Here is a 211,953-nt window from a genome sequence, read left to right as displayed (position 1 = left end):
TCACTTTTATTCATAACCTAAACATTTCAATTAAATGATGAACATTCAAAAGACCCCACGTAATCAGATATTTTTCATTTACATGTTGGATTACTGTTCATATCATAGATGGTTTCAGAACGTTGCCATAGCAAATGTCACTGTCATAATGTCTTGTCATACATGTCATTTCATTTCTCTTAGGCGTTCCATTTCCAACTTGCCATTTGAAACATAATTAAATTTTTCCATCTCTGTTTATTACGGGAGAACTTCTTATTTGCTGTTTCTTTTTCATTATTAATTATGCGTAAAATACCAAAAATAATAATGACGTTACCTTGATGGATGAAATCAAAGTTGTTTCATTTTTAATAGCGAATTCGATTTCACGATTATAAACGTCAAGTAATAATATTGACCTTGTTCGCGGAACACAGTGGACTGGTTTGTGTTGTGTTGTAAAAACAGATTCGGAGTTAGTTATTATTAGTCTGTAAAACATACAATCGCGGAAGACTTATTGTCTGTCGTGTTTTCAGCAAAAGGTAAGTTTTATTGCATTTACTTTAGCAAAAATAATTGAAATGTGTCTTTTTTTTATAAATAATAAATAATTCCGCGGTTCACGGATATAAAAATGGAGCTTTATTTCGCGGAATAGATGACGTAAATGAACCAGTGCCTTCACGGAATCTGTTTAGTTATTTATCACAATTAGGAATGTATGACCTTAAAACATTGAAAGCCTTAAAGCCAGGTGTCCGTGAACAGGTAAATGACTCAATTTATTCTTAAAAACTATTAGTAATGCTCATCACAAAGACATGTTTAGGGTAACTTGATAATAACTTGTATTAAACAGTTATATACATCAAAATATTAACAGTGTATGGCTGGTACACAAAGCAGTACAATAGTTCTAGGTGCCAAATTAAATCACAAAAAAAAACATAATAGCAATATGCGGTCAACTAAAATAACTAGCAGGAAAATCTTAACAAAAACTTTGATGATAAAAACAAAATGTTGACGCTTTTTATCTTAAGAGATTTACCTATTAACGTCAGCCAAAGCATTCTTTGTAATCTGAATAAATGTGTACATAACGTAAACAAGTTTTAGTACATGTTTTATTTTAAGTCTCATCTCTCAAGCTTCTTTGCTATTGTACAGATTTGTATATTTTTTGCCATTTAAGACTAACAAGGAAATCCGTGCACAATCTTGTAGTACATTTTCAATTGATTCATCCTGTCATTACATATTTCTATACTAACAAGACAAGTATCTTATATACTTAAGGTACGTAGATATAGTAGCGTAGGTTCACGTGTTCTAACACTAGCATTTGTTGTGATTATGGCTATCATGTGTTATGATCATAACGCAACACATGTTCGTCTTGTCTTCTGTTTTTTATATTACTTTGAAATTATTATTTTACGTTTGATGTATTGAGATATATAAATAACTAACGCAATAACATGTATTATTAAATAATGCACATAGAATGTGTGCATTATAATTTTTTGGTGTAAAAGTTGTCTCCGTCTTGTTGTTAAATAAAATGTGCACTTTTGAAATTCATACATCATACATAACTCAATTGGAATCCTCCAGCAGTACAAATATGTATGTTATTATATTGATTTTCCCCATAAAAGACCAATACGGTGTTTCCCACTTAAACATTTAGTAATTTTATTATTGCTCAGAGTTTTATAACTAATTAATTTAGTTTCTGTTTCCTCATTTGATTCCATCCACTGTATAATATTTTAATTTAACTCATAAATTAATTAATGCGAAAACACAAATGATTCATGACTTTATTTATCCTGTTCTAAGGAAATAGCTGTGACATTACTTACTTGTAATTAATTAGTAAATAGGTTTTTGTAAATCATGTCTTCCTGTTGACCATCCATGGGAGAGGTAAACTGTCAAGTAGGTATGTATGTTACATAGGTACATACAGTATGTATTATGACTATTTGAATTATGAAATGTCCCAAAAACGTTAATTGTCAGATGGCATGAAATTGTAAAGGCCAGGTCAAGTAATTACACTAAGTAATGTGGGTGTAAGCGCCTGATTTTTGTCACTAAATAGATACCAATGTAATAAATGAAACATTCAAGCCATAGGTGCGACGAGGATCTTGATGGTCTCGTGGGTAATTATTCCATTTAAATGAACAGATTTAAATCGCTAAGTTGCGCTTACCGCAGTCGGTTTATGGATGGGTGAACATTTTTTTAATGTGGCGAGATCCTTCGATACTCTGAGAGGACATAGACCTGTTTGTCGCCTGATCTCTCCCTGGTCGTGACAGGCACTAGTCCATAAGTCTGCATATTATGCCCTGCGTAGTTCCTCTGTATTCTAGGTAAGCGAGTATTTAGGTTTCAGGAAAAAAGTAAGGAACATTATGTTAGCTTGAATTATTTCAGGCAAACAAATCGCACCTACCTATCCATTTATGTACTTTGAAATGGCCACTGGTTGAACATTAATTAAGTTAATAGCACCTATAAATAAATTCGTCAAAAGTTGGCGTTGATAAAAAAGTACGTAAGTACGTGTAGTTTTGTAAAAACTACGATTGAATTCCATATCTAATAGACAGAAATTTCTATTAACGGAATTAAATTTCATTCCGCAGTAGAATTCAATCTACTTAAAAGAAATCAATATTCTTAATAGATGGAAGACACGAAATATTGCGTATTTCTCCGAGTGCGGCTTGGCCAGACAGGAGGATAATGCTTTGAATAAACAGCTACTTAAATTCTCAGTTGGACATCCCGCTTATGGTAACTCAGAGATAAAGTTTTATAGTACCTATCTTAAAACATACCTATTTCTATTGAGGCTTTAACGTTTAAACCAAAGGGTGTGCAATAATCTGAAAATATGTATCATATTATGATATATTGCGGGCCATAAAAACGTCTAGTTTGTGTGAGGGAACACTTCCTCTGTAGTCTACTAGTCCGGGGGCTGCACACGCTCGCCGGTATAATTATGGCGTTATGCCAACGTCAGCTTGCTAATATCAGCACAGAGTCGAATGGATATAAGTCACGTTTTACCAAAATGTTCAGAATCCAGCGCAATATTCTACAATAGCTGGAAACGATAGCTGTGGGACAATTGCGGAAGTTTATACTTTATAGCGACAACGTTACTGTGTAGCGATCGCTTAGCTAATATCATTTTTACTTGGAATCGGTACTTAGGTAGTGCTTAAGTTCTCGCGTAGCAGTAGGAAATCCTCTAAGTGTCTCGCGTTATGTTTGTTAAACAAACTGCGTGCTATATTATTGCGGGTCAATCGATTATTGTGTTGCTTTAAGATAGGAATGAACTATTTTACACGCTATTTATCGCAAGTAGGTGGACACATATATGTATGTATGTAGGTACCTATGTATTTAGATTGACCGTTAAGCCAACCACAGTGCAGAAAAAGGAGCTCCCTGTCACACGCACTTTGGAGCTTAGTCGCAGTAGCTTTATCGCAGTTATCTTGTTCTTACATAACAGATCAAGTCCATATGTAGTAGTTGTCCTTTACGTTAAGGACTAAAGCCAGAGGTCAATCAGACAGATTACAAAAATTCGCGCGTGTTCATGAAGTAAACTAAATAAAAATGTACTGGGATGTCCTCGTTTCGCTGAATGTCAATGGCCGTCGTTTTACCTAGAATATTCTACTAAAGTGACCTTCTCACGAACTCTTATCAATTAGTTTTGTCATAAATAGATCCAAAATAAGCAATAAATATTTATTTTAAAACTTCGGTAAAATTGGTACCTTCATCTTCATTATAACGTCCTGATCACGGCCAATGCAGGAAAAGGCGATTCATCTTACGATAAGGTTGTACCAATTTTGGATGCTTAATACATATGGAGAGACCTAATGGGCAATTATTTAAAGCGTAGTGGGCGACTGGCGATGGCAAAATACGTCACATATGTTTAGCACAACATGTTAACTGATTCGAAAAGATTGTAGCAGACAGAAACTAATGTGCCCTAAGTGGAACAATGGCGCTTTATCACAGTTAGAATGACCCGTCTCAAGGACATTTGCATCATCAGACTTCTTCATACAACCGGTTTTTTCTCACGCTTACGGAAAAACACAATAATCGCTGAGGAGCAAAATCTTATCTTAATATTCAATACTAATTAAAACCAGATGTAATTACTTCAATTAGACATTGTGCTGCTTATTCCTTCTCTGTATGAGAAGAGGCCTGATGATAGGATACAGATTTGTGTAATGATTTATGCTAGTTTAGTATGTATGCATAAAATGTAATAGGTAAAAGCTAATGGTGCCGACACCCATAAAAATAGAGCGTTTATGGGTGATAAGTGAATTATGCTTGTCCCTCAATATCCTCGATCTACATTTGGCTGCATTCCAACCTCTATCATCTCACAACTTCATTCGAATGTTTTCTACTAATTCGCACTTTTCTAAATACGATTGTCTGGGTGCTGTGGTATTTGATTAATGGGCGGTTAGCCAAGTCGATAATTTGAGAAAAGCGTTACTAAGTCTTTTTTCTAAAGCTTCAAATAATCCCCAGTTTTAATATAAATATTTACAAAAGTTGTAAAAACCATCCTATGACTTGTACGTTTTAGCAATAAATACGTATGATCTCATTTACAAATTACCCCGTCTTATCAGCTTCTTAGCGTAATGAAAAGTAAACAGCTTTGTTTCTCAGTAGCGGTTTGACTTCTGTTATCACTGGACCGTTTTGTGCGCAATATTTTTACAACTTCGATCGGACAACTTGTGAGTGCAGTGAGTTTCAGATTTTCTATTGTAACCATTTAATCTCGACGGCCACAGTGCTGAAAGGTTTAAATTCGGACTGCGAGTTGAAATCGATGTGTCGGATATAAGCTTAAGTTGGCGGGAACGAGAATCTGCTCAAACTGCACGTGATACCACCTCAGGAGCATTTTTATCTGACGTCGCTGTCGCCGCAAGCATGAAGTGTGAGCACACCGGAGATTTCCGCCGATATAAATCCCGGTACGCGACACCCTTACTTTACACCCGTCGCGTCTTCAGTGCAATCCGTGAATTTGTGGAGTGGAAGCTGCCGGTGGCGCATCGCGTCTAGAATTTGAACGCGCCAAATCTTGCTACCGACTACGTCGAACTCTGGACGGGAACCGTCACGTACTCCTGTCTACGTATTCACGGGTTTGACACCGCCAGTGACGTCACGTTTTCCTTGTTTCTGTCTTGGTAGACTCTGATTCAGTTATTTCCTTATTCTTCCAATTTACCGTATCCTATTTGACTTTCATATTTTATGAATTTGATTAGGTACTTATGTGACAAAAATAAACTAGGTACTGGTTCCCAACTTTCGGGTCGTTTTTAGGGTTCCGTACCTCGAAAGGAAAAAACGGAACCCTTATAGGATCACTTTGTTGTCCGTCTGTCTGTCTGTCTGTCAAGACCCTTTATCTTAAGAACGCGTGGACGTATCAAGCTGAAATTCACATGAAATACTCGAGTCTATTGCCCCTTTAAGCAATGAAAAAATCAAACTTCTAAGTTAAAGCGATCAAAAGATACAGCAGTTTTACCGACACCTTAGACGAATTTCCGTCACACGCTAGGGAATCAAAACCTACAAGGTACTTCCCGTGAACTCAGAAACTTGAAATTCGGCACGAAGCAACGTTATATAGTACAGATAAAGAAAAAATTGCGAAAATGATAAATTTGAAGTTACATAAAATATTAAAATATTATTTTTGCTTACATGACATAAAATATTTTTTTAATGATTATAAACTTACTACCTACCCTTTTTCACATGAACGCGTAGAGATATTAAAGTTTTGAATAAAAAGTGAAAATTATATCAAATACTTCTTAAATATAATTGCCTCTAAACTGTGAAAATTATTAAAGCATTCAAAGGTCATTGGGCACCTTAGTATGGAAACCATACCCACGGCGGACTCGAACGAAATATAGCACAGTATAATGATATAAGGCTCTGATTTACTATGGCATTAGTCGTATCAATGTGAACCTTGGGAATCTAGAGCAAATCAGGTGTAAACATCAAATATTTTCCTCATTTCAATGGGGAATTTAAACGACCACGTTTGACGGATTTGAGAAATCATTTCTTTGTAGTGAAAGAGTATACTCACCATTTATTTCCATTGTCATCAGGTCAGGATCTGATGACGGAAATCCTGAGAAATCGAGGGCAACTATCAGAAATTGTAGGCATGCATAGGATTAAAACTTGATTCTCAGATGTATGTCTGGTGATACTATCAAACAGTGAAGGTTTAGAGCTTACCTGATGATGGAGACGTGAGAAAGTTGAGAGAACTCCTTAACGGTATGTTTTAGTTACATCGTGTTTGGGCTTATATTATTCGTATTGACGAGAACTTTTCACAAAAGTTAAAAATGACAACTTTTTACAAAAAAAAAACAACTTCTAAAAACAACAAGAAAACTGTTTATATGCATCGGTCTAGATCTCGGTGGTAAATATAGATACATCCTCTAGACACCGACTTCTAAACCGATGCACCTAACATCTTTTTAATTTCTTTCTTGCTTTTGTTTTCTTGTTGCTTTTTAGGGTTCCGTACCTCGAAAGGAAAAAACGGAACCCTTATAGGATCACTTTGTTGTCCGTCTGTCTGTCTGTCTGTCTGTCAAGACCCTTTATCTTAAGAACGCATGGACGTATCAAGCTGAAATTCACATTAAATACTCGGGTCTATTGCCCCTTTAAGCTGTAAAAATATCAAACTTCTAAACCAAGCCAATCAAAAGATACAACCGAATATGTCGATATTTTCAACAAATTTTCGACACTCGCAAAGGAATCAAAACCTACAGGGTACTTCCCGTAAACTCAGAATCTTGAAATTTGGCATGAAGCATTGTCATATAATGCAAATATAGGAAAAATTGCGAAAATCACATTTTTTTTTTGTTATATAACATAATAAAAGTATTTTAATAAAATGAAACTTACTACCTTATTTCTCACGAACGAGTAAAGGTACCAAATTGAAATTTATACCAAATACCTAGGTCTATTGTCCCTTTAAGCAATGAAAAAATCAAACTTCTAAGTTAAAGCGATCAAAAGATACAGTAGTTTTACCGACACCTTAGACGAATTTCCGTCACACGCTAGGGAATCAAAACCTACAAGGTACTTCCCGTGAACTCAGAATCTTGAAATTCGGCACGAAGCAACGTTATATAGTACAGATAAAGGAAAAATTGCGAAAATGATAAATTTGAAGTTACATAAATATTAAAATATTATTTTTGCTTACATGACATGAAATATTTTTTTAATAATTGAAACTTACTATCTACCCTTTTTCACATGAACGCGTAGAGATATTAAAGTTTTGAATAAAAAGTGAAATTCATATCAAACACTTCTTAAATATAATTGCCTCTGAACTGTGAAAAATTTTAAATCATTCAAAGGTCATTGGGTACCTTAGTATGGAAACCATACCCACGGCGGATATAAACGAAATATAGCACAGTATAATGATAAATTCTCTGATTTACTATGGCAATAGTCGCATCAATGTGAACCATGGGAATCTAGAGAAAATCAGGTGTAAACATCAAATATTTTCCTCATTTCGATGGGGAATGATTTTTCAAATCCGTCAAACGTGGTCGTTAAACGACCGACGAGATTTGAAAAATCATTTCTTTGTAGTGAAAGAGTATACTCACCGTTTATTTCCATTGTCATCAGGTCAGGATCTGATGATGGAAATCCTGAGAAATCGAGGGCAACTATCAGAAATTGTAGGCATGCATAGGATTAAAACTTGATTCTCAGATATACATCTCTGGTCTGGTGTCTGGCCGTCTGGTGATACTATCAAACAGTGAAGGTTTAGAGCTTACCTGATGATGGAGACGTGAGAAAGTCGAGAGAACTCCTTAACGGTATGTTTTAGTTACGTCGTGTTTGGGCTTATATTATTCGTATTGACGAGAACTTTTCAAAGAAGTTAAAAATAAAAACTTTTTACAAAAAAAAAAAAAACAACAAGGAAACTGTTTATGCATCGGTCTAGATCTCGGTGGTTAAATAAATATTGATGCATCCTCTAGACACCGACTTCTAGACCGATGCACCTCACATCTTTTTCATTTCTTTCTAGCATTTGTTTTCTTGTTGCTTTTTTATATGTTTGAAGTTAGTAAAAGTTTGAAGGTAGTAAAATGCTACAAAATAAAATAAAGCCGACTTTGTAAAGCAAAGAAAGGGACAGAATAACACTTTTGTCAAGGCTCTAGAAACGTAAAGCCAGCAGCCCCGAATCCTACTCTCTAGAAGTCGTTGTTACAATTCGACAGCTACAAGTCGTCAGGCGGTTTCGAAAAAAACCTGAAACTGGGGCTCGTTAGGTGATTAATCCTTTCAAAAATAAAAGACCTCATTCCTGCAATGACTGATTTAACCCAAGTTAGTAGTGAATTCTCATCACCTAAAATAAAATAAGCTCCAACACAAGATTACGTTATAAATTGTAAGGAAGTTCCCATAACTATATCTGATCTTTGCTATCGATCCCACAATGGCAGTCAAACCTATCTATGTGGAAAGTCTTCGCCAATACTATTAAAATAAGCCCAAACAGGTGGTAGGTGCAACATACCGTTCAGGAGTTCCCTCGACTCTCTGTAGTCCCCATTCAAATCAGCTCCAAACCTTCACTGTTTACCAGTACCCTCAAAAATACACTCACATGTCTGGTTATGACTCGATGCGTGCCTACAATATTCAAGAGTTGCCCTCGATTTCTCAGGGTTTCCAGATCCTCATCAGATCCTGGTCATCCGAATTGGCATCTTCCTTCTTTATGAAAAGTCTTAAACAATAAAAACTAGCATTGCAACCTGTACAATCCTCTGAAACTGCTTGTCTTTTATATTTATCAAAAGATCCTGGACTTTTGTCTCCATGGAATTTTAATAAAATATTTATATTCAAAAAAACGTCATACCATTCTCCATGATTTAAAACTACTTTGATTCATGTCCGCCACTTTTTACAAAGCGGGTCAGATATGCTCAATGACCTTTAAGACATAATTAGTTATTTTCAATCAAATTTCTGAATGATGACTATAAAATGTTGTATATAAATAACTTTAATAAAATAACTTTTACAAGGTACTGGCCTACTATTTTAGTTATATTATAAAATAAAAAAATATTAACTATTTTGACTCTCACGAAATTACCATAACTATGATTGTTCTAAACTGAACGGTTGGCGCGAGACTCACTTTTTATCTATACAGGATTTGTACGGAACCCTCGGTGCGCGAGTCCGACTCGCACTTGGCCGGTTTATTTTATGATGAACTTGAAGGATTAGAAAGTTGTTAAATAGACAATAGTTAGTAAGAGGGACGCTAGTGGACGGCTGAAACGCGGAGGTGACAGGCGGGCCGTTAACATGGCCGTTACAGGCTCAAGTGATATATGAGCTGCGAAGTGGCTTGGTGCCGCTGTCACTTCGCGTTCCGCCGCCGCTTCGCACTGGCAAAAAGATAAAAAGGATTCCGAAATACGATTCACAAGTGGGCTGCCGGAAATGGGCAGAAAGTTACCGAGCACGGCTTTATGTCGGGCAATATATCTCTCGTATCGCTATCCAATTTCTGCTCTATGGCATGTAATATCCCGCTAGGGATCCTTTAATTTGAAACTCCTTTTAATCAACACCATTCATTCTAACCCCGGTTTAGGGGGTCTTTAAAAGCCGTAAGGTTTTTCCTCTTGGTGTGCTTATTTCTATGTATTATGTTGTTTAGGAAAACCGTGTAGAGAAATTGATATTCATAGACGTGGAGCAGTCGTATTTATCTGTATATAGTTTTGGGATATACATATCAACATTTTTATTCGTATTAAAAAAAATGAGCTTTCCTATCAAACTGATCAGAAAGCTGACTCAAATAGATTTTTACGATAGTTTATTCAAGCTGTACTTTCAGTGGATAAACTGAAGTTTAAGTTGCGTGACTGGCCCGGCCGCCGACCTCTAACCTTGATTGACCTACGACATTGAGGCGCACCCTATAGATCCATCCCTATCAATTCACCCAAGGATTTATTTCTACCGCAAGCTCTTTTAGTGAGGGAAATATTTCCGATGTTTTAATGGCCCTGTTATAGTTGAAGGACTATAGGAAAACAGTCGACTTTCCTTTTAAAGTGCCATTAAGTTGAGGGAAAAGTAAACGGAGAGCCATTTTCTTGTTCAGGTATCCTGTAGAGCCTTTTCACATTGCCAATGGCAATAATGGTGTCAATATAATATCATCGAGATGTTTTGATAAATATTTTGCAAATTCTAATTAAGTAATTGTAGTCCTAAAAGGATTTTTTTTTAATATGAGGATTTACTGTTATAGTGAAGAGGATGAAGAAAAAACCGTATGTGATTTCCTGCTTTGTTGGATCTGTCACAGGCTATCTGAAATCGTTCAAATTAAGTTGTACCTAAACTGTCCACTGTTATTAGTATAAGTACATAGTGTTGTAATATCGTTTGGGTCTTTGCACTTTTACGATAACTACAAAAGTCTGCTAGATAGTAACTCCTAGATATAGGTACCGTAATACAAAACATTCTGGCGAAACACTCGTTTCTCACCGCTTCTTTAAATTATATCATCCAGCTAAATGCAAAGTCGTGGTGGCCTAGTGGGTAAAGAACTAACCTTTCGAGTATGAGGGTGTGGGTTCGATTCCAGGGTCAGGCAAGTACCAATGCAACTTTTCTAAGTTTGTATGTACTTTCTAAGTATACTTAGACATCAATGGCTGATAAAAAGGTGAAGGAAAACATCTTGAGGAAACCTGGACTATAAAGTCTGAAATCACCAACCCGCACTGAGCAAGCGTGGTGATTAATGCTCAATCCTTCTCCATGTGAGAGGAGGCCTGTGCCCAGCAGTGGGACGATAAAAAGGCTGTAATAGTAAATAGTAATAGTAGCTAAATGCGCTCCAAAATGTTTGTACACGTGCAAAAGCAATTCAAACTCAATTTGCGCAACGTACGCCATTGGTGAACTATGTAGTCCTGAAAGGAATTAAATATTCTAAGTCGATCTACAAAGTACACAAGCGCGGCGCTGCCGCTAACTGGATCCGCCGCTCCTCCTGTTTTCAATAAAGAGAAACAACTTGTGTCATATCCGCAAAACGTTTACTTACATAGTGGAGCGCAGTAGTTGGTAACGAGGTTATACGAAACAGTTTCGGGTGAAATTGCTCGGGGAATGTAGCTAGGTGTCATAAAGTTTCAGCAAAGCTGTCGGACAGACGTGTGCAGCGTTGAAATACACGTGTCGAAGCTATTTCATCTTGCTTACACTTCAACTTTGTCATAGAGTCCCGCCACACTGGTACTACTTAAGTGCTCAACTAATGAAGTGTTACGCTTCCCAAGTTCCAATATGCTTTGGAAAGTGGTGGCGCCACCTTCTACTTATTAGTTTTCCTTACATATGTATGTGACATGTGGGTGTATGAAACTATGTTTTCTTTTCAGGTGCATCATGGATTGGAAGACGGTGTTCTGCGTCTTCACCTTAGTCTACTGTGCTAATGGCTTCTCAAGTAAGAGCTTATTTATCTATTGAGATTTTTATGTTAATTTATATCTAAAAACACATTCATTTCTTAAACCCCAATTAAACTTAACAACATTTTGGTACACGTCTATATTAGATCGTATAGCCTTTATATTAATATTTCCTGTCATTATAGCTCATACGTACAGTACATTCGACCTTCAACCTTCACGCCTCGCCTATGTAGGCGAGATACCACTCGGTGTCACATATTATATCTTATTTTTAAACGATCCTCGTCTCAGTATCTCGGATATTTGACAGCCGAGCAGTTTTTCTGAGAGCACGTACGCACAACTCTCGAATTGCTAAGCTATGGCTCGATTCCATTACCTAATGTTGGCGTAAACCGCGCATAAGGCTCTCGCAGCTACAAAACAATGAGTTATGATCTTACTCTGATGCCCTTTTTATTTGTTGCATATAAAGTACTCGAATATTTTATTCCGGGGAAAAATACATTTACTCCTTAACACAGTACATTTTTCGTAACATTCTTACGCTTTTATGTTTAGGGTAAAAGTAACCATTACGTAAATAAACAAGCTATAAAACATACCCTAAAATAAAAACAAGGTTTTGCAACATTTCTTACAGTTATAAAATCATCTGAAAGTCACTTAACTTACATTTCAAGTTTACAATGTTATTGATAGTATAGATAAATTCTTTATTTTCAGCAAAAATACACATTTTTGCCAAGAATCCTGACGGTGCTAAATTGCTTAACTCGTAAAAGTATTGTAATAACAATATTGTAGTGAAATATTAAGACGTAAAGTGCAGAGCAGTCGGTTTACAACCAACGTTAAACTTCATCATTATTTCCAAGCCAGACCCGGCTTTATTATCTACACGCGGGTTTCGTTTCACAAAGAATATGATATGGATCTAGAAAGACTAGAACTTCCGCTTTTGCAATCCGCTTTAAGACAACTGCAGTTGTCCCGTTTTCAAGTGATTAAAGTTGAGTCTGGGAATTCAGAGAAGTTGCAAGTCAGGATCGAAAAGTTTGAAAGTAGTTTCTAATAACATGTAAGTCATTTGTAGAAACTCGGAGCTTTTCCAGATGTTTCCAACATGAAAATGATTTTACAATTCGATCACACAAGAATGGACCTATAGGTACATGTGTTGCGATTTTTTTTTTCGTAATATCGAACAAACTACCTGTAATACAAAACGTATTACGATAAAGCACATAAAACCTACGTAGTGGAAAACAATTCGATGCCAAAGTTTTTTGGTTCGGTAGGCTTTTATTACGTGTGATATTGACTCTCGAAGACGACGGCGAGTCCAATCTAAGTATATAATCTTGTATATGCAAATGATCCCTATTCCCTTACAACCGAATTCTTTACCCGGTCACGCCTTTGGGTTATAAAAGGGCGAAATTCTCGTAGACACAGCAGAATAAAATATATTCATACGGTATTATATGAAGGTTTTTTTACACGTTTTACCTGTCTAAATCTCTTTATTATTCCATTAGATAGCATGAAACGATTGCAATCTTGCGTGCTCTTTACGTTATACGTTTTTTTAATGTCAGAGCAAATAAGCACTATTTAAAAAAAAATCGCCGAATCTTTCTTTTGCCTCATCAAATATTTTAGTCTAACCCTCAACAAATTAAACTGTATGAGAACAAATAGGAAGTGTAAATGATGCATGAATTAGTAATCAACCGCGACGAACAAACATTCATACATACATAAGTAACATTAAGGCTTCGTCACTTGTAACGAAGTATGCCTTACGCTTCGTTTCCCGAAATTGGACTAAACGCGACCGTTGACCGAAGGCAATGAATCATACAACTACATTATTATACGCACCAAAAAGTTGATATATTTTACCACAAGACTCTGTTGATTTGCTTTGCCCTTATGTTTAGAGTTTATCGATTCCTATAATTTATTACGCCTACCATTCGGTAGATTTTGTTGGTTTGGACCTAAGTACATGTACATAAAAACTTCCACATAGCATAATGTAACATTGGGCGTACTTAAGCATAAAATGTGTTAACTTTCTAGAATACGGGCGCACCTGCAAAGACATAGGATGCCTCAACAGCGAAGTATGCGTGTTGGCCGAAGACCAGTGCTCTTACGGTCAAACTAGCAACTGTGGCACATACCCAACCTGCAAGAAGAAGTCTCAAGTTGAAGGTAATTACAATGACGTAATTTATTAACAAAAAAACATAAATATTATTTATTTGTAAACATTTTTTGTATTTCTATAAAATTATTACTTTTTCAGGCAGCCACTCGGAGCCGGCCAAGCCAGCTGTTCCTAAACCCCAAACTCCTTTAAGGGACTTTGACGGAGCGCCCAACTACAAGCCTCCAGCACCCCCCAGTGATACGTCCAGCGGTGGCAATTCACCTTACGGAGGCAATTCGCCCTACGGCGGAAACTCGCACACAGGAGGCAACTCGCCTTACGGAGGAGGCTCGCCCTACGGCGGTAGCTCGCCTTATGGCGGTAGCTCTCCTTATGGCGGGAGCTCACCCTATGGTGGTAATTCACCATACGGAGGTAGTTCCCCCTACGGCGGAGGAAGCAACACCGGAGGAGGGTCGCCTTACGGTGGCAGCTCACCATACGGTGGAAGCTCGCCTTACGGTGGAAACTCCCCCTACGGCGGATCCTCAAATACTGGTGGCCACAACCCGTATGGAGGTAATTCTCCTTATGGAGGCTCGCACTCGACTAGCACCGGAGGATTCGGAAGCGGCGGCGGCAGCGGCAGCCCTATTGACAGTATTTTGAATACGCTTAATAAATACGCGAATGGCGGTGGTGGTAGCAGCTCGGGCGGCGCAGGCAGCTCCGGCGCAGGCCTGTCCAACATATTCGGAAACCTGCTTGGTAATTTATCCAAGAGCGGTGGAGGCTTAAACAACTTGTTCAACACTAGGCCTATTATGGAAAATCCGAATTACTCCTCGTACAGTTCCAATTCGAGGAGCTCTAACCCCCAATCTTACCCATCAGGATCCCAACCGACGTATCAGCAACCAAATCAGAACAGGAATTACGGACAGTCTTATGCCCAGCATAACGGAGCGACCACACGCAAGCCCGTCCACTATGGATGGAACGTTAGGTAAATTACTTTCCAAGTAATTGTAGAGAGCTAGAGTGGCGCCTATGGTTATTTTTTTTTTCTTTCAAGCGTTGCTTTGTGGTTCTTTGCACTTTAGTGTCGATACTTTTTTAAGCTTTGCTGTAACTAACTAATTCACTTCGCTAGGTTTTCCACGCTGCACATGCACATGCACATTTATTTTCTCTTAATTTACTGCAGCCTTTAACATTTTTTCTTGCGGAAAAGGCGGTTAATTAAAAATTGATCAAAAAATTATACAATTAATTCTTATCCAGGACTAATGCTTATTTTATGATTATAAATAAATATAGGTGATAAAATGTAATTTTAAAGAAATAATCTCACAATAAGTATACGTAATTGAGGTGGAGGCTTAATCTCTTATGATTGACAGGCCAGCAAGAGAGTCTTCAAGATAACCTGTAAACTAAACTATGCATGAAATAAATCGGTGATGTATTCTAACTGTCATTTTGAGGCTATAATATTGTTATTGACTTGAGAATGTATGCACTTTTTTTTATTTTGCCGTTTGATCTGTTTTTTTTTAAATAGCTGTTTTATGAATATAATACTCATGTATAGTTAATTCCGGCTAATTTTGTAGAGAAAGATTAGTCATATAATATTTTTTGTAATTTGCCAGTTAGTAATTTTACAAATATGTTGTAATTTAGCGCTATTTCCTGAAATTGCTTGACAGACCTTTCTTTACTAAAACGAGCCTTATAAGACATATAAGACACTTATAAGTAATCACAAATAAACAGTGCCATTGCTAATATAGTCATATTTAATTTTCATTTCAGCGTCACAGTGGTCTTGACGTACCTGATTCAACAATATATCCAGAGTGTAATTCGTAATTAACATTTTTTTTTTATATTTTTATTTTTAAGTAAACCCGAGGTGCGTTATTGTTATTAACATTTTATTGTTGTTAAGCTTTAAAGTGAACGTTAAACAGTGCCTTTTGTTCCTTCTGTCCTTTTGACTGCCACAACCATAAATTAGCAAGTCATTAAAAAACTCTTGAGTGCTATAGTTATATACTACCATATGTATCTATATAATACGTATTGGTGCTTATATGCAACTCCGGCTTTGAATAAATCGAAGATTAATAAAACAATCACGTTCTGTGGTGGTCATAAGGTTAAAAGTGATTGTGATACCTTTTATGTAAACGCTGTAATACATAAGTGAAAAGAATAAATAAAAGTAATATTTACGAAAAATCACTATTTATTCAGTCATTCAATGTCTTCAATTGCACAACAGTAATAATTGCATACATTTATAATTCTTATTAAATTAAAATGTTAGAAATTGTTATAAAACACAACTATGTATTTTTCCATGATGATGTATTTATTTATGTAATGGATACAAAAATATTAATATATGTATGTTGATTAAAATGCTGTTGAAGTAGATACCTACCATTTTACTCTTTTCTCATCCTCATTATTAGAGAGCTACGTAAAAAAGTCATTTAAAGCCTAAGTACTGGATTTTTGGAAGAAACTGTTGGTCATTTTATAAATAGAGCAACATTTATTTGGTACTCCATTTACAACCCTGGCCTGGACTTTGATTGCTTGACGCAATATAGGTAAATGCGAAAATGGAATCGCGAAAATGAGTAGCGCTATACACTACTCGAATATAACACTGGCGGATAACTTTCAGAAACAAGTTATGACCGGGATGATCAAAATCTTGTTGGAAAAAAAAAGCTCGCCAACAAGCAGGCGGTCCAGCGCGGTATGGCCAATCGTCGTTTGTCAGTAATGGACGACTTTCGGCAGTGACGATGAAGAGAAATGCACACAATATTTATAATATAAAAACATAAAAGAATTTCAGAAGGAACGGAAAGCAGTCCGTACGTTAGTATCACCACAAGCATTCATAGTAGGTATACATACATTTATGGTTCGTCAAATAATGGAATGAATAAATACATCATTAAAACAATATCGCGTGACGAATGTCTTGATTCTACATTAGTCATTAACGTGTTTTTATTATGAATCAAACACGATTACGAATATTTCTTGATAACATACACAAGACCTTTTAACTGGGAATGAGTTTTATTGCAGCAATTGCAATGTTACACGTTTAATTATACAATGAAAACAATCACCAATGTATTTGTTATATTAACAATTTTGATATAAATAACACCAAGCACTTTTAAATAACTAATAAATTCTATTAACATATAGCCCCATTTTGCTAAAAGTAACGTTCAATATTGTATAATATTGAAACCCCCAAATAGAAAAATATAAATCTAGTTAGGTATTTTAACGAGCGTGACAACACCGATAAAAAATATTTCGGCTAAATACGTACAGTTCTACGTAATAATTAAGTGCACTGCATTTAAAAATCGGTTATACATAGATTACTCTGTTAATCTCAAAATGCAAATCGGGATTTGTTCCTAAAAATATACATCTCTTGTACATTTCTTGTTATCTTTGTCTACAATAAATAAAAAAATCTATTTCTAAAATAATATAACACTTAAATCCGAATTGAGCTAACCATGATCTGAGATTACTACGTAATTAATTGCTTACAATTTCTTCTTTGTTTTCGTCTCCATCGGTTTTTAGTTTACTGGGTCTCTTACTTCTGTGTAGCTGATTTAAAACTAAGCCCAGTATGAGGAAAGCTAGCCATACGCCGTACCAATAGTGGTAGACTGACGAATAGTAGATCCAAATGCGATCGAATGTAAGTAGAAGGAATGCAGCAGCTTGGTAAGATTCGGAATGAGATCGCAGGAACCACATAATGAAGCCAATGATCTTCTTTTTCTGGAAAATAAAACAAATAGGTAATGCAAATAAAGTAAAATATTTGTTTAGAATTCCTTATTCTCAAACAGTCCTTTACCTGTCCTGTGGCATCCTTGTAATAAAGCTTGTAGTAAATATCTTCAGCCATCAAATAGAATGGACAGAAGTATATACAGAAGAAATAACCAGCGTGGAAACCGTGCCAGATCACTGACACAAATAGCGCCGCATGAATCCTGGAATAAAATAATTAGTATTTAGACTATTTAGTTGCACGTTACTTTGCTCCAAAGACTTGAGCCTACCATTATGCATATACTATAACTAGGCCTCTAAATCTAATTATGAAAAGCCATACAAATCTTTGAAAGGCACATTTTCACAATTACAAAACAGTACAAAAGAAACTTACTTCAAAGGCTTTATGGGGAATCTTTTGTAGACTACCATAGCAACCCAGTACTGAACAGCCTTATTCCAGACCTTCATAGAGTCACGTAAAGTGACAACAGTCTCGCAACCCCATACTTCCATGGACTCCACTGTGTTAAAATCATATTGAGTAGTCTTTGCTTCTTCTTCTGACCTGATAATGAAACATAAATTATAGGTACTTAAATTATTGAGTGAATCAAGTGAATGATACAATAAAATTCGGGAAGTAAAAGTAAGATATCTATATAGTCTGTTTTACGATCATTTTTTACTTGTTTGTTTGTTTTACCGTAAAAGAACCGATTTTAAAAAAAGATACACTATTGGGAAGCTAAGCTAACTGCAAGTAAGTAAGATAGGCTTTATTTTGTCTGTCTTCCTACTGTAAGAAATTCATCAGGGGCACGGGTGAGATCGTGGGAAACAGCCAGCAGCTAATAAGTCCAAAAAAATATATTGAACCCCATCCTTACATTTGTTTCAACTTCAAATATCCCACAGTGGGTCCATGTCCTGTCCTGTTTCTACCCTGAACAGGGTACGCGCCGAGTCCTGCTGATGTGCACACACTCTCAGCTAACGTCATTCCAGAGTATATGCGTTGGCGGAACGCCGCGAATAAAGCCCAGGGGTACAGCATACGGTACAAGAAGTTCCTATTGTTGTGGTCCTCTGACAGTACATACTGAAAAATAATAGCATACAAAAATAAATATTAAGCACATGAGAAAGTAAATACTTATACTTCTCATACTCAGATACAAGAAGGGAACTTAAAGAGGTTCTCTTGCTCTTCATAGAAAAATGGTGTATCAAACTAACAGATCACTTTGCATTTGAAGATTTTTATAATAAGTGTGATCACATTTTAGTGGATTAATTGTAAATCCATGCAGTTAAATACATGCATTAGTTGATCCACTAATGCATTAAAATCAGTAGAAATGAATTTATATGTATTTTATAAAAACATACATGGGCATTGTTAAAGTAACATGCTTACCTCTAAGGGCCAAATGTTAGAAAAAGCCAAATACAGTGAAATATACAGTGGAACCATTCTTAGTGTGTTGATGGTGAAACCAAAACAGTCAACATACTTGCTGTACGGCAGATGGAAGTAGTCGTCAAATGTCCGGTATCTGTAGTATGGACCTGGAATTGACAAGAAGGTTCTTATTTATAGGTTGCAGTATTACCTATATATTTTGAACTGACTATATGCTATAGCATATGTGATATCAAGATATTCATGGAATAATAATTAGCTGCCGTAGTATAAGAAGAATGAAAATCCTCTGTCCAGGGTGAATCTGCACTTTGGGCATTCAATGAGTTTTACTTAGTTAAAGTTTCAGGCATTTTTTTAATAAGTTTTAGTGCAACCACAGCGTCAACATGCTATCAGGTCATTTATAAATGTCATTTTCAAATTGTTTAAAAAATTCTAATTCCTTTATGCATAGTAATAGAACCATAACAGATTCTAAATAACTTTAAAATATATGTATAATTGCTAGGTACATAGGTAAATTACCTACTGAACATTTTACAAAGTTAAGCATGAAGCAATCTGGGGCAAAGGTCAACAATCACTGGGGCAGTACTATCACAGAAAATAGCATTGATTGTAAGGTTGCCCACTGATTGGTTTACATAATATATACATATATATACGTATAAATACAATAGTAATATACATATACATACAATAGTTATTATCTGACCTACAACTATTTCTAATCCAATTAGTGTTGGGTACAGTGAAACCAAAAATGTAAAACTATCTTCACCCTTCTTTGAGTTTCATAAATAATAAATAAATAAAGAATATTATGGGTGTGATACAATGCTGAGCTGTATCTATTTGTTTGCCGTGTCATTATTATTGACACTTGTTTTTCTTAATTGTAGAAGAGCTGAAGTTAAAAATATTCCTGCCAAAATTAATCAAAGATAGAAAAGGTATTCAAATAGAATAGTATTACCTGTCAGCAGTCCAATATAGTTGAATGAATAATGAAACAAGTCTTCAGTACTAGGATTTATAATTTCAAGAAAATCATCATCTTTTGTTTTTACTTCTTTCTGCTCTTTATTCTCATCCTTCTTAGCTTTGCCCACAGCCAGCCAGGAGCCATTCATTTCAAAAGCCACCCCCACCACTCGAAGAACTATGATCATTTCAATAAGATTGGTTTGTCCTGATGAAAGTGGAAGGCCAAACTTGTCAGCCAGTCGAAAAAAGAATAGATAGCCAAACATTAAGAAGAAAGCCACTATGTGGCAGTACCTGAAAAGTTTAAGTGAAAGTTAACTTATATGTGATTTAAAACATTAAAGTTTAAATGAAATGAAAGAATCAATAACTAAAAATCTGCATTTAGGAAGACTTACCTCACTGTGGCCACTTTTATGGCGACTATTCCCAAAACAGCAGACAAAATAGGATGGATAGCGCTGTATCCCGAAACTATTAATATGAGCACAAGGCCCACTATGGTACCAACCCATTTCTTTGCCTGAACTGTCTTCAGGGCCCGGTATCGAGGCCCTATCCCTACACTAAATAGGAGCAGTGATAAATAAATAATATCGTTCCGATTTTTGGTAAGAAATGACAGCATATTCATAATGTTGATAAATTAAGTAGAATATAGCCTTACGAAGTTTGCACAAAGGTGGTAAAATAATAAAGACGATTATTAAAAGGAACAAAATAACTACGATAATGACCACAGTACACAACTGAACAACAATTTTGACTTTGACAATCAGTGTCACAGTGAACTGTCATAATGTATTTTTTATAAATAGCCATCATATCTTAAAATGTGCTGGAAAACTAACTATAGAATAACATGAAACAATACATAAATAAAAATAATACGAACATACTGTTAGTAAAATTTATTTTAATAAAGTAAAGCATTTATTAAATTATAAAACTTTTAAAGAAAACTGTGACAACTGACGTTCACCGTCACACATCATCGTCACGTCACTTCGATCAATGAAAACTGACAGCTGACGGCGCTCTGTTTCGTGTCCTGATTTTTCTCTAAGAAAAATAAATAAAATAATAAATAAATGCTGCTTGCATAGTGAAATAATCAATGGCATACATTATACGCTAAGTTAAAAGATTTTTATCATCAAACATGGATGAAGAGGAGAAGAACTCTATTATACAAAGTCTTAATTTAAGAATAGGTGGCGATATTAATGATTTAGCAAGTGCTGTAGAATTACAAGCAGAATTAGCGGTCAAGCGAGATCAACTTCAAAATAGCGTAAGTTTTTTAATCACTTATTAAACAGGCAAAGATGTATAAATTACTGACCAGCTTGAGTCCTGCCAAACGGCCCATTAGCACCTATGGTTAACCAGTTGAACCAACTTCTTGAATCTGCTGGTTCTATTTGAATATTTTATTAGTATTACATAGCCCATTATTGCAGTAGACCCCACAGGACCAAGTGCACTACAAGAGAAACCCAGTTATCATTATGAAAAATAAACATTCATTTTTTTTTTTTTTCTTTAACTTATTTTACAACAACTTTATTTCTTTATTCAGTTAAATGTAGCCAACAATGAAGTGCCAACGAAACTATCCGCAGCTTTGAAGAAGGCAGAATTAAATTCCAATCAAATAGACAAGTTGAAGAGTCGCAGTGATGACTTAAAGAAGAAGGTTGAAGCCTTTCTGAACAAAACTGAGCCTTTGAGATCTGAGATTGATAAGAGGTTTGCAGCTATCAATAAGCTGGAAGAGGTCTTAGTTTACTTAAGATCGTTTGAGAAAATTGATGAGCTGAGGTAAGATAAGTTATTACTTTATTTTTTACCCACTGAAAGGGAACCCTCAAGTCTTTTTTACCTTTTTCCAAGTTGGTGCATACAAAATCTACAGCACAAAATAGCATGTAGACAGGTAGAGATATCTTTTGAGAGTGATATTTGTATGCATAAATAAATAAATAATATTTGTGTACGAGTTGTCTAAGTTTAAGAACCTTATTTGAGACTGAAGCTTCTCAATGAGATCTATGATAGTAATTATTCTGTATTTTGAATGTAGACTCCACAGTGCTGTTGATACTTCAATATTGTTTCAAAATCTGGAAACCTTTTGCAATAGTCATTAATATTTCTTAATTCATACATTTCAGCCGCCAAATGAAACAAACTAATGATGATGAACAAATGGTGTTACTGTACAGTGAGCTCAGGAAGATGTGCACCATGTACCAAAAGGGACATAGAGCCAGTTATGTTAAGGAGTACACACATTATTGGCATAATGTTCTCAAAGATAAACTCACTAAGTAAGTGGCGGACTTTATGGTAAATTTTTTCCTTTGTGTATGATTTAGTTACTTGGCTGTATTTACTTTACCACAGAGGGAAATGAAATGAAATGAAATATGTTTCCTCTAATTACGCCTCCCTTTGCACTTGCTGATGGCATTATCTATCCTCTTATGAACTTTCTTATTTACTTATGTTGAATATTCAGCCATATCATATGATTGTGGCCACAACCTTTTTAAAGCAGCAAGATGCCCTTTTCATTAATTGATTACCATTCATATTTTTTGTTAATATTCCAGACATTACGAAGATGTACTAAAGCAGCTGAAATGGCCATTCTCGGCTCCAGCAGATGCCTCCCCAATACCTAAAGAGGTGATGGTGAAGTTCAACAGTCTCACTAAATATCTATTTCTCATTGAAGAACCTGAGGATCTAGTCAACAGTAATGTGACAGATGAATTGGGACAAGGTAAGTCAACCTCTTTGGTTTATGACAGTGTCAAGTTGTCATTTTTTTGTATCTATACTCATTTCTGTTATTATGAAATTGATAAATTAAGTAGGTTTATTATCATACTATTGATCTACTAATAGACCTGTCAGTTAATTTCAAAATAATCTAATAAAATTGGGCAACTGATCAAGATTTTCTAGTTTCACTTAGTTCCTTTCCTTTAAAAAACTAACTAAATAATTATTGTAAATATGTATACATACTTTCAATTCACTTAAGTTATATTCTACTTATTTATTCTTAACAGAGAAAGGTCCATGCCTGCCAGTGAGAGTGCTACTACGTCCTCTTAAAAAGAGGTTCCAATTTCATTTCACGGGTTCACGTCAAACGGCCCGTATCGATAGACCGGAGTGGTTCCTTACACAAACCCTTACTTGGATCAAACACCATCAAGTTTTTGTCCAATCTCATGTTCAACCGATTGCTGATAAATTGGAATTAAAGCATGTTAAGGCAGCGGTATGTGTTTGTTTTTTTCTAAAGCTTCTATTGTTAGCACGGTTAACCTATTGTGGACTTTATTTTCATTGAAACAGTGTCTAAAATCAAATAACACAACTGAGTGTAGCGCATAAAAGTTGATTGGGTGTTAGTAGTAGTAGGGTGTTATTTGATTTTAGGCTCTATGTCAATCAAGACAATGTCGATAATAATTTGACAGTGAAAATCGCTCTGTGCTGGCTTCTGCATTTGGGCGCTGCGATTCCTTTTTTAAATATTTGAATAACGAACTTTTCAGGATGAATTCAATGCTGGTCTCATAGCACTGGCAGCCGAGAGATTGCATACTGTCCTTGCATTATACCATACACAAAGTGCTAAGGGAGAAATAGTCGATGTCGACGCGGCTTTCGCTCATGCCGTAGATGAAACCCTAGGCTTCCAAAGGGAATTAGTTGAGATTACTGGCAAAGATATTAATAGTGTACTGTCTGTATTGACGAAGGCGGAAACCTTTGTGAGATGGCAGACTGTGGAAAAGAAATGTAAGTATTTTCAGTTTTCATAAAAGTATGTTTTATTTGATTAACCCCATTTCTCAATCTTTTTTTTCACGATAAATATTGAATTACGTTACCAACCAAGGCATATAGCGTAGATTGTTTTTTCTCATATTTCATATTGACTAAATATTGTAGGTCTTATTTTGACGGACATAAAGTCCAAAATCGAATTACCTACGCTCCTGTAAGATGATGAGTATCGAAGAGATGTGTAAGGCGATCGCTCTACAATATCTCTATGGCCCACAATATGTACATTTCATCAAAACTGAAGGATTTATTATTTCTAAGTTTCATTCTGTGAGTCAATCTGCATCAAGTAAAACACCAGTAACTATTATTTATTTTCTTCTCCTAACAGACGCCTTAGCAAAAATGGACGAGAGTCTAGAATGTTCTCAGTGGAGCGAGGGGGTAGGCGCGGGGGCAGGGGCTGCGACTGGATCTGCGTTGTGGATACCACGTGCAGCTGACTGGTTCGTTACGTTGCTGAGGACTATTGAGGACCGATATGCGTTGTTGCCGCAGCCGGGCCACAGGTAAGACGGTATTTTAAAGTACATATTTTAATTGGAAATTTAATATTTGTATTTTTGTTTATTTAATTGAAAGATAAAGAAGGAGTTCAAGAAAGTTATTTTACGTGTACCTAAAGATAATTAATATTTGCGCAAAACAAAAACTGGGTCTTTATCATTATCAGCAGATCAAACTGACACTTGATCTATGCATTTTATTTCCTGTTATTAATATCGTGAAATCGCGTTCTTGTTACATTCACACAATCCTTCAGTACACTTCATGACCTTATAGATTATTTCCCTTCATATTACAGACTACAATTCTTAGAACTTCAACTAGAGCTAGTAGAAGAATGGCGTATCCGTCTCACACAGCTACTGAGCGCGGCCATAGACTCGTTACATGTGGACTCCTTTCTATCGCCCGATACGGGATCTCATCCGTTGACAGCTGTCATTAATGCCGCTCATCATACAAGGACTGTTTTGTTGCAGTGGGCGCATTCTTTGGTAAGTTAAGAATATTAAGTCTCGTATTTTAGGTGCTATTGTGAGCAGCTTTATATGAAGTTTAAAATTGTTGTCATTTTATGTCGATTCAAAATTATATGCTTTAGGTTATTTTTACTATGAGCTAGATGCATAAAAGTTCCAAAAATATGTTAAATTAATTTGTAAACTCGATAACGTTTCAAAACTTTCCATTACTGCTCCGCATTTCTAATATAATATTCTTAAAATCGATTAAAATCATAGTAAAAGCAATGCATCCTCCTTATCATCTGTGTTGTCTATGTCCAGCACTACCTACAACTACATTACTACCGGCGTCAGTTCCACAATTTCACACAACAACAGCATCAGGACGATGAGTTCAGTGACACCACATCTGACACAGACTATACAGATTCTGATGAAATGCCTTGCAAGAGGAATAAAGGTAAGTAACCTCTATATTAATAAATAGGCTCAATATTTGTTAGAAACTTTTTTGTAGGCAATAATTACCTTGGCTATGGCAATGAAGTAGATAACAGTGATACCTAATCCTTTATTGAAAAGTAAGTTTCAGTTTTTCTACAATCAACCATGCACAAATATTGTGTCATGTCTATTGAGTTATAAAACTCAACAGATAAAAACTTCCATTTACAGTTACTAATACTACTCTAGCTAGTGGCAATATGCCGACCTTCTAACTAAGTGAACATAACTATTATAAATTGACTTTTGTTCAATAAATATATTCATTAAAGTATTTTTTCAGAAATAACTGCAGAAGCGTTATCGCTAATGGAAGTGGAACTACGAGCCAAGAACTTGGCGCTCAGTGAAATGTCCAGGCATAGTTCAATGGTCCCAGATTTGAACCAATACGATGTGGTGAGTATTTAGAAAGAATAATCTCTATTATTCAGTATTTCTACTTTCATGCCAGAGGTGCTAGAGTCGATGTGATGTTTTGTTGTCATACAGTGTTTACTTATGTAAGCTACTGTACTTGTCAGAAAAAGTTTTCTATCAACAGAAGTTTTTGTTCTTAAATCTTAACTGTAAACAGTGATGTAAAACAACAAATACATATTTTTATTTAAAACATATTTTATTTATATTTGCCTTTTTGTTCATAGACATCACCAATAGTAAACCTAGCAGTAACAGAACCTCTTACTGGCGAAGATGAGGCAGAGGAAGCGGGGGTGTTTGCTGAAGCACCCGCGTTGCTCGCTCGCCTTAGAGACAGCGGCCTTGCGTCCCTGGCCGAACATATACTGCTAGAGTTTAAGGCGGGCTTGAAAGACTATAAGAGACAGAAGTAAGTGTATAAGGAACTATTTTCTCGTTGCTTGGTGAAGTTAGCAAATATCGATCCTTAAGGGGTGATGAAGAAGCAGGAATGTTCGTGGAAGCACCGACAAACGACAGAACACAGCGTCTAATAAGCGTCGGTGTGGCCATTTATGTACGTCTCAGAATGAACATAAGCGTTACATTATTAAAATAAGAATGAATTTACTATGTTAAGTTTCAAATCTGCAATACTAGGATTTGTCCATTAATCGCTTATTCGTATAGTTACTGGCATAAATCTTGAGCTCTGATCTTCACCTACGCAGAAGTAGGTAATTTATTGGGTCCCTTTTGTGGTATGAATTGAGGCGCGGGGGCGGGCTAAAGCGGTGATTGGCCCGCAGTGCATCGCGTCATAGCCGTCACTCGGGATTGGTTCTTTGCTAATAAATCACTTCTAGCGCAGATGTAGGTCATCAGAGCTCAAGATTCGCGCCGATAACTATACTATAAAATCTCCTATATTCTAAAAACTTTTATAAAACCACGTACATCCATAACCAGAAAGTACTTGACAACTTTATTTCACCGAACCCAGATGGCACGGCCTGTTAATCGTAGAAGAAATGGCACTAAGCGTATCGGGCTCCCTCTGCCGGCCGCTCGCGGCGTTGTGTGCGCGACTGTCCGTGGCGGCACAACGTCTAGCGCCTACACTTACTACGAGACTGCGGGCGCATCTCGCTGATATTGTTGATCAGTATATTTTTGAGGTAAGCCGGTTGTTTGAAAAGTTCTGACCGCATGAAGTGGAGAGGCTTCTCTCTTATATACTTTCCCTATTTGCTCACGTATGTACTGCTCCTACTTGCCCTTTACATCCTTATATGCACTGCCTTATATGTTCTGCTATATACTACTATTTTGTATTTCCTTGCGTACTCTTTTGTCCCTTAAGAACGTTCTTTTGTGTGTTCCCCTTGTGTACTACCTTGTGTATAAATTCCCTTTTGTATATATTTATCCCTCATACATGTACGTACTTGAATTTAATGCATTTTTAACCATATCCAATTGAAGTACCCACAACCTTTTTTGAGACCTGGATCTGACCCTGGTTTCCATCTTCCTTAAATCATCTACGCGCCGCTTTGTGTCTTAAGACACTTGAAAACTTGACATAAATGATTTTCATTATTTTCGTAGGAGATAGTGCTCGAGAGCTGGTTCAACACGGGCGGTACGATGCAGTTCACGCACGACGTCAAACGTAACCTCGTACCTGCGTTTGCTCCACCGAACAAAATTGCAACGCAAGTCTACCAGTTACCCAGGTCAGTGATATTTCTAGAACTGTCAAATTTATATAAACTCTTTTGCAAAAAAAGCGGGCACCTATGTGAAATCTTGGTTTTATGAACTTTAGGTATGTTTCAAAGGGTTTTAATGATTGGAATATGTTGCTAGCATCAAAAGGGGTAGCCAAGCATGCGTAAGAGTATATTCTAAATTTGAATTTCGGAGAATTGCTAAGATAGTGGTATATCCTTGTTCTAGACTAATTCTTAGCAGAAAGTTTGTTGGTGTTTTGAAAAGTTTTTGATATGATTTTCAGAAAACTGATAATGCAGTTTTAATAAGTGATTGTTCTACACTTCTCTTACATCAAAACATTTTTGAAAAACTATGCATATTTGGTAACATTTTCACCTATACCAAATGGTCCATACTGATGATTGATGGCAATGTTACGAGTTTCGATATTTTTGAGCAAACCGTTTTACTGTTTTGATATTGTACTCGCGTGTTTTAAAATATCCTTTTTTTAATAAATAAACATGATTTAGATTTGTATCAGTACTTTGGGCTGCGACAAAACCAATTTTAAGTTGGGAGTACCGATCACAACTCGACTCCTATCAGATTTTGACATTTTGAAAAGATCTTTACAGAATGCAAAATACAGAAATTATCGCATAGACTATGAACACGAGACTTTTAGGTTTCATAATCACAATTTTTTATCCAAGGTCGACTCTTGGGAAACTCCGTAGACCTCTGAACTTCTATGAGACTGAGCGTTCAAATAGCGGGTTTTCATTCCACTTACATTTTATTCAATAAACCTGTCTGCACTGAGGTTTTCTGGTATTTACAGCACTGTCCAGATTAAATCATAACAATATTGTACTACCTGATAATTTCTGAAGAAACATACGTATGACCAATAATTTTGAATGTATGACTCCCTTTCAGCCAAATGATCGTTTAGTGAATCGACACCAATGGCGTTATCGAGAGCTTCTACGTGGCAATAATTTAACTTTTTGAATAGCTTTAACCCTTCTCATTATTTTTCATATTGTTATTTTTGCATTTATGGCCAAATTTGGTATTTTTTAAATGTCAAAGTGTAAAAGGAGACGTGTTGTGATCGGTACTCCCAACTTAAAATTGGATTTTTCGCAGTCCAAAGTACTGATACACTTCGCAATCATGTCTATTTATAAAAAAAGGATATTTTAAAACACTCGAGTACAATATCAAAACAGTAAAACGGTTTACTCAAAAATATCGAAACTCGTAACATTGCCATCAATCATCAGTATGGACCATTTGGTATAGGCGAAAATGTTACCAAATATGCATAGTTTTTCAAAAATGTTTTGATGTAAGAGAAGGGTAGAACAACCACTTATTAAAACTGCATTATCAGTTTTCTGAAAATCATATCAAAAACTTTTCAAAACACCAACAAACTTTCTGCTAAGAATTAGTCTAGAACAAGGATATACCACTATCTTAGCAATTCTCCGAAATTCAAATTTAGAATACACTCTTACGCATGCTTGGCTACCCCTTTTGATGCTAGCAACATATTCCAATCATTAAAACCCTTTGAAACATACCTAAAGTTCATAAAACCAAGATTTCGCATAAGTGCCCGTTTTTTTTGCAAAAGAGTGTAGATGGAATGTTTTATAGAGGCTCGACTAGAACTCAATAAAGGTACGTAATGGTCTTCAAGTAGACAGAAATCAAAAATACTCACCTTTCCTTTAGTCGATTGCAAAACTTTACAACATTCTGGACTTCTGCTCTAATTTTACTTCATTCACTATCAAAACAAAAAAAAAAGAAATGAAAATTGTTACATAAGATGTTTTCTTTAAAACAGGCTCCTAGAAGCGTGTAAACTCTTGAACATGGATTACGACGACGCCCGCCGTCTCCGCGCTCTCTTAACAAAACAGCCCGCTGCCGCCGCAGAACTTCTAGAACATCATTCCATTCGTTATATACAAACAGCTCAGGCCCTCCAAATTCTTAACCAGAGGACTGACCTCAGTGACGCAACCAGTCCCTCGTCTGTCATGGAGTTGTTCTGAAACTTCGAAGGAGGAGGCGTCTAAGCAACTTGCTAATATTGGGGTGGATCGAAATGGCCGCCTTGTGGTGTCGTGTAACTTTTAAGTGCGACTCTCGGTTAGATGTGGCAGTGAATTTAATTTAGGTTAGCCAATAGGTAATCTTTAGTATAGCTTGGCATTTCAAATGATAAACGCAATCTTTCAGACGAATATTGTTCAAAAAGTCTGAAGTTACCTCAAGTCAGCGGAGGGATTTCTTTTATGCATTCCAAGTAAACTTGAACGATAAAAATCGTGTAGAATCCCGGTATTAGACAAGCCCGCATTACACCTCATAAAATATTCATGTTGCAAACCAGAGATCGAACTTGATAGTTACACGGCATCCATCTTTCAAATTCCTATTTGAATCCATTAATTTGCATATCTTTTAGCGGTCATAAAATTGTGCTCATGTGTTGAATAACTAACCCTCTTCCTCAAACGTTAGAAGGAATTTAAAATATCGAAATCCTGTGATCTTAAATATATTTGCTAATATATTTATTTAAACATCATTGCATGTGGAATATTGATCGGAACGCGGTAACAATGTGAAGGTTGCAGGTATTTAGTACTCGATGGACTAGCCAATATTCCGCGTCGCATGATTCTAAAACCACTTACATTATAACAATCATATTTTGTACGCACGTAGACTTTTTTACTTGGTAGGAAGTTAAGTCGACGGCTATGCCATTTTCAGGACAATTAAGCAAGCGTAACATAAAAAATAAAATTTTCATGTCACTAATTAACTGACTATTAACTACTACGACACTAATTAATTCTGGACTAAGATAGGGTAGTCATGGACTGGATAGTAACTTCAGACGCGATCATTTAGTACCAAAATCATGCTTCTTCGACGCTCTAAACATTTTTATAATTGAAGTAGTAATTGTTTCGACGGCATTATCTAGTGGCAAGTTGATTTAGCAAGAATAGCCTCCTCCTCATAGATTATTATTATTATTCTGTATAAATAATTGTGTATTTCTGTATCCACATTTCAATGGCATATATCTTTTTAGGATAAAAGTTTCTAGAATTTTCCAAAAATAGTCATTATTGCTCGTATGTTAATTATTGCATTTATTAGTTACTATTAATGTGATAGATCAATGAGAATTCAATTTATTTGATCGTGCGACTTTTTTTAAGATTACATATTTTTTACCATTGTAATATATTTATTTTGGAAGCCGACCCCAACATAGTTTGGGAAAAAGGCTCGGAGGATGATGTAATATATTTATTTTATTAATTGTAAAATAGTAGAGAAACTTGCCTTGGTGTAAATATTATTTATTTACTTCAATTGTTCTTCCTACATTTTCGTTTAAATACATTTTTGACAGTACAACTTTTATATTGTGTTTCAGTTTGTTGTTACGACTCATGAAATTAATATTTATTGGCGAATCATAATATGTACCTATAATGTAGTTGCAAGCTAATTACGCCCCTGCTTGCTTAAAACACTACTGCACTTTCTACAACTCATTTCTACTGTAAATCAAGCCTTAATTTAGGTTTTTTAGGAATTATCATTCATGTAAATCTGTTGTCAAATAACTTTGCCCCGCTGAAGTCTGCTATTTAATTTCTTGCGCATACGCAGTTGTGTTTTCTTCGTGACTGCTGCGCAGTCTCTTGTAGTCAACTTCGGCGGGGTGAAAAGAATATGAAAAGTCTAGTTGCAAACCTTTCATGTGGCAACATCGATCTATGTACATTTTAGAATTTAAAAAGATTTGTATGTAGTAACTAATCTAACAATCTTGCCAAATTCCTCTTAAAATCAGTAGAACTTTTTAAACCGACATTCAAAATTTTTATTTTAAATAAATATGTGTTCTTTGCAGCTCTTTGCATAATGTATAAGTTCTTTTATAATGTCATATCATACATAAGATAGAAATTCAGTATCTTCTTTAAGAATAAAAAATCCTTTTAATAGTTAACAAGTACATACAAATAATCACATTTATTCCCATAGTTTAGGTGTTTCATGCCCATTCATTCATTCATTATGGTTTTAAGGGTCATATTTTTCCAATTATATCATCAGTACATAGGCAGGGGTTAGGTGTCAGAACTAATCCGATTACGTACCTTATTACAAAAAGGGGCCTAAAAAAGTACCAGGCTTAGTACTAGGTTTAGAGCATTTCATTGTTCCAGACAAAGGTTTATACCCGATACCAAAGCCGGAACTTGTTTGGGGACTACTATTTATAATGAGGTAGTAAGAGTTGTACGCAAAAACCCATGTGTGGTGAAAGAAAGGGGATGTCAGTATAAATGGCCCTAATTTATGTATATTTTGTCTGTAGATAAATGTGTTGAGAACACAAACTGAGTCTGATAAGTGTAAGTAGCTGTTTCTATTTCAAGTGTATGCATGCATTTTATTTGATGAATTGTAATATCGTATGAAATAAATTAATATATTCATGTTTTTTCAAAGTTTTTATTTTAACAAAATTCAAGAATATTGTACAAAATAACTTACGAACTACTATCTCAGATAGTTTAAACAAGTAATGGGGTTACCATTCTTAGTCTTAGTATAACGTTTACGAAAATTATTAAAACTAACATAAAGCCTGCATACAGATCTCTTAAATGGCACAAAATGCACCCTGAAATCAAATGCAATAGGGAGACCAGGGATTATATGAAAGTTAAAAATAGACATAATTGGAAAATCTCACTCTAAGCAAACTTAAAACTACATATTATGCAATTTTAAGGATTCTGTAGCGTCATGGATAGTGCATTCCGATATCATGTAGAATAATAATGTAATTTCGTGACCTTTCGTATTTTCCCTGTAAACCCAGATTTGTTCACAGCCTTTCTTGCAAAATATTCCTTTGCTCAAAAATACGTGAACAAAATAATTTGTCAGTGCATTTCATCGTCAAATAAATATTTTTCACAAATATTTACAAATAGGCAATCAGTATTCTTCAGACAATGATAATACTTTGTATGACTACTTAGAAACTAAAGTACAGTCATCAACAAGATAATAATACTTGTAATAAATATTGAATTTAATATTAGACTTAAACTAATTTCTCCATATTCTAAGATTGAAAATTATTAAAAAAATAATTACAAAATAATAATAATATCTATAACGGGATTATTAATTATTATTACTATCACATAGCACTGGCTGTGGATTCAGAGAATCGCCTATTATTATGATTTAATGAATTTCATTTGAAACTTTTACAGTTTGTACTATAAATTATTTTCACTCACATTTACTCATGCAATATAATAAAATTGTCTCGAGTCAACTGCATAACGCCATATAACGGATGAACTAAGTACGTTTATTATAAACTGTCTAAAGCAGTGCGATGAACTATTTCAGTTTTCATTTATTAGGCACTGCATCTTATTAGTTACTTATTAATATTTTATTTACACTTTCTTCCGGAACATTAACGACAGGAAAACGAACTGAACTTCACTTCGCATCGAAATGTTCCTCTTTTCGTGATTTGAACCAGTTTTTTTAATATACTGGTCTACAACTTAATCTCGGCATTGATGGTTTGGATTGTTCCCGCCTCGGCCTCGCGTTGCTTCCTCGGGTCTTGCGTGGTGGTGTTCCACCATTGTTCGTCACCAGACGCCCAGGCAACGAACACTAAGTTCGTTAAAACGAACACTGCTAGAGCTATCCAGAAGACTAGCCGCCATTGTACTAGCGTGCTCTGAAAAGATAACAATAAATCAGTTTAGAACATAAATTAGGAGGTAAGTGGTTTGTCTACGTAAGCACCATTAAAATTCTTTAACACATAACAAAAGTGTGTCAACTGTCTTAAAATTATGGAATGCAATAAAACTAAAGTGTGCCGATTTCCATAATGGTCAAAGTCTCTTTGTTGCCAAAACTGATCCCAAGGACTCGCGATTGATTTGCTAAAGCAACCTTGTGTTGGTACATAATAATACGCAATTGGTTCCGGCACCTACTTTGGATACAGAGATATTAAAAAGAATGTTTCTTTTGGTACTTACATCAGGAGTCAGCAATCCAACTAGGTAAGGTGCAATGATGCCGGTAATGGCACCAATCCCATTCACAATCGCCATGATTGTTGCAGCGTATTTCCCGCTCAGGTCCAGAGCATTGACTTTCATGCCAGGGTAGAAAGCTCCCATCAGACCCATGGATGCCGTGAATAGGATGACGACGGCATCAGTGTTGCAGCCGGAGTACGATGCCAGGATCATGCAAATGCCAGGGCCGATAGAAGCTGTGGAATAAGTTTTTTGTAAGTGCATGGTTTCTTTATGTTTACAGCTTTATAAAGCAGTAGTCATTTTATGAAGGAGAGTTGTAAATGAAAGTAAGTGAATAGCTTTATACCTACACGGTAACTGCGTATTTAAACTTTGAAATAGCTTTTGCTTTTATGTGATAACTATAAAACAGCCACTACCTAACATTGCGAAATCTTACTCAACTATCATAAAACCGTGCAAACAATTTTACCAAATTAAATAGCAAGCCTCTTATGGTGTTCAATTAGCATGTAGTACATAAGTATTACATACCGATAGTAGTGAAAGTCTTTCTAGCGTTGGTGACAGTTAGCCAGTTTCTCTTGACAATCTTGTCGCAAATCCAGCCGAAAGCGATGGAGCTCAGCCACATGACTGCGTAAGGCAAGGCAGCAAGCGTGCCTGTCCGATGTATGTCGAACTTGAGCACCCCTGTCATGTACTTGGGGAGGTCCGTCACCATCGTAAAGTAGCCGTAGTCGTGACCAATCTGTTGACAAAAACAAATAGTGTTAGTATTTACCACCTAGCAGTTATTTGTCCGAAACAACACGTATGCAAGGTTGATCTTTACAGCCGAACTCTGACAAACATGGTACCGCTCGAGGAAAATAAATAAGCCAATATCAGCTCAACATTAGGGTCTTATCACAACATTATCTTAGGCCACACAGCACAATGAACCAGCTGTTTCAAAGCAGACGTAATCCGAATGCCTGTGAACACCATATCCGGTTAACAATAAGCTTTTAACGATCCGAATTTTGTGTTGTTCTTGCTTAACACACAATAAGCAGTTATGCTAAGCTGATGAGCTTAATGACTTGATGATCTAGTCATACAATCCTTTTACTAAGTGCCCGTACCTTATTTGTTTTTAAATTAGGCAGAATAGCGTCAAGCTAGGTGTGTTTGTGTTAGAGCACGTGTGTCTTAATTTTACTGATTGTAGTTTCATCGAAATATCACCACTTTTCTGGCAAAAAAAAATCTTATGATGACCCTGCCCTGCCCGTACAAATTAAATGGATATTCAAAGAAAAAATAAGATGAAATGCATAAGATTTCTGACTGTCTACTGGATTTCATATAGCGGAAAATTAATAATTATATGTTAAAGCAAGTTAAGTGATGTACAAATAAATCTTACATGTACGGGTTGTTAAATTAACTTGCATAGCGCTAACCGCAGAGTTGCCCAGAGAGTGTCAGGCACGCTCGGCTTAAGAACCATTACCGATACTCGATATCTTAAATCAAGACTAGACTACTAGCTTCCCGTATATCTGATAGGTACCTAGTAAGTACCCACCATAACAATCAGAAGTAGGCACAAGAAAAATAGTGTCACTGTAAATTGTTTTAGCACCTCATTAATATGACGATTATCTTGGCTCGTGAGTATGAAGGTAATGTAAATTATCAACTTATTGTTAAACATTGTACGTATGACCTATTTTTTTCATTTTTTCACACATATTGTAAGGCCTGCATGGGTCAAGCCTTCAATAAATATTATAAATAAGCATACGCATTATACATTATATAGGTACCTATCTATGTAGTACCTTAAAAATATGCTAACATATGTAAACTTGTAGAAAATAATTTTGTTTTACCCTAAGGTGCGTTCCTTTGCTTTTTTTTGTATAACGTAATTTGTATAACGCTCAAAAAGACAGGAGGGCAATATACATAGGACCATTATTCTTCCGTACGGTACTATTTTCCTTCGCTTGGCTGCTCTGGAATTCATTTTATGCCTAATATTTTACTTCGAGCAACCTCCAAATTCGGTAAGTAGCGACCTCAACGGCATACTGATGAATTGTGACGCGATGCTAATACTAATGCACAACTTAGTTCCTGAACGTCTGAGATTTAGGAAATAGCAACCAAGGTTGGAGAGATTAGTATTTATAAAGTACCTGTTAATATTGCTACTGAATCAGACGAGAATTGCTAAAGCAAATTATTCAAGGTTCCTGCAGTAACTATGCCGAATGATGAAGTGATAAATCGTAGTATTACTTCAACTAGGCCATCGATATAAAACGATTATACCTACGATATATACGATAGCTTCCCTTGCGTAATTCACCCGGAAACAATTCCTCTTTGCGTTGTAGGTATTACATCTCGATAAAACCTACTTATCGATTGTAAATATCGACCGATACCAATAACACCTATTGAAATCATCGTTATGTGGGAAAGTAGTCGTGCCTACAATACTATACTACATACAATACGTTATTATACTTACTACTATTGCAGGGAAATAGGTATGAGTATAGCGTACCTGAGCGCAGACCAGGGCCCATAGAGGGACTGACATGAAGATGGCCTTCCAAGGAATCGCGGAAGGTAGGCTGCTTCGGTGACTGCCCAGAGCCTCTTCCAAATACTTCTTCTCCTTGTCCGATATAAACGGATGCGAATCGGGGTCATTGTAGCACAGCAACGCCTAAAACATTAAATTGATGGTTAAATAATTTACACACAAAATTAATTCTTATTATATTTATGTAAGTAGGTACGTAGGTACTTCCGATAACTAAACATTGTTTTTTTGAGACGTGAGATTTCAATCTCTTGTGCTACCTAATGTTATTGTTTTTTTTTTATCGATTTCAAATAAAGACTAACACAACCTAGGCAAAATAATAAATTATTTTAAATTCAATCAATCAATAAGGAACCACTTTACAAAAGATATACTGAACTGATACAGTAGGCAAGTAGTTTTTATACAATAAAGCGATATTCATTAAAATGCTAAATATAGCAACATGAATTAATTTACGTTCTTTTTAATACAAGGAGGTAGGTACTGTCTGGTTACAATTACGGTAAAATAAAAAATAAAAGTCGGACTTGCATTGTTCTCTCAATAAATGTTCCAAAGTTCAAAAAACTCACCCAAAGAATGAACCAAAGGATTCCAATGGCACCAAAGAGGTAGAAGACGGATTGCCATTCACCAGTCTCCTTGATAACAAGTCCTGATAGATAAGTTCCAGCAATGTTGCCGATCTGAGCTCCGCCAAAGACTAGAGAACCCATTCTTCCTCTTTCTGATATGGGTGCCCATCGAGCCAGCATTGCGTTTAACGCGGGAAACGTGAAACCCTGAAACATTTGGATATTATGAATGGTTGTAGGAATAATTGAATAGGTATCCTTCTATTTATAGGAAGGCTCTGTTTCATTTATTGAATTGTATTGCCAGAAGTAACACTGTGCAAAAGTTCGTTGTGGGTTTAAAACAGCATTCAAAATATAATTTCAAGGATATTAATAGTTTGGAAAATATGAACATAGAAAGCTTCTTCTGTGCACAATAAAAAATCTTACTCAGCGAGGTGATAAAACTACGTAAACAAATATAGGTCTTTACCTCTCCAAGTCCTTCCAGTACCCTCAAGATAATAAGCCCCGTCGCCCCACCAGCGCTGACGGTCCACGGAGTCAGCAGGGTGAACACAGCTGTACTCAGTACTCCGAAGCCCAAGGAGTACTTTCCTCCGAACCTCTCTGCTATCATCCCACCAGGTAAGTGCGTGACAATGTACCCGTAGTAGAACGCACTGAGGATCATGCCTTGTGTAGCTTCGTCCCAGTTGAAGCCGGTTAGCTCCTGAAAAAATTGGATCTTTTAATTTTTGGAATACATTCTTGTTTGATAACCAGGTCTTGCAGACTTTAAATTTGGCATCCTGCTGAAGCCTCCAGTGGCATATTTTTTAATAAATAAACCAGTGTAGAAAAACGCCGTTACCGAACAATTAAAACATAACCAATTGCGTAATAATTAGGTAAGTATGCATAATTAGAGAACGAAAACATTATAAATCAACTATCTTCACGGTCATTTTGCCGCATAGTATGAATAATTTTATTTGAAACACACACAAATTGCTTTCTAACATAAACGGTATCAAAGCCTGGATTTTTTTGTTGAATTTTCCTTAATATTTTCATAGTATAGATTGATGAATAAAATGACATTCCAGAATCTGATGGAACCATTAACCTTCGAATCTATCGTAGACCACCCCAATTGGACACAATTGTCACAAATTAATTAACAACGTATTGCCTAAGATGAAAACACAATAAAATCAAATGAGGTTTTAACTACTCGATTTACCTAATTTAATATGATTGTATTATGTTATCAATATTATGTCATCGGAGAACATCTTCGGGGGTCTTCATAGTTTTGACAAGATGCGTTTATCGATATAATTCTATTAAGCTAACTCGACTGTTAGCGGGAAACTGAAATATATTTTTTTATATTTATTTTACAAATAAAGTCAACATCAGATAAAAGGCGTGATCTTATCATTCGCGGAAATAAAATACCTCAAAGTAATTTTCTTATGTCCTTGTTTAACTCCGAGAGTTCTTACTTTTTTCAAAATTAATTTATCAGCTTACATTTTTACTAGAAATTAAGATAAAACTACTTACAGTAGGATCAGATCCTTCACCAGGAATTGGTTCTAAATCCGGCGACGAACAAGATCCGTCGTTGCCGGCAGAATGCGCTGGCCGGTGAACCATCTGCGTGATTGCAATGTTGAGGCAGACCCGCATCGTGTACGCGTTGGCCACGGCCAGGAAACCCATGATTGCCATCACCCATCTTTGGGGTATGATAAATACTGGAAATAAAGAAAATTCTTCATAAATATAATATACGATTTATTTAATTAAAATTGACTCGAAATAATCTCTGGATATCGGTATAGATTTACATGCAGAGTAGCTACATAGGTTCAATGCATATAAACTTCATATTCATTGCATACAATCTTTATCTTCATTGCATATAATTTTTAATTGTTTGTAGCGTACTTTAATTTTCTAACCTTGTTACCGTTTTACATACTTAACGATTTTAGGTAGATAACCGACCTACTATAGCTAGAAATAACCTTTGGTTTTTTGTGCAACTCCTTTGAAATTCGTGCGTTTTGATCTATAACCAGACTTAGCAGTTTTATATCAATCACTAAACCTAAATGCATATAAGCACAAAGAACTCTTCAGAGATAATTTCATTGCAATTAATTAACGCCTATAATTAGCTCAATTACTGTTGTTAGTTAAATGCACATCCATTATCTATTATGTTTGTACATTAAAACATGCATATGAGGTTTAAATAATTCTATTTGACCTTGACTTTGTTGCACAACCTGCGTGGCTGATGAGGAGAATGCACTTTAACGATTGTGTAAAAATAAACCGCAATTCAGTAGGTAATATTCTGATTACTCATACATTATTAACACCCTCATAAATTTGGACTTGGCTATGTTTAAAAATACATTTTATCTGCTGACTAACGACTAGAAAGTTGGCGTCCTTTTGTATGTTTTTAATTGAACTGTTGCAGTGATCGTACGTTATGCAATTCATATTAGTTTATGTAATTGTAATGAGCGCGATTTGTAACCTCGATTAGTCATTTGTTTATCCTGTTCTGCCACTCATTCGAATTTGGAACTAATAATTTGTCATTTCAGATTGTAGGTTTAAAATGTCAGCCAGCAATTTTAAAAGCATATTTCGCTGACTGGCAATGTTAGTCATTGGATGCATCTCTTACGCAAGTTTTGACGGCTAACTTTTCTTTATTTTTATTTTTAGAAAATGTTTGCCATAAAGCAACACGTGTAATTACGTGCCAGCGTTAAGCTGGCACATGGTGAATTGTTGTTCTTACAATAGGACATAACAGTAAACAATAGGGTTGTTTCCTACTATTCATTTAGTTAAAAATAAATGAATGCACCGAAAGTTCATAAAACTAGAAACACGATAAGCTATATTATATTAATTTTATAACTGACCATATATTTTTTAATTCATTTATGAAATTTTAATTTAGAGCCTATGACGTCACGCCATTAAAAACGACGAGAAGAGACCGATGACGTCATCCTTTCTATATTTGACAATGACAAGTATTTGACAGTGATAGATATATCGAAATAACCTCAGACAGAATTAATGTTTTGTTTATTTGCTTCTGTGAAGTTCTGTGTGTTAATTGCATTTAAGTGATACAACTGCTAAAGAATTATGGAGAAAGGATTTATGAAAGCTAATAGTTCCAATCTGCCAAGAGTAGACTCTTTTACGGTCGCTCAATTCTTTGCCAATAACCAAGATTTTTATTCAGCGGAACGTGGATGAACAATTTATTTGGAGCACTAATGGTCGTATATCCACAGTCTCGCACAACACAAACCTCGTAGATATTCATTTAATTTAGTTTTTTGAAAAAGCATAAGTAAATGTTTTCGAACATGTTTCGAACGCTGACACAAACATAACCTCAATATAAATATACACAAACTTTACGTTTCTTTGCACCGTTTCATTTTTCCGCGTACACAACTCACAACATTTGAGGTATTTTATTTTTGTGCTAAATGTATAAAAATAATTTACATGTATAAAATATTTTAGTTTTTGTAGCTATTTTATTAAAATAAATTATTAAAATTAAGAAACTGATTAGTTATGTTTTAGTTTTTTTCTCGTTAGATGTGCTTTAAAATGTAAAGGAATGACATTAGATAATGACGTCAAAGTCACGTGATCTAGCGTTTTCTGAGCAATATTGTAAGAAAAATAGAAAAAGATGAAATACATAAAAAATAAAAAGATTTGAGACGAAAAATGAAAGAGAGGGTGATCTTAAAATTATTTAGAAGCTATCTAAACAGATTTCCGAAAATTGGAAACAACCCTATTTGCCTAGTTAGTTCTTTAAAATTAGTTCCTCAGCTCAAGAGACTGTCGTTTTACCTCTCCAAAAGTGCCCACCACATGTGAAAATGTACGTACATTAGATTAACAATGCTGAAGATTAGTTAAATAACCTTCCCCTGCCGTAGCTTATGTGATTAAGATCGGTCATAATAACCAGCTGCGTGAAAAATTGCACAACTTTTCTACACGGCTTACTGTTTCGAAAAATGGCATACGGACCAAAAAAACTTAACCTACCTATGTCACTAGTGTTCGAATTGAGTCCACAGGGTTCGAATTGATCCAAAATGCTAAATTCGCTGAGAATCTTACGTGGACAGTTTTCTCCTTGCTTTCTATGAAGAAGATGAATAAAGTTTTTTTAAGTATTATGTATTATTAGCCTACATCTGTTGAACGGAAACCGAGTTCTGCTGTCAATGTCGCGGCCACCGCAGACCGCAATGCCATTAGAGAAATGCAATGAACCGCGGCTTACTGCAGTGTCAGTGTTAGAACACAATGAGATCTCAGTTTGATTAGCAAACCCAACCCGTCGCCGCGGGTTAATCGACCGTTAACAATACCATGTAGAACACGTGGAACCATAAATAGAATTTGTATAAAAATGTGAACAAAACTTTTTGTCAAGTTCCGTTTTATTTGGGACAATGTTCTCATGAAACTGAAGATAATAAACAATGAAATGTTCTATCGAACTAGATCGCGCTGTCAGTTGTTTTTGGGTCTACCTAAAGAATGTCTAGCTGCTCATTAATGCAACTTGTCTTACCTATTAGTAATACCTTAAAACTGTTGACAAAAAAATAACAACACAGTAGACTACAATTGATACCAGTTTGTACCTACTTACGCGGAATTTCCTGAACGCCGAGATCTAAATTGCACATTCCATAGACGTTTAGGAAAAAATATACCTAGTAGGTAATACCTGTCAAGTAAGAATACTGTTAACGGATTTAACGGATTGTAACAAAAGAGTTTCATAATTATGACCGGCTTAGAGGAAGTAAGTGAAGTAGTTCTTGAACTTGAAGAATGTAACTGATTAAAATCTTACCATTGATCACCCAGATACATATAAGAAAAATATAAGTGTAAAGTGTGCAATAATTACATTCATTATTCATAAAAAAATAAAAAAATTTAAGGAAATCTGATTACCTAATGATGTTTAATCAGACCATAAAATACCCTAATCGTTTAATTTTTTTTTTTTTTGCCCATAGGGCAGGCTAAAGTCTTTCGACCATACTGCCTAGTCTTTCGTAGGTATTTATTTCTTTCGTAATATGTTTTAAAAAATTTTGTCATACGTGTTTAATTCATGTCAAATCAATAATTTTTTGTCAAGTCATTGTCCCTAATCGTTTAATCAAAGACACTTATCGAGGCATAAATAATAACAATTACCTTTTATAAACACAGACAATAGACAAGAGGACATCAAAAGAGGTATAAATTGTTGACAATAACTTTGTGATCAGTTTGTCATCGTATTGTTACGCAGCGAATCGTGACGAAACCGGGAGTAGGATATTATGTATGTCTGAGCCAATCTAAACAGACTCTAACTAGTATACAAGTGATGACAGAATTCGCCTATGTACCTACCTTAATTGATTGATAAATCGCAATAAGTGCGCTAAAGTGGTTCATTGAAATGATTAGTGAGCAGTTTTTAATTTGACGGTCCAGAAACATTCTAGACTAGACGATGTTTCTGCCTGTTTTAAAAAACTATTTATATCTTCCAAAGATTCAGTCATCAGCGTGATTTATTTTTGCGAAACATACCATAAAGGGCAGTATCCAAGTGGATGATTGATATGTCCCAGATATTCTTCTTATTTTTTACTGTAATTGGTATGCACTTTCATCCAGTCTTGTAAACCTTGACACGAGGTTATTAATGCATACCTACTCGATTATTATTTATTGCACAACTCATGTATTTGAGGTAGCGGAAGAAATTCAATGAGACACCATAATCCATATTTGAAAGCAAGACAGCATGCGAAAAAATATGGCAATGTGTAGGTCAAATTCAGATCGCTTTGGTTTTGAATCTGTTTATTTCCTTAGTACCAGATCTCGTGCATGTGCTACATATTTAAAAGAACTGAGCCTTCGCCGGTCAATTGATGCACTAAATGCATTTTTATTAAAACAAACGTTCAAGAAAAGTTTCCGCCTAGTCTAATGGGGAGCTAAGTGGTTGTAATTATCCATTTGCGTTAACCAAGTGCTTCTATTGACACACTAATTGTTAACGAGCTGTGGCGACGGGCGATTAAACTAGGCGTTAACTGTACCTGCATAGAATATCTATACTAACTTGCAAGCTACGTGCACTTTCCACGCAGATGCTAATTCGTCCATTGTCTTCTCGCTAGCGATATAATGTGATCTTATCTGGTAATGTTTCCTTCTCCTTGGGAAATCAGACAGGTTTTTTTTGTATTTGAACCATGTGACTAAAATGTCGTAAAATTTAGCAGATTGTTTATGATGTTGCATACCTCCACACTCTATTCTTACTTAGGACAATAGAGCGTCAACTGTATTACAAGAATAAATATGATGGGATCTGATTATGGGATATATAAATTCTCGTGGACAACTGTGCTACTGTGTTCGTTACATAGGTACAATACGGTCATGAATACTAAATTACAATAGGTCATGTGTCATGTCCTACAAGCCCAGGTTATTGTGAGTCCACACAAAGGTTGACCACACTTAACGTCAAGCTCTTCTGCGTCAGTTGTCATGTAGCCTTCCTGCTCAATTAAAAAATATCATTCCCGAACAATAGAATTTGTTCAAGTAACTGCCGACGGCATCGTCATACAAAAACGGTTTTATAATTTCCGCTTCTCCATCGCTCATAGAATACAGATCAAAGCGCGGCCGTTAAAATTCCCGTTGACGGCCTAACACCGAATTGCAATGACGTATGCAACACCGTCCACGAACCGCATCATTAAACCAATTCGATATGGAGCTGAAACCCACGTTCCCGTCAGTTCAGTTACCTAATTTGGCAATGGTACCGAGAAACTCGTTAGAAGTGGTAGTTTTTACGTCGATCTGCGAAAAAGTTTCTATCAAAGTGGACGAGCGGAGTATTCCGTAGTGGTACGATCCCGCCGGCCAATGGCTGCTCTAAACAGGTCTGCGTTGCCAGACAGGCTGGCGGTGGTTTCGCGGCTTGGGACACATTGTAATTTAAACGCATTAAATCGCAGCTTTCCAAGAAGCTGTAAGTTGAGCCGCGTTTTATTGGATATTCTGCATTGCCGCCAGTCTTATGTTTAATTTAAATGTTGATGGGATGATCGAATACCCAATGGTACATGCTTATTCCGAAAGAAGAAATTACTTACTGATTTTATTGCTATCATACAAATGAAGCAATAGGTAGGTAAGTAATATTTAAGAGTCATGCAATAATTCAACTACGTTCAACGATAGTAACTCACGAAAGTGTAACTTCTTTTTATCTGGTAATATTATATTACTTTTGTGTATTGGCAATTTAGTTATGCATAACGTATTTTATGATATCAAAGTCTAATACCATTCTCATTTCTAAATAATCACCAGTTATAAAGTTTCATTTATCAATCAGCGGCCACTTGCAAATATTCACAAGTTTACCTCATACTTTCTCCTTCACCGTGCAATCGACCATAAAACAATATAATCTATTCTATCGCATAAAATCGTAATAGTGCGGAAACTTAACAGAGATCAAGGGTATGTCTAATTGGTATTTATTAGCGACAAGAGAGTCGTTGGGCCAGTCAGGTCCCTTTCACCTTGAAGTTGTAAATCAAACGACATCGTACCAGCCCAGCTTCGAGTGGGCGGCATATAATAGATTTTCCAAAAGCTATCTGACGTTGGGTGGTTGTAGAAATCGAAGATTAGCTCAGTTTCAGTGTCATGAAAATTACATGATACCTTTGAAGTAGGTAACATTAAATTCTACGGCTAAATGGTTGATTCGAAAGTTTGATACAAATCAATTTCAAATTCAAATGACACAATTTAGAGTTTGACTTTGAAATGCTATTTCCGTAAATTCTGCTATTTAACCTAATAGAAGCTAACCTGTTGATTATTTTGATGGCTATTAACCGTCGATCATTGAACTGTAGCGTAGCTAATTAGTGGTAGATGATAAAGCATAGTAGCTTAATTAACATAAAGTTACAAATCACTGGTAAATTAATCTTTTCCTATCACGAGATCAGACAATCTTATTTAGTTTTTTTCTTAAGTTGTAAGTTAAATATCGCAACAGAAACTAATTTTACGGTCAGCAAAACTGTTCCGCTTAATTTATGTGCTTACAAAATATTTTTATACTAAGTGCTTTTTGTACTATATGCAAAATACAATATTGTGTTCAGTAAAGTTTGATTTCTTCAGTTTCGTACGCGCGAGTCGAATCGCAAAAGAAACAAGTGCTCGTATTCTTGAAATTCGTTTTTTTTCTCTATTATATGGCAATGTTTACAATTTTCGGAATCGTTTCGCAATATCTGGTGTAACGTGAATAGTGCTAAGAAACTTCAAACCAGTTGAAATTAGTAAATGGGCTTATCCTTCAGACAATTCAATTGAAATATATGTACCTAGGTACGTTTAGTTACATACCCAACGCTTTGTCTTTTATTTATAAAATAATAATTTTGAGCCCAAATTATGGTGGTTATAAATTTGGCTTTTGCGGTTAAATAAGCTATATTTACAATCAAACATGAGACATGTCTCAGTTTTTTACGTACTGCCCAAATTCTTAGTCACTTCTGAAATGACATTCAATTTTATTCTCTACTACACTTCCTGGCACAGCTTCGACAGTTTAGCGACATAGGTTTGCAATGAAACACGCCGTCACGTGCGCAGACACTCAAGCTATTGAAACGTGACACTAATTAGCCCAGCGCTATGAGATAATTGTATATTAAGCGACAATTTGCAATTTATATCCCCCATTGATATGCCATGAATGCATGCGTTGTTGTACCGTCATACATTTACAACTATGGATGTGGGTTAACATTTTAATGGAAAGATACTGCATTGGGACAACTAAGAAATTTTTGCATGGAAAGGAAGGACGTGTGAAAAAATATTGAATAAAAAATATCTACACCGATTGCCTTTACGTTGATTCTTCTTTTAGAGCAGCTAGCATCTGTAGGAATTACCGAACTTTTACAATCAAGGAATTTTTGCAAGAAAAGGGAGGTCGTATGATATGAAGACATAATTTGTGTGTGGAAAAGTCGGGCGTGTATCGGTAATCAACGACATTGAGAGCACGCGCACTGCAATTAAGACTGGTTCTGCATTTTAGCCTGCTTTTACAGATTGGATCGGCATCGCTGCATCAACCTTACCGCTTACCTACCGCGCTGCAATCGATTAAAATGCCTTCTGCCGTTGCGTAGTAGCTACTGGCAATACCAGCTTTTTTGGAAGAAGCCTGTGTTTCCATCATTTTCTTTTATCGCTAGTAGAGTGATGCGGAAAGCAGTTACTTCGCAGTTCATTTATGAGGATTTTGTATTGATGAATATTGATATTGATTTGTTAAATCTACGAATAAACATTCGCCCAAGAAAATGATCAGAGTTCTTTGACCGTATCATCCGTATGAATCAATTGTTATAAAATTATTTTTACAGACAATAAGGAAACCTGTTATGGTAATGAATGGAATTAATAAGACAAGTTTGTAATGACGAAAAACTTTTAATTAATTATTTTCACGACTTCATCGAGAGTGCGGAATCATAAATAGGGTAACGGCGGCTAAGTCTTTATTGTAACTAATTTTAGCAAGCAAGCAACAGCAACAGCAACAGCAAACCTTCTAATTTGTAGTGTTATCTTCTAGACCACTTGATATATGCAACTATGTTTAGATCCGATATTTGTGCAACATTGTTTATTTAATTTAGAGCAATAGCAACAGTGATGCAGTTGTTTTCTCATTACTCAAGAATGTATTTTCATCAAGCGTCAGTCCTAAGACGTATTATGACTTGTTGGTCTTTGTTCCCTAACAGCTGTGTGCATTCAAAACATCAATACGCTACGTTTAAAAATAATAACACTGGTCCTTACAAATAGATACTTCCGTGAGTTTTATACGGGAGACCGTGTAACTACCTAAGTACTAAAATAACAAAAAAAGCACACGATTCTATAATCATGGGCAAATTAATTTAGGCAAAATGGTTTTCATTTGCACTGCGTTATCTACTAGGAAAATTGGTGCAAATTAAGTAACTACTAAGATGATAAACCCAATCATGGGTTTTGTTACCCTTCACCGTCTCTAAGTATGCTTCAATGCGGTCCTCATGGTTCAACTTTTGACTGGCCAAAATTAAAATACATATAGGTATTTATGAGTATTATAAAACCTTCATTAAACGAATTATATATTTTACTACTTAAAGCATTCACAAATACAATTTATTTCGAATGCAGGAAGAGTAGACCGTGCTCGTATATTGCAAAGAAGGCCACGAAACGAAAGTTACCGACTTAGGTGATGGGGTGATGTCGATAAAAACGTTGCCTACCTCGACTAATATCGATAGATCTTTGATAAGATCTTTTTGCTGCATTTAAATATCGAGTAAAATATAAAGGAGGATTATCCGATGGTGAGATATTTATTTATAAGAAAATCTTGATTATAGTCAGTTTTCAGTCGGTGTAGTAGCGACTAAAACTTTGCAGTGCAGCTTCATATGGATACTATTTTAGGGTCAATCATAGTTGACTAAAGATAGGACCAGAAAAGTCATTGGCCGGTTTATTATAGCCAAATTATATGTTTTGGTAATATTTTCAATCACATGTTTGGCAAGGCATTTGAAAGCTTAGCTTGAAAGGATCCTAGAAGAGCAGTCATTTGCGGAATCAAAAGTAACGTCAACCTTGCATATTTGTTGACAAGTTATGATAATTTTTATTAACAATACATTCAAAGAATCACTTCTGCTCATACCTTTTTAAATTTGTAATTCTTGTCTTTGGAATTAAATAAATTATACTCTGCCTATCAGTGATTTAAAAAGCAGATTATTTCCTTCATAGTTAGTATCATAGCAACACTATTTATTGTGACGTTGATTGATATAAATAAATAATTTATAAAGTGCAATATTATGTGCAAAATGACGTAGATATGTATTTATACCGTATATTTAATGACGTTGAGATAAAGATAAGAAAATGATAACGATGATAATATTATTGTTATGCGTTTTGCATCGTTAATTTATTAACAACAAAAACAAAGCAACGTGCGATGTGATGGAATGATGACGACTTGTTACTAAGCCCGATATCTAGTAGATATATATTATTCAGAACAGTTCGCTCTTCTACTTCTATAAGTTTATATATAAGTAAGTTTGAAAAACTTTATTTAACAATTTTGTAAAGTATCGCGGATTATTATGCTACTGTTAGTAAATTAAATGTCTCAGAAGCCTATTTTTATACGCAATTGAAACAATAATTATAAAGTTCTCACAACAATAAAATACTTATTTATACAATATTAAGATCTTGAAAGATATGAAATTTTTTATTGGCTTTATTGGTCCATTTGCTAGGATTAGTACTTTATAGAAGTTTTGCAATATTTATAATTAATTCGGAAAATCAGTGCTTAACTTATTTATTATATACTATTATATTTAAGAGGAAATTTTATTGTTTGTTTTTTTTTTGTAAAGCCTCCGAAATGGAACCGATTTGAAAATTTATTTTTTTCACTGTTGGAACGCTACACTCTTCCAGAATAACACGACGGTAAAAAGGCAAAAGGGGTCAAGCGCCACATTTTGCGATTTTAACTTTTTTATTGACCCCAACTCCACTATTTTTTCTCTTTCGAATGGTCGTAGTATCGTTTTCCTAGCATGAAAAAGTCGCTTGTACCAAAAATTATTTGTACTGAAGTGCCAAATCGATACTTACAAAAGTGCTCAAGCGACACCAACTTTACGTTTTTGTATCGCCTTGTCATTTGGCATAATTTTAAAAACAATATTAGAAGTAAATATGTCGTTTGTATCCATTTTTCTTTTATTTGTTTAATAACTATAACGTCGCTTACACCAATAGTAAAAATTGTCAACTAATCATAAATTGGCGCTTGGCCCCTTTCTTAAATAATTTTATTTTCATTACGTTGCATTTGATCCACTCCGCACGCACGACAGCGCCCTTGCAAATGGGTGTATGTCTCGTGTAGGTACGTGAAAGCAAGTTCACGCGTGTTTGAAACGCGATCGCAGTTTTTAAAACAGATTAAAATTTTATATAAAACATGTCTGCAACTCCCGAAAACGTGAAATTGCGAAGTGTTTTAGGCCGAAAAAGACTTGCTAGTACCAAGAAGGTTAGGTATTTGATTATAATGATAACAATAGAGGGGTCGAAGAAATTTAAGATGCCGTGATTCCCCTACTATCATCGGTAAATTCAACCTCATTTTATTTATTTTATAAAAATAAATTTAACGTTTCTTAGGATAGTTTTTAGGCTTCCGTACCCAAAGGGTAAAACGGGACCCTAATGTTTTCGCTCCTCTGTCCGTCCGTCCGTCCTTCTGTCACCAGGCTGTATCTCATGAGCCGTGATAGTTAGAGAGTTGAAATTTTCACAGATGATGTATTTCTGTTGCCGCTATAACAACAAATACTGAAAACTAGAATCAAATAAATATTTTGGGGGGCTCCTATACAAAAAACGTGATTTTTTTAAGAACTGGTAATAGGTAGTAGGTACGCGTTTCATAGGTACATGTTGGATAATTTTATTACGAGAGCAACTTGAAAATGTGTTTATTGAGATATCTTAACGATATTGGTGTCAAATAAAAGGCTAGACCTTTTTTTTGACACCAATTTTTGTATAAAACCATTTTATCCGTTTTTGAATCATGTAAATCGGTTCACGCGTTTAGGAAATCATTAAAAATTAGCAAAAATGTAAACAATCATAATTTTTACCAAGTTATTGTGGTTTATTTACTCAAATAATGTGATAATATGCTGTTGTATGTACTATCAGTTAGGTAACTGCTGTTTTTTGGATCTCAGTTTTGTTCCTTGTATTGTTTTAATTTAATACATAATCCATAGTTATATTACCTACCTGCTGTGCCAAATATAAAATGATACTGTTAATTAAGATATTTTAACTTAAACCAAAATCTGACTTAGTTCTATGATCTGTTGTGCCAAATAAAATAAAATACTTTACTACTTTATACACATGGAGCTTAGGCCAAAATCTAAATATTCCAACATTCAATATTGGTGCTTGAGCCCCTCGCAAATGCGATAAACCTGGTAAAAACCTGGGGTCAAGCGACATCTATCTTTGAAATTATTGATCTCAGGCTTATTTTGATGTAAAATTATTAAAGAACATTGTATTTAAGTAAACTTTTCTGAAGATTATGATGTGATTCAATAAACCAATAAAGAGATATTATTTTTTAAAACTTTCTTTTTACTCTCCTGAACAATTTGATCTGTGGTGCTTGACCCCTTTTGCCTTTTACCCGTCGACATAGACAGCATATAGGTATTTTATCCCGATATGGGCAGTAGACCCACGAGATGTGGGAAACCACGGGAAAACGGCTAAGTAGTTTAACTATAAAAAAACAGCGAAGATACCGATTACATACCTATACGATCTTTATTTATTTATGATGATTTTAATAGACACTAATGCCAATGTTAATGTAATACTTGTAAATCAAATACGTACTCTTAACCATATGGATATGGAAATAAGGCATTTACGACATTTTCCATGGAATTAATTTCCATAATAATGTTGTTCACTTAAGCAATAAATTAATTTTGCACATACGACTGTGCATCTTTAGAAATTGTTTTTAACGATTAGGTAAAGAGTGCCTTTAATAAAATAGATATATGTGATATTTATACATATGTAAATATGAAATAATCATATTATTTTCAGATTTGATGGTCTGTATCATAAATGAATCATTGCTGGGTACAAATTAAAAGTTTCGTGACTGAATATTTGTAAGTACCTGATAGCGAACTAAGAGAAAAATTAATCTGAAAATAATTTCTAAACAAAGTGCGTTTTCAAAATTAGTTTAGCGTTATTTGTAACACGCATTTACTGACTGAATTACAAAATCTATAACTGAAATTTTGTATGACTTTTATTGATGCTTTCCTAATAAGTGTAACCATTATTTTTTCTAAGCACGATACAAATCGGTATTTGCTAACACGACATGAAATATATTTTTAACTGACAGCAAAAACGAGGAAGTTAAAGTTACCATTCTATAGTTTTTTTTTGTTATTATAGTATTTTTTCTGAGTTGTTGTCATTTTTTAGTGAAATGACACCTGTAGGCTATTGTTACACATAAGTATAGGTATTGAAGCAAGGTAAATTCAAATGGTATTTACAAGAACGATGATATGATTAATGTATAAAGACTGCTTGAGAAAATAGTTTTCTTATGAATTTGCCTTAGGAGACTTGTAAAGAAAGCCTTTCTGAAGTCGCACAAGGGACGTCCTCTGTCTTTAATAGCAGCTCAGTTCAAACACTTTTTGTTTTTCAGAAAGGCTTATAATTTTCTTTTTGAAACGTCCCAAAATCCTAGAATTTCCTCAATGTTTTGATTTCTCAAATATTTCAAATTTAATTTATCAAATGTTTCAAATTGTATAATTATTATTGACTCATAATCATTTTTTTTTTTCAAATAATTTAGGGGTCGGAATCATCTACAAATATGTAAAAAAATCGTAATGTTAATCTTATTGAATAGTAGAGGAAAAAACACAAATTCCTAGTTACAATAACGGAAAGCTTCACATAGAAGAACTATGTAGTTATGCATAAATTGTAATGTATTATATACAGTGGAATCGTATAAAGTCATTACATGATGCTAAACGTTTTAACTGTGCTATTACAATTTCTAAGAATTAACTGCCTATTTCAAAATGTGGCCTATTATTATTCCTTATTACTTGAACCTATTTTGTATAAAACTAGGCAGAATACGGTTTAACAATCAAATGTGACACCTCGCAACATTTATTGTTCAAAATAAGATTTTCAAGCAAAAAAAAATCTAAACATGATTCTGGTACTTACTCGTAAAATCTTAAAAAAAAACTTTGTATACAACTGCGAGGTTTTTAGACCGACGATAAAGATCTAGTACCTAAACGTTGCATTCTTAATATTTAAGTTAATTTAGATTCAACTATAGGCACACCTACTTAGTCTTAAAAATATTATTCTCTCATCTATCAGCATTTCATGTTCAGTGTATAAGTTAGGTTACTCTCTCCTAAACTAGCCTACTTATGTGCACCTTGATAAGACTACAATAACTAAAGTACCTAGTCATATTCTTATAACCTCGGCCTTTAAATTAATCGCTAAAGACGAACCACAATTAATTAAGTATAAATTTTTTTCATTAATGTGGAAGAATAAAATTAAGCAAGGTAACTCTACCATTGCCAATTTCTGACAGCGCAACCTAATTTGTAATTAAACCTCATAATTAACTATTAAAGATAATCATCTCTCTTTAAAATATTTTTCATGGTAGATTTTCTATACTTACAGTTTTGTTTATTCTTTCTTATTATTTATCTACCGCATAGTAAGTTTATTTATGCTTTACTTACTATTTAATAAATATTTACTATCTTATATAACTTTTTCTAATTCGTAACGCTTTATTTAATTTATTTTATGTCACATATACCTGTACCCTGTATAATCAGTTTACGACTTATTAAACAAACCGTGAAAATCGGAAAATTGGATGAAAAGAAAAATCAACTCACGCTTCGACAAAATCAGCTGCCACCCAGTCAACATATTGATTAATTTGTGTTAGGAACTCCACACAATAAAACACTTATTTATTTTATAAAGTTCGATTTTCACTGGATGCTATTTAGTAATATCCATAGGAACATGTATCACAAGTGAAGGAATGTACGAGTGTCGAAGGCGCGAAACATGCGCAGGAGTCGCGCGTCGATGCACTGAACCGTCACGCGCAACACACAGCCTACAATTAGGCGCCCGCGCACCAGCTGCGAGTCTATATACCGCACCGATCGCCAGACCAACGTAAAACCATACTACACTTTACCATAATCAATTATCCTGTTGATACGAATCTAATGTTTTTTTTTCTTTTTTTTTTCTTATTCAGAATTGAGGAAATCGTTTGTAGGCTGGAACTGAGATAGGAATCTTAATAGTTGCTATCGGACGTGTGGTTATACTGAAAGTATTATATGAAAATGTTGTTATACAAGACCGGTTGCTGTTATTCAAGATTTAAATATGGGGAGCTATGTGATGATAAGGAGATTCGTGCCTTATTATTATAGACTAGCTGGTGCCCGCGACTTCGTCTGCGCAGGTTAAGTATTTCGAACAATATGTTTACAAATTGTAGCCTATGTGTTATTCTGCCTATGTGTATAAGCTATATTATTGTAAAGTTTCATTAAAATCCATTCAGTAGTTTTTGCGTGAAAGAGTAACAAACATCCATACATCCATACATACAAACTTTCGCGTTTATAATATTATTAAGATTAAGATTTTTTCGCACATACCTGCAGGTAGAGAACCGTCAGACCATATAACGCAGAAGTATAATAGGTTACCAAGCTAAAGTTACCCTAAAACGTTTACTTTTTTATCAATATTTCTAATTCTAACAAGTGTTACTTCTAATCCAAATTGTTTGTTAATTTCTATATCGAAAAGTATTACACGACACGACCGGCACAAATTATAAAATTCGCAAAAACCAGTCGATTTACGTAAGGTAAGCGGTCAAGTTCAGTAACACACGCCGACATGAACCGTATGTCAAAATCGCAGCGAGCCTGTGCGTGTCAAATTCTGCTTATCGAATACACTGGTTCGCAGACTGCGTTCTTGCTCCAATAACTTAGATTAAACGTGCAATGTATTCGACACGGTTAATTACTTTCACTTCGGTACTTGACTATTGAAGTTAAAAGCCTGGATTTGTTTCACAGAGTTGCTGTTCAAAACATAAGGAGTTTCTATACAATGCGGAACAATATTGTTGCTTAGCTTACTTATATTCCAGCCTTGGGTTTTAGCTATCTGTCCTCTCGAGGTTCCATTAGCTTCTCATATCCTATGAGGCAGACACCCTCTCTTGAGTCGTGTGCTTAACCACTCAAGTAATCGTCACTCTATTATACCTAGTATCGTAAACTGTTTCCGGAGGTTTCAACTACCTCACTCACATAGCAGGAAAGCTATCAAAATTGACATTAGTTAAGCGTAGGCAAGTTAAGTTCTTCAGTGAATACGATGGATAGTCTTGCATGGTCCCTTACATTTATCTCAAATAGACTATCATCATGATAATATAAAATGAAAATTAACGAATTAATTAAGCTTTCAATCAATAAATAAAACACGCACATGGAAAGTGTGTCAGCATCACTTCTAATGTTATCTACGTAACAAATAAATAAAACATGTAAATTGCGTTAGATGGAGCATTAAGTAACTCTGTACCTTTGTCCTGGAATGCTCAGTTTAGAAAAAAAAAAACAAGAAAATCTCCTTGGATAAAAAACTCTATGTGGAAAAGCCATTCCAACTAAGTCGCCATTCACATTGTTGTATCAAAATATTGTTATAACGAACCTCTTACTAATCATGATGTTATGTGGTAAGTAGTAAGTAGTGGGATAATGATTATGTATTACATATTATTTGCAAGAAAAACGTGTCCTTTTTTCGCAATGGTTAATCAAGCACTTACTCGGTTATTGACCACAGGGCTTTACCCTTATCAGTCAGAAACAGTGTCATATAGGTAACTTATTGGAGTGACTAGTTCCCTCTCAATGCAACCTCATTCTCAAGTGTTCCATAGAGTGGAACTTCCTGACTCAAACACCTTGTGACATGCATCATCTACGCCTGATAAATTATTCTCTTACATTAGATACTCATTCTGCGACATTACACAATGCTGCACTGACAATATTGCAAGTAAACAAGTTTGTGAAACAATTGAACGATGCTCTATTGTTAGTGTAATTAATATCAATAGAAATGTTGTACCCTTATTACGCAATTATTATTACGTACCTTTAAGTACTTACCTAATCCTGCAGCTACTAAGATCTAGAGGATCAACAGTGGAATCTGCCTGTTAGAATCTGCTGGTAACAAACAGCTGACGAAATAGTGACATAGCAATGACCCTGAGCCTTGGGGGTGTGTCAATATCGTCCGACTAATATCAATCTGACCTACACTGTCGTCATAGCCCGACTGTTGATAAACGATCATAACTCGTCCAACTAATTTCAACCAATCATAAATCACTAACAGGGGAAAATAAACTCAATGATACTTAATTGATAATAACAGATTCATATCTGCAAATGGAAAGAAGTTTCTACGTTACATGTCTACGCAAGCAATCAAAATTGACGTAGACCAATACAAATGTCTATAAAGGGGGTCGCATTTCAATTGATATGTGAATAAACAAGAACATTTAAGATTATGAACCACTTTAGCACATTCGCCAATTGTTCTTAAATGGTGAAACGTCAATGCGAAAAAAACACGCCTCCAAATTGTTTGAATGCGGCGCATGAGGCTTCACTTTTAGAATAGGAATGTCTGTAAGTGTCGATAATGAATAAACATTGTTCACGCCTTCAAGTACACATACTGGCTAGTGAAACTGCAGGGCAAGTACATGGAAGATGTTAGATGCATCGCATCCGTGAGGGAACTTCCAGTACAAGTGTTTACAAGTACAAAGACTGAAAACAGATTTATTAATCACAGTTTATCCGCATAATCATAGAAACATATGCTACTTTGTTACACTAATGAATGTTAAAAGGAATATAAACTAGGTACAACTTATAAAGTAATTCAATCATGCGACTGCCGGTTACGAGCTCAGAGCTACCGGTCCACATTACAATCAGAATCATTAGCTCATTACATGTACGTTTCGTCAATCTTTAACTAATGCGTTCAGCTTCGTTACGTAAAACAACTAACTATGACTAAACTATAGAAAATTAATCAAACTTGTTTTATTGTGACAATACTCGTGCCTTTTCAATTGCAATATTGTATTACCTAATACTTCCGTGATTTTATTATGTATCTTAATTACTAGGGAAATATTCATTTTCTTAACATTGCTATGTAGAAGGAACTGCATAGTCGTTGAACATCTTTGGCAGTCTTTAGTCAGAAGCCAGTAAGTCTGACGACCAGTCTTACCCAGGGGTATTTTGTTGACCGGGTACCTAACTAGGTTGCGGAGGCCGGGTAGGTACCTATTCGCTTCTTTTAAAACATCGGAACTCAGCTGCATCCAGTTTGGGCTAGAAGCCGACCCCAACATGTTCGAGAAAAGGCTCGGGAGATGACTAGGGTCTCTAGAAGGGACTCCCTAGAGAATATATGCCTAGGATTGAAGCTGGAAATAGATATGTAAACGGCTACTAGTGATGTTACACCACTGATGTGTATTGACAATGGTTCGATATGAGATACCCAAGGAAGCATAATCTTAGATACTTAGTGCATTTTTCCGGGTCTAACACTAGAGGTGAGATATGAAATGATATGCCACAAATGAGAAAGTCCTACTGAATGTATTATTTATTTTACCTAAACATTTATCACGTCATTCGTAACGGTTCATGTCACTTGAACAATATAATTAAATGTATTAGATCATCATAATAAAACCAGTAAAAACCATTATTTTTCATGTTGTACCTGACCAAACAAACTCTGACGTTTATTATGATTCGAATGCCAGTAACCAAATAAACTATGCTAATAATATATTTTTTGTGTATTATTCTTAGAAAGTATACATAGATTTATAGGGCAGCGTTTACACTGTTGATAAGTTAAGTATAAGTTTTCTTTAAGTAATTACATATTTGCAATGCAAGTGTTAGTGGCTTGTGTGACTATGCGCATTTTTTTAGGAAAAAGCCCGCAAGTAGGTACTTATCTACCTATTATGATGTGAAATTGCGATGAAGAAAAACTTTCCAGATGAGAAGGCAGGAGTAGGTTAACTGAAGTGGTCAGCGTAATTTTAGAAACAACAGTTTTTTGGTTTCTTTTTTTCTCATTCTCCAGACACGCTTAACCATCTGGTGTGATCACACCTTTAAACAAACTTAACTCACAGTCGCACATTGCAAATATTGAATATAACAATACTGGATTTACTACAATATTATTGAACATCCTGCATCAGTAGGTAGAAAATTTTATTAGTCATAGATCTCATAATATTCAATCTATTGTTTGTTTTCAATTGCTATCGTAAGTTAAATCTTCAAACACTTGGTACATTAATTTTGACGCTGTATTTCATGATATTTATTTGTTTAGGTAATTTAGACAACGAGGAAAAGTTTTGACCGTTCATAAAGTGCGTAAGCATTAGCACTTTTAAAATATGGATTAGTACTTAGTACGTCAGATAAATTTTATACGATCTTAAAAAGTTTTGGAAAAGGCTAACTGAAAATAAATACAGAAGTGAATAGGTACCTTTTACTTAGAAACATTGCGTATAGAAATAAAAACATGTTAAACAAGAAATCCTTTACAAAAAGAACACAATCATCAAGATTCGTATGCTAGGCATCAATCGAATTAGGAATTTAATCAACAAATGACATGACTACAAATAAACCGGACGCGTACTAGATTAGTTTCTATCCGAATCCAAATAATGATCCGCGAATCAATGCCATTTAGCCATACCAACTATAAATAGAATCATTTAACGTAAGATTATTCTTAACTCGAACCTAGATGTCCGTTTAATTTGACAAAAGAAAAACGGCTGCATACAGTTCACGTATCTTTACGGAAGCTAACTAGAATCTAACATTTGGAAGTAACTACCGGTCCTAAGTCTTTGTTCTACATGAGCACCACGCTATATTTTCCCTAAGTATAAGTAAATCTAGTATCGCAGAATCCAGGGTCAACGCAGTGACCTTGCAGTGTTGCTGCTGAAAGGAAATCGAGAGACAATCAGCAATTCCAGTAACAATTGTTGTGACACAACGCTTGCAAAATTTGTATAATCGCTCGAAATACAATCGTAGCTGACAAAAAAATAAATTGGCCAAAGTTTTATTGTGGTCTATGACAGATATAGGTAATATTGAAAAGTTATTTAATCTTTTGATTCGATTGATGGATTATAACCTCTTTTGATTCGAGGTTTCAGTTTGTTCGCACTTCACATTGATAACGATTGTGTAAGTGGACCTACCTATCTTTATTTTCCTGTACCTGTTTACTGTTTTTTCAAGCTTTTATTATTATCCTGTAAACTACTTTCTGTGGCGACTGTAGGTAGAAGGTTTTAAAGGCTTTTGTACCCAACTGTTACTGACACGGAAACAATTAACAGAGGGTGGATTTCCCCTATTACTTGACTATAGAATGAGGTCACCAAACGTACACATGCCATGTATTCATTAGCCTAGAGTCACATGTCTCTACTCAGTATTCACGTAGTGTATGCCGATGAGCACAAACTATGACTTTATGATTTATGTTAGAGTCACCATACTTAGGCTATGTCACGGAAATTGTAGTGGCTAAAAATGGTTCTTTTATTGGTGTTTTATTGGTTTATGCGGATGTGGTTTGCATAAGACACAAACTAACTAATATTATAAATGAGAACGTTTGCAAGAATGTATTTCTACTGCTTACTGGATACTTACTACCTACTACTATTGTTTTAATCTCCCACAGCCACAGCTCTCATTTTTGCTAAACAGAGCCTCAGATTACTTAATACTTACTACGACAGAGACACATCTCTCTATAACAATTTCCCTCTTTGCACTCGTGAAAATAACCTGGTAGCTTTATTTACAGCACTTGCCGTCTCCTCTCCTCTTTGCTGGAAACCGGGTAAAGGCTGGTTGATTAATGATGAATCAATCAATCAACAAAATAAAGCGCAGTAAGTATTGATGCGCAACAAAATAATCATAATAGATATTAACAAGGACATGCCAATGGAAATTTCTGAAGAAGTGAGTTCTTGAGACAGATGTTATACATTTAAAAAATTCCATGTTTGTGTGATGAAGACCAGAGTGTCGGTCGTGACCCAATCTTTATACATGGCATTATATTCACAAGCAACTTACTTTGATACTAAGAATCACAGTTTCTTGGAAAGTACCTCATGTAATATTTATAAAGGTCTTACATAACATCAGTTTTTTTTTCGACAAGGTTGCGGTGTTAATCCAAACTAGGACATCAATTTTGGCCCGTCAACGCAAATTATAAACTAAAACTTGTGGAATAGAAGTTTTGATGTAAAAATTAATTAAAAGTTCAAAAATTAATGGAAACGATTTTGACGTGCGTTTATACTTTCCGGCTTTATCATCAGAACAGTTTGGCATTAGAACTACATACAGTTGCCAATTTTCATTACTACGATCCTTGGAAGATGTTTTAATTAGTTACTTTAGATTCCATTTATAATAATGCAAAGCTAGTGTATAATTACGTAGTATGTAACTTCAAACAAGTCAATCTAATAAAAGCGTGTTAAAAATAATAAGAAGAACAAAATTTTCTGGAAGACGTAACTCGACGCTGCATTGACATAACAATAAATAAGTTATCATCTGCCTAGCCTTTTTCCCAACTATGTTTGGGTAGGCTTCCAGTCTAACCGGCTGTAACTGAGTACCAGTGTTTTACAAGGAGCGACTGCCTATCTGACCTCCTCAACCCCGTTACCCGAGCCACCTAACGTTTCCTGAACTGTTTTGCTACTACTTCTGAACTGAAAACAACTCTAGTCTAACGAAGATATGCTCTACTTATTACATGTTTATAAAAATATCACATTACGTCTGACACGTGTCTTCAGCGAAAGATGAATGAAGTAACTGTTACCTCAACCTTTTTATTTATTTATGAGTATCTCTATTACAAGTCAATTACCTTTGTTAAGTACTGCTAAAGTTGCGTTATAAAAACATATTCGCACTGCTTGGTATTGCCACTAACTATAAACTTTTATTAATATGTTAAAAAATACTGCATGACCGTCATCACATTCTAATTAATATTCGACCACTGATTCTTGACTTTTTTGCAAGTTAAACCCGAAAGAATACATTTTCTTTCAAGTTAAAAGTCATTGCAAGTTAAAGGTAAAAAAAATATATTAAAGATTGATCGGAAATAATATAAATTACTAGCTGGTGCCCGCGACTTCGTCTGCGCAGGTTTAGTATTTCGAACAATATGTTTACAAATTGTAGCCTATGTGTTATTCTGATGTATAAGCTATATTACTGTAAAGTTTCATTAAAATCCATTCAGTAGTTTTTGCGTGAAAGAGTAACAAACATCCATACATCCATACATACCTACAAACTTTCGCGTTTATAATATTAGTAGGATAATAGACTGGGCATTGGAACAGGATATTTTGTATTGGAAATAAGGAAATTTTATATTTTCTACTAGCGTGAATTAACAAAAAAGTGTTTACGTTTAACATTCCTTTGTACAGATCCGTTAACCGTTCCAAGAAGTAACACCAAGGAACCGGAGTTATTTACTATCTCGTGGTAAATAAGATCAATAGATAATAAAAAAGTTTATGTAGGTATCTATTTACATATACACCTAAACTTAACATAAATTATGTTAGCAAAACTGTGGCAATGACCTTATGTTTACAAAATTAATTAATTAATAGTGAATTCATAAATAATAGTAGGTAGGTATGTTTATATTCTACTCACTTTACTTAGAAAGAACCTATTTACTAAGTAGATATTTATAAGAATTTTTCCTCTTAGTTCCTGTATATTTTTGTTGTTTATTGTTTACTAGCCGATTTCCCATAGTTCCACCCGCGACCCGTGGAAACTACTGCCTGTACCGGGATAAAATATAACCTCGGGAAATGTGTAGCTTTTCAACAATGAAAGAATTTTCCAAATCGATTCAGCAGTTTCTATTGTTTGTTAGTAAGACGCATTTGTAATTTTAGCTTGCTTTCTAGATGTTAGCTTCCGACTCGCTGTGACAGATTGATAAAAATGATAAAGGTAAAAAGTCATTTATTCAGAGTAGGCTGAAAATTACCACTTTTTGAAGGTCTCAAAACACTGCCCCCTAAACACCCGTCCTTTACCACTTCCTATATGTTTTTGCTGGGAAGAAGAAGTGGTGAAACAAACTCCCCAGCTAGTGCCTAACCTTATATCAATGGACCAGTGCGGCTGTTACTAAGCGAGATCTTAGTAATAAACGAAGATAGAATGCGGGCGTTATTTCAATGACCTAGCCTTTAAGGAATGTCTTCGTAGGTACATAAAATTTATAAGAACAATGAATATAAAAGTAAATAAATTGTAGTGAGCTAAGAACTGCAATCTTCTGAACATCCGAACTATTTTCTCAGGCATTATAAAACATGTTAGTTGTGTGATTGTACCTATGACTTATAGAATATTGGAAATTGTTCATTTATTTAAAAAATATACAAACATTTTTAAAATCCGTAATCCGTATCCTTTTATTATTTTGCATATTTTTTTTACATATTTGCTAATTTATATTACATCCTTCAAATAAATGTATCTTTGTAAATACCTGTACTACTTATATGTAAACGGTGCTATACAACCGCTGACAACGCTGAGTCGTCTGTCGTCGTTATACGTTTCCTATGGAAAATTTAAATCATAATAAATTGCATGTCAATTGATAACAAATAGTCAATATTATTTACGGCATTAAAAAAACACTACAATGATTTATCATCATCTATCATTGTGCCCATGAAGTGTTTAAAATATTGAAGGCGATGTAAGGCTTAACTCAGCAACTACACAGCTTAGACAAACTTTTACAGTTTTATTAACTTTACAATTTATTTAATCATTGTTTTCGCACGTCATCTCAACCACTACAATTCTATAGCGACGTATCTACGATTCTACGAGCGTAGGAATCGTAGCAAATTGCACGTAACCGGATGACAACGAACGCAGGCGCAACGCAACCACTTCTTCATTTGTTCTGTTTGCCTGGTACCTACTACTTACATATTGCTTTGCATATATCGATACGTAATTTTGATCGTCATATTGGCTTAAAAAGTTGGTAGGCACGTCGTTAACCAGCTTCTAATGAAGGTTCTATTTATATTAATAGATACTTAAATTTAATGAAGAGTTTGTTTGTTTGAACGCGCTCTTAGGGACTAGGGACCGGTCCGATTTTAAAAATTCTTTCGGTATTAGATAACACATTTATCGAGGAAGGCGCGAAGTAGTTGCCAAGGGATGCGGGTGAAAGCTAGTAAGTAATAACATTATATAGAACGTTAGGATACCTTATACCTACATAAACTCCAGGAACTAGGTACATTTATTTAGTGAACTGCCATATTTGCTCCAATAAATCAGTGATTGTAGGTACTAACATAAAAAGTGTTTTCCTCATTCTAAAATTAAATCGGCGATATCGTCCCTCGCCACGCTGTAGTAGAGATAAAAAACATAATAATAAATAACTAGTAGTTTTTAGCTATCGTGACACGATCCAACGTTTTTGTTGCAAATATTTAGAATACAATTCTATACAAGTAACCCCGTCTATAAATATAGTCAATAGTTCAGGATTTTTCTCAAGTTTACAAGTTTACCCAAGTGTACTTGGTACTTTTGTAAAGTATTGACAAACAAGGCAATAGACCCCTATTTATTATGTTTAAGATCAAACTATATTTTGCTAAAAACCGATTGCAAATACTGTTGTATACCCAGTAACAAAAAATGCTGAAAATATATTCTTATACTTAATGTGATTGTGATTTTATATGATTCTCAATACTTAATCGCTTCTTCAATATTAACTAACATAACGCTGTGAGGTTTCACAACATATTCCTACTTTCTTATGGCTTATTGACCATACGTACCTAAGTGCTTGGCTTCATTTGGTCAAAACAATAAACCACTGAAACAATCTTGTCATGAGAACTATCAAGCCGGACCTAAATAAAATTAATTGCGAACGTACCTATACAAAAATCCGCGATGTCTTGTAAGAGACCGGTCATCCGTATCAAATAGTTTAGTCTTGGTCGCAACTCGCTGGCATTTACCCAACGATTGCTGACCAAACATTCACATTATTTACCAAACTTCATTATTTAACGAAGGTTTACAACCTCATAGTGAATTGCATTAAATATTCTGTATTCTCAGATAAAGGAGAACGTGCTGAGGAAACATATTTAGTGCCTGAAAAAATAGGTAGCGTTTGTTCCGATTTCAAGACCTTACCTTTTTGTAATATACTTCCATTCGTTTTAGGACTTTATTGAAAACCTAAAAATCTTATCATTTCAATCCTGAACTTTATGTCATAATGTATTAAACAACAGTAGCAGCAGACATGGAACCCAAGAATTAAGCCTACTTAAAAGTTCGAGAGTCTGTCTCGGGTGACGATGTTAAGCGTTAGACTCAACCAATGTCAGTTGACCTTAAAAAAACTAAATAAAGTAGGTACAGGTTCTACCGACTTAGGGCATTAGCACCGGGAAAACGGAAATGATACGTATTTACTGTTTTCCTCTTACGAAGACGCGTCTGGCATACTCACCCGTTTTATCAACACTTAGGAATGTAGCTCTTTGATTTCCCAATCTTTTAATTGTTATGTGTTGACGTCAGTAACCTTAGAGGTTACATGAACAACTTACCTACATTACCTGATATCTAGGATTACCAACTGAATTGTTGACGGAAGGTACCTAGAACGTAGTACTAAATCCCACATCAGTTCATACGAATATTGTGTCAATTGTAGCTCACAAACATTCTTATTGCTTAGATGCACGGAATATGCACAAACCCAGCTCGGTGAGTATGGGCAAACCCACTTGGGGGAGGCCTTTGTCCAGCAGTTGACTTTTTCCATCTATGATAACTACAACAACCCTACCGTTGGTAATGCTTTTCTTCAAAAAATGACGTTAACCATATTTCCTATTTGCGTGTCATATAAAATTACCACTTTATATAAGCAATTCCTATTCTATAATAATGAAGTTAAGTATCGATAAATTAACATTCTTAAGTTAGAAGCTGCACTGACGGCACGTGTTGAAAGTGCATTTACATTAACTTATCGACGCACGTTTTTATCTGCGCGTTAAGGCTAAGCTTACGAGTCATTACAATTGTTTTATTTTGATTTTTGTAGTTAGATTTGTTTACAATTTGCGATATCGTGTTACACGGAAGAGTTTTATTACATATCTGCAAGTACCTACTCGATATTATATGTGAAAATTAGTATAATACCAGTAACTAATCTAAGGTTTTAAAATGTTTTCTACCAAAAAATGCATCATAATAAAATAGGTTAATCGGTGTAAATCATCCTCCGAGCCTTTTTCCCAACTATGTTGTTGTCGGCTTCCAGTCTAACCGGATGTAGCTGAGTACCCGTGCTTTACGAGGAGTGACTGCCCTATCTGACCCCTCAACCTAGTTGTCCAGGCAACCCAATAACCCTTGGTTAGACTGGTGTCAGACTTATTGGCGTCTGACTACCCGTGTAATCGGTGTAAAACGATGACTAAAATAAAACGCAGTAAGTTCGTAATAATGCAAGTAATATTAATCATAGCTTGGTTTATATTACTTGCTTTATTGCCTTAAGTAAATAAATAACGCATTGAATTGCTCTTAGCATTGCATAGCATTGCTTATTGCACCTTAAGAGTGGAACTTTTCGCGTGACCCACTTCGATCCATCGTACATTTTTACCATTTACGTCAACTGGTCCCGACACTAATCACACCTAATTCTGCTTTAAGTGCTTTCGTAAATATTTACTCGAAGAAATTTTGGGCTCAGGTGTACCTATAGAAAAATTCTAATTATTATTATATTTACTACTGATAGGTGCTAAATTTAGCCAAAAAAATAACTGCTTTGACTGAATGTAACTGGTAAGTACCTATAGTGATAATTTGTAATAAGCACCCTGTAGCTGTTAATTAATTTTAGTCACGCCCAATAGTTACTTTTCATTAGCACCTTTTTTTGACACCAAAATATTTCCACTACAACAGATTAACACTGCCTAACTATTTATTTGGGAAGGTTCAAAGGAGGTTTTAACTTCACTGTTAAGTAAGTACCTACCTAAGTTCAGTAAAATACGATGAAACGAAAATTTTTTTTTGCATTTTATTTAACAACAAAATCGTTTTAGATTGATCGAATACCAGGGTTCATAACAACTGTTAAATTGTTAGCATCGGAAAGTTACTGAAAGACTAGCTATCAAACTCCAATGGGTTTATTATGATAGGTATTACGGTTTTCTAAATATTGCCTCCGGTTATATCCTAGCTGGGGGCAATGTTTCAACAAAAAAGTGGTCGATTGCATATCATATGGCTCTACGAGCAACTTTGGCTTCATAATCCAATTTGGACGGAGAAACCCGAGTTGCGGTCACACATAATTGAAGGAATTTAAAATAAATAAAACAAAAGCCAGCACCCACCTCTGATAGAAAGCGGCACATTAGAAGATTTCTTCAACAAAGGCGTCCATTCGGATGCAGATTCGCCCTGCTTACTCAACGACACTGGATTTAATGAACATCTCGTCACTAATTTAGAAAACAAATGAGTGTCTAACATTTTACTTTTTAAATCGCATTAAATAAACACTCTTTTGTTTGAATTCGGATTGCGTTATCAACTGGGAAAACGAAAAGTCACATTGGAAATGTAGGTACACACTGGAGCAAGTCGCGTGGAGAACTAACCGTGTCCAGTTACATAATGCAATTAATAAATTAAAATTAATGTACGCACTGATAACATTAAGTACCTACTGTTGATATGTGGGCTATTCCCACACAACTATTTACGGCCTGCATTTGTTTCAAATGATTGACAGAAGTGTACTATTTGATAAAGAACTATTGATAAGGTAATGAATGTTGCAATAATATTGTCATCGTTAAACTTAGAAAAATATATGGCTTTCTGAATTAGCCAAAAGCTGAAGTATTTATCCAACATTTCAGAATGTAGAACTCGGTTCAAAAGGAGATTGGGCAAGAATGTATGAAGTTTGGTCCAAATGTCCACCACGAACGAGACCTATATAATTAAATAGTCCACTTAATTAAGAGTAACTTTTACTAAGAAAGTAAAAAAAAACAATGCCAAAAAAAAGTTATAGCCAAAAATGTATTCTTAATTTTCGGTAGTTTTTGTATGTTATCATTATTATTTTTTATTTTATTCCACTTCCATTTCTGCACTTTATCTAAAACTAAGATGAGTGAGACACATTTGCATATAAACAGCCCATATTTTTTGCCCGATGGATGTACGAATCATAACCAATTGAGGCGCCAGAAGTGCTTGAATATACTCAGCGTTTCCTGGATCTAAGAAAGTTCGATGTTACTGGTGGTGTCTTCTCCCTAATAATGAACAATTATATTTTGTCAAAAGTTACAGAAAGTACGAAAATCGAACATCACGAAAAGTAATTGTAAACATGAAATTGAAAAAATCTATAAAATGTTTTATTTGATTTTGCTATAACTTTTTTCTGGCATTATATTTTTTTTTACTTTCATAACAAAAAATGTTCTATATTTAACGGGCTATCTAGCCATATAGGTCTCGTTCGTGGTGGACATTTGGACCGGAATCGCCCATTGTCCTTTGTTCTTCAAGTCTCAGTGTCCTAATGCAACAAAGCATAAAACAAAAGAGTTAAGAATGGCCCATACTACATCGTCATCTTATGTTGACTATTGCTGTTACGGAAAAATACAATTCCCTATCGCTTGTAAACAAACAATACGGATAAACTTTACATAGATAAGTTAGATAACTGTGATTAACGTTATCTAGAGCAAATACCTTTGCCGTAATGAGGCTCGAACAAAGATGAACTGTTACGAAGTTCATAGGTTCAAACAATGAACTCTACATACATGCATTGGAATATTCCCGAACCCATCCCTTTAAATAAATTTCTATATTGGTCGTATCAATATTTCTTAGACTTCTACATATATACTTTAAATGTTTGGTAGATCCTTCCATTAAGATTTTTCTTAGGTAGAGGGACCCCATTTTTGAAAGGCAAATATTTTGTTCAAACGCAAAATTCAAATAATTTAATTATTAGGGCCAACTGATCAAAACAGAGTCAAGCCAAATATTACCTTTTGAAACAAAGCATTTATAAAACCAAACTTAAACCCTACCTACTTTTATTTTATATCAGAATATTTACTGAACCAATTCAGGGAATTGCGGTTCGCAAACATATTTTGCAAAAATTGCAGTGACCTACTGCGAACTAAAGAATAATTCTGAAGAAAAATCACTTTGCAAATACAGACCGATTTGTAAATCAAATATAATAAGACCCGACCTACTTCGTATTTAGTCTGTCTTCTTTATTCAACTGATGCACATTTCCAACAATGAAGAGTGTATGTTTAGTTGCCTTAGTTGGTATACTCTGTTCTCTAAGACTATGCTATGGCCAAGATTCGCAAAATACGCAAGTCATGCTTGCTGACGTCATTGAAGCATCTGGTAGACCGTCTTCTGTAATAGCTAAACTTTGCTGGACACCTAGTAAGTACAAATTCTTCATAAACATCATACATACCATGATCCAATTTAGAATTCCCTCTGCAGGCAGGGACAGTATTTCAGAATATTAAGGAAAGAAATGAAACGAACAAAGTAATGCGTTTGTGAAATTCCTATGAGTATTGAAACGGTATCATAATAAAAAAAAAACATATCTTTTTCGCCGTATTGTACTTAAGAGGTAAAATACCTGCGAAAAGGTTGAAGACCTGTGAAAGGATGCAACCAAAATGTGTTTAGCTGAAGACCGGGAAATAGGACACACACGTTAACAGTTCTACAGCATTAGACAGATATTAAGTTCTCTGAGGGCTAAATAATCTTCCAGGTTTAATTCTCAAGCAAAACTAAACTAAAAGTTTATTATCATATTTTCAGGTAAAATAATACAACTGCACACTCACCTTACAAGTAAATACATCCAATTTAGCGCAAATGACGTTATTAAAGCTGATAACTCTGAGTTTTATGATGAAGAACAGCATATTGTGTTTATGGCTGACCTGGACTGTCCTGATATTGATACTTATTTTGAGAAGGTTGGTTTCACTTAGTGCTCTATTCTTAACTGCCTTGTTGATCTAGTTGTCGCAAGTGTGGCTGCTGAGCACGAGGTCTCGGGTTCGATTCCCGAGTCGGGCTGAAATCTCTTTGTGGGTTTTAGAAGACTTTCACAAAGCATCCCGGAGCCTGGAAGTTGGTGATTGATACACCCGTGCATCGGAGAGCACGTAAATGTCGGTCCTGCGCCTGATCTCTCTCCGGTCGTGTCGGATTGCCGTCCCATCGGGATATGAGAGTGAAGGAATAGGGAGTGCACCTGTGTCTGCGCAAATGCTTGTGCTCTTTAATATGTCCTGCGCAGTTGGCCCTTTTACATGAGAACAGCCGCCGTAGCCGATAATCGGCTAGGTGGACATCATCTATTCTAATAACTGATAATATCCAAACAATGACATATGTGCTGATGTCGAAATAGTGTGTGATAATTTCCCTAAATTCTTATAGAACAGTGCACGGAACGTCTTCAGAGCACCGTTTCGATGGATTCTTTTTGGAAATACCAGCACTAACGACGATGATATTGTGCCGAGAGCTATATATGACATAGATGTGCTTCTCGATTCTGAAGTATTGGTGCTAAGGAGCGTCGACGATGTGTACGAAATGCATTTTAGTAAGTCCATTCATTTTAGACAACTTATTATCTAACACCCTTTCTTCAAACGAATAAGTAACTTGTACCTTGTCCTTATTATTTAGGTTGTCTATTTCATATACAACATGACCAGATTCAGGATTTTAACTTCATGATATTTATTTCAGTTTACAAAATAAGCCCAAATAACACCTGGCAGACAGAATTCTACGGGACATGGAATGCGAAACATAGATTTCAGAAGTCTCCTCGATTTTTCGAACCGACTTCTTTGAGACGTCTTGATATAGATGGATACGAAATAAGTATTTGTTATGTACTAACGAATAATGAGAGTGTCAATCATTTATCTGATGGCCTGTAGGTGTAATACCGTTACTTTTAAACGTGTGAATATACAGTTGTAAATTCGATAATCTAAGATTGTACAAAAGAGGTAGCTGTACTGTGTGAGATCTCTTTGTTAATAAACTGGGGCAATTTTAGGTAGCTATGATAGATATGACCAGCCGTATCATTGGCAAAATAATATAATAATAACTGGCCGGGTAAAAACCTATTTCCTTCACTGAGGAATGTTTATTAGTGCTCCTGTATATAAACGAATATTTAAATAAGTTTTGCGGTTGGAATGTAAAAAGCTTAATAATTAATTTTCATAATAGTTTTGATAAAAATAGATACCTATACCTACATGTCTGGGAATTCTGTTACGAAATCCTAGCATAAGGAAAAATAACAGTTCGTTAGCCTTACAAACTGACAACCAAATAACTCGCAGTGATTTTAAAACACATTTTTAATAACAGTTACCCAATTATTGCAGAGACGATCACATTGATACAATTACGAAAGTGAATTTCCCCACGACCAACCATTTGCTGGATTTCCTTAATGCTAAAAGGAAATACATTTTTGCCAACACTTGGGGTTATCGCGTTAATGGCTCTTGGAACGGAATGACTGGCTACTTAGTTAGGGGCGAAGTGGAAGTCGGAGGTAAAAAATATTTATTAAAACGTTTACCATCTCATGTGCTGAATCTACCCAGAATAGGTACTTGTTTTGCCTTATTCCTCTTATGATTTCCTTCTTTAGGAATTTTATAACTCCTCACATTCTTTTGTGAGTTTTTGCCCCTCATGATTCATCAGTCAGTCGAATATTTTCCAATATAGGTATCAATCAGCCCCAATCATGTTGCACTAACGTGTTCAAGTTGTAGACTTCGGAAAGCCCCGCAGTCACTGACGTAACATAAGTAACATTCCTACAGAAGATACGGTACCATCGCAAAATTGAGCAGTAATAACATCATGCCAGTCACCAATTAACTTTGCTAAGTAAGCAATTGATTGATGAGCTAATCATTGTAACGGGCTCTGAGCGAAGCTATTTGTAGACGCACGAATTATGAATGACCTTCTATTTAGAGCAACAAACAGAATCCGATTCGGGGAAAACCAGTTGCTCAAATTTAATTTGCAGACAGTCAAAAAAAATGTTGACAAAGCCTATTGTATCAACATTGTAATTGGCAATCTCGGTAATAAGACATATTGAATTGCTTTACTCTTGCCAATTGTTATTCCGTACATTATCGTCTGCAGGATCACCAATGTTCTTCACATTCGAGCGTGTCTCCATAGTAGACTACATAGCGAGTCCAACACCAACGCGATCAAAATTCGTATTTCAACAACCGAAGCTGTCGTATGAAAACAATTTGTTCCTTCTGCCTTTCAACACGACTGTGTGGTATAGCACCATAGCTTTGGTTTTCATAATATACTTGGTGCTTCTTCTGGTAACAAAATGGGAGTGGAAGAAAACACAAGATTTATTAGAAACGGTAAGTCCAAGTCGCAGTGGACATAATACAAGTAATGTACGGAAAACCCATATATTGTACACTCACAGAGTTTCCCATGATGGTCTTTAAGTTGCTTGTAATGAACAACCTGTCTCCAAGGCTGGTAAGGAAACAGGCAACAATATAAATAAAAATGCCATTAAAATTATTAACAACGTTGTTTTTCAGCGGGAAAAAGACGCAGGCGTACTGAGGGCCAATGTCGTTGATATTATCGTTTTAATATTTGGGGCTGCGTGTCAACAAGGAAGTCCTTCTGAGCTGAAAGGTATAAATTCAAAATCGTCATAGATCTACTGATGCTTTAAATGTGACCTCATAAAGGATTTGTAAAAGATTCACAATCAACTTTAAATTGAACTGAATTTTCTTTGACGAAACAATCTGTTTGTCCAGGGTCGTTAGGTCGAGTGGTAATGTTGGTGCTGTTCCTAGCTCTGATGTTCCTCTACACCTCCTATTCAGCTAACATCGTAGCTCTTCTCCAATCCAGTTCATCGCATATCAAGACTCTGGAAGATTTACTCCATTCCAGAATCAAATTCGGCGTTCATGATACTGTTTTCAACAGATATTATTTCTCGGTAACTTATTTAAACAATCATTTCATAATGCTTATCTTACGTTCTCGTACGAGTAATGTAGATGCTTCTTTGTTTTAGACTGCTACTGAACCAATACGTAAAGCAATATATGAGAAGAAAGTGGCTCCACCTGGTACAACACCACGTTTTATGACTATGGATGAGGGAGTTATACAAATGCGAAAGGTTAGCGTTACTTCTAACTAGCTTACGCCCTTGGTTTGCTTTCTGTTCTGAGAGAAGTACAAGCCACAGCTAGATAAAAAGTAACCTGTTAGTAATAGTATTAAACACACATTCATACAAACTTCCGCGCTAGTAATATTAGCAGGATGAGGCAGAACGGACATAACTTTGTTAGTTAATTTTCAGGGACTATTTGCATTTCACATGGAAACTGGAGTGGGTTACAAATTCGTTGGGAAATATTTCAATGAAGGTGAAAAATGCGGGCTTAGAGAAATACAGTATTTGCAAGTAATTGATCCTTGGCTGGCCGTCAGAAAGAACACACCTTTCCGGGAGATGTTCAAAATTGGGTAAACAGAGTACAACTTAGTAACCATTCTTATGGATGTAAATTGCAACCACATTCATTCAAGATTCTCTAATGTTTTTTTCCTTTACAGAACCAAACGCATTCAAGAACATGGACTGCAATATCGAGAAAATCGTCTGATGTATGAAAAACGTCCTAAATGTACTGGAGGTGGATCAAATTTCGTATCGGTCAGCATGGTCGACTGTTATCCAGCTGTGCTGATATTATCCTACGGAGCTATTGTCGCTTTGTTCTTACTTGCTTTAGAAATATTAGCACACAAAAAAGAAAACATATTACGAAAATTAAACTGTAGAAAAGATGAAATGAACTAAAATAGTAAAACACTTTGTGAAATTGGAGTTAATTGTGTTTGATGTAGTTAGCCATATTAGAGCAAAACGCAGTTAATGTAGAATAATTAAAGGTTTTGTAGCTGAACCTATAGTTATCACTGTACTTATGAAGTAAATTCTGTTAAACGCTTAAGTGGTGAGACAGCCCCTGTGTTTAACAAAGCAACCTATGAATTATATCCAATTAGCGGGCAACTTAAACAATTACTAGTTGGTGTAATAAGCACGCAAATTATACACAGTTTGAAACTCAAATCTTTGATATAGTTCACTTTATCTTTCAATGTACACAGACACGTCTTCAACATGAAACTTCTCACATTGTTTTTAAATATATTGTGCTTGAAATGGTGTGTTTCAATACTCCCAAATAATGATCTGCAAATGATTGTTGATTTAGCCAATTCATACGAGAAACCAACTGCAATTGTAGCTAATGTGTGCTGGAATTCTAGTGAGTATGTCAACATGTAAATTAATAAATGGAAAGAGAATGGTAATCTATGAATACTTATCATAATTTTTACAGAAGCTGATGAAGTAAGGCTATCCAAAATGTTGATGAATCTCGAAAGACCTATTACTGTTCGTTATTTACGGAAAAATAAAACATTCGCAAATTCTTATCCTAATAACCATTTATTGTTGTTGTTAGACAAGAATTGCGTAGATGCTGAATTTTTCCTCAAACAGGTACCTACTTCTCTTCATTTATTTTCCGAAAAATGTAAACATTATTTTGTTTTTGTCATGTTTTATGTTTTCATTATTTTCAAGGCTAACGCAAACAAAATGTTTAGCAAGTCGTACAGATGGCTAGTTCTTGGTAATCCGATACAAAAGGAGAGTATCGTGCCTCCCGAATTTAGGGGTCTAAATATTTCCGTTGATTCTGAAGTTATAATGGCTCAAAAAACAGCAAATAACGATACTTTGCTTCATACAAGTGAGTTGATTTTTCATTTGCGTGTACCTCGTAGCTTAGAATTAATCACTATTATTCCTAGTATTATATAATATAATTATTTGCAGTATATAAAATCAGACCTAACTCTGAGTGGAATATAGAATACTATGGGGTTTGGTCGGCTGATTACGGACTGAACAAGTCGGATAAGACTATCCAAAGTAATGTAATGAGACGGAAGGATTTCAAGGGAGAACCTTTGACCGCTTCTTCTGTCGTTGAAGATAAGAGAACTACTTTAAGTGATTTAATAACTCTTAGGTAAGTAATAACAAATACAAATATTATTGCAAATTCTTTCTTGAATAATTCCAATAAATATGATTTCAGACACATCTTAGTGGATACAGTTGCTAAGAGCACTTTTCGTAGTATCAATCCCCTGTTTGACTTTTTAAATGCGTCCAGAAGAATACTCTTTAATGATACTTGGGGCTACAAGGTTAATGGTACTTGGAACGGAATGATTGGAGAAATAAACACGGGGAAAGCAGAATTATGTGGTAATTTTGATTTTAATTCACAGCATTCGTAATATCTTCGAGAATTTAACTTATTCTTTGTATGACAGGTATGGTCACATTCATGTCAGTAGAACGCTTGAAGATTTTGGAATACTTTACGAACCCGACTCCTGTTACCGTGAAGATCGTCTTTAGGAAGCCTCCTCTCTCATATCAGAACAATTTGTTTCTTTTACCATTCACAACTGGTGTTTGGATCTGTCTGGGTGCATTTGTTCTCATAATGATAGTTGTACTGTACATAAATACAAAATGGGATATCAAGAAATATGAACAGTTTAACGAGGTAAGGAATATAATTTTAAAATATATTTGAGATTCATGAAAAGGGTTTCTAATCAATTCTGTTTTAGCAAAATATGGACCAAACTTGCTTGCCACCAACTTGGAGCGATATCACTATTTTCGTACTCAGCGCCATATCTCAACAAGGGAGCTCTAATGAGTTGAAAGGTCAGAATTCTGCTTGTTTACTCAATAAAAAATATAGGTGATTATACTGCTCTAGAGCCATTTCACTTAGTTATAATGGTTTCTTTTCCAGGGACACTTGGCCGCCTTGTAATGTTCATAGTGTTCTTAGCGTTCCTTTTTTTGTACACGTCATATTCTGCGAATATCGTTGCACTATTGCAGTCGACCTCCAATCAGATCCGAACGCTTTCTGATTTGTTGAATTCAAAATTGGAACTCGGTGTTGAGGATGTGCCTTACAATAGATATTACTTTTCGGTAAGTATTTAATAAAAAGGAAATATTTGCCTGTTTGTTTGCTTTGATAAAGCCCCGGAACTTCCCATAACCCACTAACAAATATACGCATTAGATACCCACTGATACTATCCCCGATATCTTACACTGGTACAGGAAGATCCTCGTGAGTGTTCAATTATTTTAAACCGTTCTGAGTGTTCTTTTTTAATATTGTTTTTATTATGTAGCCCGCACAGAGTGCCAGTGACCCAATCAAAAAGGCAATATATGAAACGAAAGTCGCACCAAGAGGTAAACCAAACTTCTTGACTCTTGAAGAAGGTGTTAAAGCTATGCAAAAGGTAACACATTAGTTTCTGGTTCCTTGTTATAAACCTATACATTTTTCTATACGATATTTAAACTCTCCAAATTTTTACACTGCAATTTATGTTCTCAGAGACCGTTTGCCTTCAATATGAATACAGGCACTGGGTACCGAATCGTATCAGCGTTATTCCAAGAGCACGAAAAATGTGGACTTCAAGAAATTGAATACTATCAAAACGCGAAAGCTTGGCTGTGTAGCGGCAAGAACTCGCCTTTTGGCGAAATGTTTAAAGTCGGGTGAGAATTCCTTAGTAAAAGTTGATGAAGTGCTTAGTTTTCAGTTTAATTATATATATAAAAAAAATACCTTTACCATATGCGTTAACTCCTAACATTATATCTGCATCTTTATCAGGATTTAAATGCTAACTCATCACATGGGTGGTCTCCTACTTCATGGAATATGCAAACACCTATGTAACCATTTTTATTACAGGTATATCAGGATCCAGGAGCACGGTTTGACTGACAGGGAAAACCGTTTAGCTTACGCCAAGAAACCGGTTTGCTCCGTAATGGGTAGCAGCTTTGATTCAGTCAATATGGTGGATTTCTACCCGGTGTGTCTCATGCTGCTCTATGGAATGATCCTGGCTTTTGTCTTGCTGGTCATCGAGATTTTGGCGCATCGTCATCAGATGAGGAAGCACAATCAAGAACCAGATGTTACACAGCTTCAATAAATTGAAATATTTTGTGCTTTTCTGTATCACATAATTGTCAATTTACTCGCTTCAGCACTTAGGTACTTCCCAGTGGAGCCCGACATGATGGATTTTTTGTCAGTAAAAATCTGACACTCCCTCACCGCTGCAAACCCATAGCGGGAGGAGTCATTTGATGATTTTTGCCATCGTTAAAAAAAGCACACCTACTTATTTATTTTATTTAAGCACAAAATAAATCTGATTGAAAAATAAATAAAACGTATTACATCTATACGACCTTCTCCTTATCCCAACTCTAGTGTCCGACATTTTCAAAGCAGCCAGGCAGTCTGTAGCGCCTACATTACTGGTCGGTGTAACTCCGTTATCGGCTGTGAAACCGGTAATAACATGGGAATCGATTACTCCGACTGGATCTCTCGCAGTGACTGAGGTACGGCCAGTGAAATAGCAATTAAGATAAACACCGGCCACAGGCCTGCCATCTGCGGCGGCCTAACTGGGTTCCTGGTTGACTTAACATGATTTATTTACAAGTCAATTGGAATTGATGGGCACAGAAGTGTAAGTACCTAAGTACATGTATTCGCGAAAGTTGCTATAGGCCGTACCTTTAAAGCTTTTGGATTCGGACACGGAGAAAAACTATCCTATATGTAGTTCTGGAATTATACTTTTAAAAAAATTAGCAATAGGTAATATGCTGAGTAGAACAAAATCTTGGTTGCGTAGGCACCGCAATCGGAGCGGCGAGATATCTCTCCTCAATTCCTCATATCCTTTTTATGCACAAAGATGTGAAAAAATCACACAAAAATAAATTATACATTCTCTTTCACCTGTAAATTAAGTATCTACTTACCTGAATTTAATGGCGATTTGTGAATTTACTTTTGGATTTAGTACTGTTTAGCGAGCTCATTAATTCTTCAGCAATCAAGCTTTGTGACTTTCATGTTGTGCATCAGTTTTGGAAGGATGCAAGTTGACTTCACTACCTTATTATGTCCTACTTTCCTACTTGTCCTATTTTACTTCTAGGTCCATAAGTATCATTTGCAACATGCATCGCAATTGCAATGTATTTTACGTATTTTAAAAATTCCGTCTATTTTAAAGGACTACATTTAATTTTATCAATTAAGATCAAACAAAAAATTCTTTGATAGTGATCTCTGATTTCATTCGAATTAAAGACAAATACGAATAGATTAGATAAAACATTGCATTGTTCGATTTGAAGAGGTAATGAGTGCTATCGAAAATATGATTATGTACGCTTGATTCAGTGACAAGGGACCGTTTATTTGCGCAAAATGGATTTCCAAATAAAAATAGTGTTGTTTTTAGTTGCTTGTGTGTTTGGTGGAACCACAGGTAAGTTTCCGTCAATGATTTTCTTATGAGAATTTACTTTGAAGCCACTTTTACTAAAAAGCAGTCTATTTTCGGTAATTTTTTCATGACAGTCAGGGAATCCCCTCTAAACCATAAAACAGTTAAGTCAGTGGTAAAGACCCATCGTCAATGTTAAGTAGATATTACCTATACCTATAGTTTTAGCTAGGTAGCTATAATTCTGAAAAATTATCAAAAGTAGGTATTCTAGGTTCTTCCATTGTTCTGACTCCTTGGTAAATCAGTATATGCAAGGTTTTTCATTTGGTACGACCAAGGCATTTTAGAGTTTTGAGCCCTTTTGTGTACCTACATGGATGGGTACACAAATTCGTACTTTCGTATTTTCGCCGACCAAAATCTGATACATTTACCTACTGGGGACCTTAACTTGAACCTGACCCAAGCTTGATGGGTCACATACATAAAGCTGGTACAGAATGCAATTAGACGGTCCTTAGATATGTTTTTATTTTTTATTTTAGGTCAATTGCGTTGCTACACTTGTAGCTTTTCATCAGTAGACTCGAACCAGGATTGTCTCGTCATAACAAATGACACTAACACTGTTGACTGCCCGCATACATATTGTACTATTTTGAGACAAGAATATGTGGTACGTATCCATTGTTTTGGTACTTTCATAACTGCTTTCCTACTAAAGTGCATATTAAATAATCGGATAAAACTATATTTTTCAGGATCCTGTAGGTGAAGTCGCCAGTTTTACACGTGGTTGTTCAAGCCAACCTGATTACCTGAACCATGAAATAATCGATTCTACCTTCAGGACATTCTACAGAGCCTGTACGAGTGACCTTTGCAATATTGGTAGGTGACTGTTGCTCTTCAGTAAGATGCATGTGTGTTATTGCCTATTACTTACTATTAAAATAAACGTATCATATATTTGTTTTATTTTATTTCACAGGTAACGGTATACAATCAGTGGTCGGCGGCAACTTATCTCCAACACGTGAATACAATGGAAAGAACCTCCTCGTACCGGGTACAGGTGGCGGCGCAGCTAACATAAAAATAAGCTTTTTCATTTTAATTCTAAGTGTATTTTTTGTTATGAACATTACATAAACTTTCTTTTACAGTAACTTACATGTTGTCTTTTAATTACTTCTACCATGTGACCTACCGCCCTTATACATAATGCCCCCTAGTCCCCACACGTGCCCACTGTGGACTAGAAAATGTTGATTCATGCATTATTTTCTCTTCATTCCTATGTTATAATATGACAACTTGTTGGCGCTCTTTCGACCTATCCAATAAGATTCAAATAGGTACCTATGTAATAATATTTATGTTTTTCAATTCTGTAATCGTAACTGTTGCCATGACAACTGCATTCATGCACGAAGTTATCCTAGAGTTAATTTTAGGTGGTTGATAATTAAAATATTTGTCAATTTTTTGCGTTATTGATTTTATAGGCAGTAAAAGGTGTGTTAGAAAACGAATATCAAGGTGTTCGGAACGTATCAGTAAGATTTTGACAGATTCCTTAGCGCAAAATGTCAGTGTAGAGCGTAATAGGTTATGTTGTCTATATTTAGTAAAAATGTAATTAGTAACATAAATTATTAGTTTTGTTGGTTAAAAACCAAACATGACAACTTCACCCACAAAAGCGAAGCAAAAACTATCACTGCGAAAACGCCTATTTGTAAAAAAATCTCCGAAAGTTGGATGCTTCGTCGATACGGATTCCAACGATGAATACGGGCAGTCCTCATCGCGACCGATCTCTCCTGCTGATCCCTTCCTAGCTCAAAGTGCTCACAGTGCGGACCACAGCATAGAAGCCCCTCACGCTCAAAATGTATCATCAGAACCTTTGCTTAACAACGTTACTCATAGCGCGACAAATTCCCACAATGATGACGACAATAATCCAAAGTGTTGTAGAACATTCTTCAGACGGTCTCGCCCTAAAAGTCTGGTCGACAACCACCTTTCTAAAGAAGACGCACGTTCAGTGACTGGAAGTCCAGAGAATAATTCCAACAGTATCAGTGACCAAACAATTTGCTCTCAAACTAAATCTGAAGAAATACCCAAAGCTACAGTCAAGTTTCCTAAAAGTGATGATGCTAAGAAATGTTTTGAACATTCAGGATCATTTGAAGGAATCAAGCCGAAGAGTAAATTATTTGTTAAGAGATTATCAGCTGATCATTTGATATCTACTGAGTCGAAGCCCTTATATCGGGCGTCTTCACCGGAAAGTGACAGGAGTAGTTCTTTAGATCGAAAAAGAAGGTAAATTATGTTTTATTATTTTTAATTAATCTGTCATACTCCTTGATAAATCCTTGGTTATGGTGTTGGAAACATTTTTATTTTTGTGTGCACTAGGACTAAGTCGACTATTGCAAGGTCATCCTCGCGTGCTGGAAGCACTGACAGCTTAGCTCGTAACTCGCTGCTTGCTGCACAGGTGCTGCGTCTCATTCCCACACAGGAGGCTCGAGAAAGGTTATCTGTTGTTTATGTTGTTTGCTGTAGTTATTTGTTTGGTATTCCTTCATTTACATTTCCTGTAGTACATTAACTTCATAATTTTGAAAGATTATATGTTGTTTTTTATTGTAGTTGATGAGTTGTTAAGTGAATTCCATGTTTTATTTCAGGAACTACTTATATGGGCGTCTAGCATCCCACTCCCTTCTAGGTGCGGCTGAATTAGAACATGTCTTCCCCGATAGGGAAGTAAGAATATTTGTAGGAACATGGAACATGAACGGACAACCACCACCAAAGTAATATTGCAATTATATTTAAAAATTAATTAAATTATTCATTTTAAATGGAGTCACTAATCATTTTGTTTTGTATATGCAGGGAACTAGCCGATTTCATATTCCCAAATCAAGTAACTCATGTACCAGATATATTTGCAATTGGTACACAAGAGTCGTTCTCTGAGCGTACCGAATGGGAGATCACTATACAAGAAGTATTGGGACCATCACATCTGTTGTTACATTCTTATTATTTAGGTAAGTAACTACCATAATCAATTGTCAAGGAATGTGTGGTTTTAATATGTTAGTCATTATCATTATTCACTTTTATATTATTTTCCTTCTCATGTTTACATTATGTTTTGTACAAGCACATGCCATTAATTATTTTTTTTTAAATCTAAAAAAGATCAACATGTTATTAGCTTATCCTATGTACCTAAAATCTCTTGCAGTTCACTTTATTTTTCTATTCCAGGCACAATCCACTTAATGATATTCATTAGGAGAGACCTAATTTGGTTCTGTTCTCTCCCTGAAGACGCAAGCTTGTCTGTCAGACCTGGTACGGCATTTCGTACTAAAGGCGCTGTCGCTATATCCTTCGCGTTATTTGGCTCCACATTTTTATTTGTGACTGCCCATTTGACTGCACATCAAGAGAAGGTCAAAGAACGAGTGTCTGATATCAAGAGGATAATTAGGTCTATCGATTTGCCAAAGAATTTGCCTTGCAGGCATAAAAGTAAAGGTATGAGTCATTTATTTTTCATTCTGTTTTATATCTTGACTTAGGTCTACAAAAAATGCGATATTAACTCTGTCAATCTATCATGCCAATTTCACGCCAAAATTACTCAACCAATTTAAGTGAGGTACAAAAATATTTTAGAGCCTGAGAAAGGACATAGGCTATTTTTTTACCAGGTTCATTTCTCTGGATGTATTTCCCTCGGGACGCAGTCGAAACCGCGGAAAACAACTAGTTATATACAATAGGAACTTATCATTCAGTTCTTTTGGCACGATTCCAAATTGAGAATCGAGTGTTAGTGTTCAGGCATCGGCTTAAAAATTGCCTATGTTGCCGTAAGCGAATCTATATTTAGATACATACATTGTATGACGTAGATATATTTCCGATAGATATAATTTTAATTTCAAGGAGATGTGAAATAGGTTCGAAGTAAAATGTTCATATCCACGACAATTAGGTATTGTACAATATGCGTACCTAATTATACATTATCAATCATTCTCCTTCCGCGAAACCTAGGTAAATATTGTTTTAACTGATAAGCTATCAAGTTCCTTTCTGCTATCTTTGTTCAAACGTGTATTATGAGACGTCAGATTGATCGTTTTATAGATAGGTATTAAACACAGTTACTTGAAAAGCTATTGTAGGGAAAATTAAAATAACATTTTATGACATAGGTAGGTAGGTCAATTTCATGAAAGTGTAACATGGTAGGCATGACTAATGTTAGTTAGGTAAGGAAATAAAATCTTTCGCGCTGCATCCGCGCGGGAATTTAAAAGCAATCTTATTGTTATAACGCTAAGGCTGATTATAGCTTCTCTTTAGCGACGAATTGGTAGAAGCACTTATTTTAACTAGAAATATACTAAGTCTTCGTGTAAAAATGAACTAGGGTTAGGTGTTGTATTATTTGATTAGCATTTTTCTTCATCATTATGAGAGAGATATATATTCTTCCAGATGTGACCAACAATTTCGACTATGTATTTTGGTGTGGCGACCTCAACTTCAGATTGGGAGAACCCAGGGCTGCCGTGTTGCGGTGGATAGAACAAACACAGGTAATTATATTCTTGACATAATAAGCTTGTAATATGGTTTGATTGAGTCTGAAACTATACTTTGAACGAAATACCATGAAATACCATGAAACCCCAGCGGGGCCCAGTAGGGCCAAGGCCTGCCTAGGCTGCGGGTTGTTCGAAAGAGTTACCGCGACCGTGGTACATAAAAGGCCTACGACGACGGAACACGATGGGTTTTAGTCAGTAAGAGTCAGACACTTCCTCACCGCTGCTAACCCACAGCGGGAAGGGTCATTTGATGATATTTGACGTCGTTAAAAAAAGGCCATAGGTAAAATGAAGACGTTTTAATAAAAGGACTAACATTTGATTTGAATTGCTTCAAAGGGCTAGTAATAAAATTTCATATAATGAGAAAAAAAGGTAGTTTTATTGATAAGTCTCGCTCATTTTGGATTACACTTGAATGATATTTTGAAGCCCTTTTCGTTTCTAGTTCCCATTGCCTCATCACCTACCGCACGGCTTGCTCCACGCGGATCAGTTGACGGCTGTACTAGAAGACGGCGCGGCTTTCCGCGACTTCAGGGAAGCTCCCATCACGTTCCCGCCTACTTATAAGGTAATTTATCTACGAACAAATTGATTATGTTTATTTGAAGGGTATTAGACTATTTACGTTACAAAAAATAATTCACCTTTGGACCCCATCACCGAGTCCCGTCTAGGGTTCCCGGATCGAAACACAAAATTCCGGAAAATTCCTAAATAAGTGTGATTTATTTTTTATTGAATGGTTTCACGTTCTCACCGCATTCTCGGCAAAGATCTTCTTTTGGACAACCCTCAATATAGCAAACCTCATCAAAAAGTTATTCTTCCACTAAACTATGGTACATACCAGAAATTACCAGAAGTTGTGTTGTCAAATACACAAGAGATCACGTATTATCAACAATACGCTTTCAAATGGTACAAGATTATAGCACCAAAGCCACTTCTACTTCCATATAAAAAGCCAGAAAGTGTCTAAGCCTTAACTTTTTTCATTAATGCAAACTGTAATATTTTGATTTTGTTATTATTATATTTCCTTTCTTGTTGGCAGTACTCTTCTTATATAATGTTGTTCACAGATTACAATCGTTAGATTACAATCTATCTCGAGATTGTAAACTGTCGAATTATTGTGAACCGTAACATCTGATTGCAATTTAACGCATTATTTTTCGCTATATTGTAATCTATCGATGAGAAATTGTCAAATTGTCAACTGTCCGAAAGCTCTCCCTGATTGGTCAGTCTTTTTGTAAGATCGACCAATAATCCGTTCTGTTCCCATTGAGTTCCCGTAGAGTTAGGAATGAAATAGAGGTGTCAGTTAAATAAAATAAATGCTCTTCAAAAATTCTTCAAGGATTTATTATTTAGTACGAGTATGTAATTAATATTCCTGACATATGAAGAGAACAAATGCTCTTCAAAAATTCTTCAAGGATTTATTATTTAGTACGAGTATGTAATTAATATTCCTGACATATGGAGAGAACAAATTGTAACGAAATATTTATTCTTCAAACACAAATTGAAATTGGAAACATATTGATTTCTGACACTTACGCGAATATTAGACATTTAAATAAAACTACTTTTACGGATTTTATCGCGGTTATATTATATTATTTAATCCCGACTTTTAAAACCGACCGCGATAAAATCCGTAAAAGTAGTTTTATTTAAATGAAACTGGAAAATTATAAGAAACTTTTATAAAAAAAAAACAAAACAATTAGGTAGTTTGTCTTCAAACATAAATTCATTCCTAACTCTACGGGAACTCCATGGCAACAGAACGGCTGGTCGTGATTGGCCGATCTTACAAAAAGACTGACCAATCAGGGAGAGCTTTCGGACAGTTGACAATTTGACAATTTCTCATCGATAGATTACAATATAGCGAAAAATAATGCGTTAAATTGCAATCAGATGTTACGGTTCACAATAATTCGACAGTTTACAATCTCTCGAGATAGATTGTAATCTAACGATGTTTGTAATCTTACGGTGACATATATATCTGTATCTATACGTGGAGACCTGTAATTGGCTGTCCGTTTACCATACTGTTCTTAGTTTATTTTCTTTAGCTGTAGGTTTCCCATGTTAATTAAATAAATAAATAAATAAATAAATACCTACATATATAAGTCTTAAGCCTGCTTATTATTACTTATTGTTCCAGTATGACCCTGGCAGTCAACAGTTTGACACATCGAGCAAGCAGCGAGCTCCGGCGTACACAGACAGAATACTGTACAAAGCGAGGTCGATGACCTCTAATTCATCCTCTGCGTTTTCTGGTGAGCTTCTGTCTTTTATTTATTGTCATGTACGCATAATGTTTCATACGATACTCATTTTATGTTTTATTTATAAATTGGTTTTAATTCAACAGGGAATTCGATATTCGTGGTCAAGTTTAATTCATTGTTGTAATAAAAAAATGTTTTTAACATATTTTTAGTGAACATAGATTTTCAGAAATTTCATCGCATCTAGCTACAGGTGTCCAGCAGGGGGTTACTTTGTTTATAATAAGTACAAGTTTTGTTAATAATTCCTAACAGCATGACTATGTTAAATTGAAGGGAGGAGTCTGTCCACTTCAGCGCAGCATAACAGACCATCCGCCGTAAATATGAACGTGTCTGTCTGTCTTATAAAAAAATATTTTTCATATGGTGTAGGGGGCAGACTCCTCTTTAAATTTTATTGATGTAACATTTTTAACTAAGTCGTAAGTTAGAGCCTTAACAACAACACTGAATGATATTATCTAACGTTACGCAAAGATAACCGCGTTCTATACACCCTTCTGATGCTTCGTCAATTACGGTTGATCTGGCAAAATATCGACAAAATTAAAAATTTATTTCTACATACAGATTAACCTTTAAATGCAATTTGCATGCAGTGCCCACCTCGGAAAATTTAGTTTTTCTGCACAATTTATTTGGCATACAAATCTTTCGGATCACAAACGCAATAGAAAAGTACCTATTTGCCCAATTTAAGCTAGTCGCCTGAAAAAATTTGCGTACTGAAATCCAAAGAATACAAATGAAAAAAAGAGTGGCGTAGAAAAATTGACTTATTGCCGGAAAGGTACCTACGCCCAGCCGGCCGTAATGAAGTCTGTCAAATTCATATAGATTGTCAGAGTCTGCAACACCTTCAAACAGACTGACAGACCAAGAAGTGACTTTGTTTTATACTATGTAGTGTTAGAGACAGTATAAAATATGCACCTTAATAAATAAAGCCCAACTTTAAGTACAAAAATAAAACTCAACTTTCACCTTTTTATAAAACATCATCGTTTGATTTTGACACGTAAGTTGTTTCAGGGTTGCGGCGCATCAGCGCAGTGCCTGTGACTTCGGGGGTCAAGTGTTTGGCATACAACTCCGTGCAGTCGGTTTGCACGAGCGACCATAAGCCTGTGTGGGGATTGTTCTCTACCATGCTGAGGCCGGGGACTGACGTGTGAGTAGTTGTTTGAAAATGTAATTATTATTATTAGACTAGCTTCTGCCAACGGTTTCACCCGCATCCCGTGGGAACTACTACCCGTACCGGGATAAAAAATAGCCTATAGCCTTCCTCGATAAATGGGGTATCTAACACTGAAAGAAATTTTCAAATCGGACCAGTAGTTCCTGAGATTAGCGCGTTCAAACAAATAAACAAAGAAACAAACTCTTCAGCTTTATAATATTAGTATAGATGGAAAGAATTTGACCTCGGGGATCAAATTTTAATGTCTTACCTTACAACACAGTTTGTGAGAGAGACTATTCAGATCGGTACAAAAATATTAGCAAACCATTGCTACATGCACCTTTTTGGAAACAAACATTATAATCCCTTTTTTTCTTGCAGTGTACCTTTGGCTGCGGGTTTATTCAATCGCGAAGTGTACCTGGAAGGTATCAAGCGCCGCCGCGCACTGCTCGACCACGCGCCCGGCACCTCTGCGGTATGTAATGTTCAATAACATTAACTCACGTTATTATACAATTACATCAACTTTTATGTTCACGTCTCGATACTAAAATGTTTGAAAAACCAATCGTAAACTGTACCCAATGTATTAAATTTTAAATAGTAGTCCAACCTCCTTGATTTTCGAATGTCTTTTTCCTGACCAATGGCCTTTTATGGCCAGTAACAAATAGTATTGCGTTTACCAAAGAGGTTTATATTTTTGTTGTTGTTATACTTTTTATTTACAATTTTCAAAATGTTTTATTTGTTATTTATTTATTATGTCCTAAGTTAGAGTAAGTGGACAGGTGTGCAATGTTCAAAACGACGATTTACATGTTTATATTTATTATTAGGTTTAAAATTTATTATGCTTAATTTAGTTTTACTTTTGTAATGTGCTCATTCTGAAAACGAAAAAGACAAATCTAGTCAGTATAATGAAATGCATCAGTATTCCTTACAATAATTTTAATGTGAATTAAAACTTATAATTTTAATGACTATTAATTATCCTATATTTTCACGTAGCTTGACATTGTTTAACATATTATATACTTCATATATTATTATGCTGTAAACAATTGATATACTTTGGCTTTAGCTTAGCAATAAAAAAATACGTAGAATATTATTTCGATGTGTAGTGTTATCCAAATCCTGTTTAGAAAAATGAGCTTTTATTATAAACATAAAACGTAGGTACGTATCGTGGAGTTTCTAAAACAGTACATAATTAATTAAAATATTTCCTGCCTTATACCACTGTGTTAATACCGTCGAATGAAGTGTTAAGAACATTTCTCAGAGTTAATAAAACTATGTTAATTAGGTGCTGTGATTAGTATTCGTCTAGTCTGATGTCCATTCCAGTTACCGTTGTAGTCTCGATGTTCTAGAATCGTTTGTGTATCTGTCGTTGCCATGTCGTGGACTTTTACACTTTATAATACTTGATAGTTGTATGAATTGATCACATTTCATGAAATATTTCTGCTTATTGACCGCATCATCATTATGATAACAAATCGTTTCTTGGTAGGTGTTCATGAAATTGACAAGTTTATTTGATAAATCATTCACTTCAGTTCTTGAACTTCGACTGATAGAAGTTCTTTACATATTCAAGATTTTCATGGAATATGTGCATGACAATGTATTTACCATTTAATAATCTTACCCAATAACAATTTCCTCCATCATGAAATGCGACCATTTCATAAAATTATCGAGTATTTCGTGAAGTAAGCAAATCTCGATATGGGTACGACATATCTTATCTATAGTTATATAGTGACAAGATCTCACTACGTAATAAAGGTTCCAATTTCGACTTCAAGGAGTATTCGCACAAATGAGGCGCAATATCACGTCCAACGTTTCGTCCTTCGATTTGTAGTAAATAATTGAGATCTAACAGCAATTATTTCAACTAAGGAATAATTCATAAAGTTATATAGTTAAAAAATCGATTCAGAAGTAACTTGTTCTCACAATAAATTGTATTGATACTGAGATTATAAAGAAAGGCATTAAAGAGATATTTTCACTTTTCCAAATCAATTATTTGAATTGTTTGTGGTAATCATACAATTAAGGTTTGTTATTTATAAATTATGAATATGTAGTCTCTTTGGGTGCCAGTTTAAGATACTGCCAAACCTAGTATCAGATATTTCGTATTATGTATTACAAATTTCTTACCGACCAATAATATTCGTGTTTTTAATGAAACCTAGAATAAAATGTCCCGGTCTTAGATCAGTGTGACAAGAAAAAAAATTAGAATGTTGTAGCAGATTTGGTGTTATAAATGTGGGATTAATAAAATAAAAAAGTTGAGTGTTTAAAAGTATTTTTTCATAACTTTTCGAAAAGTAGTCTGATAGATGAAGTTTAAAATTCGACTGTGTAGTTGGCCTAGACATAGAATTTGTATTGTCAATTGTCTGACTGTCTAGGTAAACATCTAAATTATGATTATGAGGTCGCCAAACTATACTTGGCATTTTCGAACTTTTTGAACCAGCTCTTTTAACAGCATGCGAATGTATAAATTCATTTAAAATTAAGTATGATTGACTAGTTACTTATTTCTCTCCGGGTGTTAAATTAAGCTTTTTTAATTAATCACTAGACCAATGAGAATTCCATAAAATCATTCTAAGTAAATCAGTCTGTCTTCCATACTTGTACGTAACATATTTATACATTATTTGAATCGGGATCGTTACCTGAAATCTGGGCGTCTACAAACTTTATAGGAATTGTGTATTCAAAATTGTTGTACAATCACACACATAATGCTAAATGTTGTCAGGCCAAGTACCTTCTATGAAGAGATTAAATCGACGTCATTATCATTATGTTTGCGACTGTACGTTACGTATTCTTGTGTATTATTCAAAATGTAAACTTTTTTAATCATTACCAAATTTTCTTACTTTAATATTAGTATCTGCTTTTGCAACATATAACACTTATTTTAGCTTAAATGCTGTAGTTAATTAAATTTTAATGTCGCACAAAATATCAAAATTCACGTTTAAATTCGTTTCCACTTCTTTATTTAATAAATATTAACACAAATGTAGTTATAGTAAGAGGCTGGTTGATACATGATATTCGATGAATAAAGTACAATGTTTTATAAGAATTTTATATCTACATACGTCATATTATTTTTCTGATATACACGTTTGGTCTACATAAATGTGAAAAGTACGTGTTAAATCGCTATGAAAGTCTCATATCCATAATACTGTTGTATACGAACGTACATACTTCTACATGTATACCAAATATGTATAAGAGACAAACAGAGATGGTATATTGCTAATAGTTTTTATTTTGTACAAGGATTTTTTTCTGTAATACTTAGTTAGCTGAACAAATTAGTTATAACGTTGATTTTTACTTTGGATAGGTCCTGAGAGGGGAGATGACTGCGACAGAATATTTACAAGCAAGAATTCTCAAACATAGTGTTCTATGCAACATCTTAAATATAAGGTGAACTGGGTATAGGGCTCGTGAATGCCTAGAAATATAAATATATTTTTTTATTTATACAATCTTGCTTGATTGCTGAATGGTTACACAATTGAGTACAGTATTATGCCTATTCGCTAGCGCAATAGTCAGTAGATTTTTGTCGCAGTTATCTAGTCTTTATTTATTAATTGAATTGGTTATGATTTTCATTCAATGAAATAAAATGTATTGTCATTATTGTGAATTATATTGCTAGTCCATATTTTATAGATATACTTAAGTTATAACTTACTTAAGTAAAAAATGTTATGCTAAATATAGTTAACTTTCCTCGCTAATTTAGTTTTTATTTAACTCTAACCGTTTGAATATCACCTAATATAAAAATCCTTTACACCATTATTTAGGTAAGGTTAAGAAAACAACAAAAATTACGCAAACATCAATTTATTGTTATTACTATACTAACACACACATAGTAATGCAATAAACAGTGCCATTGACAGTTCAAAAAATAACAAAACACGTCACGTTTTTCAAATTTCGAATTTCTTACCAATTCGAATTTGAAAACTTCTTTCTATATAAATAAAATTAAAAACTTAATTACATCATCATCCTGCCATTATCCCATACATGCTAAGTTATTAAATTACGCAGTCTTTTCTCTATTAGACTGAACATTATTATAATGCCATTCTACACAAGCGGAGCCTTTAACACCGTTGATGTCCACGGTACACCATCGCTCATAGAACTTAGCCTCCCTGGACTTGCCGATGTAGAATATTTCCTCGTCTTCGACCTGTACTTTTACTGCATATGTCTGGTGGCCTACAAAATAGAATTGCGATTTTAGAATATATTTACTGTTACAGATTGAACCTTTCTCAATATTCATTACATAATTTTTAAACGTGACAACGTTTCGTGTCTTATTTGTGACTGTGACTGTGACAAAGTGCAGAATCGAAGTCATCAAAATTATACCTATATGTCAGCTTTTAATTTCTTAAAAAGAAAAACATATATTCATTAAGCTAGATAAGTAAACCTTATAATAGACTTACCAGCTTCGAAAGTAAATCCGTAATCTTTGGGTAGGATCTGATTTTCACCATGTTGGTACATTTTGAAGTCACTGGACTGTACTGGTAACACTGCTTGGTCTGATTGACGACAGAGGTATCCGATAGTCAGACTGAAACAAGAGGTTGACGTATTAATAAATATCTAGCATAACGATCCTATGATTATGCAATGTTTTTTTCTTCTTAATGCTGTTTAGGTACATTATTTTATAACTTGAACTTACTGCGATAAAACAGCAGGTTGGCAAACTGTGCCAATGGCTAAGCAGTCACCATTTTCCAAGAACATAAAATGGTAGACGTAACGGTGGAATGTACGCCAGTCACGGAACGGTCCTGAAAGGAAAATCATCATTTTCACATTTCTGAACATCGATAACAAAAGTACCATGGAGGTTCTTGCCCGTTCTTCTCCATAGGAAGCTACTTTTGGAATGGGCAACTAGGATCTATTTATAATTTTTGACATTCATAAGTGCTTGTAAAGGCCTAAATGAAATAAATGATTTGACTTTGAACTAGATATATGATCCTACCAAAATGCTCAGTTTTTTTTTTATGAATACTTACCGAAACTGTGATCCCTAACACATGGTATGTTGATAGAGTGTTCTTTGCCATCGATGGTGACAGTGCCCTCTATGACGCCCATTTGTTCGTAATGTGTTTGATGTAATCTGGAAATACAATCAACTTATAGTACCTAAGTTATCCGGTGGGTAAGTTCCAGTCGACAAAGAGACTTCAAGAAGCTCAATAAAATCAATTTATGGAAATCCAATTAAAAATGGAGATTCTCTCCAGATTCCTACTTGGTTCATATATTGTACCAATCACCTTTGTAACCGACTCAAAAGAAGCGGTCCTCAATTCCATTATTTTGGCAAATAATAATAGATACTATTACTAATCCAGAAAGAGAAAGCCTTACAAAAAACGTTATAAAGATCTATGTATTTGTAAGTTCTTACTTTTTGAGTAACTTAAAGTAACCCCTCGACCATTTTTCAGTAGCCATGTCTCGGGCTAAACCTATAGGCGACATCTGAGTGTCGTAGTTGAAATGTGAGAACACCGCACTCCACGTTAGTTCAGCTTCTACTTTTACCCTCTTCTCCGAATCGTTCCTGGGTCTGGAATACATTAAAGTACATACTGAGATGTTTTGAGCCACAGAGTAAAATGTAAACAGTCGTAAGTAAGATAAGATCAACTGCAACACAGGTGTGTTGGATTAGTCACATTTACAGTCTCATATCTATACTAATATTATAAAGCTGAAGAGTTTGTTTGTTTGTTTGAACGCGCTAATCTCAGGAACTATGGTCCGATTTGAAAATTTCTTTCAGTGTTAGATAGCCCATTTATCGAGGAAGGCTATAGGCTAGTTTTACCCGGTACGGGAAGTAGTTCCCACGGGATGCGGGTGAAACCGCTGGCAGAAGCTAGTTTCAGATAAAATATGCTTCACTTACTTCATTTCACCATTGTAAGTCAATTTCCAGGTACGCATAGGAATAAAGTTGACAACTTCAAGGCCCTTTATTCTGTACAGGCCCTCTTCGATCGTCACTTGGTTTTGGTAAGTGTCGGGTAACTCCGGTGATAGAAGGAGCTCCTCTCCTTTGACCTGTTTCAATATTTAATGCCAGTAAATTATATCCATTCGACTTTGTAACCAGACATTGGATCTACGAGGCATATTTTCCCGTTCAGGTAGGTACTTATATTTTAACAAAGATTTTTTTGCTGACTGTACCTGTATATTATAGCAATCAGATTTATCTACACTCTATAAGTATCTACATAACAATTTACGCTGCACCTTTTTTAATTGCAATCTGAACAGATTTTTAGCTTTGATATCTGAGAACATGAATAATCCACTACTTATAGGTAAGCTATGGCTCCAAAAATATGAAAATTACATGTTAAGCCGGCCGCTTAATTTGATGGCTTTATGACCTGATATGCGATTGATTGTAACTACTGCGATATGATAACATTACCAATATTTTGTATGCAGTATCTACCTGTGTCCATGGCAATGGTCTTTATATGCGGACTTCGAACTTTGTAACATACAATCAAGATAATATCCATGATATGACACTTTTTTTCACTAAGGATGTGATCTTTAGATAATAGGTTGATACTAAATAGGTTACAGTACATACATAAGTACATTTAAGCTAAGGATAAGATATGCAATTTAACAAGTGCTCAGAAGTTTATACCAACCTTCAAGTATAGGAAAGCATCCACAACATTCTTAGGCCTTCTCGCAATACCACAAATCACTGCATCACCCTCCTTCGTGCCATTGAAGTACACCGCATCGATGGCCTACAAACATTTTTTTTTATTATAAAAGAATATGTTCAGGATAACTCAAGGAGATTGACATCATAAATATAAGTCTATGGTTTCTTATTTACCTGTTCGTTATCCCCAAGATAATATTTGTTTTCGAGAACTACATCTTGTTTATGAACGTGCAATGTCCCATCGCAGCTCTTGCCGACTTCGACAGCAAATTGCCGGGTGAGGTGATTTTTTAGCTAAAAAAATAAAACTATTTAGGCTTGGCTTTTTAACACTGACTCTTTATAATCAAATGGTGACTAATGATCGAGTCTTAGATCAAGATTAGTTAGACCAAAATTGGAGGTATGCTGATGACTATAAAGGGATGATAAAAGAAAGGAAGGAAAATCTTGTACATACCTGTCTAAACCTCAAAACCGTGTACATAAATAAAAACTTCAAATAGAAGAATTTATTTTTCTGTTGATACACGCCGAATAACGCCGGCTTGTCTGGTTTATTCAGTATCTTGAAAAATATCACTAGCCCTACCGGGATTAGTAAAGGTAAAAGTATGGCACACAACATTTTGACTATATTATTTTAGCTATTTAATGAACCGGCTGCAATTACTACAGGCAACTAAATGATAAAGTTCATTTAATCAATTACCGTCTCGTCTCTTTAGCTATCTTATCGTACTTGGCTGATAATTAAGCGATTTGGTAACAGAAATAGGATTTAAAGTAAATTACTCATCCCTAAAAATTACAGACGGATTTATTGCAACAATAACTGAAACCTTTACCTTATAGATATTAACAAATTATCGATAGCACGCCAGTAGTCACGAGCCATTTTAGTGTTGTTGTAATCAGTTAATGGTGTTAAGATATTGGTTGCAGTAAATTGCATTGATTTTTGTACAGAAAAAAAAGTTAATAACGGCTACTATAAAATCATCGTAAGAACCTGATAGCGTAACGTAGATAGCAATTAGGTATTATATCGCATGAGTAACGACAGAAAGAAATAAAAGAATAGTATAGAGTTAAGTATTTATTCCAAACTTATTTAAAAGTAAACATCTTTAAAATAAAATGCGCAATAATTATTACATTAGGTTTCAGATTAACGTTTACGAAGTGACCGTCAACTACCTCTTGACATCAATACAAAACAAAATATTCTACGAAGACCTATAATCATTTTCACACAGTGAAATGAACTTTAATACACTTAGTAGTCTGGAAATATTTTGAAATACGTTGACTGTGAAAAAAATAATGATGTTTTGTTTATAATCTATTCAGCCGTTGCAAGGAGGTGTTTATGCACGCATTCTTCTTTGTTGATGAGATGTGTCGTCTTGTTGACGAGCTGCATCAAAGTGTTGAGGTTGTTCGACCATTCGTTGAGGCGGTCTGACGCGTCCATGTTCAAGCTGCAAAGAATAAACAAGAACTGTAGAACATGGCCATTGTAAAATAATGTTACTCGGAATTACATTAATTCACGCACACGAAGTAAAACATTTCTTATGTAAACTTCATCAAAATTGGTCCATTCTTTTGATCGTAAAGAAGTAAAAGCACAAGCAATGCTATTCATAATGATGATAAAATTGGGAAACGACTGTCATGGCAAGAGCATATTATGTGACGTAGTGGAATGAGAATCATATTGTAAGGAAGGAAAGGTAGGGAACAGACATAGATTGTGTGAAAAACGAAATTGCTAAAAAGAAAAGATGATGATTTCTAAAGCATCTGGTATTACTATTTACCTGAAATGCACAACACCAGCCGGTCGGTCGATCTTCGCGCGAACCACGCCGCTAACAACGAGCTGACTGAGAGCCTCTTCCGTCTCCGTCTCGCTCAAGCCAAGCAGCTCGCTCATACGCTTCAGTGTAATGCGAGTGTAGTACATTGACATTATGCGGATATTCTGGAAAAAAGATAATGCAATTTCATTAAATAAATGTAATGTATTTTTGATAAAATTTCTAAAGGGAAAATACTTTTTATTCTTATCATGTGTTCCCTCATATTCTCTCATGTTACAGTAATATGGCCGGCTACTTTTCTCGGGGGTAATTTTTAACTAAATTGAGTTAAATGAGGCAAAGATAAAATAACCTCCAACGCGATTTCAGAAAAAAGACTTCGTTCAGAGCAGTCACGATAGACGTACACAGAAAGCTATCCACGAATTTATTAGCTTACAGTTTTGCAGCATAATTAAGTAAGCACAATATAGCACATAAAGTAAGCTTCTATAACTTACATGTTCAACAACCCTGTTCTTAAGGTCGTTCCAGCGTTCCTGTCCCTTCTCATCGGCCGCGTCGAAGTACGGCGTGCCGCGGAGCATCTTCTCGTACGTGGAGCAGAGAGTGTTCCATCTGATGATCTCTGGGTTGATGAAGAGACCTAACAATTGTCTGTAAACAAATAAAAGGATTAATTTTGGAAAAAAAAAATATTTAAAAATCTTTACATGTAGTTTTTGGTTTATTGAATACTAGCATTATGTGGGCTGGCTAAGAGAGTTAAGCTGGCATTAGTGGTAAGCTGAGATTGGGCAATCTGTATAAATGTACTAACTGCACAGACTCACCCATTTGAGTTGCCAATTGTGATTTATGATAATGAAGCTAAACAGGACATCGCAGAAAAACAAATATATGCTACAATTCATCATTCCCTAAAAATTAAGGGCATTGATTGCAACAATGATAAAATGGTATAAAAACAACTTACTTGTAGTCAGGCAGCTTATCCAAGTCTTTGTCCTCATTAACCCTATGAGTAAGGTCAGCCTGTTCATTGTCATAGGGAGCTAAGATCAGGAACACGACGCTACCGACGAGCGCGTCAGATCCGGCTGCTTGACCGAGGGCGCGGAAGTGGCGACAGACGGACAGGTACTGGCCGTTGTGTTGGTCAACTGCTATCATTAGGCGGTAGAACTTTTCTTTCAGTTCCTAGAAACAGATTTATAAACATTGCTTTACTACTTTTTGTTCTCATTTTAAGATTAAGTAATTTATTTTGAGTAGCTGTTTTGATCAGTTCCAGTTGCGTGATTTAGGCGTGCTCAGTTGACGCGAATTGAACACGGGATCGTAGGATTACGTAGTAAAACAAAAGCGTGTGGATTTCGCGAGACCGGTGTCGCCAGTTGAACAAGGAAAGGGAAATACGCAATCGGGCTATAAGAGTGGAGTAATAGGGAGTGAACCCCTGTCTGAGCAAACACTTGAGGAGTGTAATACATCCCCCATAAAGGACATTAGTATGCCAAAATACATAAGGGACAAAAATAATTACCGCAGTATCTTCCTCCTCAAAGAATTTAGTGTTGATCTTCTTTGAGATGATTTGTGTGCGAATATAATCCTTGATGTTAAGGCACAGTCTCATTTGTTCCAAAATCAGTTCCACCTTCTCGCGTTTATCCATGGAACCGTATGTCTCAACCTGGAGCTCCTGAATGATCTTAGCGGCTTCTGCTGCATTACCTTCTTCTTCTCTGATCTTAGCCAGGATATGGGTAAGCCTAGCCCTTTCAACTTCAACATAAATTTTACCCTCAGTGATAGACCTCAAAGTTTCAATAAGTTTTATCTTTGTTTCCTTGTCTGGTGTCTTGTCTACGTAAGTGCAGCATTCTTGAACCATTTTCACTACAGCTTGTTTCAGTTGTGATCTGAAAGTTCAAAACATGCTTTAGAACTGAGGAAAATTACATAGTCACTTATTTTTTTTTAAATAACTTTGCCTGATGAAATACAGTACTTTGGTACTGCTAAAGGTTTAGGAGGTTTCATTACTTCAAGATGCTTTACCTTCTTTTAGACAGAAGAACTACTTGGTCATTGAGTGCAGACCAATTTTTGGCTTCATAACAAATCTGCACAATAGCCACTAAGATCCTGGCTGTTGAAGCCATGTCAGCACCCTAGAACATTAAAGAAAATTTACAAATTATGTGAACTATAGCACAGGCTCAAGTATTATACAAAATATTTCAAATAATTTTATGTGTAAAGAATACATTTACTGTGATGCAGCATAATTATATCGACGCTTGAAAGGCAATAATATCTAAGCGACAGAAATTCCAAAAATGAGTTATATATACCAATGGATTTGTATTTTTTTTCTGCGCCGTTTAGTCTAATCGGTGTGCTTCTACGACGAGTTTTATGTCGCTTAGATATTGCGAAATTTATACCAAATCATGAATTTTGTGCTCACTAACCGACGCAAAAAAAGGGATTTTTAGGAAATTTTAGATTTAGGAAAATTAAAATATTGAAAATATCTACTTAGTCTATTTTTCATGTTTTTAATTTTTACTCGTTTGGACTTAGTTATTTTCACTTGTTCGAAAATTTCTTTACGTAAACGCTTAGTAGATTCTACCTGTAAAAAGTATTTGTGAATCGTACTTACAGTGTATTTAACTTGAAGTCATTATTTTTCGAAAGTGCAATTTGTATAATTTTACCCATATTAATCCAAACTAATATTATAAATGCGAAAGTAACTCTGTCTGTCTGTCTGTCTGTCTGTCTGTCTTTCTGTCTGTCTGTCTGTCTTTTCTTCACGCCTAAACTACTGAATCGATTTGTGTGAAATTTGGTACAGACATAGTTTGAAACTTGAGAAAGGACATAGGATAGTTTTTATTACAAAAAAAATAAAAATAAAATTATTCCGGACATATAGCGCCATCTATTGGTCAAATCAAAAATCTGCTGGTAGTCACTATTCCACGCGAACGAAGTTGCGGGCAAAAGCTAGTATGTAATATTATTGGCGCTTAAATGCTTTTACTTATTTGACTTGATAACTCTTGTTACTAACTATGTCGGTTAGATAATTTTATTTCTTTCTTTTTTAAGATTGATTTTCAATAAAGAATACCTATATTTAACAAATTTTACGTTCATTTTTTTTTTATTTTTATTTTTTTTTTATTTTTTTTTTTATTTAAAATACTTTATGCACATTGTACAACGGCGGACTTAACGCCTTAGGCGTTCTCTGCCAGTCTACCTTAGGGTGGTGGTGAAACAGAAATGGTAGGTGCAACACAGTTTGAGCATAAGTGCAAGATAATAAAAAATATATATATTTATGTACCTATATATAAATATAATAAATAAATATATATATATATATATATATATATATAAATATTCCTGAATCCAAGAGAAGAAAGTGAAGAAAATGAACTAGCGTAATGATTCCGCCAACTTGCCATGGATGTGATTACGTAGTTTAATTTTAAACGTGTGTCGACTATTTACCATCCTGACCTCCAAGGGTAGCTCATTCCAGAGAAGGATAGATTTAACAAAGAAGGAAGAGTGAATGATATCTGAACGGTGAGCAGGGCAGTGAAGAAGACGATTATTAGAGGAGCGGAGATTTTTATTGTGTTGTGAACACACATACTGAAAGTGGGAGGTTAAGTATGCAGGTGAAGACGGGGTATATAGTATAGAAAAAAGAGTAGTTAATGCCCTCATCACACGTCGTTGTCTTATCGGTAGCCATTTAAGTTGCGCTCGATACGCTGACACATGATCGTACTTGCGAAGGTTAAAGACGAATCGAATGCAATTATTGAGAAGCCGGTCTAGTTTATTGAGCAGATCTGCATTCAGGTCATAGTAGCAAACATCACCATAGTCGATTATAGGAAAGATTAAGGTTTGCATAAGCATTGCTTTTACATGGACAGGGAGCAAGTTTTTAAAGCGATAGAGAAACCGCAGCGTGTTCGTGGTTTTTTGACTGACAGCTGCAACTTGTGCTTGCCAATTGAGTGAGGAGTCAAGTTGTAGGCCCAAATTCTTCACAGAGCAGCTGTACGGTATATCTATCCGTCAAATACCAAAGTTGGCAAACCCAGAGCGTCTACTTTTCCTAAATTTCTTGAGCTACCAATGATAATGGCTTGGCATTTGACAGGATTAACTGCCACTCCGAACCTGTCAGACCAACTCTTGACTACCTCCAAGTCCTGGTTCATTTTAACAAGCGTAGCTGCCAACTCATTCACTTTTGTGTGACGATACAACTGCAAGTCATCGGCATAGAGATGGTACGAACACTGAAGTTCAAGAGTAAGGAAATTTATAAATATAGAGAATAACAGAGGTGAGAGTATGCCGCCTTGAGGAACGCCAGCATTCAAAGTACACCAGGTAGACGAATCCTCATCCACCCGAACCGACTGCTGGCGATCATGAAGATAAGAAGAAAACCAGTCTAACGCCCTAGAAGAGACCATAAGATTTGATAGAATAGATAAAAGGATATCGTGACTGACGGTATTGAACGCGTTTGAAAAATCCACGAGTACCAACACTGTGAGATTAGCGTCTTCCATAGCAAATCTAATATCGCCAGTCACTTTGAGGAGGGCAGAAGAAGTGCTGTGGCCCGGCCTAAATCCGGATTGGAAAGGGCTCATTAGCTTATTGCCGTAGATGAAACGAGCAAATTGCTTATGAGCACAAGCCTCAAGCACTTTGGATAAGAAAGGTAGGATGGAAATTGGACGAAAGTGACTGGGGAGAGTGGGACTGGAAATTTTAGGAAGAGGACGCACGTAAGCTTTCCGCCAAAGTGAGGGAAAAATTCCAGAGTAAAGAGAAAAGTTTATGATATGAGTGATAACAGGAAGGATTGGGACTAGGATAGGGACAATCATCTGACGGCTGATGTTATCACACCCCACCGCCTTAGACTTGATGGACAGGATAATCTTTTTGACCTCTTCCTCGTCGACTGGCACAAAATCAAAAGATTTGATATCGGGACGCGTTAGACCATGTATATAATTGAGAGTATCTTGCTTCATTAAATAGTCCAAACGAGAGGAAGAAGAAGTGCAGAAATGACTATTTAAAGCATCAAGACTAATTGTGTTAGGCAGGTCCAAATGTCGCGATTTGCCAATACCCAGAGTTCCAAGAAACTTCCAGATGTCAGCAGAAGACGAGGATGATATATTATTCAATATATGGCGGCGTTTAGCATTTCGTATCATCGTATTACACCGATTCCTCGCAGTTTTAAACTGAGCCCAGTTTTCATCACTACGGTCTTTTTTAAATTTACGGAACGCACGGTCCCGCCTACGCATTGCTATCCGTATGAGTTCAGTCATCCAAGATGCTGGCGGCCGTTTCACTCTGACTTTTTTAACTGGTGCATGACGATCATATAATATGTTCACCATGTTATTAAAAATCAAAATTTTATGATCTACATCATCAGAAGTCATTAATGGTGTCCAATCAATATCTAGCGCATCCTTGACCAACCGCTCAGTATCCATCCTTGCAAAACAACGCCTATGCAAAATCTTAGGCTTGGGCTTAGGAGGTTTGAGGATATAGGAGAGGAAAATAAGGTCGTGGTGAGAAAAACCAGGCGCAGAATATTGACCGTGACAGGAAATAAGGGAGAGGTTAGACGTCAGAATTAAGTCCAGCCAGGAATCATCACCAATCGTAGATCGGTGAGTAGCCTGAAGAGGTAAAATATGCAAGCTGGATGATTCCAAAACGTGCAAGAGTTTACGGGTTCGAGGAGAGTTGGGAGCAAGGAGATTTGTATTAAAATCACCCATGATGATGTAATGAGCATACTCAGAACCTAACGATTCTAAAACCGATTCCAAATCAGTGAAGTAGTCTACAGAGGGGGGGCAGTAAACCACACCAACGACGGCTTTGGCTCCTTTAACTGAAACCTCCAAAGAGAATTCAGCACTAGGCAGAGGACTAGAAGAAGTAGCCAAGATCTTATAAGGAAAGTCCGATCGCAGGTATATTGCCACGCCACCCCCTCTTCTCCCAAGCCGATCATTCCGAATAAGAACGAAGCCAGGTAGAGGGTACGAGGTGGATAAGAGATTTGGTTTGAGCCAGCTCTCGGAAACCAGGACGGCATGCACATTGCTGTTGAAAAAAGTCTCATATAGTTCACTATAGTGACTAGGAACACTTTGAGCGTTAATATGACACACATTTAACACCTTATCTGTTTGCTTGAATTGATTTCTCAATGTATCCCCAAGTGTATCAGTCAGAGAACAGAAACTAACATCACTATTACTCACATCCAAAGACTCATTGGCAGAATGAAAACAGTCGTCATCAGAATTCATAAATCCTAAATATATAAACTAAAAAAAATATAACTAAACAAATAATTAATGATTTTAAAAATACAAACAGAATTGACCTCCACCCGCCAGCTAACACCAATAAAAAAAATTTGAAACAAAAACATAAAACAAAACAAAACATAATAAAACTTCAAAGAACATAAAAAAAAAAAAAGAAGAATGAGACTATTTCTGAACGAGAAGTATTTGATCCGTGCAATGACTGACATTTTAGTAGTGTGACAGCTGACAATGACAATTCAAGAAAAAGTACCTGCGGTTGTGGAAAGAAAAGCAATCTAAACGTTAAATTATTCTTATCCTTTTTGCGGGTAAATAACAAATTGAAATAGAAATTACAAAGGTACTATAAATTTAACAAAATTTGGTAAGATAAAAGATTACTAGGAGAAAAAAATAAAATAAATAAAAGCAATAGATATAAACATTAAGTAAGTATAGTTATAAATTAATTATGGTTCGTTTCTAATACTAAAAATGTCAGTCACATACCAATAATAGATTTATTTCCAGGGTATCTCACGACGTTATGCAGCATTAGATTTCGAAGGGTACTTCTCCAGGAGAGGCTTTAGCTCGTCCATCGACACAATCCTGTGGCGGCTGCCATCCGATGCCTTAATGACTATCACGCCATCCTGCGTCCAACAAGCACGCATACCGAAATGCAGCCGTGCCTTCGCGAAGATGGACTGCCTGGCTTTCGTCAGGAACTCCTTGACTGAGACTTTGGTGCCTCTCAACCTAGTCTTAGCCCTCCAAACAGTTGACTTGACATCCCAAGAAGCAAACCTCACAAGAATGGGCCGTGCATGATCCTTACTAGGACTGCCAAGTCGGTGGGCAACTTTTATGCTGGCTGCTGCTATGTCCTTTAGACCCAATTTGCTGCCGAGGACACCAAGGACCATGGAAGAGCAGTCCTCATTCTCTTCTTCAGGAAGCCCTTGAAAGATCAATGCTTTTCGTCGGTGCCTCATCTCCAACCCATCAATGTGCAGCACACACTCGGCTATCTGCTTCCTGAGTAAACCCAACACGTTGAAGATGAGCTCCCTGAAGGCCCGGAACTCCTCAGCAATTTTAGCGACGGTTTCCTTGGCAGGACCTGCAGCCTGAATTTGAGCTCCGAGTTGGTCCATCTTCTGACTGAAACTCTCCTCAAGACTTCTCTGTATCGACAGTATTTCTGATAACTGTGACATCTTCCTTATATTGTTTATAGTGACTTTGTAAATATGTTAATATTATTCTATGTGCAAGTGTTGATGGTGATGTGGCAGGCGGTGTTAAGTACTTAATCAGGTTACATTTAAGGCTCCCAATGTAAGTACCCAATAATTAAGTTGTATAATTAAACTTTTACTAAAAATAATTTAAAAAACTGAATTAAATATATTTTTAAAAAGCTCAGAGAATCTGAGATACGTGTCAACTTTTTCTACACCTACCCCAAAAAAGATTTATGATCATTTTTGATCCCACACGTTAAAAAAGTGCTTACGAATTAAGATTTACATTCATTTTATTATTTAAGATACATTTTGTGTGAAAGAGATTTAGTATAAATAACATTTAGATAATTTAACGTGTTTTATTTTATAAACTCTTAGATAATTTAGATAAATACTCTTGTCTATAAATTCTTAAGTATTTGTATTTATTTACTTTTGCCTGTATATTTTTATAATCTTTATCGATAGCTTAAATAATTTTACATGTTGCTCCAAACTTATCAGATGCAATTTAAATAATGTTACTTGTTTGTACATAACATTCAGTGATAGCTTGGATAGTTTTACCTGTTTATCAAATGAGGATTTTTTTATCTAAGCGACGTAAACTGCTTTTCATTCGAGAGCTACGAAGCTTATTTTAATATCAGAAATAGCTATAAAAATTAGGGATATATGTATGTTAACAGCATCAAAATCCGTCTATATTGTAATTTTTAATATTTTTTTTGCAAAAATTTTTAACTTCAAATCACTCTCCTGTAAAGTTCATTCAATGTCGCTTAGTAATTGTTGCCTTTCAAGCGTCGATATGGTCTTTTTAAAAGTATATAGTATTATTTAAAATTGAAATACATAAATACAATAGCAGTCAAAAAATAGAGTTTTGGCAAAGGTTGTTCATATCAATACATAAACAATATCTTACCGTTCTTGTTTGTTTTTCAAGAGCCAAAAGCTGGTCAATAGCTTCTTGAACTTTGCCTTTGGATGCCCATGATTTCCAGAGTGGTATCTTTTCATCACAGGTGGCACTGTAGTCCACCTGGAACAGAAAACATGTGTAAATTATATGTTTCAACACTAAAATTGTACTCTCTTGTTGTGTATGAACTTCAATCCTCATTTTGCTACAAAACCTCGCTGTTTTGGTTAGAAGCTAGTGATAAAACTTGCCACACATCAAATCGGAATAGTGATGACTGGCAGCTACTCCTTACAACAGGGCTTTTATCCAAATATGAACCATTTGGCCAGGTAACTTTTATAACATGTAGGTGCCATTGTCATAGCGGTACTGTAGTTCAAGTTGTTAATCGTGTACTTACTTCCATTTTAACTATTTTGCCGCTGGCATCAAGACTAGTGATATCGCCGTTCGTCGACATTTTTACAAAACTGAAACAAGAAGACGATCGTCAGTGTAAAAGTAATTATACAAATATATTATAATTAAGTACTGTGTTTGCTGAATTACTTTATTTAACTGGAAATAAACAACGAAACAAACTTTCTAACTTCGAAATAATTCCTTCCTGGGTAATGCAAACTCACGATTATGACAGACAACAAATGACAATGACCTGACAGATCGATCACGGACAATAGATGACTTGACAGTTTGTGAATAGAAAATCTGGTCTTTTGAGAAATTAAAAATATATTTCAAAAGAAGCAAAATTTTAATATTTTAATCATTCGATGTTTTGTCTTGTTTTCAAACGTTCAAACTTCATCAAAGCAAAAAAGTAAAATAAATTCTAACAAAAATGGTGAAGTTAAAATGTTGGAAAGTACGGCAATATTGCGCATTTTAAAGACCGTCTAAGGAGCGCCTTATTTTTTTAGAGTTCGCATTGCGAGGTTGCCAGCACATTTATTTTCCAAATGAAATTACCTGATTTTAAATGATATGCTATGATATGCTTTTTATTGATTTTGTATATTCATTTTTCTCATGCGGTATTATAAGAGGCACAGACACCTTTAGCAAACATGATACATTGTTGCCATCATTTTTCGATTACTACAATAAATAATATTGTTTGTGAAAACACTAATCTCTCAGCAAAAGCAGAGATGGAACAACGGAAAAAACGGAAAAACGGAAAAACGGTACTACCAGGCTTACCAACCTCAAAGAAATAATTGCCCATTCATAGACAATTTTTATTTTTTGAGTACTTAAAAAGCAGGTATTCAGGGAAAACGTAGTTCGTCTCGTTTTGTCCATGGTTAATCCATTCAGTCACTTCATTCTTATTTTATTTCATTGATTCATTCGTTCTATTGATAATGATAAGGTAGCTCTACTTATGGCGTTGTAGGAGTCGATTGATTTATTTTTACATTTTACATGTAATAGTTTTACTTCATGACGCTAATCTCATTCGAGATTTCAGCATTTAATCCTTATTTATGTGTTAGAATCGTGTGATGCGCGTTGTGATTCTTCGGTGATAACGAATATTTCTTTGTTTTTTTTGCCCAGCATATGTTGGACTACTTTTGTTCGTTGCAAATTACGCGTAACAAATTTGTGGACACGCGCACAATGATTTCGTCAACAAATTGTGATAACTTAGGTCCAAATCGTTGCAAGGGAACCAGAAGTCATTCGGCTCAAGGTCTGGCGAGTGTCGTGTCTAGTCCTGCGATGAAGATACCGTTACCGCCCCGTCCATGGATCACAGGTAAATATGTTGTATAATATTACCACGACATGTTGTATTTTTCTCTTTTCGTATACTAGTACACATTTAACGATATCTGATAACTTAAATGCGAATAAAGAAAGCTGTAACTAAGCGGAAGGTGTACGTACATAACGTTTGTTATGTTCAGCTTCGAAATGCAAATTCTCGAGGCAATCAAATTATGTGAAAGTTGTGCAGTGCATATTATTTAGGTCTTCAACTATTAGATAAGTTTTGGATGAATATCATATACAGTCCTGTTAGTTTGAAGTTGTTATTGAAATGAATAAGTTTTGTGTATGTTAGTGTTTAGCTCATAGATTTGTTATTGTATGCTACAATCTATACCTATAGGTACATTTGTTGATTTGTCACGTTTGCTGCGCGCGTTTATCGTGCCATCACATTCTATCTGCTTGTCTTCATAGTGGCATGTTATTTGCAGTCTCTTAGCCTTGTTCTTAAGGACATTATTATCATTAAGTATGTACAGTTGTTCAGTATGTCAAAACGACAATAAATAGGTAGGTTAGTCCATTTGATAAAACTCTCAATAAACATTGTATGTTATTGTTATGAGAGTTATCTTTGGAGAATGTGTAATTAACATAGATAATTTTGTTAATATTATTCTCATTAGGAAACATACATAAGGCGTGTCTATAAGAGATTAGGGCCAAAAGGAGCTTCAAGGAAAAATTTCCTATTATTCAAGTCATTATGCTATAGCTATGTAGCTAGCTATGTAATATGAATAAAAGATATGAAATGAGTTGTGCAATTTTTTGATGAATCATCCACAATTTGTATTTATAAAATTCCAATATTTATATTTTAAATAAATAAAGTGTTGGCGTATTCATTACTACTTCCAGTAAAACTATATAAAAAACTTATCGAACTTCCTAGTAAGCAATAAAGTTTGTAAAGAATGATGTAGGATGTAAGTTTGTTACTTTTTCATTGGTCTTCCTCGTTGGTATAGCTATCACATGCACGGCTGCTGAGAACGAAGATGTTGGGTTCAATTCCCAGGTCTGGCTGAAATGGCTTTGTGGGTTTTATGCGTTTAGTTAAAAAAACAAAATCAATCAAAATCAAAATTTATTTATTCAAACTTGGCTGCAAAACAGCACTTTTCGAATGTCAGAAACAAATAGAGAGATGTAAAATATGAAAACTTTTTTACAATTTCATAACCATCTGTATTTACTGACAGTATTACCTATTATTACCATCTACAACCAATAGCCATGATAAAGTACCCCTTGGTAAAGTAGTTCAGCTTTTGCCAGTGATTTCTTATCTAATTTCATATTCATTTTTCGATCAAAAAACAGCAGAATATCTGACCTTCTTTGTTTCTTAGAACATTTTTCTAAAGTACTTTAAATAAATTTAAATCTTAAACAGATGCTGAAGATGATTCATCAGACGACATCGATGGTGTAATACGAGAAGAAGGAATGATTTCTATGGAAAGAACCAGAATGAGGTCCAGATATAGACACCACAAACAAAGACAGATGAACATACCTATTGGTATATTTTGGGATATTGAAAATTGCCAGGTAAGGGCATGAATAAAACAGAAAATCACAAAAAAAAGGAAATGGCTGTTTGAGCCTTTGGCCTAGTTTTTAATAATATTTTGTCATCATCTGCCCAGCCTTTTCCTATATTTCTTGGGGTTGATTTCCAGTCTAACCAGGTGCAGCTGAAAACCAGTGGTTTTAGATGAAATGACTGCCTACCTCCACAAAACAGTTACAAGGGCAACCCAATACCTCTTTGTAGGACTGGTTGTGAGACTTTCTGGCTTCTGACTTTCTATACCGACTGTCAAAAATTTTCAAATGACAGTCGGAATGGATTAAATTATCGTGCATTCCGAAACACAGGGAACACGTTATTGATCCTCAGATGCACAAAGTTCCTATCTATTGTTTTATCAAGCATGTGATAATAAGTATCATACTTCCAGATACCGCGAGGATGTTCAGCCATAGAGCTGGTGGCTGCTATACGAGCGAAGTTCGTAAGAGACGGGAGGAGAGAAGCAGACTTCGTTGTAGTTTGTGACGTCAGGAAGGAGACCACCTCGCGACTGTTAGAACTTAATGACGCTCAAGTAAGTAGTAACATCATCTAAGTACTTCAATGTATGCTACAGTTTCAAGTGACTCATTATGTAGGAATGTGCTCATCAATCTTGCAGTTCGTAGAAAGTATCTTCATAATTATATCAAGTATCGATCATGTTTTATAAGTTTAGCATTGACGATTATAGGATGAAAATGATGACAGCAGTAATTTTGTTGACCTTATGAAATAATATCTCGTAATAATGCGATAATATCTTAATGAGATTAGTATGTTTTGGTATTGTGAATGTTTAGATGTTACTTAATACCGTTTAATGATTAATTGGTTTAGCATTCTTGTGTTACCAAATAAGTAACAAGACTATTTATATCCCTGAAGGATATATGCGCTAGGCTCATAATAATTATGTAAGAAAACTCTTGTAGTAACACTATTATATCATCAAATTATTATTTTCATCAACAGGTGAGCTTAATACACGTATGTAGGACGCAAAAGAACGCGTCGGATGATAAACTAAGGCAGTGCATGAGGAGGTTTGGTGACCTCCACTCATCGCCTGCCGCCATTCTATTGATCTCAGGAGATATTGACTTTGCCGCTGATTTGACTGACTTCAGATATAGGTATATATCGCAAGTACTAAGTATTTTCCCATATTCAGAAAATTGTATGCAGAGTTTTTCAAATTCTTTAAAGAATGTTCCTAGATTGAAAATTGCTTCAAGGAAATTATTTGAATTTTTTGCTACCATAATAATAATTCTTAGTAATAAACCCAGTCACCTTTGTAAAATTCTCGTATATTATTCATCAGGAAAAACATGGAAGTGATATTGGTGCACAAAAACAACACATCTGCAGCTTTAATTGCCTGCGCCAGTTCACATTATTGCTTTGACGAAATTGCCTCTACTCTACCCAGAAAGGTAAACAAATTGAAAAAAATTTGACTCAGTATTCAAACCTTGATGTAACTTTTACTCGTTGTATGGTTGTTGAATTGATAAGCTACTTATCGAAAAGTTACGTGATCGAAAACGTCAAAGGTTTGGTTTCGTGCGTTAATTGAATGACGTTGGTAATTTTTTTCGATTGTGACGATCAAAAAAACTGCTTCAATAATCTGGTGATCCTAAGCATTTATTCAAAGCCAAATTGGGTCTGGTTTTTACATAGCAAACTTTATAGTACTAAATTGGAGTTTTGTCAGGTCCCAGTTGATATGAATGAGTGTCATGTCCCATGAAATAATGGCTAAATAAGGATCCTTTTAGAAAATTTCTGCTCAACTAAGTACTACAATGTTTACAAAATGTTTCAACAGTAATAACAATGTCATATTGTGAAACTGACAGATACTGCTGATAAAACATAATCCACTTAAAGCTAAGTAAGAAATAATGCTGACAAGATAATACTATGTTGTGGTGATGTTTATATTAAAACTGTTGGTCATTTTCACTGTTGTACATTCTGAATAATCAGTCAGGTCATTATTTAGTTGGAACTTTATCGCACCACATTTATTTGTGGTTTCAATTCTGAACATGAACCACAAAAGTACTACAATTTACTCATACTTAATGAAGAAAATGTAAATTATTCTTTCGTTATATTAAACCACATTATCTGTGTCAAAATTAAGTATAGTAATATTTATGTATTGACAGTTAATTCATCTGAAATAGACATAAAAGGCAACAATACAGCAATACTGCTTCATTCGATGATTCACTCTCATTTATATAAAGAACAACTTTTCCTTTTTGTTAAGTTCAGAATACAAATAAAACTGTTTAATATCTATGCTAAAACCTATTTACACAAAACTTATCCAGGTATCGAAAAGTGAGGACGAAACGCCGACGTGCGAGGTGGAAGTATTGAACCTGCCTATCCATCAACCCCCGGAGCTCGTGTCTATCAGGCTTCGCCATCTTGCCAAGAAGTGCGGTGGGAAAGTGATATCGGTCACTGCGCCTACTGCCGTGCTAAGGTTTTCTACGCCGGATCATGCTTCAAGGTGAGAAACAGTACCAATAGTTGTAGTATTTCCTTCTTGAACCTGCCCATCTATCAACCACCGGAGCTCGTGTCTATCTTGCTAAGAAGTGCGGTGGTCGAGTATATCGAGTATATATTTTCGACATCGGATCATGCTTCAAGGTGAGAAACCGTACCAATTACTGTAGTATTTCTCTACTTATTTCTACTTGAACCTGCCCTTCCATCAACACGAGCTCAGGAGGTTCTATCTTGCTAAGAAGTAAAGTGGTCGAGTATATCGGTCACTGCGCCTACTTCCGTCCTTAGGTATTCGACATCGGATCGTGCTTCAAGGTGAGTATTTAGTACTGGAAAAACCAAAATATGGACTTTAGACAGCAGTATTTTTCCAAATGTGCTTATTTCCTCAAAACCTATTGCTGCTTGCAGATTGGATCAGGTGTTCAATGACGTTTAATTTGACTGGATCAAAGTCGCTCTTTTTATGATAATGACCTATAAAGACCTACATGGAAGGTGTTAAGAGTTTTGACCATAAGTTCCTTTTAGTATAAATGATTTAGGATATTTGTGTCTGGTGTTTAGACCTCAGTTTAAATCGCGACGAAGGTACTAGAGATATATTGTTTCCTTAATTTTTATTATATTTTATGAGAAACTGCAAACTCATGCGTGTTCACAAATATAGTATCTATTATTTTTAAATGTGTGTATGTGTGATTGAGGTGAAGGTTATTGCTTCAAGAACAATATTATACTCTAATCATAAAAAAATGCAATTCAAACCACACTTTTATTATCTAAACCTAATAAGCGTGCACTGTAATTGTTGATGTCCCCTTTGTTTAAATTGCGTCTCAGACTGAATAGTTATGCAGTTTGAAATTGGACCCTGACCGATACTTATGTAATTAGGCTTCCCCTCTGCACGGTGGACAAACACAGGTCAATGTCTTAATGGCTTATTCCATTGCTTCATTTGTTTGCATACTTTTATCTGACTCGTTACACACGCGGTAATGAACGTCATGCAAATCGATATTGTAATGATGAGACTACAAGGTTTAAACAATACACTAACAGCAACATTGAAAAGGACAGTAAGCAATAATGACTAGGTACCTACTAGTTCATTCACCGCGTCTATCGTGACCGATGACTACATATTAAATGCGTAGATAGATACTTCAAAGCAAGATTATTGAGTCGGTATCATAATTTACATACATATTGCATGCGTTTACAAACAAACCACCGATAAGGGTGAATATTAGATTTTCTTTGGTGGTTTAGAGAACACAGAACTGTGTTGAGAATTTAGGCTGATCTATGGATTTTGTAGACTAGATAGAATCTGTTATTATACATAACATTGTGGTCACGCAAATTTTGGATCGCAAATCACAAGTAAGGAATGTAAACAATCTTTGTAATAAATGTACACTATACAAAGTGTGTACAAAAGTGTAAAATCCAAAGTTAAAAGACTCTGTAGGTAATCGTAATTCTACACACATTTCCATTGTCCGTTCACCATAAAAGACGAAATAAATATTGATGGTCGCATACATTTGCCACATGTTGCATCGTGTTTCGCCTTGGAGTCATAATTTGAGCCCCATTATTTCTGAGCGCAATTCTTTTGCCTTGTCCCTAAAACACCTACCGTTTATTTGGGATTAACTTTAATCACTGTAAGAGATTCATACGTACGTGATTTGACGCTGATTAAATATTGATTATGTATGTCTAAAAAGTGATGTAAAGTGGTATTTTTCACTTGCCTTTTTCTGAATGGTATTGACAATGATATCGTGTGAGTATTTTGCATTTCTTTTAATGTACCGCTGAAAACATGACAATGACATGAATGTTCACATTGACATTACGATTTTGTAAACACGAATCAGCTGACGTATCGATTCCAGTCAAAATAACTACACATCTTAATCGATTCCTCATATTATTTATTATTCAATATTTACGCTTAATTGGTAATAAATAATCAACATTATTTTTATTAACAATTATTTTCTTTTAATTTTTAATATATTTAATTTTAGTCAAGAGACAAATCATAGACGTGTTCGAAACATTTTTTTTTCGTTTACCCTCATCATATGCATAATTTTCGCTCAGTTACGATTTGAATAGAGAATTCTCGCCAGTTACGTTTTAAAAAAGGTCATTGCATCGTCAGGCACGAGCGGACACACAGTGATAATTCAAAACTCAAAATTTCAAAGTGTAACGTTTTTTGGAACTATATTTTATAAGTTATATTTTATATTTTCAACTATTTATCGCCTGGAGCGATCCAAAATAGACACACAATGTTATTATCGGGGTAAGATAAACTTTTATTTGTTATGTACTTATTAGTTTCGAAATATGTGTTTTTTATACTAAGATAATTCAAGCATGTGGTGAATATTGTCCTAATTGTCGACGAAAACTGTATTTCATTTCATTTTATTTGTTATGTACTTATTAGTTTCGAAATATGTGTTTTTATACCAAGATACTTCAAGCATGTGGTGAATATCGCTCTAATTATCGACAAAAACTGTGTATCATTCTCGTCTTAATTAAAGTTGTCATTAGAATGACGAAACCCGTTTTAAATTTTCGTTTCAATGTGCACGTACACCATTTCGTGGGCCGCCCGCCGGTTGAAGTTAATCTCTATTTCGATCAGCTGATTCTTGCAGTAAAGCGACAATTTCTTTCTATTTTTACATGAGTATCCTTCAATTTTGTTGCAATTCGTTGATTTCATTGCCAATTAGTAGCGTCACACTTGATTGCTATTTCGACCTCAGCGGTACGGAACGGTGAACAGATTTGAATTGGAACCATTTCTATAAATATTTGTTTTATAAACTTGCACATTCACTTTACAGTCCACGGCTCAAATATACTAATGAATCCGCTTTTGAGCAGATATTGAAAGATGAAAGTAAATCAACTATGTATTTATTGTACCACCCATCGAAAAATATGTATATCTCAATGTATGTTGCATTCGGTATAAAAAATCTGATTTCATCAGATTTATCATCTAGAAAATGGTGGGTAGGTGCGTTGACAGTTATTTTCGACTTTTGATCAGCTGTTTCGATTCTTTACATCTTTGAATCTATTGTAGGACTTGTATCGGGACTTACTTTTATGATTAGGTACGTATTATTTGTAACTTCTAGATTTTTAAAAGGGGATCTATGGTTTCGTCCGTGATCATGACTTGCGGTTTTTTTTCTATGATCACGAAATATCTATACTTTAGATGCAATTTTTTGGTTATTAGGTACATCAGTTAAAATCACTGGATCGGAGAATTATATTATAGTTACAAAAAAATGTTTTGATTCCGTTATGAATCGACTCATGCTCGATTATAAGTACATAATAATTTTAGTATCGCACGTAAACAATTTACCGAGTCAATTACGTCAAGACTGATTGCTGGCTTATTGCCGATATGAAACCTCGTGACGTAGGAATATTTTGGTAGGTTTTATTAGCGGATGGTCTCCTTGGCCAAAATTATTGCTTGAGATGAAATATTTATAAAAAATATGGAACACTGTATGTTGATATAGGCTTATGTACCCGCTAGTCATGTTAACGGAATTTTATTGATTTGAACATAGAATAAGATACCTTTAAAGCAGTGTAGTTAATGCACTGGATTTGAGTTCAGCTTTTCACTTATTGCCTGCCTGCTACATTAATTGCTTGTGGTACCTATTATTTAAGAACCAATTTACCAATACCAGGTTATTGGGCCAGAAAAGACTTCAAATATTCCCATATTTGTTGGTAATTTAACCAAGTACTTACTAATTGTAATTTATTTGTATTGTTACAGAGCATTAATGCGTATGGATGGAGAGGATGTGTACGGGCGTAAGATTAGCACGCGGTATGCTCGCAACACGGTGGCGCCGACGTATTCTAGTGATGAGGGCTACAGCACCGCCCCGGCGTCTTATCAGCAGCCTAGCTTTGTGCCGCCGCCGCCTCAGGTTTGTGACACATCATTAGTTTTATTTTCTTTAGTATTTTTTTTTAAGTAAGGTAGGTATCTCTATGATCCTATTTAGAATTTATTGGTTTTCTATTGAACTTACATGTCTTTTATAAAGTAAACAATTATAATTTAAAGAATGCAGGTCATCTAAGTGGAAATCTAAAATTGAGAATTGTCATTTTTTTACCACAGTCCTTTTTATTAAAACATAATATAATTTTTCAGTGAAAGCCAGTCCGGGTTAGACAGATTTTTTTACTTTTGTGGGTGCAGCATGAGTGTGCCAGACTCTTACTGACTATAACCCACCATGTTCCTTCTGGAGCCCTTCATATACTCTTTCGATCTAGATTAGTCTATTAGGATATTTGAATCTCCATTTGGGACACATCATTACCGAGCTTTTTAATTTTTTTCTACCAGGTATGTTCATCACCACACGAGGTGAACGCTTTCGGTACGCCTTGCATCTCCAAAGAGTGGGCGTTGGCGCTGCAACAACTGCCCGCCCCCACCCCGCCGCCGCACGATTTCTGTCCCCCGCCCGCGCCTAAACCTAGGAAGATTAGAGGCACGCATGGTGAGTTTCTAGAAATTTCTAGAATTTTCTTTTGCGTGCTATACCTAAGTTGATTTTGCTGGTCTTTTATGTAATTTATTTATTTATTTATTTAATAGTTCATGTACACATACACACACAGAATACAAAAAAGAAGAAAGATAGAACACATAGTACATAGGCACAGCTTATTTCAAGAGTAATTTGCTCTTTCTTGTCTAATTATGTAAATGCTTCTTTATGCCATTCCATAAAAGTCGGATCTCAGTTTGACCTGTTTGACGTTTGTGCACGATTATCTCAAGTTTGGCTGAAATGATTTTGATGCGGTTTTCAGTATAGTGTTTGTCAGTTTTAGGAATGTCACTGAAGTCGGTTTTATTTTTTTGTACTTTATTTTTATAAATATAAATGCTCCGTACAATGTTGACAGTTATTTTTAAATTTTCTGCCTATTGACAATCCAATTGAGACTTTGTCATTTTACTGTTCATTCGAAGCTAAGCTAAAGATCCGCTTTCTGTTCGGCAATAACAAGTGTGACCCATAGAAAAACTATTTTTTAAAAACATCAAATTATTCCACCAGGATCTGTAAACCTGGACCGGTCAGGTTGTTCGTCAAGCAACAGCGGGGAGGGTCGGAATCGGGAGCACAGCGCGAGTCGCGCAGTGTCTCCGTGGAACTCGTCTGCTAGCTTCAGCGAGCACAGCGAGACTGAGGAGTCGACGGCCGAACTGACCGTCACTAACCTACCGCCTTATGAAGCTGCGGTGCTGCAGGTAAGATGTGATGCTTTGTTTTTTTTTAATCGGTGTTATAGGACCTCTTTGGTGTTTTTGTTGGTAAGGATAGAATTCATTTTGAAATTAAGAAATAAAGTTCCAAATATATTCGATTTTTTTCTTAGATGTTGGTACACATGCAGCACAGTATAAAACGAAATTCAACGAAACAAATGACTGAAAATTAGTAGATTGATGTGTGATTGAATTAAGTAGGTAGTGAATTAGTAGATTAGTGTATTTTTTTAAACACGTCATTTACTTTTAAATATTTTAACGATGTCTTTTTAATAATTTAGGTTATGTTAATATTTTTGAACAAAAAATAGTACTGATAGTTGCTAGTTGCTACTAAACCTGGATGTTAATTTTCCTGAAAGTTGACTATTGTTATATCGATGTCATATTTTATAGGAAATGCTGACGAAGCTATTCAACCAGTATGTGCCAGTCGTTCGGGTTTCCGTATGGGCCGCCGGAGAGGGTCCTCTAGCTACCGTAGTACTACGCTCAGAGTGGGACGCGAGGCTCGCTATCGCACGCATCCACAAGCGTCGTCTAGACAACCAGTGGACCGGCCGCCGTTTAGAACTCTCTCTAGGCAAGCCATCACCTGCCCCCAACGTAGATGTATTAAGAGCCCGTCTTCGAGCCATCCTTCTAGACCAAAAGAACCACACACTACCTTTATTAAGATTAAGGGACGCTTACGCTAGTCGTCATTGCTGCGCCCTAACTACATCGGACATCGCGAAGCTCAAAGATACCGTTGTCATACACGAAGGCTTCGGTCGAATGGTTCAGCTCGTGGACTTAACACCGGTGTCGAACTCTGAAATGGAAGAGGCTCCCTGGAAGTGCCACATACACGCTTCTATGAGCACGGGACAGGAAGACGGTAGCCGTATCTTGCAGCCAGTTTATATGGAGATCTCGACTTTGGCCAAGAATGTACGCCTTTTGCTGGAGACTCATGGAGGGATCTTGCCTTTGTTAAGGTAAGGAAATACCCCACCCAACCTTTTTATTATCCCTCTGGGCACAGGCCTTTTCTCACATGGAGGTGGAGTGAGCGTTAATCTCCACGCTGCTCAATGCAGGTTGGTGATTTATTGGCTTTATAATCCAGGTTTTCTCGAGATATTTTCCTTCACCTTCAATCAGTCAATGGGGTCCAAGATATGGAGTAAGAATTGGATCCATATACTCATACTAGAGAGGTTGGTGCCTTTACCCACTAAGACACCACGACTTATATTAAAATTTAAAAATATATATATTTACCTATTTTATTTTTTTGCCATCTTTCTGACTGAAACTGTACCGTTATTCCACAGTTTCGTAGAATGCTACGAGGCTCGGTTCGACAAGTTGGTGTGTGATGCTCGGCGCGGCGTGGCACTGGAGATGTTGTTGCGTAGCATTGAGGGGTTAGAAGTACGTGATGCGCCGTCTCGACACATTACCTGGAAGAACTCCTCGCTTGCACTCACGCCACCACTGGCGAATACTGATAACAGTGAGTATAGAAAATATTTAATGTTCATGAAAAATATAAGAAAGATTCATTAAAAACTTGCGCACCTCATTGGTATCCAATTATGTACCCTAAGATCTAAGTTTGTACACGAATCATGTTAATACAAGTGAAACTTTACACTAGCAGTCAGAAAAAATATTTTAGTACTAACCATTGCTGAGTTCTGGAATATGAACTAAAGCTGTTTGAATTTTGACTTCATTATGCCTCGGTAATCTAAGACTTAGGCCAAAGTAACAACGGATAGATGCAGAGCCACTAACCTTTTTGGCTTTCCCACTCGGTTCTTTAGGAAACCTTTTATATATTTAGACAAAAATGTTCTTTCCCCAGTTATTTACATACCCTTAATATTTCATGGAATTTCATAACCATTTGCTTTTCAGGCGAAAGCTCCCGTTCTAGCGGTGAACGCGAGCGCCTACGCACGGCGCCAGCTCTCGAGCCGATGCTAGCGCTGTTCGAACGAGAACTCATTGATCTGCTGCGTACCGCGCCTCGATGCTCCATACCGTTCAGCAAGTTAGTATTACTTATCTATACTAATATGTAAAGAGTCTCCTCTTTACATATTAGTATATATAGATTTGATTGATTGTTTCTTGAATTCGAAATGGTTCTGGTACTACCGAGCCATTCCCAACTACGCTACGTTGGGTTCGGCTTCCAGTCTAACTATATGGCTGAGTATCGGTGTTTTGCACGGACCTTCTCAACCCAGTTACCCGAGTAACCCAATACCCCGTGGATAAACTGATGTCAGACTTACGGGCTTCTGACTACTACCCGTAACGACTGCCAAGGATGTTCTGTTCCGGGACTACCGAAGTGATTTGAATAATCTCACTGTTGGGAAGCTACACTATCCACAAACTACAAGCAATTTTATTCTGGTACAGACAGTGAATCATTTTTGTTTCAACTTTTTTATTATCTCCTTGCAGCTGTTTTACATAAAACAACTGCCTTTCTGACCTACTGAACCGAGTTACTCGAGCAACCTATAATACCCCATAATACGACTGGTTGTCAGACTTTTGCGCTTCTGATTATCCGTAATAAATCAAGGCTCATAATTATTTAGAGTTGAGCTCTTTAGGCCATTTCAAGAGGGCCAGTTGTTTATTAACTTTCTGAGGTGCGTGCCTGATGTCCCATATAATTTTCAGACTGATACCCGCCTTCCATCATCATTTCGGTCGTCAATGTCGCGTGGCCGACTATGGGTTCACCAAGCTACCGGATTTACTCGCTGCTCTCGGCAATACTATCGTGGTAAGTAAATAGTCAAAAAATGTTGCATGACTTTTCCATTTAAATATTGTTTATTATAGTATAAATATTAACAAATGTTGAATATAAGACTTATTTATTAGTCTTAGATTACGTTATTTTGCTTTCGTGTCCGTGTAAATGACTTCAATAACTACAGTAGTAAAGGGACATCTGAAAATAAGGGTTGTATCTAGACAGAATATACCGAAATTAATTTATATTATGTTGTATTCAGTTTATGTATGCTTAACTTAAATTGACTTTTTATTTTAGGTGCTCGGTTCAGGATCTTCACGAATTATAACCATATCGCCCGCGGCTCAAAGCCGTCGCTGGACTTTAGATCTCTTGAAGTTGATGAGAGCTCAACCGGGCCGCACGGTGCAAATGCACGACATACCTCAATTGTACCTCACTACTGCCGGACGTCCGTTTTCCCCTGTTGATTATGGCGTATGTACTATTGGGGAGTTAATGCAACGTGTGAATCCTGAAATGATCACTGTTAACGGTGATGGAACTATCTCTCTGCCCCGTCGCACCCCGACCATTGAGGAAAAGTCGCGCTCACGGCAGTTCGCTTTGCAGGTAATGTTTATTCATATTGTCATACATACATTCATTGTCATCATCATGATCATTCATCAAGGGTTATTGCCAAATACTTTATGGTTAGATGTATCGTATTACCTTGCTTCCCTGTATCGGGAGCGATTTTGCAGGTCATATCACATTGGATAAGTTTGTTCGTATACTTAATCGTAGCAAATGTGATCGTTTGTCAAGGATTATAATCAGGTGCGGCATTATATTTTGGTATTATATTTACCAATTATCTTGTCTAATTTTGCTTTTAAACTATGTAAAAAACTCGGTGTGCACAGTACATTTGATGAAGTGCTCAAATGTTGATTGGTACAACATACATAATTGATACCTACCTTTAGTGTAATGCCACTCAAAAAAAAAGCACAAATGTCCTTCAATAACGAGTTGCGTAACATTAGGCGGTGGAGCTACTGGGTCACACGCCGAACCTCCGCATGGAGTTCTCTCGCTTCGTGCCCGCGTACCACGCGCACTTCGGGCGGCAACTACGCGTGGCTCACTACGGCTGCGTCAAGTTAGCCGAGCTGTTGGACCTGACGGCCGCCGTGCGAGTCAGTGACGCGACTGCCGAGCGCAGTGTGAGGCTGGCGCTAGGGCCCGCCCGCTCAGTGATCGCCCGGCGTCTGAGAGCTCTGCCTGCTGTGGCGCTGGCCCACCTGCCCGCGCACTATGCGCATCACTACGGCGCCCCGCCTATGGTACGACACACAAGCCGGTTTCAGTTGTTACCGATAGTGTCAGTTAGTTATCTGATAGTTAATATTATCTGCCAGATAAAGGTTAGCATCCTTTATCTGGAATATATTGTTGATCTGTGAAAGCAAAAGTTATAGTTTATCTGTCAGATAAGTTCCTAACAGGCTGTCAGAGATTTTATCAGGAATTGGCCATTAATGTATCATGTTATGCAACTGAGACTGTTCCCTCTATCTATAATACATTGATCGCTCGGTAATGGCCAACGCAAACCGGTATTCAGGTCAGCAAAAGTTTTTTTTTTGTACAATTGTGTATGTAAAAAATCCATTGCTTTAATTTGATTCCACGACTTGGAAAGAGATGATCACGGCTTTGGAGTATATGTGATGTACTTGACCTTACCCGGTGTGCGTTGACCAATAAGTGTTTGGCAAGCTCATAGGTATTCATCATTTCATACTCCACCACAGACATAATCACTTTCTCCATTACCCAAAATATGTGTACAAAATATTCATGCATTAAAACCATTTGCAGCCCGACATGTTAGACGCTGAGACATTAGAAGGTCTAGTCTACGCCGCTGGGGGCTGCGTAGAGAACAACTTGGTAGTAGCTCCGGGAGGCTCGCCTGTTTGGGCGGCGTCACTACTGGCCGCTTGTGCAGTCCTTAGCGCAGACAGGAGCATCGCTAGAGGTTCCACTCTGGAGTACTTCACGGCTGCGTACAAACGTCTCCGGGGCTTCGAGCCGGACTTGAGGCACTTGGCAGCGGCTGGAGTCCTGATGGCGAGTGACCAGCGCCTCAACCTGTCCCCGGCTTGGAGAGCCGTGTGGCGTCTAGCGCAGCTGATGTCCGACCACGCCCCGGCAACCGCTGAAGAACTGTTCGTAGAGTACTCCAGGCGATATGAGCCTGCGTTCCCGGGAGTTGATCCTGGTCAGTACTCTAATTAATTTCTTATAATCACACAACTACTTAATATTACAATACTTTTCTATGGTTAATCCAACAATGTACTTATTTCTATTAACTTTTGTTTTGTGTCAAACTTATGAACCAATTCCTTGTGTACTTTTTAGTCAGTTTTGCTTTTGGTTTTCTAAACAAAGTCAAACTTTTGTGTCTAATATAGCTTTCCTTAATTACAGCCACTTTTCTTATTTATAACTTAGTCTAATTTTATAATTTTTACTTTTAGTTAAATTTTGTTCGTCTATTTGATTAGCAAACATTGTTTTTTTGTCGAATTTGACACATTATTCTATAACCGCATTTTGAATTTTGAACCCTAGGTGCAGAAGGCCTGGTAGACTTCCTTCGCCAATACATGGAGATATTCACGGAGACGGACAACGGTCGCTGGACGCTGTGCCCCGGCGTCGTAGTGCCGCGCTGTCGCGAGCTCGTGCCCGGGCCATCTCACGAAGATTACTCCGTACATGATACCCCACCCGGACAAAAGGTACATATCCGACGAAATTACCATCCGCAAGCCAAAACGAACGCCTCTTTTATTTTGAACCTGGAAAAGAGGATATTCCAATGTGGTTGTTTTTAATGTTAACTTATGTCAAATCTTGTATTACTTTGTTGCAGGGCTCACGTGTTTTCGAATCGCCAAAGACCAATATATGGTGTTCCCCACCGGCCAGCGCCTTGCCTACACCAACAGCTCTGCTGAACCATGAGAACAGACGTAAGTGCCATTTATAATGCCTAATTTTTTTTTACGCATTTGTGATAGTATTTACCTAACAGGTTCCTTATATTTGTCACCAGGTCGTGTCCGCCTGGCGGCTCACTTCGACGTCTCTTAATCCCACCGCGTCGTATAAGAAGATGCATTCCTTTATATTTTTGATGTAGGTTAGTATTACTCGTGTTCCAAACGCGACACCTGAAACTTTGGAGTGATGTGAATCAGGGTCGCAACGAATTTTAACTACTAGACTTATGTAAGTGTCCAATAAATTGTGATGTCTGTAACAATAATATTTTAGATGTTTATATTTTTATGTGTTTATTTAGTATAAGAAATCTTATGGTGCATTCGTCAAATGTTCAAAGTGCCGATTGAAAACTAATGTCCCATGTCTATGTACAATGTAAAGGTAAGTCTTAAGAATCATCTTGACCGAAATCTTCTAATATTTCTTAATGTATGAACTAATGTTTTATTTTATTGACTAACGCTATTTTATATGTATCCAAATGAGTCGGTTTCGTGTGTGTTGTTATGGTCTCTCATTGTTACCTGATGAACTATCTATAAAATTGTTTAGAACTTATGAACAGTGTAACTGCATAACTCTATCAATTTTGTACATTATTTTATCTTTTGACATTTATATATTATTTTTCTTAGTTTTATATTTCCGTGGCTCTTCATGTAACAAAGGACTGAACAAGCTTCAAATGATACTTTAAGGTACTTATAAGTTTATGAAAGATCTACAGTATATTGTCTACGTAATAATGTTAAGTAGATGATGTTACTGCCATTGATACGATTAAAACAATAATAAACACTAAATGTACATATCATTGATTTGAGGCTCAAAATATGTTAAGAATAGTTGCTAAGTTTTATTAAATAAACATCTCGAGCACTTGTAACATTTTTCGGATGCCCACACAAAGTACAATGATCATACAATATGTTGATTCTTGTCCTAGAGTTTTATCTTCTATAATATATTTCGGCCACAAATCTATTTGCATGTAACTTGCTTGTGTATTAACTCTCAATATTGTCTAAAGTTATTGTACAGGCGAATTTAATTTCTCTTTCGTAGTTATATCACATTCGAATTTATGTAATTTTAGATAACATTTACATTCATGGTGATGAATTACGTAATAGTTACGCCAGTTTATTGTTGAATCTCACACTGTTGCGAACTGGCCTTATAGACGTGTCAATTAATAACGTTCAAAGGTTTTATAAGAGTATTCAATGAATGTAGATGTAGGTGATATTATTGCTTTGATAGAATATGCTCGTGCCTAAATTGCGATGATGCTTTAATTTATGACAATCGTTTGTTTCTCTTAAATTAAATTTCTTAGTTCCACATAGTATTTATAAAGAAAGACTCTGACTTAAGTTCCATTTACTGTAGTAACAATAAAGATGATTGATGATGTATTTTAAATGATTCGCTGTTAATATTGGCTTAATCACGCACATAAAATGATTTAAGCTTGGTTTGTAGCGAGCGAAGCTAAGTTATAATTTATGCCAAAGCAATAGTTTTTAACTTACTAGGCCAAATTGGCCTGTACCAAATATTGTAAAAAAAATAAGAACAAAAGTACACAAGTAAGCAAGTTTAGATCATTTTGTAAATGGGGATTAATTTATTTTGTCTTTCTAACATCCCAAACCGATGTTTCATGGTGTTATTGTACCTTAATTTTATTTTTATAGATCTAAAAGAAATCTAATGAGGTTGGTCTGTCTAACATATGTTTTAAACGACAGCTGACCTACAATAGGCGGTAGTGATATTTTGTTTAGTTTGAATTAATTAATGAATAGTATTATCAGATTTATTTAAATAAATATTGGAGGTGATGAGATAATGATAAAAAGTTGTAAATACCACAATTTGTGATTTTAATGTGTATTTTAAGGCATTACCACTGTGATACTTCTGTACCATTGAATGCCATAATTTGGTTCCAACTCAATATAATGTAATCACAAATATTTTCTAGTACGTGCAAACGTTTTGTAATCATAAGTCGACTACATATTTTCGTAGGTATGTATGTATATAGTGTACATAATATTGTCATTTTGATTATTAAATTGGTACAAAGTATGAACATTTTAGTAATAAAATATTATACATTCAACAATGTGGAACTATGATATTTAATTGTTAAATTATTTACAGATAATTCATTTTATATATTTTATGTAAGCGGGATCTTGCATATTAAAGTATATTTTTTCAATGCAATTAATTTTACATTTGTTACACTGCCAGTCCGCATTTATAATCAGTATTGGCCATCAGATCTATCTATCATTCTATCAAAATGAGATATTTTAAGTAAGATTCTATCGATTAATTTTATGACCATTATGATTGTCATGTAAGTTCTGAATGTGATTGCGTTCACATAAGGCCAGAGTACTGTCCAACGTTTTAATAAATGTTACTTAAGATTTTTATTAATTACCAAGTTCTCTAAGACTGTAGTGAAGATACATTTAAGTACTTTATAAGCTGTTGTTTTATTTTCTGACCAATAACTATGTATTTTGTAACAGTAAGATAGAGTTAAGTATGCATTCGGAGTTCATTACGTAACGATGTAACATTTAATATTATTTTTCCTACATCTTCGTAATTCTGTGATTATTTGTTATAGTTTTAACTAGTGAATCGATGTATTTGAATTAGAGTTGTTTCAGTATTGCATGTATGATGAATGTGTCGGAAAATAAATGTTATTTTTTCAATAATACACCTGATGTTTGGAATTTATCCTAATTTATATGCTCCTCAAATAATTTTTACAGCTTGTCTATACTGCAAGTTGGTTTGGTAATTACGTTATAAACACCAGCGGACTTCGTTTGTCCTGTAGGTACTTAATGCGTCTCACATTTTAAACACTCAAAGTATTTGTGTTCAAAATGATTATGCATTCTAGATCAGGTCAGTATGTGACACACTTGTAAAATCTGGAGCTTAGTCACATTTCCTCGAAGCGACTTCGCCAAGTACCCTCAACGTATTCGCTGCGCTTACGCAGTGTGTTCATTGCGCATCTTGCGTACGTTAATAAAACGTGCCATGAACAACTCTAAACCTCCATTATCTTCTTCTCTCGTGTGCCTACAACATCAGTAGCCCTCGATTTCTCTGGGAATGTAACTCGATCTAATGTTCATAGGACCAGTTATCAAATAAACTAATCGAATTCATATTGATTACGAAATAAATTGGTGTATGTCTGATACGTAGGTGTGTGGACCTGTGTGTACCTGGATAAAATATAGAACAATGCTAATCAGAGATCATCAAATTCAAATAAATAGTAAAAATTATTGCACAAACTTAAGAAAAAAGGCAATTGCAGTAAAGGAAATGAAATTACACTCTGGACTATAATTTACTTTCTTTATTTCAACAGCATATACCACCTACTTAGACATTAACACAATTCATCGTGGCACTAGGCCAAGTATTCATTTACCAGTAGTTAAGTTGGAAAGGTTTCCGTGGCGCCTCTCCCAAATCATGCGGTGCTTTTGCTTCATGTACGCCTTGCGAGCATCACCGTAAGCTCCGAGATCACCATCTATAATAATCAATACATTAAATACTACTAACCCAAGAAACAGGAAACATCTTGAAATACTTTACAACGGTTGTGTGAGATTTCTGTTTATGATATTTTTAACACTGATGCCATCATGGCATAACAGAGAAGATCCTTTTGTTTGGGCTGTATTGGGTCCTCATTATGTTTATCTGTATGCTTTTATCACACAGGACAGAAATGTAGCAAAGATGCCACAAAGAAGATAGGTTAGGTGGCTTCTTGTATGTAGGTCAATAAAACATAATGGTGGTTGAGATCAGTTACTAACAAGTTCAGGTTCCTTGTCAAATCAAAATTAAGTAAAAGGTTAGTCTTGATTGATTGATGATTTTGTTTTGAAAATATGGGCGGGTACTAAAGAAGGCATGGGGGAGCTAGTAAAGTTCCTCGTCCCCGAATAGCCACATTTTGGCATGCTACGTTCATAGGAGATTTTGCATCATAACACCACCGCTAGTCATTTTGTTCTCTACGGTTTGTCTCAATTTTATTGCATTAAATGTTCATCAGATGTAGCAGACACACAATTTTGTTTTTAATTATTTTGTTTATTTCAGATCAGACACTGATTGATTAGCTTGAAACTACTTCTATTGGCCTATTTATCCATCATCCATGCTTAATGCAACCGGTACCTAATGGTAACCAGTATATTGATTATTAGGTAGTTAGAATGTCAGTTGCAAGTGAATTCACAACTGGAACAGTAGACACTTACATTTGATGAACCAGGCTTCTTCACCATCCTTGTATTTGTCCCAAAGAGGTTTACACTTAGCATGGTGGTCAGGGTTTTCATACACCATGCAGTCCTCAAAACGTTGACGCAAGATGGCTAATATTTCAGAGTCCACAGCTCTGAAATAATAAAAGATTTCATTCAATTAGGTGTCCTACCCAAAAGATTAAATTCACTGTTTTTTGAGTAGCACTCTGATATTTTGATCAGCTCTTAAAATGAATAGTTTTATTAGCAGCAATAGTGCATATTCTTAAGTGGAGTCAAATCATATTGACTATGGTTTGGATATGAAATGATAATAGGGTAAACATTCATAACATTGAATAAAGAGTTAACCTATCACGTTTAAACTGGGAGTTCGCTTCGAAATCGCAGAGCACGTCATCATCGTAGCACTGATCGATGGTAGGTACGCGGCGGAACTTCTGGTGGTACCATGGGTACTTCTTCTGGTTCGGCTCAACGATTTTCTCTGAAACACAACAACATTATTCGTTTACGCACTTACATAACAATCAACTGTTTTTACTTTTATCAATTTATACCTCGGAATTGAGTTACAGGCGCATCGATGGTCGCGTAAAGAGCACTCATAAACGCTCTAAATATATTATCATCTTTATAAGGCGCTTCGCCTTCCTTCGTCATGATTAAAATGTAAAACCAACCTGGAAGTGAAAAATAATGTAAGGGTTGGATTTTGACAGGCCCTAGTTTTACTGTCACTTTGACAGATGTCACAGGTAACGCAGTCTATTCTGTCATTTATTTTTTATAAATTTTAGCTGTAGCTGGCAGCAAAAATGTTGATAATAATTATCTTATGTGACCTCAATTTATTGCTTAAATTAGATGAAATAATTAATTAATTTCGTTCAATCATATAAACAAAATCTGTGCCCTATACGTATGTATAAAAAAATATGGCGGGTATTTCGAATTTCCTTCTAGGATTTTACAACGGTATTCAGTTCTTCGCGAGAAGTTTTTACAAAAAATACACACAGTTTTCATTGACAAGCTTTGTTTGACCGAATTTAGCTGCTAATAAAATGTAGTTATGAGCAAATCACTGTTCTTTTACATCGACTGCTTATCCTTCGGCCGAAATAATGACGAAAACTGCTTATTTGACCTCCTCAACCCAGGATATCCGATACACCCTGGTAAGGCTACTTGTCTGGTGGTGTGTGACTTCTGACTACCCGTAACGACTGCCAAAGATGTTCAAATGACTAAGGCGGATTCAGCTTTGGCGGCACATAGTCGTGGTCAAGTAACCATTCAGCCCGGGCGGACAAGCCCTTGTTATGGTCCGGCTACACGCTCAGTCTTGCCTGCGCAGTCCGGTTTGTGCATTCATGACTGTGCAAAAAGACGGAACACCGTGTAGTGGCCATACGGTGCAGGTAAGCTCGTGCAAACTAACTGTGCAGTCCCTAGTTGATTTGTACAGATCTATGAATTGGGTTAAAAATTCTTTAGAATAATTTCTAACATCACTCATATTTACGACGACGACGTGTACCTACAATATTTCTATATTATAATAATTACGTCGGACTGTTGCGCGGCTTGAATAACCGGCCACACGTTCAAGTAAAACCGTGCAAGTCAAGTTTGCGCAGTCCAAATCTTCAGCATGTCGACGATCGCACAAGCCGCGCTTTCAAGACTGCGCGAGCTACCGTCTCGCCGTCCACACGCGCGCGCTTACCTGCGCAAACAGGTTTGTACAGGCATGCTCGCAGGCAAGACTGAGCGTGTAGCCGGGCCATTAAATGACAGCCGTGATTCACCAATTTAACGTGCCTTTTAACAGGGAGAAATTCGTCATTACAAGATTACCAGACATCGACCGGTCTACAATAAGCATTGCTGGACCTAATGAGCGCATCCAGCCGTGCTCTCGCTGTGGCCGCATATTGGGCTGACATAGTGTAGTCTCAATACCTAGGTACATGACAGTTATGGACACGAAAGAAGAAGAAGAAGCATTGCTTACCCTTATGGTCGTACGAACCATGCGGCTGCAACTTGTCCACGAGCTCATATTGATATACATACCTATATTTATAATAATATTAAATTACTGAAATCCAAAATGTTGTTCCTAAGGTCAGCAACAATAAACACAACAGAACACGAAGTTAAATTCATTCAGGTATCTTTTTGTAGGTAATGTTTTATTCTATACTTCACTACATAGTATAAAACAAAGTCGCTTTTTCTGTTCCTATATCCCTTTGTACGCTTAAATCTTCAAAACTACGTAACCGATTTTAATACGGTTTTTTAAGGGTGCTCTTTAAACAGGCTTCTTTTTAATATCATTATTCGCCCCCAAAAAAGTATGTTGCCTTTTAAATTACTAAGTCAGCCACAATTAATAAAGTGTCGAGCATCTTAATAATACTATCTTAGCCACTTGCTATCTTCCACTCTAAATACAACTCAGCATGATGGTTATTTTTTTGCATCTAAATTTGTAGCATGCATTCTAACAGTAAACTTCTTAAATATTATTAGGTTACATCAGAATATTTATTTAGCTTCTAATTTTTTAACTCGTACTGAGTTTTTTGTTTAAAATATAACACATCCCATATTAATTGACCCAGTATGGAAGTAAGTATGCAACATTCAGCAAGCATGGCTTCTGTCACGGCTCCGGCGCTGCGTGGCTCCGGCGGTCCCATGCGAGCTTATCGTCGCAGATGGTTTTCACGCTCACCACCGCAGCTTCGGCTTCGGCTTTGCCTCAGCCGCGGCGGCGAGCCTTATAACTACAGATAGCGCGCGAGTTGAATGCAGAGCTTAGGAATGCGGTATGATAGTTGACAAGGATGGCACAGTACTACACTGCAGGCGCGTGAGGTGGGGCGTGCGGGTGGCGGGGGGCTCTTTACCTCAGACCCCGACTGCATTCAACTCGCGCGCTATCTGTACCTGCGCCTCAGCTCGCAGGCCGCCTCGCCCCTCCGCGCCTACGCGGTTTTGAATTACACTCTAGGGGTAGGGCAGACAAGACTAGGTACGTGGAGTCGGTTTTGCAGCGATTCATTTTCGTCATTAACTTAAATTTTTTATACAATGATTTTAATTGAAGGTTATAAATGGCAATATGCTAATTAAAATGAATCCAAATTAAATTCTACCATCAAAAAAAAAATGAGGCCGAGTTAGTAAATTAGATGACAATGTATAAATAAGAAGGACAAGTTACAATAATTGATGATCTTTTATTGAAGCTTTCTAGTAGTTGGCGTTGTAAAAAAGACGAATTAGTTTATTAGAGACTATGTCATTTGCTCGTTGCTTAGTTATAAAATTAGAAGTTTAATCATGTGTCCAATAAATAATTTTGTGGCTAGACTTATAATTTCCCTTTTTTTAATAGATAGAGTGATTAAAGAGGAAGGTTTTTATGTATAGTAACATACATTAAATGGTGGGTAAATACTGTTATCCCGAGCGAAGCCGGAGCGGGTCGCTAGTATATAATAAAGAGGAACTATTTTTTTTGGGTTTGTTTGCATCCTTGTGCCGTAAGGCGTCGAAACTACTGAACCGATTTAAAAAATCTTTCACTTTTGGGAAGCTAAGCTATCTCCGAATAACATAGGCTAAGGCGTCGTCCTAATTGGCAGCGATCGCGCGATGGCGCGATGCGTTTTTCATCTCACGATCTCACTTGCGAGGTTCCGAGGTTCAAATAGGACACTCTGATGAAATCTGTATGTTTGAACTCATCGAACGACGAGAACGCATCGTGTCATCGTACAATCGCTGTCAATTAGGACGACGTCTTAGATGAAAAACGCATCGCGCCATCGCGCGATCGCTGCCAATTAGGACGACGCCTAAGTGTCAAAATATGCAACATTAAATAAGTAATACAATAATAACCCTTTTTTTACCAACTATGTTGGGGTCGGCTTCCAGTCCAACTGGATGTAGCTGAGTAACAGTGTTTTACAACCAGCGACAGCTCTATCTGACCTCCTCAACCCAGTTACCCGGGCAACCCAATACTCCTTGGTTAGACTGGTGTCAGACTTACTGGCTTCTGACTACCCATAACGACTGCCAAGGATGTTCAATGACAGCCGGGACCTATAGTTTAACGTGCCATCCGAAACACAGTCATTGGTGTCTAAGAAATACTTAGAAAAATTGCGTTGGTACTTGCCTGACCTGGAATCGAACCCGAGCACTCACATTTGAGAGGTTGGTTCTTTAACCACTAGGCCACCACGACTTTGTAAATGGGAAAAGTGAGTGCTATTTTTTTATATCAGAATCGTTAAAAGTTAAATTGTAACAAAAATATGCATAAAGGGGCCCGATTCTCCTAATTTTACTTAAGCGACATACGATTCATATTCGACTGCGATCCAATCACGACTCCATTACGATTGAAGCGTATTCCGCTATTTTTTTCATATAGGTACCTCATAAAGGTTCACCTATTGCTATATGTATGTATGTACGGCATATTAGGTAGGTACTGTTCCCTTTTTTAACAGAATGTTTTTCTTTTATGTCAAGTTAAGGTCAGTGAGATGAACATGTGCTGAGTTCAGTATGTACAAAAAAAAAGAAAAGTCGAAGAGTACAGACAGATCGAAGGACTTTCTTAATAAATTATTTCATTGTGCGTGCGAAGACGCCGCCGCCAATATAAATAATAAACAGGACTTAGTAGAAGCCTATCATAGCCTCCCGCTACGCTATGCTACCTAATTGTTATTTTGGTTCTGTATGTAGAATGTTCTTAAGTTCTTTCCTCCAAAAAATTATTTACCTGTTCCTGAAATAGAAAATGATTTCAACAAAGAATTGGCCTGAATCATTCATATGGAAACTACGGAATGTTTTGTTAAATTTGAATATTTTCCCCATCAGAAAGAAAATTGTTTTCCGATACCATGTTGTCAGTTTGTGTTCCGGAAATTCCTCCACGCATCGCGCCTGATGTGAGGGTGCATTCGACAGCTGATAGGCCTAATACAATCTTCTTGTATAGCTAGACTCTACATTGAGCGTCAAGTCATTGAACGAAGGGCGGGGGCGCGCATGCGTAACTGATACCTACCAATTTGGGTTGCTATTTCACCGCTACAGTCGCTTTCGTGGTGGAAAACATTATTTCAATACTGTATAAAATGTCTAACCCCAAAGGTTGCATCTTCTCGATTTCGCATAGTAACGTCAGTTAAATTTTTGACGTCTATCCATTTTAAAGTCACGGTTCACAGTGTTCAGTCTTATGAAAGCTTTCAGTTTCATGTTTCCTATTTTTGCTTTCCTTTGGACTAAAGTGTAGGCGTTGTATAAAAATGTGTTAGTTCGGATAACTGATAATATTGGGTTGGGGGGGTCAAGGGTAAAGAAAGCTCTTCGGGAGCTTGCAACCCGTTTGCGAGAAGTCCTGTCAATCCACCATTGCGTGTTAGGTTAGTGTGGGAAGGCGTCGTGTTGTGTTTTGACGCGGCACGCGGTAGCGGAGCGCGCGGCGGTATGGCGCTACAGCCCTGGTGACTCAGTCGTGTGGCGCGCGCGTTAGCGGCCACTGTTCTCCCAGTGCTCATGCGAGTGCAGTGTCGACGCGATGAAGTGGCGCGCGGCGCCTTCCCGCGCCAAAGAGCGCGCCAATATCAGTTTCTTCATCTTCATCATGTTCTTTGCGGTGTTTGGTGTCATAATCCTCACTGAACTGCTGCCGCTGGAACGGCCCAATGAGCCTGGTTCCGCAAGATCGCGTAGCGAACATCTGCAGGTCAGGAACCCTGTTTATTTATCTTCTTAGATTCCTATAGTTAATAGTGTTCTGTTCAATATTTTAGTATAGGTACAAAAGAAGTCAAAACATGGAAAAGAGACATGACTTTTTGACAAAAAAATATACATGCCCACCGTCACTGCTGAAAATGAGAATGATGTAGTAAGCCAAAACTGTTATGTTTCTAACATAAAACGGTTTTTTGGGAACCATGAGAAGAGAATTTTTTTGAAATGTGCTAATGAGTCAAAGAATATTATGACATAGGTGTTAATAATAACTGGAAATGCAACAGAATAGCATATTTTTGAATCAATGTTTTAGAGTATGTAATAATTAAATAAGAAGACAAAATATAAAACCAGTTAAGATGGCGTTTACTGGAGAGATTAACATTATGAGGTCAACATTCATTTGCTCGAGGGGAACATTGTTTGAATGCGAACCCGGTCTTATGAATGGAGAAGCTTATTAATGGTCTATTAAAGTCTATTTATTAGTGGCACTGTGAACACCGTAAGACTCGAGCTTTGTTTGATAACACATTCCTTACGTAAGCTTTGTTTTGATTGAGAGTCAAACAAATATTTACGTCCAAACGGTCCAAATGGACTTAAAGAACTGACAGCGTTATATTTACCGGGACTAGAATTTGGAGCTGGCCTATGACCGTGTTTTAATCGGAGAATATATTAACAACTCAACAGGTTTTTGCAGAATTTGTTGGAATGATTAGTTACCTGAGTTTTGTTGGCAGGGGACATAATATTTGTTTAATGGGTGACCTGAATTCTGCATGTTTCTGAGTATTTCGGATTTGCTTTGAGGATAACTGATGGCACAACTAGTATCTGACTGCTACCAAGGCAGGTAATAGAAGAATATCCCGTATGATATCTGAATTATTGTAGTGTAAAAAATTAATAAGTAGCTAGAGTTCAATAAATGGCTCCATAAAATTTAGATTTCGATTCGATTTCCGTCAAAGAGATAAAAGGGGACACATTGATGCTCACGATGCTCCTGTGAATAATACTTTTTGTTATATATAAGTTTACAACTATTATTGCACTAATTATGTTGACTTAAGGGAGAAGCCGGCTGACCCTACTCTTGAAATGCAGGTTTTTGACCGAAGAACTGGTTTTTGCGAGCATAACCTTGGCGGAGATCGACTCCCTCGAATTTAAATAAGTATATGGTTCATGGATAAGTCTGAACGAGACAATCATCATTCCCAATTTCTAAAAACACAAAATTTGTCAGTTGGTGAACTTAGTTTATCGCGCAACTGGTACTTAATTAAATTGTATTAATTGAATAACGTATAAATCTACCTACTTATCGGATTGGTTAAATCGTGCATGTAATAATGTATGGAACATAACGCCTCTTTGTTAACGAAACAATATATCAAGCAAGGAGGAAACTAGGCCACAGAATTATTATTTTAAAATGTGACTGTTTGGAATGGCGCTGGTCTAAAAATAAATTGAACAGCGGATTCCAAAAATAGAAGAATCATTAAAACTGATTAGAACCAGATAACAATTCACATTTTGTAATATTTTTATTCTAATCATACTATTTGGGCGCTGCGTAATCTGAGTGGTTATTTTACATACGCAAAAAATCCCACAGATAATTAAATTAGAGAATAAAATAAAAGAAAAATAATAATTGATATCTGCAATACGAACGATCTAATAGAATGAATTGGCAAATAAGAGTGTATCTTAATAAAGACTTAAAAGCTACTTCATCTGTGACAAAGGCTAATTACATCTTGGACTAAGTTGAGCAATCCGCACTCAGGAAGTTAGTGACTTATATTTTTTGTCTCTTTGAGTCTTTTCTGATAAATAAGATAATCTGTTTCTAAGTTCACACAGTCTAAGATGGCTAAACGGTCAAAATAAGTCAATTCTTGTGTTCAGTTCGCTTTTTCGCATTACTACTTCAGTTTTGCAATAACTTACAAAATAGACCTCGAAAGTATATTTAATAAGAAGCTGTATACGTGCTGTAGGGATTCGTAAAATATTATTTTCTAAATAAAAACTTCTTAATGTTGCAGAAAAGCTAGAAAGTTACTAGACACGTAACACGTAGCTTTTTTACAAAACTGCTCCAGATTACTCAGGTTAATGTGTTTCCAGCCTTGTTTTTTTTACAAAAAGCTTTTTCCATTCAAGTTTCGCGTTAGTTTCGTTGAAACAACAGCGTGCGAAACAAAAGTTCAGCTACTTCTATCTGTACTCATTAGTAAGTGGAATACATTAAGATGGTTTAAAATAATGTTTTTAGTGTACCTCTTGTTTATTTAAAGCTTCGTGCTGATAGTGTGTATCTTCGTTTACTTACCTCTCCATGTTGAGATTCTGTTTCAGAAAATTCTTTAGAAGTTTCTTAGAAACGTTCAATTACCGTCATCATCATCATCATCGTCATTATATCAGTCTATTGCCTTCTATTTTTAAAAGTAGGCCTCCGTCAATCCTATTTTTAAAATTTCTAGAGAAGAAGATTAAAAAGAGGAAATAAAACTTTTTTAATACCGACGTCGCAGTTACAGCCGGGAATCATAACATTTTCGGAAACAAATAATGGTTCATTAAATGACAATCAATGGATAAATGATGTAATTTTACTTATCTTAAACTTTACGATGTCTCAAGTTCGTGTCCTTTTACCCCGAATGGTAAGTCCGAAGTTTGCCATTAGCGACACCCCGATGAATAATTTAATGACAATATTAAGATTAAGACAATAAACGCTTTCAGAGAGCATCGTTTATTATCAAATTGCTGGCTACAAGAGACTACATTAAGCATTAAGTATTTGCGACTGACTTCCATTAGATTAAGGATCTTTGCTGTGTCTCTAGGGAATAAAAGCATTTTAGCGGAATCGTATAAATGAATAAGTAGGTCTGACGGTACATTTGAGATAATCATATTGCCTTGAACAGTATGATGCCTTAATCATGTTATGAGGTTTCGATTGGATGATGACCATGTATTAAGAACATGTCCTATTGTCGGATAATATAATCAGCTAGCAATTGTATGTCCGAGTTCCCCTTTCATTTTGTCATTATTCCTTTCATGATTGTATGGGAAGTTGTACAGATAATTGGCTCGTATTATATGTTAGTTTGTTGAGCACCTGTTGCCAGGCTCAGACCAGTTAGGGTGTATAGTGCGTAGGGAGGACGCTAAGTGAATTTCCTACGTTGATCGAATTTTCAATGTCCGCGTCCGGTACGCTCCAATTTCGACGTAACGGCAAATGCAATTTGGGCCTGATAAATTGCGTTGTGTATTTACATACAAGTTACAATCACTTACGGTATTCCAGGCAGGTTCCGACCGTTCTACCGACAGGTATTTGAAATTGTGAAATATGTTAGCATTTTGGTTTGAGGTATCTCTTTTGTGTTAGAAATTGATAATCAATGATCTACTGTTGCCTATTGTTTGACATTATAATTGAGTTTAGGGCTAAGCCCAGTTAAGGGTCACTTTCAGTAGTTACTGTATTTACATACATAGCTGACATTATGACAATTACTTTTTGTTACTGTTCAGGTTAGTTATTTTCATTGAACTCAAAGTGACGTGTCCTCGAAATTATTCGTATTTCATAATTTAAATTATTTAACCTACACCCAAAAAATGATAAACAGTAAATAATAAAACCCTTTATATTATTGCTACCCAGTTCAGAGTGCAAGGCAACCAGCTCTGCATTAAATGAATATTGCAAGCGGTTGCAATATCAGTTACACAGCGTTGAAATTGATATCTCTTCGGTGGCGGCACAGTTGTTCAACGAAGTCAACTTTATCATTGTGTTTACTCTGGAAATTACAATTAAATAATTGTTTTGTTAATTGGTGAATTGGTATTGTTTGAAGTTTAAAAGATATTATCGCCGTACCAATACCTACCAGTACCGTAATGGTTGCTTTTTTTTCAGTAAATATTGAGTCTTGATCTAGACTCAAGCACATACTGAAAATAAAATCAGTCTGTATCTAGATTATTTTGATAGATGTTTTATGTAAAAAAATTGTAAAGCGCAATAAGTTGACGTCTTAGAAATGTAGTTATACTTATTGACCAGACTCAACATGGATTCAAAGAGTAAGGTGTGTATTTACATAAATTGATTTTAGATCAATAAAATATTAAGAAACTAAATTAAGAGGGGGTATAAGCGTTCACGATTTTAATCGTTCGACTGAAATCCGCTTAGATAAAACTTTTTTACATAGAATAACTTTGCCTCATTGAATTTTAATAAGATTATAATATTTTACTAAACGACTTAAAAGCGAACAGAAAGCAGTCTTTTGTGTTCAAAATTGATCTTAATCGATTAGAAAGTTTTCATAATAAATATTTTTCATAGTCTTTTATGTACCTACCTACTGTTTTACGTAGTAATTTAAATACCTTATTAAGTTTAAATACGATGTTTGTAAATCAATAACTAATATTTTTAGCATTCCGAAGGTTGACCACTTTTCAGTAATTCGAGGTAAGTATTGATGCGTAAGGGAAAGGATTCCCCATCATACACGAAAAACATATTTATTCATCTATCCACAAAATTGGGGTAAGATTAGATAAACATGCGTGTATCACCGTATCGCTCAATATTTTTGCTCTCATCATTCGACAGGTTTCATATTACGAGAGCTATACGTAAACAAAACTTAAGTAAACTAATTAACTTGTTAATGTAACATGGATGACAGTAATTAGTTGGGCTATTACTTACTGGGAACAATATGGTGTAGGTCGGTGAGTTCAGTGGATTTATGTTCCACTTTACTTCGTGGGGTAGGGTCAGATAACAAGCGCTTGCTGAGCTTTTTGTTATGCACTTTTCTGTTGTTTAGTGCCCTAAAGGGTGACCAGAGACAACAATCATGATCAACATGATAGTAGGTATGGTTAAAATATTGGATTGATGTAAGATTATATTACCAAAAAGCATTAACAACTTTCGTCAAATCTCAAAATTGTTTGTGGGTTGTGGGTTGATTTGAATTAGAGGGGAAAGAGAATTCGTATTCATATTGTTTATTGCAGAGTAGAGAATTAAGTTTTATCTGTGCATACCTACCTATATTTCACGATTGGTATGCTATGTAACGGTGCAGTTTTTCGGGAAAAAGCCAACCAAAAACATCGCCATAAACCCGTGCATTTGAGCCCGATCGATAAGATTTTCAATTCAAAATCCACGTTGAGTATCGTTCCAGAATACGAGAAACAAACCTGAACGCCGTGAAACAAAGCATAGGTACCAAATATTTGTTCCTATAAAGGCGGTGCTACACTTATCGGTTGTTGTAAATATGCAACGCTAGGAAAGCAAACAATCGTATTTGTCGATAATAGTACAGGAATCTACAGATACGTGAATTTTTGGGTTTTTCAGTACGGTTCAAAGTGTTTGTATAATGATATTTGTACTGGCGTCCCTTACTGCTTTCGCATTCTTTATGATGGGACTTGACTATTGACCGGAAAGGTACTCCCTCACTGCGCATTCACCTGTAATGTAACGTTGCTTTGTGAATTGCATCAGTGAGGGAAACTTGCTGCGATAAAAATCGAGCATTGGGTACATGAGTGAGGGAGTAGTATCGAGCAATGTTTTCCAAAATTATTCTCTAAACTGAATCGAACAGTTTAACTACTGGCATCTTCATCAATCAGGGAAGCATTTGTATCAAATCTAATCTCTTTGGATTTAGGTTCACCAAAATGAGTACCTAATCACTGGAATACTGTTTGTCTATGACGTTATTAGTCAATACGGAGCTCACCTTGTTACAGTAGACTTTTCAAATGCAATAATAAGGTAATTATTGTTTACAGTTTCAGTACCTATGTACTTATGTGTTCGAGATTGCCTATTAAGTTAGCTTTCAGATTATATTGACCACGCAATCAGAACTGTACAATTATAAACTTAGCTATGTCATGCGACGTGCTTGCAATCAAAAGCTACATATGGCATAACATTCGAATACTCGTTTCCAAGTGCATATATCTATTACAATATGAGAAACTACGTAAGTACAGAAAAGTGGTTTTCGAATTGATTATTTAGATTTTCTTGTCATCACTTTACGACATTGGTAAATCTAAGGAATTTATTTTAAATTAATTGTGCGTCAGTCTGCAGATACGCAGCCTGTGATAAAAAAAAAAACATCTAAGTAGGTACATACGTTTGTGGCAATTAAGTAGCTTGTTAGTACGTACCTATGTGGCATTGTTATCACAATTTAAATTAACAGTTTCCGTTTTCCGTTTTTAATGCTTACAATATTCCAAGGAAGGAAAATGCTTGTTAACTGTATCATTGGAAATTTTGTGAGTTTATCTCTAAAATGAATATCAGTAGGTTTTTATAATCATTATTTACCTTTGCCCAGCAGTGGGACAGCATAGCAAAAATAAAATGCTTATGGAAAACAATGATTTAATTAAGGAAGCCTTTGGGCTGCGGGATTTATCGAAAGTGTAACCTGATTCATTAAGCGCCCCTGAAGGACCGTGGTAGATTTTAGTCATTAAGTGTCTGACACTACCTCACGCTCCACCCACAGTTTAAAAAAATGTATAAGTAGCTAGCTATAAGCAACAATCTAAAATTAATAAATATAAATTCTGTTTGTCGATTCAAACATTGCATTTCAATTATTTCTTTAGTAAATAAGGACAATCTGAACGATAACATCACACTGCATCCCTTCATTAGTTATATGCGACCAACTTCATTTCCTATCATATCATGTACCACCAACTTATATTATGTACGCTTGCACAATTTTATAAAATAACAAAAATCCGTTCGTGAGACTTAAATATCCATTTCCACGAACTTTATTCGTAGTTAGGTTTTTTCGTGTTTTTGCTCGGGAACTAAAACATGAAACTAGCACGAAATGCGTTCCGTATTCGGTTTCGTTTTTGTGGCAAACCGAAACTAGGTACCTACTCACTGAGTTTTTCGGATTCCCATAGAAATTGGACGGAAATATTCAAATGAGGGAATGGGAGGATTCGAAAGAAAAGTGTGCCAGTTGAGTGGTTTTGCATTTAATCCTTCGGAAACTGTTCATATAATTAACTATTTATTTACTAACTGTAATACAGGAATACTATGATTTAAGTCTTGTTTATTTAATAAATTCAGCAAAGTTATTGTGAGCTGCATACGAAAGTCTCCATTAATACCTACTGGTTTGGTAGTATCAAACTTCTTAATATCCTAAAAGTTCCACGTTCTATGTAACTCTTGCTTCAAATTAACTACTAACTCTCAAATTAATTAATATGATCCTTTTCATCGTTCCGAAATGTACAAGAATATACGTCTTGCATTCTAGTGTTTTATGAGATTAAAAACAAACCTAATACTCAATAAAACATGGAACCACTTTTTACGATAATGTTGCTTAGCTATATCAACAACGGTGTATATTTTAATAGCATATATGCGTTCAGGCATGCATGAAACCACTGACACAAGTAAATTGAATGATTATTTTTATTGCAGTACCTAACCGTATTCGATGCTCTATTGTTTTTGAATTATTTCTCCGCGTTCCCCGCGTTTTCACCCATGTCCTTAGGGAAATATTTTCTGACAAAAGTATGCTTATGTTCTTTCTCAGGCGTTAAACTATCTGTGTAGTGTGTACCTTAATCGGTTCACTGTTCAGTACCTATTACTTATACAGAGAGATCGAGTTAGAGTTAGTTTTAGCTTTAATTGGGGAATCCGGCGATCTGTGCCCAGTTAAATGTGGTGTAAGAGAAGTATTATTCGTGTAGTAGTGTAGTCGATAAAGTTATGACAGAAAAATCGAAGACAGAAGCTACTAATATAATTTCCGTAACAAGTTCAGTTATTACATTTGCGCGGTTGTTCCTCCGCCTGCCTTCTGCATCCACTCCACACAAACTTTTCGAGACTGAATAAACAGTTGAAACGGTTCTTGATTGGTTATCAAACTAAAAGTTTTCTTTACTATTCAACTTTAGTTAAATGTTTGGGCTCCACCAAAAAACAATAGGAGTGACTTCAAAGTCATAAAATTTACATAAAATCAACTAGGCTATAAAGAGAAAAGTTATAATGTTAAATCTTATCATAATAAGAGATAAAACACGAATGAAACCTTTAAAATGTTTTTAAAGCGTTCAAATGTATTATTTTCTTTTACTATATTTTCGGCTTTTCAAATGTGGGAGTTGGTATAAAAAACGCGATGATTTAGGTTAAACTTGAAGGCTGTATACTTATCATGCTTTTGTCAATCTGTCTCTAATCTACTCACTATTATTAAGTCAGTGAATTGGAAAAATCGATAGCAACAGTCTTTAAATGTGGTTGACCGAAAGACTCGGGTGTCGGTCAACCAGGTGACCCCATCCTCTCCCGAGAGGGTCGTAAGACGGAATGAGGCGGTTGAGTTACAGGCATGGGTATCATTTCGTAATTGCCATCCTTACGGCTCACTAAATGGGAATACGCAGTAGTTACCTCATTAGTTTTATGTACAGATATATCCATTTGATTTTAATTACTGCCTGTTAGAAGTAAAGTTCCTAAATCTAATGTGTAATTTTTAAACGGTTTTATTTAGCTCACCCCGTTTGTTTTATTTATTATTTATTCATTCTTGGGTCAAATTTAGAAATTGAAATTTCAGTGCCTTCCTGTTGTCAGATTGATCTGAAATTTGGTAACACCTTTATTTCCGATGACAATACAATATAGTAATATCAATAACATTGCAAATCCAAGATGGCCGCCGGTACAAAATGGCGGATAACGTAGGTTTTATCAATCCCGTCAATGTGGGTATCAAATGAAAGTGCTCAACTAGTAGAATACAATGTACTATATAAAATTCAAATCCAAGATGGCGGCCTCTTCAAAATGGCGGATAACTTAGGTTTTATCAATCTCATCAACATGGGTATCAAATGAAAGGTCTCAACAAGTAGAATACAATTTACTATGCAAAATTGAAATCTAAGATGGCCGCCGCTACCAAATGGCTGATAACAATTTTTAAATGGTTTTATTTAGCTCATCCCGTTTGTTTTATTCTTGGGTCCAATTTAGTAATTCAAACACCCTCTTCCTGTCAACCGATTAATCTGAAATTTTGTATACACCTTTTATTTCGATAACAATACAATATAGTAATATCAATAACATTGTAAATCTAATGGCCGCCGGCACAAAATGGCGGATTACATATTTTCCACAACCCCTCAATATGGGTATCAAATGAAAGGGCTTCACAAGTAGAATACTGTCAGCAACCCCAGCAGGGCCCAACAGGGCCAAAGCCTGCCTGGGCTGCGGGATTGTTCGAAAGAGTTACCGTGGCCCTGGTACATAAAAGGCCTACGACGAAACATAACTATTTTTAGTCAGTAAGAGTCTGGCACTCCCTTACCGCTGCTGACCCAGGGAGGGGTCACTTAATGATTTTTGGTGTCGTTAAAAAAATGGACTTTTTTTAAAATTAGATTGTAATAAATTATCAGGTAAGAAACCGTGTAATAATGATGCACTAAATGAATTAGATAGAATGAGGAATATTCGGTAGGCATTTTCATTAAATACTAAAAACTAGAAAATAAAAAATCGGTAAAAAAACTTTTAAGTCAAACTTTTTTATCTTATGTGCACTGAAAACTAGAAAATAAAAAAATAGTTACTTACCTGTCAACCTACGTAGGTGGTCTTGGTCATATTAGACTAAAATAAAAACGTGGGGCCCCTCTGAAATCCTACCTATGGCAAAGCATATCTTTATACTTTCGGCGTTCGCTGGTGAAGCCGCTACGGCTGATTATTGATTGTCAAAATCTCCAGTTACGATTATAGTAAGTCGATGCAATCCACACCTATTATACCTCTATAAGAAAGTACTACAGCAACAGTTAATGGGCCCCACGTTTTTATTTTAGTCTAATACTAGCTTTCCGCCCGCGGCTTCGCCCGCGAGGAATTCGGTTATATTGCGGTATAAATCACAACTATAAGAAAACTTCTCATTCCCACGGAAAAATCTAAGAAGCGCGATGTAACGCTGGATACGATTAGTTGTTAAACCAAAACTGAATGGTACACTATATTATACGTTTTCCCTTGTGGAGCAAAAACATGCAGATTTTGGGCACTGGAAACCCGGGAACACGCTACATAGAGCTGACCATGCGAAAAACAATGTTTTTCTAAGTGTACTCCAGCAACCCTTAGAGTTTGGCCTTGTGCTTTATTAATGGTCATTGCAAATGAAACCCTTATAGGAAATTGTAGTCTCTTAAATTGAAATGGGAGGTCTGTTGGAATAATCGGAATTCGAGGAATGAGTACACTTTCACCCTTTGCTGCGCCAGTTAAAATAGTGGCTGTAGGTAATAATGTTCCGCCCAAGCTGAGTGACACGCAGCCTGGTACCATTACACAGTCTAGGGGCATCGAGATTACGCATGAGCATCACCGGAACTCATTTTCGGGGATTCATTATCGTATCATTTAGCTTCTAAAACATGTTTATATTCGTTTGCAATATATTACCTTGTTTTAAACGACACACAGCGCCATCTACAATCCATCCATCAAGCAAACAATATTTTTGTTTTCCCTCGGGAATATCTTTTTTTTTCGGGATAAAAAGTACCCTATTATTTAATCCGGACTTCTAACTTTACGTCTGCAAAATTTCAAAGCAATCGGTTCAGTAGTTACGGCGTGAAAGCGGAACAAACAAACAAACAAACAAACAAACTCACTTTCCGATTTATAATATTAGTAAGGATGACCAAGACCACCTACGTAGGTTGACAGGTAAGTAACTATTTTTTTATTTTCTAGTTTTCAGTGCACATAAGATAAAACCGTTTGACTTAAAAGTTTTTTTACCGATTTTTTTTTTATTGCTTTTCTCTGAAAAATAAATATAAACTATCACTGAGGTAGGACTAATATTTCGTTAAATATATTATTTCTTTAATAACTTACAATGTGTATACTGAGTACACATTTTCAAAAAGTTTATAAAAACTAAACAAAATCGAGATCTTGCCCAAAAATAAAGTATATTTCCCTTGATGAAATTCCTAGAGCTCGAGTTTCCATCCGCGTGGCGGTCGGGAGCTTGCTCGTTCATTAATTTTATTAGTAAGGTAAGGCGCACTAAGCTCGCTCGTAAAACAACAATCTTGAGTGCAATCAATTTTAAATATGTCCTACCTAACTTGTTCTAGCGGGTTCATCGGGCTGAGGTAACGAGCTTCGGAACTAATTTATTTTTCCTATTTATTATTTGCCGGCACTCTCTAGTTTCCAGCCTAGTTTCCAAGAAATTGTTTATTGCATAGCCTGTTCTGCTTCCAGCAAAAATTGCTTTGCGGCATCTTTTTAGCCCTTAAGTTATCCCCGTGAGACAGGTACGTAATGTAGGGGAAGAGCATGAATAATTTTCAGCCATACCTTGAGAGGTAAATTCTCTGAGGGATCGCATGCAACCGAATGTAAGGCGAAGTAAATAAAAGTGTCGTTTGTCCTGCTCTAACCTATGGAACTTTACGTTGGTTACTGAATAAACAACAGACTTCTACATCCAACTTTGCTAATGACGTTAAGGTGGGCAAGAGGTGTCACGTTACTCGAGGGAGAAAAGATAGAGTGAGCAAAGACCCAGCTTCAAGGTAGTGGCGATTGAAGAGAAAACTTTTGTTTAGCTAACTACCGAAGTAACTACGTCTAGCTGATTGTTCAAAAGTTTAAAGTGGCTTCGGTTGTTGGGACGATCTGTGAGTGCTCAAACGTATTTGGCGGCTACGCTTGAAACAATTAGTCTTACCAGGAATTAAAAAAAAAAACCATAAGTGTAAAAAGAAGAGTGGTATTAGAGCGAAAATATCAGAAATTTTCAATTTCACCAAAACATTCAGATTTACATAATCTGAAAAAAGTAAGATGACCATAGACACGTATCTATAGACAACCTCGATCCTTTAACGATCTTGTCCGTCCCGTCGCTTTGTTAACTAGATTTATCAATTTCCCTTGACAAGGGTTTAAAAAGTCCTTTGATATTAATAAATCGTTCATCTTTTGAGACGGCCATTTTTCTGAGAGAATTCTTATAATGGTGTTACTACTTTTGCATACTTAATATAAAAAGTGATAACAAAGCTGCCAGCATCTTTCATCTGGGCCTCAGCAACATCTTGCAGGGACGCTAATGAAATTCTTCCGGGTAAAATATGTCGCCATAATAAAAAGTTGAGTCCAAAAGGATTGTATTTATCATACAAATGGGAACCCAAAGGGCCAATTTAACGAATTGGAGTTATACATACAAAAAATAATTCATGTGAATATACATTTTTAGTAACAACTGATTCTTAGGTACTCATATTTTTATGCACCTACATCTGAAGTAAAATTTAATATTATTTGCAGGTTTAACCTACGTTAATTGCCATGAAGGAGATGTCTGATATAAAACGTAATAAATAAATAACATAATTGTTTTTCTACATAACACATAAAAATTATAATGATACAGGTGTTCAATTTACCTATACAAACATCACATTTGCAAACACAACGCAAACTATTATTTGAATTTGCGAAACCAGGTACTTACCTACCTTAATATTTTAATTTAAAATAGCGGCATAAATAGAGAGTTTCATATTCATAGCTTTCATAGCTAAGACCAGGCTGGCACCCTTTTATACGAAACCCTTTGACGAAAACAGAATAGAGAATTAACACACGAATAAAAACTTTTCAGAACAGTAGTGCAGTCTATTTCGGAGCCGGTTTAAATGGCTGAGACGCTTTTACGGCGGAGATGAATGTATGTCAACGACGCTGCAGAAGTGAAGTTTTAGAACAGTACTAGTTTACAAGGAAGGGCTATTTAGTTTCACAATTTTATAGATGAACTTCTTTGTTAAGTATTTATATGCATAGAAAATGTTTAAACTTGTTAAACAAAGATGCAGAACCAATTAATTGGCCAAAGGCCAGCTCCGAGCTATTCCATTTCGTGAAAAGTAAAAGATACTCTTCGCAAGACAATTATCTACTCTTTGATGATATTTGCTATTTACTATGCAATGACTGCCAGACGTGACTAATTCTTCCAGTTGTACAAATATTTATGCCGTTAATTAATAGAACGGGCACCTAGAATGATAGAATGACCTCAGGTGTAAGAAGTGTTATTATCATGCGCTGACAAGCCGTGGAACTAATTCTTTCTCTGGTACGAAATGTTTACGCTTTTATTAATGAAACAGGTGCCTAGAATGACCTTATCGTTATTGAAAAAGTTAATTGTTTATGTTTCAATTGCATTTTGATTATACATGCATTTGGTACATTGTAGCTATTCACATTAAGCTGATGAATATTTTATCAAATAAAAATGTATGATGACTATACAAAGCAATGAATGAACTGATGTCATGATTTTGTATTTCGTTTATATTTACGTAGGTCTAGCACGTGAGTTTTCATTAACACATATCTGTGAAAATGTGATTATTTGAAATGCTCCGGTCAATGAGCCGCTCGCAATGTCTTGATCGAATTTTGAAGATTAAAATCAACTGCATACCTATGCTGCAATGTGCATATATATTCCTTTGGTATGCATTCTTTTTCGGTTAGCTATGAATAAATTTCATTGAATTGACCATAACCATGTCCTTTGATAAAAATCTACATAGGCGTAGTTTTTATTACTTCAATATGAAATCAAACTAGAGGCATGACCAATGACGTTTGTTAAGGTTTGTTGTTTAAGAATAAATCATGCGACTGGGCATGATATTAAAGTAAACATCAAAATAAATTTTCTTTTGTATTTTTTTAAAAAATGAATGGATCCGCCGGCATAATTTTTTTTTCAAAATATATAATAGTTTGAACAATATGTGCAGATAAAAAACATGATCATATTGTAGGTGAGTTTTATGTTCTTTGATATATTTTTATTGCACTGTTATAACTGCATTCCACGTGAGACAATGCAGTGTCCAATGTATGCATGCTTTTGATGGCATTTAACTATGTTTATCGGCATTTATCTGATAATTACTTTAGAAAGGTTTTTTAATTATTTTATTGTGTTTACATTTCCTTTGTGAGGTTAGTTTACATATTTTATGAAGCACGTGAGTCATAGCTTAAAATTAGAAATTGTTGTTCAGTTAATGTTAGGTTTATCGAATGTGCTTTAGTTTTGCATTTAAAGTTATTGGATAATTATTATTTATTTTACAAATGATTCTCAAACCTTTTAAAATGTGTGAGAGGACGTATGGTTGGTTGAAATCTACTTATATTTTCATGAACCTGTGAGTTTTTTCGTTTATATATTTTTTTTATAGGACTTATCATAACCATCTACTTAATTCAAGCACCTATATTGTTCCTTCTAAGCCACGAAGACTTAAAATTGAAATGTTTATGAACGAAAATCGCGAGTAGGGTTAGGCATAACATAAAATTTGGATATCATACGTAAGCTGGGCTGGTAAGTAGGGTGAAAAAAACCGTTGGGATGCCCACGTCATGCCCAATAAGCTTCAGGGACGAATAAAAATTCTTGGCGCCCAACCTTTCTATCAAAAGGGATGAAACTACACTCGGGTTTTTATTACGTAGAATGCTTGGACGCTGGCTAGCGCTTGCGTGTATGCAATGCGATAACCGGATAAAGATATTCATGTATGTAGCTATATTTAGTTGGTGTTTACAGAAATGTTAGTATTCAAACTTAGTAGGATTATGGCTTATGATGATAAGTGTGGTTTGCTCACGAGATACGTTAATTTGGTACTCGCTCTCACCTTAATTGTATAGTGCGGCTGCAGTAAAAGAAAATATAAAATAGGTATATAAGTACCTCTATGAGTGGTTGAAAAGTGCACTGGAACGAAGGTGCCTGCATTATTGAAACCATCAATATTTTCTTTTCGGTCAACAAATAGGGCTGTAGTAATAACATTTATTTATCCTGAAGGCCATCAATTAAGTGCAATTGATTAATAATTTACGAGAGTAGTTAGGCATACAACATGCATAAGCAATACTCCATTTGCATATTATAGCACGGTCGCAGTTTGTAAATATGGGGTAAATTGTGTTTGTGTGCTGCGCCATTAAACTTCACACACGGTTATGGAAGGCTCAAATATAATAGTTTTAAGTGTTTTAGTTATTATGCTTCTCATTCTTGAAGTGGAAAAAATATAAGTTCTCAAAGTTTCCATGATGCTTTCCTTAATAAGAATGGGAAATCATCATAAGACCCCTCCCGCTGTGGGTGCAGTGTGAGTGTCAGACTCTTACTGTCTAATATCCACCATGTTCCTTCTTAAGTCCTTTACGCACCAGGGCCGCGGCAGCTCTTTCGCACAATTCCGCAGCCCCGGCAGGCATCTTCTGTTTAGCATTTTTTAATATATAAATGAGAAGGTGTGTTTAAACAAAATGTATTGACGCACACCTTGAAATCCAAATTAAACGTTCAATTAGTGAAATCTCATTCCCCATAAACATTACTTTCAGTTAGGCATCGTTCAGACCAAACGTATTGTCGGCCGCTGACTGTGAGCGCGCGTTACGCAGTTTATTGCTTTTCCATATATATTGAAATTGTCGTTCACACCGAACCGAGTATACGCTGTTACGTCGTCTGTTGTAGCTGACTCTCAGTGGCCGATTATTTTACTACGCGACTATGCACGGCGGACGCGGAGTGGCTACGCGGACGCAGTTGCCGAATAGCGCCGCTCCGCCGCGTACGCTCAGCCGCGCCTCGGTACAGCACGTCGATAATTAGTGTCCCTTTTATATAAACTTAAACGTATTAAAGATAGTAACTCATCGAATGTTTTACTGTCATACGAAAATATTTCTTGAACTTATTTGGATAAAGTCTATATTCGAAATATAAAGTATGAAATTGACCAAGAAAACATCTCTTCAAATTTAAGGGATGTACCCACAATCTCTTCTTTTTATTATTTTCGTCTTCCTCTAGAGCTTCGCAAATGGCAACTATCTGAATGCGCATCATTTAATTGAAATATCAGTAAAACGTCTGATTTGAAAAAAAATAATTCCTCTAGTTTTATCGTTTATAAAATACTACGAGCAACTTCAAGTACTGAGCCCTTTTATGTGTAGAATAGTCAGCCGCTCAGCGTACGCATCTAGTGTGAACCTACAAGAGCCTATTCTTTTGTTCCCACATGTAGCGCATAGTACGCTATAGCCTATTGTCGGCTCGGTGAGTACGCGTACTGCAGATTGATTCGACGTTCACACTGGGGCAGACAGTGAGTATACTCACAGTCAGCGGCGGACAATACGTTTGGTGTGAACAATCCCTTAGTAATGCTCACATTCGTTTCACTTCAAGCCGAGCTATATATTGATTAGTTAATTACGCTATTTATGTAGCTCGTATCATAATTATTAGTGAACATGTAGGGGACGACGTGGGGACAGTAATTTGCCCACACAGTCATTCACCCGCGATTACCTTTGATAATGTTGTTACTGTGGTTACCTACGTATAGGGCTGCCATCCGTCCGGGTTTCCCCGGATTTGTCCTCGTTTGGAGGCCGTCCGGGGGCTGTCCGGGCGGGGTTTCAAGAAGTGTCCAGGGAAAACCGGATACTTTTCATGTACCTAAGGAAACACCTCATTAAATTTAAATATATGTTAATAGTAAATGGATTACAAATTAGGTATTATTTTGTTTTAAAAAATCGTACTAGTTCGGGGAAAAAATGCGATTTACGCCAAATGTCCGGGCTTTTTTAATGTTTGTCCGGGTTTGGTGAAATTCGAGATGGCAGCCCTACCTACGTAGTATGTATATCTATAAAGCTTTACAAAATATCGGGGTTATTACGAAGAAGCTCGATTAGTTTTGATCATAGAGGTTTTATGTGTCACTCACATACTGTTATGAATATTCGATGTCGAATATTAAATTGCCGGCTTATTAGAGCCGTCAGTCAGTGACTTTGTTTACATCAATTTATGTAGGAAACATTCTATTGATGTTTCAGATTGTGCGCATAAAATGTATTTTAATGATGTCAGTTTCACATGTTTTCGTAGAGGATTTTTTCCATAATATCGTTCTGTATGTTGACTTGCCTTTTTTGTTATCATTATATTTAGGTGTTCCAAGCGTTTGTATAAATAATGCTAATAAGGCTTAACAAACAACATAAATTGCAATGAAAAATGTATATCCCGTACCGCAAGATTTAATCCTTACGATTCATGTGAACGCTTTAACTTTATCATTCTCGCTGTTGCATGCAAATCAGTTCACGTTTCGTTTTTTAATATGCAATAAAACAACTTTTTTTTTAAACAAGGTTTTCGAGATTTCGAATAGAGAAATGGTACAAGACAGGCTTAGAGATCAATGTACACTATTCATTGTGAATCATTACCAGGTACTAGCTATGGAGTTGTATGCCGTTAGTGCAATAAAGCAGACGTTTTCATAATTGACGCATCTCTTGTGATAAAAAGCAAGACAAAATATGTATACATAGGTAGTTAGATAAAACTTTATAAAACTGTTTTAATCCCAGTAGCTTTTACACAACTATAATCACTTTTGTCACAGACTCTGATACCTACTTAATAATATCACAGAACTATATCTACAATAATAATTAGCATTATGTAAATACCTCGAGCTTATTGTGCTCTGCTTAATTCAACGAGATTACAGAACAATTTGAGAACAGAGGCTGTGTACAAGCTTAAAGTATAGACCTGTATTTCTAAGGTTTTACGACTAGTGGGCTAATGGTAGTGTCTTCTTCCAGTTCTAAGTCAGGATCGTCTGAACTGCCTTTGTAGTTCGTATATTTATGACGCTGCTAACGGAATATATGGGCGTTCTGTACCTGATACAACTAGGTATATGTATAAGCATGTAGGCACGAAGGAAGTTTAAAACAAATGCTTTTTGTTGTTCGTGCTCTCGAACGTTAATTTATGTACTTTATACTTTTCTCTGCGAAACTTTCAGCAGGAGGTTTCGGTAGAATCCCAAAGTGGTAATCCTGGTGGAAATTATTCTGTCTTTTGCTGGCACGTATTGGTGGGAAAAACCATTAAGTATTTTTAAACGATGACGGTATTGATTTAAATCTAAGAAAGAACCAAGGAAAAACCCAGTTTCGGTTACTGTAAAATAATTATAATTGAGTTTTTACATCAAATTCGAAGTAATTGCTATAAAACATGTTTCGGAAATTACAAATAACCTTAGATTACAATTACATTGCTGCACTTATCAACGTAACGCATTTTAATGTGAATTGCAATTTAGAATGGTTTGCACAGGCCAATGAGCTTCCCGTGTAGATAAGTTCGTTTATTCACTATGGTTGTCGACTGAATATTTATTGAGTTGTTAAATGAAGTATAAGTGGCACCGTTCCCAATATTCTGTGTTGTTTGCATACTTACAGATAGGTACGAATTTGACATTAGATACATCTATGGGTAGGGCTTATTTTTTTTTTTTTTTTTTTAGCGACGTAAAATCATCAAATGATTAATCCCTCCCGCTGTGGGTTAGCAGCGGTGAGGGAGTGTCAGACTCTTACTGACTAAAATCGTCGTGTTCCGTCATAGGCCTTCTATGTACCAGGGCCGCGGTATCTCTTTCGAACAACCCGCAGCCCCGGCAGGCCTTGGCCCTGCTGGGCCCGCTGGGGTTGCTGACGTCTCTTTGAGCGCGTGGAACAACGCGCTGTCGACACGGGTCTGTCGTCTAGAAAGACAGAGGGACGATGAGCCACCCGAACTCACCGCCCACAGACCCACGCCTACGGTGGCCGGGAGTCATCTCGCGACACCCGGCGCCCATGGTGTCTACCTGGTCCAGCGCGGCGGCCGGGATGAGAGGTGCGAACTCTCTGGCGTTCCGCCTCCTCCTTCTCGAGCATGACCGCTTCGCAGAAGGAGGCGACGGCATCCCATTCCCTCTCGCCCCGGACCATGGCCTGAACCAGGGCCGGACGCGAGAGGTCGCCGCCGCCCAAAGCCTCGACGAGGACCCGGCGGTGCCCCTCCCATGCGGGGCACACCTGGACTGTGTGGTCCACCGTGTCCTCGGGGCTGTCCGCACAATGGTGACACCCGGGCGCCTCCTCACGACCGATGCGGTGCAGGTACCTCCCGAAACAACCGTGTCCGGTGAGGACCTGCGTCATGCGGTACGTGAGGGCGCCGTGACTCCTCCCGAGCCACTCCTCAAAGAGGGGACTTACCGCCACGATGGTGGCGTGCCTTGCACTGGGTTGCGACAGTCGCTCCCTCCAGGCCACCATGAGATCGCGCCGGAGCTCCGCCCGCTCTATGGGTAGGGCTGCCATCCGTCCGAGATTCCCCGGATTTGTCCTCGTTTGGAGCCCGTCTGGGGGCCGTCAGGGCGGGTTTTGAAGAAGTGTCCGGAGAAAACCCGGACCATTGTGTGAAATTAAAAAAATAATATGAAAATGAGGTCTTGTTTTTTTACATATTATTTTCGGTCAGGTAAGGGGAAAAATGCGATTTACGCAAAATGTCCGGGTTTTTTTGAATCTATGCCCGGGTTTGGCGGAATTAGAGATGGCAGCCCTATCTATGGGGCTAATGTCAAAATTGTATCTCAATCCACAGATAGATAAAATATTGAAAACGGTCGTAACTTTTGTTTTTATTCATCATTCTTTTGTTTTTGTTGCCAGGGTTGGGACGGTCGGACGAATCCTGGGAGTAATGAAGAAGGAGAGACACCGCCACCAGCGCACGCCCCACTTGACGCCGTCTGGCAACCCGTCGACGGAACCCGGTGAGTTACTATTGTCCATTATTGCACACAATATTTATAAATAGAATACAATTTAGAGAAGACGATGTTCACGGACGGTCGACCCAGAATTGGGTTCTTTTAATTCGACTATCAAGTTTAAAATTGGAATAACAATTTATTGATAGATGGCCAGTGTTAAAATTACAGTTAAGTTAAATATTAGTGGGTAATTCATAATAGCACCATTTGTTTAAAATCTATTTTAATCATCGACCTCTTTGTCCCTGATTGAATGAAAATGTAATGTCTTCCGTAAATATACTCATGAGCCGATTGACTTTTTTGCAATTAGGATGATGCATTGGAAGCATTCAACGTTTATGTATCAATTCAAAAAAGCAAAACATTCAAAACTTTTTTACTGGAATATTGCAACTGGCCGTTCTAATCGTATTAAATTTTTTGTCAGTGGAATAACTGGTATAGGATTTTTGTCTATTTCAATTAAGCTGTTTTATGAATATTTTACAAATTGAACATTCATTTGTACGCACTTCCAAATATAATCTCTAAATGGACACTCGTCAAACAGATAATACAAACCTTTTTATTGTGTAAATTATCTGATTAATACAATGAAAATAAATAACATAAATTGTGGCATATAGTGATCAGATACCTATTTCAACTCTTGAAAAATTATATATTGCTTAGAACTTACCCGTAATTAGACCCGCTTTAGTATCCTAAACAACAAACTATGATGACATAATTACCAACTGTTATAATCATCTAAGTTTCGTTAATCACCGTCGTGTCGCCATATGGCTCGTGGAGGGACGGCAATTTATTACCATAATCTGTAAAGCTACCGAATACTCGAAAACTAGCGAAAGCCGCTAAAATATTTATTAATACATCGACGTATTCCATGCAAACGAAATATATTTACAGCGCTGAAACAGCTACAGTTCAACGCTTCATATTTCGATACAGATTGTTGAATAATTTATTATTATGTATGTCACTAGGGGCACTAGACTAGATTTCATCTACATACACAGAGCGATCGATACTAGTACCTATACTAAATGTGTACCACTAATGTCATGTTTGGTTACTCTATAAAAGGTCACATATTTTTTCCTCAATCTGACTTAATGGTTATTAGAACGGTTTTTATGACGATAAAGCTATCGTTATTTATTCAGATTAACATCAGGGTGCTGAAAAAGGTACACTTTTTCATGTTTACATTTAGTTTGATCCATTATGATGTATTAATTTTGTGAGTGACTGCAGTACATAAATGAAAACGTTTCAATAAAAATAACTTAAATGAATTCGATGTATTGGCCATGTTTGCTTCATTATATCGAAAGTAGATGAGCCGGCGTTCCATTATAGGTTTAATCAATTAATTGTTAATTTATTATGCACCGGAACCCTCTAGAGAGCAAGACAATTCAATTTTTATTGGGTCTACTGTATCCCGGGATATAAGGTTTTTTGTACTCATTATAGACATGGTTTTACTCTAGCGAGTTGAATCTGGTCACTCCATTAGCTGAATGGAGTTTAAATAAAACAAAATAAAAATAATGTATTCTCAATGTTCGCATTATCTCAGGTTCGTTTGGATCCTGTCGATTGTAGGAAGCATTATAATGCACTACTTACCTATTCTTTGTGGTAACATCCGCGTCCTGAGGGAACTACTGACTCCATGTACCTAACCCGCATGTACATTATACATGTAATAACTTTTCTATGTCCAAACTTAAGATTGAAGCTTTCACCATACCACTGTTTAGATTCTAAAGTGTAATAAATTCAAATGCATTTTTTTCACATTGACTTTAGAAAGGATATAAAGATCGTTGAATGTCCCACATTGATAACATTGCATGTTGCGCTTTACTATTAAATTGCGATAATAACAACTGCAATAACGTGGAAATGTTCATACATATTATATGTCCGTGTCCAGTACAAGGGGTATAAAATATTCGCAGCCAATTCGATGTTAAAACAAAGTATTAATCAATTGATAATAATGTTTATCGAGGCTGTGCTTCCATAAGCTTCCATGTAGCCAAACAGTACAGGTATAAAACCATAACGAGATCAGTAAAACACGATCCTCTGTCCTAGTAACTGAAACACGTCTATTTAGAATATATCCGCTCATTTTTCTGCCGTAACATCTCATGTTCTGCATTAAAATGTCTGTGAACGTAGACATCACTCCCGACAGTTATAGCCTATATAAAAATTATACCTACATTCAGCCAGCAATAAAAGTTGTACAACAAAACGCCAAGGCCCAAACAATTTGATCCATTCGAACAAATTACCACGAATAACTCTCATCACTCGTAATAGAGCTCCCGAATTTTATAATTACTGTCGCCGCCGTGTCCGGATTATTTTTATTTACTTTTATGGCTATTAAAATACTATTAGTGAGAGTAAAAAGCATTTACACGCTGGTCCTGCTAACGACTTCGGTGATTTAACGCTTTATTTCTACTTTTTGGTGGGAAAACTAGCAACTACGCACGTATTATGCCTCTATAGAGATTTATTGTTATGCCTTAAGTGGGTTTCTGTCGTGTTGCTACGGGAATTCTCTATGCGGGATTAGGTGGAATTCTCAATTAAGAAACTTCTCGAAATAAGGAATCTGCTGTTATGATATCCTCATGAGTTTATGTACCTATGTTTTAAAAGAAAAGTATGAAGGATGAAATAAGATGAAACTCTTAAGTATGTGAGGAATCACCAGAAATGCGTCATTTATCTTCTAAAATAACTAAAGGATATATAAATTAACTGAAGACAGCACTAAATGATTTTATCAGAAGTTATTTTTATCTGCTGATGCCGTCTCAAACGAGCGTAATCTTGTCAATGAGTGGGCGTAGCAAGCTGCTACGCTTTCGTAGCGAGCAAACTATATCAACGCCACGTAGTACGAGTTGCGCCAGTTTTTCCTACAGCCGTTTTATCCAATACCAAAGCCTATAGCTTATATAATATGCCTATGTGTTGAAGTGCGGGTATAGTCGAGGAAAAATGTTTAGTGCTTCCTGACCCATTACCAAATTAACAAACTTTCACACACACTGAAGGGGCTTGATAACGCAGGTACGGGAAATTAAAGCACCCAATTAATTAGTATGCATGCCTGTAAAAAGTGTTGAATATTAAAATAAAATATACTGTTGTCGGCTTTTAATTAAATGGAAATATATGTATGCAAATGGAAGGGAGTTTATGGTACAGTTTTATTTAGAGTGCCTAGTTCATTGAATGAGTTATTGTTTTGGATTATATTAAGTTTAGCATGTAGTTGCTTACTATATGCAAGTACTTATCGCAAATATGTGCACAACTATTCTTTTCGTGTCATATTCTGCGGATTCATACAATCACAAACAGTTTTTTGACGGTCATCCTATTGAGCGAAAAAGTAGGCCTAAATTATTTTTAACTTGAGACTTCTTTTAGTCTTATAAATAGGGTATAATAAAGTTTAAAATTAAAGAAGGAGTCGAGGTCTTATGCAAAGTTTGTAAGGATGGTAGGTATTATTTGTTTATGCTTCAGTCTCAAGGTTCTCTGAGCCTCGGTTTATTGTTTGACAATTTGATTGTTCACGGAGGTTTAATTATTGAGGTGGAGATCGATTCCAAGCTAGGCTTGAACGGGATTTAGTGCTTCGCATCAGGAATTCAGACGGAACGCTGCTTTATAATGAGTTATGTAAATGATGTTGCCTATACATGTATTCAGGCCTTTATTGATGAGGCAAGGCAAACAACGCAAGTGGCTATCACGCGACTGAGGGAAATGTAGTAAGTTAGTTTATAATAATACTTTATATATGGGCTATTATAAATAAAACGCTATTGTTGCTACTATCATTACAGATAAATACACACGCAAATAATATTCTATAAACTATGCCGGAACTGATGCTATCAATTCCTACCTACTTTTGTTTGTTCTCGTTCAAATATCGGCAAATAGAAACTTGAACTTTGAAGTACTGATTTCAAACAATAAATTCTTTATTGTACACAAAAGTTGGAATTCGTTTCGTCGTTATTGAAAATATTCGATAGTAGTTTCATCTTCCTCTGTTCCTTTATTTCTAACTTGAAATTAGCTGTTATGTTTGACATGCAGGTCATATGCAATGTGGAGAATTTTATGATTTTATTTCCTGAAGTTATAGATAAGTAAACACTATGTAAAGCTCGATTGATATCACTGATAATGACTAATTCTTTACTTGCTATATAATTATAATGATGAATGTTTTCCTCAGCTTTTGTAAATAACTGTTAGATTATATTAGAAAGCACTCCAGACACTCCAGACACTCGAGTACCTACATAAGTTTTAACGTTTTCTTTCACCGGCTTATATTTACGAGAATCGAGTTTATGAAACTGAAGTCGAAACAAAAGTGAAGGGTTTAGGAATAAAACCTCCTTCCCATATGGGACTCGTCTGGCTTGCTGCCAACAGCCCGACTATGGGAACATTAGCCGGCTTTATTTATAAACATTATTTTGCCAAATAATTGCCTAAAAAATTGTTCCGTGTCAACCAATTGCTGTTGTGATCGTAATCTACATTATTATAGGGAACCAATCAATATGCGTTTCGATTTTGAATGGTACAATTTAAAACGAAAGGAATGATCTCATTTAATGGAGTTATGTAATTAAAGTACTCATATACTTAAAGTCATAGTAGTAGGTACCTATGTATATGTTGTAATATGATTATAGATACGTATCTAGGTATATAAGTAGATAAAGGAATTCTTTGCGGAATAGGTTCGTTAACTTTTCAGGTGCGAAAAATCCGGCCTTCTTTTTAAAAAAGGAATTCTCTTATCTTTTTATACGTAGATATGTTGTTTTTCATACCCTTTATCTGGCGTTCCCATTAGGATTTACCTACTTCTATAAAAAAGATTGCATGAAAACTGTATTATTCAGTAACTTTGTTCACGTGAACCACAAATTGTACCTAATTATTTGTAAATTAGTGGCTTATTGAGCGAGTATGTTAACTTGCCTAAAGTAAAATAGTATTACATAAAACGAGTTATATAATTTTCTTAAATTCATAATAAATTAGATATGCTATTGAATCATTCATGGTGATAAATTATAATTTTATGTTTCATGGTCGTGAAAACAGTATTTTGATTAACTGTAAAACTATTCAAATAAATGTTCTAAGTACCTAACAATAACTAGATTTTATTACATAACATTGGACCTATTTTCCTAAGTTATAAATCCAGCTTATTGTCATTAAAGGAAACGAAATTCGGAACTCCGACCGATACTGAATATTTCTGAATATAGATGCCTAATAATACGATTCCATTTTGGTATCAAAGTCGATACCATAATTCAGCGCATTCATGACTGTCGCGCGACTAGACGATAAAAATACTATGGAGATAATTTGTACTCCATTGGCACATTTACCTATTTGTTTATTTTATTCATTTATTTACTTTGGATTGTCATTAAATCAGTACCTATGTCAATTTATGGCATGGCTTTGGAGTTACCTCCCACATCAATCACATTTCGTAATTATTTGTAAGTAAAGCTAAACTGTACATAGAAAAAGTTTTATATCTACTATTCCTAATACTATGCTGAAAACATTATCAAAATCGGTTCAGCTGAACCTGAGATAATCGCGCACAAACATACAGACATACATGCAGGTCAAACTGAGAATCTCCTCTTTTTGAAGTCAGTTAAATAACAAAAAAAAGTAAACGAACTTCCTCAAGATAGAAGTCTAGAAGTAACCAAGTATATTATAACAACATGACGTTATATCCGTCGTGTTACCTTCTTATATCCACGTTTAGAAGTTTTAGCGACGGCTCGTCTCCTTCAAACCCTCTTCACGGCGTAAAACGAGTTGATATCAAGGAAAACCGTTATTGTGGCGTCAATATAAATAACAAGATGACAGCCTGTCAAGTTAATGCGTTGAGTTAGAACAATACAGTTTTCTGAGTACAAAGTATTCTGCTTTGAATATTTTTTGTAAATCGCTTTAGTTTAGTGGTAGAGCTCGATGAACGTGGAATCGTGAATTTGTGTAATGAATTAAATCATTAATTATCATTGTATGTCACGCTTTCACACTGAAACTACTGAGTCGAGACAAATTAAATATGGTACACAGATAGTCTAGACTAGAGCTTGAGATAGGCTTTCATTTGGCTGCGGGAAGTATTATCCTCGGGACGCGGTTGGACACTTAAGGAAAAGCTAGTTAACAATAAACACCATTAAAAATAAATGTACCTACCTCCAACTGAACAGGTGGTACAATTTACAAATCTTTTGAAGGTTTACATAACTACTTTTTTATCACACTTACAAGTATTCAATGAAATTGATCGAATGATTACACACATTGTTTCCTTATACTTATTTATATCTTTCGAATATCCATTCATAACATGCGAACACATTCCAGTACAGACATGTGTCACATTCACATTACGTCATAACAGAAGCTCTGGATATGACGCGGGGTAACAAAGTTTTATTCATTGAAGTCATATTTTACCGAATTTCAAAGCTGATCCCAGCCGTCAAGCATACAGTCGCGTAATAAAATGTTAGGCGGAATAAAGACTTGTTGTGACACGTTAAATGCCGCGACGGAAATAGATTCGTGCTCTTGGAGGATTTTCATTTGATCTCAACGTATGAAAAATACCATGTACCATTGGGTATGAAAATTGTAAATTATTCACACATCATTGAATATTGAATAAACATTACATAACATATCACGTTTTGTAATGTACTTTTATAATAGTTTGTTTGATTTAATTTACCCACATGTACTTATTTAGGTACACCAGGAATTACTTAGGATGTAATTGTGTAATTGAAATATTTGTCTTGATGTTATAATGTTAGCTAGAAATGAACTAATAGGAATAAGCCATTGACTAGGTATAAATGTGTGTCAAAATAAACAACACGTGTACTTACAAATAATACAAAAAGTAATGTAACATTCTCATTTGCCATGTGCCAGCTGTAAAAGTGGGAAGCGTTATAATCGTATCATCTCAAAGCCAGCCTTTCAACAAACGAGCACAATAATAGTTATTTGTTATACAAGAGTGCAAAGTTGATTTTTAACCGCGGGCTCAATTTTGATGACCGAGCAAGCGAAGGATTCTAAAATTGAAACACGAGCGTAGCGAGTTTTTCAATAATTAGAATCCTGAGCGATAGCGAGGGAATCAAAAGAGCACAAGGTGAAAAATCTTTGCACTCGAGTGCAACACGTAACTTTTCATCCCACCTCATCGAGGAAATTACTAAATGAAAAAAACAAAATGGCGCGCACATATGAGTATCAAATTAAAAAGAAGTACCTATTAAAGTTCATTTATTTGAAAACTCAGTTTAAAAATGAAACGAGGTTGAAGATGTAAGTAAAAACAATAATAAAAATTACTTAATTAATTGACCAATTATTTTAAGCAGTATTTTATTTGTTTAATACGTATTTGTTTGAAAATTCTTATCAAGATTGTCACAAATGGAGTATTGCACAAGATGTTCTAAATTCAAATCACTTTGCCGCTCTAGAGGATAAAAACGGCTTTTGCGCTCAGATATCAAAGGGTAAAACTGCTCTTTCCGAGATGGTGGGATGAAAAATATTTTTGCTGTAACCGGCTTACTAGACGTTGTATGTTTTATAACGCAATAACGCGCTTTGTCTCATTCGTACTCTAAAGTTTGCTTTATATTTTGTACCCTAAATTCCCTACCAACGTCTGCTAACCTGTCAGAATCTAGGCCGGTATTGTACAGCCACGTATTATGAACACGACGGTAGAAATGTTTTTCAGACCACGTTTCTCACTCAACCTACTAGAAAATGGAAATGAGTGGAGCGTTGCCAACGAAAGGAAAGAATTTTGTTTTATTTAAATGCGGTTCAGGCAGGACTGAAAATGTGAACCTATTCGATTGTGGTGAGGCTTTCGTTTTGGGGTACGACCGGGAATTTTCTGCTTGCTACACGAACGAATTTTGTTGTATTGTAAAAAGTTGTAATAGTATTGTGTTGTAAATTAACATTGTGGTTAACCAAAACTGATTTTGCTGTACAGAAAGGTAGAGAAAACAGTGCAAAACATAATTACTAATTTAAAATTTTCACCAACTTTATTGAACTTTTGCATAATGAAAAAAGTAGGTATACAAGTTAATTATTAATGCAAACGCAGTACCCCATAAGGAAAGTTGGGTACAAGATACGAGGAAAAAAACGTGAAGTGTTTTTCTAGATGATTTGAGCGGAAGCAATTGCACCACAAGCCGAGTAGAGAGGCTTCGACGAGTGTCATCGGCCGCCGCCAAGCACTCTCGCCGTGCAGAGGGCACGCCCCTCTCTAAAACTTTTTGCTTTACTATTAATGCAGAATTTAAAGCGGCTTTTAAATATTTTTGGACGTTACTCTAGTTTTGAAGAGGATAGAATGGTTGACAGATAAAGCGAGCATTTTTTAAGTGAGGTACGGTTAATTAAGGCTAAATGACGGATTCGAATACTTGAATTGGTTTAAATTAGAAAAGAAAAATAAGCCTAAAGTGGTATAGATGCTTTAAAGTCGCAGCAAAATGATGACGTCGTATTTTTAAAATAAGCAAAACAAGTTTAGAGCTCTTAATTCATAAATCTAAATGAACCTTTAGTTATTCGAAAATTTTAAAGAGATATTATCACGTTTATCACAAAACCAAAAACAAAGTAAAGTCAAAACAGTAGTATCGTGCAACCAGAAATAATTAAAAATTGTTTCCACTCCATAGGTAATTCAAATCCAGCAAATCAAAGTTATTCACGCGAAAAGATAAAAGTATATTTACGTGCACTCGCTTTAGATACCAAAACAAAGGCAACAAGCAAAACAAGACATTAAAGATGTTCGTGAATCTGCCAAGAAGAAACTCTTTGTTAAAAGTATTTCAAACTCAAAAGAAATGTCTAAATTACCTTTGCCTGAAACTGACTGCGTAAAAGTCAAAGAGTATTGTTTTTATCCATATTTAAATTGTACTTTATCATCATTGCGTTAAATTCAATATTTGGTATAATCCGTTGATAACTCGTGAACTGCACGGAATTAGAATAGAATTCACCTAGAATTCTAATCTATTTTTGCGACCTTACATAAAATGTTACCAAAGTAGCAGTAAGGACCTCGTACACTAATTAGTTTCTTCTATTTTTTATTCATACACGTTTGAGTTGCTTAATTAAAGAGTTCCCTAAAAAACGGTCGAAACAGAGGTCGGGGGTCGTGACAAGCAAAGAGTTTAGACTGGCTCTTTATCGCATCAGTTCTTGAGAGCAGCCGTCAAAATCTTTCTGAGAACAATTTATCAACAAATATTCAGCCCATTGAATATTGAAGGCAAACAATAGCTAATCAAATAAAAAATTCGTTTGTTACAACAAACCTCGTTAAATTTACATTGAACAACCAATAATTTTGATTATCTGCAGGTAATTATACATGCATTTACGATTCGACTTGAATTCACCGAGCAGACAGGCGTAAATTGATTTTAATATCATTTGCCTCGCCGTGTATGCAACGTGTATCGTTTTAATAAGGTAGCTTCACGGTCTTTGAAAATTTAGGAGCGTGAACTGTGCTTAATAACGTTACCTATTACTTGGTAATATACAACAAAGTATTGGAGTAAAGTGAGGCAGATAAGCCATGTAATATCGTTTTGTATGCAAAGTCATGTTACGTAATCACATAAAACACGTTAGGTACCTAAAATATATGTCAAGTGCTTTTTTTTTGATAAAAGCTTTATTATGTGCGCTTGCGTTGTTTTTAATATAGATTCGTTAGATATCAGTACAGCACCTATCATTCTATAAATAAATAATAATAAATAAATAAATAAATTCTTTATTTTCACCAAAAGCCATCACAACATTAACATCCGTAAAGACTAGGCATAAATTATAGGTTTTGTAAAACATTAAACTCTGGCTCCTAAACTAGGCATGTGCCTGTGACTTAGGAGTCAGTGATTCTCCAATAAACGTCAGAGTAAGCATATAATTGAAGCGATTCAGGACGTTACAATAAATGAGCAATGGAATTCTGGTCGTGTCTATAGTAAAAGTTTTTTACATTGCGACAGATCTGAAAAGCTTATCAACAGGGCTAGGTATTAAATGTTGTGACGTTGTTTCATAATGAATATTCATCACAATCTTAATTTGTAAACTTTAGTACTTAAACAGCGAACAATAATTTACGGAGCGTTATGTAATTTTGGCATAATTCATGTTGTTTTATTTTTACAACTAGAACATACTTTGTTGTTTACGAGTATCGTGATCAATCAATTGATAACAATTCCTGTTTTCCACGAGCGTACTTTCAAAGTAGGGCATCTTGTGGAGGAATACAAAGAACTGTTGTAGGCAACTAGAAGGAGGTACAACCGCAAAGAATCCTGTGTTAGAAGCGAAGAGGAATCTTACCTACGAGGCAGGCTACGTGACTTCACGAACTGAAATAACTTATTGAGTTTAAAGATAAGGAGATGTATGTGTGTATGCTGTGTCACGTCTTTACATGGCAATTTTTGGCGGCCGAGATCAAAATATTTATTTCACCTGAATTCCCGTCGGCGATATTCTTAGAAGTAATCAATTATCCGTATTATTTGCGTCAGATATTCGGTGTTTGGTTTTTCTGACAGGGTTTTGTTCTGCGGCACAAACTCTGGACTTATGCGCTTCATATCTTAAGACTCAAACATAACGTTGTGAACAAAACACGAATAGCTAAACCCAGCTGATTATATGATTACGAGTGTCCTTATAAAAATCTGCGGTCGTTATAAAAATCTTTCACTGAATGAATACTTTTTAAACCCTAAATGGCACATTTTGTTCTGAAAAATCTGAAATTTATTTTTGTTAGAAGCAATTTTGGTAACACGCTTCGTAAATCTTCTGTAAATACAAATAAAAGATGTTATCGGGGAATTTAATGTCTTTTTCAGGTACCGACATATAGGTACACATAGGCCACATAGGTATAGGTAGGCAAAGTTAAAATTTTCTTAAGACGATACCTCGTTGCGATGTTCACGGGCGAACTGGGTAAATGGATGAGAGGGATAGAACTATGCGATAGCAACGTAAATAGATAGAGAGAGGAAACATGCAACTGCTCGAAAAAAAATAACGTAAGCGCCATACTAAATAAAAATTTATTAAAAATTCAATTTTATGTTTCTTTAAAAACTGTTTTCTAATTAATGTTTAATAAGATATTATCTACATTCTTCATTATTTTAATGTGACAGAAAGTACATGACTACGACATAGAATTCATAAAATGTTATTTTTAGAGGTAAGTTCTGATTTTTTTTCTATCGAGAAAAGTTACTTGTTTTATGTTTTTGTCTTCGGATTAATCTAGGTAATATAGTCAACAAACACATATAAAAAAAGTTAATTATTCAAATAAGTATTCTTAAATTAAAATTAACTTAAAAAAATGGTTGAATTCCGAGGTAGCGCCTTAAATCTTCCGCGTGATATTTTCATTTATCAGTGTTGACAGCTTTCGATATGGTATTGGTGTTGTCATAGAATGGATTACATAACACATTACATTACTGTCCGTTGAAGGTTGCTTTTATTTTGATAACTTAACCTGTTGACGATTATGGCTTTCGAAACTTAAGTAGACGTTTTAATATTAATATATTAACATGGTTTGATTTGTACCAGTAGGTAAGTAAACACAGAAAACTGAAGAAAATGACCTATATAGTATATGAAATATTATAAGTAAACCCTTAAATGCCTACATTAAAATTGAAACGACGACACCCAATATTCTAGCCCGTATTTACAGCGCTATGAGGGAACAATATAGCGATCTAAGTCCACACAAGTTTGTAATCTAAGTCTTTGTTCTGTTCGTCTACATTCTAAAGAGGGTCAATATTTACAAACATATTAGCGACGTGCCTAGCCACTGCTTCTCCATATTTTATGGAAACCCATTTAAAATGCAATTGGAAAATAGTTACGCTGCAATCGTCCACTTTCATGTTATTGGATCTTTGAATTTAATATGAGCACGAGCTTCGGCAAATCATATGCTAACTATCAAAGCAAATGTCAAGGGGAATATTTCATCGTGAGTTTCGGTTAAAAATAATAATTGCTAAGCCAGCTTTTTCGGGTGTTAAGTCTAACAGATGGCAGCTATTAACCTCTTGCGTTGAAACGATCTCTTTTGTTATGATTATATCCGGACTTTAACAATAAAACGTGTGAATTAGCAAAACGATAATAAAAAGTTATAGCTCCACAGCGAGTTTCAGCACTGAACAGTTAACACGCATCGCACGCCACTCGTAACAACTTTGTCTAGTAGTTTTAAATTGAAAAGATTTACTCAACAGTTTGAAGGAATTTAATTAGTGCCTCGGAATGTGGATTAAACTCCATAATGAAGGCAGCCTCGATTATGTTAGGGATGTCAAGAAACTGCTTTGGGTGCTTTCGCTACGGAATTAATGTTGCTCAGTCAAATTTCTTGCATGAAATATTTCATTTTGCAAATTCATCTCGTCACGTTTGCGGATTTATGATCGTACAGATTCATATATGGCGGGATGATGAATTTTATTAAAAAAGCGAGTGGCGCCGTTATTGATTTCGCGCTTGTTATTACCTAGTTATCGTTTTATGCATAGGAGTTTCGTCCATATACGAATAGATGTTCTCTTCCTTTTACAACTGTATTTTTTGTAAAACACATGTGTCCGCTAGCCATATGTGTCATTATGAATAGCTTTGTGGTAAACGAGAGAGATCACTGACCTCTATCAATGGCCTTACAATGGCTAAATGAGATGAGTAAATTGAATGATGATTCGCCATTCAGTAGCACGGTAACCAGCTGATATTATTATCCCTATTATAGTTTATTAGGTGGATTATATACGTAGCAGTCTATGTTCAGTAGCGTAAAGAGATAATTGTACCAACTATTCACATTGTGGGGAATATGTTCCGTTAGAAGTTATTTTAAGAGCTAAACGTTGAACAACAATTGTTTAATTAGTAACAATGATAGTACAGCACTAACTCAAATACTCAATTTTCGTCGCTGACCACGGCATATTAAGACATAAAGCGAGTGTGAACATACCAACAATTCGAACGACATACCACAACAGACGTCACTGTACAAAAACCTCTCGAAAACATGAGTGATTTATAGCAACATGTTATGACATTCCTTCTATCAAATAAGCAACCCATCAACAGAGCCTCCAGATATTTATCAAATAGATCACATCTGTCACGGCTTGACGACGAACGATTTGAACATACATAGAGGTTGAGCACTTGAGTATAGTAGGTACTGAGTTCTGATCTTTGAGCTCTTGTTATCAACTTGTCAGCTACCTATCATCGTCATTGTATATAGCGGATGAGTTCTGTTGAGGATACATCGCATTATGTACTTGTGTAGAGTATGTATGAAGCTTATGAATAGCAATGCTATAAACTGCCACTGGCAGATTGGTTGTTCAATTAGCGTCGCCGTCGCAGTAACAATTCTTTTGTTTGTCATATAGATATTAAGTGATTACTTACATGAAAAAGTATTAATATAAAATATTATTTTACACTTGTCGGGGATTATACTGCTTCATACAGATTCTCTGAAATCCCAGCGCAAGGGATTTGAGCATCACATTACTTGTGTTGGTCTAGATATTTCGAAGAAACAAGACTTCTGAAAACGAAGGCACTTTGTAGAAGTTGGTTACAAAGCAATATTGAGTTATGTGGAGCATGTAAGTGATCTGAGATCGTTTGAATCTCTGCAATATAAGGTATATTAGACCGTAAATCTTTGTTTATATAGTAGTCTATATACGTATGTATAAGCTTTCCAGACCATTTAGAACAACATGCATTATCGAATTAACGTGCTCAATGCTATTAACTATCAAATTATAACTTGATCCCGGTTGATTGATCTTTGTGGTTCAATTTTATTAGTACGAAATACATCATATACACTACACTCAGCTTTAATCAACAGCAATCGTAGTACGAGATTAATTATTCCCCTAAAACAATTATTGGTTACTAAATAATTTGTGGAACGTTCGGTAATTGGGTTAATATTTAATTCTGTGTTTATGAGGTGTAATTGTGGTCAGATTAATAAACCAATGGATTTAATGTTGAATTAATTTCGTCAATTGACACATTAAAAAGGTAGTCACAATTTCTAGTCTATGGACAATTTGTTTCGGCTGGTCACAAAAAAGTGTACCGAGAATGCATTCCAAAATTTGAAATTCTCATGTCGTTCCTTGTCCATGGTATTCTCTCTGCCACAATACGTGTTGATGGCGTCCATAACTCAGTCCAAACCATACGGAACGGCCGCACACACGTGGCGAGCTATTCTTGGCCCAACCGCACGGAGACTGCAGTGTATGTAAATAGGTCTACTTCGTATAACTCTATTCTAGTATGTCGTTTGTTTACGGCCAGTATTTTTTTATCTGTATAGGACCTTTTTGGAATTCTTGGGTTAGATGACCTGTATCATTTACGAAAAAAAGATATACTTACATAGTATATCGTGTTCCTTCTTCATGTGAAAAAGTCTTTGCTCTGTGGATTATGACATTGTAAGCCACATCTCAATGATAAATTATTTTTGTGTAAAACATTGAGACAAAAGATACACTACAACAAGAGGACGGACTAAAAATAGAAGACCCCAATTTCTAAAAGAAGCTAGGCGGTAATAAATGAGATTAAAAATGACATTCTATACCTGCGCCCCAAAGTACAAAAAACAATCTAATTTTCTATTTTAGAGCCCAAGAAAAAATAATATAAAGGTGAAAACTAGCTGCATACGTAATTCCTAGAAATTAGTATTTCCTGTGTATTGTCACAAACTATACTCGTAATAGTTTACGAGTATAGTTTGTGACAATACACAGGAGATTAATATATTTTTCTTTTCAAATCAAGTTACTTAATGTATGATTCTCATTACTATCGTTTTGTCCGTGATGAGTCGTATTTTCGCGAAATTATTCTTAGTTAATTAGTATTTGAGTAAAGTCCTTGAAATTAAAGGCGATGTTTATAGATTTATTAGCAGTTTCAGTTTATTGCTTACGTATTTGATATTAATAGTCTTGTTGAACATAAATCCGTGTTTCGAACTGTACCTAATCTCAGTTTACAATTTATTACTGAAATGAATTATTATGTAACAAAACCATGAGTAATTGAATACTCGCTAGCAAACGCAGTTTCGTTGTTCCAAGAATAGTGATGTGATACGTTATCGAGTTCATGAAAATTAATTTCAATTAGTGCGGTCTCGTCTATTCTGTTGCAGGCCGCGCCATTGTTATCAGGGCGACACACGCCGCCCGTCACAAAACGACGACGTACTCCCGACTTTGCTAACCACATATTCTCACCACAAATTGTATAGCACGGGCCTTCACAGCTTTATGCTGCGTCCTTTGTGAAATTGTGAGGGATGCGATGCGAACGCGTAGCGGCGCGACATTACGCGAAAACAACAAACAGTCGATTTCTTTTAAATTATTATCTGACGTGATGTGGCGCGGTAATAATGGCGTCGAGACCGATCATAGGTCTCGGCGGTTGTTCTCACTAAGGAGTTTAATCAGCTCCACGAGCATTTCCGCAGACACAGGTGTGCTTCCTATTCCTTCGCTCTCATAGCCCGATGGGACGGCAATCCGAGACGACCAGAGAGAAAGATTTCGTAGGAGCACTATTTACACATATAGGTAATGCAGAACTGGCTTGAAAATCGTGACGAGGCGCAGTATTCGCTTTGGATTGCTTCGTATCGCGTCGCGTTAATTCCCACTCTCAGGACTCACCCTTAGCTCAGCGCCGCCATCTGGGTTACTCGCCTTTCTCATTTCATAGCGAAAACACGCTTTTCTACTTACATGCTGACAGCACGAACGTCCCTACATAAATGGTAATTTCGCTTGATTGACCGAACGTGAAGGTTGAATATGTAGTGCCTTATTTAACCACAGCACTGAGTAAATAATGACTCAATTATGTAAACAAGTTGTTGTTAAAAACGAACTTGAACTTTGCAGTACAGAATCATTTACTTTGAAATTGACATTACATTGACAGCGATGGGGATGAATTTTTTGACGCGTTTTAGTTACCTACAGTGCTTTTTTTTGTTTTATTATGATATTTTTTATACGTATTGTAAATATCTATGTAAATAAACCTTTTACGCCTTTGAATTTAAAATTTACAGTGTACATAATGAACAAAAATCGATAAGTTCACTTAAAACTGTTCTACGAACCGATTACTGATTCAATCGAATGTTATCATTAAGTTAACATTTTGATGCAACCAGCTCATCAAAATTTATGAACATTTATCGTTTTAATATTTGTGTAACTGAAATGCTAGAAAATTGCGATTTCTGAGAAATAAGTAATTTTATTGAATTTTAAACATCTGGATAAAATGAAGAAATGTGTCATAAATAAAATGCTAGAAAAGTGGTAATAAAACTATTCGCTATGTTTAAGCCAAATTAGCAATTATCTATGAGGTTGAGGTTATTCCCATTTAGGTAGTTATTTCAGTTCAGTATTTTGTTATTTCAGACTAATTATAAAATACAGTATGCTAATTGCAATAGACAGTTTACTTAGTTCGTTAAGGTATTGAAATTTTTTTACAGGGAACTAGATAACTAAATATGTCTGCAAATATTTTTTGCTAGTTTGATATGGTACTTCCTAAATTGGCGCACAAAATCTACCTTTTATTTCCTTGTCCTTCTCTTTGCCATCAATAACATTGTAATCAAACTTTTCGGACTAACTGTGGGTGCGCAACAGTAGGTATGTGTACCTACTGGCCACCCCTTGTATGTTCAAGCTGAACATAAGTTATGCTCAAGGTAGGCTTGCCGAGGAATTTACCCCAGTAATTCGTAAAGGGAATTTAGGATGGTGTTTGAGTTTGTGGATTGTAAACAACCTTGCCTTCTTGGACAATCAATTGGACGTTGGTTTGTGATTGCTGCGGGGATGTTTAGTTAATACGAAGGTACCTATTTTCCTTGACTGATATTTGACACAACAAAAGTATTGAAAGTTCAAAGATTCTTTCATGTTCATAATAACATCGATTGAAAAGAAAATGGTATTGCCCACAAAAAGTATCTAATTAAGCAGATTTAGTAAGTATCTTTCAAAATTATTATGTCGAGCGTAATAACATGTTTGTTTAATTGGCTCAATAGGTACGTTAATAAGCCACTCACACGAGTTTTATTTACTCTTCCGTATTTTTGGTTAATGTTAATATTAATTCAGTTTCAAAATAGGTCGATTAGGCAGTCATATACGTAATACGCGGTAATAGGATGGACATAATCCCCAGCGGTATATTAGGCGTATTAGCATCACATATGGAAGTACTTACTATGTGGTGTATATGCTGTGTATCGGTAAGTAGTTAATATAATATAACCTGATTTACAAATTGGTTCTTGGCTAATAATTATAATATTGGGTAATGGTTAGTAATTTTAATAAAAAACCGTTTCAGCCGGGTGTATTAAAAAAACTTTGCTTTTATTTAATACTGTGTAGTGGTTTTCTGTTGTGTTCACACAGATAGTATTTTTTACATAAATCTATTTATTGAATACTTTTTATATAAATTATTTAAGTACCTAAAATAATTTTAGTTTTGGTGTAAGACTGAACTTAACTACAAACTAGATACAAAAAGCCGGCAAACACAAAATACAAAGAACTCCAATTTAGTGTGAAATCCCGCTGCTAACTAGGTTATATGATTAGCCCGTATTAACCGGTCGACTGTGAAGGCACGGGTCTATGTAACCTGAGACTTATGCCCGTTTTCACCAACAACCTCTTACCGTTTCCCTATCTAAATGCTACTTTTAGTAAGGATCCCTCCCAATTTGACACCTACCTAAATTCATTTTCACCACACTTGTACATGGATCCCTTAAGTAAGTGACAGATTACTAGTTCTACAAACGATAATGCAAAGTCGATATTTTATCGATAAAATGATTTTTCTGTACTTCTTAAGAAATAAACGTCTATCGAGTATATATTACTAAAGCCTGTGAGTTTTTTTTCTTGTGATGTTATTTTAATTTAACTTACGCGGTGTCCTGCGTGAGCGACGAACGCGACGCGACGCGACGCTGCGAACGCGACGAACGCGATCAACTCAAAGGAATTCCCTACATGCGGCCTATGTGACAGTCTGCGGCGAGACGCGACGTAACGCGTACTTGTTTTGAGGGCGACCAGACGCGACACCGCGAACTATTCAGAAGCGTTGATTGTTGTGGGACAAAAAAAACATAAATATTAAAGAAATCGTTTATTAGTACAAACAAGTTGGAAGATTGTTGCTGTCTGTACTTTAAATATGAACTTTCAAGCAAAATTGTAACACAACTTCTCCATGATTTGAGAAGTAATGACCAAAATCACGTAGGACATCTGTCGCGTATAGCATCGCGTCGCATTACGTCGCGTCGTGTCGCGTCGCGTCGCGTCGCGTTCGTCGCTCACGCAGGACACCGCGTTAAACTACATTACGCTATGTTTTATGCAATAAAACAGTAAAGAGGTTTTCTATAGGTGAATTTTTACCTATGTCATTCGCGCGTTTGTCAAATTGACTGATGTGTATGTGTACATAGAGTGAGGTTAATTTTGGGTTTATTATTGTTGAATAGATAAGTTTATTTTGGCAGAGAAGAGAAAACGAGGATAAACCTTTCTTGCAGAAGAAAAAGACAAGCTAGTGAAATTGCTGACGTCTCATAGAGACACAATATTAAACAAAAAACGGATGGAACCACGAACGAAGCCAAAAACAAAGCTTGGATCCAGTCACAAATAGTTTTAATGCGACAGGAACCCTTTACAGGTAAATGTGAATAATATCTGTGTATAATAATATAGTGTATTAAGATATTGCCGTACAACTGTGTTCCTTGTTTTACTGTCGGCTTCATTGTATTTTTGTTCTCCATGAGTTGATGGATTTAAGTATGGGGTTAAAATTATATATTTATTTAGATTCAGGTGGTGCGAGAAATTGGAAAGACGTGTAAAAACATGCTGCGCCCAGCCCACCTCAAATTGAATTGGTGCAGGAGGATGATGATAATGTTTGGTACATCATATGAGGACTAATATTAAAATATTTGTTTACTATCTTTGTTTTAATTTACATAATTTATTATGTTCAATGTTAGCCTACTTCTTACCTCCAGAGGGTATCCCCTATCACCTAGGAGATAGGCTGCTCCATATTCACCATTTTCGAATCATTGGTATCTACTGCAGTTTTGGTATTTAAGGCCTATTCAAACCTGAGCGATATTCGCTGCCGCTGTGGGTAGAGGTAGATACCGCGCCGGTTTCGCTCAGGTATTTAGTATCAAATATAGTTACCGGCACGGATATTGAGCTCTCGGCGGAAGAGTGGGGATCGCTTTGCGCACTGTACACAAGGCAATAAACCAATAAATGGCTTCTGCGCAGGTGAATTTCAGGGCTCAATATCCGTGCCGATAACTATACCGCGGCTAGAGCGACCTGAGCGATATCCACTGCCGCTGTGGGTAGAAGTACATACCGCGCGGCAGCAGCGGCATGCATCCCGAACATCAACAGTAATATTAACGCATACCCACTGGGCTTTCTCTGTAGCAGGTGGTAGCGAATACCGCTTAGGTCTGAACAGTCATATTACCGCATACCCACAGGGTTTTCTCTGCCGTAGACGGTAGCGAATACCGCTTAGGTCTGAATAGGCCTATAGTTGGCCGGCCACCGCGAAACTACATCAGTGATTACCAGATTTGCATCTGTTATGATCTGTATATTTATGGACATGCAGGACTTCCTATTTTTGAATAATTCAGCGACATCACGACCTAGCAAGTGCATTCATAGCAAGTGATAACTTATAATCTTATAAAAAAGTCATGATCATCGTACTTTTTTCTCAGACATCTGCTCTTTCACGTAAGATAGGTACGTGGTCTTCTAATGATTATTATTTTACATATCCACAACCTCCACAGCTTCTAAACTTTCTAAAAGTTTACGTTTCATTTTTTTTTTGCTTTTTAAACATGGTATTTTTGGTGTTACATAACATATAAAGGTACATTTCACTATCCATCGCCATAAACGGTTCAAAATATGTTTGTATTCTGTAATGATAATGATAGGAGTTGTTTAAAGCAGGCATCAATCGGGCTCCCAAGTTTAAGTGAAATTTTTAGGTTAAAATTGACACCTAGGCTTTGGTGAAAATGAAATTCTTATTAAGTGTTCCGTAAATGCTCCCTAAATTTAGGTATTCGTTGGTGAAAACGGGCATTAGTCTTCCGCGAAATAAACTAGAAGAAGCCTTTCGACCAATCACTACATTAGAACAAAGTTATCCACCGTGTCTGTCCATTTTCGCTAAAAGCTCAAACACTGCTGTACTTGATTGTCATGTGGTTTTCAATAATAGCCAGAGTAGACCACGAGGAAGGTTTAGGTCGTACCCAGGCTGCTTGGTATAATTTACATTATTTATTATATCAATGAAAAAGCAATTTTACACAATGGTATAACCATTGCTTTCGATGATGCACCTATGCAGAATTTCATTACATTTTATTATTACCTATAATTTGAGTTACTTTTCTTTTGCGCCGGGCTTGGGTTTTTTTAAAGCATTGTCCTTTGTTAAACTATCCACAATTATTATATTATCAGTTTAAGTTTATCGTGATATAACAAGGGTTTTTTATGTCATCTTACCTAAATGATGATGCAGCTCCTTACAAAATATTTTAGCCATTAGCTACTTGGCTTCGTAAGCTTATTTATTTTTATCTTTAAACCGGGCCAAAGGGTCTTAATGAAATCGAGATAAGCTGTTTGCCGGATCCTGGAAACATGACTTTAAGGAGACAGATTATGTATAAGTATAGGTTAAGACATCGCATTTTCTTAATCGTCCTTTTTTATTACAGAACTCTAAAATTTTTAGAAGTAATTATTTAAGTATGTACTTTGCTTTGCATTACTTCAAGAGCCTATGCATAATAAAGTTTAGATTTACCAACCTTCTTGACTAAATTAATTGCATCAAGTGTAAAAGAAATCAAAACGAGGAATTTTCGATGTTGTTTTGTCTTTTTTTTTCGCAGACCACATCTTACACAACAAATCTTTATGAATCTGATTAGGTACACATCGCTGGCTCTATGAAAGAGCAGCCCTAAAAATGCTCTCGCGTCAATCGATACAGTAGGTATGACCAAAATTAGGTCGACTACCCTATTTGTAGGCTTCGCAAAGTTACCTTCCTCTGTAGGTGTTGGCATTTCAGAAAAGTATTTTCTTTCTCACCTTCAGAGAAGCAGTCAATTGTGTAACGTTTTATATCACTTGTTTTTGGGCACGTTAAGCACACAAGCATAACTTAATTTGTCTGCATTCTTTTGAAAAACAAAAAACATTAATGAATTTACCTAACCGTAAAACTAAAGAGGTTCATTTATTCAGCAAATATTAACTTCTTTCAGTGCTCGTTAATTAAACGAATACTAAATTAACCTTATATTTTACTGCTAATGCTGTTAAAGAACATTTCATTTCCTTTTTCCTTCTTATCAAAGAAACACACGCAGCATGTTTAACTCATTTTATTTTAAATTAATTATATACGAGTCGGAAATTAAGTCTATGATACCAGTATTACAAAGCAATTATGCAGGGCAAATACAAAAGAAAATAATCGATGGAAACCACAAAGACAACTAAGGTTTTAATTGTCATTCCTGGTGGAAAGTAGGTCGTGTTCTGTTCCATTGTTTATCAAGGATCATGAATTGTGTTTACGATGTAATATCACTGGGGGAAATGTCTTCCTCCCTTTTTAAACATTTTGGTTTTGATTTTTTTTTGTATGATCGATAAGCCGACCCCGACATAGTTGGGGTCAAAAAAGACTCGGAGGATGATGATGATCGATAAGGTAATCTTAAACAACAAACAAAAATTCTATAAATATTTTCCAGAAACAGCACTGTTGCGTTACAATTGCACATAAGATTAACAATGTTGAACGCAGAACATTTGACCGCAGCCTGTTAGCGCGGGCCATACGGGATGTGGTGTGAAACTCATTTAGAACTGCCACCTGCAATGCTGGGACAAATGTTGGCCCAACAACACCAATGTGTTTGTGTTGTACCCATTGCGTTTTAGGCGCGACGTTAACACTGAAACGCGTGATTAATGTACTTGTTCAGAGGTTACCGCAAAGCTTTGTTGTATTTGTAGCGTTGTAACAACCCTATTTTATTTAAGTACCGTCAATTTTGTTGGGGTCACAGTGATTATGTTGGTTTTAATCATTTGGATTGGTGCGGTGCAACGTCGTTAGAATTAGTTTGTGCTTCTGTCAATAAAGTTAGATCGACTTGTGCTTGGATGGGAGAGGGTAAAGTTGGCAAACGTGCTTCTATTTATATTCCTATACGTGATCAAATCACTAAGCATTTCAGTAAGTTTACAATCACACAGTTTCTATTAGAGTTAAAAACGAAATCATTTAGAATGGTGATAGTTCATTAAACATTTCAGCTCTGCCAATCAGCGGAATACAACGTTAAAATCATATTCTGAATTCAAATCACAGTTCTATTTCTATGTGCCAATAAATACGCATGAATATGCACGTGAGTCTCGTTAATGCTTTTACTGATATCCGTTTTAACCGTCTCGCTCATAATTCTACTATTATTGCCAACATTGTGGGTGACAGAAACTGTATTATGCATTGGATGCACTAGGAAATTGCATTATTGATTAGGAATTTAATGGTTGATGTACGAGTATTTCTGTTGACAATAATTAGTGTGAAAGCTTTGACTAGATTGTTTTTATTTATGATGACAATTACTGTGAAAGCTTCGGTGTGAGACTTTGTTTTAAAGTTTAATGGAGGCGACGCGAAGACGTCTATTTCTGTATCACTCGGTATTTTGACCTTTGTGTCACGTCGGGCGATGACTACGTATCTTATGTAGATAGTTGTTTACATGTATGAGATACGTATGTAAAATGAATAAGGCGTATTTCTAACAAGAACTTTTTATTTAAGGGTGTTAAACGTCAAAACTTCATGGACAGAAAATGAAACCTTTTTTTTACTTTTTTCTTCTTTGTTTTTTTGTTCTGCACTTTTGTTTTAAAACTGACACTTGGAAAATGTCATGAAGGCAAAAATTGTATTTTAATTTATTGTTTACTCTAACTAATTACTTTTACTATGATTAAAAGATTCTAAGAAGATTATTACGCTTTGACTGAAACCCTATCTTTGAGGCATTGTAAACATTGGTGACCCCGACGTGATCGCGGCCGAAATTCAAGACTTCGCGGCGTGGCGGCGGCGGCCGTGGCGTGATGACCATACCGGACTCAGCCGTTATCATGCTCATAACGGAATGTGGTAGTGAGTGACGCGGTTTGGCCATAGGGAAGTACGCCCAATCTTAGTTCTATTAACTTTGGAGTCAGATAACCTCTAATTGAAATGCCTCAACCTACTTAATCTATGTAACGAAAGTTTAACCCCCTACTTTGAACCTCTTCTACTTGCACCTCGCTTAAGGACGCACCCTGGCATTTTCCAGATTCGCTGTGTACACCTGCTTCTTGGGTTCCTGTGGAATGCGCTGCTACTGCTAGATATCTCTATTTGCTTGCTACAGCAAATGCTTGCTGCATCTTGTGCTGTGTGACCTCTTTGCTCGCGTGCGTCGCTGACTGAAGTTCGTAGTCGTTGCCTGTGCGCGACTAGCACGGTTTGGCTTTGCTTTCTTTTACTTTACATACCGTGTCTAATACTGGAATAGCTTATTTCTTGACGGCCTGTTCAGTTCTTATAAGCTTCTACTATGTCTGCTGAATTAAAAGCTCTTATTCGGCAGCGGGGTTCAATAAAGGCTAGAATAACTTTATTTGATAAATACTTAAAATCTGTTAAACTGATAGAAACTGATAGCATTCCTAAACAAATTATACTTGAAACCGAGATAAAACTAACAAAATTCAAAGAATTGTTCACACAGTTTGATGAATTAAAAACTAAAATTGAAGAATTAGATCCTACACAGTTGGAAGAACATGACTTGATAGAAAGTGACTTTTGTTCTAATATTGCTAAAGCTCAATTGTTAATCGAAGATCTTAGCCCTACTGGAAATACTAACTATAATTCTTTAGCTAACTCTCAAAGTAATAAACAGGATAGCCACTATAGTCACAATATTAAATTGCCTACCATTCAGTTGCCTACCTTTGATGGAGACTACTTGAAGTGGATGGAATTCAGAGACACTTTTGATTCATTAATTAACAATAATGACAGTATTTCTGAAATAAATAAGTTTCATTACCTTCGTTCTTCATTAGTGTCAGGAGCGTCTAATGTTATCAAGTCTATTGATTTCACGGCTACCAACTATAAATTAGCGTGGTCCATACTGACTGAACGCTTCGATAATAAAAGGATAATAACTAATAACCATCTAAAGGCTATTTTGAATTTCGACAATATAACTAAAGAAAATTACAAATCTTTGCGTTACATGATAGATTATTACTCTAAAAATATTAGAGCCCTGTCTTCTTTAAATGATCCTGAATCCCGCTGGGATATTTTACTTGTATATATCATGGCATCAAAACTAGATGGCACCACAAGTCGCAAGTGGGAGGAACATAGGAATACTATTGCCACTGCTCCGACAATTGAGGAATTCTATACCTTTTTAAGAGACCGTGCTGACGTTTTAGAAACCGTGCAGTACACTACTAATACTAATAAATCTGACAAACAATATTATTCTAAAGATATTAAACAAACCAAGTCACTTGTTTCTTCTGACATAAATGATAATAAAAAATGTGTTGTATGTTCACAAGATCATTTACTATACAAATGTGAAAAGTTTAAGAATATGTCTGTAGATGCTAGATTTAATGAAGTTTCCAAGCATAAGCTTTGTCACAATTGTCTGCGTCCTGGTCATTTCTCCACTCACTGCAAACATAACTCTTGCAAATTCTGCAATAAAAAGCATAATTTATTGCTACATAGATCACAGTCTAACACTGACAAGGCAAATTCATCTGTTGACAAGACTTCTGCAGTATCACCTCCTCAAGAAGCAAGTTCTTCCCAGGCAACTTCAACTATTGCTTTGTTCAATCCTGTGTCACACTCTGTGGCAACACCTGGGCAGATCCTGCTATGCACTGCTCAAGTGAATATAATTGACAGTCAATCTTCTGAGAATTATACGGTTAAAGCTCTCTTAGACAATGGAAGTCAGTCTTCATTCATTACTGAAAGATTGCAGAGAAGAATGAATTTGTCTTGTTCCAATACAAACATATCAATTGCTGGTATAAATAACAAGGTGACTAATACTAATAAAATGTGTAACATAAAACTTAAATCGCGGATTAACTTATTCCAGACTAATGTAAAATGTCTTGTTGTGCCTCAGATTACTGGCACATTGCCTAATTCCTTTATTGACTCTTCAGATTTTAATTTTCCTAAATCTATAAACCTAGCAGATCCTACCTACTATATACCCTCTGAAATAGACATACTGCTAGGTGCTGATGTTTACTGGGAAATTGTCGATTCTAAACAAATTAAATTAGGAAAAAATAAACCTACACTGCAAAAATCTAAACTAGGTTGGCTCGTGTCTGGCCCGACCGGTGTGAGATCTACTCCTATTACCACTCATTCTAACTTTTCTCAGGAGATTAAGGACACTCTGACTAAATTCTGGGAAGTTGAAGATATTCCTACCTTTTCAAATAAAACCCTTAAGCTTTCTAATGAGAAACAGTATTGTGAAAGTCATTTCGTAGAAAACACTGTCCGCTTGAATGATGGAAGGTTTTGTGTAAAAATTCCTCTGCGTGAAGTCCCAAGTGAGGCTTTAGGAGACTCTTATTTTGTTGCTAAAAGGCGTTTCTTGAATTTGGAAAGAAAACTGGATAAGTCTGGAATGAAAAATGACTATTCTGAATTTCTTAATGAGTATCAGCAATTAGGACATTTAACTGAAGTAACACGTCCGAACTTCGGATATTATATTCCTCATCATGCAGTAATTCGCGAAAGTAGTGAAACCACTCGCCTAAGAGTAGTATTTGATGCATCTTGTAAAACCTCTTCAAACAAATCGTTCAACGATATCCAGTTTGTTGGACCAGTTGTTCAGGACGATTTAATGTCGATTCTACTCAGGTTTCGTAAGTATGCCTATGTAGTGACAGGCGACGTTGAAAAAATGTATAGGCAGATCATGCTAAATGAATCACAGCGCCATCTACAGCTAATACTCTGGCGGAAAGACAAAAGCCAGCCAATCAAAGTATTTCAATTGAATACTGTCACTTATGGAACAGCTTCAGCTCCTTATCTGAGCACAAGGTGTCTTGTGCAGCTCGCATCAGAGTGTTCTAATGAAGCTGTTGCCAAGACGATTAGGCATGACTTCTATGTAGATGACCTATGTACTGGGTCAGATTCAAAATCTCAATTGAAGGCCAATATTTCAGGAGTAATTGCCAAACTTGCAGAAGGCTGTTTCCCTTTACGGAAGTTCAGAACTAATTCTCCTGACATTTTTGACGACTTACCTACTACTGGCTTATCTCAGGACTTCAGTAAAGAATCTTCTGTTTTAGGATTGAAATGGTCACCTAGCCTTGACATTTTGCACTATTCAGTCGAAACTAAATCTACTCCTAAAACAACTAAACGCTCTATATTGTCAAATTCGTGCCGAATATTTGATCCCTTAGGTCTCTTATCTGCTTGCACTATTTTCCATAAAATCTTATTACAGAAACTTTGGTTACTCAAAATCGACTGGGATGATGAAATCCCAAAGGATATTGAAAGCTCATGGAAAGAATTCTATAAAGAAACTGAATATTTCACTCAGATTCAGATACCTAGATACATTTTCTGTAGTTCTCCTATTTATATAGAGGTACATTGCTTTTCTGACGCTTCACAAGAAGCGTATGGTGCATGTATTTATCTAAAGTCAATGAATAATTTAGGTGAGGTTAAATGTAACTTGTTATGTGCTAAAACTAGAGTTGCTCCTTTAAAGGCTGAAACAATTCCCCGTTTGGAATTGTTAGGAGCTTTACTTAGTGCTAAACTGTATTCCAAAGTTCTTCATTCTTTAAACCTTAGTATTTCACGCTCAGTATTTTGGACAGATTCAACTATAGTTCTAGGGTGGTTAAAAACTCCACCTAGAACTCTTAAAACTTATGTAAGTAACCGTATTGAACAAATTAGAGAATTATCTGATGTAACTACTTGGCGTCATGTATCATCTGAGCAAAATCCTGCTGATATGGCGTCCAGGGGCATTCGACCACGGCTTCTCTATAATAATACTCTTTGGTGGCATGGTCCTTCATTTCTGACCAAGCCTGAAGATGAATGGCCCCAACTTAAAGCTGCTTCTTCTACCTTGCCTGAAATAAAAATAAGTTTAAATATCCAAACTATTACAACTGACGTTGTACCATTTCAAAATTACTCCAAACTATATAAACTACAAAGGATATTATTAGCTAAGGTGTCACAGAGAGAAAGCTTTCCAAATGAAATTCAGTCACTTGAAACATTACATAAATTAAATTCTAAGTCAAGAGTTCTCTCTCTGAATCCTTTTCTAGATGAACATGGCGTTTTGCGCGTTGGTGGACGAATTGATAACGCATCTTACTGTCCTTATGGAAAACGACATCCTATACTACTGGACTCCAAACACACTTTCTCCAAACTTCTATTTGAGCAAGAACATCTTCGTCTCTTACATTGTGGCCCGCAGCAACTTCTAAATACCATCCGTGAAAAATTCTGGCCTATAGGTGGAAAGGTATTAGCTGTAACTACTGTAAGAAAGTGTGTTCGTTGTCAACGATTTAGAGCTAAGCCTTTAAACCCTATAATGGGTAACTTACCTCAACCTCGTGTAACTCCTGCTCCACCATTCGCGACTTGTGGCACTGATTTTGCAGGACCGTTTTTAATCCTAAATAGAAAGAGTCGCGGTGCCAAAACCTCTAAATGCTATCTATGCATATTTGTTTGTTTTGGTACTAAAGCCGTACACTTAGAACTTGTAAGTGATTTAAGTACCAATGCATTCATTTTATGCTTGCGGAGGTTTATATCTCGACGAGGTAAACCTCACACCATTTGGTGTGACAATGGCAAAAATTTTGTGGGTGCTAATAACGAACTGAAAAGGCTGTTCAGGGAAAATGAGCGTTTAATAAGCGACTACGCGAGCGGAGAAGGCATACAATTTAAATTCTCACCCGCATATGCACCGCATTTCGGGGGAATCTGGGAGGCCGGAGTCAAAACGGCTAAATTCCATTTAAAACGAATAGCGGGTAATTCTAGTTTAACCTTCGAGGAGTTATCTACACTCTTTGCACAAATTGAGGCTATCAGGAATTCGCGTCCCATTACTGCAATGTCAGCTGATCCATCCGATCTTTCCGCACTTACTCCTGGGCACTTTCTTGTGGGTAGACCGTTAACCTCGCTGCCATCACCCGTGACTGAGAAGATCGGTATCAACCGGTACCAACTTATTGAGAGCCTACGGCAACACTTCTGGTCTCGTTGGGCAAAGGACTATCTAGCCACTCTACAGCAGCGTGTAAAATGGCAGCGAGAACAGCAGCCAGTTCGTGTCGGCGACTTGGTCTTCGTATTGGACGACCAGCTACCACCCATGAAATGGCTTATGGGCCGCATTCAGAAGCTCTATCCAGGAACTGACGGTGTTTGCAGGGTAGTCGACGTCAAGACAGAGAACGGCGTCATTCATAGGCCCGTCTCTCGACTAGCCCTACTAGATTCCCATGAGCTCCTTGGGGAACATGTCCCCAAGGGGGGGGGAGGATGTTAAACGTCAAAACTTCATGGACAGAAAATGAAACCTTTTTTTACTTTTTTCTTCTTTGTTTTTTTGTTCTGCACTTTTGTTTTAAAACTGACACTTGGAAAATGTCATGAAGGCAAAAATTGTATTTTAATTTATTGTTTACTCTAACTAATTACTTTTACTATGATTAAAAGATTCTAAGAAGATTATTACGCTTTGACTGAAACCCTATCTTTGAGGCATTGTAAACAAAGGGTGCTTTTATTAAGTTGCTATAATAGTGTAAAATTCAATGAAAATTATTAACTCAAACAAACCCGTTCAATTATTACTAAGGTGTTTCGAAAGAAGATTTTCCATTTAAGTTGGAATGAAAGTGCCAGTACATTGAACATCTAAGATACAGCGCAAATGCATTGGTACTCTAAAAATAGGTGGTCAATTGGGAATACTCGTCTAGAAATACTGTCCAACCGAAGCTCCAGGTTTTCCTTTATTCAGTGGAGTGGAAGCTAAGTTTAGCGTCGCGAGGCACCTCACATTTTGTGGTGCCCTTTACTTTATTTGTTTGTCTTTTCTATTTCTGTAATACCATCTTGAAAAGGTTGCAATTAAAAGCTATTCATAAACATTCCTTTTGACATTAATTAGGCTAAGATGCTTAGGTAATATGTAATTTACACCTTTTTGGATATACGCTTAACTTTTAGCTTAGCAACTCAAAGGTTTTGCAAATATATTTAGTTAAGTACATAGAGATTCTAGTTTCAGTAGTAAGTATGCTCAACCTCAAACTCCTTTGAGGATTCGGAATTTGCGTACTTATACATGAGTACGTAAAAGCTACTTACATCGAAAATATACATAGGACCTACATTTACAAGGTAATATAGTACTTATTGAACATTAAACTACGTTTGACAAAGGGCTCCATAACTGAAAGGAAATACAGTCATGGACACATAATTAAAGACACCCCCCGACTCGAAGTGAAATAAATAGTTATGGTACTGACATGAGCTTAAGCACGGTATAAACTGTAGTGTAATAATTATTAAAACAAACATTACATTGTGTTCTTTAAATTAAGGACAAAAAATATTTTCTTTCTTTAATACTTTAGATATAAAGCTCTATGGGAAATGAACACTAACTTTTGTAGCTGATACTTGGCTGGTCAGCTAATTAAAGACAGTTAAAGCCCAGTTAAAAACAAAAACGAAAGATACAAATAGTTGCCATACTTATTTTTAGAAGTGAGTAAAATACTTATGAAAATTCGAATTAGGTAATAATTTAGGTTTATTTCATTAAAATTTTCATTTTAGTCCTATCAATAAGACTAGAACAAAAATTCTGGTAAGTAAAATGTTTTAGGCTTTTTAATATTATATTTTGACATACGGATTTATTTATACCACTTGATCTATAGTAAGGACATGGTAATAAATTTATTATTAAAGATTTCTTATCAATGGCACTAAAAAAGGCATGGTTTGAGAACAACTCAAAACCGACCCCAAGGAAAACTTGTCCGCAAACAGACTTTAAGGCGGTGCTATAGGCAAATTGTGAACCATTTACATGATTCGGTACTTTTTTTTTTGGGAGTCATCTGATGCTAAAAGGACGACAATTGTGTCTGCAGAACTTTTAGACTACAACCGGGTCGGGAAAAGCTGTAAGGCATGGGTATCGGAAGATATTACTTTTGGAAAAGCACCGCGTGTCCATACTGTAGTTGGCTATTTCTATCAAATGTGAAAGGTGCAGTTAACAAGTGTTCAAAAATGTATTTTTTTCTCAATAAACAAAGGGATACGAATAATTCTAAAATAATGTATCGAAATTAGTCGCCTCCAAAACATGAGATGGAACCAAAATACACTAAGAAAGTTCTCAAACATAGGAGGCGAAAAAGTAATAGTGTGGGGCTTCTCTCCACTACTTGGTGTGGTGATCTTTTAGAAAGATATTATTAAAAATAGGCGAATTCAAGTACTATAATATTTTAGAAATAGCATTTTGTTATATGCTAAGCATAATTTACCGGTCCTTAGCGCTTTCCAAATTAGAAAAGTTCTGAAAAACACTGTAAGAGTAGTAAAAAGGACTCTTTGATCGAGCAACTTATGACGGTTTTGGTTTGGCCCATCGCAAATTTAATAGAAAAAAAACTGGTGATCGGCCAGAAAACACAATGGCGATAAGTCATACATGAAACATTGATCAATTTTACACAGATTTTTATGAAGCATGGCAGAAAATTCCCGTAGCGACTTAAAACAAAACTGACCGCTTGCACGCTTAGGGATCTCGTGCTGTCATTGAGGTAAAAGGAAATAAACCAAATATTAGAACTCATTAGTATGCTTATTTACAGTGTAGGGAATGTTGTCATAGAAAAGTACCATCAATAATATTAATAATTTGCATTTCTTCCTCTGAGCAAATGGAGTGTCTTTAATTATATGGCCAGGCCACGTTATGGTTCATACCGCTCGAGATTCGGATAAAGGAAAAAAAAAACTTGTCGCGAAGGATCACTGAAGATAGTCTTTAGTTTTAATATTTTACAATGCCCTCTTAAATATTTTAAAATAGAAAATAAAGTTCCAGTAGCAATCAGAAAAAAGAAATACAGATGAAATGCGGCAGCAATTTAAGATTCCAACAGTGTCTTTAATTATGTGTCCATGACTGTATAATCAAATGATCGTTATTTATGTAAAATAACAACTTAATAACAATATTTTACTAAAGTTTTCCTAATGTTTTTAGTTTGGCCCATTTAGTAATAGATAACTTTGACCCATATTTTCGTTACTTAACTGTGTGACGACTTTCCTGTTTCTTTTTCGACGATAAACGGTTATTGTCAGAAGTTTGGTTTTGTTCATTCTTGTCATTATCTAAACACGAAACACGAGACAGTTATTCTTCTAAAATGGAGTAAAGATCCCTTTAGAAGCTTTCTGGACTCAACATATTATCAGGATGAGTGGATGAGATTTTACTTTAAGGCGCGGCTCCACCGCAGTGCACGCTGTGCACGGACACGCGGCGCATTTTAGCTGCGTGTATTCATTTGTTTGACAACGTGGGTCTACGTTTCCACTGAAGTACACGAATATGACCCACGACTACCTATGTATGGCGTGGCACGGCGCACGGGTAGACCCACTCTGACAGCGTTGAGCTACGTAACCGCTTACAACAACTGCTCTGCGATAACCGAGCTGTACATAGTCGTGGGTCTTATTCGTGTACTCCAGTGGAAACGTAGACCCACGTTGACAGCGTTGAGCTATGTAACCGCCTATTCGAGCAAGCCACGCGTGTATCAATGACGTCAATTCATGCGTAGCCTCTCCGTGGGTTGCAGTGGACACAACCACATACATTTTCTTACAAAGCGAAGCTTAATACACGTGCGTAGCCTCTCCGTGCACCGCGGTGGAGCCGCGCCTTTAGGTATACATATAAATTAATTAATAGCAACTGTTGCTTAGCCTAATTAGAAGGCTAATAGACGTGATGAAGTGAACTAAGCACGTATTTAGACCACGTATGTGATACGTCAAGTGATTTATATCAAGCTATCACTATTACGCGTGGTATTGTTCGCGAAACAGCCTGTAGCTCTTTTGTTTTATCGGCGGGGACTAACATTTGATTCCGTGTTCTAGATAATTCGACATCCCTCTGCCAAACACGTTAGTTAGCGGTGACAGGAGGCACATAATACCTCTGTGTATAGATGTAGCTTTCAGTAAATAGCTTCAGGCTTCTTATGACAGCGACTTAGAAAAGCGTTTGTTATTTATTTTTATTCTTTACGTCCAATATAACATATTTTGTATGACTCTTATCACAATCGAATTTCACCACAGAAATTCACTTTCAAAGAACTTGTTTACCTTATGATTTTTAGGAAGAAAATAATCTCTTTGATAAATTATTTGCGGAACTATATTTTATTCACCTTGAAAACGGAAATATATTTCCACCTATTTCGGGTAGGCTCTTCCGCTACTGGCAGTCGGGGAAAATACTTGAAGGGGAATTTTCTGTAACTGTGGCGCAAATCCCGCCTCAGCCCGCAAAATATTTATGTCCATTAGCGTCCCGTGGTGTAGGGTCGCTTGCGGTGTTTGTGGGGACACCAGCTAACGCCAACTACTATGTTCTCATGTAATCCTGGTATCCATCACTTCACACTTCCATATGTAGAAGATTTTTCTTCGCAAACATTATTACAGAAATTCATGGAATATTTTTACATAAATTGTTTGCTGTGTTATGAAAAACTACTTTGTTATAAAGCTTGTTTTTCGTAATTAACAAGCCATTAGTATCTGTTTGTTTTGGGAAACATGATGACCTACATTAGATGGTGGCACATTTTTAAAGTATATCTAATTGTGTATGTAGCAGTTACTGTAGGTAACTTCTTGCTTTTGATATCCTGAATATTTCATCCTGAATAATTATAGTTTCAATGCAATCTACAGAAAGATAACACAGGAAAATGTCGTTGTTCAATAGCAAATGATACTTAACCAATTATTGTGATAATTTGAACAGTCAGCAGGGTTCATCAACCAGTATTATATAATATTTATTGGAAAATTGCTTGTACAATTGCTTGCACTTATGAGCAGTAATTCTTCAATTGCAGCAAAATGCTTTTGTTAAAAATCTGAATTTGTTACATATAAGGCAAGCTTTCATGTTTTGTTTTTTGCAACGTAATCACTCGATTCCTATTAAATCCTTTAATTTATGTTTTTGTAGTTTTTCTTTTTATTTATATTAGAGATTACTAGATTACTACGTTCATATTTAACTCATTTCTATTCATAGCGTTTGCTAAGAGTGGTCGTCTATGCTGTTGATCAAGTTGATATTGTGTCCTTACTTTGATATGTGGTTTTGTCTTGGTCGCTTATGTGATTAGGCCGATGAATCTAATCTAGACAATGTGGTATGATCATAAAATATTTTCGTTTATGTACAAGAATGCTTCATAAATAATAATGCCATTAATTGGTGTGGTACACATAGATATAGTACTCAACTAGCTGTGTTTGTTTTATAGACGTTTTTTATTTATTTATCCACATAAGTACATAGAATTGATCATCCCCATATTGTTTTAAAGCTATACGACAGTAATATTAAAACAGTTTCGTTCAATGAAATAGTTTTCTGTTTTAAATATTCTGACTCAAGCTTATTAATTCATGAAGGGAATAAAATAATCTCAATCGTTAAAATTTCGCGTTTATTTAATAGACTAGTGTGTACCCAGACTTATACAAACTGCATTAATAGTTCAATATTATTGAAAGCTGTAACATTGCAGTAACCCTTAGTTCGAAGATCACGATTATGAATAATAAATGACTATCCGTTCGCCTCGGTCGCTGCATTGATCCATTTGCCTCACTTGAATTTTAGTACCGTTTTCACAAGCTCTTTCTGTTGATATATGGATACATCTGACGTCTCGGCACAAAATGTACCAAGTATTTTTAGCCGTAAGTCGTAAGTTAGTATTGCGTTAGTCATACTTGCTCTGTTTGCATAAAATTCTGTGGTTAATTGACAATAATAGGGCTTTCAGCAGCTTGGTTAGGAAGTGTTTCACTTTTTCTTTTAGTACATCTATATTATCTGTCGTGGGGTCTATACTCATTGCACATGCTGTTACGCTCATAGTTAAGGGTCATCGTACACATTTCCCGCTGCAATGTGACGTTAACCCTAAATTCCTAACTTGGAACGGAAGCCCCTAATTGTGTTAGAACAATTAGTGGTTTGTACAGGCTGTCGCATACACACGCATTTGCACATAATATGCACGCCCTATCAATTTGCTTGGTATTCTCTTTGTAAGCTACAGCTACAATACATAAGGTACATTAGGTACAATATATTATGAGGTATATATCTTCGTAGGTATATATCTTCATTAGTACTATTAGTTATATGGCAGATATAACCCATTGTAAATGTAACTGTATCCTTCAGACGGTTTATGTATGTCTAACACTTTCTCGGTTGAACATATTTCAAGATAGATTAGAATCTGAATAAGGACTTCAAATATTTTATCCGCTTGCTTGAAGTAAAGCAAGTAGCGTGAGATTGAAAACGCGTCAAACACAACGCAATTCACTGGTCCTAATATATAAGTATACATACTTACATAAGATTTTTCAGTGAACAATGGGTTTTCATGAAACTAAAAAATGTTTGACACAAGTCAACGATAACCCAATACCAAGCCAAGGCCAAGACCCCACCAAAGCGACCACAACCAATTGCATTTTATTTATTCAAACATCTTGTCTGTTCTCGCTCAGTGGTATCCCTGAGCGTATAAATTCACTTGGATATATAGAAGCTTCTTCGTTCAGCTTCGATGGAGTCCGGACCTTATCATCAAAAAACTAGTTAACAATGTTGATTTTCGTTTGTCTATACGATACCTTGATATCAGCAGAAGTGTGGGAGAAATTGGCCACAGTGATAAGACTGTCTAAGGTGAATAGCACTTCAAGGATGGATAGTTGTTAGTGATAAAGATATTCTTTTCTACTACTTAATACCAGCATAGTTTTTTATGTACTGTCGGGCGTCGGTACCTTAGGTTATAAGTGGTCGTATTCTTAATACATATTTATATCGTGCTTGAGAGTGCATGTAGCTACATCCGTCGATTCTGGTTAACGTAACCTTTCCCACAGGCGTGTAGTCCCAAAGGGTTATGGGTTATATGCCCTATGTTTTATATCTCATAATATGCAGTTATCGAAATTCAGTTGCTGTTAGTGTATAATAGTAGGCTTTTAATCTTATACAAGAATGGTAAAATTCTCTTTGTGATCGCTCTCAGGGGCTAATAATGCTCTCCATGTCAAACGCAGGAAACATAAATTCCTATTTCATTATGAACGGAACAGTCAATTGCAAACTGCATGATGCATATGTTATCAAAAGCACACATTTATCGTGTCACACTGACACTATTATTAAATACTTAGTTCTAAGCCCATTTCCGTTCCTCGTTTTAATAGAATGTAGATATTTATGGGCTGACGTATTCACTGAGCGTTCGTTCCAATTGTTTCAAGGGTTTATTAGCGGAAAGCGGCATTAGCATGCGAATTATCTGCGTGTGTTTGTTCATAGATGAGGATGTTAATTTATTATTGAGTTTGTTGACTGTATTCGAGGAGGTACCTACAGAATTATGGCTAAGTTAGCTGAATATAATCCAAGACCATGCTGTAAGTTTCCATCATATTTGATTTCACAAAATAACAGTTGATAAACGGAGCCAGATTTTTCAATATCGTTCGTTATCTCAGTTAATCTTGAAAATCGATCTTGTAAATCGACATGCCAACGGTTTCGAACAATAGATATTATTATGCTCCAAAGATCTTAACTGAATTAGAAAAATAATCCTCCTATTAGATGACGCAAATCGGTTTGGATTATATCGAAAAGCAGTTAGTCGGTTTCTGTTCGCTTCATTTGACTTCGGTTTTTGGTAATAAGATTTTCGCCAATATCCGAGCACGTGGCCTTAAAAATTGGAAAAGTTCCGAAGAGGCGTCTCAGTTTTAGAGAAATTTTCATAAAATCGTCATTGAATATATCATCGGAACGATTGTGGGGATACGCGGAGCATATAAATGGGCGACATTTACGAGAAGCGAGAAGTTGTAACGGATTTAAGAGTTTAGCTTTAAATTCCATTGTGGTTCGTAGCACACGTGTCAGTAATAAATCCCTAAGATTTTTCAGTAACAGTGTAACTCGTTTAAGATCTAAGTTAAATGGGGTAACATGTTTTAAGAAGTGATTTTGGTGGCAAGATGTATAATTTTGATGCCGATGCTGAAAATTGGACTTTAAAAATGTATTTCTCCACTTTATTTTTGTCGTAATGTTTAAGATTTTCAACAGCAGTAACGTTTCTAAATCATGGTTTTAAATGAATTATTAGGTTAGTACTACTATAGTGAAATCAACCCATTGTAAATACTGGATTTAATATATTAGAAGTATCAACATACTTTAACAGTGAAAATAGTTTTCATTTGTTATCAATTCTATTTAATTTGGATTGACGTAGAAGTAGTTAGATAACGGATTCTATTAATAAAATTCTGAACAAAAATACTCAGGTGGTGTAACGAAATTGCTACATCACGAACGCTGAAATAACCCAGGTGGCACACTTACAAGTATATCCAAAGGGATTTCATAGATTGATTTGAACCTTTGAAACCCATTCATCGAATTTGTAAGGCTTATAGAAAGGGCAAAACTGGACAGATAAAAATGTTAGGACGATCTTTATTTATCCGAAACATGTGTTTTGTAGCTTTTTCGTTTGAATCCTTTCGAGATGAGGTGATTTATTTATTTCATTGGGTCATTGTGTTGTTGTTTAGTTTTATCTGAGAGACTGTGATATGGCCGCTCTGTAGCTCTCTTGGCTTATTGCCAACGAGCACCTCATTGAAGATTGTACGTAGATTACGTAATGAACTAATAACCTTACACATGTTATGTTATCACTGCCTCATCCTCAAATGAGTTTGTGGAGACCATAGATAATAGTCGTTCATAATGTCAAGTTTTCCAGTCAATGCTGTGACTCATCTTATAATTAACTGAAATGCCGGCTCGATTTTAAACTCGGGTATTAATCATTCACTGCTGTCATTTTATGAAAAGATAATCCATCTCAGAACGGTTCAATGGCTTTATATTAATTAATTTTTGACTACGAAACCAAACAAGGAGGTTTGTTCATTTGTGAGATAAAAGCCCTAAGTTTAATAGAAAATCAAAACACAATAAACTGGATTGCTAGCAAACCAATAAAGACAGTTTTATAATAAAAATAAAACAACATTCGTTAATAGCACTATGAATTGCAAAACGAAACGTAAATAAGTGCAGTTAGACGAGGCGGCGTCGCGTCTGTCGGATTTGTCGCTCGAACAATTTCCCCTCATTCTTCGACGTTGGAAAATGAAGTGCTTTTTCCATTTCCCGTCGTACGTCGCGTTACTTGTGTAGGTGTGACCGTGTGAGTCGACACTCTACTCCAGCCTTCATATCCTGAATGTGCTGAGCACTTGTGAAATTACCTGATTTCGGTGTGAGATTGATCGTTTGATGCTCACAGAAAAAATGTTGCTCACAATAGTCATTTTTCTTTTTTATTCGTTTTGTTTGTGTTTTGTTGAGGTTGCGTGACAGGTATAAATCAAATAATGATTGTATTGTTATGAGTTTAGGGTATGTAATCATAGATAGATTACTGCTGTTCCTTTGTGGAGAAGGTAACATAACAAAAACATCATGACGAATATGTAAGATTACGAAAATTACACCATCATACGAACGTATGGGGCGTATAACAAACAAAGTATTTTAACTTTAATTAATTGCCATAGTTGACGCAAATAACGGTCCCGGAATTTTGCACACATTCCTCTAAAATATGCGAAGGAAAATATGTGTGAATATTAAGGCATCGTCAAAGTTTCAAAAGATTCCTTTACAAAGAAGCTTTAACAACGTTGTTATGTGTCTGCTGTCTAGATATTTTAATGATGCATTTTTTATACTTTGTTTGAGATAGTTATAAGTACAGAGTACAGTAGGATCAATTACAAAGTCGGGGTTTAATAATACAGCAAACACCAGATCAATATTCCATCAACATGTTATTATTGTAATACCAATGAATTCTAGATTACACAGAATTTTATATGCATTGGTTTTTAGATCATTTCACATCATATTCTATGAATTTATAAATTATTGTAATCAAAATGAGAAGATATACTTTTATAATCAAACCCATCAAGAACAGGGCAATATTTTTGGTTTTCCAACATCTGTTTCCCTTTTGGGCTCTGCCATTGTGGGGTAATAAATCTTGCTGTTTTGTTCAGAGGCACAATAAAAATGAACGAAATAATTTCATTGCTTCTGTTATGTTATTAAATATAAAAACTTGAATTTAATTACTAAATAGGTTACACTTATCGATCCAAGTTTCTGAGCTTAACAGATTTAACTTTCTTAGCGAGAATAAGAACCTGCCCTAGATTTTCCTTCAGACAATGAATGTTGCTTATCTATAAATATTGTATCGACACAATAGGATCCGCTCGTCTGTTTATTGCATGTAAGTAGTTAATGGAAACTAAGACGGGAGGGAGAATAGGAATACACACATAATACGCTGATAACAATCTAACAAAAATTTGAGAGCAAGAGGTTTTTGTAGCTATTGCTTCCCTTAAAATTTTCTGTAGAAATGGAAATGGAAAAATCGTAACTTTTTTATTAAACAATGGTTTAACATTTAATTTATTTTAAAAATACATACGTTCGACTTTAGGCAGTCTCGGTTTCATATGCTAGCAATGTTGGACCAATGTTATATATCTGCGTATCATATGCCTATTCATTCAACGAGTTTGTGGGTTACAATGTCGATAAATACATTTGAATGAGGAAACATTTACATTATTGGTTTATTTACCTACATTAGTCATCTCAATCAATGAAATAGAGTACATGTGCACCTAATTATAATGTTTACATTGTGTGCCGTTCTGATTTGCGTGTTCTGTGTTACAATGTACCTACAATTGAGGATTAGTGACCCGAACTAGCGTTTTATTTGGATAATCGGATTTTCTAAATCCTAAAATATATGTATTAGTTTAAATGCAAAAGTAGCTCTGTCCGTCTGTCCCACTTTCAGGCCAAAACTACTCACATGATTTAAATAAAGTTTGGTACACAGATAGTCTAGCTAGAGCCTAAGAAAGGAAAGGCTACTTTTCATCCGGGAGCCGGAAAGTAAAGTTAATTGGTCCCTTGAGATGTTTGGTGAAGATCCAAAGACATATCAACGATCATTATACCATTGAAGTCAACGCCACTTACCATTAGAGATAACAATGACACAATTTACTTTCTATAGACATCCACCCCGAAATGATTCTCCCAAAACATAAAGGATGAACTTAATATCTGATCTTTGAAACTAACTGGCTGGTAACAGAATAGTTCAGTTGGCGACAGACGGATCGATGGCATCCAAGAATGTCTATGGCTGGTATTAAATAAACAATTGAACGTCACAGCCGCAAATTTCGTATCACTGGGAGGTCGTTGACAAATATTTGCATTTGGATAGGCACCGTTTATTACAAGCTTCGGTCTCGTTCCCGATTCCGATCGTGAATTTGTGATTCCGTTTATAACAAGGAATTTAATATCGATAGCAATTAACATATCTTTGTGAGCTAGGTTCGAGCGGTTGAGTCTGTTTTGCTTTGAAATGAATAATTGAAGTAAGTGATGAAGTTAGAGATTGGGTTTGTGGGGTTGAGTTGAAATTGAATGTTAAATATTGGCGTGTATGATTTATTCTTTAGCAAATGTATAACCAACTGGCTGTTCCCGCGGTTCCATCTGCGTTCTGACGGGATCAATCCGTTTGGAAAATATTAATCTATCTACAAAAGGGTTTTCTTCATTTCTTCGTAAAAAAATGAATCTATAACTTCTATCAACATGATCAAGCAAACAATTTTCAATATGTTCAGCAATAGCCTTGTTTTGCGTACCTTTCCATTACGATATTGTAACAACACAGGTGTAAGTTACCATCCCCGTAACACGGCCACCTATAATGGAATATTACGAAGTAATGGCTGGTAATGGTGTGGTCTATTTTTAGCTTATACTCCGACCAGGCTCGAGTATGATGTCGTCATGGAGAACAAAATGATGAGCGAAGGTGCCATAACGGAAAATCGCCTGAGAAAGTAGCACGCCAAAATGCTGGTGAGCGGGGAACGTTACTGTTTTCGCCCTTATACGCTTTCTTTGGACCCCTTGGATGTCTCAAAAAACCAATTGCCTCGTTAGTTCACTTGTAACTGATCGTTTTAGTCAGCCCCATCTTACGAATTTGACCTAGAAGAAGGCGTCTGATCTACCTGCATTATGGCATCTCCTCTTATCTTTCCTTACACCGTGGCTGTGGTTGAAAGAACAAAGGATATCATGTGTTAGTAAGGCAGTGTTACTTCAATGAATAGATATAAGTAAAGAGCTTTGCCGACCCACTGACCCCTTATGAATAGGGTGAAGTCGGTAGGGACATTACACTGCGACAGGTGTTTTTAAATATGAATGATCACGCCTAGTTGGTGGTGAAATGGGAAATTCGCAGTCTTTTGACTGCTTAATATGTGCTTGTGGGATTTATTTAATATTCAATTATAAGCGTTAATTGATATAACCATAATAAGTAACATTTTCTAGCGTGATTTTTCTAAGAGCTTTTGTAGAACCGATATGGTGTGTTTTCACTCATGGACTGAATTCCATACCCACTACTTCAACTCACATATTGACGACACCCGCATTGCACCTTCGTCTATGATAAACCCCGTATTAAGCCATAAAACTAACGGCTACTAATCTTCATACATGAGCTACCATAAAAAACCCTTGCAAAGAAATCGCTGTAAGAAAAACTCTGTCTTGAATGACAACAAAACTGTCACGCCTACAATACGCTACCGTAATCTTAGCCCGGACTTTATGGCTAGTAAAAACGGGTGACTATCGTCTCTGAAGTAAAGGTGAATCTACACGGTACAAGAAGCTTGCGCATGTTGAGGCACATGCGCTGGTTACATGCATTTTAAAAACGTGCGGGTCCAGCGACCCGCGCATGTACCCACCCGCGTGCTCTGTTGCGTTGCGCGCGTCACTTGCGCATGTTAACTTGCTCCAGCTACATGCACTGTGTAGAAACCCCCTAAAAATTGGTAAACACACAATAGGAGCAGTGATTACTGTGAGCATTCCCCTCTTCCATTGTTAATTACAAACAAAACTAGCGATCCCTTCCGGCCGGATATTCTCGTGAGCGTTCACAACACGATGCTAGTCACACCGTATGTTTGGAGCTGGCAGGGTTGCCAACTAAGAAAATGCACAGTACTTTTGAATTTAAGATGACGTTAAAAATAAAATCGAGCTTTTCTTTTCTTTGAAGCGTTGGTTTTCGTTTGTGTACGTAAACGCTATGAAAATAAAATATTGGACACTATTTTATTCAAAAACGTCTTTATTCATCTCTTTTACTATTTAGCAAAATTCGTTTGCTATGATATTTTTGCAACGACAATCGTAAAACTACTTTTTATTTGAAAACCTAGTATTACATAATATGAGCAAGTTCAACTAATGCTAAAATATAATATTTTTACTAATAAGCTAGTGGCAACCCTACATTTTGGAGAGATGCCTTCCCGTGAAAATGTTGGCAGGGGCTTAGCGTACTATTGTGTACGTGTGCAAGCATTGTTTTGAAACATTATGCTGAATATTAATCGGTCTGTCGCTTCCCAGACGCATCTCACTCTGTGTCTGCTAATCTTGGGGTGGAGTCTGCGTGACTTTTTATTTGGTAATTAATGTTTCTAAATATATCATAACCAGACTTATGTCTTATTTAGACAGTATTTTAACAACCGTTATTTCAGTAACTAGTATTTTGTTCAATGTTCCGATTCACTGGTTAAACTGTTTTTAGGACGGCACACAAGTATGTATGTATCTAAAATATGAGTAGTTACCCTATTTGTCGTGTTTCAAAAGAACTTCTCGTGCATGAATATTATATTCATTGATCGTATAGATTTTCTTTCAATGTCAGAAGGACATCATTAACGTAACTGAAAATTCGTCTTAGAACTTGCAAAGGGTTGTGAGTAGCTCTTGAAATACGTAGTTGAGAGGCGAAAATTATTCGCTCGTAAAATCGACAATGTTAAGCTGATGCGTAATAATGAAGAGTTGTTACTTACACACCGATAGGTGATTTGAGAGAATTGGATGAGAAGCCCCATAGAATACGCAATGCGTCATTGAGATTTCATGCATAATTACGTAGGTACTTGCACCTAGGATTTGTTACATAGATCTATCTCTTTATGATAGTCATATTCTTTCGGAGATGTTGACTTAATTTCAGTTGCAGAAGGATCCGTTAAAATTAAAGCTTTTTTAAATCTATTGCTTTTTATTGAACCTACACTTTTTTTCTAGCTGACAAAGAAAGTGTCAGCAAAATATTTAAAGAAACTTTAACTTTAATGGATCTTTCAGCAACCGAGGGTATGTAACGGAGTTTCTTGTCGGCTCTTCTCTATATGTCCAACTTTTTGGAACCGTGCAACTAGTGACGTTTCATGAGAGCCTGCAAAGGCCTATTTGAAATAAAAACATTTGACTTTTACTTAACTGTTTTTTTCAACGTCAACATTTTTTAACTAGTTTTATAATTCCTTTCCAGGTTTCGTTTCTACGTGTATTCGGCGTACGTGGAGCGACGGACGGTGGCTGCGGTGCGGATAATCGCGGCGACCAAGACGCGAGGCGCGGACAACGTCATGTGTCGCATGTGGCTTCCTGATAACCGCACGCTCACGCTCAAAGCTAAAGTCAAGGTATGCTTCTATGTACGGTCACTTTAATAGTCTTACCTCTCCACTCAGAGACATTTAATAGTTACTTAACCCCTCTGCTCAATTTGGATGTTTGTTTTTGGTCGAAAGGGTATATTCCCCATATTTGTTATTAGGTCCAGGATCTGATTCGAAAGTCGCCCTCGATTTCTCAAGGTTTCCATCATCAGATCCTGACCTGATGATAATGGGACCACCTCGGAAGTATACGCTAACAAACAAAAAAGAATCATCAAAATCGAGAAATAAATGGCTGAGTAATCGCGTAACAAACATACAAAAAAATCGGTCGAATTGAGAACCTCCGCTTTTTGGGAAGTCGATTAAAAATAAGTCGGTAGCGGCCATCTTTCCATCTTGGACCAGCTTTCGATGAACAGCGAGTAGCACTTCCAACTACCTATTTGCCCTTTCAAACAATAAAATCGTCATAAAATTTTGCGATAGCTACTCCTAACTACAGCTCTCGTCAATTAGCTTTGCCGCTCAGTTAAAAAGTTGGAAGTAACGAATCGCCATTAAGTTTGGCAGGTCTACAGGAATCCTGCACATAAAACACCCGAAGAAATAAATATGTCTTCATTTGCCGTCTTCAGAAACCCTTAAAACCGAAGATTTTTTTATTCCGGCTACAACGTATTTTCTACCACTGATTTTCTAGCATTTTTTTCAAAATAAGTTAAGTCATTTTACTTTTCCTAATTTATTTTCAGATTATGGTAAGTATACAAAAGTGCAATTTAGTAATATTATAATATCAAATAATTAAATCGATTCTTTATTTTAACGAATCGGATCATTCGATGCAAAACTTCTATCACCGTCGCCATCTTGTCTATGCGTATTCAAATTTAAAAAAACAACTAATGTAAACAAACATGGCGAGTTCGATCAGAATTCCCGGTAATTATGATTGGATTTTAAAAAGGTATATTTCTAACGGGATGCTAAATATGAAAGGTTTGAATGCGTAAAAATAATTTAAATTTATTTAGTTATTTTATTTAGTACTCACAAATGTGGTTTGATTGGAAATAAAATAAATATGAGCGTAAATAATTAGGAAAGTGTATGACTGATTCGCAGACCCCAATTGGGGTCTAAACCGAGCTTACGGTGACATTGATGTTCAGACCCCGATTGGGGTCCGCTACGGATTTGACGGTTAAGCCATTCCTTAGTGTCACTAAGGAGTGACTTAAGTAATCATTAAATGTCTCTGAGTGGGGAGGATACTCTGCTTAGCCTTTTCCCTGGATGCTAGTCTAACCGTAAGCAGCTGAGTACTTACCAGTATTTTACAAGGAGCGACTGTTATCAGACTTACCAGCTTCTGATTACCCGTAAGCCAAAGATGTTTTAGTGACAGCTGTCAGTATGTCTTAACAGCATAGACATAATATTAGTAAACAGGACTGCGCATATAAACCCAAAAAACGAGCCGAGTGAAACAGTTAGTACGGAGGCTGTCTGTCCCTTTCTAATAGGGTGACTATGAGATTAAGCTATGTGAGACAAATCCGAATTTGCTAAGATTATTAAACACAGATTAGTATTGAAGTTTTAACTTACGCAGTTTGTGACCTTAAGATACTAATAAAGGCTTTTAATAATTAGCGGAAATTAGCAGTATAAAAGCAGGAAGATTCGAAGTGAAGACTGTTTTTTTTTGTATTTTTACTTCATATATAGACTGCTGAGCCATTTATGTCGCCTTTCTTCATTTTTTGGGAAGCTATAACAATAGTACAACAGTTTTAAAATCCATCACCCATAATTTGACTCATTACAAGAATTCATGGGCACCCTAGTTGTTTGGTTTACGAAAATGTTATTATTAGCTAACCTGTGGAACGATATATTGCAACCACCATAGGATTCACTTTTGCAAGTAGAAACGCAACACTTTTCACCATTTTAATAGTTTAAATTTATTTAATACAAAAAAATATAAACAAAATTTTAAATGCTGATTACGCGCCAAGAATGTTCAGGGTTACCGCTAGAAAATAAAAAAAAGAAAAATAAAAATTTATGTTGTTTATATTTTAATAATAAATACGAATAAATTAATGCGATTGTTATTAATTTGTTGACTTACAATTGTTAAAATAAGATAAAAATATAAGTGATTCAATTGTTTTTTGGGAAGACAAAACTTTTGATCACAACATTTTTTATGCTGGCAAGGTGTTAGAAAGAGACAAACAGCCTCCGTTCGAACTATCCCTCTCGGCTCGGATTTGCCTCTGTGTATTATGCAACTAATTTAGTACCTTATTGCGTTAGAATAGAGTTCATTTTCGTAAATATATATTTTGAGCGTGCGCAATCTTGTTTAGTAATATTATATCTATGCTTAACAGTGAAAAGAAAAAGCTTTGGTTAACATAATTTTGAAACGTCCTACTAACTCAACAAGTCCTACAAGAAGAGAAAGCAATTTCTTTTTTAAGTTTTATTTCTTTCTTACATTTTATAATAATATATACCTACTTTCTTCTCATATCACTTGTCAGTGGCAGAATCGTCGACATTAACATCGATTTATTGCCAGAAACAAAAAAAAAAGAATAGAAAATAATTTTGAAAGCTAAAGTCAAGGTATGGTTCTGTGTAGTCGATCAGTTTAGCAGACTGAAAAAGCCTTTACGTTTTTATTTATCACTGCGATGATACTTAGTAGGTAGAAATCTATATAGGTATGTAGGTAGGTATCTAACTATTATTCAAAAACGAACAAAGATAAGGCGCTTTTAGGCTTATCCAAAAATTGGAGTACCCTAGAGTATTCGAACACAAAAAAATATAATGTAGCTAAAGATACTGGTATAAAAAGCTAGACTTATCCTGAACAAAAGACACCTTTTCAGAATATCCCCAAATAATTGAGGTTAAAATTTAAATCCCAAAATATTTCTGTCGTCAGTAACTTAATATTAACCAAGCCAGGGTTCAGTTTACACAGAATAGGCTTGAATAGCGGAAATCGTTGTGGCTTAGCGAAGGTTTAGCGACAAGAATTCAAAAGATGCTTTGACGACGGCCCGTGTGGAAAGGATAAATGGGAGTCGATTAGCCAAAAGGTTTCGCTGAAGGAAATGAAACTGTGTTATGTCGGCTTAAGAATTTCCGCAAATTATTCAACTTTGTAATATAAATACTCGAAGTTTTCCAACTAAGAGACAAGGGGCATTAATTTCAAATCGTAAAAGTTGTGCTTCATATATTTTTGAATTGAACTTTTTTTACGGCCATTGCATAAAAATATCTACTGAAATGTAAGACTGAAAATAAATGAAATTTATGCTTCGGTCGTTCCATGTTTGGTTAATGTCCTTGTTTTTTAAAATCTTCAGCATTTTTATAGATTTTTTATAGCTTCCTTGATGACAATTGGGAAATAAAATGTTTAAAGCTCTCACTTTGAAGCTGACATATATTTGAAGTAAGTATATTTATTAGTATTTGTAACATTTTCCCGACACGTTTTATTACACTAATTTATTTACAGTATCTGCAGCGTAAAACACGTTTTATCAGATTTATGTGTTATATTTTTCTGTTATTGTTAGAACAAAAAGGAACAACAAAGCGGATGAAATAAAATTATTTTTACATTGCTAATCATTAAACCATGCGATTATAATTTCAATTCCGCATTCCTTTTTCGAATGGCAAATGTCCGCAATTTTGTAATCAAGTCAAAAGCGATTCCAACTAAACTATCAGCCGATAAAATATCAGGAATCCATTTCTACTGGGAAAGGCACACGTGTGCACAATTGGAAAAAAAGTAGATAGGGGACGAAATGTTGACGAGCTCATCTGAAAAAAGGTTTTTATCATTGTCGTCCTTTATTACATCTGTAGCTGTTATACGCGCACAGTTTTATGTGTTTTCAACACGTTACGTCTTTATGGCCAATCATATTGCAATCGTACCTTCAACTTGAAATAACCGAGTCAGATAAGCGGTGTCTGCAATCAAGGCAACATAGATCGGTTAAGTCCATGGTACGTATATTGCGGCAGATTTTAAATTGATGAAGCGTAAGTCTAGTCTGTATTCTTACATAGTTTCAAACAATACAACGTTTAGGTACACAATAGAGCAATAGCTATGATTTTATATGCAGTTGAAATAAAACAATTACAATTTACGTCGTGGACATGAAATGGAAGTTTTAAAAGCGATTGTTTTATTTCTCCAGTCCCTATAACTTATCTGCCCAGTAACATAAGATATAGGCTTTTATTATATGTTTGATAACATATTATAGGATATTATGAACGAACATTAGTGAGTCAGTGAGCCGGGAAACGCTTACAACTGAAAGCGCGCGTTGAAGCCGGCCAAACAGTCACATTGAGCGGCTTAGCACCGAGATTTATCTATACACAAATAATACACGAAACGATATCCATTCGAATTTACATAATCGGTACTTTATGTATTTTGTGTAATATGGTTTGGTATGCATGACGATATCACTCGTTTGAATTAGGATTATTTTAAGCTAGATATAGGTCTTCTATTCCAATCAATAGAGATGCTCGCTTCTAAAATATTCAATAGGCATTCGAGAGAATTTAATTTAATTTATTTAATAGCCGATAAGGGACTTCCTAAAATAAGACTTTTTCCAACATTGTAATCGAATTTTCGATCTTTAATTTACAGGCGATCCGCGAGAATTGGAATCTAAAATACAGCGCGACGTACGTGCTGTGCCTTCTCCGTGACTCGGGCGTGAAGCCTCAGGAGACTGTGGGTGCTTCAGTGTCGGTGGTAGCCAGCAACAGGCCCAATGTACCACCCACTAACCTGCTTGTTGTGCTCGATACCGAAGCTAAACCGGGGATTGAGGTAATTATGATATTTATTTAGTACCTGTTCCCTGCAGTTAATTCTCTTAAGGGAACTTCTTCTCATTCCTGGGTAAAACGTAGCGAGTAGTAGGCATATAGAAAGAACTAGCCGTTTTCCAGGGGTTTTACCCCCGTTCCATGAAAACTATTGTCGTACCGAGATAAAATATAACTTATATTACTCGGGATAAGTGTAGCTTTTAGTGAAATAATTTTCTAATCGGTTCACTAGTTGCGTAGCATTCAGGCTACAATCAAACAAATACAAAATTGTTTTCTATTTAATATATTAGCACAGGAAAAATAAAACCCAATATTTAAGTAGGAAGAATCTTAACACAGCATATTTTAAATTTCAGGAGACCCTACACATCTGTGTGAAGCCGTTCCATTACTCGTACGACCGCGACCAGTGGCTGGTGGAGTGGTTCGAGATGAACCGACTGCTGGGAGCGAGTCACTTCTACATGTACAACGAGTCGTTGAGCAGGCCCGTCGCGTGCTTGCTCGAGGACTACCGCAAGCAAGGCCTGGTTACATTACTGTCGTGGAAACTTCCTATATTGTCTAAAGTTGAAATCAGGTGAGGCTGTAGAAAGTACTTGAAACTACTTCTTCTCGAATGTAAGGATAGACTGAAAAAACTCTCTAGTCTAGTTATGTATATTGTGGAAAGATGAGAGGCAAGCGGTTGTCATGTGATGTACATATTTATAGAGAGGAGTGATGAAACATGCAACATAGAATATGTGAAATTGCTTAGTGTTAATGAAGGTAGATGAATAGAAAGTAAGACAGACGAAAAGATGGATGGATTGACTGAAATAAACAAGAATAAGTAGGAAATGAATGTTGATCTGGCGAATGACGGAGAGGAATACAATAAGAAAACATATTGCGACGACTCCAAATTAAATTGGGAGGAGGGCAGGCAGCAGACCTAATAATAGTAGTTGATCATCTAGGTCAGGTAAATAATGGATCAACAATAAATGTGAGATTCAATTATTATTCTTGACGGTTACAGAACAGAAGGCCAGTTCGCTGCGTTCAACGACTGCCTATATAGGTCGATGTCTCGCGCCGGCTGGCTTCTCGTCATAGACGTGGATGAGCTGGTCCTGCCGCGACGAGAGAGGACGCTGCCGGCGTTGCTGACGGCGTTGAGAGCGTCATACAACCCGCCTTCGAAGGCGCCCTCTGCGTTCCTGTTTAGGAATGCCTTCTTTTATCTTAGATGGGAGGTAAGATTGTGATTTGTTCATGCTCTGCAAAGCTGCAGTACACAACTATTATTTTGCAAACAACTCGCAACTATTCTCAATGGGTCTACATTTGGGAGACAAGCATCTACGTTTTGGTTGATGGCAATGTCCATTGGGCTATGAGAGTAAAGGAATAGTGAGTGCATCTGTGTCTGCGCAAACGCTTGTATACTACCTATAAAAATGTCCTCCGCAGCTGGCTGATCATAAGATCAGAAGAATCTGTTATCATATAAATGAGAACAGCTGCCGAAGCCGAAATCGATCTTGGGCGCCATTATGGCAATGTCTCACGAGGTGTATTTTAAACTTTATTATCATGTATTTAAATCCTTTTAAACCGGTTCCAGGACGACGCTGAGGCAAAGGTGCCTCTCCTAACAGCGCGCAAGACGCGTCGCTGGAGCACGCCGCACGCGCTGAAGAACCGCAGCAAGTACGCGCTGCGCCCGCGCGACGCCGTCGAGCTCGGCAACCACTTCGTGTGGGAGCTCGCGCCCGGCGCCAGCTCTGTGGGAGTGCCCAATGATAGGGCACTGCTGCATCATTACCGGGTAAATATTTATCGCACCAAAAACATTAAACGTAAAAACAAACGTAAAATCGTAAAAAGTTTTGACATTGCATAGATGCCAATAAAGTACTGTTTAATTTAATTTGTAATAATAAATCAGTATTTTGTGATAATATCAATAGTTTTGATCACATTGCAGTAGCAGTGACTTGGCCTAAATTCGGATGTTTGAATTTTTTTATCTTGGTTCGCGCATTTCTCCATGTTTTGTAAACCGATTTGAACAATTATTTATTTTTGTTTGAAAGGGTATTTTCCTTCCTAAATGGTTATTGTAAGTTTTGTATAACTTTTATTTACATTTACGACTTCTTGAGTTTGTTGAGAAGTCCTGCGGAGAGTCATCGTTTTGCATATTAAAATATTCATTCTGTTTAGGTACATTTTATACTTTCACAGACAAATATTTTGTTCAAATAGCAGTTAATGCTAAGATAAGAGAGAAACACGATAACAATTATACAGGAAAGTAAAAATGTTAAATGTTATTCCAGCTCGCATGTGAATTTGGCGGTTCAAATTGCCTAAAAGTGCCGTCGACAATAGACCGCACTGCACACCGCTGGAAGGACGAGCTACAACAACGCGTCGTCGACGAACGCAAGCGACTAATCAACGCCTGTGCCACAATAAACAATATATAATTATGGGATATTACCTAAAATCTCCTAGGTTCATTTCTGAGCCATACCGATCATAGCCGCCGACATCAAATATGAATCATGGCTGGATCATGGGCTACTCGGACGGACAAATGTTCTGGGTTAGCCATGGTTTAACCTGCGGGCTGCGAAGAATACGTTCCTGCGGCTGTGCAGACGGCCAGATGTCGCTCGTCTGGCTTCTTGATAATTCTTTGGCGTTTACGAAAACCGGAATGGCTGTTCCGGTTATCACAGTTGCTGGCGGCAGGAATGGTGCTTACTGGTAATATCGCTGCCTGAAACTAAATTTTCTACAGTTTAAAAGCCAGACCAGTTCGGATCAAAACCAATGAAAATTGACAATTTTTAGTTTTATTTATTATCTTCTGCATTTTGGCTAATTCTTTCCAGTTGTTCAAATATTTGTTATTGCTAGTTAATACTCGTACCAGACATTCATAAAAGCTGTGTCATCTTAAAGTACTCAGCTGCAAAGACACCGAAATGTATCATAATTTTTATTCAGTTCGTAGATCCTTGTAAACTTATTTCCATTTTCCACTTCTCGTAATTTTCATTACTTCTTTTTCTTTATTTTTTCTACATTCCAAATTATATATTCCTGTTAATATTGTATATTCATTATTTCTTATTTTTAACAACGGTATTCTTTTTCAGCAGAACTTATTTTTATTCATCCAGTATTTAGCGTATGCAATTTTAGATTGCCAATTAATTTAATAACAACATAAAAATTATTAAGTATCCGATCCACTGCCAAATTTTTGCAATTTCTTTATAGGATTCGTTTATGTATTGGTATTTTAAGATTTTATAGCCTTCCTACAAACTTACCTAATTATTATTCACGATAACAGTATCGCGACACATTAGTATATGTTCCTAAAATTCTAATACCTAATACACTTGCTTATTTGTTTTACCACCAGTAATATAACCACAATATGTCGCCTTGTCTGGTAAAAGTAAATTATTTGCAGCGACGTGATTATCAATGGAACGGTAGAATATCATTACGACGAGGAATTAACAACTAAATCAACGGGTCTCTTCACAGAATCAAAAACCACCGCAAAGGCTCTCAGAACAATGTGGGAACCGGCAAGTATTCTATAATAATTATGTATGTAATGTCTAACATTATTTGAACTCCGGTTTGTAGCGCGTTCGATATTGTTATCTTACAGGATTGATTAAAATGTCTTAGGCGTTTCGCAATAGGTATTAGGCTCAGATCAAAGAAATATAGGCAGATAGAACTTGCGCGAACAACGAAGTGATGCCAGGTTTTATTTATGTGTGCGCGGCGCCGTGTAGGGACACGTGCATCTGTGTGCGTTTACGGTTGCCAGATATTGAGAAATACTCCCATATTTTTGTTCAGTTAAGTGTCAAGTTTTTACCCTATGTATGCCTACAACTTTCGAAAGTCGCCCTCGATTTCTCAGGGTTTCCATCATCAGATCATGACCTGATGACTATGAGATTAACAGGCATATATTCCGCGTCGAACAAAAAAAGAATCACGTAAATCAGTCTATAAACCTCGGCGTAATCGATGTACATACATAGAAAAAGAAAGAAACAATAAAGAGCTTTAACTTTTGACTTTGACTTTGAAAAAAAAAAACATACCGGCCGAATTGAGAACCTTCTCCTTTTTGGGAAGTCGGTTAAAAATATTTGTCATGAATTTTAATGCAACATCGACGTTTTTTATACACAATACATATTCCCCTAATTCAGGGTAATTTCCCCGTTATAGCTACTGGTATCACAAATGATTTACTGTCAAGGTTATGTGTTTCAAGTGAGTCGAAAATATTTTATGGAAAATAAATACGAAAACAATAATAATAACAATAGTTACTTGTGGAAAGATGTCCCATCTTGTTTTCTTGGTTTTTGTGAACAACTTTTGCAGTGTTTAAACACACAAGACGGCATATTTTGATTTTTGATGACAAATTACTAGTGACATGTGAGCGAGACGATGCGTAGCTCGCTACTGTCGCGAGTTTGTATCCGCTTTTGATTTTGTATCCTCTTTGGTGGACACACTCGCGTATTCTGAGCGCTCTATCTGCCTATATTTCTTTGATCTGAGGTATAAGTTAGGAAAACCTAAAAGTTTATATGTTTTTTTTTGTTGCATTATTAATTTATTTTGTGCTAAGAAAAACGTGTGAGCATCCCAGTTAATTTTTAAGTATTTTCCATGCTTGGTGTACGGTTATGTTGCCTCGTCTCTTACAGGCGGCCTAAGCAGGCCATTTATGTACTATCCATTTTTATCACGTCCAATGATAATTTAGCTTTTGTATAAAAATACCTGTCTTTACAAAAAACATGTTTTATAACTATATTTTTATTTTGTACAATTTACAGCAACACAATTTTGATAATTCTGGCTTTTTCTTACAGCAAATTACATTGGGTAAGAGAAAAAGGAAAATTTATTATTATTATGTGAGATAAAAGCTTTATTCTTAAGTTGAAGATTTTGTAAGTTCCTATTTGAATAATTTAACAGTTGCATTTAATTAAATTCGTATTTATGTCCATTGCTGTATTCATCGGACCCTAAGGGCGTTTACATATTTCGCGTCTTTTCAGGTAAACTCGTAGAAGTTGGTCTCGATGTGTCATGTATAATTGTGTAATGTGTAAACGGCCTTACTTCGGTCATATATCTAGTAGGAACATACACAATAAGAATTGATTCTACGTACCTGCATTACTGCAGTTTGCGTAGGTACCTATTGTACAATGTGTGTTTCTGCTTACAGTAACCGGCGAGTAATGATACCTTATAGGTACTGTGCTTTTGTTGCTTTCGAATGTATTGCGTGAGGCTGTTCATTATAATTTCACGTAAAGATATGATGATAAGTCAACATTATTTCATTAACCCGTCGATACCTATAATACAATAATATATACCTATAAATATATTGTTGAAATACTTTAATTTATTATTTTATACATAATCTAAAGTAGGTAATTATAATTATTTAATGTACGGCCTCATATTAGCCCCAACAGAAAAACGTTACAGCATACCCATAATAATTACAAAGGACCACATTTATTAAGTTTAAATTCATTAATTTTAGCAAACCAAGTACAATTACTTACCTATGTATGTTACATAATTATTAAATGCTTATATTAATGTACTATTTCTAATGTTTAGAGGAAGGATTGTGCCATTCTGGTAATGTATCGATATGTCGATAATTTGCTCAATGTTCGGTCAACACTATCAGTATTAGATAGCAGTCTATCTGGCTTTGAAAATATGTTCATTTGCAATTCCAATCGCATTATCATTGTATTTACGTAAATATCTCAGAATTAATAATATCTAGAGTATTCTAGAGAATGGAAAATATATAATCGGTCAGAAAATATGACAAATCTGGATTCACAAGTCGTCAGAAATCATTTATAAGCAAACTTACAAAAAACAGAATAGAATATGACATTACTTAGGCCAAAGACACCGACAATATAAACGTCCGTTTTTCTTAAAACAATCGTTTACTTCCAAAATTGATTGTGAAAATTCACTGTAAGCAGTTGTTTTAAAGAAAACCGAAGTTTCTGTTGTCGGTGAACGTGAGCCTTATAATACTAAGCTTTGAAGAAAATGTAAATAGTAAGTTTCCAGTAGAATAATCACCTTCAATGCAAAAAAATCTCACTGTTGTACTTTTAATTTAGCTGGAGTAAGGCTTTTTTATACGAAAAAAAAACACGTAAGTTCAGAAGAATATTTTATTAAAACATTATGTACCAGTTATAAATACCTAATAATTAGTTTTTACGGATAACGATGTTGCTATCTTCGGCTAGGGATGAAGGATTAGTATCCAAGTAATTGTACATAATACGTGTAATCGCCATGTAAATATTGATTAACTTAACCATACAATTCGTGATGATATTTTGTACTATGAAATGTTGTTTAGCTCGCCTCTCGTTAAGTTTGCTATGTCACTTCTGCGGCGTTCCTTTACCTACCTATTGCCCGAAATCGCTGTTATTCATTGTAATATGATTACGTACCTACTATCTACTTCATTAGAATTTTAAAACTCGATGCTGTGATCGTAAAAAATATTCACAGTCGATTTTTGCTATTGGAAATCAATTTCTTGTCAGGTTTACGAGTTTGTAGATCTGTTTACTGCACCTAATATAGAAAAATATCAACATGTAATATCTTCACTTTTAACACGTACCAATATTTTGTCAAAGACATCTTGCCATTATGTGTATTTTAAGTTTATTTAGTTTTCATCTTATGATCATGGAAAACAATAGCGTAAGTACGATAATAGCTTTTCAAAAATGTTGGTCAAGCTAATTTTAATTTATTTTATATCATCACATTATTATGAAACATATCAAACATGTACATGCAATCAGCCTCGTTTTTATTTTCTAAAATACTTACATATTTAATAAATAATATTCTGCGCATAATATTTATTATCTATAGTTTGTATGGAAGCTGTTTGTTATCAAAGTCCGTTTATGGAATGGTTTATATATTTTGTTAATAAAATATTAGAGATGTAATACAATATCAAAAGGGTGACCATAATAATTTCATAGTAAGATGGACTGATGTTTTGTTTCATAGCTGGAAATTCGAATGTTTCGTGTATGTAATGAGAAATAAAGTAGCCATTTTCGCTAATTATGCATGTGCCTAAGGCTCTTGTGTATTATCTGAAACAGTAGTCATGATTGTAATAAAGACGGACTTACCGTCAGTTGCACAAATCTCCATTAAAGTTAAAGCTTCATTAAATCTATTGCTGTCATCTTGTTGACAAAGAAAGAGTCGGCAATAGATTTAAAGAAGCTTTAACTTCAATGGAGCTTTGTGCAACTGTCGGTTATTGTATTAACTTGTAACGTCAGGAGTAAATTCTCAATTTTTAAGGCCCTTCGAACACAACGCTACGTAAATCTTCGGTACCCGATTACAAAATAAAATGTCGACATCTCGTGCATATGTAGCTCCAACTCTATGAACAATTTGAAATTGTTTTGCGGTAGTCGGATATCGAAGACTATCGTAGGCTAGTGTACGAACGGCCACTCTTAACATTGAATAGAAATGTTAGTAATTTTCCTATTACAAGGGAATTGTATAAAGGTCATTTAAATTTGAAATTGCGTCGGCAAAAGTCATCATGATCAGGACGTTGATGGCAACTATAAAATAATTGTAAACTTGATTACATGTTTACTGAAGCATACCTTATTATGTCGGTATGTTTATATTTATCATGGTGATGTTAGGTAGACAAATCAAGAACATAATGTCAAGGCTGTGTGTAGATAGACACAGCTGTTATATAGATTCTAGATAGGTAATTTTAAAGTATAGTTCCCATACTACGCGTTAGGAGTTACTCAGCATACCTTGACACTTCGAAATGTCCAATTCAGTACATTAAAGTTAAGCTTTCTTCTTCAGCACGTGCCAAGGTATACTGGGTACTATTTCCAAGCATTTTTTTCTAACCTATGAACCAAAAGAAAGCTAAACAGCGTTTGATAGACAACTGGTAACAATTTTAGTGGCAAAAAGGATATTTTGTGTCTATATTTTATCTGTGATGTCTATTTTAGAGGAGTGGAGCTGTATTTGTTCAAAGGAGAAAGTGATTTGTTAGTCGAATGTTGAAATGGTCTTTTTTATTAAAATAAAAGAATATTGACATTAAAAACATGTTTTATTAACCTTTTCACCTTATAAATTAGACCATGAAGGGCTCTACCACACAAGGGAATTACGAGTTCGCTGCGTACTCGAAACGTAGTCATCGCGAGCCTGCTCCGCATTGTAACCGCTCAGAATTCGCTTGTGTGAAAGCACCCTAAAATACATCGACTTGTACCTTTTTCAGAATCAGTAGTTGAGCTAAGGAATCCAGAGGACAAGCATGGGTGATCATTTGAAAATATATTATAAAATTAAATAAGTATGTGAATTTAGCACCAAAATGTATTAAATAAGTTTACTTTAGCTTACTCAGACAATGAAGACGCTGCAAAGCACTACAGGAACACCTATCGGTTACTTCGGGGCTTCACTCAAGGGCTCTTTTGTGGGTTAGGACGCCAGTTCCATCTACCGAATAAGCTTCACAATATTCCGCCCAACAAATCCTAAATGCAGGATTCGAACAGGGCAGCTTGGGCAAGATTTGGCAGATGGCGTGAGGTGTTCAATTCCTCGTAGATAGAAACAAATTTCACTTCCTGAAAAAAATAGCTTGTATTTTTATTATACAGATTTTAACGCATGCCATGTCAATTGCAGAGAAATCCTGGATAAATTACTTTGTTTCCATATACCTTATGCCTTCGTCCGGCTTACATAGTCATAACAGCAAAAAGATGCTTCTTGAACAACCCTCCAAAAACATCATCGTTATAGTACGAGGGCACACACTCATTAAAAATCTCATTCGTTAGCATGTTATGTTAAATTAATTATTTTGCGTTAAAAATACATAAGGCAGGCGAAAAACAACCGCAAGGGCAATTACAAAAGGAAATAGCTATCACAATTAGTAAGCTAAACAAAGCTAAAGCTAAAGTCCTTCGTTAATTTAGCCTCGGGCATATAATTTATACTTCAGCGGAGTTACAAATCATGGGAGATAAGGTGCTGTGTGCAGCGGGCCGACATATGACTAATGACACCAATTAACTTGGAGGAATCGGGTCGCGACCACAACCAATGTTTGCTTTTTACCACTTTGGATTATAACAACAGTTTGCGCACCAAATTTATCTTGTCTTACAGCTGGTATTTTCGATCCAAAACCAATATTGTATGCTCGCATATTCCCACTTATTTGTATTTCAAAGTCGGCTTTAGATGTCTATAAATAATTTTGCAAACATGCCTAATTATCCCGAATTTATATGCTATGCAAAAGCGACGTATTTCAAATCGCCTTAGGTTTGAATAGTTCATTAGTGTTTACATCGCTTCCATAATTAGCAGCACTACATTTTCCGGAAATATGATTAGCGATACAAAACATGTTTCAGCGAACGTATCATGCTCCAACTATTCATAACTGATAGACAGTTTATTTAATAAATGATCTTTATATTTGTTTTCCTTTATCTGCGTGTCTTTTCAAAAGTGAGTAGTAATTTTTTTTCAGGCGCAGTATTGAAACTCAAAAGGCTTGCACGCTACAAATATGTATTAGTAACTGTATTCACAAAACATACTGTTACTATCTGTGATTTATTAAATTGCATACCTATTTATTAATTTTAATTGTTGGAGAACACTCATTTGTAGCGGGTGTTTTGACCGATGTATCTTCGGCTTTGTTTTATTAAGTTTTCTTCTTATTTTACTTCAATTCAAATACAGCAATAAAACACACAACGTCTGTTAATTCGTAGATCCTACATGTATAAAATTCCCCAGTGCAATTTGTGTAATACAGACAATTTTAACATTACATTTCGCAACTCGGCGGAGTCCGCAGAGACGGCTAATTTGTGGACTTGGTCCAGTTTAATCAAGCTGAGAAACACACAGCTGCAACATTGTCAATAACAATTAATTCTTTGTGAAACTCCGTCTGAAATTGAGGGATTTTGTTTACTTTATAAAAGTGCATACGCTGCAGTTACATCAGAGCTAAAATGGCGACGTTGAGACCCCTATTTATCTTAGTACACATAATATATTTTCGTCGTGGACACATTTCCATTTCGCACCATTATAGTGTCGTCTCTTTGCTATTATAAGTATAGTCTAGTAATAACATCGCAGAAATGTTGACTTACTTTATTTAGGGAGCAAAACAAGATCTCTTTGCACGTAATGTTACGTATTTTCGTGGGTAACATGATAGTGGACCCTAGCGTATTACGAGATTTGGGCATCGTCCTTAAATATTGTTTCATTTCCCCGCATGTTAGGTTTTTTGTTTGGTTTCATATCTAAATGTGTTTATTTGAAATGAGTCTCCTTAGCTTATATAGATGTTATGTAGTGTCCTTATTTGCAATGATTACCTTTATTAGGTGTACCTATCGAATATTTGGCATTCGAGTGGGTTAAATCACTCTAATAATCATTGATGCTAGGTGATTGATGTCTTGATCATTATGTACCTGCCATTAGCCATTAGACACCTATAAAAAAGCATCGTTGGCTTGCCAACTTTATATTAAAGAAACTTATTTTTTTTATGTAAGTATTGATATTATTATCAGGTATTAGTTATCGAAAAGTCTATTGTTTTAATAGATGATGGGGAAACGTTTCAAAAACTAAAATGCTAAAATGTTAATCAATCACAACAGTGCAGCAGTGGTTTGGATTGGAAGCCGTATGTGGGTATAATCGCACTAATAAATACACTATCTGCGTAATGATGATAATGGCTTGTTTATATTTCATACTAAAAGGCATAATGCTTTAGTATGTCGTTTAATATTATAGTCAAGCTATGAACCGCGACGTCGATACAGTTTTGAACTCACTCAGTGTAGTGTAGTTCACTGTATATTTCGTCTCAATGGCACCTACTGAATAAAGATTACAAGAGAATTGCCTCGCATCCACCAAAGTACAGGCATTGCAGAGAACAATTTCCTAAACATAACATACCTTAAAAGCGTGCTAATAGATCTTAAATTACAACGACCCATAATCTTTTAGTAGGTAGTATATTAGCATTGGAATTTGAATTCTGTGCTAGATGACATTAGAGCTTATTTTGTTTTGTCGTGGAGATGTTTCTTTGCCGTGTCAGAGAGCATTGGGTGCTGTACTGCTGTTCCTAAAACTACTTCATGCCACTGAAGAGCTTACTTCCGCTCGCTGAAGTGGCTATAATAAATACAGCTGGCGACTTAACTCCTTCGTATTCGAAGAAAGACATTAATATTAAACTTTACTATTATTTTTTTATTTAATTCTTAAGCCATTTTACTTAAAGATTCTTATGGAAAAACTTTTATGAGTTTATATTTATACTGAGATTTCTTAAGTGTGAATGTGAATATATTGGACGAATTCTTCGTTTGCTCAAGTCGTTTCGTTGATAGTTTTTTACTTTCCTCAAGAGTAAAACTACATCTTCACTACTCATGTACTTATGTTTTATCGACAAAACATTAAAAGCGTACTCAGTACATCAGCAGATAAAGTAGATCGTTACTTTTATTTACAAGTGTAAAAATATCTCAGTATTTCAAGTTTGTCACTAAATCGCGAACTAGAACCTAAAACTTCTTATTTTTATTTCAATTCGAAGTTCTGAACTGCATTTAAGAGCAAACAGTACATTTTCTTGAGAAGTAAAAAACAAAAATGTTAAGAGAACGATAACAGGCGAGCGAGCAATAAGCGGGCGAGTTGTGGTACTGGCAACGCTTTCAAACTTTGACCATAACAGCCTTCCGCGATTAAAGTAATATCCCAAGGCAGTTGGTACTGCACCCTCTCCAAGCCGCGTAATGTTTGCCCTCAAATCATACAAGTAAGGAGATACGATTCACGTTGCAAACTTTAAATGTTTTTGTGTATTTGTGTCACGTATGGTTATGGCATCAAGTCGGAGAAGCTCGAGGTTAAAATAAATTAAATATTGCGTAGAGAAAAACATTGATTGTTCGTACCTGTTTCTTGGATTTAATTATCTATAGCTAGCTACCAAAAATATTTTGGCTGTATAAAATTTGTTGTGTAGTCAGAGTAAATAATTAGATTAACAATTAATTTCCTGTAGGAAATTCAATATTTCTGAGAGTTATTCGAAGAGTGATGGACCAGTAAAAGGGTTACAAAAGGTGATGGCGGTGGAAAATATTCACGACAACATGTTTACGTAAAAATAATTTCCTGTGGGATGTTCCGCATGATATATTTTCAATTTTCAATGGATGTGTTTATGTAACTATGTTATTTTATTATAAAGTTTTGAAAATAGTTACCTATATTGATATGGAGCTTGATTATGTCTTATGCACGGTATATCGCACGACTATTTTTAAACTAACACATTCTGGTTTCTATCATATACTTTAACAAGCAAAGTGTTTGTCCAATATCGCTGCAACATGAAGAATCCATTTTCTAATGTCACTTTAAATGAACACAGATAGTGACGTCATTGCGGTAACAAACTCTCACCTCAGGGAGAAGGATAAAAGATTTTTAGATATACGCTACCTTCAACAAAGAACAGCCGTTTGTAAGACGGCTTTGGAGAAACTTCAGGTTTTTAGATGCGTGTGAGGTTTAGTAGATGTCTCTTTACTTTTTAGCATACATATGTATATTTGCTTTTGTTAGTGAATTTATAAAGAGAGAGATTTAACCCGTCCTTTCACCACTGCGACGGATTTTATTTAGTGTAAAAATTGTATTTACATTTTCCAGCCCAAGTTCATGCGCCTGCATCACATATAAAAAATCTGAATGGACATAGCGGACAGATTTACGCGTGTATCAACATTGACCCACGAAAAACGTAACCGACACCCGCACGCCATCAACGTCGTTACCGCATAATATAGTGTCGACATTCTGCAAACACTCTGTGACAACACACTGCAAATAAGACCCCTATTATGACGTAGGAAAGTAGCGCGGCATGTAAATGAAGGTTATACAGGCACCGCCTAAAATATCAGAGCAATTTGACAACGCAACCCGTTTCAGTCAAACGATTCACAATGCGGAACGGAAATGTTGCCAAATAAAAGGTCAAACGGATAGCCGGGGCTCGGTTTTCAATATCTCACGGCGCAGGTAGAGGAGCGAGTTTTAAGGAGACCTGTCGGATATATCCTCATTTTGTCTGTCAATCGCATGCTTCTCCGGCACGGATCAGATACAATAGGTCGGCTTTACTTCGAAGGTGATACTGATAGCTTTATTTAATTACACAAGATAAGCTCTGTAAAACTCTGAATCTTACCGCGGTTAAAAAAGTATATAGGACTTGGCATCGTAAACTTTATACGGGTTACGAGCTCGTAACTTTTAAAAGTAAAACGAATTATAAATAAAGAAACCATTTCGTACAATTTATCTAAGCACTAAGTTGTATGTTATTCGTTGAAAAAAATACACAAAGTTCACATCAAATTCAAATGTGACTAATTAAATGCAAATGCTTTGAATGTAAATTTACACGTACGTGAGTACTTATATAAAAGGTGACTTTACGGTATACGGTAGCTTAAAAATTAATAACTCAGCTGCTGGTTGGGCAGTCGGGTCAAGGGTTTGATGAGAAATTGGATACGGCCCGTATTGTTAGAGGATCCTATATGATTGCGTCGTGA

At 35.8% G+C, this 211,953-nt stretch overlaps 11 protein-coding genes and 1 long non-coding RNA gene across 24 annotated transcripts; 7 read left to right on the top strand and 5 right to left on the bottom strand.

Moving 5' to 3' along the window:
* The first annotated feature begins 352 nt into the window (after positions 1-352).
* On the top strand, positions 353-16,260 carry LOC110377700 (keratin, type I cytoskeletal 9). 6 transcript variants are annotated; one of them, XM_021336721.3, is made up of 6 exons: positions 4,821-5,048; positions 11,619-11,686; positions 13,743-13,877; positions 13,972-14,394; positions 14,710-14,821; positions 15,634-16,260. In XM_021336721.3, exons 1-6 carry the CDS (start codon positions 5,005-5,007, stop codon positions 15,692-15,694), a joined length of 843 nt encoding a protein of 280 aa, XP_021192396.3. In that variant the 5' UTR covers positions 4,821-5,004; the 3' UTR covers positions 15,695-16,260. The 6 variants fall into 6 exon arrangements, with proteins under 6 accessions (XP_021192363.3, XP_021192373.3, XP_021192381.3 ...); XM_064040854.1 differs by having other exon boundaries at positions 13,972-14,583; XM_021336688.3 differs by lacking the exon at positions 4,821-5,048 and adding an exon at positions 353-527 and having other exon boundaries at positions 13,972-14,821.
* Positions 16,052-20,843, bottom strand: LOC135118524 (lysophospholipid acyltransferase 7-like). Its single transcript, XM_064040843.1, has 7 exons — positions 20,473-20,843; positions 20,064-20,368; positions 19,079-19,230; positions 18,549-18,760; positions 18,053-18,226; positions 17,738-17,876; positions 16,052-17,658 (listed from the first exon to the last, which is right to left on the bottom strand). Exons 1-7 carry the CDS (start codon positions 20,706-20,708, stop codon positions 17,407-17,409), a joined length of 1,470 nt encoding a protein of 489 aa, XP_063896913.1. The 5' UTR covers positions 20,709-20,843; the 3' UTR covers positions 16,052-17,406.
* Positions 20,844-21,072: 229 nt separating this feature from the next.
* Positions 21,073-32,105, top strand: LOC110377209 (RAD50-interacting protein 1). Its single transcript, XM_064040831.1, has 14 exons — positions 21,073-21,368; positions 21,657-21,898; positions 22,252-22,407; positions 22,693-22,865; positions 23,158-23,372; positions 23,653-23,899; positions 24,279-24,456; positions 24,753-24,948; positions 25,240-25,378; positions 25,706-25,821; positions 26,070-26,254; positions 26,828-27,002; positions 27,436-27,563; positions 29,408-32,105. The coding sequence occupies exons 1-14, from the start codon at positions 21,237-21,239 to the stop codon at positions 29,616-29,618; spliced, it is 2,493 nt and encodes an 830-aa protein (XP_063896901.1). The 5' UTR covers positions 21,073-21,236; the 3' UTR covers positions 29,619-32,105.
* Positions 32,096-65,770, bottom strand: LOC135116537 (putative inorganic phosphate cotransporter). 2 transcript variants are annotated; one of them, XM_064040832.1, is made up of 8 exons: positions 65,512-65,770; positions 38,436-38,629; positions 37,357-37,596; positions 36,879-37,088; positions 36,259-36,423; positions 34,230-34,446; positions 33,690-33,928; positions 32,096-33,379 (listed from the first exon to the last, which is right to left on the bottom strand). In XM_064040832.1, the coding sequence occupies exons 1-8, from the start codon at positions 65,648-65,650 to the stop codon at positions 33,191-33,193; spliced, it is 1,593 nt and encodes a 530-aa protein (XP_063896902.1). In that variant the 5' UTR covers positions 65,651-65,770; the 3' UTR covers positions 32,096-33,190. The 2 variants fall into 2 exon arrangements, with proteins under 2 accessions (XP_063896902.1, XP_063896906.1); XM_064040836.1 differs by lacking the exon at positions 65,512-65,770 and adding an exon at positions 52,676-52,934.
* Positions 65,771-68,705: 2,935 nt separating this feature from the next.
* LOC135118514 (uncharacterized) lies at positions 68,706-75,575 on the top strand. The gene is made up of 17 exons (XM_064040825.1): positions 68,706-68,819; positions 68,969-69,161; positions 69,628-69,800; positions 70,412-70,653; positions 70,843-70,942; positions 71,071-71,258; positions 71,337-71,444; positions 71,631-71,797; positions 73,002-73,007; positions 73,201-73,383; positions 73,453-73,625; positions 73,694-73,932; positions 74,000-74,099; positions 74,191-74,378; positions 74,588-74,701; positions 74,800-74,966; positions 75,166-75,575. Exons 1-17 carry the CDS (start codon positions 68,810-68,812, stop codon positions 75,410-75,412), a joined length of 2,598 nt encoding a protein of 865 aa, XP_063896895.1. The 5' UTR covers positions 68,706-68,809; the 3' UTR covers positions 75,413-75,575.
* A 2,415-nt stretch (positions 75,576-77,990) lies between these two features.
* Positions 77,991-88,724, top strand: LOC135118513 (inositol polyphosphate 5-phosphatase E-like). 4 transcript variants are annotated; one of them, XM_064040808.1, is made up of 11 exons: positions 77,997-79,072; positions 79,169-79,288; positions 79,444-79,572; positions 79,655-79,812; positions 80,036-80,308; positions 81,281-81,381; positions 81,842-81,967; positions 83,588-83,705; positions 84,744-84,891; positions 85,288-85,384; positions 88,319-88,724. In XM_064040808.1, exons 1-11 carry the CDS (start codon positions 78,420-78,422, stop codon positions 88,406-88,408), a joined length of 2,013 nt encoding a protein of 670 aa, XP_063896878.1. In that variant the 5' UTR covers positions 77,997-78,419; the 3' UTR covers positions 88,409-88,724. The 4 variants fall into 4 exon arrangements, with proteins under 4 accessions (XP_063896889.1, XP_063896878.1, XP_063896882.1 ...); XM_064040812.1 differs by having other exon boundaries at positions 77,998-79,072; positions 84,753-84,891; XM_064040819.1 differs by lacking the exon at positions 79,169-79,288 and having other exon boundaries at positions 77,991-79,072.
* Positions 88,725-88,817: 93 nt separating this feature from the next.
* On the bottom strand, positions 88,818-92,440 carry LOC110375695 (uncharacterized). Its single transcript, XM_049843970.2, has 9 exons — positions 92,205-92,440; positions 91,916-92,038; positions 91,719-91,823; positions 90,953-91,107; positions 90,449-90,610; positions 90,048-90,154; positions 89,702-89,813; positions 89,457-89,587; positions 88,818-89,220 (listed from the first exon to the last, which is right to left on the bottom strand). Exons 1-9 carry the CDS (start codon positions 92,370-92,372, stop codon positions 89,039-89,041), a joined length of 1,245 nt encoding a protein of 414 aa, XP_049699927.2. The 5' UTR covers positions 92,373-92,440; the 3' UTR covers positions 88,818-89,038.
* Positions 92,441-92,830: 390 nt separating this feature from the next.
* Positions 92,831-102,840, bottom strand: LOC135118511 (26S proteasome non-ATPase regulatory subunit 12-like). 2 transcript variants are annotated; one of them, XM_064040799.1, is made up of 9 exons: positions 102,717-102,840; positions 102,568-102,637; positions 102,168-102,284; positions 95,638-95,750; positions 95,120-95,498; positions 94,550-94,773; positions 94,074-94,230; positions 93,571-93,734; positions 92,831-93,228 (listed from the first exon to the last, which is right to left on the bottom strand). In XM_064040799.1, exons 2-9 carry the CDS (start codon positions 102,625-102,627, stop codon positions 93,090-93,092), a joined length of 1,353 nt encoding a protein of 450 aa, XP_063896869.1. In that variant the 5' UTR covers positions 102,628-102,637; positions 102,717-102,840; the 3' UTR covers positions 92,831-93,089. The 2 variants fall into 2 exon arrangements, with proteins under 2 accessions (XP_063896869.1, XP_063896875.1); XM_064040805.1 differs by having other exon boundaries at positions 102,750-102,800.
* Positions 102,841-103,487: 647 nt separating this feature from the next.
* LOC135118510 (meiosis regulator and mRNA stability factor 1-like) lies at positions 103,488-120,844 on the top strand. Of its 2 annotated transcripts, XM_064040787.1 has the most exons (19): positions 103,488-103,932; positions 105,349-105,506; positions 105,920-106,066; positions 106,507-106,667; positions 106,859-106,970; positions 107,883-108,067; positions 111,923-112,079; positions 112,508-112,664; positions 113,232-113,425; positions 113,843-114,426; positions 114,766-114,947; positions 115,355-115,490; positions 116,138-116,243; positions 116,517-116,831; positions 117,251-117,550; positions 118,089-118,491; positions 118,848-119,017; positions 119,152-119,251; positions 119,335-120,844. In XM_064040787.1, the coding sequence occupies exons 1-19, from the start codon at positions 103,734-103,736 to the stop codon at positions 119,370-119,372; spliced, it is 3,804 nt and encodes a 1,267-aa protein (XP_063896857.1). In that variant the 5' UTR covers positions 103,488-103,733; the 3' UTR covers positions 119,373-120,844. The 2 variants fall into 2 exon arrangements, with proteins under 2 accessions (XP_063896857.1, XP_063896860.1); XM_064040790.1 differs by lacking the exon at positions 117,251-117,550.
* A 1,830-nt stretch (positions 120,845-122,674) lies between these two features.
* Positions 122,675-124,370, bottom strand: LOC135118508 (NADH dehydrogenase [ubiquinone] 1 beta subcomplex subunit 10-like). The gene is made up of 4 exons (XM_064040786.1): positions 124,186-124,370; positions 123,977-124,112; positions 123,617-123,756; positions 122,675-122,874 (listed from the first exon to the last, which is right to left on the bottom strand). Exons 1-4 carry the CDS (start codon positions 124,286-124,288, stop codon positions 122,762-122,764), a joined length of 492 nt encoding a protein of 163 aa, XP_063896856.1. The 5' UTR covers positions 124,289-124,370; the 3' UTR covers positions 122,675-122,761.
* Positions 124,371-129,022: 4,652 nt separating this feature from the next.
* Positions 129,023-200,571, top strand: LOC135118768 (uncharacterized). Its single transcript, XM_064041622.1, has 8 exons — positions 129,023-129,422; positions 149,289-149,392; positions 193,045-193,198; positions 197,901-198,086; positions 198,448-198,671; positions 199,116-199,332; positions 199,704-199,907; positions 200,422-200,571. Exons 1-8 carry the CDS (start codon positions 129,255-129,257, stop codon positions 200,569-200,571), a joined length of 1,407 nt encoding a protein of 468 aa, XP_063897692.1. The 5' UTR covers positions 129,023-129,254.
* Positions 168,161-168,790, top strand: LOC135118507 (uncharacterized). 2 transcript variants are annotated; one of them, XR_010277624.1, is made up of 2 exons: positions 168,161-168,502; positions 168,661-168,790. It is a non-coding gene; the product is annotated as an uncharacterized LOC135118507 (long non-coding RNA). The 2 variants fall into 2 exon arrangements; XR_010277625.1 differs by having other exon boundaries at positions 168,655-168,790.
* Positions 200,572-211,953: the final 11,382 nt, after the last annotated feature.

This window comes from Helicoverpa armigera, chromosome 2 (genome assembly GCF_030705265.1).
Source record: "Helicoverpa armigera isolate CAAS_96S chromosome 2, ASM3070526v1, whole genome shotgun sequence".
Lineage (NCBI taxonomy): Eukaryota > Metazoa > Arthropoda > Insecta > Lepidoptera > Noctuidae > Helicoverpa > Helicoverpa armigera.
This window is presented reverse-complemented; position numbering and strand designations above follow the sequence as displayed.

Bases quoted from the DNA above. Each gene is read 5' to 3' on its own strand.
- LOC110377700 (XM_021336679.3), top strand. From the start codon at position 5,005: ATGAAGTGTGAGCACACCGGAGATTTCCGCCGATATAAATCCCG. The intron at 5,049-11,618 runs GTACGCGACACC...TTTTCTTTTCAG, and splicing joins TTCCGCCGATATAAATCCCG to GTGCATCATGGATTGGAAGA. The intron at 11,687-13,742 runs GTAAGAGCTTAT...TTAACTTTCTAG, and splicing joins CTGTGCTAATGGCTTCTCAA to AATACGGGCGCACCTGCAAA.
- LOC135118524 (XM_064040843.1), bottom strand. From the start codon at position 20,708: ATGAATATGCTGTCATTTCTTACCAAAAATCGGAACGATATTATTTAT. The intron at 19,231-20,063 runs GTAATACTATTC...TGTCAATTCCAG, and splicing joins CTATATTGGACTGCTGACAG to GTCCATACTACAGATACCGG. The intron at 18,761-19,078 runs GTAAGCATGTTA...ATTATTTTTCAG, and splicing joins CTAACATTTGGCCCTTAGAG to TATGTACTGTCAGAGGACCA.
- LOC110377209 (XM_064040831.1), top strand. From the start codon at position 21,237: ATGGATGAAGAGGAGAAGAACTCTATTATACAAAGTCTTAATTTAAGA. The intron at 23,900-24,278 runs GTAAGTATTTTC...TTCTCCTAACAG, and splicing joins GCAGACTGTGGAAAAGAAAT to ACGCCTTAGCAAAAATGGAC. The intron at 25,822-26,069 runs GTGAGTATTTAG...TTTTGTTCATAG, and splicing joins ATTTGAACCAATACGATGTG to ACATCACCAATAGTAAACCT.
- LOC135116537 (XM_064040832.1), bottom strand. From the start codon at position 65,650: ATGTTAGACACTCATTTGTTTTCTAAATTAGTGACGAGATGTTCATTA. The intron at 36,424-36,878 runs GTGAGTTTTTTG...TTAATGTTTTAG, and splicing joins TCCTTTGGTTCATTCTTTGG to GCGTTGCTGTGCTACAATGA. The intron at 33,929-34,229 runs GTATGTAATACT...CTTATTCCACAG, and splicing joins AAAGACTTTCACTACTATCG to CTTCTATCGGCCCTGGCATT.
- LOC135118514 (XM_064040825.1), top strand. The intron at 70,943-71,070 runs GTATAAATTCAA...CTGTTTGTCCAG, and splicing joins AAGTCCTTCTGAGCTGAAAG to GGTCGTTAGGTCGAGTGGTA. The intron at 74,100-74,190 runs GTCAGAATTCTG...TTTCTTTTCCAG, and splicing joins GAGCTCTAATGAGTTGAAAG to GGACACTTGGCCGCCTTGTA.
- LOC135118513 (XM_064040808.1), top strand. From the start codon at position 78,420: ATGACAACTTCACCCACAAAAGCGAAGCAAAAACTATCACTGCGAAAA. The intron at 79,813-80,035 runs GTAAGTAACTAC...TTTCTATTCCAG, and splicing joins GTTACATTCTTATTATTTAG to GCACAATCCACTTAATGATA. The intron at 81,968-83,587 runs GTAATTTATCTA...TTATTGTTCCAG, and splicing joins CGTTCCCGCCTACTTATAAG to TATGACCCTGGCAGTCAACA.
- LOC110375695 (XM_049843970.2), bottom strand. From the start codon at position 92,372: ATGTTGTGTGCCATACTTTTACCTTTACTAATCCCGGTAGGGCTAGTG. The intron at 90,155-90,448 runs GTAAGAACTTAC...TTGTATTTCCAG, and splicing joins TACTTTAAGTTACTCAAAAA to ATTACATCAAACACATTACG. The intron at 89,814-90,047 runs GTAAGTATTCAT...TTTTCCTTTCAG, and splicing joins TGTTAGGGATCACAGTTTCG to GACCGTTCCGTGACTGGCGT.
- LOC135118511 (XM_064040799.1), bottom strand. From the start codon at position 102,627: ATGTCGACGAACGGCGATATCACTAGTCTTGATGCCAGCGGCAAAATA. The intron at 102,285-102,567 runs GTAAGTACACGA...TTTCTGTTCCAG, and splicing joins GCAAAATAGTTAAAATGGAA to GTGGACTACAGTGCCACCTG. The intron at 93,229-93,570 runs GTAAATAGTAAT...TATTCTTTGCAG, and splicing joins GCTGGTGTTGTGCATTTCAG to CTTGAACATGGACGCGTCAG.
- LOC135118510 (XM_064040787.1), top strand. From the start codon at position 103,734: ATGTTGGACTACTTTTGTTCGTTGCAAATTACGCGTAACAAATTTGTG. The intron at 116,832-117,250 runs GTAATGTTTATT...GCGTAACATTAG, and splicing joins CACGGCAGTTCGCTTTGCAG to GCGGTGGAGCTACTGGGTCA. The intron at 118,492-118,847 runs GTCAGTACTCTA...TTTGAACCCTAG, and splicing joins GTTCCCGGGAGTTGATCCTG to GTGCAGAAGGCCTGGTAGAC.
- LOC135118508 (XM_064040786.1), bottom strand. From the start codon at position 124,288: ATGACGAAGGAAGGCGAAGCGCCTTATAAAGATGATAATATATTTAGA. The intron at 123,757-123,976 runs GTTAACTCTTTA...TTATTATTTCAG, and splicing joins TCCCAGTTTAAACGTGATAG to AGCTGTGGACTCTGAAATAT. The intron at 122,875-123,616 runs GTAAGTGTCTAC...TGATTATTATAG, and splicing joins AGAAGCCTGGTTCATCAAAT to ATGGTGATCTCGGAGCTTAC.
- LOC135118768 (XM_064041622.1), top strand. From the start codon at position 129,255: ATGAAGTGGCGCGCGGCGCCTTCCCGCGCCAAAGAGCGCGCCAATATC. The intron at 129,423-149,288 runs GTCAGGAACCCT...TTTTGTTGCCAG, and splicing joins CGCGTAGCGAACATCTGCAG to GGTTGGGACGGTCGGACGAA. The intron at 198,087-198,447 runs GTAATTATGATA...TTTAAATTTCAG, and splicing joins AAGCTAAACCGGGGATTGAG to GAGACCCTACACATCTGTGT.